At 38.4% G+C, this 229,344-nt stretch overlaps 7 protein-coding genes across 14 annotated transcripts; 5 read left to right on the forward strand and 2 right to left on the reverse strand.

Annotated features, from left to right (window-relative positions):
- Positions 1-17,308: 17,308 nt before the first annotated feature.
- Positions 17,309-84,898, forward strand: cntn3a.2 (contactin 3a, tandem duplicate 2). Of its 2 annotated transcripts, none has more exons than XM_043225550.1 (23): positions 17,309-17,657; positions 28,465-28,639; positions 31,609-31,738; positions 40,786-40,961; positions 44,717-44,809; positions 45,373-45,576; positions 46,530-46,632; positions 47,147-47,331; positions 54,201-54,337; positions 54,543-54,672; positions 59,354-59,504; positions 61,173-61,300; positions 63,382-63,551; positions 67,389-67,506; positions 69,473-69,631; positions 70,005-70,154; positions 71,303-71,373; positions 71,684-71,918; positions 73,849-73,958; positions 74,368-74,554; positions 76,101-76,213; positions 76,579-76,744; positions 79,966-84,898. In XM_043225550.1, the coding sequence occupies exons 2-23, from the start codon at positions 28,585-28,587 to the stop codon at positions 80,064-80,066; spliced, it is 3,072 nt and encodes a 1,023-aa protein (XP_043081485.1). In that variant the 5' UTR covers positions 17,309-17,657; positions 28,465-28,584; the 3' UTR covers positions 80,067-84,898. The 2 variants fall into 2 exon arrangements, with proteins under 2 accessions (XP_043081485.1, XP_043081484.1); XM_043225549.1 differs by lacking the exon at positions 17,309-17,657 and having other exon boundaries at positions 28,476-28,639; positions 79,966-80,095; positions 80,189-84,898.
- Positions 84,899-107,381: 22,483 nt separating this feature from the next.
- On the forward strand, positions 107,382-130,369 carry pdzrn3a (PDZ domain containing RING finger 3a). Of its 2 annotated transcripts, XM_043225145.1 has the most exons (10): positions 107,382-108,464; positions 110,662-110,751; positions 112,178-112,285; positions 126,922-127,163; positions 127,293-127,383; positions 127,666-127,761; positions 127,889-127,951; positions 128,039-128,140; positions 128,373-128,486; positions 128,597-130,369. In XM_043225145.1, the coding sequence occupies exons 1-10, from the start codon at positions 107,754-107,756 to the stop codon at positions 130,085-130,087; spliced, it is 3,108 nt and encodes a 1,035-aa protein (XP_043081080.1). In that variant the 5' UTR covers positions 107,382-107,753; the 3' UTR covers positions 130,088-130,369. The 2 variants fall into 2 exon arrangements, with proteins under 2 accessions (XP_043081080.1, XP_043081081.1); XM_043225146.1 differs by lacking the exons at positions 126,922-127,163; positions 127,293-127,383; positions 127,666-127,761; positions 127,889-127,951; positions 128,039-128,140.
- Positions 130,370-130,572: 203 nt separating this feature from the next.
- On the reverse strand, positions 130,573-136,782 carry ppp4r2a (protein phosphatase 4, regulatory subunit 2a). Its single transcript, XM_043225147.1, has 9 exons — positions 136,619-136,782; positions 135,873-135,954; positions 134,996-135,166; positions 134,826-134,919; positions 134,635-134,672; positions 134,428-134,502; positions 134,137-134,274; positions 133,082-133,377; positions 130,573-132,086 (listed from the first exon to the last, which is right to left on the reverse strand). The coding sequence occupies exons 1-9, from the start codon at positions 136,650-136,652 to the stop codon at positions 131,740-131,742; spliced, it is 1,275 nt and encodes a 424-aa protein (XP_043081082.1). The 5' UTR covers positions 136,653-136,782; the 3' UTR covers positions 130,573-131,739.
- A 1,814-nt stretch (positions 136,783-138,596) lies between these two features.
- On the forward strand, positions 138,597-146,890 carry rybpa (RING1 and YY1 binding protein a). Its single transcript, XM_043224356.1, has 5 exons — positions 138,597-138,774; positions 139,193-139,318; positions 142,507-143,094; positions 144,075-144,167; positions 145,460-146,890. Exons 1-5 carry the CDS (start codon positions 138,749-138,751, stop codon positions 145,707-145,709), a joined length of 1,083 nt encoding a protein of 360 aa, XP_043080291.1. The 5' UTR covers positions 138,597-138,748; the 3' UTR covers positions 145,710-146,890.
- A 1,103-nt stretch (positions 146,891-147,993) lies between these two features.
- Positions 147,994-152,809, forward strand: eif4e3 (eukaryotic translation initiation factor 4E family member 3). Its single transcript, XM_043224357.1, has 7 exons — positions 147,994-148,368; positions 149,419-149,491; positions 149,806-149,900; positions 150,381-150,441; positions 150,544-150,610; positions 150,690-150,845; positions 150,996-152,809. The coding sequence occupies exons 1-7, from the start codon at positions 148,193-148,195 to the stop codon at positions 151,040-151,042; spliced, it is 675 nt and encodes a 224-aa protein (XP_043080292.1). The 5' UTR covers positions 147,994-148,192; the 3' UTR covers positions 151,043-152,809.
- Positions 152,810-153,081: 272 nt separating this feature from the next.
- foxp1a (forkhead box P1a) lies at positions 153,082-184,656 on the forward strand. 4 transcript variants are annotated; one of them, XM_043224353.1, is made up of 17 exons: positions 153,082-153,480; positions 163,762-163,913; positions 166,411-166,503; positions 171,154-171,291; positions 171,521-171,610; positions 171,873-171,996; positions 173,494-173,659; positions 177,445-177,549; positions 179,130-179,217; positions 179,464-179,547; positions 179,640-179,847; positions 180,907-180,983; positions 181,116-181,217; positions 181,293-181,414; positions 181,503-181,566; positions 182,060-182,223; positions 183,328-184,656. In XM_043224353.1, exons 2-17 carry the CDS (start codon positions 163,776-163,778, stop codon positions 183,473-183,475), a joined length of 1,911 nt encoding a protein of 636 aa, XP_043080288.1. In that variant the 5' UTR covers positions 153,082-153,480; positions 163,762-163,775; the 3' UTR covers positions 183,476-184,656. The 4 variants fall into 4 exon arrangements, with proteins under 4 accessions (XP_043080288.1, XP_043080289.1, XP_043080287.1 ...); XM_043224352.1 differs by having other exon boundaries at positions 153,085-153,480; positions 171,870-171,996; XM_043224354.1 differs by lacking the exon at positions 166,411-166,503 and having other exon boundaries at positions 171,870-171,996.
- A 230-nt stretch (positions 184,657-184,886) lies between these two features.
- On the reverse strand, positions 184,887-229,106 carry tns2a (tensin 2a). 3 transcript variants are annotated; one of them, XM_043224350.1, is made up of 28 exons: positions 228,768-229,105; positions 212,334-212,439; positions 211,641-211,678; positions 200,733-200,771; positions 200,267-200,305; positions 199,732-199,781; positions 198,230-198,413; positions 198,092-198,142; positions 197,856-197,978; positions 197,355-197,419; positions 197,115-197,198; positions 196,934-197,046; positions 196,640-196,700; positions 196,364-196,439; positions 196,104-196,233; positions 195,529-195,594; positions 195,273-195,389; positions 193,534-194,979; positions 193,184-193,343; positions 191,953-192,923; positions 191,089-191,220; positions 190,407-190,502; positions 189,665-189,742; positions 188,792-188,869; positions 188,560-188,728; positions 188,375-188,443; positions 186,739-186,768; positions 184,887-186,568 (listed from the first exon to the last, which is right to left on the reverse strand). In XM_043224350.1, exons 1-28 carry the CDS (start codon positions 228,879-228,881, stop codon positions 186,427-186,429), a joined length of 4,827 nt encoding a protein of 1,608 aa, XP_043080285.1. In that variant the 5' UTR covers positions 228,882-229,105; the 3' UTR covers positions 184,887-186,426. The 3 variants fall into 3 exon arrangements, with proteins under 3 accessions (XP_043080285.1, XP_043080284.1, XP_043080286.1); XM_043224349.1 differs by having other exon boundaries at positions 190,407-190,505; XM_043224351.1 differs by lacking the exon at positions 190,407-190,502 and having other exon boundaries at positions 228,768-229,106.
- Between the last annotated feature and the right edge of the window lie 238 nt (positions 229,107-229,344).

Here is a 229,344-nt window from a genome sequence, read left to right on the forward strand (position 1 = left end):
ACATTTCTGCACGCGGAGAATCTCTCAGATGTTGCAGTGAGACAAGCCCTGTTTAGCATTTCTTTGAACTTTGACCTTCAGTGAACTACTTTGCTGCTTTTTAGCAAAAGACAAAGGCCAAAAATATGCAGCAAAGTTGGTTAACAACGGGGGGAAAACAGTGAGTTCGTTAATGAAAGATTTTAAAGATTATTTTGTAAGCCGACTGAACGGATGCCACGGGGTAGGACAGGGTAGGATTCTTTTTGAAAGTCAATTTCTATAAAAATGTTGTCACATATATGGGCATAACTGAAACAGCAGAACAATTATAAATCAATTAATTAAATAAATAATGTATGAGAGAGAGAGAGATTGCAATTAATAAATATAGAACATTTAAAACACATTTGACAAAAAAAAATAATTTCCATCACTGAATAAAAAACTGGTAATTGCAACTTTTTAATAAAGTCAAAACGCCATGATGTAAACTTAAAATGAAAGAAACAGGCCTAATTAATTTACATCTTTGTGATTCTAAAGGGGGACAAGTCACAATTGCGAGATGTAAACTCTCCTAACACCTTTTAGCTACATCTAATTGTTTAGATAACATTTAATTTTATTAGACAAAAAATATATTTCAATATCTCTCAGCTATGGTGAGATTAATGCGTAAAGGTGACAAAAATGTATCCAAACTGTCCAGAGATATAGTCTTATTTAGTTTTACATCATGTTACGCTTAGAGCTTTAGTTTTGAAACGAATATGTAAGTGTGCAAATTGGCTTGTAGGTATAGATTTTTGGCAGCGGTTGTCTGACTGAGACAATACAAGAATCCGTGTACTTTGGCAGACGTAATCATTGGATATATTTAGTTGCGAAACAATGAAAACAATCTAGTTTAGAACACACAGACTGCTCTTGTGCTCGAGAAGGAGAGTTTTGGAAAGAGCGACAAAAAATCGGTGTAAATAAATGTTTAGCCTCCAGTAATATAGTACTGCCCTCTAGTGTGAGTGTAAGAAACTAACCGCACGAGCGGCATGGGAGCACTTGAGCATGTACGGCGCATCCCAGACGCAGCACTTACATTCAGTATCAACAATCACACACGCCTCCAACATACTAGAACTGCTCAAGGCTTTAGTAAGAGCAGGCTGCTGTTAGAGATAACACAGTCAGGAGACTCACAACGCCTGCAGAGTCTCTGATGGCGCTTGGCAAGTCTCACTCACTCATGTAGAGAAGGACAGAGAGCTGAATGTGGGTTTAGACAAGGCTGTTGAAGCTTTTGAAACCTCTGGCACTGTGATGAGAAAGAGAACTGGAAAACAGTATAAACAAGGTAATATTAAAAGCGTACTCAAGTCATTTTCCTCATTAAAAAGTTATGCAGACAATAAATAGCAGGCCTTTCTTAATAATGTGCACTCAAACGAGATGCATTCATGAGATAAATTACATTGAGCGTTTTTAAATTAGTCGGCGGTCACTTCAGCTCAAAGAATAAATTGATAAAATTACACTTTTACAAATACTAGACCTTTTTGGTGCAAAAAAAACCATTGCAAACTTTATAAACCAACTTAAAGAAACTCTAAAAAGCAATCAAATCCAAGTAACCGAGATAGCTTTACTCAGAGCTGTCTTGAACTGTCATCTACCTCCGTCTCTGACGCTCTTGGATCACGCTGCAGAAGCTTCACAGCTAAATTTAATTCCAGGCAACCTGTTTATGTGAATTCCGAGCTGTCAATAACACAGAACTCCAAACACAGGCAACATGAGCGAAGATACTGCACACTAGAGGGCACTCATTTGCTTTGAGTTGGTCTTTGACAGTCTTGTCCTTTATAGTTAAAAGAAAATCTAAGGAAATCCACGACGTACCAAACATAAGAGAAAACGTGACCCAAGGTGCAGGAATACTGTATAACGCGGTTCCCAGTTTAACTTAATGATATTAAACGTAAATGTCCAGCTCATAACCGTTTAGACAATTGTGACTTGATTTGCTTTGCTGTCAATTTTGACAAGATGTAACATAATTTGTTATTGCTCTACATACTACAGTACGGCCTGTAATAAATTATATTTTTCAATTTTCTCAATATTTAAAAATATAATATTTCACAATATTTAACATTTATTTTAGTTACCCAATGTAGTATAATTTTTTTTAATGCTACAAAGGTGTAAATTAATAATTTTTTAATAAGTGTACATTTTGTTGCAGGGTTCCTTAAAGATTCTCGGGCCCTATTTTGTCTTCCTGTTCATGGAATGTATCTGCCATTGTGTGCTCAGATACATTTTTTTCTTACGTTGTTAAGGACTTCGGTGAAATCAGTGAAAAACAGTGACTCATTCCGAAACACTGCTGTCAAATAAAAAGAAAGAAATCTATTTTTTGTCTTATCTGAATTCCATTCTCACATTTCTATAGAGCATGCAAACCTTTTAAGGAAAAAAAAAAGAGCTCTTATTATGTTAACCATTTATTTGCTTAATTACATATTTATGTATTACGATTACTGTATGTGAATGATGGATCTCAAATCCTTTCTATAGTACACACAATACACACAAACGCACACAGGCATTTTTAAATATTATTCACCACTGAGCAGGAAACAAACATATAGTCAGGCATATCTGTCGGTTTCAATATGTTATTTATTGAAGGAATTAGTGATAATTAATAATTAATGTACAGTTAAAGAATAGCAAATGAACATTGAAGCTGGCCAGTGTGCAGACCTCAGCCAGCTCCTTCTGAAAGGCACTGAAGCATTTAAGATACACACTACAGAGCGTTCTTATTAACAGCATGCTGATGAAACAAAAGCACTCCCGGAGAGTGGTCTCTGATCTGCCTTTCCGCTATTGTGTTTTTGCTGAACAGGACCACCAACACTGCTTATTTTAAGAAGTGTTTAATTAATTTGTTCGATTGTTCTAATTTTAACCATTCGGAGGCCCGGAAATCATCAGTAATGACTGACTGAGCTCAACACTCCGCATCCCCTCCAATCTTCACCTGGAATATTCTTAACCCTCTCTGAAACGGCGAAGAGTAAGAGGAGAATGATTGTTTTACTGATGAAAATGTATTCTATTACTGCCATAAATCTCCCTGGCACTAGCTCCGTCATTGTGTATCTGCCATGAATTATTTGTAACCTTCAGATTTGTGGCAATAAAATGTTTGATCCGGTCCATCTGTTGCTTAAAAGACTTACAGTCCCGTATTTGTTTAATTCATTGCACTTAAGAGAAGAAACCATGGTAACAAGTGTTTAGGTGGCAATTATGATTATCTCTTCTGTACTGCATTATGTACTATTCATTGCATGAAAAAAGGATTCCACGCTCTGCATTTGTCTCTCTCTCTCTCTCTCTCTCTCTCAGCTCAAACGAGCCGCTCCATTTATAAACTTATTTTCCCATACTGTAACACGTGTGTGTAGTTGTCATACTGTATTAAAGCTTTAATCAGGATCAAACTGCATATTAAAAGCTAACAGAAGCAGCAGCATTTACAAATATCTAAAAGTATGAGACAACAACAAACAAACAAAAGAAACACATCATTAAGAGCCGTGCTCCACATGTTCTGCATCTCAATCACGCTCAAATTGCAAATTGATAAGCAATATAGACAATGTCATTGTTTACAGTACAACCAGAGCACATGCGCTGGGCGCTTAGACACACTCGAGGCAGTTTAGAAAACACAGTGGGCCAGCTAACCAATCAGAGCCCATTGCAAATTATGAAGGAGGGGCTTCATAAATACAAGAAATGATCAGTGCGTCATTCAAAGAAGGGAAAGAGCGGTGTTAAATAAAGGTAAATTATGTGAAAATAATGGATTGTTTAAAAAAACAAAAACATTAACAAATGTCAGACTGCATCCCATAAACACAATCAAGCCTACAAAAAAAACAGTCAACCCCCATTTAACAACCAGCGTGAGAAAACAAATAACTGCAGTGCGGAGGTCATTCATGATCTTATGTGGTCATTCATTGCTGCTGTCAAAAAGCTTTTAGTGTCAACCCTTTGGTAAATATGGTGCATGAAGCCACTCTCTACTGGACATGTGTAGGCTACAAGTGTGTGGCAGGATGATTGACAGCTCTCTGGCTGCCTCGTAATCTCAATTTAATGAGCAGTGACTCCAGCTGGAAGAAAATAGACCCTGATAAAAATTTTGTGAAAAGTGGAAATAAAGAGATTTGTAACATAAAGTATAATATAATTACCTAATTATCGGTTTGTATAAGGAAACTGTCAGAATCCTTCTAAACCACATATCGAAAAAAAGTAAAGTTATGAGATATGTGACTTCCTGTGTTTAAATTCTGTGTTTGTTGCTCTCCTTTCCTTTATCACTTTCAAACCGAAAACAAACAAAACTAAAGACCATATCATCCTCGGCTCATATGAGTAAACATTTCATTTGACTTGAACACACAGAAGTGAAGTGGACCAGAGAAATTCAAGAACACACAGTTGGGGCATTATAGAGAAATCAAGCCAACAAACAAGTAAAATCTTTTTAACGTCCTCATCAAAAAAAAGATCAGCAAACCCCTAAAAATGCTACAGTAGGGTGTTCTGGGAGGGTCATATACGCCATTGTTTGAGTATTTTAAAAGTGCAGAAAAAATTAGACAGTATACAAACAAAATCTTTTTTGTTTGTGTACTGTCAATACTGTGTAGGGATTTGTAAAGATGTAAAATATACAGCTTTTTGTTGGTTAACATAACAAATTAACTTGATTAATATGCATTGGAAATGCTGTAGTTGCTAGAATGTTCAAAAATATTTTAATTATACTGCTATGTGGTCTCTTTTTGATGAAAGAGGGACAACCATTGGCTCCCCAAAGTTTAGGTCCCGCCACTGCTGAGACAAGAAGGAAAATAAGTTATTTTTGTTTCTCATCCATAGGTTTCAGCACACAAGTTGTGCCAATATCTAGAGAATTTGTGAAAATGTTTATGAGATGATGTCCCCTGTTGAAGAGATGCTACCGTGCTGTTTCTCTATAAACAAGACGTCTTCTCCTAAGGCTCCCTCCTTGCTAACCAAACCCTTTCAAGATACATGCTGTTTAAATGGCAGGGCATACATAGCAGTGAGTCAAGCTGCAGCTTCGTTGCACACCATGGTGATGCTACAAGCTTACCAGGCTGACTTGCTGAAATAAGGGCCAGTGTCTATCCACTGATGAGGTGACTAAGCTGTGCTGCACCACGGATCTTGCTCTCTGTGCCACTAAACAGACCACCACTGCCACTGGCAGATCCATCGTGAGATGGAGGTTGAGAAGTTTACAGGGGCAAAGGAGCGCTCAACTGCCTTGAAGTCCTTCATATCACAATAGGGACATCTGAACCCGAACAGCAATGGGGTCCTGGCAGTGTCGCAATGTCACTAGTGTCAAAGTGTGGAAGGCAAGATTTGAGGGAGGTGATCCAGACAAGGCGTTTCAGTGCTCTCTTCCTGACCAGAGTAAAACCTGAAATTAATATCTGCTGTCATCTACTACTGGATCTCAGGCTGCCTGGCAGAAAACTAGGCATGGATGAAAGAACAGCACCTACAGCTCAAACTGGGCTTCTTGTCTTCCCTGTCAAGCCAACTCTACAGCACGACTTCACCATCCAGCTAAGTTCGTCCACAATAACCCCCTCAACATTAGTCAGAAATCTTGGTGTAATCTTTGACGACCAGCTGACCTTCAAAGAGCACATTGCAAAGACTGCTCAATCTTGCAGGTTTGCATTATACAAGAAAGATTAGGCCCTTGTGCAGAGCATGCTGGGCAACTTATTGTTCAGTCTATTGTCATTTCTACGTTGGACTACTGCAATGCTCTTCTGGCTGTACTTCCTGCAAGCACAGTAATACCTCTACAAATTGTTCAGAATGCAGCGGCACGACTGGTCTTCAATGAGTCCAAAAGAGCCCATGTTACACCTCTTTTTATTTCTTTGTACTGGCTTGTACTGGCTTCTATGTATTTCTTTGTACTGGCAGCTCGCATCAAATTCAAAACATTGATGCTTGCAAATAGAGCAGCCACAGGCTCAGTACCTGCCTACTTCCACTAACTATTACATCCCCTCCAGAAGCCTGAGATCTCTGAATGATCAACACCTCAAAGTACCATCACAAAGAGGCTCAGAATCACTCTCCAGAACATTCTCATTCACTGTTCCTGGCCGGTGGAATGATCTTCCCACCTCTATCTGCCCTGTCAATCTTCAAACAACAGCTGAAAACTCTTCCAACAGTACTTGACTTCATTCTAAATTTATATTTTAAAAAATAATAAAAATGTTCTCTTTATTCACTCCTTCCCTTTCTAGCATATACTTATTTGAGCAATGCCTGAGGCTGGTATTACGAACACTTCCTCTGTCTATTTTCCTCTTTAAGATGAACTGCTTTATGTATTCCCCAATTGTAAGTCACTTTGGATAAAAGCGTTTGTAATATGATATGTAAATGTAAACTGTAAATGTAAATGTTCACCTTCAGATACCATGAGCTTGAGAGCCGTGATGGTTTGAATTGGAAGTACAATCCTTTTTCATCTATTTCTAGTTTTATGTGAACTCACTAACTAATGTTTATCCTCAGAATTACTTGCCTTTGTACTTACCTGCCTTACCTGAGCACCACCACTGATAGTCAGAATCTCTTGCTGTTGACCGATTGTGGTGATGGTCTTACCCATTGCTAGTGGTTCCAGGCTGGATAGCTAGCCAACATCCTTTGCCTCATGCTTTCTGGATCATGGAGCCAAGTCGCTAGGTTTCTGCTGGAGACTTCTTTGTTATCAGGTTCATAGTATAGTACTGCAAATTCAAGGACACAGGGGTTAGTTAGTTTCAGGTTGAACATTTCAGAGTATAATCCTTTGTGATGTGATCCCTGATGTCCTAGCCGGGGCGAGAAGCTAGGATCTGCTACTCATTGTTTGCCCTGAGGGCCTTCTGAGGTTTGAGTCATCCACTCAAATATCATGCACATCCTTTGAGTTAGAACTATTGCAGAGGCATCAAGGGGTCTTAGTCCTTAACTCCACTCTGCAGTCTTGATAGTGGTTAGGCTCACCTGGGCTTCCCTTTAACACTGCTCTTATAGTTGAACCAGTGAACCACCCCTTTACGGATTGTGTTCGATTATTCTGCTTTGGCTAAGGTAAGAGATATGTTTCTGCAGAAACCCTGATGGCTGAGTTCTCTATAAGGTATGGCATTTCCAATCCACAAGCGCTCTGAGCATACAGACTTGAAGGTATGAAGATCCTGAGCATACTGAAGTCACACACGGTTTCTAGGCCTGTCTATGTAACCCCTTTGCAATGATGAACCCTAGAAATTCATGTTCTGTTAAGTGCACACCCTGACCTTCTGGGCACTTACTAAAATCCACATTGTTGTAAGGGTGCACGCTGAGCGTCCTGCTCACTAAAAACAAGCGAAAATCTTGTATTGTATGGGTAACATGCGGACAGCCTCGTACCGTTTCTCTGAGTTGGCTCAGTTACCTTATGTCCAGGCATTTGAAGCCCATCCCTTAACAGGTACATTTTTGGGGTAGGCAGCTCAGGCCCTTGGCCGAAGAGAATATTACTAAAAGATTATAAGGCATCCTAGGGGCAACAAATAGCTTTTGTATTTCAGCATGGCAGCATGGGTATACCATTCCCCATAGAGACCGCTGGAAGATGCAGTTTGAAGTTCCCTCAGAGGGAAATGTCCTAAGTTACATATGTAACTATTATTATTATTAAATATTTTTATTCCCTATTATTAAAGAACAAGACACTGCCCTGCCATGCTTCAGATAAAGAAACAGATGACACTTAGCGACTTCCCTTCTCAGGGAACCATAGTAGCACGCAAAACTTAAAACGTTCTAATTGCTTTTTTAGTGTGCTGATATATGGTTGGTAAAGTGTGCTAAATGGTTGTAGTGAGTTGCTATGTGGTTACTAACATGTTCTGAGTGTTTATTGTGTGTTTCTACAGTATTCTGAGTGTAGTATGCTAATCATGAGCACTGAAAGGCCTCTGACACCCTGGAGCTCAAATTTCTGAAAATGTCAAAGCTAATTTTCAAATAGGCATTATCTTTTTTAACAAAGTGCATATTGTAAGTCTAAACAAGTACATTCTCACCTAAAAAAACTACATTCTATGACACAAAACTATATTATTTTTCAAATGAAAGTGAATTTGGGCATCTGCCGTGACCATTTCACACAATGTTAAAATGCAACAGAATGAACTTGCATTGTAACAGCAGGAAAGCTATGGAAAGCTTCCCAGAGGAGTCCACTCAACATATACTGTACAAGAAAATGATAAATTAATTTTATAAAAACAGTTGCAATACAGTAGATTCTTTTTTATACAAGCCTAGAGGTCCTCAATTTTTGCACCAGTATCACAACCTTGCAGCTCTCCCTGAGCCCTGGGGTCATTTAATATGGAGATTATTCATGTAATTAAGCTCGACTAGAATTGTGTGTATCAGGTTACTCAAAGTTGCATCACGCTAAATTTGCGGGCGATAGACTTTTGCACCAGACAATACACAATTTCCAGCTGTGAATGCTTTTATGAAACAAAAACTCCAAAGCTAAATTCAGCTTCAGTGAATGCAGCCTTTGAGGCCTGTTATTGTTGCAGCACATTAGCATATCGATCCTATGGTCTCAACACTTTGCGCTCTACAGCCTCATTGTTTCGCTGTTTAGAAATGCAACCACAAGCATCCTGCCTCAGCACCAAAGCAGAGAAAAGAGGAGTCTGGTGAAAATAAGTGCTGAAATATTTATTCGAGATGCATATTCAGCTTTTTGACCACAATTTGACTGTGATCCATCTCCATGAGCAGGCGGATTAATAATTGAGCTCCAGTTAAACAACTGACAAATGAGATGGCCATGTGAACAAGGAAAAAATCATGGAGGATGAGGTGAGACAAGAGAAAGAGAAAAGGCGGTTTGAAAACATGAGGAGGAATATCACTGGCAACATTAGGTGCATCCAAACCAAACCAGCATTTATACCACCAAAATGTGTTTTTCACACTTTCACACAGAAGCACAGGAAACAATGAATCAGATGATTTCTGTTGGTCTCCTCACCCATATTGATTTCATGCTATTCAGACTTTTTTAAATTAAAAATATTATATTAATTCATTCAAATAAGAAGGATCATACAAAATAAGTGTCATATTTGAACCCTGATGCTGATATTGTACATTAAAAAAGTTTTACGTATAGTCCACAAGACAAGATAATAGCAGAATTTCTAAAAATAACCTGGTACAAAAGTTTACATTTTCAGCATCTTTTGCATATTTGAACCATTTCCAGCAGTGACTGTATGATTCAGACATCCATCTTTTCACACCGACGACAACTGAGAGACTCATACGCATTTATTACAAAAGATTCAAACATTCACTGATGCTCCAGAAAAAAGCGCAATGAAGGAGATTAAGAACTAGGTGGTGAAACTTTTGAAAAAATATTTTTATATTTTTCATCTAGCATTGTCCTTCAAAAGCTACAAAAGATGGATACATTTCCCAGAAGTCAAAATAAATCAAATTTACACTGAACCTCAAATTCAAAACATTTTCAGCCCCCTACTCTTTATGCATCTATATACAGATGTTATTACTGTTACATATTTCAACGTTTAATTTTATACCATGATGGCACAGCTAAATTGTCAGAATTATTACTCCAGTGTTCAGTATCACATAATCCTTCAGAAAATATTATGGTGATATTATTTAAAAAAACATTTACCATTATAATTGTTAAAAACAGCTTTAATACATCTTTGATCAATATAAAGAAATGCTTTTATGCTCTTCTACTAATGTAAAAAAAACTTTACATTTGTATTTAATTTTATTATTAATTATTATTAATTATTTATTACTACTACTATTTAGGTTTTACTGACAAATCTAAAAATGATGCAAGTTTTCCCGTTGTTTTACTTGGTAAAACACTGCAGCGAATAATAGTAGAAAACAGTTCTGGTCTCTTTTGTCACAAAACCATGCCACCAGGTCGGACTTAAACAGTGTTTGGAGAAAAGATTTCAATTAAGAGCGGTTTGATTAAATCTCAATTTACTGGAGTCAACGAAGCTTTGCCTGACTCCCACTCATGTTGTGCCGTGAATCTCAAGGCCAGATTGACATTTGGAAGTGTTTAGACCCGCCACCTGCTCCCGTCTCATTTCCCTCCCCATAACGGGAACGCAGGCACAGACGGAGCCGCGGTCTGTCTGAGATAAGTTATCGCTGTCATGTGCCTCCGAGGGCCACGTGGTCCGATTGTCATCCCACATCCCACCAACTCCACAGACCAACCCTATAAGGATTTATGTGTAAGATGCTGTCCTCTCATTAAAGTCCACCGTGGACTCTCTTGGAGAAGGTAAATTCAACCTGCTCAGGCGTAATAGACCCCTCCACCACTGCACGGCAGCGCGCAATGAGAGGCAGAGAGGGCCATTAGTCTTATGCGGGCCGACTAGCAGCAGGCAGGATAATGAACTAAGGAGAGGGTTAGGGCACCCAGAGGAAATAAGGCTCACACTGCAGAGGTAAATTCACCATAAGAGACAAATACTGCGAAGAGCATGGGCCTCAAACTGACAAGGATGGATATAAAAAAGTTTTTAGTGCTTATTGAGTGGATATATATTTTCACATATTTATTTATTTGTTTGCTTATTCCTTCATTTACGAGAATTTCAGATGCTTTAGCAGGGAAAAATCCCCGTCTTGAGAGCATATTTTCATTTAAGCGCGTAGCCTCAAGGCAAGGCAAAGCAAAATGCTGTGACGGGAGTTTTAAATTGCAACACGTCTACAGTGTGTAAAGTGTCTTGCTCGGTTTGTTTACGAATGTGCATTATATCGCCACTTAAAGCCAAAAGTTGTACCTATGAGTTTTTTTACGCATTTGGGAATGTTATTAAATTGCTGTCATTTTTAATAAGGCGGGATGCGATATGGGGGGGGGGGGGTGCTCATCCGGCTTCATCAGATTGAATGCCTATTATGTCCCGAGAAAATGAGCTATATCTTTTACAGTGAAAATAAAGAACGGTGATAAAGCAAGGCACCGGAATTAAGGGATATATTCAAACTGTACTAAATATGATGCATGATGCATTTCCATTAGACAAAGCCGTCTGTGGAAGGGATATGACTATAGTCGAACAGCGGTTCAAAACGCAAATTACCATTTTCAGAATACACATCCGCCCTCGGCGAGTACAAATAGATAGTTGTGGGCTCCGTGAGTAATCGTCCTCCGATGGTCATCACCTCAGAGAAGAATAACAAAAATGAGATGTATGGTCAGTGTTGCGCGGCGATGGCCTTGCGTGCATTTCCTTTTAGTGATGCTGAGTAAGCTTTGCCTGGAGCGAGGAGGTTTCTCTCTATGCCTTCCAAACTGGATGAAGACCAAGTCCCTGTCTGCGTTTGTTTTTGTCACCCTGTTCTCTACGCCAGATGGTTTGACAGTCTTGCCAGGAGCTGTTATTGCCTTCATAGATATGCTTCTCTTGACGGCACGTAAGTAAACTTAAGCTAAAGGCAAGAGAGGGTAATTACACATAGACTAAGCTGAGCTCCATTCCAGTGATTATGGCACTTGGCACGCACTGCTGCGAACTGGATTTGATTGGATTGAACTACAGAATGTCGCAGTTGTTGCTGTATTTTGTAGCGATGTCGCCGGTTACGGTTGTGTTTGCGAAAATCATTAATCTTTAAAGTAAATAATCCCACTCTCAAGCCGTGTTGCGCATGCATGTAATTAATGTAGCCTACTGTTCTCAGCTGTGTGAAGTATCTGAGTAAATTTAATTATTGCTTAAAGGGATAGTTCACCAAAAAATTTAAATTAGCCTGTCTTTTACTTATCTTCGAAGCATCCTCGTGACTTTTTTCATTCAGATGAATCCAATCTGAGATATAAAACCAATTATCCTGGTACTTATCAGCTCAATCATTACAGAAGGCAGGTGGTTGCCATTACCATCTAAAACATGTCAAGTGCTCGCAAACGTAACAAAACATCCCTCACACCGGGACGGGGGGGTTATTAAAAGTAATAAAGACTTTTCCTCACTTCTGCTAGTATGCGAAAGCAGACCGGGTGGACGACGTAAGGCACGTTGCGTTGCATGATTAGTGTTGAGTGCGCAGCGAGAATAAAACGAAAGCCAGCCATGAATTAGAAGCACAAACCGAGGATTTGTAAAGAAAAATGTTGGAGGATTTGGATATGAGCTAACAGGAGACGGGTTTTCCTTTGCTTAAGTAAGGAAATATTGTTTCCTTTGCTTTTCCCAGGGCGCATGACGCATACACATGTCATCAGTTACCGCAGTCAGCTGAAGTGAGAGAAAAGTGTTTATTGCTTTTGAAATATGGATATTTATCTCACAAAAATGCATTTATTCGTTACAGGTGGCCTTATTTACCCACCCGGAGAGGTGTGAGGGATGTTTTATTACATTTACACACGCTTTATTTAACATGTTTTAGACTGGGATCCACTCGCCTATTGCAATAATAAAGCTTAGAAATGCCAAAACAATATTAATATAGACGTATAATATATAATTAATATAACTTCAGTCGGATTCATCTGAAATGAGAAAGTAACACACACCTACTGTAGGACGTGAGTGAAAGTGAGTAAACTAACACTTTAAGTATTGTTTTGGCAACTTGGTAATTTAAATGAGCATTATAGAGTACACACTAAAAAGTGATGGGTTATATTTTAACTCAAATACTGGGTTATTTTTTCTTTTTTTACACAGGTGGTGGTTGGTTCTCTAATATCACTACTGTTTGTTTATAGGCAGTTTTTGCAGTCAGTCATGGCATCTTTCAGCTACAAGTGAAATGCAAGCAAACAGCAACCCTTTACTGGCTCAGATTTTGTCAACACACCAGTATGCGAATGAGCACTATTTTAGTAAAAAGTGATTACAGAGTTAAATACACTTAAATTAAAATGCTACTTTTATTTCTGACATGCATGTTGAATGAGTTTAAATGTTTGCAATGTGCTCATCTAAATAAATTCCATTTACATGTCCTTGCTTGATAATAAACATTCACTTTTTTAATTAAATAAAACAACCCAGCGCGTTGGGGAAAAACATTAACCCAACCAGTGTGTTCTGTCCAATATTTACTCAGCACTGGGTTGCCAAATAACCCAAGTTGGCTTGTTTTTAACCCAGCACTTTTTTTTCTACTTGACTGTATTTTTGTATAAGTACTCTCTTTGCTCCACTGTGTTTATAATAAGTAACACACAAATTTTACAAGACACCTTACTTTTTCAGCAGACTGGTTTCGGGCATAGGATGCATATTTCTACTGTGATAAATATAAGCAGCACAGCAGTTTATTTGTATTATTTATCCAGAAAATGAATGGTTAATAATTCTGCTGTTTAAAACAAACAAAGAAAGAGGAGAGTGGTTATTATGTACAAACAATGAGAACCTCCAATCAGTATAACGTATAAAATGTATAAAATAATTCCAATCAGTGGGGATTGTTTTGTTATGCAGACCTGGCAACCCCTTGAGAGTGCCATAGCCTGCTGGCCTGGCATACGTAATACAGTTTTTTAATCATTTTTGCAAATCCGTGCGAACAGGGATAATTGTGACAATGTCATAGGAAACTTTTCAAAAGCACAAAATACATCACTGTCGTGTAAACATACCCTTATATGAGACGAGGCCATTGCTGCTGCCAGTCACTTAATACTAATACTATTACCTTTATGTTCAAGACTTTTTTTTGTAATGTTGATTTACAAATGCCCTTTTTGTCTACTTGGGCTTAACAGAGGCTTGAGTGTCTTTAAGAGACTGTTGTGTTAACCCTATTTATTGCAGTATTGAGGCATTTCTGGGTTACCACACTAGAAAGTAGATATTCACACTAAAGAAACGTGCGGTGTATTGCAACAATAAACGTGGGAGGAGCTAAATGTGCCCAACCTACAATTACAGTAAGATTTTTGACTCTACAATACACCGAAGTAGTTTAGTTGCTGGTTCATCTGAGCGAATGATTCATTGAATCACTTGTAAAGGTGATGCCACCTACTGGACCGGAGAATCGATGTTGAAAAATAAACATAATTCAAGGTGAAAACGTGTTTATTTTCCCTACCCCATTGGCAAATCATAAATAAATATGATAATCAACTTGTGGTATTTTATTGATCATTTAGAAAGTATGTTCAGGGACGCTCGGATATTTAACAAAACTGATTAAATTACTGATTAAGAAAAGTAAACTAACGGATAAGTGTTATGTATTTATTTTTTATTAAATATATAAACTACTGGCTAATGTGTTTGAAAGAAATCTCTTATGTTCATCAAGGCTGAATTATTTGACCAAAAATACAGTGGGAAAACAGCGAAATAGAAACAATTCCAATCACTGTGCTTTAAAAGAAATCAAATTCAAGGACAAGAATGAAATGCTGTAAAAGCCAGTCGTCGCATGCATACGTTCCGCAAAACACTTTTTGTGTTTATAATACGTTATAATTTACAGTAAATTACAATGATGACTGCAGAGAATGAGGCAGTTTGGAAAATGGATGGGTTGGATTGAAAATATAGACTCTTTACTCTTTAGGCTTGATTTTCCTTCAGCCTGAACGCCCTTTCTTCGAGTCTTGCAGGGTAAAATGTGTCTTAACTGGAAAATGGCGGCCCCCAACAGCCAATGAGAAAGAAACATGCATGCCACAGGAAACTGAAGGGGGGAAGAGCTGTATTTCCTGGATCACTTCCTGTTGCGTTTTGCAAACACGCATTTTAAAACACTGAGTAATCAGACGACACTAACGTAAATGTAAGCTCAAAGCCTTGAATGTGGCTCAGGTGCTCATGCAACGACAAAATTACCTCCAAAAATATTTCTGACAGTAGCAAACTCAAACCTGTTTCAATTGGCACGCGTGTATCGGGGGCCTAATGGCTTCCCGGCTTAACACACACAAATAGCAGTCATGCCTCCCAGCTTCCTCATTAGCATAGTTAATCCTGTGTCTTGAAGAGGCTTGAGTAAAATATTCCTCGCAGGCAGCTTCGCACAACAAGCGCCACTGATACAGTACATGAATAAATTACGGAGATAATTAAAGGAAATGTCAACGCGGGACTGGATGGAGCGTTATTAATGACGGCTGGGCTGTGTTAAAGTATCCTGGGCTGAAGTAAGCATGATTAATGTGTGTTTAATGGCAACGGGGAAGAACACGGCTTCGGCTTTAATAAAGAGAGCTTATTTTACCGGGGTTTGTCTCCGGAATTGACCTGTTCTCAACACCCAGAGGAGCGCTGTTCGACCTTTCCAAAGATCAGCTAATCTTCCGGTCTTGTTCTCGGATTTATTTCCAACAACAATTATAATGGGGTGATACGGATGGGTATGTCTGGGAAGTGCTAATAATTTTTTTTTTTTGCTGTTGTTGTGGGGAACGTGGGTGTGCTTCACGCTCCGGTGCGGGCCTGCGGGGTCCGCGCCGGGCAGACGGCGAAGTTTTTATAGAAACTTTTGACTGACGCGCAAAACGAAATGCAGGAAGTAGCCTACTGAAGGTTTATTTTAAGCCACTCTCGTCCTTGAATTATATGTTTAGGGGCTTGTTTATCGCAGAGCCGCGAATAACCCTTCTTAAATAGTGTCATTTGGAGCTCAAATCAATTGACAAGTTGAAATCGAAGAGACCCGACTCTCTTGACGCCGGGTCCAAGCGCACTTGTGGACCTGTGGCACACACAGAGTCATGCCGTTCGCTCCCGAATGGGATTGAGTAGTCTCATTTCAAGGTCAATTTGAGCACGCTCAGATATGTAATCTTTCTCAAAGCACTGAGCATAACTGCAAGCCTGTCATGTTTCCCCCCGTAACTAGTTCGGCGTGCTTTGTGCTGTAGGTGTCAGAGATAAAGCATGTCAGTCCGTTTTTTATGCTAAATCAAAGTTTCCTGACGAGATCAGCATATTCACGCTGTAAAAATGTTTTGGAAGGCATTCTAAAAATGCTGTAACTGACTAAATACGCGGACAAAAAGAAAAAGAAAGAAAGAAACATCATACTTATCTATTATAAATATTTCAACATCCTTAAAACAAAATGCACTTACTACTTCATTTACTTTTACTTCAGAAGCAAGAGTATGAATTTGTGTTTTATTTTTTTCAGAGAAATAATTATTTGCCAATGGGATAGCAAAAATAAACATAATTCAAAGTGAAAACATGTTTATTTTTCCTACCCCATTGGCAAATCATAAATAAATATGACTACATTTCATTTGGTTTCTCTAAAAACAAATCGTGATATTTTATTTTTCATTCCCAAAGTATGTTAAGGGACGCTTAGATATTTATACTGGAAAACAAGACTGATTAAATTACAGATTAGGAAAAGTAAACTAATGGCTAAATGTTAGTTATATATTTGTTTTTTTTATTAAATAAATGATCTACTGGCTACTGTTTCTGAAATAAATCTCATCATATGTTCATCAAGGCTGCATTTATTTTATTAAATACAGCAAGAAAAGTTATATAATGCAAAATAACTCTTTTCTATTTTTAATATGCTTAAAAACTTAATTTATTAAGCATCAATTAGCCCAGTATTCAGTGTCACGTGATCCTTCGGTTGCTGCTTAGTGTGTGTGTGTGTGTGTGTGTGTGTGTGTGTGTGTGTGTGTGTGTGTGTGTGTGTGCCATGAGACCATGACACACTACTATTTTATTTTTTTAAATAAATAATTAATTAAAATAATTATGTTTAGAAATCATCAAATTGGTCAATAAACGCATTTGCAACGCCTTTTTTTTTTTTTTTTTTTTTTTTTTTTTTTTTTAGAAAAGCTATATTTTATTTCGATCGTTCGTTCTTTCACTCATTACTCAAACGCAAAAAGAAATCGTTACCGGTACCTTTGGGCCAGCGGAATCGTCAAGGGAAAACTGGAGCCAAAATGGTAAAAAAAAAAAAAAAGAAAGAAAGAAAAAAAAAAACCTGCCTCACGATTCGTAACGGCCAGCTGTGCGCTTCGGTCAGAAGGTGGCGCTGTTGTTCATAAAGTGCGTCTCCCAGGTCTTTCGCTATCATTCTGCCGATTCGCTGGACCCGGCGCTGGCTGGACACGCTGAATGTAAATCTGGCCGCAAACAACGTCTCTCTCTTCCTCTGCGTGGCTGTGGACGCGGCGAGGTGAGCTTGGCACGGGAGAGGGACTGTCTGGCTTTGCGCGCAGTTTGCAGACAGATTTGCGAGGGAGCCGCGCTGGAATATATTCAGGGGTGAAGAACCGAAGGGAGAAAGGGCGAAACCCTCCTCCAGCCTGCGCTTTCTTCTCCCTCTTCTCTCTCTCTCTGTATCTATCTCTGGACGCGAAGACTTGGGCAAAATGGTTTTTCCGAAATCTCAGTGACTGCGATGTCAGCACCTCTCGTCCACCGCTTGTGGAGCACAGACTAAATACACCTCCCGAGAGAAGAAAAAAACACGCTAGCGGGGTAAAGTGCACATTTTAATATCCGAATCGAGCGTTTTGTGCTTAGAATTGTTGTGTCTGCTCATTGTTTCACCTTGCGTGGCTCTCAGGTTCACCCGTGTGATTCCGTCTCATTTATTGCCGCGTTACAATTCGCCGTTGAATTAGTGGCCGGAGCCCGGGATGCTCTCATCAGCTGCTCAAACATTAGTTCACCCGTCAGCTCGTGTTGGTTTACTGAAGGATGCTGATTGACGTGCTTGGATCAGACGGGAGCTCTGCAGCAGTGAAGTTCAGGTAGAGCCTGGGCTGCGCATCTCCTGCAGAAACGCACAGGTGCTCTGCTGGCGTGTCAGGAAAGCCCCTGGAGAGAGCCTGACATTCAGAACAAAAGTGCCTATTACTTTACATTTTACAGCGTCCTTGTTACGCCAATTGCGTTTTGTATTAGCCATAACCATATGTCGTTAGATGATATGAAATAATGCATATACCGCACTGTATAAAGTATAAATTGCATGCTATTTTTATTACTTTTTAAAGCTTTGTACATATATATATTTAGGTTCGTTTAGTGACATTAAGTCATATCCATAAGTCTCGTACATATCTTGCAAAATATCTCAAACGTGCATGCTTGATGCATCCGTCGGTAAAACCACTTTAAAGTTCCAGAAAGGGAGGTAATGGGCATTGTAGCTCCGTGGAGTTCTTAAAGTAGGCAAGTGGGCACTTAAGAAAGAACGCTAAAAAAGAATTCTTGTCAATTTGACCACGTTTCTGAGCCGTGTGCTGTTAGCTTGGTGTAGTGTAAAGTGTATTTACAAGTACCAGCTCAGCACTGTGCAGTAACCATATCCCCGAAGTACACGTCGGATTCATCTTAATCACGTAACAGGGCCACTGCAATGTAAAAAATAGCATAAATGCATCCAAAATGCCCGTTTGCGTTTCCTTGAAAGTGCGTCGATATTGTATCAGCGAGGCATTTTATGTTTTTTTTATACTTCTCACATGATGTAACCCTTCACCACGCTCTGCGGTTGAACCGATATCATGCTCTCTTCGAGAGCAACCACTTCCTCCAGAAATGATACTTGTAATATGGCTTTGCATTTTTAATGTGAACTTTTGGTTTTTAATTTCGCTTGAATTATTCATCTGAAGTATGCATGCAATATGAGAATCACACGGAGTCAAGAGAAGTCAAGAAATGTCCCTCACTTTCCACACCGCTTAGAAGTGCCAAGTGTCCTTTCATCCGGCAGGCACATATTCAATATGAATCCGTGATAAAAATTCAGCCGGGGACTCTATTGCTCATACGCATGAAACGTGCGTTCTGCGTTGCATGTGAGGAAAGGCTGAGATTCAGTGCCCGTTTCATTCCACACGTGCGGTGAAAAAAAAAAAAATCTGTGGACCTTTAATAATACTGAAGCTGTGAAATGAAGCCATTCATCGCCACAGACAACTTGCGTAAAAATTCACACCATGGAGAATCTTCAAATGACCTGCTTTATATATGTGCGCTCCCCTCAATTTATTCATGCCAAGAACTAAATTGCATTTCAAATAATCTCTTGCCGAGTCTATATGGCACAAAAACAAGTAATTCTAGGTATCTGTTAGCATAAGTGCCCTTGTGGGTTGACGTTTTTTAAAAAACGGCGTTGTTCTTAAAACTCCTTGTGCACAGGGAGCAGCCATGAAGAGACTTATTAGTCGTCTAGTCATGTAGGAGTGGGAAGAATTCTGTGTCCTGAGACCTCTTTCCAAAGCTGCCATTCGTTATCCTAATGAGTGTCTCCGACTTTGGGCTTAAGGGAGCAAATAAATTAAGGACAAACGCATGCCTACTCTAATTACAACAGATCAGCGCTTAACAACACAACGTGACAGAAAAATCCTGAAAGACGCTTCTTCAATGGAAGGTTTTTCATTCCATTTTAGCATTTTTAAAACGCGGGTTGTTACAAGTGCCTCCATTTTCGATTGAAAGTATTTTGTTGTCAGTAAAAAAACACTTTAATAGCTCTTCTAATTTGAAGAAATGAGGTTTCTTGGTTCTTGGTAAGGACTAAATAAGGTCAGTGCTTAGGAAAAAAGGAGAGGAAGGGGAAAAAAAACTTGATAGTTCTTGACAGGATGCTATTTTTTTTATGAAAATACGTTTCTGAATCATGTACATGTTTGTCTGATGTACTGATTTTAAAAGCAGGAAAACTAGGTTAACCCTGTAAAGTCTAGATTTTTTTAATAGAACAGTTAACTGAAATATATGTATCAAATATCGTGCATCAGGCTTTTATATAATATTGTATTGAGAGTATGGAAAAAACATCTTGCCCAGACCGAGTAAAATATGCTTATATACTATTTGACACAGTTGCTGATATGACAAAGATGACATTTTTTACATAAAATGCATGTTAATATCAAGCGTCACTACATTTCTTAATATTTACATGCTTTTGCTCTGTATTGTTTGTATTGTGAAGGTCAAAACATATCATTCAATGCAACGATGATTGAGAGATGAACAAATGAACATTCTTCAGATACCTGCTGCATCCAGTTAGATTTCGCTTTTTAACATTTTAACATTTTAACATTTTAACATGATGATGTACAGTTAATCAAGTAAACCTATAGCTTCAGTTCAGTTCTATTCACCTTGAAATAACAATATAAAAATGATTCTTGCGTTTACTCGAATCATTGAAGATTTCACAGCAAGACCACGACCTGAAGGGGAATATTTTTAGACTTGCATTAAAAGGCCTTTTATCTTGCTAAAAAAAAATAATATGCACTATGAATCAGACGACGGAAGATATATGGCAGATCGCGTGCAACAGGTTTCTCAGTATTCTTTGATCATGTTATTAGAAATTCAAATATCAGACCAGGTTTTTTAACGTATCACTGTCTGAAGTCCGCAAAGAAAAATGTAAATCTCTTGTGTCTCTCTTGTTTTGTAATTTGCGTAGTTTCGTGAAACGGTTTGCATTCATCCGCCCTCTCCGAATTGCTAGATCGGTCATCTCACCTGTTGCTAAATGCAACCCAGCTGTTCGCCAAGCTGTTCTTCAAACATTTTATTCATAATTTAAAAAGGAAAAAACAGACATCGCGCAGGAAAACAGACTTCACCCGTTACAGTAATGCAATAATGTGCGCATTTATCCCAAATCTCGGCGGTATCGGCGTCGGCGCGCGGCTGTTTCTCTGTCGGGAATGCTTTTGATAAGCTGTCTTCTATGCGTTCGCTTAAACCAACATGTCACTATGAGATGCAGTTGTCATTTGTTTTGATGTAAAGTGCCTACAGGCAAAGGGACAGAGTGAATGATGATTATCACAAATCTGGCGCCTCTGTGTATCGTTTCCCTCGCCGCTGCCGCCAGCCTCATTTGCTATTTTGATGATGTGCTCCGGTACCCGTAGAGGCCACTCTCTGGTTCCAGAGAAAGAGAAAGCAATTGATAGGCTGTTATTAATGGCTTTGTGTTTCAGAGTGAAAGCTTCACTCGTCACCACCTGAGATTAATATTACCACGTCCGCTAAAACTGTGCCTCGACGGCGGGCCTTGCTCATCGCTGTATCTCTCCGTTTCTTGGGTTTCTGTTTGACGGTCGGTGTTAGTAGGTCACTAGGGCTGAACGATGTATTTTTATATCCTATATCCTGTGCGGTACGTAAGGCCTTCCTGCCAAGCAGATTCAAAAATGTACTAAAATGTAATCATTTTCGTTTGCGCAAATATAACAAAATGTTGAAAGCTCAGATAATAGAGTGCATCTATTTGTGCTCCATACGGCTCCGGGGAGTTAACAAAGGCCTGTTTGTGTAAGAAAAAAAATCACGATTTTAAACTTCATGAGCCATCTAGCTCGTACCACCCTTCATATGTACATTCACGAACGAGAGTGGCATTCCAGTGGATGAAGTAGGACGTACATGTAGCTCAAGCTCTGGTGAGAGTCATGTTTTGTTTACAGCAAAGGAAACCCTCACGGCTTATGTCGAAATCCTCCAACATTTTTCTTTTCAAATCCTTGTTTTGTAACTCTAATTCGTGAAGTTTTGTTTCGCTTTCTCCGCCGTGGTTCCATGTTCATCACTGCATTAGGGCTGTCAAGATGGCCGAAAAACTACACTTGAATTTTCGACTTAAATATTATCAATATAATGTTATAAAATATTCAAATTATATTTGATTTTAAAGCATAACGTCAGTTAGGGGAAAAAGTTATGACAAATCATGTTATGGTAAATCATAGGATAATTTTCATTTTTGCTTGAACTATGCCTTTAAGTACCAGTACATGCAATTACCAAATTACCAGTTTATTCAAATTGCTGCAACATTTACAGTGTTATATCGTTTAATAACATCAGTGCCCCAAAGAAATTACAAAAACCTACCTAAACTCAACAAATTAGCATATGGTGAAATTCCCAATCAGCTAATCAACTCCAAACACCTGAAAAGGTTTCCTGAGCCTTCAAAATGGTCTCTCAGTTTGGTTCAGTAGGCTACACAATCATGGGGAAGACTGCTGATCTGACAGCTGTCCAGAAGACAATCATTGACACCTTTCACAAGGAGGGTAAGCCACAAACATTCATTGACAAAGAGGCTGGCTTTTCACAAAGTACTGTATCCAAGCATGTTAACAGAAAGTTGAGTGGAAGGAAAAAGTGTGGAAGACAATATGCACAACCAAACGAAAGAACCGCAGCCTTATTAGGATTGTCAAGCAAAATCATTCAAGTGTTTGAGTGAACTTCACAAGAATGGACTGAGGCTAAGGCATCAAGAGCCACCACACACAGACAAGGAGTTATCTACAGTTGTCGAATCCTCTTAAGACACTTTAACCACAAACAACATCAGAGGAGTCTTACCTGGGCTAAGGAGAAGAAGAACTGGACTGATGCCCAGTGGTCCAAAGTCCTCTTTTCATGAGAGCAAGTTTAGTATTTTTGGAGGAAGGGTTGAGATGCTCTTAACCCAAGTTGCTTGAAGCCCAGTGTTAAGTTTCCACAATCTGTGATGATTTGGTGTGCAAATCTGCTGATGTTGGTCCACTGTGTTTTTTGAAAACCAGCGTCACTGCACCCATTTACCAAGACATTTTAGAGGACTTCATTCTTTCTTCTGCTGACCAGCTTTTTGAAGATTTCCAGTAAGATCTGGCACGTGTCCACACCGGCAAATGCCCCAAAAGTTGGTTAAATTACCATGGTGTTGGTGTGCTTGACTGGCCAGCAAACTCACCAGACCTGTATATGCATGAGACGTATGCATGCAAATGTTTACATGCAGAGCAAAATCAGAGCAAATATCTGTGCGTACTAATTACTTCAAACGGTAATGAGCAACAACTGTTATACATGATCTAAAATGCTGTCATCACCGGTTGATTTGAACATTGATATCAGCTTCTAAATAATGATATATTGCTATTCTGTGTAATTTTTGTGACTGACTTTAGTGACTTTTTCTCTTTTTTTTTAAAACCATTTCACACCTGATGCCGTTTATATCGGTGTCCTTATATAAGGGACATAATAGATATTCATCTCTTGTTTCAGGCTCATTTCACGTGTCATCCACCCCGTAAAATAATGAAATAAATGAATACAAATATAACATCTGTCCCGCTAAACTGCGCTCAACAGCTTCGTAATTGAGAAAATCAGTCAGGCCGGCCAGAGACACAATAATCCCTCTTATACCCCGCAGAGGATCATCAAAACATAAAGCAGCAAGATCTCACCCGCATATTATACAGAACAAAATGTTGTGCTATGAAGACGTCAGCTAACTAACCTACGAATGCAGCGTTACAGGACAGTAACAGATTTATTCGTCACAAATGGACTGTCTGTCTGCGTTGCTTATTAGAATGCTTCTTTTTTTCTTAATGTCTCTGATATTTCAGTTATCTGAAGCACTTCAGGGCATCCTAGTGCATTGTGTTACACTTGCTACTGACAGAACATTGTCCTCAGGAGAGAAGCATGCTAAAAGTTCATTTATTGCTACACTTTTTTCATTACATTCATTATCTCAGATATATCAGCTTGGGTTGAGTATTGCATTTTGGTAAAGATCTGGACTAGTCTTCATTTTGATGGCTGTTTTTTTTCCCCTTACTTTTAGTCTTAGTCCTATGTCAAATATCCTACTTCGTCAACCTGTCCTATTTTTCTTTCTTCATCTTGGACTAGTTTTATTTGACACAAAATCTGGGAACTTTAGTCTAGTTTTAAAAAAATATTTAATCTCAATTATTTTGCTCAAAATTGTTGTCCTCACTATTTCTATTAAAACAACAGTTAAAAGACTTTTCTATTGTTAGTCTCTTATACAAAAGTTGCATGAGTATGTAATCTTGTGTCTGGATAAAATATAATTAAAAAGTATACTTATTTCTCTTGAGTTGGGAGATGTTAAAAGAAAAAAAAATTACCATTACCCACAAATTTGCAATTACCTTTTTTTTTTTTTTTTTTGTGGCATAAACAGACTTCGATTTATAAGTGCATTTATACAGCAACCAAGATGGCAAACAATATAGCCAAAATCCATGTGTGCTTTTATTCATCAGTAAGAAGGTTTGATCGTAGATTTAGTCACAGCAGCCAGGAACACATATTGTCTCATTGGTTGCCAGGTTGTGAATATTAAGTAATTGACAGGAAAGTAATTACGTAAGATTGTTTTATCACGGGATACAAAATAATTCCATAGAAAATACATCTTTTTTAAGAGAAAAGCTCTGATTAGGGGGATTTAATCTCTTGACATCTGGCAACCCTTAACAGGAAAGTCTATGGAGGCTTGTTAAAAACGTTTGAAAACATTGAATCTTTTTAATGAAGAAAGCATCACTATTTTTTAGTTAATTGTTTTAAAGTTGCATTTTTTAAAACTACATTGTCTTTTTCATTAAGTAACATAGTCGCAGTTAATGTTTTAATGATGTCCGTGTCATCTCATCGTCGTCTCTTTTTAACGAGGAAGAAGGTCGCCAACATTTTTCTTTAATGTAGCTCACACTAACCTGGACGCATGTACTGTACATTCGAAAGAGTGTTTTGTAGTGACCCGTAATTACGTTTATTCAAAAAACAAGCAAACATAATCAAGGAATCAGTGAGTTGTTTGTAATGGAGTGAAGATGGCTCTTTGAAGCAGTCTTCGCTTCAGAGAGTTCGAACATTAAGCATTATTGATGCGGCTTTACATCTTCAGGGTGTTTTATTTGGAGGGATGTTGAATTGTTTGTATTAAAAGGCATTAAATTAGGCTGCAAATAACAGATCCCCTAATTACACAGCGCGCACTTTTCATTAATGGGAATGAACTAGACGGTTCAGTGTGATGAGAAGGTCTCACAGGCTCACCGCCGTTGAGGATTTCACTTCAAGACTGCTTAGCAAGAAGGAACATGACATGCAGTGTTCTTTGCACAAAATCCAGAGTATTTAAATCCCATTTTACACACTTACTCCTGCTAAAACCAGCCTAAAACTTGAAAGATGTGGGGAATCCTTCCTGAGGCCCCACGCTCCGGCAGCTACACGAGATGGCAATAATTATCAGTCTTGGAGTGCCCTTATAAGTCTTCAGTGGCCTGGATATTACTCGGCTTTGTGCGAGAGTGTGTGTTTTGTACGTCAGTGAATTGTGTGAAGCGCTTCTCTGAAGTGTATTATGAGAAACTGACGTTGAGCGTCTTACAGCAGAGGTTCTTAACTGGTGGGCCGCAACCTAAAAATAGGTCACAGGTCTATTCTGATCAAATTCTGTGGTATGCGGGCGCAAATTAATCTGCCGTTTGGTGGAAACTAGTCAGATTAGGCAGATGCCAGCACGGACAGATTGTATGACAGGCTCTCATCCTTGAAAAGCATGGACAGAACTACACAAAGTGCAGAAAATATGATCCGTGTAATGTTAAATGTGCAGTGAAGCTAGGATAAACACAACCTGGTGCTATCCAGAAATGTTTTGCGCAGTAAATTAGAAAAAAAAAACTGAATTGAGGAAATAGTAACCAAATGACATATAAATAGTGCAAAGGTTATGGTGTAACAAAAATTATTTCAACTAAATACTATATATGCTTTGTTTCTATTCACCAAATAATCCTGAAAAATATTAAGCGGCAACAGTTTTTTTTTTTTAAATAACATTGAGATGATAATAAAAATGTTTCTAAAGCAGCGAATCAGCATAGAATGATTTCTGAAGGATCACTTGACACTGAAAATTGTAATGACGATGAAAATTCACATTTTATCACAGGAATACATTACATTTTAAAATATATTCAAATAATAATGTTATTTCAAATTGTAATGATATTATTATTATTGTTAACAAAAAAATCATACCAACTCTAACTCAAGATTCTGAATGGCAATGTTGTTCTTCATTATATATTCTTAATAAATGTATGTTGTTTGGTTCTGTGTTGGATTGCAGTTAGATGCCCAGTGTAAAATAAAAAAAAGCAAAACCAGTTGAGATTCAGTGTTTCACAATCTCTCTGTTCTCACAGCACTTCTCACAGCATTCTTCCCTCTGTCTTTTTTTTCTGTCTTTGGCTCCATAAATTGATTTAAAATGTTGCTTGGCAGATTGGCATTGCAGAAAATAATCGACTGAACACCATCCAAACCCCATAACTCACTGGCTGTTGTGAATAGTGTGTCATTTTTTAAAAGCAAGCGCACCCTGCAGACCATCAAATCTGTAATGTGTACATCCTGACTCATCCAAGGTGATGGCCAACTGGCATAGGTTAGGACATAACTTTCCCTTCAGCCAGCCCAAATCTCTACACTTTTTAACATTTTCTGCAGTGACTTTATGGTAAATAGCATAGTGATTTTATTTTATAGCATCCCAATAGCGTTGGTGGGTTGCTTGCATAAGGTTGTTTACAACGTAATACATATGTTGAACGTTTTTGCCAATGCAAAATCTTACTCAGAGAGACTATAAATGCTTCGTGTCCAAATGCAGTCAGTTTTATTACTCTGAATAAGTTTTGATTCATGTATTTTATGATGACTTTCAGTTCACTAAACAAGGACAGTTAAAAAGCTACAGGACAGTGCAAATTCTATGGCTTTTTGCTAGCATTGCAGTTTGCACAGAGATGAAGCGTGTGCGTGTATATCGTTGAAGCAAGCGTCAACGTAATCAATGTTGAAGTTGTTATAGTAATGGCTTTGAAATGCATGCTGTTAACAAAAAATCATTGTCGAATCATTTACAGATATAAAACAGTGACTCGGTAGGTAATGTTTTCTCATTAAAATCAGATGATTTCCAATTGATTTAATATGGGCAGTATGTGGGAATAGCACAGGGACAGTGAGGTGGCATCACAAACAATACACTTCTCTGATACTGGTTTAAAAAAAAAAAAAAAAACTCAGTTTCATTCACATATTTTAGATTTTTCTGACTTCCTGCAGGTTGTTACTCCAGCAGGTCGTGAGTCATTGAAACATTAACTGAAGCGATTCGATCAGAAACAAACTGCTGCTAAAACATCTTGTGAATCTCACGCGGACCACAAAGCATGTTTAGTATAATAAAAGATCAAATTAAATATGCACATGTGTTCATGCGTACTGAATAAAGGCAGGCAGTTGAGCACTGAGCTAACTCGCATCTTAAGCTTTTTCTTTATAATAGTAAGAATATGAGATACACGTACATGATTTGCGTTCATACTGTGGGTTCATCTGCTTGCCTGTGCGTAGTGTGTTTTATGTGCATACTGAGTTTGATCTTTCAATATCATTGTTTTAATAATGGTTTTAAAGACAGGGCTTAGATTAAGCCAGGATTATAGACCTTAAAGGTGCTATATGTAGGATTGACACCGAGTAGTGGAACTAGGTATTGCAATATCGGAGATCTGGCTCCTCCTCCTCAGACTTCACACACACGCAGGTTGCCAGACAGTTTTCCACCGACCGGCAACCCTGAAACACGATTGGTGTAAACTGGCAGTGGGCGGGTTTCACAAACCAAAACAAAGGCCTAGCATTCCGGGACAGAACGCACATTTTCGAAGGAGAGTAATTGACTGTAGCATTGTTTTCAGATAAACAAGGATGTTAACTTGGCATATCTCCAAAAATATTACTACATACAGCGCATTTAAATGAATTTAAATTAGTACATTCAAGAGAAAACATTATTGATGTCCATCTTGATACAAATCAATAGCAAAGACATATTTTAAGACATGTCCGTGCAAATTACTTTCAGTTAAAACCACTCAAGCATGCATTTTCTGGATTTAAGCCTTGTCTGTGTTACCACGCATTAATGTATTAAACCGCATTAAGCTAAAATGCCTAACATTGTTTATGTGGGAGCTTACTAATTGTGTATATAGATGATTAAATTACATTTTAAGTGAAAAGCATTCGCATTTTGCATAAATCTGCAGACCTGTTTGTTTATATTGTTGATTCTAGGCTTTTTTTTAATTGTCAATATCTACTTTAGTTTCTCCAGCCGATCAATATCAATTTGCATCATGGAAAAGAGTATTGTTCCGAACGCAAGCGATCTCACTTGTGATCTTTTAAGCCACATTAGCTGCATTAGCGCTGTGATAATTTCGCCCCGTAATGCGTATTGTAAGCACACAGCAGCCGCCGCTCATTACCTCGTGGCTTTCTTTTGCATAAAAACTAATTTTTAGAGTTAATTGAGAAAAATAGACTGGACTGCCTATAACAAAGTATTTCTAATTTCTCATAATTTGCTCTTCAACAGGTCAGGTGGTTTTCTCGAGAGAGAGAGAGAGAGAGAGAGAGAGAGAGAGAGAGAGAGAGAGCGCAGCCGTTCATTCACGGCGTACTGGATTCAAGTAACACTCGCCCCTGGCAGCTGAAGATGACGTTACTATGGAAACAGTTTTTGCTGCTATCAATCATGGAGTATCTTGCAGGTAAAATGAATTGGTAATTCTTTCCCTCTGTGGCTCTTGTGGTGTATTCACAACTATGTCTCTATCAAGTTTAACTTAATATTTTTCTAGGTAGACTGTAACGATTTTTTGAAGCTGGGGGTTAAAACAGAGAAATCTGACTTTATATATATGACAAGTGCTCATCAAAAAGCGTCCTCTTGTTCAGTGAAGCGTTACGTACGTGGTCAGCCTGATTGTTGTTGTTGCAGCATTTGTTGCTATCAGCCCATATCTTGATTATGAGCGGAAGACAGTAATAGAGACTGACTCAGAGAATCAGGCTTACAGGAACAGGACGTGTTTTGGACGTGGTGGAGGGGCTTTCAATTAAGCTGTGCAGTCATTTTGAAAATGAATTGTGTTGTGTCGTAGAAGGTTTTGGAGGCTTCGATACAATGTGCCTGTCCTCCAAGGAAATTGAACTAGTATGTCACACTTTATGGCTCCACTTCCTACAGATGTTATATCCGTTATTAAGAATTCACAGAGAATATATAGCTCATAGCTTACCTAAAAATAATGCTTCTGTCATCATTTACTCACCCTTGTGCCGATCCGAATCTGTGACTTTCTTTCCCAAAAACACAAATTTTGAGCGTTTTTACTGATTGCTCTTTTCCGTGAATCCCAGCTAAGGCTTTTGAGCTTCAAACAGGATGCGCCATAACATGTGTGCTGCATTTCAGGTCTTCTGAAGCCATACGATAGCTTTGAGTGAGGAACAGATTGAAACTTGAGTCATTCTTCACCTCCTGCGAGCTGTTAACAGGATCGCCGAGTCTGTGCGCTGAACTCGAGGACCGGTTTGTTTTGTGAATGAATCATTCAAACTGGTTTTGTGAACCGAATGAACCGATTCATTAAAAAACAATCTGACTCCAAAATTGATTTGTTTTATTAGGGGTGAAAATTGTTTTATCACGATACCATCTCAAACAGATTGTAGGGGAGGGGGGGGCAACAAGCATGCAGGCAATATGATATTCGATCAAAACGCGCTGCGAACCGATTGTGCTTTGATTCGATTATAGGGGCCATGCAATTGATACATCAATATTACAATATTATTTTAACTCAAAACCGAAATATTACATGAACGTTTAATTGAACTCTCTGAAAATTACAAATCCTGTATCCCAGTTGGGACATCCATAACTAAAAAATACTCTTTAGTTTTAATTAATAGGAAAATACATTTAAAAATAGATCATCAATCATGTCGTGACAGCTCATAATTGGCTTGAGCAGTGAGATAAGCAATGACAAAAGTCAGACTTTCACAGATATCTAAGGGTCTCTTCTCTACACAGGCATATATGTACACACATACATATATATATATGACCATATTCAGCCTGTTCCTCACACACAAGCTGCTTTTTTTTTGTCTCTTTTTGTGGTCTTTTTAAAGCTCAAAAGCTTCAGCCTACGTTTATTTCAAATCTCCAAAAAGTCTTCCTTCATCTTGTAGGAAAAAAGAAAATCATTGGACATAATTTTCAATTTGAGTTGAGCTAATCTTTTAAAAGCAACATTTAACCGAATAGCAAAATGATTTTCAGTTAGGTTGACAAGAGAATAAAAAATAGAAAGGCACCGTATTGTAAAGTATAACTTCGTGCGCACAATGTAAATGTCATACGAGAGTGCCTTGCTTCGCATTTTCTGAACAAATGTCACACTTAAATGTGAAGATTCCTGTGAATTGTGCCGCTTTGATAACATCTTAAGCAGAAATTGAGTGATGCTAGCATAGCACTTGATTAGAACCCACACCTGGTGTGATCTCACCGCATATGGTCCGCGTTTCTGCACTCTTTATGCGTGCGTGTTACCGCGCAGCTTTTTTCATCTGCAGAATATTTACCCACAGTCTTCTTTTTCAAAATTCTTAAAGGGATAGTTCGCACAAAATGGACTTTCCACTGCAGAAAACAAAAGCTCATTTGAAGGATGTTGGCAAACAGTTTCTGTTGACTCCTATTGTATGCACAAAAATCCACTGTGATGTTTTGTAAAATATCTTCATTTATGTTCCATAGCAAATGATGACAGAATTTTCATGATTAGATGAACTATGCCTTTAACATCACAACAAGTATAACACTGTATTTAAGCTCCAGTTTTCAGTATTAACTAGTTGCTTATACCTAACATTAACAGCTACCTTATAACTATTAATAAGCAGCATACTCTTAATAATAGTGAAAATGTTTTACCTATTATATAGTGTTACCGTGTTTCCTTTTGTTGAGGAATATAAAGCTGAAGTGTGCCGTTTTGTTTTTTACTAGTGTAAGCGAAACATAAAGGAATTGTAGAAATTGTTAATTGCAAACTGGTTTCTTTTCTTTTGCAATCATCTATTCTTCTCTATTGTGATGTATATCCAATGAAACCGCTAAAAATGGGGCTTGATTTTGTCCATCGGGAACTGATTGGATCGTTGTCGTCCTCTTAATGGTGCACTTGTCATTAGAGAAAAGAGGAGGACAGGAAGTTTTTGATTAAATGTTGGGAAATTAATACAAAGATAAATCATTTATAACGAACCCTGTAATTTTCCATAACAATAAGAATAGTCAATCTTATATTCATGGTGACTTTAAACCCATCAGCCTTTGGTCGAACAAATTAGTCAGGCATTATTTCCTCCATTAAACTAACACCATTGGCGGAGTCGGAGACACTGTCTCTGGCTGCTTAGGATACTCAAACAGATCAATGGTTTAATGGCGCCCCAAAGCTTTCACATCTTTTGAAGAAATAAACTCACAATATGGCTTACATGTAATGCTTTCTCCCTATTAAAAGAACCAGGTATGGTTCTGCTCTTGATTCGGAGAACTATTCCATACACGTTTTGATATATAGAAAAATTACACACTTCAGGTTGAACTGTGCATTAAGATAAAAATATGTAATTGCATTCTATTGTTTGCTCTCAGAGTGTATGGATTATAAGTCTTTCAATGGGCCGAAATGGCGAATGGAGCCTAGTGATCTGACGGTGGGCTCACTGGAAGAAGAGGCGACGCTGACCTGTGACGCAAAGGGCATCCCTTCCCCTCAGTACAGGTACAGCTGCATTCTCTGCTTCTATTTTTCTCTCTGTATGTATGTATGTTTGAAAAGAATCTTTCATGCGGTGTGTAACACAGCTGTAAGTGAATGAGTGTCAAAGTGCACCGTGTATTATTGTCTCTCAAAAAAAAAAGAGTCGACCGAATCAACGAGTCGCTGCGTGTTGACTTTAACTAGAAACATTTAACATATTGCCTGCCCGCTTGTTGATCTGAATGAAAATGCTGATGCATTGTTCATACTTTTAGAGTGGTAAAAGAGCGATTGAAATTGTAACGCTGTACACAAAGCAGGACTTGCTCACAAACACTGCTTAATCAGGCATTACTGGCGCGATGAGATGAAAATAAGTGCCTACCGTTTGGAACCATTCGCATGAAAAGCATGCTTGTAACGCCTTAACACCGCCTATGTAGGCAGCTCACAGAGTTTTGAGACATTTTTCTTCCACTGAGTCATTTGAAAGATTCAGCAACACCAGTCATGCATGGAGAGATATTTATTCATGCAGTATTGTATGATATTATTAGAATTTAATGACCAAGACGTACAGAATTCACAATTTTCACTCCCCCAGTTGCCCGTGACAACAAAATTATCTTTCTTTTAGGTACGTCTCAACAGTCCATTAATTTTAGCTGTATGTTCAGATTAGATATATGCCGGGGCACAGTGTGTCACATTTTGACATCTGCATTATCTGATGGCAATGGTTAGTCAGGAATGTTCCTGTAATTTAATGGATTATGGATTTCACATCTCGAGGCTGTACCTCATAGTGTCTTCATGGGCTCCATCTTAACAGAAGAGCCATAAAACTGCAATATTTATACCGGCTTCACGCTGGCAGGGCTCAAGGAATGCATTGACACATACACATCAATTAAACATGTGGCACATGTTATGTGTCATGCATCATTCAATTTAAACCAAGGTAGATCTCTCAAACGCGCAGTGTACGTTTATTATTCAAAAGTGCGTTTTAAATACTGGGTTGAAACTTACTGTTTACAGCTTCAAAATGTCTGAAAATAGCTGATCAGAATTGATTTTATTTTTTTTCACTTAGAGAATTTCTTATGCCCTTCTCAACGCTGACAGTGTTTTTGAGGTCATCGGGTTGCTGTACTCTTCTTCGCTGGTAGGCATTACTGTGTCTTCCAAACCAGACACGATGCAATAAGATTCCAGCGACAAGCAATTTTTCTGTCCGTACCAGACACGGCTACAGGACGCAACAAAATCAATCACTAATCACGGCCAGTCAGAAGAGAGTGTGGGTGGGCTCTCTGCGAGCACAGCTGTCTCACATTTACAAAGAAAGTGGAAGTAATTCAATGAATACAAATTCAAAACACACACAGTGACTAATAAAATGTTTCCTAAAATTGATTTATTTTCGAGATATGTGGTAAATTATGATTTGTTACATTGTTTATGATTATTAAATTCATGCACAGTGATATTCAAATTAAAGTTAAATGATTTTAATATTACATAAAATGCTGTCAGCTGTCAGCCATGATGTTAAAGAAATAAAAAGCATTCCAGAAACAGATCTCCTGGTTTTGCCAGCTTGGCTGATTAGGATTTTTTATCAATAATTCAGTACATTGCACTCATTGTGTACATACATGTTTTACAGTGCACTTGTAGTTGAAAAGTTGCATTTGTAATTAATTTCTGCGATTACATTTATAATTACAATTGACCCATCCCTTAATCCTTAACCCTCTCTTATACCAACCCATGTTTCTAACCTTACACGCATCCAACCTCAATAGCAGTAAAAAGTGTTCTGCAATACAATATGAATAAGTACATTGCATTGATATTTTGATGTAAGTACAAGGCCACTGAACAAAAAGTGGGAGCTGTAACAGGACCTTTTAATGCTTAAAGATTTTTTGAAAGCGCATATTTTTTCAAGAAATTAGCATTTATTATTCCTTTAAGTACTAAAAGGATTGTTAATGAAACTGTTAAGCCATTATTTGCTATACAGTTATTTACTATTGCCATCCTGAATCTCACAGGAGACGGATCACATGATCTCCACCGTCCTTGCACCTATTGCTCACTATTGTCATGAATCTGGTCCTCGAACTTCGGTGCACACACCACCAGATGTCACTTCCTCTCCACATTGACTCCACACCGCACCACTGTCGTAGTTCGCTCTGGACTTCACCCACTGCACCGACGACACACACCTGATTCGCCCGTTCAATGCAGAGCATTGTTTCAGCATTTATCACACACCTTGTGATAGCTACATTACAAAATCAGTTTAGTTTTCCTAGTCTCTCCTTGTCTGTTTTCCCATGTTCTGATTCTCACCGGTGTACTTGGGATTTACCCTTTCGTCTTTTCGTTTGGACTCCGTTTGATCCTTCCTGGATTATTGCTGGTGTTTTTGGATTACCCCTCCTGCCCAGCCTATTTGGAGACTGTTTACCGATCTAAGACCCACGCATGCCCGACATCTCTTGTGTTTTGCCCATGCCGTACCTGTTTGCTACTGTCGACCCTGCTTTTGTTTTGATCATGTATTATAATAAAAGCTTGCGTCTCTCATCTCATCGCCTCCATTACAACTATTCATTTGTATAAAGTGAAACATTTTAGCATCGTTGAATTGCAGCCAATCACTTATGTCACTAGAAAACTGCAAAATCATTGACCTCATCTCTTTTTCTCACTGCAGATTGCTGCGTATGACATAAACAGAGATTTCTTTGGACACAGACCCTGTTTACACTTTGCATTAGATTGTGTTTTTGTCGATCCCAAGATGTCAATGCTAAATACAGTTGTAAATGGGGCCTGAAACATTTTGATCTTGTCCACATTTGACCATTTCTAAAAAGCATTTGACTGTATTGCTTTCATAAACATTAATGTGGTCAAATTCATTTGTCTTTCTACATACTGATATAATTCTTAAGCATTATGAAATGTTTTGTTAAAGCGTGCTAGCCACATGGGATGTAAACTTTGCCAGCTGAAATCTTAAGTTTGGTTTGAAATGTTAAAAGCAGTTAAAATGAATCCATGAATGATGAATGAAAAAAAACTACATTTCACACAATTCCTTGCACACTATTATGGCTTAGAAATTATAATGCAAATCGCACCAATACATTCCTGTACCAACGTAATAAAAACATGGCCACAGTCACGTATTGAATACGCATTTTAGCGCCACTCACTGGATGTTTCGCTTTAAAACATATACTTTACAAAATATCGGTATTGCCGAAGCATCGCCACAAGCATATATTCCCAATGAGCCTGGTTTGCAAAAACCACAGTGTTCTCTTAGCGTTCCTGATTACCCAGCATAATTTTGCCGCTATCAGAGCAGAAATGAAAGCTGCTGCTCTACGTATCATTTTCCATTGTCTCCTTTTACATTCATAGGTAAATTGCGCAAGCTTATTTTGCAATATTAGACTGAGAGATCAGAAAAATCCCATATTCACCCTCCCCTCAAAGAAATCAGGAAAGTGTTTGAAAGTGGACAAAAGAAATGGATGAAAAAGCCAGTGGTAAATGGGAATGTGTCTCTCATGTCTACACGAAAAGGCATCAGCAGGAGTAAACAGGAAGTTAGACACATAAAATCTAACGACACAAATCTTTAATCGCCACCCAGATTTGATCTTAGTTAATGGGTCGCTCCAATCCAAAAAAAAAAAAATGGTGTCATTGATCACTGGGGGTACCATGTCAATCCAAACCCGTAAATGCTTCATTCGTATCTGGAACACAATTTAGGATAAAAACCATGAAACGTGTGACTGTGCCATTGACTGCAAAGTCAATAACACTATTAAGGTACAGAAAAGTATGAAAGACATCGTCAGAATAGTCCATCCGCCGTCGGTGGTTCAATCGGGATGTCATGAAGCGACAAGAGTGCTTTTTGTGTGCAAAGAAAATTAAAATACGACTTCCATTTTGGAGAGTATCCATTAAATGCAAACTGTCGGCTGACTGTTCTCTGTCACGGATACATTTTCTACGATTATTTACCTTGATTTGAAATGAAAACAGCATATCCGTGTGTCGCGTTCAGTGGACACTCTCCAAAGCGGCGATACGCGAATGGACTGTTCTGACGATGTCTTTCATACTTTTCTGAACCCTGACAGCGTTATTTACTTGGCAGTCAATGCGACAGTCACAAGCCTCCCCGTTTTCATCCAAAATATCTTAAATTATGTTCCATGAACGAAGCTTTTATAGGTAAGTGATTAATGACAAAATCTTCATTTTGGAGTGGAGTGACCCTTAAAGGACCAGATTTCCTCCCCCGGTTGAAAGCACATGGGTTATGTTTAGCCTTCCTGTACCGTTCACAGGCCTGTGCGTTCCTCATTTTCTTCTAATCATCTTTTTGCTCTTTCTCTTGCTGTGCCACACGTCATGCGGAGCGGTGCCTGAGCCTTAACCTGCACACCTCTCTTGATGTGCAAATAGGGCTGAAGCGCTTCTTCTCTGGCTCCTTCCTGCTATTGAGCAGGGAAGCTGAGTTGTCAGCTCTCTAGAATAAATTGCCCGGCTATAACTGTGAGGTTCATAAAAAATAAAGGTAGATGCACTTTTAAATTACTCTTGCACTATCTCACCGGCCGGTTCTTGAACAGTGCAGCACTTGCTCCCCTAACTGTCAAAATATGATTTTTACCACCCAAGTTTCCTGACACCCAGGCAAAAAAAATATTGCCGAAGCTACTCCAAAGAATAAAGATTTGACAAACTTTATCAAATCCACGCACTTACTGGCAGAATGAGATATCAACGATGAATTGCCAAAAGACTTGATTTAATCTGTATAAATTCTTCAGTGAAGTGTGATTGCTGACAAAAATATCTTTTTTGAAGCGAGTCAGTCTGCATAGTTTAAATGAAGTGCATGCTAAAATGATTTGTGCAAACGACAAGGTAATTGCTTGAAAGAATACATCAAACCTTGAATTCAAAATATCCAGCCTTTCAAAGTTATATTAGAAATCCCAAACTCATGTCCTGCTGCAGCTTGCACGAGAAATTAGTTTTCTTAATAGATGCATCTTTCCTCTGTGAATACAGATACAGCTAAATGCTTCATTAAAGACCGAATGATGGTTTTGACTTCAAGCATGAAGAACAAATGTCCTTAGTTCTTAGACTTATTACATTTTGTGAATAATAGGGCTAGGTGATAAAAATAAAATATTGTAAAACTAAAAATATATTGCGTATTTTGGACAGTCTCCATGATGTATTTGGATAAGAGGAGCCATCATTTCTGTCAAACTGTATAGATGTCATTTACTGTCAAAATATTTTTCACTTTTCACTCCATTTTGAGAAGTGGCTTGTGACGGTAATGTTTCAAACAAAGAGGAAGCATCTTTTGTTTGTGATTGTAATGATCAGCAATTTAATGATTTAGTAATTTGGTCATTTTAGCTAATTATTCTAGTTTCTGTGAGAATAGGAAAGTACAAATATATTCTTTTTTGGACGTTTTTTTTTTCTAGTTTTGTCTCCTTGGTTACACATTTATTAGTTTGCACCTGATGTTTATTTCTGTGATTTATTTTATTTAAACCCTAATGATTTGTTCAGTTCTTGGTCTGTTCTCATTGTTGCTTTGCTGGTTTTTCTGTTCAATTATTGGAGTAAATTCTCCTAGTTCTGTTTTTTTTTTTTTTTTTTTTACTAAAAGTAATGGTAACAATACCAGTATAGGAGCAAATTACCATAGCAGCTTATATGCATTTTTAGCATATTAGTTTATTATATATAGTAGTTATTTCAACTGCTGCAACAATGACATGGCATCATCATAGTTATACGTTGATAAGATCATTAAAATATCTTTCAGAACTGCTGAATAATAATAATAAAAAATTAGCAAACAATCAGAATTAACTTGAATTCAAGCACAGACGACATAACTGCACCATTTGTTTATATTGCATACAAATGTATTATCCAATAGTTATTATTTTTAAGGCCGTAATTGTCTACTTCGTTAATTTTTAATAGCCTTATTATGTAAAATTAAGTAATAAATAACTATTTTGTGATAGAAATATATTTATCTTGTACAATATTTTGGTCATTTTTGTTAGTTATTTTTATTGGTGTAAATGGGAATCAGTTCACAGAAAGCAAAAAGTACAGTTGTTTTAGTTGAAATAAAATGAATATGTAGAAAAGTGAAATACGCAATTTTTAACCATTTTACACGTCAGGCTGAACTGCATACATTAATTTTTATATTTACAATTGGGAAAAAAAACTAAAGCACATTTTTGGGAGATGCATCAAAAAACAAAGTTGAATCAGTGTTTTAAATCAGAAAGTGACAGTTAAAACACCTGTCTGAAAACTTTTCTACTCACGAATCGTAAGACTTTTGAATCGTAAGAATTCATAAAAAGAAGCCTCAAACTGCTTAATTTAAAAGCATTAAGAATATATTGTGAATATTCGATATATTACCCAGCCCAAGCAAATGCAGTTCATTTTTATGTGTTCGTGTTTTGTTTCTTCTTAGAAATCATTTGAAGCATTGAGAGTTTCTGGCCTGCGTTGCTGGCCCACAACTGTGTGTGTGTGTGTGTGTGTGTGTGTGCGCGTGTGTGGAAGCAGAGATTGCTCCCTTGGAACATACGCTGGCCGCCACAGCCAGAGACTGGTCTCCAGGGCGGTCCACAGGTGTTGAAGGTCTGAGCACCATGAGGAGAGCAGAGAGATGAGCAGATGAGCCTGGTGCTTTGGATCCCACACCAGCAGTCGTATCAATGATGCCCCCCCCCTCCTCATACAAAATTGATATAAACAGCAGGGTCGACTCCAGTTCAGCTTCAGCCACACTGGAGACTCGGCACTTTCCAGAAAAGCCCTGAGGCGAACGTAACCCCACTTCACACCTCCCCTCACTTCATCTCCGTTTTTCTTCTGTTATCGCAGCCTGCGCGGATGTGTCACCTATTTGCCGCTGTGTGTCAAGTGCCCTTGATCGGGCCTCACTTGCCTCGCTACTATTTTTACCCAACAGAAAACCGCTTATTGATGTCGAACGACTCTTATTTGCATTGCTCGCGAAAAGGTTTCACATTAGAAGCAGCTGATGATTTGAGCGGAGCGAGAAAGCTATTACATTGTGAGATGTCAAGAGCGTTTTGTTCTTGGCCCTTACCCTGATCCCTGCTATGTTCATGACATATACAGCTGCTCTCAGAGATAAAAAATGCTGAAAAGAAAAGATAATAAATATACATGGGTAAAAACGGTAAGAAGCTGTGACTGGAACCAATGCATTGAGTCAAGTGATATTCCATCATATTTGCTCATTTATGGATGTATGGTTAACCTGTTGTGCCATTTACTAAAGGCCCACTTGACAGCTGATGGGCATTCTTAAGAATAAATTTATGAATTTCACAGTGTGGGTGGAGAAAACCAGAGCATGGCCTTCCTTGTCAGGAAACGGTGCTTTTTGTTCCCATGGGGAAAAAAAAATGTTCGGATGACAAAACTAATTTGTGGGGGGAAAAGTGATTTTTAAAAAAAAAAAAAACTGAACTACACCAACAATTTGTATTTTTCTATCTGAATTTTTGTTGTTGTTTCTGTAATTTTCCATAGTTTCCATAAAGTGTATTATTATTAATATTATTATAAAATTGTATATTTCAAAAACACATTTCTTTACAAAAGTAGAAATAAAACTGTTGGATTTGTTGGAAAAAAAAAAGGTTTGCTTTCCAAGAACTGTAAACTTTCAAGGGTTTTACTTTACAAATAATAAAATAAGCAACTAAAAATCAAGACGTTAATTATACATTCTATTAACTTTTTGTTTGTTTTTTGTTTTTAAGAAGCAGTTTTATTTCATTTATGTAATTTTTTTAAAGTTTCGGAAATGATTTACACCCACTGCCATTTTTTTGAAAGAATATAAATTTTACTTGTTATGCCAATATGTTATCAGGTAGAAACTGAGTAAAACATATTTTAAAAAATCCAGTCACTCTTTATGTGAAGGTTCTCGCTATTAACTGCAACGTTTGTCTCAATAAACTCCTCATTTGCTGCTTATTAATAGTTAGTAAGGCATTTGCTAAATTTAGGTATGGGGTTGGATTAAGAGATTAAGTAGGGTCATGCAGAATAAAGCATCAATATGTAGGCTACTAATAAACAGCCAGTATGCAAGTAAAATACATGCTAGTTAATAGCGATAATTGGTAAAAAGTTAGCATCGGTAAATCGTGAACAACTGGAAACGTCATAGAGCCTTTTTATATTGCTGTGTACAATAGGGGGCCTTGAACACAGCTCTGTGAGATTGTTTTTGTATTTACACCTCCATTAGCTTATTTGCAGCCACCGCTCATGCTAGTAAATTAGCACACAGCATCTGTTCCTGGGGTGTGCAGACACACAGTTGAACTATGGGAGTTCAACCCAGCTGACGCCCTGTCAGAGCGAATGACTAGTGAGGCCTCAGGATCCTTAAATGATCTTGCGCCCTTTGAAAATCTGTCCACATTAGCGGGCTGGCCTCTGAATTGCACGCTAGTAGTTAAGGCCTCAGGTGGGCTCGGGTCTTGGGTCTTAATGATAGGCGTTGATGAGGTGTGAGAAAGTGGAATTGATGAGACTCTCCGGCGCTAATCATCGCACAATGAAAAGGACAGCAAAAAGAGCTGCTGGAAATCTTTCAGCATAAAAACTCAACATGAATTGCCTTTTGCGAATGCTTTTACCTGTGTAATATGATCCATTTCCACGCGAAGCTGCTTTTCTTCACAACATTTTCAACAAAGCGAGTTTCGAAATACTTCTCGTTGAAATGAATCAGAGATGAAGCATAATACCAATCTTTGTAATGATTCATTGATATTCCACATGGCATTTGTACATCCAAAACAAAATCAATCGCAAAGGTTATCACGGAAAATCACTCAAAATCAGCAGTTACCACAACACATTGAGCTGTGTGCGCTATCATCTGTCTGTTTGTGTGTCTGTAGGTGGTCTCTGAACGGCACGTTGATTAATCTCAGTACCGATTCCCGTCGGCGGCTATCTGGAGGAAATTTGGTCATTAGGAGTCTGGACCGAGCCCAGGATGGAGGGATATACCAGTGCACTGCCTTCAACCCACAGGGAGCAATTCTTAGCAGAAGAGCGAGCCTCCAGTTTGCATGTGAGTCATCGACTGTGCGTTAGCATGCTATATTAGCACTTCAGCCGCTCAATGCAGGGTGACAGGTGTTAAGAGTGGATGCTGCCAATATTGGACTAGCTTAAAGAAGAGAGAAAATGAGTTATCAACACCTTAACGCGACCAATGCAAATATAGCTCCTACAAGAAATACAGTGAAAACAAATGGTTGGCACACATTTAATTTAATCTTTCCATTGTAATGTAGAAAATGTGTTTTAAAAATGTCATTTAGTTTGTCATTTTTTTCAGCGATATAGCTGAACATAATGCAGCATGTCTTATCAACCCACAGCCTTAAAGTTAGCTTGGCTTTTCGTGGTGAAACGTTTTGGCACCTCTCATATAGACACAGAAAAAAACTTGATTAAAATAATAGTTCACCCAAAAATGACAATTCCCTCGTTAGTTACTCGCCATAATGTCGTTACAAACTCGTACGACCTTTGTTCATTTTCAGAACACAGATGAAAATATTTTATTTATTCAGAGCTTACTGATCCTCCATAGACAGCAATGATCTTAACACATTTAAAGTCCAAGGACATTGTCAAAATTGACAAAAAACAACTTTATTTAACAGTTCTTCCTTTCTGGGCCTTGAATGTGGCAGGACCCTATATTATACTTAACGGGTACAGTATGATTAAATACAAAGCTTTTTGGATTTAAAATTCAGTTGATTTAATTGCATTTAAATAATGACAGTATTTAAATATGTTAAATTCCATATCATTTATTTAATATATTTAACCAGTTTGACTCAAAAGTGCATATGTCCATATATACTGTATTGCATATACAGCATTATAATAAACTAAACTTTCACTGTACTGTCACTAAGAGTTTTTAGGACCCTTTTTGAATTGTATACGTGTACGAATGACTTTAAAAAATGTACTAATGTTTACAAAGATTCATAAAATATTGAGTCTGTCAGTGGATTTTATTACATGTAATTAATGACAATTAAATATTTTCCGATTCCAATACATTTAACTAATTTGAAATAAATATTTACATATTATTTTGAAACAAAAATTGTCACTGTACATTTATTTTCTTACAGTTATTTATAGTTTTACTTTCTGTACGAAAGTCTACAATGTATGCGTCCATATACATTTCAGCATATTTTCAAAAATGCATGTTTAAAATCTTCTTCTGCATTATTTTAAAGGCATGTCACTGTGTGCAAAAGGTGATTTCTGTGCTACTGCAAAACAAATGTTTTCTATCACATGAGAGAGCAAACAGCTAATAATTTATTAATGAAAGGAATCAGCAATTATTTTTATTTCATTAACGAATCCGGTCTCTGTGCTGTGCATGAACAACCTCTGCCAGACACATCATTTTACAGCAGTGAATAATTCATTTTAATGGATAAAACATCAGAGGTCACGGTGTGAGCGGTGCAGGAAAAATGCACAATCCAAATTGTCCAAAACATGGGGGATGCGTCATGTTGCATTAAGTGCTTTAAACAAACTCTTTAGGCATATATTTTTATATGGCTTGCCCTGTCAATTGCTTTGACAGATGTCTGAGCTATGCAGTTTCAGACCAGCAAATAGTTTACACTTGCCATGATCTTAGTATTAAACCATAGTTGTACTATTAAAACAACTGTGGTTATATAACAAAAATGGTTACTACAGTTTTACTATAATGAAACCATGGTTCACTTTTGTAGTGCATCCTGTACTTGGTTGTGTTGTGAGTATTTGCAGCACATGTGCTGTCAAACTGATTAATATGTTCTTTATTTGCTAGTGCTTTTTCTATTTGTATATATAGTTGTAGCACATTGTGCTGTCTCTGCAAACATATTCTGGTCCCCAAAGATTTCCTTAGTACCTTAGTATGTTTTCATATTACACTGTAAAACACACACAACACATATATTAATATTAACTACAACTTTTCTAGGCCTGCCCCCTAATAGCAGAAGAGGCTTGGTCAGCCAGAATTTTATTAGCCGGAAAAAAAAATAATCCACAGGCGAAGTCACGCAGTCCATGACTGGCAGAAAAGGTCAGGTGGACCCAAATGCTAGCCTATCATTCATCGACCTCGAATATGGCTTATTTAAAATATGTAAGAATTAGCACGGTTAGCGCTCGGTTTAATGTTATCCTAGATAATGTGCGCTATAGTGTCTATACAGAGACTGAATAGTAGCGGTGTGGTGCACTTAAAATACTGGTCATTTTTGGCCATACGGATAAGAGAAATGCATATTTCAAATCTGTAAGGACTCTATGTTTATATGTGTGCACTCACAATAAAAAACTAATTGCGCCGAAATAATGATAGCGAACAGGATGTGTTTTCTGTCGTTTCCGTCTGTGATGCCTTACAGATATAAAATATATCCATAGAGGGTGAAATGTCTACTTACAAATATACCATTTCAAATTGAAAGCCAATGATCTCAGATTATGTTATTCGTATGAAAATATGCATAGAGGTGCATCACTGCTGAAGAGATGAGTGTTGGCGACACACAAAATATCAGAATGGTAATGCAGTCTCCTTACTGTTTTTCACTGACATTATAATTATTTCTGCTGGTGCACTGTAGCAAGCTTTATTCTTGTGCTTGCGCACTTATTAGGATGAAGGCAATTAGAGGCTGATAATAGCCTAACGGTTCAAATTGTTTATTAATAAACGTGTGATTAGTCGACTAATGCTTAAGTCAACTAGTACTTAAGAACTACTAGTCAACCAAAAAAATCCTTAGTCAAGGGCAACCCTAAACTTTTCTCTCAAATTTTAATTTGCTGCTTATTAAAGGAACACTACTTTTTTTAAGAAATAGGCTCATTCTCCAACTCTCCCAGAGTTAATAATCATTAACCGTTTTTGAATCCATTCAGCTGATCTCCGGCTCTAGCGATAGCACTTTTAGCATAGCTTAGCATAGTTCATTGAATCTGATTAGACCAGTAGCATCATGTTCAAAAATTACTAAAGTGGTTCAGTATTTTTCCTGTTTAAAACATATCTGTTGTAGGTGTATTGTGTACTATCGTGTACCTTTCTAGGCTGATATGACGAGGAACTATACTCTCATTCCGGCGTAATAATCAAGGAAGTATACTGCCGTACCATGACCGCTGCAGGCGTAATGATATCGCACAGAAAGTCTTTGGTCATTTTTGAACACGATGCTACTGATCTAGTTGGAGTCAATGATCTATGCTAAGCTATGCTTAACGTGCTATCACCAGACCCGGAGATCGGCTGTAGACAAGGTCACGATTCGTTTTTAGATCATCAATGCGAGTCACTGCTAGCATAGCGCCATCTACTGGTGTGATGTTAAACAGTAGAGAAAGCTTTATCATTGAATGTTAAACAGTTTGGCCATAATATACATCAAACCAGTGTCAATGTAAGTATTAACTTCATATTTTTACCCAGTCACCACTGGAAGAAATTGCTGTCCTAACTGACCTTAAAATTATGTTATACAGCATCTTGATCAAATCTTGACTAAAATTTGATGTCAAATTGATATCACTTGATATTAGGGTGCCTGCTGGGACAGCATCTTGATCAAGTCTTGACTAACATTGGATGGCAAATTGATATCAATTGATATCAAGGTGCCTGCTGGGATCTTAAGCTGGGATAAAAGAAATCATCTCTAAGGTATTTTCATTTCATGCTCGTGTCTAGCACTGCAGTATTTTCTCACAGTTTTTTTTTTTTTTTATGCCTTTCAGACTTGAATTTAAAAACTCAAACAAGAAGTGCTGTCTCTGTGCGAGAAGGCCAGGGGGTTGTTTTACTTTGTGGTACACCATCATATGCAGGAGGTAAGGCATTTATAGTGTTACTTTTTTATTTATAGCCTAGTATAGCATAAATATGCTGCACGTGTGTGTGAAATACAGATTTCTGCTCCATGAGGTTTAACTTTTATCACTGTGCTCCATTAAATGTTTTTTTTTTAATTGGAAGAGCTTGCATGCTTTGTTTTTTCATTTTATTATTATTATTTTTTATTTTTTTTGCACCTTGTGGCCTATAAAAATGTTTACAAATTTGAAGGGCTTAATGGCTTTCAAGTTAGAGTGTGAGTTCATTTATTTGATCTTTGCCTGACACGTATGTCGAGTATTTTTTATTTTTATTTTCTTCATATTCTTTGGTTTTATTGTGTTTTATTAGATGCGTTTAACACAGCTTAGGCTTCTAATTGCCTCATGATCATGGGTCAGATTTCAGAAGTGCTACTGGGAGAAAAAGGTGTTATCGGTGCCCTAATGATTATACCAGAAATTACAAAGAATTTCTCATTTAAGTTCCCGAGAGTGTTTGGCTAGCCTAGCTGATTCGTTTTGAATTATATATGTTTTGTTCCCTATCTCTTTTCCAGATCTCTCATTTGCATGGGTCTTTAATGAGTACCCTTACTTTGTTCAGCAAGACAATCGTCGCTTTGTCTCTCAGGAGACGGGAAACCTTTACATCGCCAAAGTCGAGCCCTCAGATGTGGGTAACTACACATGCGTGGTGGTTAACCGCATCACTAAAGGCAAAGTCCTCAGCTCGCCGACCCCTCTGGTACTACGAACCGATGGTAACTGTCTTCTTTTTTTTCAATGGGCAATTAGTAGGCAGAAGCTGAATCATAGCATAGCACTAAAGGGTTTGATCGACCTGACTTTGATGCCTTTAAGCATCAGGTTAGGTTGAATTGTGATAGTGCACTTGCTGTAGGAGGTCCCTTCCACCACGTACATGTAAAATGAAATAAATGAAGAGCTTTAATGCAGCGTATCCAGTAAAAAAAATAAAATTAAAACTTCATTAACACACGACTCTGCCCAAGTAATATTAAATATTAAAAGCATCAAGTACTCAAACTAAATAACTAACATGTTCTTATGCAACTTTAGATAATTTATGTGTCTAGCTGGGCTAACAGCTCTCTCTCTATATATATATATATATAGCTGTTATACCATGGGTTGGGGCTTCTTTGCCAAGGTTTACTAAATGTATTGAATTATGCAGGTGTATTAATATCTGTGTTTTTGTATTTGGACTTTAAACACTATGAAACACTAATTTATTTTGCTTTGGATTTGAAAGCAACACCGAAAACACTTTCTTTCTGGTGTCGACAGCACGTTAACCATGCAAACACTTTTTTTAACATAACAAGACAGTGTAAATTAGTTTTAGACAGCATTTTTTAGAAGTCAGAGCTTCATATACAACCCTGCTTACTCTCCAGAAACACTTTCACAGTCCTAAATATACTTTGCCATAAAGTAAACACAAACAATGGCTGGATAAAATATTTACAGACACTGTAAAAACTGCAGCAAACACCACACCTCTTCACGTTGTGTCAGACTCCAGATGACGGTATGAATAATTTGTTGCTGCTTGTGCTCAGGGGAAAAAAGCTGTTCACCTACTAACCCTCTTTGATTTCTGTCTTATAATGCATTTTATACTATTACACATAATCAGTGAATGAAAATAATCACGAATGAAAAAATAAAGCAGTTTTTTTTTTTCTAGGCGTAATGGGTGAATATGAGCCGAAAATAGAGGTTCATTTCTCTGACATGGTTCCGGCTGCAAAGGGATCAGTTGTGACACTGGAGTGTTTTGCTTTGGGGAAGTAAGTGTGATTCCGCACCCTTTTGTAGTTACTGATGCCGCTTCCTTCCTTTACGGCTACCAGGACTTTTAATGGTGCTCTGTCACTGAGCTTAATGTGTTTTTCAACTTGGCCCTTTTCCACCACTTCTCGCCACCTTTTAAACATGCTTGTCAAAATCTGTTTGGGAAATACCGTATAACAGTCTATTTTTTGCCTTGAGGCAATTTTTCTCTCTCAATTGATCCCATTAGCGGATGAGCCATATACGTATTCCTTGCGAAAAAAAAAAACCCGAGATGGTGTCTTATGAGGAAATGTAACTCATTTAGTATGTTAGAGCTGTGATATGAGGAGGAACGACAGTAATCTACAATATAATGATATTATACAAAATTTCTGTTCTTCATCTTCATCTTTTCTGTTTCTCTCTCTCTCTCTCTCTGTATGTTCTTTTTACATCTTTTTCTCTCTATGTAGCTTTTTCGTGTTTCTCTTTTGTGAGATTACTCACCATGGTTTTTCATACATTCAGCCCAGTTCCAGAGATAACGTGGAGGAGAGCGAACGGAGTGCCGTTTCCCAGCAAGGTGAAGATGAAGAACTCAAATGTAGTTCTGGAGATTCCCAGTTTCCAGCAGGAGGATGCCGGAGGCTATGAATGTGTGGCTGAGAACAAGATGGGAAAGAACACAGTGCAAGGACGACTGTCTTTCCACGGTATGATTATTTCACTCGTACTGTAGTACTTTTATATTCAGTGCACATGGTGTGATTAATATTTGCCATAAAAAATGACCTGGATTTTGCAAAATGTCACAGCAGTTTCTTGCAATAAATCAGAGTTTTACAATGAAATCCATGCAGATTAGGTATTTTTCACTGCATTGTGATTTACCTCATCACATAAATGGTTTAATCTTCCTTTGACATTGTATAAATACTTCTGTAAAAATTGCTAGTGTATTAATGAGTTGCCAGGTCTGTAACTGAATTTTTTTTTTACGTTGTGTAGGTTGTATGTAGATATGTTTTGTTCGGATTTGTGCCATTATTTCAAAGCACTGTTAGCAGAAGCCTGTCTTCTTTGCCGTATCGTGTTCCCAGTCATTGAAATTAATGCTTGCTAATAATTTAAAACGCACTTAATGAATATTATTGTTGTCATAACAATTCAAATTCTTGCCTGCATTTACCATGAGGAACCCTGCCAGTTCAGTCATTTCACAACTGCAGTGAATTGCTTTCTGATTACTTTCTGCCCTGTCTGGACTTTCTTATAGTTTCCATAACCGCATAGTAAAGTCCAAAATAAACGGAGCTCACGTAATGGAATTGGCAGCATGATGTTGTACCGTGCCAAGACTCAGCAGTGCTAAATGCTAATTTGAGACACTTTCGTTGATCCAGAAAGGTGTCAAATGGCAGAAGTTACAATTTTATAGAGCCAAATCATAGATTGATATATAGCATTTTTTCCTTCTTTTTTTTTCTTTTTGCTTTTAGACAGATAGATATTTGCTTCATGATGACTTGATGGATATTCACTTTATAATGGATAGTTTAAAATTTGCTTTATAAATGATGGACATATATTTGCTTTATGACAGATGGATGGATGGATATTTGCCTTATGATGGATAGATATTTGCTTTAGAATGCATAGATATCTGCTTTATTATGGATAGATGGATAGATATTTGCTGTATAGTAGATGTCCATGGTGGCTGATAAGGCTTAAGTGGCCTTGAATACTCTACCACTTGTTGAGCAGACATGTGTGGGGACCACTGATGCAGCATTTATAGTTTATTTATACTTTACAGAGTGCTTGCTTCTCTTGTGCTATGATTGTCCTTCTGGATTCAGATGTCTGGCAGCCTTGATGGGTCATCTTGCATCATGTTGGTCAATCTTGTGCCAGGATTTCCCAGGAGGTGATGTCAATATCCATGGATTTAAGAGAGGCTTTCAGCGTGTCTTTGTATCAATTCTTTTGTCCCCCACACAATTGCTTTCCTTGAGATAGTTCATTATAGAAGATCTGTTTAGGGATGCAGTCATCTGGCATCCTTACAACATGTCCTGCCCAGCGTGTCTGGGCTTTCATCAACAGGGTATAAACTGACGGCAGGCCTGCTCTGGAAAGGACTTCTGTGTCTGGCACCTTGTTCTGCCACCGGATCCTCAGATGTCTGTGGAGACAAGTCATGTGAAAATGGTTCAGTTGCCCGGTATACCTCCTGTTAGTTACCACTACTACCTGGTAGACTTTTGTAACAAGGCTTGTTCCACTGCGGTCCCACACATTGGTCCGCAGTCTGCTGAATGCAGAGCTTGGCTTGGCTTGGCTTGGCTGTAACTTCGGTTTTCATGGAACTGAAGTACCGACAGGATGAATCTGTTAGGGCACCCAAAAATTTACATGATGCTCCACAAGCTTTCACAACTGACAGTGTCGAAAGCCTTGATGAGATCCACAAAGATGGTATACAGTTCACGATTCTGCTCTTGACAATTCTCTTTTAGCTGTCAGGCTAAGAATATCATGTCCACCATGCCACGCTCTGTCTCGGGTAATAGACCTTGTTCCAGATGGTCAGTCAGGCGATTGGCCTGTAAGGATACAGCCATTGATGGTTAGACATCTAGGCTGTGGTTGATATCCACCTGGGGTACTCTGGAGTTGCCTTGTTATTGACAGAGGTAGGAAGGTTCAGCATGGAAGTGCTCAGCTTAGCGCTGTAGAATAAAAATTCTGGATTTCATCTGCTTTGGCACTCAACCAGGAGCCCTGCATCTTGTGAAGATTGCTCTGTACAATCCTGCAAATGTTGTTAAAGGCATTTTTGTTAGCTGTTAGCTGTTAGCTGGTCATTCTGATGAAGGCGGTTCTTTTCAGCAAGTAGGGCTTTGATCTCTTGATCATTTTCATCAAACCAGACCTGCTGTTTCCTGTTTGAAGGTCCAAGAATCTTTAGTACAGAAGAATGCAAAATATTCCGGAAATGTGTCCAGTCCAGTCAGCATTTTCCTTGTTTTGCAGCTCTGAGAGTTGGTTTCCACAATCTTTTGCTAGTGAAGCTCAGTTTGCTCACATTGATCTTTTTCATCACAGCTTTCCCTGTGTTTCCCTCTGGACGCCTCATTGGCTTGATGTGAAGACAACTTGGAGATGATGAGTCTGTGGTCAGTCCAGCAATCAACACTCTGCATGGTTTTGGATACCCTTACATCCTGTATGTCTTTCCTCCTCACAGTGACATAATCAATGCCAGAGCTTGGAGCGTGGGCTCATCCAGGATGTCTTTTAGTGAGTAGGCAGGTGGAAGATAGTATTAGTGATGATTAAATCTTGAGCAGCACATGTCTTCAGTAACAGTAGGCCATTGCTGTTGCATTTTGCTGATTCCATTTTTTTTCAATGACATCCCAGACCGAGTGATAGGAACCCATATCTGGATTCGTCATTGTAGGTGCATAGGCGCTAATCAGTGTGGCTTGCTTTCTGCTTGGCAGTGAGAGATGCAATGTCATAAGTTGGTCATTCACACCCTTAGGAAGACTGGCAAGTTTGCAGACAAGATCATTCTTAACCGCAAAGCCAGCTCCAGATTCACAACGTTCGACACTGCTGTGTCCACGCCAGAGGAATGTGTAGCTGCCTCATGTTTCTGTGAGCTGACCATCATTGGCTAAATGAGTTTCAGACAGGGGTTGAGAGGGGAATGGGATCCCCTCCAGCCACTGTAAGATGGCCAAGGTTCTGTGAAGCAAGCAATGTTTAGGACACTTTTTCTAGCCCCTTACTACGGAGGTGAGCACTATGGTCCTAAAGAGGGCTGCTCAGTCACACCGGTAGATGCAGAATCCAGCTGTTGCTTCATTCAGCAAGAAGACGACTATTACACTTGCGGCTTGCACACGGTTTGCGGCTACAGCTCCCAGTGAATCCACACCTGCTGTTTCGCCACTGGCCTATCGCCACAGGACCTTAAGGTTGCGTAAATTGGAGAACGTCAAGAAGTCAAGACTTCTGATAGATTAAATTATGATAGATATTTGCTTTATAATTGATGGATGAATATTTACTCTATAATGGATAGATATTTGCTTTGTCATGGACAAATGTTTTTATTTTATGATAGATGGATGGATGTTTGCTTTATGGATAAGTAAATATTTGATTGATAATGAATACATAGAAATATGCTTTATGATAGATGAGTGGATATTTGTTTTGAATGGATGGATGGATAGATATTTGCTAGATGGAATCATTTTTTCACCTCTGGTGTATTATTCATTATCATTATATTTTAGTTAATAATACTGCTCGTTATTAGCAATTCAGACGCTGCAGTTAGGTCAGCTCTTATTACCTTTGCCATTTCACTCTCCAATTTATTCATTATTTTGTCTTAGTTTTATAAGATAAAGCTTCTGTTCCAAATCTGACACCAAAGTCTGGCTCAAAGGGATATTGCTTAAATATGGACAAATTGCAGCTCTATCTGGAACCTAAGTACTTGTGAGCCCATTTTTGGAGGCGAGACATGACTCAAAGGACTATTAGGCACTAGAAGCAAGCATGTGAGAATCATTACCTCCTTGGCTCTGTCATTTTCCATCGACACGATAACAAGAAGAACAGATCTCAACCTAATGATGTGGAGATCACTGACTACCAGCCATAGCGTGCTTAAAAATTATTCAATAGCAAGATAAAAATAGCACACGTTTCTTGTGATAATTGATGGCAGCTACTCAATATCTCATAGGTATAAAGACGTTTCACATGTGATGTTGTTGATTCAAATAAATGTATATATAATACAAATAAGAACACTACTTGCAAGGAACCCATTAGTGAAATACAATACAAACAAAAACGTAGCGCGAATCAGCACAGCACTATTGCATTAGAGAGGTGGAATTTCAAAGGTGTTTCTTCCACTCACATTTGTGTACCCACCATTTCTAAGTTCCCAGATGAAATGCTGTTATTGTGAACGCAAGTTTGTTCGTTCGTTCCCAAGGTTTGTGTATGACTTATTGAGAAGGTTAGAGGGGCAGGTGCAACTCTGACCTTCTTCTGAAAAGACCCGGCCTCCACAAATGATACAAAAACATGAAAGCTTTTTTTCCCAGCGCTGTCAGAGTGCAAGCGTTTTTGTATAATGCAGTATGTCAAACTCTTTGAAAAAGGCTAGAGTGTAGAAAAGAAGAACTGATCACAGTTGTGAGGTTGGTCAGCTCCTGTGTTTCATAGATGTTTGGGTCTCTGAAATGTTAATATTTTGATTTTGGGAGTCCCAAACAACAGGTTGACATGCATGCAAGGTCAAAACACTTTCATTTTCTAATAATAGGCTTTTTTTTTCTTTCTTTTTCACACGATTCATTTAACGAATCATTTTTCCAAACCCCTCTGGTGATTGGTTCATTTAATTTCAAAGTAGTGTTTGTGAGCTTTTAACGCTACAAAAGTGAGATCTAGTGGCAAAGAATGTATTTGCATTTTCATTCAGATAAACACACAACAAGTGGGTGGGAAATATGCTAATATGTCATGTTGGCGTCAAAAGGAAATGGCGTGGGACTCATTTTAAAGACAAGTCTTTTTTTGAGAGACAAAACGTTGCACTTTTAGATTTACAACTTTGCAGGATGTTTTCATTCACTTAGAGCTGTGTTACACATTGCATGAAAGGTAATTTTCAAAAATCCATAATAGGGGCACTTTAATTAATTCCTGGGAAACCAGAGCTGATCAGTTTTCTTGATGAGTCAATCAGTACATGACTCCGATCGATCAGTTAAGTGCTTAGTTGCCACAAAACCTGCAAGCTCCGTTAGCGGGACTGTGATTGATGGTTCATCTATGGGCATGCTTGCGCGGATTTTGTGTGATTGGTGGGAATCAACAACGCAGAACATGAGGAGAGTGTCACATTATAGAACCGCGTTTGACAGTTCAATCATGAATCTAGGCAAAATCGGGGACATGAATGGAGACCTGTCACCTTTTCAATCGGCAGAAAGGCGGATGGATTGAGTGCTTATTGACATTTTGTGCTTCCAATTAATCGAATAAAAGAGTGACCATGTTTCTGCAAAGCCGAACGCTACAATCATTGTACGGTTTGTGGTTTCTTGTAACTGCTATCATGTTACTACAGCACAAGACCAAGTCTTTCTGATGTTCTAGTCCCTATACATGGCCCTCAAGAAAAAAAAATAATTTGGAAATACAATAAGAATAGAAACAACTAAGCAGCAATCTATGTTAACAGTTCTTGCCTTAACAATTATGTTTTCATTAAGATTGGAAGATGTGGTGCTATATTTATTCATTCAACAGAGGCTTTTATCCAAAGCGAGTTACAAAAGAGGAACAAAGCAATTTGTCAAAGAGCCAACAGTAATCGTAGTACACAATGCTGTGTTTATTATACAACAAGGAGGCAAGCTTAAAAAGAGGAGAAATGCAGAGAAGAATTTCCATTTTAAAATAACAATATAATTAAAGCAGTCATAGAATAGCGTTGTTTTTTGTTGTTTTCTTTTCCATGACTGTTTTCTTAAAATGTTAATGTTAAGTAACTTTTTTTTAGCATATCCCGTGTTGACCTATCAGTCAAGAACGTGATGATTACTTACTACTTTTTAAAAGTTTTTATTCACCAAGGACACGTTAAACCGAGGAAAGTGACAGGCATATCACAAAACACATTTCTAGTAATATTATATACCGTGTTTCTAATGCTGTTCTTTTGAGCATTATATTGATCAAAGAACACTGAAAAAATGTGTTACAGTCCACATAGACATTAAGCAGTCCAGCTGTTAACATTGATAATAAGTGTTTCTCAAGCAGCGAGTGAGCATATTAGAACGATTTCTGAAGGATCATGTGACACTGAGACTGGAGCAGTGATGCTGGAAATTCAGCCTCGTATCACAGGAATAAATAAAGAAATGCACGAAAATTACCTTTCATGCAGTGTGTAACACAGCTATAAGTGAAAAGAAAAGCTAACTCTGAATCATTGATGTGAACATGAAACATTAGCATATTGCCCACATGTACAGACCTGGAAAAACTTGATTTTCACGTTTGTCTGAACATTGCTTGAAATGAAATCAACCAATCACTGGAGGAGTTTGAAAAAATGAATAACTGAACAAACAGTTTGGGAGTCATTGTACAAATTGGGTAAAAAGTCTTTTGACCTTACATGAATGTCAACCTGTTGTTAGGGACTATCAAAATCTAAATATGAACCTTTCATAACCCATAATAGGGGCACTTTAAAATATTTTCTAATAGAAAACGGTTACAGTATATTGTAATAATATTTAACAATATTACTGTTTTTACTGTATGTGTGATTGAATAAATGAAACCTTGGTGAGCATGACGTGAAAAATACTGAGACGAGAAATTGTGGAAACATGATCACAACTGAGGGAAAAATCTTCACAAAAACCAGAAAGATATCTTTGTGATTCAAAAACTTAAAAACAATATATAATGAATGACCGATGATTGAATTAATAAAAATGATTGACTTTTGTCTCTTCAGCGAAGCCTCAGTGGGTTCAGACGATGCGAGACAACGCTTTGTCAATCGAAGAGAGATTGTTCTGGGAGTGCAAGGCCAATGGGAAGCCCAAGCCTTCGTACAGCTGGTTGAAGAATGGAGAACTACTGGCAGCCGAGGTAAAATTCAAGCAATGGTGTGGTCATGAAAAGACTGGGATGGCAGTGCAAGGATGCCCAGGTCAAAACTCAGGATGGGAGCTTTGTTAAATGTATATGACAAAGTTGTATTGATTATATAATATCTAAATCTATGTCGCTCTTGTTGGAGTTGAATGCACAGCTATTTTAAAATTCTTTTCATTGCTGTTCTTCTGTATCACAGGACAGGATCCAGATAGAGAACGGAGCCCTGACAATGAGCTCTGTAAACCTCTCAGATGCTGGCATGTATCAGTGTGTCGCTGAGAACAAACATGGAATCATTTATTTTGGTGCTGAATTGGTGGTGTTAGGTAAGAGAACCTCCTGTACCCTTCTCATTTCCAATTATCTTGAGCCTTTGTTCGCTCTGCAACACCATCCCAGCGAACAGACAACATTTCATTACACTGCTTTTTGCTGCAGCTTTGCATGTGCAGCATAATCTTTCTAGAATCTACAATCGCTAATTAATTTATATAAACAAAAATATTTGATTTTATGTTATATTGACTGCCATGCAATAAATTATAATTTAGTTCATATTTTTATTCACCAATTCAGTAATGAAAGAGACTGTTTGAATAGCTGTATAAGTGTTACATTAAAAACTAGTAAATATTGTTATGATAAAAAAAGTTTTAAAATGTTTTAATATTTGGAAAAATAAACGTTTTGCCATTGAGTTACCTGCAATAAAGTATGATTTTTTTTATACTGTTGTTTAAAGCATTTTATTACATTTATTATACATTTTTCATTTACTACTACTATTACTGCTCCTAATAATAATATTAATAAAAAGATACTAACTATATGATAATGTAAATAACATCATCATAATGTTTAAGTGTTGGTTTCCTATAGATAGAGTGAATTAAGACCAGCAGATGTAATGCTATTTTGATGCTATTATATATTATTTTAAATATTTGTACTTATTTTTATGTATAGTTATTTTAATAATTATTTCATAGTAGTGATAAGGCAAAGCCTTATTTATCTGACCTGCAGGTGTAGGAATATAAAAAAACATATATTGAAAAAACAGCATTTTATATTATTGCAATTTTACTGCTAGTAATAAATAGTTTGTTTTGTTTTTTCACACCATTGTTGTTTATCGTACTATTGTTGAATAGCTGTATAAACACACATTTCTCATTTGCTGGAAAAATAAACGTAAACAAAGCAACACTTCATTTGCAAGCTTTTAACAGGTTACATTGAGAACACTTAATATAACAGCCTTTAGGTGTCAGTTACCTATTTAAGAGTAGACAGAGTAAACTAAGACTAGAGCACCTTTTTCCTTTTTTACATACGTTTACAGTGTGCTTGAATTGTTTTCTTCATATTTTGAAATAAAAATGATGGTGAGTAGACTTTGAGTCTGTACTTTTAAATGTAGAGTCACTGGTTCAATTGGCACTACAAAGAAGTGACTAGTGCAGTTTGCAAAAAAAGGATGAAACTGATTATGAATATCAGAACACAGCTCTCATCCGCTGGTGTGCGCTGAGGTTTTTACAGCCAAATAAACTCTCAAAATGGGCTCACACACCAAGGAGCTGCCCTCTTTTCAACATTTCCCATAAGAACATCGATTTTGCAACATTTAGAGTGGGGTGGCGTGGCACTGTGACTTTCAGTAATGTTAATCCACTATTGATTGGCTGGTGGGAGATGAGGAACTGTGGCCGCTCTGTTGACAACATGACAAAGCCACAATTGAGGGGTTCACTGGTGGAAAAACCTTCCAGTAGACAGTGACAAAGACCAGAGAAAGATCTTTGTCATCGGTTCACAGAGAGAGAGAAGGAGAGAGAGAGATGGTGGAAAGTGGGTAGAGGTCATTAAGGACACCTCTGCTTTCCGACTGCAGCCAATTCTTTCACTGGTCTTGTCTAATGATGTTTGTATAGAAGCCAGCAACCCTCCACGGGCTAATTAGGTAATAGAGATGCTATTTAACAATGCTTTAGGCCACAGCGTGCTCGCTATGACAGTGCATAAGCAGCTTTCCCATTCGCAGCATTGGATAAACGCTGCTTCTCGGCAGAGGAGACACATTAGACCCAATTAGTGTTGGTCTTTTAGCATTGCATCATCGCTATCGGAAAATGTCTTTCATATAAGGGCTACTTTAAAAGCTGGACAACTTGTATATACACTGGTGTCATCTGACTGTGTAATAGCAGTCTTCCCTAAACATCTTTAGGGTTTCATACTACACGTTTTTAAAGGGCTAGGTTATTCAAAAATGACTTACATGTTGTTGTTGTTGTTGTTTATTTATTTATTTTACATTTTATAGGACAGAAAAAAATGTTTTGCTTTGTTTTGGAAAGAAATGTTCATTCATTAGAATGTTAAACCAGTGTCATTTCCGTATCATTTAGGTACTATTAAAGTTTTTGTTAATATTTTGTATTTTAATTTTAGTGTTAGTTTTTTTTGTGTTTGTAGGTGTTTGTTTTGTGTTTTTTTTTATTTTTTATTTATTATTTCAGTTTCAGTTAAATATTTTTCTACATAACTTACAAGTTAAGCTAAATGAGATGTTGTCTTGGAAACTAGCTGTAATTAATTAAGTCTATTTTTTATTCTAATTAAATTTTTATTTCAAGCAATTCAAATATTTTTGATTGGTTTAATATAAGTTAACTGTATTAACCCTGGATCAATATTAATATAAAACGTCTCTAGGTTACGTATGTAACTCTTGTTCCCTGAGGGAACAATACGCAATTTTTGGAACGCCTCCTCTGATTCGTGCCTGTAATCAGACCAATGGATGCTTTGTGCATCACGGACGAGATGACGTATGACCAGGAACCTATAAAAGCATGTGAGGTGAACACAGTGGGAAGCACTTCCATGGCACCACACAAGGATCTGGTGTGCCACCTTGTACAAGGGACATGAACGAAGACCTCCTTGGTGGTTGATATAAGAGACTACCGATGTGTTGTCACACCAATGCACCAACCCATGGTTATCTCTCAGATCTGGGAGAAAGAACTTCAGTGCTCAACATACAGCCAGCATCTCCAGGCAAACATCTTTTAGATCTATCTTGACAAACCAGTCCTTGGAATTGATCTGAGACACTACCTTCCTGACAGTAAGCCTCTTGAAGTTCAGTCGTACGACTGATTGGCCCAATAGCTTTGGCGGTCTCCTTCGTGGGGCGGAGAGACAAGTCAGCGGTTCTCCTTAAGTCTTTGATGTCATCAGAGTCAATTCCCTTTCCCTCATCTTACCTCCTTAAGCAGGTCTGCTTGATACAGCTGGAGCACTGCCATAGTATGAAGACAGGCTTCAGCTTGACCTGCTGCCGAGTACCCTTTGTCTACTAGCATCAATGTAACACGTAACAGCTTATTGGGTGCCGGGGCTTTAAGAGACGATGCAACACCGGGAGACAGACAACCTGTGAGCATCTGTTCAACCTGGGGGAGCGCTCTATATCCACACTCATTTAATCTCAAAACATTGCTGTAATCAATGAGGCGGGCTGAGTACGGTCTTCCTCGTGATCTTGATAAATCATTATGGAGATCGAGAAAAAACTGCAATCCCCCACCTGGATGGAGTGGCTTCCCCCTTAAAAAGCGTTCATCCAGCTTGCTCTTTGATGGTTCAGCCTGTTTCTCAGCAGGCCATTCAAGATTTAACTTGGCCACAGCATGAGTTATAACCTTCACAAGCTTCTCGTACTGCGCTGCCTGTGGGGGTACATCTTCGACCCCCTCAGAGGATGACAGTTTGAGCTCCTAATGCTCTCCCCCAGGAAAGAAACTGCTCCATCGCAGCATCCCTGGGAGGAAGCGCTGGATCTCGAAATCTCCGGATGAAGAAAGGGACCATCCAATCTTCGAGATCCCTCTGCGAACCACACAACTGCAGCAGCAGGACCAGAGCCGCAGAGATCGCAAATTTTCAAAAAGAGCTCTCCAGGAGTGAAGCGTCCGCATGGAGAGGCGGTCAGAGTACGGACAGTCAACTCACTTGAGAACCATCTCAGCATACTTCGCTCCCAAACAAACAACACAAAGGGTGTATTAGCGCACAACCTGAACTGTTTGCTGCTCTCCCACTTATTTTCAGTCTTTTGACATGTTGTGATAGACAGACAGTAACAGTAAATACAACAAACACACACACAGTGTTTCGCTGAAAGACAGAAGCTGCTGTTGTGTTCACCTCACATGCTTTTATAGGTTCCTGGTCATACGTCATCCCATCCATAATGCATAAAGCATCCATTGGTCTGATAACATACACGATTCAGAGCGTGGTTGCCTATCGACGCTATCGACTGAAGGGGAACAGTATAATATTAGCCTATTATAATTTAAAATAATGATTCTACAATTATTGTAAAAATAAAAGTACCCAAATTAAGTTTTTGCTTAAATAATATATGTTTGGAAACACTTTAGAAAAGGTAACACTTATTACTAATTAGTTAACTATTAGCTATAAATATATTTAATATACAAACATATTTTTCTTAAATACATAAATGCGTGTTTTTATTTTATATATATATATATTATTTATTAAATATTCACAGTACACACGCATTTATTATGTGAACAGAAATATATTTCATTTATATGTGTTTTTTTGTTTTCTTTTTCTCAGATGGTCTCAGTAAAGACTGGTCAGATTACGGTAGTCAACTGTATCTTGCACAACCTAGTGCTCAGAACCACCCGCAGGATGTGGAGCTGCACCGTGCAAATTGCAACCATAACTAATTTCATACCCGATTTGCATAATTCCTCCAAAACAACAAAGAGCGTACAAGTGAAATCCCTCCAGAATTTGCATTGAAATGTTCCTTTAAGAGAAAATGCTAGAGTGGTCCTGCATCAGCAGCGCACACAAACACAAACAAAATGCTGCTGTCCGTTTACTGTAATGCACAGGGAATCCGTGCCTGAGGCAGCAGTTTGACGCTCTTGCCCCTATGTTTTTCCACAGCCTCGCCCCCAGACTTTTCCAGAAGCCCTCTCAGAGCTCTGCTTAAAGCCAAGACGGGTAGCACCGTCACGATGGAGTGCAGGCCGCAGGCGTTTCCCACAGCCACCAGCATGTGGAGGAAAGGCAACGAACCGGTGCAGAGCTCAGAGAGGTACAGATACCATCTTTTTTTTCTCCCTTTTCTTTGTATTTCCGTCCTTAATTCCTCTTATTGCTTCTTTCTAACCGTGTATTCATCCCGGCTTCACCCCGGGAGCCCTGCTATGTTCACACTATCTGTGCGCAGCCTGCAACTGAACAGTTATCAAAAGGAAGCTGCATTGCCAATTGTGGTAGCTCACTGACCATAACACACATGAATTATGAAGCAGGCCATTAGGCCGGGCCGGCAGGAGGTCGCTCTGCATTTTGGGTTGAGTCTGTCAAGTATGAAATGATTCCTGGTAGGACGCCACTTGAGGAAGCATGGAGGATCGCAAGCTTGGCTCTTTTTATAATGAAGTTGGATTAAATAGTATGGGGAGAATCCTGTCAAGGGTGCAGAACTACTGTGGGAAAACAATAGATTTGCATTAAGCCACAGTTGTTTGTTTTGAGAGCATTCAGCGAGACATCCCAAGTCCAATTTAACTGTAAGCGCATTGCCGGGGAACTGTGCATTACAATATTAACGTTCCAGTACTGGGTTACCAGCATTTGCTGTCTGGTACTCTGGGTGATATATTGTAAATAGCTCTTATATAAGGAAGGCCAGGGGCAATTTTTAAAATTTTCATAAATCAAACATCACCAATAGAACCATTACATCTTTGCACCGAGAAAGCAGTGAGAATAATTTTGTTTTTATTGCAAGATTCAAGAATTTACCATTATAGGGATTGGTTGCAGCATTGCTATGTACTAGATAAAAAATGGCTTGAAAACTAGATAAAACTAAAATTTGATCAAAATATGATTGCTTTAGTTTATATTAATCACTAAGCAGTTTTTGGGTGTAAGTAAAGCAATTTCCTTTCTATCACAAGAATAGTATAGACTACTTTTGGTTGCGGATTTTGGTTTCATTAATATTTTTTTTTAAAGAAAGTATAATTGTTATGCAAGGACGAACATAAAAATTAAAACGTGACTTTTACATTGTTACATAAAGGATTCTATTGCAAATAAATGCTCTTTTGAACTTGATTTTAAAAAACATGAAAGTTTCCACAAAAATACGAATCAGCACAGCCAATGATAATAATAAGAAATGTTTTTGAGCATATATATATATATATATATATATATATATATATATATATATATATATATATATATATGATCAAATAAATATTTTCGATCAAATAAATGCCATTTAAAAAATCTTTCCGACCCCAAACGTTTGAAAGATATCTAAATGTCAAATAAGAACATAATTATATGAAATTCAAATTATAGGCACTTCATGTGAGAATACAAGGTTTGTATTTAATAAAATTGTAGATGAAGGGTTGAAAAAGTAGTTTAATTCAAACATGGGGCGGTAGATTGAGCGATGCAGGCTGCTGTTATAGCTCGTCGGCTTTACGTTTGAGCGACTGTTTCGTGTGAACGCACACTCTTCAGCTTCATTGGCTCTTGGACAGCTGCATGCACCGAGCCATGGAGAGTGTCCAGTGCACAGAGATTTATGTGCCATTGTATAGAAACACATAATGTTTTTCTTACTACATTTCTACTGTTACCGAAAGATAAAACACATTTGTACTCGGAATCTAGCTCCATTGTGAGTTAACCGAGTTTAAATTTGATTTGAGAGGATTGTGCTTCTCTCCTTTAGGATAACTTTACTTCCTGATGGAACACTTAGAATTACAAATGTGACCAAGATGGACGGGGGAAACTACGCTTGCTTGGCTAGAAACCAGTTTGGTGCGGCCAGCACTACAGGAAGACTGCTGGTCACAGGTATGGATTACTGTAACCGTATTACGCTCTGGGCTTCCTCTTTGCTGTTGCTTTAGATAGAAGTTACTCTAGATTCTCGTTCAACTGTGGGAATGTTGTGTGGGAAGAGGTGATTTTTCTCCAAACTCTGGAGGCTTCAAAGGCAGTTGTGCGCTTGATACGGCTGCGCAATTAATCAAGATCATGACAGTTTCTTCTCAATCCAAAAAGGAAAACTCTGTCTTTACTCTAAGTCGTGTTAGTGTAAATGATTCTTTCTTCTGCGGAACACAAAGAAAGATATTTTAAAGAATGTCGGAACTGTTTTTGTCAATGGCGGGCCCCAAAATGGATGGTGAGATAAAGATAATTCCAAAGGAAAACAAATTTTTTTTATATGGAAATATCATCAAACCTCACATTATTAATGTGATGCCGACTTGATATAGTCAACTAAAACTAAAACCATAAAAAATATAGAATTATCTGAAATAAAATGACCTGCATACAATAAAAATCTTTAGCTACTTTCTAAAGAATCAATAACTAAAACTGAAAAATAATAGTTTAAAGTTTGAAGTTTAAAGAAAAAACAAAGCAAATGCTAAAATAAAACCTAAAATGTGACATTTCTCAACAAAGCAGCTGAAATATTCTTCAGATGTCATATTTGTGTTTGAGAGAATAAAGATCACATAACTTTGGGAAAACACAAGGTTAAGTAAATGAGAATGAATTTTATTTTAATTTAATTTATTTTGTGTGTGTGTGTGTGTTTTGAGTGAAATTTGCTATCTTGGCCTCATAGTTACCCCAGAACAACATTTACATTCATTCATTTAGCAGGTGCATTTATCCAAAGCGACTTACAGTAGCGGGACAAAAGCAACAGATAGATTCATCCAGAGTATTTATGAAGGTGTTCTGCCAATTAGAGGATTTCTATTTCATGTAGTTCATTCTGTTTTTATAATGCATTCTGAAAGGAAAGTTGTTTGATTGCTTTCTGGGGCTTACATGCTCCTCTAGTGTAATGCGATGGGTTGAGCGGTTCAGCTCTCCAACTGGCAGGTTTTTTTTTTATTCTTCTCTCAGCTCAACTCAACAGGGATGGGATACAGTGGCTTTTTGTGTGTTGTTGTAATTACCCATTTTCACGCTCCGCTTATGGCATTGCAATTACCCTGGATTACACTAATGGAGTGTGTGAGGGTGTAGGTTATAGGTTGAGCGTGCACAATTTAGAGAGAAAAATATAGAATGCTGCATTTGCACTCTGGGTTTTGCTGAGATTACTAGATCGCAGTCTTTTACAGCGGATTCCACGCCAGCAGATTTGAATATGAATCTGAAATTCTGCATTAAGCAATGAAGCACTTGTAAAAACATCGATGTCATTAAAGGGGTCATATCGTTTGCATAGAAATTGATTTTCCCTTGATTATGTGAAATTTGAGAGAAGTTACACTATATATAGTTTTTTTCATTATTTTCAGAACATTATTTAACTAATTATTTTTTAACCCAAACGGACCTTATTTGTTTTCTTATGAAATGCGTATGCAAAGAGTGTGTTTAGTTTCCGTTCGCTTCTGTGGTATTAAATCAGCCTACGTCAAAAACAGAGAGAGCGAGCAAGAGTCTACTAAGCCTTTTTCCTTATACAGTAGATAAAGCTGCAGTGCCCTACCAAGAGGATAGAAGTAAAAATCCCATTCATTTCCTCCTTAGAGAAATTGGTTTTTAGTGATATTGTATAAACCTTTCAAGACAGACCTACTGTGAGCTCCAAGGTTGTTAATATACCTCTGTAGCAGTCGGTGGAAATACATCGCTGTGCTTCATCATGGGATTAGTAGTTCATTCATTGATAAGGACACAGTCTCCTACCTTTGTCTGCTACCGATTTTCAAATATTTTATTTTTGCTCTGAATTTTTCAGTCTTTTGTACCTGGAGCATTGATTTCAGGTTTTGCACGAATGTGACATTTCTCTTGTGAGATCGGGTTGAAATTGCGGCTCTTGGTTTAGAATTCATGTGTGCTTTGTTTACATTGATTGTTCTTTTAAATGAATCAAGCTTATGTGTGATTCGGAGCAGATCCCACACAAATCACCCAGGGTCCAGTGGACATGGAGATCATTGTTGGAGAGAGCATCGTCCTGCCCTGCCAGATCTCCTGCGACCCTGCTCTGGATGTTTCATTCTCCTGGGCCTTCAATGGGCAGCTCCTAAATAAACTAGACCAACATTATGAGCATGTGGGTGGGGTAAGTCATATTTTATTGGATATTCCTTCTGCCTATATGCTGTTAAACACCGTAGTACTGTGAAAAGAGTTTCAATAAATAAGCAGTTTCTTTAATATCTATTACCTCATTGGATTTCCCAGTTACAAATTGCTTGTTAATGCTGTATTATCACCGAAATCTTGTATTCAGTATTTTTGTCAGTTTGCTTTCTTTCAGTTATCACTTTTTCTATTTCTTTTTTTGTCACTGATTGATCGTAGGCCTTATTGATCTGTGCTTGTTCAAAAATAATTTTGGCAATGGTTCATAAGCGCAAATCAATGAGGCCTACAGTCAGTCGGTTTCAAATGAAACAAAAAAGCTGTGCTAATTGAAAGAGAGGAAGTTAAGAAATAGGTTAAGAAATTAATTTTTTCCAACAAAGGCACCAAATCCCCCCCAAAACAATAAAAAAATAAAATTGTTTGTGGAGGGTGTTGGGGGGTTGTTAAAAAATCCTCTTTTGGAAATTGCAAATATGGAAGACGATTTGTTTAAATATTTTAATTAAAATGGTAAAATTTTGCAATATTGAACGCTTATTACCTATGATTTTTCCCTCAATAAATTACTAATTTGCTACTTTTTAATAGTAAGGTAGTTCTTAAGTTTATATATTGCGTAGGATAAGAGATGTAGAATAAGGTCATGCAGAATAAAACATTAATATGTGCTTAATTAATACTAAAAATGGCTTAATGACTTTTAGTAATATGCATGCTAATGAGAGACTAGTTAAGAGACCTTAGAACAAAGCGTTACCTTTAAAATAAATGGCTTTGGTAATACTGTAGTATAGGGACCAATTCTCTATTAACTAGTTGCTTATTAGCGTGCCTATCATTAACATAATGACTGTTTATTAGTACTTATAAACTACATATTCTGCATTACATTTAACTTACTAATTATTAATAAGCAGCAAAATATTTTTAATAAGCGTTCACTGAGGCAAAAGTTTTTATGAATGGTTTGTTAAAATAAAGTGTGACCAAAACTTTGTTTTGGCTGATCATATGACTGAAATCCACATCTTAAATGTGAGTACAAATGATTTTAAACCGATAAAAAGTACTATTCATGTCTTGGTGTAAAACCTTTCTATTTTAGTGTATTTTTAATGTTTTGGTACCATACAGCTCTTACGGCAAATTAATTTATTATACTCATTACAAATGTCAGCTTCTGAAGGAGTAGATCCAGTCATTGCTGTATAAGGCTATTATACTCTGAGCCAGGCCTACTGTTAAAATGTGGAAGACTTGGCAGGGATCAATTCATCACTCTCTTTTTGAGGTTTTTAGCTGTTCCTTCCACTTGCTTAGCAGCCCACTACGTTCACTTTGAGCTCTTTTCCCTCCTCTTCACAGAATAAAAATCAATCCATCAAAGTTTTGCCTTCAAGGATCTCAAGTGTAATATCCTCATATGGCTTTTGAATGGTCAGATCTCATCTCAGATTGCTTTTCTCTGGGATGTAATGATGCCTTTCTAGAAATAGTAATGACTTTAAGGACTGAGAGAATGCCCTAATGAGGACTGACTGGTCAATATTGGATGTGCATGACTCAACTGAGCCATCCTTAAACAGATTCATTAATCACCACCCCCAGAACCATCAAAAAGATGACTTCTTTTTCAAATAAGGTTGCATATTTTAGAGAATTAAATGAGTTTGTTTTCTGCGGGTAGCAAAAGTGAAATAAAATTGATTTTGACTTTTATATAATTATGGTAATTCCGTCATAAATGTGAACAGAAAATGTGAAGGTTTTCAACATTTGGGACACACGCATTGGAAGCGCTCTCGTCTTCATTTAAGCCAGTGATTCTTATCAGTAATTATATTCCAGTTCTTATGAATTCTCCGATGCCACCCGTCTTGTAGGATTATCAGCATGAAGTTCACAGCTTGGATGAATTCATTTCCATAATGAAACTAAATTTGTAGCCTAATGTCCTTACTGCTGAAATCGCAGATTTACCTCTTGTTTGCCAACCACAATCTCCCCCTCAGATAAGAGCATACATCTTATCTCGTGTAATTTAATTGATTTCAAATCTAAGCGCTTTTTATTAAATTAGTAAAGTTGTCCGTGCCAAAGACTTCAGTGCTGCACAGACAATATCAACAACCAGGCCAGTCAGTGTCTATAAACAATGGCAATAAAGGATCCATTTTAGTAAATGGAAGACTTTTGACAGATGGGTGAATAAAGTAGGTATTAAGTGCACCCAATGATAGCGCTGTTTATTTGCATCTGCTGTCTGCATGGTTTTAACGACTTATTAAGACGTCAAATCAGGTAACATCATAAAATCACGTACAAAAGCAATGCTGCTTCTGAAGTAGGTGGGTTTTTGTACTGAAATGTACAGCTGTCAAGGATTATTTGAGAATTTTTTCATTACCTTCATTTCGTCACCTAATTTAATGCACTATATGCTATACCAAGTCTGCATTTATTTGATCAAAAGCACAGTAAAATTATGTAATGTTATTATCATATAAAATAGCCGTTTTCTATGTTAATATATTTTTTAAATGCATTTATTACTGTGACGAAAAGCTCAAACTTCACCATCATTACTCACCAATGTTACTTGCTTAACATTTCCTATACTGAAAACTATTTTTATGGAAATTGTGATGCATTTTAACAGGGATAAATTCTTTCAAGCAAAAGAAAGTTTCACACCATGCGTTTGAAATAGAACTAGAATTGTAACAATGCAAATGTCTTTATTGTTTCTGTTGATCAGTTGAATGTATACTTGCTGAGTGAAAGTATTCCTTTATTTAAATATTTAAAAAAAAATCTCACAGACCTCAAACTTTAGAACAATAGTGCAAGTCACGTAAATATATTTTCTTATTAGGCCTTTCTTTATAGAATGTTAATTTAATGCATACATAAATGCTTATGTTAAAAGTCTAAATGAAGAGCAATGGAGTGAAACAAAATGCTGGAGTCTTGCGTTCTTCAACGTTGTCTGCTCTTTTAAAAATTGTCTATTCAGTGCTTTCGCTCTCTGAATTAAATTGGATTCTTTTCTCAGCATATATTGATGCATGCAATTAATCAGCATATCAATTAATACGATTCAAAGTTTTAATCAGTTGACGGTCCTATTTTTCATATTAAGAATAAAAGTTGGTTTATCAGAAAGTACTTTACAATAATTAAGGTTAAGGTTATTACTTTATGCTACGGTATATGAGGATTCTGATGCTCTTTTTACTTGTTAATTACATGTATCATGCTGAATATAATTAGAAACATCTCTATTACTTTACCTGTTTTCTCAGCACTTCATTTATTTCCATGACAAAGCGCTTTAAAGTTCACCTACACTCTCACGAACAACTTTCTTCATCTTTATTAGATTAACAAAGGCGTTTAATTGTCACGTGTGGATTTAGTATTCATCACTTGTACGCTTTCGTATCTTAGGGTTTCGGCACACTGAATCCAATCACACCACCTCTTAAATGTGATTAAGCTCTAATTAGCCAATTAGCAAGTGAGTTTGGTAACTGGATTCAGTGCAGTGCTGAAGAAGCCTAAGGCTTGGCCAGAGGGAATGTTTATCCATGACGGACGTTTCAAACGTAGCAGCGAACAGCCTTTGCCAAAAGTCATCCATTAGCTGTGGAGTTGGGCCACATTTTCATTCCCAAACCCAGCAGGGTGTCTACACTTACTGAATCACTTGCTGGCAAACATAGAAAACAACTCACACATCTTCCTGTCGCTTTAAAGCCCCAGTTGATAGAGTGGATAGTAATGCGTATGTGTGTGTTTATATCTGTAGAGTACATCTGGAGATTTGATGATACGGAATATACAGCTCAAACACGCCGGAAAGTACGTCTGTGTGGTCGACACGGATGTTGAGAGTTTATCGGCGGCGGCTATTTTAATCGTGAAAGGTAAGAGAGAGCGACTGGGGGGGAGCTTCAAATGCTGGGTTTGGATGGAAAAGCTGATAGAAGGACACTCAAATGCTTTGATTGCTTTGCCAAGGAAATGTATCTGTCCGTTGAATTGATCTGTTATTACATGTTCCATTAGAGGTAATTAGAGGAACGTATCAAAGCAGTTTATCAAAGGCTACAAATGAGTTTTAGCGGGATCAATATCTTTCAATTGAAATTAGATTGACATGCCAACTTTTACTGCTGGAGCCTGTAATAATGTTTTATAAGAGCGTAGAAGCAGGGTATAAAATTAGCATCCCGCAAGCACAAAATGCCTGTAAAACTGGCTGTAGTGAACAAATAAAATCACTTTTAAAAGGGTCTGCATGCTTTTCAAGCAGGGGCCGGGCTCCGCTAGAGGGCCTCAGCAGGGGACCTCGGTAAATCCATGCTAAAGCCTCAAAACCTAATTATGAGATAACGAGGATCAAAGTTTGATTTCACCCATTTATTTTACTATGATTTTAATCGCCGACGTGGCTTTACTCAGTCAATATTAAAGAAATACAGTTCACATTTTCACAGAATGTTCTTTACCATATGAAGGATGATTTTATGAAGAAATCAGTAAATCGGAAAACAATTACTTTAGCTGGGATTTCACAAATGATAAAAAATTATAACACGCATAATTATCAGCTAAAACATATAAATATCAAGATATTTGTTATTTTAAGTCACTCCTGTTGTCTTGAAAAATCCAGAATAGACCGCTCCAGCCATGAACCTGGAAAAACTAATTTGCTGTGGTTTCCTATGGGTTTTTATAATGTTTTTTTTATTATTTACGGGTAAAACAAGGTCTGACAATACTTGAACGTTTCGATCTACACTACACACGCTGATCATTTGAATTTTGAAGCTGTCATGTTTATATATGATGTAATGTTTGGGCTTTTAGTGTATGTTCTTCATGATGTGCAACAAAACAAGTATAGTCAAGTTATATTTAACACCTTATTTTACTTATGAAAGCACCATTATAAAAACAAGAAAATCTAGAACGAACCCATGATCATTTAATCTTCCAGGTGTTGACGTTACAGGGAGTCAAAGTCTAAATATACATCTAAAAAAGTCATATAAATGAATGCCATCTCAAAACAACATTTTTCAGTAAATATCCGTTTTTGTAGTTCTGCTAAGCTCTAAAATATTTCATCAGGTGAGTTAGAAGTATTCTTATAAATCATCATTTACTGGAACTGGAAAAGGCATTGGGAACCCAGAAAAAAGCATTCAGCTCCTAAAACGTCTAGCAGTGTAATTTACAGAAACCACGAGTGTCTGGCATTTGAATATTACGCACAGTTGGGGGCCTTGGTTTAAAATGAATTATGTAAATGTTAGTCTGGCCAAAGATGGATGCAAACTCATTGCATTAAACCACCGAAACCACATATAAAGAAACAAATTCACAATTTGTCCTCATGTTTTCTCTTCAAGCGCCTTTTAGCTGAAAAACACTGTCTGATCTTACTATTGATGCTACAAGTGATACAATGACCTGCGCTGACAGAACCACTAAACATTATGCTCCATTTCTTTATATTTTCCCCCAAAGGAGTGTGATTTTGACAGAGGAAGACAACGCTCTGCACATTTATAATTGGAGGAACCAATTAAAGATGTGCAGAGGAAGGCCTGCTTGCAGCTTTTCAAAGAAGACATGCTGTAGCTGTTAAGAAAACAGCTCAAGCCTCTGAAAAGCTTTCCTATGACTCTCAAAGAGATCTAGTGTTCCCACAAAAGCAACAGCTTAAAATGTAATAACACCTTTTAGAGACTGGCCTTGTATCACAGCTTAGCGGGGCGATAAGCGGAGAGCTTCCTGGCAGGGGGTGAGCAAGGTTAGATGTCAGTGAAGGTAACTTCATTTCTAATTGCTAATTCGCTGCTAATTGTCTGATTGAATCAGGTCCCCCAGGAGCTCCAGATGGTGTAACAGTGGAGGAGATCACAGACAGCACGGCTCAGCTTTCTTGGAGACCTGGCCAGGATAACGGCAGCCCCATCACAAGCTATATCATCCAGGCCAAGACAGCTTTCACAGTGGGCTGGCAAGCGGTGAACACGGGTAACAATACAGGATTAGCTAAAGCTAGTCAAGCGGAGCATCAATTCAGCGAGAGACTGAAATTACCATAGCACGTCTCATGTGCTTTTAAGAAAGAAGCTTATGCTCGCTTTGAGTGCATATAAGGACCTCTAAGTACTAACGCAAAACGACTTAATCTGGTCTCTTGCCCTGCCGCTTGATTCCGAATTCAGTCAAACAACATCCCACCCAGACAGAGACATGGAATTGAACAATTTTTTTATGCTTTGTGACATTTCCGGCTTACTGTAAACATTGGCTCAAAATTGGGCTCCTGTTGTTGACTCTCATGGTGCTGCCAGGTAATCCAGGTATTTTCTGTTAAACCGCGGCTTTTCTGTTTTGCTATCAGTCCCGGGGGTGATTGATGGGAACACCTTGACGGCGACGGTGGTGGATCTGAACGCATGGGTGGAGTATGAGTTCAGAGTGCTGGCCAGAAATAGCGTTGGCGTGGGTGAACCGAGTCCTGCTTCTCTTAAAACTAGAACTGAAGATTCAGGTGAGTCACCAACGGTGTTAATTATACACAAGCTTTTAACTAAAAGTGAAATCAGAAAGTGTCTCATTTAAATAGTCTTTTTTATCATATAATAGTCATTCGTTACAAGCTATTTTAGTTTAATCTAATCTTAGTCAATGAAAATTACATTTGACTTTAGAGAGAAAAAAATGTATAGCATATAGATTCTAATACATTTCATAGCTTGGGGCCGCTCAGGTTTTTGAATGTTTTTGAAAATAATCCTCTTACCCACATGAAGGACGCATGTGTTTGATTGAAAATACAGTAAAAATAGTAATATAGTAAGAATCTTTACTATTAAAATGTCAGAAATGCCAAAAATAAATAAAAATAAAAATAATTACATTTAGGTTTGGGCCCTGTTGTTAATTGTAACTTTCTAGTAATGTAAAAAGGTTCCCTATCATTTAGAGCATGAGCTGAAGGGTAGATTTTTATTATAATATATAAATATATTATAATTGAATATATTTAAAGAAAGGCAATAATTGTTATCAACTGTATTAATGCGTTTAAAAAAAGCATCAACAAAAAGCTATATTTTACAGACAGAACAGCTCTGCGTACTCTAGATCTGATAGAAGCATGGCAAACTTTGGCAAGCTCAGTGATAATTTCATCCTCAAAATTTACGCAATTCTCATCACATTAGCCAGCCAATCAGAACACAGCTTGCCAGATCGAGAAAGCGCAATCCAGTTTTGTGTGCGGTATGCATCAGATGGTCAGTAAGTGACTGTAGGCGGCCCGTGGGCGTGCTGTCTGAGGTTGAATCTACTAATGCTCAAGTGCCCATATTCTTCAAACGTCCCATGATGAAGAGATACAATTTCGGTGCTCAAGTGCCTCTTTGTATATTATAGAACAAATTCTTCGAGCATTACTGTTGAGAGACTCTTGGCAAATGGTGAAATTCACTAGAAACAAAGCCAGTTAACTGAGACGCTGCCCACAGAATCTTTTAAAAGCAGTTGCTAAGGGACCGGAGCTTTGTTTCATTTGATACTTGATAATAAGGCTTTGAGTAAAAGAAAAAGAAAAGAAACAATGAGGAAGGCAGATGCTGCATCCATCCGCTATACTGAAAAGATGGCCGCTTTTTCTTTGTTTTTTTCTCTACGCAGTTCCTGACACGGCCCCCACCGATGTCGGAGGTGGGGGTGGCTCCAAGTCAGAGCTAGTAATAACATGGGAGGTAAGTCATCTGTCTATATTATCACTCCCTCTGTGCGAGGTAATAGTTTTGGCTAATTAAATGGAATTGAATGGGGGTGTTTATTACCTCAGTCAAAGCCAAGCCTGTTTTCCATCTGGGCCCTTTACTCCCGTAATGGCATTCAATTCAAATTTGGTTGTATATTAGAAAGCGGTTCATTTACACTCTCAAGAGGTTGCATCGCTTTTTGAAAACTGTGTGGGATTTTGGAAAGGCGCTGGGTGTGAACCTGAGGCTGGATCTGGTCTGTATGTTTTAATATCACTATAGTTTCTTGTTTCCCTCCCAGCCTGTGCCTGAAGACCTGCAAAACGGGGATGGTTTCGGCTACATCATCGCTTTCCGGCCGCTGGGCGAGGTCAACTGGACGCACGCCGTCACCTCCGTACCGTCCCAGTCGCGTTACGTGTACAGGAACGAGAGCATCCCGCCCTTCTCTCCATTTAGCGTCAAAGTGGGTGCCTACAACACCAAAGGCCAGGGACCATTCAGCCCCGTTACCATTGTGTACTCGGCTGAGAACGGTGAGACTGTCGATCGAATTATGAGCAGCAAACAAAAGCTTACCTTTTCAGTCACTTACAGTGTTTTCAATGGATTTTTCTTTTTGCCATGTATTTATTCTACTATTGTAAGGTGCATAAAACATTAAAAGAACAGGAATTGATCCCTTTACCACCAGCACTGTATTATGTGCAGCACTGAAAGAACACTGCTCATTTTATAAGAGATGGTCAAAAATAAGATACCGTAGGATATAGATTCAGATTAAATAATGTTATATCACTTTATGGGTTTCTTCAATGCTGTCGCTTGTAGTTTTCTGTTCTTTTAGCAGTAATTTGCGCTTTTTTAACAGGAAATATTTGCTAAATGTCTGTGAATCCATGACGCAGTTTCCTTTTTTTAGTAACTACAAAGTAAAGCATGTACTATAATGACTGTATGTGATGCTGTGTTGTAAATGTCAGGTGGTTTTAGCTCTGGAATCTCATGCTCGGCAGTGTGGGAATCTTTCAGCTAGTTAGGATGGGTTTGAGATGAGCTATTACAGCGTGGAGTGACGTGCAGACAGCAGCGTGTCAGGAAGCTACCGCATTAATTGAATTCCTGTACAGATAATGTTCCTTTATGTCACTCAACTATCCTATTAAAGTAAAGGCTAGTAATTTAGCAGTTTAGAGACAAAAGATTTTGCATCAGTCAAATTATTTTTCATCAGCCTCTGATTTGTGCAGATTATGCTTTTCTTTTTTTCTCTCTTCATCTTGTCTCTTCTCTTCTAGACTTGTCTCTTTCCTCCGTGTCTTTTTTTTATTTCATCTCTTCACTTTCAGTAGTTCTGTCTCATTTACATTCTTCCATTGTCTTTTCTACTTGTCTATTCTCTTTCAATCCTGTCTCATTTTGGTCTTCTCTGCTCGTAGTTGTGACTCTTCTCAAGCAGTTTTTTTTCAGTTTTATCTCGTCTCTTGTCTATCTTGTTTTAGCGTTGTTTTATGTAATTATTTTTATTTATTTTTTTCTCTTTTCTTTGAGTCTAGTTTCAGCTACTTCTTGTTGCATCCTTTTCTTCTTATCTCGTCTTCTCATTTTATTCTCATTTATTCTCTTTCAGTTTGGCCTTGGTACATCCATCTTTGATGCATCTTTTTTTCTTCTTGTCTACTCTTTCAATCTTGTCACATCTTGGTCTTCGCTCCTCATGGTCTTCTCTTTTCTCAATCTGTCTCATCTAATCTCTTCTCTTTGAGTGATTTTTAATCTTCTCTTTCCTCTTTTTTTCTTTTTTTTTCCTTTTACTCTCGTTTCATCTTTTCTGTTGCATCCTAGTCTCTTCCCTTCTCTTCTTCTCATTTTTTTCTGCTCTCTTCTCTTTCCTTTCAGTCTCTTTTCAACTTCTCCATGTTGCGTGCTAGTTCTTGTCTTTTTTTTCAATAATCTCTTCTTTTCTCTTTGCTTAATTGTTTTTGTCATCTTCACTCTTTTTGTCTCATCTCACCTCTTTCAAGTTTGTCTCTTCATTGTATCTATTTTCTCCTCTTGTTTCTTCTTGTCCTGTTTTACATATGTTTACTTCTTCTTGTTTTCTCTTTTTGTTCTAATTTTGGTTTCTCTCCTTGTTCCATCCATGTTCTTCTCTTACCTTTTCTCGCCTCTCTCTTCTCTACTCTTCTCTCATCTTGATTAATTTCTTCTCACAGCTTTGTCTCATTTACATCTCTCTTCACTGCATCCCCTTCTTATCTCTATTCTTTCAGTCACGTATTCATCTTCTCATTGTCTCATTTTGTTTCATCTCAATTCTTCTCTTTTAGTCATGTCTCATTCGTCTTATTTTGGCTCTTCTTTTCTCATATTTCCTTATCTTTTTTCTTCTCCTTTGTTCTCATCTCTTTGCTTCTCTTCTGTCTTTATGTATTCATCTTTTTCTCTTTTTATCTTTTCTCTCAGAGCCCAGTGGCGTTCCAGACGGCGTGTGGGCCAGAAGCATTTCTGCCACTGAAATTGAAGTGAGCTGGCACATTCTCAGCGCTTCCCCAGAAAGAGTGTTGGGCTATGAGGTGCGTCCCTTCTTCTAAATGGAAATGACTCTCTGTCCGGTTTTGAAATGCACCGTGGGTTCTGTCAGAGCCTGTCATCTCCCACGCTGCACCTCAAAGTTCCCTCTGTACCCATGGAAACGCTCCATTTGGAAATAAGAATAGGGTACCCTGTTCTTACCGTATGCATAGGAGGCCCTCTCTGCCGCATGGGCGAAATGGCTTTTCTTCATCCTTTTTAAGGACACAGAGAACACATTACATATTCCTCTGCAAAACTCTTCATCCATGTCACCCCAAACCCGCTGTTTGGAAAAAGTGAAATACTCCTGTATAATAATTTTCCTGCACTGAACATAACGGCACCGTAGCATTATATCCGTGATGGATCCCACAGGCTGTGTTTTCTCTCCATTGCTCTTGAAAACAGGTGGTGTACTGGGAGGACGATACAAAACCAGAGACCATGGGCAAAGTCAGAGTGTCTGCCAATCAGAACAAGGTTAACATCAGCGGGCTGAGAGGATACACTCAGTATTTCCTGACAGTGAGCGCTTTCAACACAGCAGGAACTGGCCCACTGTCTCCCACCATCAACGTGACCACCAAGAAGTCCCGTAAGTATACGCTTGTTAAAATTCAGGCATTGCCACTGCAGGTATATAAAACTAATTATTTCTTTTTAGGTTTTTTTGTCTAATTTTCATATTTGGACTTTGTGAAAATAAAGTAGAATTGTGTTTTTAATATTTAAATTGGATAAAGACACCTGTCATTTGATATACTCTACTGTTAAAGTTTTTTTTAATGTTTTTGATCAAAAACACAGTAACAATCTGTAGTATTGTGGAAAAATAAAGCTCTGATTTTAATGTGTGTTCAAATGCCGCTTATTCCTGTGACGGAACAGCTGAATTTTCCTCAACCATTACTCCTGTCTTCAGTGTCACGTTAATGGAAAGCATGTATTTGAAATGGAAATTTCTGTAACATTATAAATATATTTGCTGTCACTTTTGTTGTGTGGCTTTGCTAAATGTAAAAGTAAAGAAAAAGAAAGATTTAAAGAATTATTGGTTATAAGAGTCTGTCATCACAGTCATCATTTTAAAACTCATTTGGGAAAAAATATTTAAATAACGGTTCATGCTGCTCATTCTCAAAGTACCCAGGTAGTCCTTGAAGGAATAGTTCACCCAAAAATTTTTTTTTCTTTTTTCTTTCGGACAATCACAGTTGTTCAAAAATGCATCCTGACTCTTCCAAGCTTGGTAATGCTGGTGGATAGTGGCTATTATTTTGAAGCTCCAAAAAGCGCAAATATCAGTTGTAAAACTAACCCATACGTATGTGCGTTCATGACAGTGTCGGGTTTCAGCTTCTTGGCTGACCTCCGACTCAACATATGGTGTAAGAATAAACGAATGAGGATAGAGCAATTTACGGCAGCAACGAATGCGAGGATGAGGATTTCACTATAAGAATGAATGTGGCGTGCATCATACATCATACTAGAGTCAGAAGTCAGCCGGAACTCACCTCGCTCTTGCATACAGCCGGAAGTCAGCAATGTGTTATAATGAGTTTATTTAATTTTAAAAATCTAAATGTTTTTAATACAAAAACTTATCGACCTGCTTCAGAAGATATGTGTTCACCCCTCGGAGGCGTATGGGTTAGTTTTACGATGGATATGTGCATTTTTTGAAGCTTCAAAATAATAGCCACTATCCACAAGCATTACCAAGCATGAAAGAGCCCGGATAATATTTAAAACAACTCTGACTGTGTTCGTCTGAAAGAAGAAAGTCATATACACCTAGGATGGCTTGGAGGGGAGTAAATTATTTTCATTTTTGGGTGAATTATTCCTTGTTAACTTTCATACCACATATTCATATGACCTCATATGACTGGGGATATAACATGAAAAGCATATGGAAAAGAGCAGTGTGAACATTCTACTGAATGTTTCCTTTTGTGTTTCACAGAAGAAAAGAATGTCATACGCGCTTAAAATGACAGAACTGGCTTTTCTAATTCTAGAACTGTCCATTTAGTGTAATACATTATGATTTTATGAACAAACAGACAGCCAGGCACCTCTCCTTGCTTTCCGATGTCGTCACATGTACAGTAATTAATAGCAGTGTTTCCTCTTAGCACCCGGGCAGCCACCTTTGAACGTGGAGTGGAATCTGATTGGCTCTAAGCTCACTGTTCACTGGGAGCCTGTCATTTCTCTGGAGATGGAGTCAGATGTTACCGGGTATCAGGTAAGTGCTTCCCAGCAATGTAAACCTCAAAGCCAAACTTTAGGGCATTATCTTCACATAATCACATTAGCTCGTTCTATTCCTGTGAGCATTTAGGAAACCACTACATTAAAGTGCTTATATTATTTCTCATGTTGGACGATTACCCACCTTAGTGGTAACGGAGATTAAAAATAAAACTAATTTATACCACAGGTCTAAAAAATATGTGCTGTACAGTATAGCAAAAACACCAGGTGTGCTAATAAACACTACTGTTCCCCACCGTGTATGATAATTTGATTCTCCTTCCTTTATCGACTAAAATAGCTTGCGCTGAATAAATCTAAGTGGTTGTTAGCACCTCTCTCATTTGTTCTCTCCAGGTGTCTTACAGAAGGAACCGGCATAAAGAAATTAACACAATAACAACAAATCTGACCTCAGTGGAGCTCACGCTACCTGCAGATGATGATTACATCATTCAGATACGGGCGCTGAGTGACGGAGGAGAAGGGATGCCAACCGAACCCATCAATATACATAAACTTAGTAAGAGCACACTTTTTTTATTTGATGCATTTGTGTTGTGATCTCCTGAAATATGTATTTTTTTATCCAGTGTACACTATCATGCAAGGTTTGGGATCAGTAATAAGAATATGCACTTTAATTTTGGAAGAAAGAAAAAAAAACTTATAAATACTGCTTGTTTGAACATCGTTCATCAAAATATTGTAGAAAAATAGGTTTGCACAAAATAATTAAGCAGCATAAACACCTAGTTCTTTGATGAAACTCTAGATGGTGCTTTCTGATACTTTGGTGCTTTCATAACGTAACCGATGATATTCACTGCATTAATCTACTAAGCACAAGCTGACTAGTTCATGTTTCATACGAAGGCAGTGAACTTACTGCTTTACATTTAACCGGTGGGTTAGTATTCAATAGAGCAGTTTGTTCCTCTGAAACCCTCCTCCTTCCCCAGCTCCACCTGTATGGATCTGCTATGGGTTATCGTATATATACTTTTAGTGCAGCAGCAGTGTGTCTTAAATACTCACAGCACCATATCACTGTATGCATTGGCAGCAGCATTGCTCGCAGCATTCAAAACGTTCAAAATACGGACCCCAGACTTTTAAATGATAGCGTAAATTCATGTTTCTGTAACATTTAGAGAGCTTCCAGGTTACATATACCATATGCACCAAATTTAAAATAATGGCTGATATTGCAATCTTACTTTTTTAAAGATTCATTTTACTGTAAAAAATAATAATAATAATAATAATTGTTACAATAGGGCAACAACAATGTCATAATGTGCTCCACCTTTCAAACACCTTTCCTTTTTTTGCTGACGCTACTTAGGTTGCATAGGATATTGAATAATGTTAACCGATAGCGAAATATTTGGAATGTAACATTACTTCCATTTATATTGTGTCCCTAATACCTGTGTATTTACATAGTAACTAGATGTGTACGTAGTATGTAACCACATATTGATACGTAGTATCTACAGCTCTAATGTGTACAAATGTGTAACAGGAATAACAACACTTTTTGGCAAAGAAAGTGGGTAACACTTTATTTTAAGGTGTCATAATACCGAGGAATTGCCTAATTAGGTACTTAGTAACTATTGTACTTACATGAAATAAAACATGCTGTTGTTACAAAATGTAGTTATATGATTCCTGTCACACAAACAAAGTTAAAAAAGTGTCCTGTTACGCATTTGTACTTACACGTACCATTCTGGGGGTTGTAACATATATGTAGTTACAACATTAGAACTGTAGATACTCTGTACCAATGTGTACTTACACTGTGGTTACATACTACGTACACAGTTAGTTACTATGTAAATACACGGGTATCAGGGACACTTCATATAAACTTATTCCATCTATTTCTTCCTGTGAACCGGCTGTGAACAGTAATGACACTGAGAGGGTAATGAGGCAATCGCAGTGCTGTAAAGTCACTTCTTATATTTGCTGATTACCCTTCAGGTCCTTTACGAAGCTCAATGGGGAGGCCAAAACATGCTTCCATCCTGGCGTTTCTGTTGGACATTGTTACTTTATAAAAAGCAGGGATTTATGAATCCGACTTTATCAGTTGTCAGCTCATTTATTTCACTTCTCCATCCTTACATAATATTACATTTCCGTAGGTGAGTTAAACCTGCAGGCACGTACAAAGCGTATCCAAAGCCCGTGATGTAAAAGATAAATATTCAGTGCCAAAGGGATATTAAACACACAGGCCCCTATAAAATAAACAATGCACAGTTGACCTCATAATGTTCTCCTCCTGTTCCCCCGAGTGAACGGCGCAGGTGCAGTTTGCAGCGTAGATGCTCTCTTACTGCAGCCCACAGAGTTTAATGCGCCTCTCTAAATGAGTTCTCACTGATTTGATGTGTCCTCCTCGTACACCTTTTATTCTCCACTGGGCTAAGCAGTCTGATCTTTATTAACTAGCCCAAGCTCTTGCCATCTATCTCTGCCCGTTGGTCTCCGCTCCCCCATGGATACAACGTCACAGGCTGATGCAACTGCAAGGGACAACTGTTCTCTGTGGCTTATTGTTCACATTTTTCATCTAATGGCCTGCAATATCTCGTTTTCAAGAAAAAGCCCTGACTCTTTTCCTTTGTTAATATTGGAAATTATTAGCTGTGCCGATAGCAAGGTTTTACAACCTGCTTTAGTGTTAATTAGTTTAATTTAAACTGGAAAAAACTGCTCAGTGAGCATCTGCTAGACCTCAGTGAAAATGCAACTGCTTTTACTCTAATTCTGATCAAATAAATATTTGTTGGATGTAAGATACTTGGTCCAAATGAAGCGTATGACATTAAGGATGTGGATGAGCTTGAGCTTGATTCTTTATCAGTAAATGGGTGCCGTCAGGTTGAGAGTCCAAATGGCTGATAAAAACATCACAGTTGTTCACAAGAAATCCACAGTCATCTGGACTGTTTTTGGTTGTAAGTGCTGTTTGATCCGGTGCATATTTCTCTCCTGATCCAGACTAGACAACCGTTTCACTGGAGAAAGCAATATTATGGATAAAGCGCTCATATTTTAGCCAGAAGCAATGGTTTTAAATTAAAATTGTAAATTTTAGACTCTTATTCTGATGGCACCCATTTACTGCAGAGGATCCATTGGTGATTTAATGCTACATTTTTCTAAATCTGTTCAGGTGAAGAATCAAACTACTTTGCATTTTGAATTATTGGAAGCTATTGCTGCCAAACAAAAACAACATAAAATAGAAAGTGCAAAAACAATAATTTTACAAAAAAATGTAATTAAAAGGTTTTTTTTTTGTTTTTTTTTTTTTTTAAGAATTACTTCATAACTCTTACTGTTATAATGCTCATTTAAATATCAGTGTAACGGAAGGAAAAATGTTATATAATACTTTTTTCAGTCATTGTTGTAAAACTATTGAAAACTATTAGCTGTGCCAATAGCAAGGTTTAACCTGTTTTATCATTAATTAGTTAGTGATATAAACTGGAAAAACTGCACAGTGAACATCTACTGGAAGTCGATGCAAATCATCTTAGAGCACAAGACTGTCCACCACCAGATGTAGAGCTAAACACTGATAAAGCCATAATTTCATCCTTCAATTCCCAACGATGCCTTCCTTTATTGCTCTTATATTGCTCCCAGTCTATTTTTACTCATCAATTACAAGTTAATAAGCTTCAGCACCTATAAGTCCTGTTCTCCATGTTCCAGGTATGAGCGTACGAGGGTCCAGAGCCTGGCGACCCAACACCATCCCGGTCTCCTTGCTTTCTATCATCGCGTTATCGACACTAAAACCGGCTTTGTGTTAACGTCCGAAGAATCGAACATCCCCTGACCGGTATGATTGCCTGCACTCTTCCTCGCTCTGCAGCCACTGGAGAGGTGCACCAAAACACTTCTGAAGAGAGATTATTGATCTATCTCTCCATAGTTATCTGAGGCAATGCCCGGCGAGGCCTTCAAGGAGCGTAACGGGAAAACGTCAGCGTCACGGTGGTCAGATTTCATGTGCATGTGTTATGTACTGTGTATCATTGTGTCCTTGCAAGTGATCCGAGACCCTAACAAGGTTTCAACCGAAGGGTTTTGAAGAGTATCGGTGTACGAGGAGGGATGAGTCATGTTACTGCACTAAGATTTCATCTTCTCATTGATCCGTCGAAACAAATGCCTTACTTCCATGTACATGCCAAAGTAGTTAACATCCTTTTACTTCTTACTAAGCTACTGTTTGTTAAAGTTGTGATTTGTTTTGTAGATCACATCATTAATTGAAGGATTAGTTCACCCAAAATCATTTACACACCCCCATGTTGTTGTCATGTGACTTTAAAGAACAATCGCGTGCAATTACAACGAATGGAGAAAGAGGCAGATTCGTTTGTTTCTTAATCGAAACAATATTTTGGGGGAAATGTAACATTGTGTCACTTTTTCACCAATGGATGCTCTGCAGTGAATGGGTGCCGTAAGAATAAGAGTCCAAACAGCTGATAAAAACATCACAATAATCAAAGTAGTCAACACAACTATGGCATTTTAACTTTTAAAGCTATATTGAGAGCTATTTTGTAGATCTTAAAAACACCTTACAGGTGGATTTGTTTATTACAAATGCTCAGCTCTTAACACAAGACAAATCTGATAAACCGGAGTCACGTGGATTAGTTATTGTGTTTTTCATCAGCTGTTTTGACGGCACCCATTCACTACATTGGTGAGCAAGTGACGTAATGATACATTGCTCCAAATCTGTCTTTAGGAAGAAACAAACTCGTCTGACCTGAGAATAATTACATTTACAGCAAATTAACATTTTTGAAGTCACAAAAGAGCTATAAATATATCATAAATGCAGTGCATACTTGTTTGCCGTGTCACCTCTAACAAATTCACGTGAGGATTTTATGCGAGAAGCAAGCCAAAAAATTCAACTTTCGTGTTTCAATGAAAAAAGAAAGACGTTTGGAACAACATGAGGGTGAGTAAATAATGACAGAAGGCTCATATTTTGTGTGTGAATGATCCCTTTAAGCTGTTTGTTATACTTGTGATTCTGTAATGGTATTATTAATTAACATTTAGCCTTTGCTTATTAGTTTAGTTATTTGTTCAAGAGTTGTCTCTGTGCCTTATCTATGTTTTAGCACACAGTAGGCTTGTATTTGTTTGCTCCAGGCACCATGTTGCAGCTACAAGCCTCAAGTATTCATGATTGTCGAAGCGCTACAGTACATTCACAGGTTTTGTGACAACAAGATCTACTGTGTTAACACTAGGAGAGGTTATGGGTAAATCTGCGTACGCTCACAACCATAAACTGATGATATCAAATGATGGTGACACGAGGGAACTTTTATAAATATGCTAGGGACGCTCACAGTTAAAAATTTGATTAAGCATTTAGACAGTTATTGCAGTCATAAAGATTTGGTTCAATAAAAAATAATTTAATCATTTTTGATGATCAAAAATGCACTGTTTTAGTAATAAGGGGTGAAAACGTAATTTTGAGACGAGCAACCAATTATTGCAGTTTGAGAGATGTTAGATTTTCTTTCCTCTCTAACAGAAATCCTGGAGTGCTAAAGTTACATTTTAATGACCTTTTTCTTAGCATCACTTAATTATCCCTTGTGAAAAAGAAACGTTCTAAATTGTATTCAATTTGCACTCGTGGTGTACTTTCAGTCTTAAAAAGTACTTGCAGATAATATTAATGATAAAAGGCCACTTTAGTGTATTCACTTTAATGATTTTTTTTTTTACTTTTTACATTGTGAAGTTAAAACAAGTACATTGTTTAAATAATATTTTGTCGTACTAGTACACTTTTTTTTTACGTGTTGACATGCATTAAAGCGCTTGCAAAGAACTTGATTAGTGTAAGTGTAATGTGTCAAGATTACGTAGTTAATAGATTGAGTTATTGCAAAAGTGTAATTGCAGATATATTATTATATATTATTGAAATAAATGACAAACAAGTTTCAATAGAACTGACATTTTTTTAAGTTACCTTAAAAGCTTACCAGCACACACTATCCACTTTAACAGCATTTCAAAGACAAAATAATTATGAAAGTATATTATTTTCATGAGTAGTTTTGAGTGTACTTCTTTTTCACAAGGGATGGCTCAAGTATTATCTTTTTTTTGTCTCTTTTTGGTTTGGAAAAACTAAAAACTAGTCTCCTGTACATGAGTGTTTTTAATAGCTTTGCCATTTTCAGGTACAGCAAAGTGAGCTTGATAGGACGGGTTTAATGTATTAATGATCTGTTAAGCACTACAGCATAAGCTCAGAATACGTTCTTGGCCCGTTTTAACTTGTTTTATTGTATGTAACAACGAATTAGATGTCAGCTAGTGTTTTTTTTTCTTTGCCCTTGGTTTATCTGCGCACTGTTAGATCCGGGCAAGCATATTCGGTCTGCTGCCGGTGTTTCTTCACACGGCAGAGTATGCAAATAGCGTTGTGTCGCCCGTTGCTTTTAGTACAGATAGTACAGATATCAGCGCATCCCTAGTTTTAGTTCTTATTCGTTTTAAAGGGGCGGGCAGCGACGGATACTGCACACATCTGCTGTATCTCCAACCAGAAATGCTGATTTGTCTCTAAAAGCCACTTGTGTTTGTTTTTTGGCCATGTACATCGTGACTTGTTCTCCTGTGACTGTTAAAAGTTATGGTACTTTATGTATTTTTGTTTAGATAAATAGTTAGTTTTATTTGTCACTATTTCGCTGTGCTGGACTGCGGCGCAGATTCTAGGCCACTCACCAGATGCTCCTCAGGGCCTTTATCAGCTGAATCAGATGTGTTTAGGAAAGTTCGGGGCAAAAAAACTGCTTACCCAGTAGCGCTCCAATTGCTTTAGACTCTTTCAGTTCCGGTAATTAAAGAAATAGTTCACCTAAAAATGAAAAATTGCTGACCATTTACTCACCCCCTCACATCATCCAAAACATATATGAGATTTCTTCATCTAAGCAGATTTGGAGAAATGTAGCATTACGCCACTGGCTCACCAATGGATGCTCTGCAGTGAATGGGTGCCGTCAGAATGAGAGCCCGAACAGCTGATAAAAGCATCACAGGTAATTCACACAACTGCAGTTTATCGATTATCATCTTGTATTACTTGTGAATCGTCGTCCCTGTCTGACGGCACCCATTGCCTGCAATGTATTATAAGTAATATAATGCTACATTTGATGAAGAAACAAACTCATCTACTTCTTGGATGGCCCAAAGGGTGAGTACATTCTCAGCATTTAACTATTCCTTTATGCTTGTGTATTGCAATCCTAAAATAAAAAAAATGGCCTAAATCATTGCTGTCGAAAGATATAAACACAAGAACGCAGTAAAACTGGCCTGAAAGCACCATTATTTGACTGATCCCTACCACGATGTAGGAGCCATTAAACCGTGCTAATAAATTACAGTGTGCCCCGCGGTGGCTTTTGACCAAATCTGCAAGGGAATAAATGTTATAAGCAGAGGCGAAGACAAGATGGATGAGAGATGAACAGCGTGGCGAGCTATATCAGGACTGTCCAGACAGCTGACGAGGAGCAGCTTCGCTTTTTTGTTCTTTTGTTTCTCCTCGCGAAAAGGGACGCGGCCACCTTTCTGTGTCATTTTAGGATGACCGCACTCAAAGGGCCTTTGTACGACTCTCACTTACGCACATTTGAGGAGACTCCAGGGCGTTGTTCAAGGCCGCCCGCACACTCGGCCTTGGTTGTGAATTGTAAGGTCAAACAGGAAGCAGTCAGAAGTGAGAGTAAATGAAAATGCTCTCTGAGTGAGAAAAGTCGCATTGTCCCTACAGACTTGCCGTACAATATAGATGTCACATCAAACTCTGTTGAAGCTCTTGGATGTTTTTTGTGTCCGGGATGAAGGCTGCTGCATGATTTTGATTTAACCTTTGATAATGGCTGCTGACATTTAGGTGCCTGTTGGGACTTGTGTATTTTGTTCTGGATTGTCAGCCCATTTTGTGAATATTATTCATATTTTCTATGGAGTTGCGTCAGAGTACTTCATCTGAGATCCTTAAGTGCTTATTATAAATGTAAAAAACAAAAACAAAAAAAAAATCATTGGTTTATGTGATTGCTTCTGAAAAAGGTAAAAAAAAAAAAGTGTTTTGTATTTCGTAAATATTGTTTCGTTGTTTCAGTTTTTATTAACTTGTAATGGCTTTTTTTTTTGTTAAAGGTCAAGTGTTGTCCTTTAAAACTAAAGTAATTTGATTATGGCTGTCACAGATTGATTTGTGGAAAGATTATGTAGTGGAATGCGAGATGATATTTCGTTCCTCTTTGGTTGAAATGTCGACGAGATCAAGATTAACTTGTGTTTTTTGCGTGTTAGATTCAAATAGATCCACCTTCCTTAATACATGTAACAACACTTGACCTAATGTTTTGATATTTCTGTATTAATACATTGTTCACTGAATACATCTCTGTGAGATGATGTCCTGGAGCTCAATACCGTTTTCATATTGAAAAGAACTGGACTGTGTATAGTAAAGCTGTGCATGTTGATTGTTTAATGTGTGTACATTTTCTAAAGCAAATTTAATAAAACATCTTACTGGAGATTTACCTCCATAATGCCACGGTACCGGGTCCCTTTTATTCTGATCTATTTTTGCGTCACGCTTCACTAACCCTCCTCCTTCCCCAGCTCCACCTGTATAGCTCTGCTTCGAGGTACGTGGTTATATTTCTGTATTCTATGGCGATAGCATGTCTCTGTACCGTATACACTTTTTTTTATACCTTTGCACCTTAATATACCACAAATATGATTCCTCCACATAAAGCTTTACCAAGTTTGCTCAGTGCCTAATACGATCACTTTGCCTTCCGTAACACCGAAATCAAATCAAGCCCAAAAGCCACGGACAAACTATAGCATTATCAGCTCTTATAAGTGTACAAGAGTTTCACCCTAATTAAATTACAAATGTCAAAATAGTGCACGCTTTCCAAAATTAGCCCTTTTTGTAAGGGGAAATAGTTTCGCGCAAGCTATTTAACTGTGCTTAATATTGAAACACCTGTCACAAAAGATGAATTATGATAATCGGCCCTTGCAAGTTTGTCCTTTGTCCTATTGTTCCACTATTAAACCGGTTAGAAATAATGCATTGGCTGTTTAGGCTTGTTACATGACTAATAGGTTTCAGTGAAACTGCACTATTCATCTTAGCAGTTCACTGACAGCCTCTAACCCAGGGGTGTCACACTCATTTTAGATCAATAGCCAGACTGGATTAAACCCTTTTTTTTTTTTTTTTTTTAACCTAGTGTGCCCATGCTGTACTCGGTCTCAGTGGAGGCTTGTAAACAATTAGGAAATTAGCTTAATGCCATTTTTTTCTTGTACGCGCCGTGTTTGGTCAAATGATCCTGGCTGTTACGGGACGGTCTCGTTACCCACTGATCCAGTTTCAGATTAATAGCACGATATAACACCGCTGCTCTGACCTGAATTAACAGCAGATTTTGATTATAGGGCATGCGAGAGGATAACTGAACCCTGAAATGCAAAGCACACGCAGGTCATTTCTGATGAGTTTCATGCATTATAGTGGTTCTGGGTGAGAAGAAGAAGAGATCATTTTTGCCTTTTCGTTGCGAAATGTCTAGCATGCATCATCTCTTAAACATCTTTACTACCAGCAACTTGATTGGGACTGATGCGGTTAGACTAAGTTACTTAAAGGCTAATAACACCCATGCTGTATCATTTTCATGGCGGCATGCGATGAAAACGACTGTGAATGGAGAAAGCTAAGGTGAAGCGACATATTTGTGTATGTGCTGCACATTAATGTCAGTATTTCCACAAACCATTTCCTTCAGCGTGTATATGCTATTAAGGGCAGGCTTTAATAGTGACATGAAAATACATGTAAGCAAACACCAAACACGATATAGAAAATACATATATTGTGAATGCTATTATACAAAGCAGTTTCGCAATTTTCGCATAGAAATGGCAAGTAACACTTTGGATTAAATAAAAAGTAAAAAAATGTATAAATAATAGTGTTTTCTTGTGAAATTCTCTCAAGTAATCTTGGCTTTAATTTAACTTTAATAATACAGTGCATGTAAAATAAACATGAAAAATAATAAGTGATAGACGTCAGTCGTTTATTTTGCAGTAATGATGGGGCTATATATATATATATATATATATATATATATATATAGTTTAAAATCAACCCCTCATCTACATTTTAATATTTAGTGTACAGTTATGTTGTTTGATGTATTGGTGTATTTGTTTATTCAACATTTTCTGGGCTCATTTTCACAGGCCTAGAGGCAGTCATTACATCCATCCATACAAACAGAAACAACATGGATTTTTTGTAATTGCAACCAAATTGGGCACAAAACAACAAGCAAGTATATATCTTGTCTTTATCAGTCAATACCGAAGCTGTCCATTAATTTGGAGGACGGGTGAATTATTGTGATTAACCAAACGGATAAAATTTGATTCATTACATTTATATATCGATGCTCCCAGTTCACGTTAATAAAAAAAGGCGTGAAAAGAGGCAGGTTTGTCATAATTACTGCATAAATACTGAAAAGATCCTTTGAAAATAGCCTATTCAATGTGTTATTTGGGTCAGTGACAAAAACAGGTGTACATAATAATGAAAAGAAAAAATACATGACCGTTTCTTTACTTTTGAAAAACCTTAACACTGTTTTTCTAAAATGTAAACATCAGGTGTTGTAATAATCAAGTGGGTAAAATAATTTAATTATTTATACGGGTAGCTGACAAATAAAACCTGGACTGTGTCCTGTGGTGTGACATTTAAAAAATGTAGAAAAAAAATTAACATCCAAATAAGTTAGAGGATGTTTTTTTTACACTTTTTACGTCACTCACACCACAGGACACATTCATATGCCAACTACCATATATATATAATTTTTTTTAAGCTGATCTAATCTTGACTTCTCACAAAACGGTTGAATTACGACATTTTTAGAGTCTATTAATAATAATCATATAGTCACAATGAAGGTCTTTTAGACAAATGAAAGACATTTTAATTTGATATTTGTTCAACACGTCTCTGTCAGTAAATGGAGGAGGGCTGAATTGCGCTTGCATGTAGCTGGATGCGTTCGGTGTTATTATCAAAATTTATTGAGCATTGCAATCATCCCTGCTTGCTCACGTCTCTGTGCTGTTCTTGAGGAGCCTCTATTGGTGTCTAAAGCCGTGATGTGCAGAAGGATTTACTGCAGTCCATTCCACATGACTTTTTATGTATCTTGGGGTGAACTATATTTTTTTAAGTGTTTTTTTTTCCCCTTTTCTGTGCCTTTGCTTTGGCAGTGATTCATGCCGTGCCTTGCAAACCGGTAGCCCCTGGAATTGCTCTCCTGGCTATGTCCTGGCTCCCTCTGTGATGAATGCTGTATGCTCTACTCTCTGTCTATGATAAACTGTCCGTAGTGCCCTCATAAATTGCTGTGTGGTCGAGTCCGAAACAGCTGTCATGGGGAAAACAAACAAACAAACTCCACCGTCAACCGCAGTGAAATGCTTCTCGTGTCAGCCAAAAACATGTCTCCCGTTTCAGCCAATCTGTTTGCTTCTAATTTGCTTTACTCGAAAATCAACACATTTATGAGCACTGGGAAATATTGCACGTCACGGGCGTAATGTTATTACAAAATGCGATTTTTTTTAAAATGACCTCATTATGTATGCACGTGCATTTCCATTTCCATCCAATTAATTCATAAGAAAGGTCTATATGAGGAAAAAGCCTTGAGGCTTTATTGAAGAGTCTCTCTAAATTTTACAATGACAGCGGCCTCTAGAACCCGCCTGGCATTTAAGTAAATCTTTCGGATCAATATCTCCAATGAGTATTTTACAACCTCTCGGATCAGGCAAAGGTGATTTAAAGGGAGAAAGCCAGCGGTGCACAGAACCTTATTAGATAAAATTTGTCAATTAAAAGTGTCTCCGGAGTCCTGATCTAAACGACCCGTGGCTTTAATACAGCCGTTGCCATGCATATTTTCCTTAGACTGTCCGCTTCGCTTGGCAACTTCAGCATTATCTCATTTATATGTGAAACACACACAGTTTTCATGCGTCTAATGTGTAGCGTAACACTGTGTGTTCAAGTGTGTGTGCTGGTGTTCAAACCTGCTATTAATGTCAAATGTCTTGAGCAGAAGGAAGTAAGGATAGATAGATAGATAGATAGATAGATAGATAGATAGATAGATAGATAGATAGATAGATAGATAGATAGATAGATAGATATAGAGTACATTTAGTTTGTAAAAAAGACACTTAATAAATGCACTTAATTATTAGATCCAGGCAATGCGATGTTGTAGATCACTAAGCCTTTATTCACTGGTGATTAATACACACATAGAGGGTCCGTTTTGATTTCGTGTTGACTTTAAAGCTGACTAAGAAGGCAAAGCAGCCCTGGAGTATATTTGGACAAGAATCCTGCAAGACTCGTGGGACACTTTGTCATTCCTGAAGAAACAGGACAAAAATACAGTCCCTCCCTCAGGAGCACGTAGTACTAGAATAAAAATATCCCCTGAGAGCAGTATTAGACACGACTTTTAAAGTTAACACACAGGAACTGCCAGGAAAAAAAAAATTAGCGTTAAGAAAAAGGTTAATTTATTGTTATGTTATCACATTATACATGTGTTGTGTGGGTTTCCCAAATGTGCGTTAGCACCAGATCCTCAAAAGTAACCTGCCTTAGGAGAAATTTAAATACCATTGCCATGACAACACATCCACATAAGCGCAATCCCAGGAAGTTCCTCAAACTATGCTCTCTTGCATTCAAAGTGAAAGTTTGGCTGTTCGCTGTGTGGGAAGATGGAGGGAGGGAGGGGGGAGGTCTATGTTCAAGCAGAACTTGAACCAATCATCTCACTAGTTATAGCATAAAATAAACATGAATGAACGATGGAAAGACAAATTCAAGTCCACCGACTAAGGTAAATGCTTAGATTAACGTGGCACACATACAAACACAGAGAGACATGTGAATACTCAAACTGACGTTTCGGGTTTCTAGATCTTTATTATTGTTATATAGGCCATATCTGTTAATTTAAGTATTTTACTTCATACAATAACTTCATACAACATTTCAATCCAATGCTGAAAAAAAATTCCAAACCATCAACAGAATTTTTAATGGCTTTACTGGTTATAATGGAAATTGTATTGGCTGTTGACCCTGTGGGTCTCTACTGGTAATTGGTTGCCTATTATTGGTGGGTTTTTGTTAAATCCTAATGGAGCATGTCCCAAAAAAAACTAACTACAGTAACCGTTATTTAACTGTTAAACGTTGATGGTTGTAATATGTTTAATGGTTAGGATTTCTGATGTTTTCCATTGTTTTGTCTGTTTTTTCAGCAGGGTCACCATGGGCTTTGTGATGTTATTAGCCATAATTGCGATACACAGATTGCTGTAATATTGTGAGATTGTAGCAGCTGTGTGTAGTTGTGGTGGGCCTATTTGGGAAAAAATCCAGGGCTATTTTTTACTCCCGGTCCGTCCGTGATTGTTCGCGTTCAAAGCACCTGGGAAATGAAAAGTAATGTCTATACCAGTTAGTTTTTAGTCAAAGCCTGAAAGATTAGTACCGGATGAGAAGAAACATTGCTTCATTTGCTCTTAAAATAGATTCTACAGCCAACAAGTCTCATTAATAAGGTCATTAAAGGAGGAGCTCAAAGAGCTCTTCTCCTGTTCCTCACCCGCTGTCCTTCTAAATGAGGCACTTCTGTGTTTTTACTCTCCACACCACAATTTGAGAAGCTTTAAACTCTAATTCCACTGAAGCAAAGGGAAGAAAAACTTCGACTAGCCGAATCTGAGATGAAGGAGGTCACTGTGCTGTTTGGTGGAGGTGTTCGGTCGGCGGTGACTTTTAGCAAGTGAGAGGCTCCATAATTTCATTTGCCTGAGCTGTGATTCTTTAATATTGGCGTGTTGTCTAACATCCATGTCCCTAGCCGCTCTCAAAGAGGATGCTGCTTATTGCTTTTTGGAGAAGAATTCAATAAAGTGAGATTTGGATCTGAGGGAATAGTGACACCGAAGGACCTTGCAGGTCATGGACTAATGAATGTATCTCCTCTCATCTTGAGGGTTGTAAGTGCCTTAGCACCCTGCTAAAACTTGTTATCTGCCTGCACAGTCAATGCTCGCGGTTCAGACCTCCAACGCCTGACTCAACTGTTTATCTTGAACCACTACAGTACGTCTAGATATCATGGGGAGGTTTGAGAACTAACTCTGGTTTGAGCTAAGACAATGAAATACGTGAGCTGTAGATGCTTTCTTCTGGCTGAGCCGACATCTGGCAGCCTGCCAATGCGCCAGTTTTGATTTGCTATAAATTCTTTTTTCTTAGTGGTATTAGTATAGCATCCTGTCAGCCGGGAGGAGCTGGTCTCATCTTCATATGTATCCGTTCAAAATGGAAAAGAAATTGTACGCCGAACACAAAAACACGGTTTTAATATCAAATGCAGGCTTTGAAGAAGTTTTCAATGTTTGTTTTACGATAACAGCGAGGTCAAATACACACATACGATTTAAAGAGGCGCTCGCTGTTTTCGCTGTTTATTATTCTTCTGGAGCACAGCCAAGCCTTTAACAGCAGCCATTTCCTACGGAATTTATATTTTGGATTAATAGCCTCTAATTTTGCGAGGGTGCAAGAATTTTACATATTACGCTTTATGAAACCAGCAAAACTGTGACCAAAATTTCACACCAGAGCAAATGTGATGAATGGCACCACAGCTTTTGACAATGCCTGAGGCATTTGTTTTATATTATTATAATGATAAATAAATAAATAAATAAATAAATAAATCAAGTCTGCGGTTTTATTAGTTAGATTTAAAGGTATTTGTGAGCTTGTAAAATATGACAATTGAAATATGCAATTGCTACACATAATTTTCTGGAATACTGACCACAGAATTTTAATGTGACTGCATTCATTATTAAATCATTTATCATCACAGTGGATGTGCTGAGAGGTCCAAAACTTTGACACAACTAGTGACAATGCTTTTAGCATTTTTCTTACTATAAACGATATTATTTGCATAATAGCTTTAGAAAAATGCTAAAATATTCTTAAGAGTTTTTGAAGAACAAATGAATTTTGCATTTAGAAAATTGCTCTGTTTTATTAATTCGATTTTGAATCCCACATTTGTCATTTGGACGGAATCTTGTAGCATGTTTGAAGCCAGAATACACTTAATTTGCTTTAATTCCTGTAGCATGTTTAATTTGGCCTAACTGCAGCAGCGTGCTTATTTATCAATTCATTTCTAGATTCTAGATTCCTCTTAGCTTATTTTGACATCTGATTTTGAGTGCTGACATCAGATGAGTTTTATGGCTCTCACGCAGCGCGAGATGAATGTAATATAAATTGTTGCGCTCTCCAAATAATACGCTCGAGCTATGCCAAAAAATCTCTCCAAAGTAGCAAGAGGGCTGGCACGTGTTCAGAGCAGACACGATTGGCCGGTAATGCACTGATGACTCTCGCTGTAAAAACAAAAAGAATTGGGAAAGGGAGGGGAAGAGAGATTTCTCCAATCTCTTTCATCAGGTGCATTGCTTTACTGCAGACTTCCAGCTAATCCTGGTCTCTGGAAAGTGGGGGGGTCGTTGCAATCAATGCGTGATGCCCCGATGCAATCAGAAACAAGCAGGGCCTGAGCTCCATGCTCTTTAAACACCAGGGAGCTCTTTATAATTACACTGTCTGACAGCGACTGTGACAACTCACTGACTATTAGTCAGCGGCATCTTAAGCATGCCTGCGCTGTCCCACATGACATGAACGAGCCCCTCACGCTACCACAACAAATCAGTCATGGAATAATCGAGCAATCATGGAATAACACAAATTTATTTTAGAAATCTGATTCTTCTTTCGTTTTAAATAAACAAATAAATAATACAATTGTAAAAATGCATTATATTAATATAAATGTGTCTTTTATTTTTTTACTGCATTGTGTTGCGTACATTGTGTGTGTGTGTGTACAGAAATGTCTGTGAAATTAATTAGTGTTTTTATTTGTTGTTTGGGTGACAGGTTTATTAATTAACATGAACTGAAAATGAACAATATTACAGCAATTGTTAATCTTAGTTAATGCCAATTTCGGCGTTTACCAGTGCATTATTAAAATATTATGCATTATTACATTAACGTAAACTGACAATAAATTGTATGAAAATGCAATGGATTGTATTTTTATGAACTAATGTTAACAAAGATTAATAATGTAGTAAATGTAGTACTGTAGTAAATGTATTGTTTGTTTGTTCATGTTAGTTAATAAATTAACTAATGTTAACAAATGACAACTTATTACCTATAGTATTACCTTTGTTTGTTTGTTTGTTTTTTAAAGAAATGTTAAAATACACCAAAGAAAATTTGATGGTGTGTATCAATGCACTGTGCTGAGCATTTTTATTACTATTGGTATTGGGTTTTACTTAGTTTTTCAGTTTTCAGTTATTTCTGGGTTTTTTTAGTTTACTTTCAGTTCCAAAGAAATGTTATTAAAACGTTTTTTTAAATAAAAAATATATATTTAATGATATATATTTAATGCATAAATAGTTTAATGGTTTAATAGTTTCATTATACAGAAAATTAAATAAATATTTTATGATTAAATTATCAAGCCGATACCTTTTTATGATTAAAATTATCAAGCCAATACCTCGTTAGATAGCATGCTTTTATTTATTAGCATTTAAGACCCCAAACATGAAAGGGGTCATCGGATGCCCATTTTGGGTCTTAATGAAAAGCCTGTAACATAGTTGTAAAATTTCTCAGTAATAGTGTAAAAAACAAATTTTTCATCCAATCAAAATGAGCTTTTTTTAAGAGCCAACTGTTTTATAGCATTTTTCTTTAAATGTTAATGAGCTCTGCTGACCCCGCCCCTCTCTTCCTATCTTTTCTCTATTATTCTAAAATAAAGGCGGCACAAACAGAAGACTCTTCTAATGTTATGTGAGCATTCCAATGAATATTATCATAACAATGCGAGCCACTGAAGAAAGTTAAAAATGTTACTGATATTCAAAATGGTACGTATGGTTTACGTTTCATGTATCAGCATTTATCTCGTATATCTTTGTTCAAGTTTCTCTGTTTGAATGATTAATGTTTACTATAGACAGTTGTTGATATGGACAGCTAACTCAGGCGCAGAACGCACGCGTTTCGTTTGCCGTTGACCGTAGTCTGTGACCGGTGTGATTGTTTTTATTGTTGTTTTCGTGCAGGGATGCGGAAAAGGGTCGTAACATTTCCGTGAGATGCTTGCGTTATTGGGCCAATCACAATGCACTGGACAGCTGGCCAATCAGAGCACACCTCGATTTTTTTTAAATGATGAGCTTTGTACAAATCGACACGTTTCAATAATGTGTTTTTTTAAACTGCGTAAACGCATTGCATTAAACCAAATACACAAAATACATATTTTTAGCAACATCATATGACCCATTAAAAAATGAATAAATAAATAAATTAAAAAAATGATTTTTATCATTATAGGGTGGTTGTGTACACGTTCTGCCAACGCACATTTCTCTTTAGACTACTTGTAAAAGTGTATGCAGCATCCAATGGCCCCTTTAAAAAGAGCAAATCTAAACCTGTGATGTTTATGTAGGTAAAAGCCACAGAATTCATTCATTCTCTACAATTTTATTAATAACTAATAAGCCAGTAACATAAGATTTACTGTGAACTGCTAGGTTATCAATCAGAGAATCAAAAAAAACGAGAAAGTCAAACCTCTTTTGCATCCACTCACATCCAATTCAAACACAATAAAGATGAAGACATTTTCAAGCACGATGAAGTCAGTCATTGTTTATGCTTAAAGTACAATGCCGTTAGCTTGGCAAACATACTATTGCCAGACTCAATTCCAGACAGAACTGAAATCAATTCCTCTCCTCGATAAGTCGCGGGATCTGAGGTAAAACCCGTGTTGGTAAAACAAGCAGTGTGGGAAGTTTAATTCTGTTGTGCATTTGAGCAAATAGAGACGTCTGCCTTAGCAAGAAGCGCTAATTATCCTACACGATAACACTGTCTCACAAAACACCAATTATTTTTATTTGGCATCACAGCAAACAGCGCCGATAATTCGACCATGTATCAGTGTTGTAGTCAGACGGGGATGTTCTCATTTTATCAGGGCCAGCGTTCCATCATGATGCCGGTTAATGCATTTTCATTTGAACGCAACCTGCGTTCCTGCTCGGATGCAAGATAAGGAAATGAATTAGTCGGGGTTTGGGGCACGTCATTAACGGAGGTCCTAGAACATATTAAACCTGAAACATATCTGAGCTGGGTGACCTGGGTGAGAAGAGGCATGGAAATCCATATCTCTCTCCGTCTGAAGTTAACAGTGCAGGGGCCCTCGGGGTCTCTGCTTGTAATGAAGAGCCACTCTTTATCTTCCAAATCAATGCGGAGACATATTAAAATGTCTGGTTCATGCACTCTGTCTTGTAACTCGTGATTGGAAAAACTCTAAAATGTTCACCTCAACAGTGCTTTTGTTGTATTTAAGGTTTCTGACATTTTCTGGCATTTTTTTTTCATTTATTTTGTTGTAATGTTGTACATTATTATATAACTACGTAATTTTATGGAGTGTAAAAAAATTATAATTATTATTATATAATAATTGATGACTGAATAGACAACTAATCAAAAATAAATCATATTTACCAGATAAGTTTGCAAAAAGTTTCTTATTTTTTTCGTAGATTGTTGTTGTAAAATAAAATAACTATATATAATATATATATATATATATATATATATATATATATATATATATATATATATAACTAAAGTGAAAACTGCGTGAGAGCTGTGAGAGTGTTGTGCAAAAACATTAAAATTATTAGAGTACATCATAAAAGCAAATAATCATTTTAATCTTTCTACCTCAAAATGTCTTACCATTTCTTTGTAAGTATGAGTGAATTTTTACTAGCAATTTCTGAGTGAAAATATAGTGCTATTTTTATTTTTGCACCAAAAAATAAATACGACCTGAAGTCGTGTCAGTTATATTTGCGTCATATTTGATAATGGCTGATACATAAGGAAAATAGGCAAATATAAAAATAATCGCATATGAAAATTTGACTTTACACAACAAAAAAATGGCATACACTTTATTTTAAAGTGTTCTTTTTGTAGCGTGATTATATATTTAAGTGTAATATTAGCTAACTTCATGTTACTGTATGGTTCGGTATACTTGCATGTGATTATGTATAATATATTGGTGTTATAATTGTAAGTATACGCATTGTGTAACAAGTTCACCAAAAATGTTATAGAAAGTATTTTTATTTAGAAATTGTTAAAACTTAAAAAAAAAAAAAAACGTGAAATAATGGCTAGTAACACTGAATCAAACTTAAAAAATAAAAACAATTGTTGTTCAGTTTTTTGAGAAAATGTGTATTTTCAAATCCAAATGTGTCTGGGCTGTTTGTTGTTGTTTTTCACGTCCCATGTGCTCTGTGTGACCTACTTTCTGTCTTCAGTTGATTGTCTTATTGTGTTCAGGTGTGTTGAGTTAATTAAGTCGTTTCCTTTGTTCTATATAAGTTCAATGTTAAATGGTCCGGTCTTGTATATATATATATGTGTGTGTGTGTGTGTGTGGTTCCGGTCTGTTGACCTGCTTGCCTGGCCGTATTAATATTTATGCTTTTGTGGAAGATTAAAAACTGTTAATAGTGATATTCTCATCAAGTGCTCCTTCCCCCAACCACACCGTGACAAGATGTTTCTGAAAAAATTATATATATATATATATATATATATATATATATATATATATATATATATATATATATATATATATAATAATTTTTTTTACACAAAATAAACTTTGTGTAAATTCCCACAAGCAATAAATCACGACTATAAAGCATGATTGATGTTTTATATCATCAGACAACATATTACCCTACCGCCACGAAATGTGTATCTCACAAACCGGTGAATGTTCTTGTTCAGATAAGCACTTCACTGTCGAGATTCAGCGGCGGTGGAAAAAAAACGCTATTTGATATATAAATTCATCGCTTGCCCTTTGCTGAAGATAATAATCATACTTGAGAAATGACCAGCATTCTAACGCCATCCACGGATACTAAGATAATGTCCCGCTGGAGGTTTCGCTACAGCAGGGACTAAAATTGATCTTTGAGTCATAATATATAACGTTCAGTCTCAATGCAACGCTGATCCTGTGATTCAGAATAATAATAGACTTCATTGTGCGACGGGAAATTCACAGACTTGCATCCTGAAATGTTTTCTGATTAAACCGAGGGCAACCTCAAGGTCCACGCTAAATTACTATTGATTGCCGCTCTCTGGTCCTTTTTAGCTTTTGTCTGTTGACGCAAAGCTAACAGATGTTTGAATCGGGAGAGAAATTAATAAATAGGCTACATTTTAGCGTTGGAGTTATTTTTAGTGCGTGCCACCAGCTCGTTCTCTCTCCCTCTCTCACTATGAGGTGTGATTTTTTTTTTTTTTCTGGCAGCGTGATCTGCCTGGTGGATTAAATCTGAGCCGAGCATCTTGTTCCACAAGCCTGTCGCTTTATCACCTTTCCGTATACCGCGTTTCAAGTCTTTTGTTCCAGATTTTTAGCTGCAGCAGTTAATTTGTACAATCAGAGATGACAACTGCTTCAGAGCAAGCCGTGGGACGCAGAGAAGGGAGAAGCTTAGAAACTCCTTTGTTGCGTCACGGGAGCACTATTCGTGTGTCGCAGACCGTAAGCACTATTGTAAAGCCGCAGAAGTAGGCCTGATCATTTCTATTCTTACATCAGGGCCATTGTTCACCGCTGGTCTTGTAGAACCAGACTTTGGAGTATCGGCGTAAAGTCTGGTCCACTTTGGAGCGTAAACGGCCAAGAACTGACAACTTTTTCAGTAAAGCTTCCAACAAACATGCATTTCTATTACATAGAAAAGATCGAATGCACGTATGCAATATGGTAACACGTTGCACTTTAATACTTAACCTGAACCAAAAATAAACTACTCCTTCCTTCAATGATTAAAAAAGATTAATAAATGCTGTGCAGATGTTATTAGTTGATGTCTAATATGTTACCCTTAAGGTCCTCAGCACACTTTTTTTGGTATTCATCACCCCATCCTATCAAAAAACATGCTATGAATGCAAAAATGCAGAAAATCTAACCCGACAAAAGTTTGAGAAGCAGTGTGAGGTCGCATTGATTTTTTTTTTTTTTTTTTAAACGGACGAAAAGTTTGAACTCGGTGTGCAATACAGCACTTACAAAAGTGAATACAAATCTAGTTTATATAACACAATGCGTGAGTTTCATTCCATTAAGTAAAAAATGTACACCGGCACAAGATAAATAAATAAGATAAATAGATAAGATAAATAAATGAATGAATGAATGAATAAAAAATATGTATATTATGACTGAGCTTTTCTGTAAACTCACATCAATTTTCTGAGCCTTTTGGTTTTAATTAAATGATCTCAAGGTTGTGTTTTGTGGATGTATGAAGTAAGTTCTCAAGTGTCTTAGTAGAATAACCCCTGGTGCAGTTCAGTAAAATGCTTACATTTTGAACATGCATATTTCATATTTCTTTACAGCATTTCCTTTCCATCTTGCTTTCTAATTTAGTTGTATAATAAACCTTGCATTATATCACGATTATACTTGGTTCTCTGATGAATACTGATGCGTTTGTTCCTGACTTTTATTTCTATTTTTTTCATAACAGCGTCTGCTAGATGCACACGTGCAATATATACCGGTTCATATTTTGCAACAAGCTTCATTTTGCGAAATTGTTTTCACACAAAAGTGTGCTTGTGCTACGTTTGTTTAACGTTATGTATCCTATACTCTGACCCAAATGCAGGTATACATTTTAATTGTGTGTTTTTCGCATTTATGGACGCTCTGGGCATAACTTGGGTCACGTGTTGCTGTAAGCAGCATAAAATATTACCAAATCTACTACTCAAATCATTTAATAAGGATGAGAGATCTTTAAAATTGATTAACCTACGCTTGAGATAATTGTTGGAAAGCTCGGAAATTCACAACCTGTGTGCTTTAGTTACACCGCATTCTGCCTACCCCAAAAAGAAACGATTCCCCCGTGACAGCTTCAGCACCTCCAGCATCTCTTTTGTCTTAATTACTTCTTTTACACACACAGTATACTGTGGTTAATGGCTGGACTGTGGAAGGCTGCTGGTCTTTATGTCCACCTGCCTGAAAGATGAATACAAGTCCTTTAATTCCACCCATGGCTCTTCCTCTGACTGAGTCAGCCCGCTTTCAGAGAGGAGAAACCATGAGGGCTGCTGAGGCAGCACATTCACTTTTTATTTGTGTGCGGCATTCACGCTTTGACACACACTGTCAGATCACATCCACTCTAATGAGCTCTGGACTGATGGCTCCTGTAACACTGCTCCTTTAATTCAGGAGACGCTCGTCCCATCATTGGCTTCATAACTAAAGCATGGCGTCACGGCCAGCTGAGAAAATTCAAGGTCTGCGAGACGGACATCAAGATTTAAACAAAAGCAAGCCAGCCAGGAGAACGCGACATGGGCTTTTACTAAAAGTTTAGAGGCTTTACAGAGCAAGAGAAAGGAATAAAGCACCGTATTCAGACCAAAAAAGCCAAGGTGATCGATCAGCTGTTTTATTTTTTACCTCAGTCAGTCGTCGCAGCACAGAAGGACATGCCTCAGGTCCACCTCTGAAGGACAGGCCATTGTGTCCATTAAGGTGCCCTGCGCGGTGAAGTCTCAAATATTTAGGAGAAAATGTGGCGATGTGTCCAATTTCCTGCAGCCCACGGTCCAGTCAGGCAGGTGACAGAATGATGTTCTTGCTGATGAGAAAACTGTTTAATGAGATTTCTTCCCCAGCATGCTGTAATAGCGATGATCAGTTTTGGACAATAGGCGGTGATGAGGGGTAAATAATTGATTATCCTGCAGGCACAGAAGCAGAAATGATGGTTTTATGTGAAGGCCAATAGAAGGACACCGGATGGGAGAAGCGAGCTGGGTCAGCCACATTCATCTGAAAAGAGTAGACGAGAGTCTTTGCTGATTTAGAAGTTTCTAGTGTTTCCAAGAGAAGCGTATTACTTTGGGCAGGTAGTAACGAGCGCATTCGGAGTCTTTTGAATTAATCAAATACTAAAATCTGAGGACGAGAAATGATCAGAGACTTTGTCTGGTGTTCTAAAATACATTTAGTTGCACTGGACAAAGCATGCATGAATGTTCATCACCTTTTTGTATTAAAGCATTAAAACTCTAAGAATTAGATCTCCCAGATCACCGAAAACATTTTCAGACAGCCAATGAAATTAAAACCGTAATCTATAACAGTTTATAGATTGTGTCATGTGTTACATGTGATAAGACTACAGCAATTGATTTGCTAGGGTTATCATTGATATGCTCCAAATTAAACCAAATGAGACCCTTTAAGAGATAAATCCAAGAGAGATAAAATATTATATTATTATATATTATAACATTTTTAAAACAAGTGTCTTGGCCTAAATCCAACATGCATTTACATTTTCATATCCACCGCCACAAATACTCAGGTGGTCTAAAAAATAAAAAACATTTTTGCCCTTTTTTTTTATTTATAATGTCACCATTGATGCATTTTGGCAGTTATTAAACAACACACTTTAAAGACTCTCAAGGTGAAACAAAAGCATACGGATGTCTAATGGCAGTTGGCTTATTTACTTGAATAGAGAAAATCCGTAATGCTGGCAAATTACTCGCTGTGAACATTAAATCATAAACAACACCCAGAATATATAAATTGATGTGCATATTTGAACAGTCACAATCTAGATTAGCTTTGTTCAGTGCTGATTTCAACATGTTTGGTGTGTAATTAGCCTACTTGTCTGAAATCAGTTTCTGTATCCCAGAGAGCACGCATTAATACAGTTGCTTAAACAACAAACAGAAAGTCATGAATATTCCTGTATTCTCTGCCCAGTGCAGTTGAACAGCTCAGAAACCGGATGCAGCAAAACACTTTTCACGATGAAACAAACATGCTACGTAAAGATAATGACAGCCGATCAGAAATATATTAAGCCGAGTAGTGGACCAATGGAATCTCGCGATGGGCGGAGTTAGCCAGCATAAAACATTAATGCGTCTATCTGTTCTTAAAGCTGGACAGGACAACAAAAATCTGTGAAAATGGTGAAACGGTGTAAGCGTTTTTGACAGGCGAATAACAAGTGATTGTGTTTTATCGAAATCAGCTTGGCTGAAAATATTTCCCGTCTCAGAATTGGCTGCACATTTCACATTTAACCTATGAATGCAGCTCACTGAATAGAACACTGTAAAATAAGAATAAGAGTGATAAATATGAAAATGAAAAATGTCAAACTTCACTAGCAAGTCATGTGCATGTAGGTGTTTCTTGTTGCCTTTCCTTGCTTGTCACTCGAGACCTGGGAGTCTTTTTTTATTCTAGGGTTTCTGGGCTCATTCCTGCAGTGACAATGTAAGCTTGACAGTAAGTTAATGACTGGACACAGTGGAGAGAAAATTACACCTCATTGTCACCTATTAACAGAGCCCACCACTAAATAAAGAAGAATTTCACATCACTACAACCTAGAATTACAGATCTCTAAATAAACACATTGAGAAGAGGCTTTTATTGTTAGGATTCACATTTTTAATGTTTGCTGGGGATGAGCAAAGTTTGAAGATTTTTTTTGGGGGGGGGGTGCTATCAGATCTTGTGAAAGTCCAGATAAAATGTAGGGCAAATAAATGCAGTAATGATACGCAAAAATGGATTTGTACCACCTGCTCCGCATCACGTGGAAACACTTACAATCAGCTTCTGTAGTAAAAAGCAAAGTCATTATTGGTATTTTTTCCCCCTGTTAATAATTCCTATATTATCATTCACGTCTTAACAATGGAAGACAGAGAACATAGAGTTATACAACAGTTTAAACTAGAAGCACATATTTCAATAACTACCAAATTACACAGATTCTTTTTGCTTTATAGTGTTGCCATAGCAACACGTAATTACAGTCCAAGGACACAAAATGCTCTGTCCAGGTTGCAATCTAGTAATCTAATTACAAATGGCGTGCGCATAAAATATTTCTAGGTCACTAATCAAGTAAGTAACTTGGTGATATTGAATACAGGACGTAGGTAGTCAGGCGTTCTTACTTTTTTTTTTTTACTTCTAAGCACTTCTAAGCAGGCTCAGATAATATGCACACGTTTTAATAATAAATACAATTCTGTAAAAAAAATAAAATAAGGAATAAATCATTTTGAAATACGACGATTTTTTTAAAAGGCATTCATTTCAGTTCAGTTGTAACCCTTCAATCAGAAGCAATGAGTCAGAAATGTGTATAATCTGTTTTGCAATCCAACCTATAAAAGCACCTTGATTAAAACAATAATATATTTAAGCAATTTAGTTTCAACTAACAACACTCCAGTCAGTTCTTGCATATATGATTACCTCTCTGGTGCCGTTAGTCACTCCTCTCTTTTGCCAATTGGTGGATTTTGAAGGTTTTACTCTAATCAAGGACTTATTTGGAGATTAGTTCTTATTAATGAAGCTAAATTTGAACCCAGGCTGATTAATCAGCTCAATTACAGAAGGTTTAAGCGTGCTATATTTTTCTACCATGAATTAGGCCGAGCATCAGGCGTATTTTAGTTGAGTTAAGGAGCCGCTCTGGCTTTGATCTCGCTTGGTGTCTGTGTCCACGTGCAGTCTCGTATGTAAAAAGTGTGGTGTGAACTGAGCTGCCCGAACTCGCTGATAAATCCTATTACTGCCTCAGCAAGTAATATTCTATGATTGCTTTGAGTTCAAGAGGCCTCATCTCGAAAATGGCGAGTCTTTGGGGGGGTCTGCTTACCCTGACACTTCAGTCCCTCCTCAAATGGATGACAGCGTGACAGTACTTCGCCATCGCCCCCAAAAAATCAATACACCTTTGAAATCCGCTCCAATGTGCGTTACGGTGAAGCTAAAACTTCATGATTTATAGCTTGTGGAGAGAAAACGCCAGCTTTCGGGGGCCTGAAGGCCTCTCTCAAAGCCAGACATAGAGGAGAGGAGATGCTCTGCTAGCTGGTCGGAGGTCTCGGGACTTTACCAAAAACAACAAGAAGACCTTTTTCCCATAATTATGCACATTTAAACGAAAACAGCTCAAGAGTGCAGACGTTTAGTGAATATTATCTTGGCTAACAAACACAGGTTCTAAGAACATCTGCAAACATTGTTAGTCTGCATGGTTTTTAAATGTTCAAAACTTTCTTTTTGTAATTTTATCGAGAATATTTCTTATCGGTTATGTGAACGTTATAGGAACATTATGAGATGACCATTACACATCAACATCCTCTCATCTTTTATAACGTCCATTTTTATATTTAAAGGACGTTTAAAAAAAAAAAAAAAAAAAAAACATTTAAAACAATATTTCTGAATGTTTGTTAAATGGAATATGGATTAAAAATGAGTCTTCGTTTATGTGAATGTTAACAACGTCCAATTTTATCAGTGGCTGTTCCTTAATGTCGCTTTGTCATGTACAAAAACATTTAGTTCATCAGTCCAAGGTATGACTTCCTTTAGAACATTTTTATTGACATTATGGGAACATTCATCAAAAACAAACCACATATGGATGTCAGAAACATTATGAATATTGTCACTATGTGTTCTGCTAACTTTACAAAAACCTTCAACAAATATTATTAATAACATCCTAAAGGACGTGAACGCGTTTCAAAAATGCATTATGATATTGGAACGTTCCAACATTACTGTGCATTTAAAAAAGCGCTGGACACATTCCCTGTTAGCTGGGATTGGACAGCAATTTGAAAACCCTTTTTCTAACACTTTGTTGCACATGATACGTTTTTCAGCTGTAATTTAGGGTTAACCCCGTTTTCACGAGGGGTTATGAAAAGTGTGCTTAACAACGCGGTGTAGACGCTTAGCAACCGGCAGCCAATCGCGGGCCTCATATTCACGACACGTGCTTTGGACAGTCACGAAAACAAGTAGCTAGGTTCAGCTTTTGAGGGGAAACATGTCCAATCGTGACGAAAAACGCCTCAACTAACGCGAAGAAGGGATGCCATGGTTTTACTGTCAACTTTATAGCCCTTTTATAGGATGGTTATATAGGTGGAAAAATGGTGAAATAAAAATTTTGATTTAAAAAATGAGCATTGAGCTTTTCACACGTAAACCTTGGTTTCTGTTTTGAGTGCTAAAACACAACTGACTAGTTCTACAAAGCAACCTAAATGATTTTGAAAGCGTTTGCATTCGGCACAACAGTGCGGAGACGGAAGCAAAATCTCCGAGATGAAATCTCACTGGAGCAGAACTTCGCTGACATTTTAATCATAACTGCTCGACGGACAGTTGGTTGAATAAATAATAATGGAATTATACAAAGGCCGTCGCTGCCGTATGTACGAAGAGAAAGAATTAATGTGTCCCGCACAAGCCCGGGGATTCATGATACGCGAGAGAAAATGATTTGCTGTCGGATTAAAACAATGCAAATGTTATTATCTGCGGCATGCGCACAGGTGACTGCCGTTCAAACTTATATTTAGCAAACCAGCGCCACCCAGAGGGCGAGGTGGGAATCGCAAGGGCAGGCGCTTCGGTAGATGGCGCTGTTGCGCGAAGGATCAGGTCAGTTACCGCAGGACGGCTTGAGCTCTGGAGGTGAGCTGAGATGATCTCTCGGAGGCCTCTCCGTGTGTTTTGTGAAAGACGGGGAAACTGGTTATCTCTATTTAACTCGAGCAGCCGGTGCAGCTAATCGGCGGGGTTTGCTGTGTAATCAGGAGCCGAAATTACCCGAGATAAGAGCCGTGAGAGAAAAAATACCATCTTCAAGCATTTGAAAGTGTTAATTTAAGAAGTGCGCTGTGAGCCCTGCAGATTTTTAGCATGATTTACTCATTCTAATGGGCCTTTAGGGAACTAATTGGATCTAGAAGCTCTGTACGGCCTGAATCAAGCCGCTTCAGATAACCAGAGATGCAGTTAGCAGTATTTCATCTGCTCAGAAATGGAGTTTAAAGAAAAAGAGTGTGTGTGTGTGTGTGTGTCAGAAAATCTCCTTTCACACACACATTCATATTCTTTCTCTGTCTCCGTCGTTTCACACAAAGCACCGGTCATGAGTGAGTGACTGCCTGTGGATGTGATGGATATATTGGCTTGGCTGTGATTCAAGGCAGAGGATTTAATGTGTGGTAGCGGCGCGTGAGTCATCAGGTCACACAATAATTCAGCAGCTGTTTCCTCTTGCAGATGTAAATAGGTTGCCAAACATTAGCCTGTGGCAAGAATCTCTCCTTGACTGCTTGCGTCTCTGTATTCATACGTTACATTTGTCATATTAATAATGGCATTATACAGAGCAGCACTGCGTGCTCCTTTGAGAGAGTAGGACCGATGATGTTCTCTTTATGTTAAAAATATTCCTGTTTTCTGTGTGTCGGTTGATTTTGTTGAAAGGATGGTTTATCCAGCCAAATAAATAAATAATTCTAAGAATGTCCAAGCTGTTCTTTTTTTCATATTTTGAACCCATATGGCAAAAATGACTTTTTTTTTAATCGGTATTCTTAGTACTCTTCAAATATTAGATACGTTTATTGAAAAAGGCCAAATGATAAGATATTAAGTCATGTTTTATGAAAATTGTCAGAATTGAGTGTTTTAAACTTAAAAATTGGGTCGGTCAGTGTGTGTATGTGTGTGCGTATGTGTGTGTGTGTGTGTGTATAATGTATAAATACATTTTGCTTCCTAAATAAATGTTAATAAACGTTGATTTTAAAAATATTTTATATTTGTACTGAAAAACTGCAAAGTGCAGTGCCTTTTTTTTTGTAGGAAAAAAATCATTTGAAGTTCATCGTGTTGCTCACACAGATCTATCGTAGAGAATATACCATATGAAAAATAGAATATAGGTTTGTTTGTTGTTGTTTTTTTTAAACCTTGTCCGCTTTTATTATACAGAAAAGTCATCTTTACTCAAAACTTCACTTTTTGTGTTTCACAGAATAAAGAAGCTCACATGGCTTTGGAACTTGAGAAAATAATGACAGATTTAGTTTCTTCTTCTTTTGAGTTAACGATTCCTTCAAGGCATCAGATCACACTAACGAGGTGACAATTTAAGTCGTTACATGTTTCCATTTTTGACTTGCGATGCCTGTTCATTTTCACTATTAGCTGTCAGATGTGGTCTGTTGTCGGTTTATTTTTCATCTTTCCTAAACTTCACTTAACACAGTCTCTGACAAGTACATGAGACAATGAAGCCAACCATCTGCGCTCTATCTGCAGGCTTTTTAGATCAAGCAAACGTAAAAAAACCCAAAAACGGTTGTTGTGTTTCTAACAATTAATTTCTTTTAATGTCAGACCAGACATGATCCCATAATTCAGCGTTTTTCCCCTACGCTAGCTATCTCGAAATGTTTGTTTTTTTGCCCACGTTTGTCCCTTTTTATAAATCATTCTGCAACAATGCGAGCGAACCATATCCAGACAGGTCTTTTAAAGCTCGGTATCATTTATGTGCGAGGTGAACTCTCGAACGGCCTGTCTGAGAATCGCATAAACCTAATAGGTCGAGATAAATGCTGTTTACCCACACGTGCCTTTAAACGGTGCCCTTTACCTCCCCTTTAATTAGGTGCTGAAAAATAACGAGATGTTAATGAATTGTTCCTCGTAGCCCATGCCTAACAGATAGCCTTTAATTATTCCGCAGTCTTCCATCTTCCTTTTTTCCCTCCAGCAAAACAGCCGGCTGTCATGTAAGACGCTGAAGATTTACCTCCCAATCTCCACGAGTTTGATAAGGCTGTAACCCATCGCTCTCGCAACACTTTTTCTGCCGTTTGACCCCGTGCTGGAAATGTATTAAGAGCGCCGGATCCGCGCTGGGGAATCGGGCAAGTGCTGATGCTTTGGAAATGTGGGCCTGATAAGAGGCGGCGCACGCTTGGAACGAGCAGGCCACAAACTTGCGGCTTAAACCAACATCCTGCTGACTTAAACGTGCTCTTTATTATTCGGCGGGCATGCGATGCTGAGATAAAGTGGGGCTTGCTTTATCTTTTTAGGCGTGGTCGTGCTATAGGATGAGATGTGTTAACTTTTCTGAAACGTATAAAAAGAAAAAAAATGTACAAACAGTCTATGTGTGGCCAGGAGATGTGGTATAAAATAAACTTGATGAAATATCATATTGTACTAAAAATGTTTCTCCTGTATTAGCAGAGAGCACTATGAACTAAATTGGTCTGTCAGAAAATTATTAATTTTAATAATGTTTTAATCGTGTTTAAATACGCCAACCTTATATATGTATTATTATTTTATATTTATATGAATTATACAGAAGTAAACACCTATTCTAATTAGTGTCATATATATATATATATATATATATATATATTAAATACTATATTATTATCGATAATGATTTGCTTCCTATAACTAAAATAATAGTTACTGAACAGTAAGGAGATAAACTGTATTACAGAATACAGAAAAAAAAAAAAAAACACCCAAGGCAAAAACTCTTACATGCAAAACTCATAATCTTACAAGAAGACTTAATGCAATTAATATTTTTTTCAGCAAGGACACGTTAAATTGATCTAAAGTGTAACTAAACGCATAATATTTATATTTTTATATTATTTATTTATATTTTTCTTTTGAACTTCCTATTGGTCACACAATCCTGAAACAAAATATGAAGCAGCACAATTGTTTTGATCATTAAAATTAAAATCTGAATATTAGAAGGATCACGTGGATTAAAATTGATGAAAAACTGAAGAAAAAAATAGTTTTTACTGTATTTTTTGCACATTATTTTTCTGCATGGTTTGGTGAGAGCGGAGGAAGAACGTATAAACAAGAAGAATTATTAATAATTTTATTCATATGCACATCTTCTCAATATTTTCCCCATTAGGCTACCTTTTTTTTTTTTATCACCAGTGGTATATTTTAGGCTCTACTTCATCCACGTCCTTTAATCGCGCGCTCATCGTTGAGTGTTTACGGTAGCTCGCGCCTGTCGTCCTGAGTGAAACTAGTAGTTTAATCGCTCACTTCGTGCGCGTGGGTTGACAGCTCTCTCCTTGTTGCTGAATCGTCCCAGAACTCAAGATTATGGGCTTTGACCTAGACCGCTTCGAAGGTCCCGTGGATCCGGACCTGATCTGTAAACTGTGTGGGAAAGTTTTAGAGGATCCTCTGAGCACTCCGTGCGGACACGTCTTCTGCGCCGCCTGCGCGCTCCAGTGGCTCTCCAAAGTCAGCAGCTGCCCGGTCCAGTGCCAGAAGATCTCCACCAAAGACCTGAACCGCGTCCTGCCGCTAAAAAACCTCATCCTCAAGCTGGACATCAAATGCGACCACCGCGAACGAGGCTGCGACCGGGTGATGAAGCTCCAGCATCTGCCGGAGCACGCGGAGACGTGCGAGTTCTCTCCGGTGAGATGCGGGAACGAAGGATGCGACGCGGTGCTCAGCTTGAAGGACGTGGCTTCGCACATGCGGGACGGATGCGAGCGCCGGGCGCTGGAGGTCTGCAGGGACGGCTGCGGGCTCGCGCTCACCCTCGAGGAGAGGTCCGGGGGTCACAGCTGTCTCCAGGCTCTCAAGGCGCACAGCGGTCTGCTCCAAACCAAAGCGCTGAGTCTGGAGAAGGAGCTGAAGCGCCAGTCTCTGAGCTTCGGTAAGAGGGAGAGGTCTCTGCTCTCCAAGCTCTCCGCGCTCCACTGCGAGCTGCACATCACGGCGCTCACTTTTCAGAAGAAAATCACCGAGTACAAGAGCAGGATTGACGCGCTGTCCAACAGCTGGGTGCCTCTCGACAAGGTCAGTGTGTGATTGGAGCGAGCGGTGTAACAAAAATCAACCCGAAACCTCCGTTTAAATGTGTGAGGTAAATCAAAGTGACAACCTGTAGCGAAGTTAATAGCCTTTTTTTATTTTGGATTTAATTACTGATCAAGAAACTGTGGGAACTCGATTAGACCTGATAGCACTGCGACAAGCTGAATCCATGGAAACAAAGATACTGTCGTAACGTGTCGTAAACATTTTACTTAATATTACTATGGATATTTCGTGGGAAGCCAATATTAAATGTGGATAAGGTAGTCAATTTAACACTGAATTGTAGTGTGGCGTGTTGACAGTGTCAACCAGAACCAGCTGACACAAGCGGAGTAAAAAAATATCCAGTATTATGGAAAATTATGCAGTTTTTAAGACTAATTAATATCCTTCACACCGCTGTTGAAAACAAATGCAAACATTGAACCATTGGCATGAAAGTTTAAATTAGTTTCTATACTGTATACAGTTCTTGTTGTGTTGTTGAACAACAGGTGGTTTTGTATTCTCTTTTATGCCCAGGAGTAGGCTAAATATTGCTAAAAATATGACGACTTATATGCTACGACTTGAAAATTTCATTTTTTAAAACGCTTTAAAAAAGGCAAAAACTGTAGATTGAGGGGCGCACAGTCTGTCACTTAAACTTAAAACCTTCATATAAGTGCCTTTTAAAGAGATAGTCCACCCAAAAATGTAAATTATGTTCTCATTGACTCACTCTCGGTCTCTATGGCTAAAACTTGAGAGAAGATATTTTAAAGATTGTTGGTAACCAAAAGGTTTCTGTTCCCATTGATGTCCCTTATACTTTTTGACCATACAGTGGAAGCCAATGGGACCCAGAGCTGTTTATTTACCAGCATTCTTCAAAGTATCGTCTTTTATTTCACACAGAAGTAACCCTTCGGATACAGTATAAGCTCCAGTATCCCATCATAAATAAATAGTCAATTGAATCCTCTGAATGAAGTTTGAATCATGAAGTACTCGTGTATATAATACGATTTATCTGTTGATTTGATCCACGCTACGATTTCAGTCTGTGAAGACTGCGTCTTAACCCGAAACACTTCACTCTCACCAAACCAGCACTGTCAGTTCATTTTGATGTCAGTTTAAAGCATTCGCACTTGAATGATCTCGATCAGAACAAGAGAAACAAAACAAAAAGTCCTCTTTCTGCATTCAAATGCGTTCACATAATTACACCGTCTCCCATAACATACAAGCATTCAACAAAATGAAGACTTTAAGTCTAATCGAGTTGACGGGAGGCATGTCTTGTGGACTTCAAGGACATAATATGTAAATAAAAGAGTCCGTTCTTGTTCTCTCCGCTCTCTGTGGTTGAGTCAGACACTAATCAAGAGCTCATGATGCTCATCTCACTCATTGTGACAGATTTCCGCCTGCAGCTGCCGTTTCAGCGGGGGATGCCACTGCTAGCACTGTCTGATAGACAGCTTACTTAACTTCAGATATTTTAAGGCTATCTTAAGTCTGTCAGTCTTGAAAAGTCACAGGCCCTGCCTTGATATTCACTCGGCCACATCTGCCTCATGACAGCTGATCAAACGCGTCCGCCGAGAGATTTCGACGTCTGTCATGGAGCGGTATTACAAATACGGATTTAACTTTTACTCGCCTTTTCCTTGTACGTAACAAATGGTGTTAAATAATCCTGAAAACTGAATCGCGTTGAGGGTTTGAAATCAACTTCCTCTACTCTGCTGCTGATGGGGAGTGAATTTACAAACCGAAAATTCTCTTACCAGCAATAAATAATGATATTCTTGCCCTGATCTGAAGGAAAGCAGTGTGATTTAATTCTACCGTAATTTCTTCTACACGCTTTGCCGTGTCGTGAGCGTGGTAAACACCTGGCCGCGCGTTCATATATTATCTTCAGACATTTATAGCACCTTGACTGTGATTTCGCCAGGTGTCTCTGAGGGTGTGATCTGTCTCCACTGCTTGATGTATGATAATCCCCTGAATCTCATGCGGCTTTGCCGTTTCATTAGGTAGCTAATGGAGAGAGCCCTGCTTCTTAGGGGAGAGATGGTTAGCAGGGTCAGTGAAGCTGTGTTGAAACCTGCTGTAGCAGTCTGTCGCAGCATCTGAAGTATGTCGTTCCTCCTTTCTGCTTCTCTCGTCCTCTAACGCAACCCAGGGTGAAGAAACGAGGAGCCTCAAAGTCACCCTCCGCAGAACATCATCGGGATCTCTTGGATTCAGTATCATCGGAGGAAGATTGTGTGGGGTACGTAAGCTTACTGTGCAAAGAAGTTTCATTCAGACCTAAAATGCACATTTTTAATCATCAGGAACCAAAAGCACCTTAAAAGTATCATAAAAGTTGCCCGTATGCCTATATTTGAAGTCTTCTGAAGCCATTGATTACTGTGGCTTCGTGTGAGAAAGCTTGACCTTTAGAGGGTTATGTTCGCCGTTTACTTTCGCACGATACGAAATCGGCTACAATGTCAAAACGAAGTAGTGAAATTTTCAGTTTTTAAATTCAGGTTGACTGCACTTGTTGCCGTTGAAATCGACTGGAGGAAAGTAACCCCAATTCACCCTGTTCGTACTGCGTCGAGATGACAGAAATAAAACCGTAACGCCACGGAGCACATTTGTAAAAGCGGGTTAGTTCGTCTTTTAGCCAGAGACGGCATTGCGCGGTCTTTCCTAACTCAACCGTCCCCTCCATTGTAAGAAAGAAAAACAAAATCAGCAACCGAGCCACATGTAAAAAGATAATTGCAGATTGCACAGTTTGAGCTCCACACATTTCTCTCGAGTACATTGTGTGAAATGCGAGCGTGGGAGCCATTAAATTCTCACATAGATTGTGTCCAAGTGGAGAGAGGAGAGCAAGCTGTGGGTTTGGCTTTCACTCGCATCACATTCTCTTCTCTAATCTAGTGGAGAATCACCACAGGCTGTTTACCACCTGTTCCGTCTTAATGGACAGCCGCGCTTAACCTTTTTTTCAATGCAAGTTTATGCATGTTATACATACATTTATTCATAGAGAGCGTGCCCTTGAGTCAGGCTCGTGCTCCATTCAAAATTAAGTTGAGAGAGCATTTTATATTTCAAATTAATTCCCAGAATGCTCTAATTTAAGTCTTCAAAATAAAGCCGAACCGCATGAAGGGGCTTACAAGATAAGAAATAAAATCTGTTCTTCTTTTCTTTATTTAAAATATTTATCACAATGCAGTATATGATGAAGACTTTTCTTTTTTTAGAATAAGTTTATTTATTTTTTCAAAGGTTTATGTTCGAGTGCCATCCATATATTTTGTAGTTAATATATAGGTTTTTTGCTATTGTCTTGTAACAATGCCTGTTTTCAAACTTTTAGTTGTAACTGTATGTTTACAGTTACAATTTATGCATTTAATATTTAATATGTTCCTCAATAAAAACAATAGTTATGGATTTTTTGATATTATTAGTTATTTTGTTATTGGTTATTATTATTATTGTTATATATATATATATATATATGATATTTAATGAAACTTTACTTTTAAATTGTGAATTCTCTGAGGCCCGCTGGCTGAGAAACACTGTCATGAATGAAAGAACATCTTTTTATTCAATTTCATTTTATTGATTTCTTTATGCAAATCGAATTCAAGCTAATTAAAATTTCTCAACATTTGCTTCTATCTTAGGAAGCAGAGCAGCAGGGGGATTTCAGCGATGGCATCTACGTATCCAAGATAGTGGAAAACGGAGCTGCTGACAAGGCCGGGCTGCATGTTCACGACAGGATCATCGAGGTCTGTCAGTTGATTTTATGGATGCAGAATTAGCTTGTGAATCGCAGGTAGCGCAAGTAGCCTCTTAAACAAACAGGGTGAAGACCAAAATGCTGGATGCAATCAAACCCCACACTGTGGAAGAAAAAGGTCACCAAGACAACCACTAGACAGATGAAAGCCAAAGGAGATAGACATCATACCGCTAGTCTGAGCTGCTCAACTGGTGCCAATGTTTTCACAGTCTGTCTGTTAGATTTGTCAGATCGAGTCAGACTAACAATGTTGGCGCCATTGTAGGTTGATTTCACACTGGGCAGACTTCTTTAAAAAGGGTGTTAGTCTGTTCATCCAGCAGTACTGTTTCAGATATCTAACAGGAACAAAGCGTTTCTTATATAAAAGAGAACGCTTTCTATAAGGGCACAAAACAAAAACATCAAGATGTAGTAAGTAGCTTGTAAATACCTACGAAATGTGACATCTGCGTCTATCCAGAATGCTGTTAAAACATCGGCTTGTCGTTGAATGTCTGAGAAAAAGCCTTTATTTTCATTGAGTGGCCTGTTATATGAGCAGAGCAGAGCATGATGATTTCTTTCTCGACTCATTTTGTCTCATGTGGGCTCTTTGCTGTCTGTCTGACGTGACGAACATAACAATAGCAGCAGTGCCTTTTGAAATCTGTGCATCACACTCGATTTGTTCCCCAAAGAATGCATGATACAACTGCTGGTTTCAAAGAGGAAGTCAGCCATGTAGCTTTTGTGGTGGTCTCAGGGCTCGCTTTTATAAACAGAGAAGGTACAATCGGTTCAGCGGTGACATTTTTTTTGTGAAGCACAAAAGGAGAACTTATATATTATAAGTAATTAATATGTCTTCTATGGTGTGTTTTAAGGTTTTGTGAAGCCTTGGTTTTGGATTTTTTCCTTTTTGTGAATAGTGACTTGAATTTTGTTCTGGTCATGCAAAGTTGTTGAAGTGCATTTAATACTTGGATGTCAAATACTGCTTTCTACTTTTATGGTATTTTTTTTTTTTGATAGATGCTTATGAATATTATACTACCTCGTTCTGTACCATTTACATATGACTATATTAGCAATTAGAAAGGTTAGCACGGCTCAACAACTAAAATTGCTGCTTAACCAAAAAAAAATATACATTTTTAAATAGCTAATAATTTTACCTAGCCAACAAATTCAAAGTGGACAGCAGAATTTCTGACCAAACTCTGCATAATGGCAAAACATTTAAGTTTGGAAGCTATATAAAAATGCATGCACATAATCCAAAAATGTGAGCTTTGAAGCCAGACTCTTTTTTTTGTTGAGCAATTGTTTGTTCGTTTTTTAGTTTTGTGTTTCTTCGTTTATCAGCTGTGTGGTATAGCAGTAAGATCTGCTTGCCCAGTCATGTCGCGCTGACATTTCGAGGTGTTTGTGGACGGATTACCTAAAGACTTCCCTGCATATGCTAAAAGACGTACCCAGGTGATTCATTTACAGTAAGCATGTTTGTGACATCCAGTAAATCTGGAAAAACAAACTACTGGAATGTTTTTCTCCTGAGTTATTATACACGGGTAGGACAGCTGCAAGCACGTTATTTTCCTCCTTCAGGTTGTGGGGTTACGAAAGCATTCCTCCGCTGATGCTTTCATTAAGCCCACCGGTGTGTGGCGAAAACAATTGCTGTGAGCCAATTCAGAGGTTAAGACCACCAGCCTGGGAGGTCAGTGTCAGCAGGACAGAAATGATATTTTAGCCTGCGAAGTTTATAAAACATCCTTTGTGCTCACATCTCGCAATAGGGGGTCCGTTGCATCCTACAGGAGAACCAGGGTAGAAGGCAACGATCCGGGTCGGAGCGGTTTTAAAAGAAATCGGAAATATGTTTGGAGGGAAATTCTTTCTAGTTTCTGAAGAACACAGCTATTCTCAAGCTCTCTGTAAGTCAGGCCTCGTCTTTGAACCTGACAGACCACAGAACAACTCTCCTAATGGAAAGACATTCAGAAGAAAATCCCTCCTGTGGCCGTTTACGTTCTCCGAAAACGGCAAAAGCCTGTGGGACCAAAAGGACTCTGTCCTCATTACAGAGACAAGGATGTGTCCTTGTTAAGCGATTGTCTAATGTTCATTTATGACCTGGGCGTTTTATGTAGAGGTCTACCTCAGTTTCTCTGTGTTCTTTGGAGAAATAGTGTTGAGACAGACTCCTTTTGATCTCGGTGTGCTGTTTATGCGAGTTAAACCCTGACACCGCCTTTCTCGACTTCAAATCTCCAACTGCTGCTTAGAATAATCACAACACGTGGTGAATTAGATTAAAGATACAGAGAAAAACATCAGAAAAGATCATGGAAAGATTAGAGGAACGAGGAAACGGGGCTCTGACAATGGTCACTGAGCCGAAAGCAAGCTCGGGGAATGAAGATAATGCAAACTCTGTTGGGCCTTAGGACAAAAAAAAACCTGTGGTGTTGTACAGCTTGTATGTTACATAATGCAGTGGTCTTGCTACATTGTTCATTTTTGATTTTTACACTGTTCTTTTTTTTCAGAAATTTTTACCTCCATGCCGTTCCAAACCCGTAAAAGCTTTGTTCGCCTTCGGAACCTGATTTTAAATATTTTGGATGAAAACCGTGAGGCCCATTGACTGCCATGTGATATGTCAAAGTCCAGAAAAGTATGAAGGGCATCATCAAAAATAGTCCATCTGCCATCAGTGGTTCAACTGCAACGTTATGAAGCGACAAGAATATTTTTTGTAAGGACAGGAAACTAAAATAACGACTTTATTCAGGAATTTGGCACCGAATTACTGTAGCGCAACAGACGCAAACTATGTACATTCTTCTGTCAGCCTCAATATATATATTTATGCTTTGATTTGAACGCAAACAGCACATCCTTGTGTCACAGCAAACACAGAATGTTAAAAAAAATCATTTTTGTTTTATTTGCATACGAAAAGTATTCTCGTAACGTTACAGTTGAACCACTGATGGCAGATGGAATATTTTAGTTGATGTCTCTCATACTTTTCTGGACCTTATTACAATCCGCTGTAACAATTTTCTGTTTTTTAATGTAATATATTCCTGTCAGGCAAAGCTAAATTTATAGCATCATTCCTCAAGTTTTCAGTAGAAATGAAATTCTGAAATTCAGTAGAAACATATAAGTGGAAACTTATATATTGTTTTGTTGCTCAAAACAGTTTTGCTGCTTTATATTTGTTTTGTAAAAGCCGTGATACATTTTCTTTCTGGATTTTTGAAGTTTAAAACAACAGCATTTTCATCAGCATGTTTGCTAATGATATGACATATGTTTTTGTTTTTTATCTGATAACTATTGCATCTGTATTTAATATTAATGCATCTGTTTTTTCAGATGGTAATTCTGTTGGCTACGTCTGATGCTTTACTGCAGAAAAATTCAAAGTATATGCTATATTGTTCAGCGTATATGGTCCATACTTTAAAGCTGTTTCTAATCAAGTCATGATGACTGTGAAATGTTCTTATTATATTCACATGCAATACATTTACAGTAATTATAGTTAAGTGTGTGTGTGAGACTAATGAGATTAATTTGAGGAATGCGTTTCAGCAAAGGCACATTACATGACAGTTTCTTTGAGAACTGATGTTTGACTCCACTCAGCTGCAGCAGAAGATTCATTAGACCCTGAGAAAGGAACAAACAGCAATTCATTGGTTCGGTTCAAACACATGTTTTGGAGTTATATCATTAGAAACATCACAAGGATGTTAAATGCGGATGCTTTGACCCGTTTCACATTAATGTTGAGGGACGCATTTAACACTAGAGTCAACCTCAAGAGGTCCGAGACTTTGGAGACTGAATTGCACGATTTGACTTGTAGCTCGTGATTTTAGCCTGCTGATATCTGCATAGGAAGCATCTCACTTGAAAGTTATTTTTGAGCTGTGTTGGCAGCAGGCATATTTAAGTGCAAATCTCCACACTCCTGACAATGCTCATGTGCGTTGTTGATCATAAATGCTTGAGACCAGATATGTATTAGCTATTTTATGTGATAAAACAGTCAGATGGAATGAAGATCAGAGCTGACATTAGATTATTAATTGAATATGGTAATCTCAAAACGACCATAAACAAAACCAGGGAGATGAGTTTCCCATCAGTCAGCATTCATCAGTCTTTCAAGCAGGTCTATGAACATTCCTCTAGTAATTTATCATCAAATTATGCGTGTGTTGTGTTTATGCTGTCATGTGCAGGAGATTATCTGATGTGAATATTATGTGTCATTTACCACGTAAACACACAAAGTGTTAGGAGTGGCGTCACTTTTGATGCCAGAGTAAATCCTGTAAATCAGGGGGTTTAAGTCTTTCTTGGCCATTTCGTGTTCATCTGAGAGGCACAATTACAAAATCATGAAATATGCCATAATTACTATGTAAGTTGATGTCTTTGCGCTCTTTGCCTAAAGCAACTGAAATTGCTTCCTCCTTTCACAGACTTTTGAACTAAAATTAAACATTTGTACACGAACACAAATCTATATCTAAAGATGTTGGAACTGATTAAAAACAACCAGATTGAACCTAAGATGAATTTTTGCCTTCAGAAATGTGGCACGGCAATCATTATTTGTGCCAGAAAATGCAGTATTTTCTAGTTATTAGTGTAATAAAACACAATAGTCACTGTAAATGAAAAGATGATTGGTTTATACTGTAACTGTGGTTGAATTACGGTATTTCCGTTTTTGAAAAGCACTTTTTTTGAAAATGGATGGTTTCAAACAAAAGTGTGCGACTTAAGGAAATCATTACGTGTCTGTCTCACCCCAACATTTACGGGTTTGTCTCCTATACTTACACAAACGTCACCCTAAATTATTGTTCTATATGCGTGCAATATGCAGTAGTGAAATTAGGATGATTCACACAACTTCACCCATATAACCACACAACTGTATACCTAGATACTAAAAATCTTGGTGGTATGATGGTAATTTTAGATCATGCATTTTAGAGCCAGAACTGTAGGCTTGGCAAGCTCACTTTGAAAAAGTCTGGAACAGAGAAGCTCTTGTGCTCCACAGATTTGACTGCTTGTGCCTCTCAGGGAAGGAAAAATGTGAGAAATCCCCTCAGTGGCCTGCAGAGCAAAGTATTACACTTAAAATTCTGTAAGAAACCTAAAAAGAGACTCAGAATACACGATGTGCCGTGTAGAATGCAAGTCTTTGGTTTTATTAAATATAGATTATGACAGAGTAAGACATGTCTGAAAGATTAATAACGGTCGACTGATATGGATTCGTGTTAATGTATTAAACATTAGGAAGCGATATCCCAGATCCATGAATATTGTCTAAATATCAGTGTATTGTAAATATTAATTATCATTAATTAATTTATGGTTTGTAAATATAGAGTTATAGACATTTATCTCTGTTATGCCTGATCATCTCAAAGAGAGTTTGAATAAAAAACATTGTGTATTGGGCAGCCACACATTAATTTTCAGTAGCGCGCATGAGTTCAAATGTCACACGCCTTCATTACTTCTGAATTATGAACAGTGTTTGCTAATTATACAACCATACAGATGTCGCCGATTGCACAAACAGTGTAGAATTCTGAACGTATTAAACGTAGAAATTTCGAATGATGAATCTGGACCGAACTGGCAAACGTAATACCGATTTGCGCCTTGAATATGTGTATAAGGAAGTAGAATGGAACGGAAGTGTAAAGTTCAGTTTTAGTTGTACCTGTAACGTCTTCTTTACAAAAAATATTGAATCACTTTGTTTTGCAACTCTCCTCGTTTGTATCCCAGAAGGTGACACTAATGAGCCTGAAATGGATAGAGGTATAAAGAATTGTGAATGCAGACCCCTGTAGATTCATCCATTTACTACAGGTTAAGGTGGCCAGAATTTCCTCTGAATTGGCCTCCAGTGAAATGGGACTCTGGTTTTAAGTTCAGCTTTGCTTTTCTTGGCATCCTCCGTTCTCTTGTGGAAAGAAGGCCGAGCGGCTCTTCTGTACGATTGTTTATTCCCATTGTTCCTTTCAGGCCATTTTAAAACTTGAAAGCGTGATTAGTCTCAAAGGAAGTACCTTCTCTTGAATTCTGTGAATGTGTGTTATTTTAGGAGCACTGGACTGAAAGGCATGCCTTTGCAAAGCAAACCGCTACAGCGCTCCCCTGCAAGTTTTTCCAAGTAATAAAGGCATGTTTTCATGGCTTAATAAAGACAAGCAGCACCTCTTTTCCTTCTCACAGCTTGTAAGGTCATCTTATATAAATAGCCAGAAAACCGACCAGACCTGTTGAATTGTGAATTCACCTGGTGTTAACAAATGATGATCGGGGCGCGACGCACACGCTGTCTGTTTACAGTACCTCATATTCAGCAGTACATTAAAGCAATGGAACTTCATTATTTACTCTCCATCATGTTGTTCTGAATATGTGTGACTTTTTTTTTTTTTTATTGTTGTACTTATTGAATCGGTTTGGAAATGAAACGTCCAGTGAATGGTGCTTTACCACTTTGAAAATAAAGTACCACCTACACCGTACCCTACCTTAACCTAACTTACAGTGTTAACAAAAGCAACATGAGATAGAAACGCATTTGCTGAAGCAACCATGTCCATTTAGATGACTTGTCTACAGATCTCGTATATAAATGCTCCACATCTCGCATTCGGTACTGTACCAGGTGAGCTACTGAGCGAGTTTACTGCATTAGAGAAGCCGTACATATGCAGTCCTAAAAATATATTAGTTTACAAATTGTGCACTGTGGCAAATGTGTTTTGAGGTCATATTGGTGAAAGAACCAAGACTTTAATAATCAATAATCTGCGTCTGTAATAAAGGATGAAAAAAGTGTTTTACTACAGTTTCATAGATTTCATTGTGAACTGTATGTGTTGGTATGTTTTGGATGTAGCTCAGGTAGTATTTCCGATGAGCTTGGGTTAATTAAACAAGTATGATTGCACCTAAAACATCTCTAATTATACTATAGTTTCTTGAAGAATGTTGATAACCAAACAGATGCCAGTAGTCATTGACTTCCTTTGTAAAATGATAATAATAATAAATAAAAATAAAAAGTCAGTGGCTACCAGCAGCTGTTTGTTTACCTGTTAATCAATTTTGAAAATAAGCTGTTTTGAATATATCATCAAAAATTGTAATATTGTGACTGAATCTTAAAAGGACAGCTTACCCCCAAAAATAATAATATTTAATAGAAAAAAAAAATCTGTGAGGTAATACATTTCTTTTTTTGACATTTTCTTTTGCGGAATATAATATTCCCTTTTAACAGAAGTAAAATTAGCATTTTAAATGGTGCCTTGACAGACAAATACAAAGAATACAAAGCCCACAGACGCAAAAAAAAATCAGTCTGTGTTTGAAAGAAGCTGAAGCCCTGGTCCTGGAAGCTTAATGGGTTTATTTGTGGTTGTTTTTGTACAAGTTGTCCTAAAAGTGCACAACAAAATGTCAGTGTGGCAAGTGCTTTCATGTCAGGGTGTTGAAAACAGGTTTACAGGTTTGTCTTCTGTGGAAATCCTGAGTGAGTGCTGTGCGAATGTGTTATTATGATAATTGTGCCGATGTGTCGAGAGAGTATCTCATGATGAGGTAGAAAGTGATTGTGGAGAGTACAGCAAGAATCGTGATTCACTGAAGCATTGGAATAAATGTAACATACCATGAAAGTGATAAGTGATGATTTTATCACAGTTAAGAGTAAAAAGACATGGTAAAGTGACTCAAACCCATGACCTTGTGCTGTTACTAGTGCCGAAGACTAATGAGCTGTGGATTATTAATTATTGTTTGCATAAAATGGCCAATAGCAGGTGTGTTTGATAAAGGAATTTCTGAATAGTAATAAGCAAATAATAGCTCATAACTCACAAAGTCATACAGTTTGGAGTCAGTAGGATTTTTGAAAGAAATTGAAAGGCTACTCCACCCCAAAATTAAAATTCTGTCATCAATTACTCATCCTCATGTCGTTTTTTTAAACCCTTAAAAACTCAATTTAAGACACTGGGAGTAAGTGATTAAAACAAGTAAGTGACAAAAGTTTCATTTCCGCGTGGTGCAACAATTTAATATTTTAATTTAGCTATAGCGCATTAATTGTACTTTTTATGTTACAAAACAAATACTGTTATTTTAAACTTTCTATTCATCAAAGCATCCTGAACAAAAATAAATGTCGGTTTCCACAAAAATATAAAAATAAATGGCCAAATCAGCATGATTTCTGAAGGATCATGTGGTGCTTTACAGTCTACAGAATATTAGGTTATTTTAAATGTTATTTACGTTTTTAAAGTTGTAATAATCTTTCACACAATTTTGAATGGTAGTGTATGATTATCTGGGGCCTAATACAATAGAATAGGATTTCTAGCGCTGTCACATAACGGCCCAGATGGTTTATAATAGAACAACAGAATAGAACAGAAGTGTGAGTCATGGTTTTCCTGAGATGTTCAAAAGAGACGGAGCTTCTCTCCGCGCAGCCATAAAAGGTGACTCAGTCCTGACACTGTGTTCTTCCACAAACTGAATCATCTCTGCTCAGTTTACAGGCAGAAATAGAAGATATGACCACAGTGAACTACCGCACAGCTGTCCGAAGACGTTACCGATCCCTACAAAGCACAGAGCTGATAAAGCTCTCCGTTTCCGTAACGAATTGCTTCAATAGTGCGCCAGTGCTGCAAATTTCATGACGAACGTCTAACATCGATTGCACGATGGAGGTTCGTGCAACGGGATTATTTTTAGAAGCGGAGCGTTTAATTTCTGCACCACTTTGCTAATGTAATTGCAAAAATAATTGGTTGAAAAATGTGAAAACCCACACTTCACCTTTAAGTTGGCTGCATGCTCTGAGGCAGACACCGCAGCTCGGTGATACACAACCTCAAGCAGAGATTTTCATTAGCCTGATGGAGCACTGAGCTATATGAGAGGATTATATAGACCCTGAGGAACATCTTAATGATATCTGGATATCAGTACACATAAGTGTAAAGGGACTTTCAACCCTTTACTGCTGCTTTTTACCATTTGCTTCCTCACTGTTTGCATACATATTAAGTATGTGCCCAGTACATATACTGCATGCGGTCCGTGATCTGGAAGGGCTGAATGTTGCGTTTTCGTCCGCCAGAGAACACCATGTGTCTGGTTGTCATGCGTGTTTGCATGGCTGACTGCCACCAGGATTACACAGCGTCTGCCACGCTGTTAGTTTTCTTCCCTTTCACCAAGCTTAACTTGGTATTTTCATATGCAAATGTGTATTTTCACCCTTTTTTGTTGTAGCGTAATGGAGATAGGGTAGGAAGTGATGAGGAGGGTTACAGGATCCGCAGACATCGCATGTTTGATTCAAAGTCGCATCGCCCACATGAGCACCAGAGCTCAACGTGTCAGAGCGTTAAGCCACAGCTCCCAACTGGTGCTCAATCGCTGAATCTTCAGTAATTCACAAAAACACTGTGCTATAAAATGAATAATACAGAACCACTAGTGTCTAGTCTAATTCAAATGACTCTTATGAGCCGGATCTTTTAATGAATCATTCGTGAATTAGTCAGGTGAAGCCTTCTGTAAAGTTTAAACAACGTAGATTTTAACAAAAAATGGAGAACTTCTTCATGGTGGCCGTTCGTTTGAAATGGTGCTGTTACTGTTTCCTTGTAAACTATGAAAATGTGGATTTGTGAAAACATCTTCACTTTATAAGTACGTGTCATCGCCAGCTAGTGGCCTGGCATGCATATGACATCTCTGTGGATCTGTGTGAACGACAAAGGGTCTGTTCATGAAACTTTTTAAAAACGCAAATATAAACGAACTCACTGAATCAGTCAGAGTGTGGCAACTGAATCAATATGCCTCATGAAATGTTAAAAATTTTAAAAAAGGCTTGACGAAAAATGTTTTACAAAAATTGTTTTACACTAAATATGATTTTTAATGTCTTCAAAAGTCTCTTATGCTCACTAAGGCTGCATTTATCTCATCAATACTACAGCAATGTGTTGAAATATTTAAAGTAATTTAAAAATACTTTTTTTTTTTTTTAAATAATTTATTCCTTTGATGCAAAGCTGAGTTTTCATCACCGTTACTCCAGTCTTCAGCATCACATGATCCTTCAGAAATCTTCTAATATGTTGACTTGCTCAAGAATTTTTTATTATTGTCATCAGTATTGAGAACAGTTTGCCGCTTCATATTTTTTGGAAGGATTTTAGTGTTAAATAGCAAATTCAAAATTGCAGCTTTTTTTTTTAATAGAAATCTGTGACATTTCTGTCTCTTTTAATCAGTTTTAATGCCTCATTGCTGCATAAAAGTAATATTGTCTTTTCCAAAAAACCAAAAACTAACCATAGCGGTTGTTGTTACATGAAAAGGAAATACATTTGTTTATAACATGAACCATTCAAGTCGTATTTCTGCAGTGATGTGGTCCGAGTCGATGAGCGCGTGATGTTCCTTATTACCCTTTACCCTGTCTGTGACATGCCACATTACATCACAGGCCGGAGCCCAAAGCTTTCAGAGGAATAGCAAATAACAACACCCTCCGGTTGTGCTCGTATACCGCTGCCGAGCGCTGTAACATAACAAAAGCTGCTCGTCTTACGGCGAGAATTTTCTTATCGACGGGCTGGTAGAAATCGGAGAAGTGAGCTTTTTAATTGGCCCCCAACAAAACATTTTCACGACTTGTTTCCGCACATTGCGAAACAGCCCCTTTCGCACCACACCTGAGCAACGTGGTTATTATAATCTTCGGTAATGTGGTGCATTGCTGATTATGGGTTTGATTTGTTTGTGTGATCATAAAAACAACATAGTTGAGGATATAGACAACGCTTTCCTTTTAATGAGAGGGGGGAGATGGCTGCAGTGAATGGGAGGAGGGAACAAGCTCTCACATGCGTGGCTTACAGACACAAACACAGACTCACGCTGGAGTTGTTGTGTCTGTAGGCTTCGGTCTCTTTTGTGATCACGTTTTGGAGCCGGCGTACTCTTTGCTGATGCGCTTCCACCATGGGCTGCAGTTTCTGTACTATACAGCGGTCAGATGAGCAATACAAACTACTACAAAGCACATGTCAGGTAAAAAAAACAAAAACAAAAAAAGCATGCATGGTTGTGAAGTTATGTTGAGTTTTGGTTGACTTGTCAGAGTTTATTCCTCATTAACGTACGCTGGGAGTAACGGCGTGTTTGTATGATTAAATTCCGATTGATTAAGAAATGCCATTCATTTTTTTTTATTGAATTAATCATAATTTGATTAAGACCACTGAATGAACACATTTCGAATGCCTGTGAGGTTACGCTGCTTGTCTCTGGTGGTTGTTTTGCATACTAAAAAGGTTGCGAAAGGTTATTTTGCCGAAGGAAGGAATGTGTTTTGGAGACTGTGTACATTTGACAGGGTTATGAGAGGGTCACACTCTACTGAAGAGAAATGTTTGGCGTCTCATCAAAATACTTAATGAATGTTTGTTTGGTTTATTATAGATCAGTGGCGTTCCCACAATCCTTGAGTAATTAGCTCCCGCTGTAATTTAACCTCCAGATGACCTCCTGTATGGCTGAAAGTGTAAACTGAACTCTTTTTTTTAGAGGCTAAAAAAGAAAAATTGAGGCTAAATGCAAATATTAAAATGAACCAAGCCATATTTTTGTGCATATTTAGAACTGGCTTAATTAACTTAAATCTACTAAAACTGTATTTAGTGCATCATTTAGCATAAACTAGCAAAATTCGACAAAAATGAATATTCATACATTACATTTAAGTGTCTGATTTTAAGCTATTTTGGTACTTTTTAGAAATTACCTACGCTATCCCCCGACCAATTTGTGATGGCTAATTCATACAAATTCGTACGGCTCCACAATTTTGCACGATTTATCTAAACCCCAGTGACAAGTAGCTTTAGGTGTAGGTCATTTGTACAACTTCATACTAATTGACAACTCATAAAATACTTACGCACGACGTAGGATCATAACATATATACGAAGATCGGGCTGAGATTACAGCCTACATATATTGTACAAAAGAGATAAGTAGGCAAAAAGCAGAATGCCATGCTTTTCGAATAAAAGAGATTAATTTGATTACTTCATCAAAAAAAAAAAAGAAAAAGGGTTCAGGTATGTATTTTTTATAATCAAACTAACTGAACCACTATATACGGAATGCGTCTTGCTTTATTGCAACTTTAAAAGTGGCTGTAGTCAGGCAAAGGATGTCTCGTTGAATTAAACTCAAGTATATGCACTGAATTTTGTGCCCCGTGTGCCAAAAGGCATAAGAAAAACAGTGTGAGTGAGTGAATTTAAAGTAGTTTGTCAGCTCACACATGAATGGGCACACTGACAAAGTTCCCATGTGTGTTATTGCCACTGCAAGATTCCAGAACAGACAGCAGATTGAGTCGAGGTCCCTGAGGACATTAGCTTTGAGATTTGAGTCTTACAGCGCTTTGATAAATGAAGTTCTCTCACATTAGCTTACTGGCACATAGCCACTTCCTTGTGCAATTCAAAAGCTTTTACACACCCTGTTGGACTTCAATCAATGAATGAAATCTCACTAACTGTGTGATAATGTTAAAACCCAGCTTCCGGTCATAAATATCTCCGTGCATTTGTCCTTGCAAACTGAAGAACGGCTTTTCAATGTTTAGCCAAATGAACAGTTTTTAGGTCAAACAGTCAGTGTTTCATATGACAACATTTGCCTTAAGACTTTTCTTCTTGGTCACCAAATCATTAACAGGTATCTTGCAGGTTCTGTTTTTATGTGTGTGTATATATATATATATATCAGCTACAAATATTTATTTGCCTATTAACTGAATTAACGGAGTTGAAAAGATGGCATTAGACTTGCTTTGTCTGTACCATCCACCTGTTTATTTATAGTTTTATATTCAGATTTACAGCAGGATTTAATTGAATAAATAAAAAAAAACGTTTGCTGTGTGAAACAGTCCTCAGCTGTCCAACCTGCTTTACCTGGAAACCTGAATCCCCTCAGCATGTTTTTGGATTTTGACCTCAGATCTGGTTTTAAGGTTAATGTACAGCCAGCCACACATGGCCCTCAAGCTCAGTATACATTGCAGATTTGGTATGACAATGCATACAATTAAAGTGACATTAAGTGTATTTTCAATATAAATATATAAATATCAATGCTTGGTTCGCATTCCATAGAGGTATATAGAAGAGTTTTGCTTCTTACTATACTTTGCTTCTTATTATACATCTACAGCCTGTTGAAGATCACTGTGTAATGTGAAGTCAATTTTGTAGAAACGGATCTTGTATATAATTCTAAGTCTTCTCGACTGGTAGAGCATGGAAAAGCAATGCCAAGTTTATGGGTTCGAATCCCAAGGAAAATGCAAACTGAGATATTTTGGATTCCATTTTCATTCACGTAAATTTAAGCGAAATAGGAAACAATCCTTATTTAGGACACTATCCGCCGGTTTCACAGATAAGGCTTAAATGTAAGACTAAAACGTAAGTCTGAGCTGAAACTTGCACTGACTGATATTTTTATCTTGAGACAAACCAAACAGCAAAAAACAAACATTAGTAGTCATCTCCATTGTTCCACTGCATTCTAGTCTTGGACACGGACACACGGACACACACACACACACACACACACATATATATAAAACACACCAGTGCAGAACAAGTGCAACATGCTCCTGCATCATCTTTGTTGACCCAGGAACAACATTAACCAATCTGAAGTACCAGTTTATAGTTTTTGTGTAGTTTAGGCTTACAATCAGTGTTTGGTGCTTGCACATCAGTATCATTTTTCTTTGATTTCCTCTCATTTTAGGGAGTACCTATGGGTGAGATTAGGTTTAAGTACAGGGATAAATAAAGTGAAGTCATCAGGTTGGATTAAAATATTGTTCCAGGGTCAACAAAAAATGTTGGAAACACATCTAACTCAGCAAATTGAGGACATGCGCACACAACACACACACACGCATCTTTTTAAGGTATGTTTATAAAAGAAAAAAAATTAAATGTCCTAATTGAACTATGTCCTAATCCTGGCTTACTCTAAGCCCTGTCTGTGAAACCAGACCTAGATTTTAAAGATAATTGTAAAATCCAAATATTCATTGGAAATGGGTTAAACATGTTTTCATGCTTGTTCAATGAACCATAAACATGTATTGCTCTGTGACCAGGGCAATAAAAAGCACAGTGTCTAAAAAATTCAGAGTATGGGTCACCGTACTTAGCCTCATGTACTGTCATTTTAAATGTCTGTGAACTTGTTCAGTTTATGACTCTTGTTGATGTTAAATCTTGTTGATGTTCATACAGATATTTACATGTTAACAAATTTAAACATGTTAACATTTAAACTTCAATGTGAGAGTGTGTTTGTTTATTGTCTGAGTTTAGACACAAACCAACCCCCAAACAAACTACAGTATTAATTCAGGTTCCGATATGCTGTTTGTTTTTCTGAAAACCTTGTCCCACATGTCTGATTTTCTGTAGGTAAATGGAAGAAGCCTTTCTGTTGCCACCCATGATCAAGCAGTAGAGGCCTTCCAAGCTGCCAAAGACGTTATGGAGGTTCAGGTAGTGCGCAGGACAGCACCTATGACCTGCAAGTCTCCTAAAGCAACCCAAGGAATGGACAACAGTACTCAAACCAACTTTACGCTGAAAACCTTGAAACATGTTGAGACTTCAACACCACATACGGCTTTGCTGGACAGTTTTCTTTCACCTTCACTGTAAGTGCTAATCATCGTTTCTTTCACCAGCTGTATCAAAACAAAGAATCTTAACACAAATGTTCATTTTAAAATACGATTTTCTGTAAATAGGGCTTTTGTTTATGCTAATTTTTCATGGTATTGAAGGTTTCAAATGGCAAGACGTGACTCACCTTACCCCTCAGACTTCCATGACGGTGTACAGAAAGACAATGGGAGTAGAGGAGTGGAATATGAGGTATTGTGTTTGCATAGACCGTATTCACTCACTCTACTGAGCAATGAATGTTTAAATCATGTTTACTCTGTATGTCTTCTGAGGTCATTTTAATTTTGATTTCATATACCCGCTAATATTTTGCCAACACCACTTTAATTACACATGGATTTACCTTGCAAATGAATCATCATCTATATAAGTGCAGCAATCACTACAAATTCTCAGGCTGGCTTTGGCTTATGTTAACATTGAATAAAATGCAAAATCTTTGTCATCAAAATCAATTACCTGTTTTAATAGGAGGTGGATCTGCAGAGGAAAACCACCCAGGATAAGCTTGGCCTGAAGTTATGTTACAAGACGGATGATGAGAAGTCTGCCATTTATATTAGCGAGGTAGGGTTCTATAGTGGGAATTTCTCAGTTATTGTTCAGGCAGTTTGTTCAATAATTACATCTTTGGTTTAGTACTTGCTCGAGTGTTTCAATTTAAGGCTAAATAAACTGTTCGTTCCCTGCTTAGATTGATCCAGTAGGAATTGCCGCAAAAGATGGCAGAGTCCAGGAAGGAGACCGGATTATCCAGGTAGAACTTATTCTGTTGGGTTTGTTTTGAATGTTTTGTCCCAAACATAAAACAAAACTTATTTTATTGATTCTTCATGTGCTGAAGATCAATGGAATGAACATCCAGAGCCACGAGAAGGCAGTGACACTCCTGACCAAGGTGGAGAGTAAGAATGTAACACTCCTAGTGGCTCGACCAGAAAGTCAGGTTTGCTAACTGTTCTGTGCTCTTGAACAAAGATTTTGGTCAATTACATTTGATTTAAGGAGTTTCCAATCATGTTCCTGTAGGGCTACTTTTCTGCAGAGCTAAGCTCAAACCCAATTTAAACCTCAACTAACTGTACCAAAATTGTGCATGAAGGTGGCATTCCTGCAGCAGGTTTGGACATTCATGACTGAAAAAAAAAAAAGACATTGCCTTTCGTTATGGATTGCAGGATGTTGGCTGGTTGGAGGAGGATAGAAACATCTTAGTAGATGACTTGCATATGGGCAAACTGAAGGAGCAACATCACAAGGTCAAGGAGTTCACTACAAGTATGCTGCAGCAGGTAAGCTAATAAGAGTCAAGTCAGCAGGTAATTGCTCACTTAAAAGGTGCTATCCTCACTATTAAAGTGATTTGCAAGCTATTAAAAGTTCTTTCCATTCTCTTTAACAGAGCACAAATGAAGAAGATGGAGGCACTACAGACACGGCTACTTTACTATCCAACCAGCATGAGAAAGACAGCGGTGTGGGCCGCACAGATGAAAGCACTCGTAATGATGAAAGCTCAGAGCAGGACATCTTGGGGGATGACCAGAATTCCCTGTGTGAGACTCTCCCAGAAAACCACAAGAAGTACAACTATAATCATGACACCGTCGAAAGTGGAGACATGCACTTAAGCAACGACTCCTTTCTTTCAGCTGACAATGGAGACAGTGGAAACTTTCTTGGTATACCTGGCACGGCATGTGAGCGTTTTCGGAAACTGCTTGAATTGAAATCTCTGGTGAATGGTAACAGTCTTCAGGGATTTCTGGAGCATGATGCCACACTGTATGGAAAGGGGTTTAATGTAGACTGTGATGATCAGGAGATTCAGAGGCTTAATGAGGAGTTGCTAAACATTGAGCTGGAATGCCTGAGCATCATACAAGCACACAGGCTTCAGGCTGAAGGTAGTGATCAGCAAGCCAAAAAACCTAGTGCCAAGCATTTTTTTGAGCAAGTCCATCAGGACCTCATCAATAATCAAGTGGACAACGAAGGCTTTACTAGTGCTTACAACACTGGAGAGAGCTCCTGGAGTTTACATCCTACTCTGGAACCAGATTCTCTTGAATCCCAAAGGATAGTTGCTGGAGACAAGGGTAAAGGCTCTCCCATGCATAGACGCAACTCAACAACAACATGCTCCAAACATAACCTCTCTCCCATTCAGGAGATTAGCCCTACCAAGAGTTTACCTGGAGATCCAGAGGTTACAAATCAGGGGAAGAGAAAGCAGAGTAAGAAAAAGAACCCCAGGAAGGGTCTTCTGACATCCTTACGTCATTCCTCCTACAAGAACACCTACATCCCAGCCCATGCGCAGCATTACCAAAGCTACATGCAACTTATCCAGCAGAAGTCAGCTGTGGAATATGCCCAGAGTCAAGTCAGCTTAGCCAGCCTGTGCAAGAACACAGAAACCACCTCCACGGAGTCCAGGCCTAAGACAGGGTGGAAAGTAAAGATCCGTAGCGATGGAACACGGTATATTACCAAAAGGCCCATCAGAGACCAGCTTCTGAAGGAACGAGCTTTGCGCATTCGAGAAGAACGCTGCAGCGCAACTACAGATGACGACGCAGCAAGCGAACTAAAACTGGGTCGATACTGGAACAGGGAGGAGCGCAAACAACATGCGGCACAAGCCAAAGAACAGCGCCAGCGGCGGGAACTCATAAAACAATGCTGCACAGAGAGCAAAGAACAAGCAGCAGCACTGGACGACAAGAAGGAGCCCGATATTATCCAGCTCAGCCGTAAAAAGATGATGAAGAGGAGGAACAAGAGGATATTTGACAATTGGATGACCATTCAGGAGCTGCTGACACATGGCACAATGTCAACAGATGGTACAAGACTATATAATTCCTTTCTTTCTGTGACTACAGTATAAGGGATTGTGTGGTTTAGGGCACTTTACTAGTTTACTGTGTAAAATTATGTGAGGGTTGGTGTGGGAAATCTTGCCTCATTTCAAGAGGTGGGTCATTTAGGGACTTAAGCGTGAAAGTGATTTGTGAGACACAGTAGTTTGAATTCGTCGTCACAGCTATGTACTCAAACTACAGATTTCTAATCTTAATACTTTATAGAACGTGAGGGTGCACTAAGACTGCAGTTTGTACTGAAATATTTTATTGAACGACTCCTCATAGTTTAAAGAACAGATGCAAATCTATTTTATGTGAAATTCTAGCTTATTTGTAGTTACTGCCCATTACTTACATATCACCCACTTATTAAATGTGACCATTAGCAATATTAGGTTTCACTTGAACATTGTGGTAAAAATGAATTGTGTCTCTGACCTGATATTCCAAAGAGTTTTATTCAGATGTGTTAGAAATGTATCCGGTTGCCACAAATTAAGCATATCACTGCTTTTAATGTGAACATTTATTGCTCTTCAGGAATACTGTTGAAAGCCCAAGCATTCAGTTCACATGGAGATCATACAATTTTCACTTTTCACAAAAGCAGTGAACACTTAGAATCTACAAAATCTAATTTAAAAATTCTACATATCAAAAAGGAGCTGTGGAAATGGGTATGGGTAGAACAGCCTGTATGGAAGCATGAAAAGTACAGTTTAAGAGATGTTGGTGTTGACAGTGTTGCTCATTTTAACCTTTATACAACTGTTTGCCATTGTTTGATGAAACAAAATGAAAATCTTACAACAAATAAGGATGGCTCAATAGTGGTTAAGCATAATAATGTAAGTCGAAAAGACAGGCTCACTATATTAAGTTACACATTGCAACCAACAGCACTTGAGCATCTAGTGCATGGAAAAATCACATTAGTCCATTTTAGAATCTATTTACCAGCATCAGTGGATTAATACATGTCGGTGTTATGCTGGGAAGGCAGTTAAAATCAAAGGACCTAAAAATAAAAGAAAAAAAGAGCAAAGAAAGGAAATCGGTCTTAATGCTGCTATTGAGCACTTTGTGCTACAAACCAGCAGATGAATGCAGAAGGCAATATGAGGGGAAAGGGGTGTTCTCCTGGAATGTTTAGACACTGGTCTGCCGGTCAATGGGCATCCTGAGATCATCCGTTGACTAGACTAAACTAAAAAGGAAGTGCACATACCCCCCCCCATCCCCACAAACATATGCACACATTCACACAAACCAAAGATTTGCCACGTTTTCACTCTTACTAGAGCAGGAGAGAGATGAAAGATGTTTTACCCGACAGCTTTAGAACGTGTTGATGTGAAGTTGATGGACGCCCATGATTAGAACAAGATTACAGAAAACCGCCATGGACACAAGGCATTCCAGTTACTCAATGGCAAACGCTCCACTCAAACACCATAAAGATGAGCTTCCAGATTCTTTTAGTTGTTCTTCAGAGAAAAGCCCATATTAAGAGAAGATGCCCGAAGAAGGGTCAAAAAGGAGTAGATGTGTCACGAGAGGTCATCAGAATGGCCTCCTCTCCTGGTCTATAAAGGATCTGCTAAACTCGCAGGATAAGTGATTTTTTGGGGTTTTGTACAGTAGAGTGTAAAAATCAATAATGTGCGGCCAAACTTCAGTCTTGCTCCATGGTGTCATCTGCAGTCTCTGAGCTGTCTGAACTGATTTCTGCAGTGGTACTGCCCTCTGCCGACAGCTCTGTGGAACTGCTGGGACACGCAGATGGAGTCTCTGCACTGGACACTCCCTCGTCACTGCTGTTATTACTGCTGCTGCTACTGCTGACTGGGTCATTTCTCTCGTCCGTTTCCTGAGCCTCAGCGCCCTCTTCCTGCTCCGACTGTTGGTCTGGTAGATCTGATTCACTGCCGGTCGCCTGATTGTGGGAAGGGTCGGGTGAACCTTCCGAAGTGGCTTTGTCAACCCCGTTTTCTACGACCTCTGACTGTGTACTCGAGGGTTCTGCAGAGAGAGGAGCAGAAAACAAATGTAGGCAAACCTAATGTAGGATGTTTAGTCACTTACATTACTTATACATAGAGGAATGTAAAATACATAAAAAATGCTTAGTTTAAAGTTAACAATTGGACACTATACTGAAAGTGATGTTTTTATAAAACTGAAGTTCCACAGAAATAAATATAAAAAAATTAAACAATATGTTAGTTGGAAGTTCTTCTGACCAACATCATTTATTACAAGCATCTCTTTATTTGTTAAAGACCATCACTGCTCATCCGGTTGGCTTCATTGACCATCAGATAGTGGAGACTTACCTGTTCTTAGACCTCCAAAGTAAACAAAACATAAAAAAGCTCTAAAAGCCTGTAATTACCCAGTATAGCCTTCATCGAGACATGCTAAATCTCCAGTTTAAACACCAGACTGACTGGCAGAGGGAGGAGGAGGAGTGCATTTTCTGAATTAGGCAGCGTACCAAACCTTCAAAATGGGACTGTGGGACAGGGTTTATGTGAACTCCAGAACAGTTAGCAAATGGCATGAAAGTAATCTGGTTTATTATGTGGAAGCCTATTATGGCGTAATGCATTTTTCATTGCTGCTCGTGTCTGCAGAAACTGCCTTCGCCGTGCATGTCAGCAAAGGAACAAAAACACAAGTGGGGAAAAATAAAAAGTGAACAAAACAGCACTTTCCATTTTTGGCACGTTCCCCTGAACGGTTACCCAGCTACAACGGTAAACAGCTGCCTCTAGTACTCCTGGTGGTGCTCAGGTTGATAATACAAATGCATTGTGGAGGGGGGGGGGGCCCGAACAAGCCTGGGACAAGTAGGTGACAGTCCCAGACAACCGAAACAACCTTCAATGAATGGGTCCAGATGCTTCAATTAAAATTGATCTGATAGTCACAATCTCAGTCCTTACAGGATGTTAGAAGCAATCTGTCTTTATGTGAATGTCAATATAATTCTGCTGGTAGTCGGTGCACTGTACCTTGATCTTCAGTGACGAATTCGTCAGGTTTATTATCCTTCGCCTCTGCAGCGACGTCTGATGAGGACTGCGGTACATCCGACGAGCTCTCTGCTACCGACGTGCAGGGCAACTGCTTTTCATCCAGCTCTTTCTCCATTCCTTCCTCACTGTCGTCTTCCTCCTCTTCGAACTTGAGTCTCTTTGCTTCATGAGTCTCAGTGTTTGCAGCATCATCGTCGTCGTCATCGTCTTCACGATGTTTACATTTCACTGGACCACTGTGTGAACCTTCTGCTTCTGACGCTGAAGGCTCACTTAAAAAAAAAAAAAAAAAAAAAAAAAGTTTAGAAGTTGTCTTTTTTTGTTAAACAACTAACAGATTTAAACTTTTTGTTATTATGCCTACTTTTGTGATTTTCAAATGCCTTTAATACAGTTTGATCCTAAACGATGAAAATCCATCAAAATTATGATATTATTCGTTTTAAATCTAAACAAATAGTTATCTGCTGTCATTTCAGCACAGAAAAAGGGTCATTTTAGAGGCTAAAGTACTTCTTTACCAATGAGACAAAAGTGTCAATAAGGAGCCTAAATGGGAAAAAAAAGATAAATTACTTATATGCTGAAAATACAGCAATTTATGGAAATAAAAAACACATTGGGAAAATATTAGGAATTTACATGCTTAAAATGATGGCACTGGAAAATATGAATTTAAATATGGGCAACACTTTAATATAAGATTCATTAACTAATAATGGACAATACTTCCACATTTATTCAAGTTAGTAAACAGATCATTTAAAAGTTAAGATTAAATGTACAGTGAACAAGCAATGAATAATTATTTTCGTTAACATACACTATTTATTCATTTTTATGAAACAAAATGTATTGTTGACTGTTTAGTTATTAGTTATTCCATTAACTAATGTTAAATGACCTTTTAAAACAGCTGCAACTTTAATAAACCTATTGAGTACCAGAAACGGGAAATAAAATCATTCATTAAGCATAGGTCTACATATACTGATGAACAAGAGCATCACGTCCTGGCATTTTGTACTTACTTGACTGTTCTGTCTGATAGCTCTGAGACTTGTTCTTTGCTTTCTGTGCTGTCAGGAAGGCCGTTGGTAGCTACGCTGCTGGACAGGGAGAGTTTTGGTCTGTTCAGTGGCCTGTGTGTTCCTGGACCATTCACATTTCTATCACAGACAAATCAAAGACACATCAAGCCATCAGACAGTACAATTAAGTCCAACAAGCCTCTTTTTTACCGTGAGCACTAACATTTCTAACTCAGTTGGTTTAGTGACCCACGAGGCTCATAACAATGCTGGTTAAAGTGATGAACTCACCTATCTGGAAACGCTGAAGTGTTGCCAGGGAACATGACACCATTCATTCTGTTCACACAACCTGACCCTTTTTTCCTGTTAAAATACAAGATGCATTAAAGAGCAGCAGAACGGTTTTTGAACAAATTACAAGCATCACTGAAAACTGATACCGAAAGCTGCCCACTCACAAACCAGTCAGATAGAGCAGGAAAGAGTGCAACTCACTCTGAGGTAGGATACACACAGCTGACCACCATCACATTCTGAAAATGAAGAAAAAAAAAAATTTTCAGAATGCATTTTAACTGAGCAGAGACAGTTAATCTGCCTATAAGACCCACAGAAAACAAGGCACAACAAATTGGGTTCACATTTTTTTTTTTGTTTGGCTATTTATTTCCTTGAATGCAGCATACCTTCTCCACACCCCTGAGGAACTTGTCCGTTCCTGTGTAATTTCTTTTTGGCTCAGTAAGAAGCTCACAGAGACGCTGAATAGTGAAAGGAATCCTGGAAAAAAACAACAACAATTGAATTGAAACGCGTTTAACTAAGGAACGACTGGAATATGCATGTTGTCCCTTACCCGTTGTATCCATTGACGATTTTAAGAATCCTCTGCTTCATCTCTTCAAAGGGAATGTACTCAACGTTTGGATTGGCAGGTCCCCGTTGCTCTGGACATGAAGCCTTAAAATCATCCATCACTTTCTCCAGTTTAAAGAGGAAGTAACCTTTAAACTGAGACCACTGAATCCTGATGATGAAGAAAGCAGCAATTTAAATGAAGACATACATTTACATTTTTTTAGTAAATTTACTCTAATAGCACATCCTGAATTGGCAAAAATGTACAGCTCTCCTCTCCACCGTGACATAAAAAAGTGAAAAGGCTTCTCAAATGAGAAGAAATTTAAGGTTGGATTTGATTTTGTTCGTTACGGTTAAATGATTGTCATTTGCTAAATGCTGTGAGTGACAGGTAGCTAAAGGGGAGAGAGTGTTATTGTCCCGCCCTCACGCTGAAGACAAGTTGTCACATTAAAAAATAAATAGATAAGGCACAGATAGCTAATCATTTTAAATAAACTCAATTTCTTTAAAAAATTAGAACTGCCAATACTGATTTGTTGTTTAAAGAAGCCCTACAAAAGACTATTTTTAATTAAAGGGAGAAGGGGGTGAAAGGTACTTGCGACTTGTAATCATACAATTCTGACTACGAGTTTTGTTTTTACATCTTTGCTTTTATTAGTGCACAAAATCCAAAATGATATTCATAATTAACATTTTAATTAGCTCAAAATTAACTCAGAATGCTGCGGGGGAAAAAAAATCTGAATTTTGTCATCTTTTTAAACCCAAGGATTAAACCAGGATATTGTCCTTGAGAAGCACGTCTACAAAAGCATATGCTCTTTACAACAAGACCTGCAGAATCTGTGTGCGAGGACTGAACTTACATCGTCTCTCCTGTTTTTGCGACATGCGACAGAAACTGATCCAAAATAGGGCAGGTTTCCTTTTCTCCTTTCTTCTCGAAATCTACAGTGATAAACAAAACAAAAAATAATGCTTCTTGCAGAAATTATTTTATCCTATTGCATTTTCTGTGTAACATATACATTTACAACTGTGACCATCAAGGAAAACTGGATTATGGGTATTCTTTTTTTGCATACAATCTAATATTTCGAGTTACAAAGTCAAAGTAAACAAAGTCAGCATCACTGATCTCGTGAGAGTTTGAGGGCATCACTCAGTCAGCAACTTATTATACAAGCCGTTCACGTTCTTCTACAAAGTTATGCCACACAAACAAGCGACAGAGAAACTTTTTTGCTGACTATGCAGCGAAGAAAATCCAAGTACGAAGTTTCTGACAGTAACGTTAAATAAGCGACTAAGCCAGTGTATGGAGTGCTCGCACAGTAACAGCAGTGTAGCTCAGAGCTAACCGGCTTTCTATCTGTTCCTAGGTTGCTGAGCATTTTATCAACTTCCGACCGAGTACATCGACAAAATCAACTCAAACGCGTTTTCTGTGCGCTCCTGAGAACCATCCGACAGCGACTACTCGATTATTTAATGGTTTCCCCCCGCTGGATCAGCACCTAGCATCGGCTGCTAGTTTGGTTTCCTAGCTTAGCCTGCAAGCTAACGAATTTACCAAACCTTTTCTGTTAAACGCTACCGGTCAAGTGGGTACCTCTAAACGCTCCCAGAAGTGTGTCGATTTCCATTGTGGAGGTATGTTTGCTACTCTCTGTTCTCTCTGAGTCCAGCTGGAAACAGAAAGATGGCAACAGCGACACGGAGAAAACAGCAGCAAATCTTTAATATGGCGCCGGTGACGTCACTACCTGCCGGGCCGCCGCTGTGCGCATGCGCCAGGTCCCGCGTCGATCGAAACTCATTCTGCGGAGGACCGAGAAGCAGTCGCGTATCGACCCGCGACCTCTGCGCTTCCGTCCACTTAAAAAAAACCGAAGAAAGAAAAAAGTTGAAGGTAAAATCACAAGTGGAACTTTGCATACGCGCGAATATTTAGTTGTTTGGGCAGAGGCGGTGACTTTTTAGAAAACGCGTAATGAAACAGCTCGGATGCTTTACGTCTTGCTTGCGGGGTTGCGTTGAAACAGCACCTATCGATGCTGCGTAATGAAGAGCAGCGGGATAATAACAAAGGGATTTTATAACTTAATTGTAGGAAAATGAAGGGCAGCGTTGTAAACGTGAACGTGAATGCAATTTAGTCCAGTGGAACAAGTTTAGATGCGTCTGGATATATTTGCAAGACACTGTAAATTAAAAGCTAACCAGAGGGAGGCAGTGTGTGCACGAAAAATAAAAACTCTCATTAAAACAAAATGTGTGGTTTCTCCTCTCAATCATCGTTCATCGTGTTCCTCTGTGATTCCACAAACAGAGTTTATACATGTTAAGTTACACCTGTGCGCCCTATCCTTATAATACTGTAACGTTAAATGAGATCTAAATCATCTCAGGACTAGGATGAAGTGTGTGTGTGTGCCTGGTATCACGTTATGGGGTCAAATGTCCCCTGAAGTATTGTAATATCAGTAAATTATAACCTTGTGAGGATATTGTTTGGTCTCCGTGAGGTGACAAGCCTATAAATCAAACAGAATTGAGTGCACTGATGGAAAATATGAATCAACAGAAAGTTACCTTTCCTTTCCAGAGGGGTGTATATGAAAACAAACGTTATGCTTTATGGAGAGTCCCCACAAAATACAAAACGAAATGTAGACCTGTGTGTGTGTTATTTGGAGATTTTGCTGTAAGGTTTTTTTGTGTTTCTTGACCTTTCGTGTAAAGCCAGGCATACACTGCGATTTTTGGGCCGATTTCTGACTCCTGCGACTCTCTTTTTTTTTAAATCGGGCCCAGTTTCAGATTTGTCGTGCGATATTTCGTGTTAAACAAGTAGTTTTTGTAATTTCCTCATCCGTGATAAAGGTTTTATTTTTTATTGACCGAGTAATAGCTGTTCATTCACTGTTAGTTTGGAGGCCGGACACATGACCAGGTAGACGGTTGAACATGTTAAACAGGTCTATTAATTGTAAACTATATCTAAACGCATTTTCAGCGAGTTGTGATCTATAAATGAATCCTTTATTATCCGAGCCTCGGTTGCGTGGTAAACGCGCTCTGAAATGATTGCGGGGCCAATGAATTGTAGTAGTCCCGAGTCTAACGTAAAAATAAAAGCATAATAATAATTTAATACATTAATATGAAAAGGCAAATTTCAAACACCCCGTATTTCCCACACGAAGTGCGAGCGGCACGTGAATCGCGCGCGATCTTCCGGTGCGGGCCGATGGCTCGCTGAAGTCGCAAGTAAATCGCAAAGTGTGCGCCCGACCCAAAGGAGTCACACGATCAATGTCACCTACTAACTCGTTTAATGTGTTCGCCAGTTTATGTTATGCTTGTTCGTGTTTTGACGGTTCGATTAGACTTCGTGGCCTCGGCTCCACGCGGGCTCTATAGCCTAAGAAGCGTGCCGTCATTCACGATTTTTTTTTTTTTTTTAAATTGTCGCTATTTTTCGTCTCAGGCGACAGCAAAGGCGGTCCAAGCGCGGCGGTCGCGGGTTCAAACGAGCGCGTTTCTTCCTAAAACATTTAGACTTTTAAACGTGCGCGAGTTGTGATTGGCTCGGGGCGGGGTCACGTGACGGACCGACGCCTCGCGCTGCGGCGGTCAGCGAGTGCAAGTGTGCGATAACAGCAGCAGCGGCTCTGTCTGGAGCTCACACTGTACATTACAGAAGCCCCCTCCTCTGGAAGACGGTGTTTCTCCCATTATGGGCGACAAGAAAAGCCCATCCAGGTATAGAAACGTCTCTTTCGCTCTGTCTTTTCGTAAAGCGCGTTGCGCGTTTGCGTACGCTGGCGAATAGCCGCGTAATGCGGTTGAAGTCTACTTATTTTCCTGGTCGGATTTAACGGAAAAAAGCGCAGCCATGGCGGATACGGAGCCTTGCCTGACTCCCGGTATCCAGCTTTAGACAAAGGGAATTTAGGAAACGCCTCCTCTCTTCTTCTCTCTTCGCCTTTTTTTCAGCAGATAAAGCCAGTTCGCCCTTTAGGCATGCAAAATCGTCAGATCGCGAGTGTAATGGTGTGCTTGTGAAGGACAGGCGTCTGAATACACCACGTAGAATTAGTGCACATGATGACATTTGCACTAATTAGGGTGCAGCATGCTGTTTAAATACCCTAACCAGTTCTCCCTTTAAATCTTGCAGGCCAAAAAGACAAGCCAAGCCCTCTGCAGACAACGGATTTTGGGACTGTAGCGTCTGCACCTTCAAAAACAGTGCAGAGGCATTCAAATGCAGTATATGTGATGTGCGGAAAGGTACATCTACAAGGTAAAGTGACCCCGCAGCTCGTGAGAGGGAGCTACGCACTCATACCCGCCGTGAACACAATGCACATGCATGCAGTGAAGATGTCAACATTGATATTTGGTCCGGTTGCTGTGGATTGTGTCTTCATCCGTACTGACGTCATACGATTCCTGTAGAATTTCAATGACACTCTGGGACGGGCGGCGGGATCCGGCTGCTGTGGAGGCATCCTGGTCCGCGCGCAGGGGCCCCATCGGTCGACCCTGTAGGAAATGGGGGAGGCTTTAAACATCAGCGTTGTTGTTTTGTTCAAATATGAAACGCATGGCTCGACGTATTGCTGATGCGCCGGTGTTGTCTTGTTGAGGACGTTAGGAGCATGAATTTAGGGTGTTATGGGCTCCGATGGCATGCAGCCATAGTGTCTGAAATTATATTTAAGTGGATTAGATGAGGGGTCTGTCTGTCACGTTAGAGATATGCAGGCCAATAGTGAACAATAAAAGTAGATGCATTCAGTAAGCTCATAGTAGTTTTGCAAAAGCAAAGCGCAGATGGTAGCGTGTAATTATTTTAGCCGTTTAAGATTTCCCAAAAGTGGGTTATGGGATACAGCAGGGATATTTCTGACAATTCTGGGTCGCCAAGCAAATTTGTGGCATTGAACTCTGTACAAAATATCAGATGTTTCCACCAAATGCTTTTTTAGGATTTATTCAACTCCAAATGTTAATGCAGATAGTTCAAATTACAAAAAAAATCACCAGTGGCCTTAGCCATTTGGATCCCAATGCATGTGGAAAGTGTGTTTAATCTTTTGTTGGTTGTTGTTGTTGTTGTTTTCGAGCGGTTTGCCCTTAAAATGGACAGATCATGAAAGAAGCGCCACGTCCTTTTATGTTTCGCTCCATTACCTGTTTTCGGCCAAATATTCTTGCGGGATTCATGCGGCGAGTGCTCGGCGGCTTTATTGCAGGTGTTCACATCTCTGCCAAAGTGACAGTCTTTTCATGTATTGTGCGCGGCGTGAAGTACGCAGGCATCTCCTCTCGGCGTGAATTGCATGCTTGGATGTTGATTTTCTGGCTTTGTTAAAGCGACGGGATCAGTCCCCGCTCCCTCACGGAGAGAGGCCGTTTGATGAGGCCGGCTTTATTACGCTCTTCTGAGGTGTGCTTCTTGCTGACTCGAGTGAGCGTTGTCTGTGTCTGGCCACTTTTACGCACCAGAGTAGCAACAGCTGAGGGAATCAGCAGGATACCACATAGACAGACACACAAATAAACCCACACACAAACCCTTTCTCTCCCTCTCTCTCTCTCTCTCTCTCTCGCTTTCAAGCCATTCTCGTGCTGCGAAGTGGACCACACACTTATAATAATGCAAAAATGCCAAAGTAGTTTTTCCGCTTGTCAACGAGGATTTTTGCATAACTCAAAACTGCGGCAACGCTCCATAATCCCAGTTAATTGGGGCAAAACAATGTGACGTTTCCCGTCTAGGTGTGATTTGTGCTTGCGATGTTGCGGTGAAGAGAGTATGTTGATTTGTATTTATTTAGCTAAATTAATAAGATTAGGGGATGGTGATTATGCGCGGTTAAATCTGGAACAGGTAATGTAATTAGTACATCATAGAGAGCGGCCAATCAAAGACCTGAACTGTCAGCAGGGTGTGTTATTAACTCAAATCCACTTCTATTTATTGCGATTCTTCAGCCGAAATCCAGAGAGGTGACGTTTTAAACCCGCAATATACTCCCCTCGCTCATAAAACGTAGTGAGGACATCGATGCATGGAGTTCTTGGGTTTCAATCGTTGATGAACCAAATCATCGTCGCCATTTTGGAAAATATCTGCTTCGTTTAATAAACGCAGCATTTCCCCCAAACCTCCAGAATTAGTTGTTCCCCAGAAACACAGGGTCAGCACACATTTAATAGATTTTTAATAATACCCCATGTACGGTTTAAACCGTTTTTATCATGCTTTTGAAGTGATCTCTTGTGATTTGTTTGCGTTTATTTAATAAAAACACAAAATGCTATTTAAATAGCAATTTATATTAGCTGTTTTCTATGGTAATATATTGCATTTATAACATAAAATATCATTTATTCCTGTGACGCAAAGTATCTTTATATTTTTTGCACTGTTACTCCAGTATTTCAGAAAACCTTATAATTCCAGTTCATTAAATTGTGTAATTTTATAGTTTTTGGTAATATTCAATATAAACTTTACTATCAGTATTAATATGGAAATGAGGTTTAGTAAAGAATTAGTGTATGTGTGGAAAATTAGATTATGCTATTTAATAGGGCAAAAGCTGGCTAAGTGGGACACATGAGGTTTTGTGTTTAATGTGTGTTCTATTTATTTCAGTATATTTCAGTGGCGTTGTGTGAGGGTTGTTTGGCATCATATTTTAAAAATGGTGTTTTTTTTGGTCGTCTTTTGTCATGCACTCCAAAGGCAGAACATTCTTTCCTTGCTGATTTTTTTTAAATGTATTTAAATTTAGAAATAGAACTGTGAAGGAAATGGTTGGTAAGTAATGTTTTTGAAATATTTGCTAATGATATTTTAAACATGTACTTATTGTGCCTTATTTGTCAAAATATTTAATGTTACATATTCAAATGGGAATTACATGAATCACATAAATTATACCCTATTTTGACTTCAAAGCAGCCATTTTTAAGTTTGCTTCCCTGGATATTTCTGTCGGTCTTTAAACATTTTTATAGTAGTACAGTTATAAAATGGTAACTGTATTGCTTCATTCATCGTATTCTGCTTTTTCAATGCTTCATGCCTGTTTAGTTTGCCTAATGTGTCAAAATAGGGTCAAAATGTTTCTTGAATGACATTAAACACGTAAATTACATTGTATTCTCACTTCAAAACAGCCACATGTGAGTTTTGCATCCATGGATGTCTCTGTTGGTAATTCAACATTTTTAGAGTAAAACAGTTCTTATTCCGCTCCTTTCAGTTTTCCTGCTTTGACGTGATTGGCCATCGTAAACATTTTAAAATTGATGAGCCCTTTTAGTCTCCTGAAAATATAACTTTTAAACCTTTGGTCTTCCTAACAAGAAAAAGATCTGTTCGTGGTGGAATTAGAACGTGTTTTTTCTCGTCATGTACATTGACATCGGTATTGACAAAGCAAACTTTTTATTCTATTTTATTTTATTTTTTAGAAAACCTAGGATAAACTCTCAACTCGTGGCACAGCAGGTCGCTCAACAGTACGCCGCCCCACCCCCAGCCAAGAAGGAAAGAAGGGAAAGGACAGACAGAGACCTGCCTGACGACGACCACTTCGACATGGACAACTCCGACTCGGATAGACTCAGCAGTCTCCACCCTGACTCCGACCATCCAGAGAGATTAGGTCTGGACGGGGGTCAGCTGGAGCGTGGACATTCTCACAAGGATCGGAGACAGGAGCGCGGTCTAGACAAACCGCAACCGCTCCACACAGACAGGAGACCTGAGAGAGCAGGACTGACCCCAGACCTCCTTCAGCAGCAGCAGCAGCAGCAGCACAACAGAACAGACAGAGAGCACACGGACAGAGCAATGCTGGACAAACTTCAGCCTCACAGAGAGCACATGGATAAAGATCATCCGCACACGGCAGGCTCTGGGATGCAGCCGGCGGAGAGGATGGGTGCGGAGAGAGAGGAACTCAAAAAAGGAAAAATAGAGAGAGCCATGATGGAGAAACACAAAGAGAGACCGAAAAGCCTCACGCCCAGTAAAAAACCCACCGCTAAGAAGATGAAGTGAGTGCGCTCTGCAAGCGGCCTTTTTACTTTTAGTTTGGTCTGATCGGATATGGCTATTAGGGCGGTCCAAGTTAACAAGCGCGAGCAATTAATTCATTATGCCACATACTTTTAATTCTGTTAATGCAGGTATTTTTACTTCTCGGTGGGGTTCTGGAGTTAAAAATCCCATCAATTTTCTCTACAGGGGAACTGATTTTGAACCATAATTTATTAACGCTATAAAGACAGACCAGCTGTGAGCTGCGAGTTTGTTAAAAGATGGTATGTGCTTTGGTTGTAGCCGTTAATCTACGCTATTTCCACTTCTGTCATGTTTTAACATTGGAAATGCTGTGAAAAACTGTTACCCATTAGCGTTCAAATGAATCTTCACCAACCAGAGAATTGAAATGAGCATGTCTTGTCAAATTAGTCTTATGAAGCGTTGCGAATCACGTAATGGACTTGGTCTGCCCTTTTTGCTCTAACTACTTAAATATTTGCTATAAGCAACATATTAATATGAACGGTTTCTCCATTTTTATTTAGACTTTTATTCACAATGCTTCATGGGATTGTAGTTCTTAGCCTTATTAATGCATTAAGTAAACAGTCTTTACATTTTTGTACGTTTTTTTTTAAATACTTCGCAGCTGGTTGGTTTAGTTCATGGCTTAGAATTCTTAAGAAAAGCATTTTTATAACCCTGTAAGATAAATAGATCAAGGCCACTGAGAAGTGGATGGCCACTGTTGCACTCTATAAAGGTTTTATTCGGTTATTTCTATTGAGAGCTGATGAAGACAGGAGCAGTTCAAGTATCACGCACAAAAATATTCATTTACTGGATCGTTTATTAAATTAACTCAACTGGTAATTTTTCATTTGCTGAGCTTCAATGAGAAAAGCATGTTTCTCATTTCTGCATCACTTTGGCTAAAAGCTTTTGCTGTATGGTAATAGTTACTAATGGCATATTGAATCAACGTTTACAGGCCCAAACTCATTCAGAAAGGACCAGCCGGGGAAAGTAACGGCATGAAGGCTGGCAAGTCTGTCACGAAGAATAACAAATCTATAATTTCGCGGTAAGTTCAGAACTGATCTGCTTTTCCACAGTTTTTAAACTTGGCATGCAATGGAAATGTGCATTATCTATGTTCTGAATGATCTTGTGATTGTTGACTTTTTTTTTCTGTGAAATGGGAGGCTTCTCTCTGGCGGCGTTATGCTCAAATTCTGCAAAAGCTTGCATTCAGATAGCATTGTTTTGTTTTTTTTAAGACAGGCTTTTACCTTCATTAGAGTATTCTTGATTCCTACTAATGACTTCATTTTCAATTTCAAGTCGCTGCTTTGAGTTATTAAGAGAAAATCCAATGAGCGGCTATTAGTCTCTCCAGTTGCATAATCCATGGGCTCTTTAACTTGCTGCAACGTAGACCGCTAAAACTGGATTATAATATTCAGAACTTTGGGCTGAATGAAACGTTTAAAGATGCACTCTGTAGTTTACTAATGATGTGAAAAGTGCTTCTGATAAAAGCTTGTGAAAGTACGCACTTACATGAAGCAAAGTCTCATATAGTCATATTAGAGGCCTAGAAAAAGCTATTGTATTGTACTTAAGAGAGCCCATCAGTTATAATGGATGGCGTCACATGAAGCGTAATACTCTCTGTATCCTTTTATTAAAAGAGACTTTTGTTTGCCGAGTAAATTGGCTACAAAAAAAGTTATCTTTTGCATGAGGAAAGATCATTTTGATCTCTTGATGTAGTTACATCTGCAGCCAAGACTACCAAAACATTTTTGGTGCACCTTTTATCTTTGCTAGTTTGATTTATATATTAAAAATATGAAATATACTTATATATTATCACCCGAAAATGAACATTTTGTCATCAATTGCTTCTCAAACCCACAAGACTTTAGTTTGTCTTTTAAAACACAAAAGAAGATATTTTTTTGACGAAATCTGAGTGTTTTCTGTCCCTCCATTGAATGTTCATTCTAACGTGATGGCTCAAAAGACGGATTCATACGGATTACTTCTACAATGTTGTTTTGCACTTTATGATGTGAGGAGGTTTTTCGGTTGCATGAACTTTCAGCGGAGAGACCGAAGTCTCAGTTTTCATTAAGATATCTTTATTTGTGTATTGAACATAAGGAATGTCTTGTTATTTTGACATCCCTGATGCACAATATATTCTATGTTTGTGTGGGTGTATGTATTCATTTAGTGTTCATTAATAATATCAACGCTGTTCAGAATGACCTGAAGACATTTTAGGGAGAACTATAAATATAATAGTTTTCATGCAACGAACACTGCAGTAATTAAGTTGGTGTGTCTCCCCACTCTGTTACACTTCAGACCTAAACTGAAGAACGTGGACAGGAGCTCGGCTCAGCAGCTCGCTATAACGGTGGGCAACGTGACCGTCATCATCACAGACTTTAAGGAGAAGACTCGCTCGTCCTCCACCTCCTCCTCCACCGTCACCTCCAGCGCTGGCTCTGAGCAGCAGCACCTGAGCTCCAGCTCAGAGAGCACGGACAAGGGGTCGTCCCGCGCCTCCACCCCCAGAAGAGACCACTCGTCCGGCCACAATGAGACCATGTGAAGGGAAAGAGATTCACGCGCCGCGATGTCGCGTGGCGAGGCCCCGGGAGCTCCTCCAGCCACACTCGTAACTGTACGTGGAAGAGGGATCTTTCCAACCCATTCAGACAATGTCCATCTTGACACATCGGCAGACGCGTGCCTGTCGAAAACCCTCGTGGAGCACCTTGTAGATTGATGTGTTGATGTTCACGTGAGTCACCGTCGCGCCGAGACCCACTGTATATTCCGTGCTCCCTACTCCTTCCAGATGTAATCCATGTTTGTGCACCACGGAAATCAGCGCTCCCAAGTTTGCATTACTATTGTTCATTGTCATTAAATCGTGCAGACGGCTGTTTTGACTTTTGTGTTTAGAACGTAGAATCGTTTATGCTAAATGTACAGTATCTGAGCTCGTTTCCTCCATCTCTCGGACAGCTCCGAGTCGACGATCTGTTGCTGCGGCTGTTTGTAGAAAGCGAGTTCTCGACAATAAGACGACGCTAGACCACCGTGTACAGGGAGATTTGATCCCTTATTATTTCGTATGACAAACTCTTGTGTGTTTACATGGTGGAAACACAAACTGTGATGATGTGAGTTTACAGTATTATAAATACGAGGCCAACTTTGAAATCCATACGGTGTACCATGTAGACATGTTTTGTGGTCCACAAGATGATAAGAGAGTATTTAGAATATTGTTCTTTATCTTGCTCTGTTTTTAGACTTTAAACCTTTGCATATTTCTTGTAAAATTATATCGAGATTCACAGTACTGTCTATTATTCAACTTCACGGCAACGGACGGGTGGAGAGAGAAACCGGCGGTTGGTGGAATATGAAGCAGCTTATCTATTTGTGAGATTTCAAACAGTATATTTACAGTTTAGCAAGATCTCTGCTACAAATTTTGAAAATACTCCCAATATAGCATTGTGTTGTAAAAATTGGCTTCTTCTCGCCCTCGTGGACGATTTGCACAGGTTTACACATTCATTCTGACCTTTGTTAAAACTCTAGAAGCTTATGAAGCTAATAAAATCCTTCTGAAACTCATTGCGGTCTCAAAGCATCTTGGGGACTTTGATGTGACCATTTAGAGCAGTTTGTTTTTGTATAGCATCCAATGTATATGAAGTGAATCCCTGTTTTCTGAATGCATGCTGTCGGTCTTATTGTAAACAGTTCATCTATGCATATGCTTTTCATTTTTTTTTTTAACCTCATGATGTTTAATCGCAATGTCACAACTGGACCTTCCTTCTCTCTGGTGCAGGACGACTTCTTCAACTCAGCTTCTGCATCCACTTCTCAAAATCCAGTCACCTGATGCTAAGCCCCTACCGAACATTTTTTCTGTTTTGACAATCCGTTAAACTCGTATACATTACTGTATAAAAGGTCTGTCTCTACTTCTGCTTCATCTGGGCTCTAAAAATGGGTGCATATAGTCTCTTCACTCATTAATTATTAGATATCCATTGAATCTACCACAAACTTAGCAAACCTTCCCAGTCTGGTATAGATAAGACACATATTCTTCATCTCTTGAACCATTAATTACTGGAACGTTATATAGCTCTCATTCAACACCTTAACCCTCGAATCAGAGGGCAAACCGAGGATGTTGATACAGTAACATGTCCTATCCACCCTCTGGTTTTAGCTGTGTTTTGGAACATAATAGCTGGTTTCTAGCTGGTCTGAACTGGTTACCATGTTACCTGAAGTCGTTACCATGCTCCAAATATCAACTTTACATCGCTAACCACAATCTTATACTATAATGTACTAAAATTAAAAAGCAAATTTAAAATAGAAATTACTATTCTAATTAAAATATTTGCAAAATATACCATCAGCTAAGAGTGTACAGATGTTTTTTTTTTATAAACGATCAAAGTCAGTGTACAAAGTTATTTCAAATTATAATACATTTTTGGTTTTGTTCCTCCTGTAAAGTTGCTGAGATATCACTTGCGCCTTTCCCTGATTTTAAAACATTTTTTTTTACATGTTTATGTTTAGCTTGATTTTAATAATTGTAATAATAATTGTTTTTTAATGGACTACATATTTCTATTTCATTTTTATTTATTTCGGTTTAACTTCACTGCCAAAGCATTATCGTTCAGACGTTTCTAGTTTTCGTTTTGATGCCTGTACAATGGTCTACCAGAAAACAGAGCGGCTAAAACAAAAACAGCTGTCAGTTTAGAATTGGGGTTTGCCTGATTAAGCCTTTGAAATGAATAGCGCTTTTATTTTGAAGCGCGTCCGGGCGCTTTTATTTTGAAGCGCCCGGGAGAGGTGGGGCGCTGCGCCTGACTTCACCCTGCCCGGGCCGACTCTGTTGTTGTTGTGTCGGTGACGCGGCAAGTCCAGCCGGCCGATCGGCAAATGAGTCAGCGTCAATAATCTGCCTATCTGCGGATGCGGAGATTATTACAGATCTCCCAGCAAAACGCTCACGCATCGATTAGCGGCAATTAAGCAAACATGGCGGTTCCTGCAGCCCCAAACCTGCAGCTGAACACGGCGAGACAAAGCAGCCCCGTGAACTCTCCAGAAAACAACATCCACATCGACGAGAGAGAGCTGGAAAACATCACAAACCACATCGAGGACGGCACCTCGCTGCCCCTGCACTCTCCCTGGACCTTCTGGCTGGATCGGTAGGCCGATGTTGCCGCATTACTGTTAATAACGATGCGACTTTCTGTATACACGAGCCTGTCAACAAAGGCCCGAGATCGGTATTTCTCTTTTTAAAGCTAATCTCACCGTTTTCGGTTTCTGAACGGGCTCAGCAGACCGAGCGGGCGCCTGCACGAAGCGTTTTGTGAGATTTAAGTGTCACAACGCAGAGCTGATTTAATAACTCCGTAAAGTAGGTCGAGTCACCTGTAGGTCACGGTTGTTATTTAATATCAGATTTCATGTTCTTTCTCAAGCCCTGCGGTGTGGTGAGGGTGAAACCCGTTTAAACGGTCTCGTTTTGAGTTTTTCAAAAGCAGGACACTGTTAGCACAGAATAAGTTTTGAAACGAATGATCGACGAGTTGATTTATTTATCATCATGCGATTTTAAAACGGATGTAAACAAGCCTAACCGGTGTACTGATATTATTAAACTATATATAATTTCACTTAGGCTGCTTAAGCTTCACTTCCTTACAATTCTCTGTTTTTTTTTTTTTTTTTGGCAATGATTTTCAAGGGGTTGAAGTCCTGTTTACCGCCAGGCTGACGTCTGGTTGCCATAACGATTGTGAAACGCTTGTGCTCTGTGTCTCATGGCATGATCACCAGCACTGAATTGCACTTTTACATAAGACCGAGGTTACGTCCCCATGACACGGATGTGGAGGATGCATTTATTTACTAACCCTGGTGTCATTGCAAAAAAACGTGTGACGTTCCTTACATGATGAACATCAAGGGAGGATTTCTGAAGAATGTCTCAACCGCTTTTACCGCATTAAAATAAAGCTGTCGATCTTAAAAGTGACAGCGAGCTCTGCTCTTCACATTCACTTTCATAATCCTGGCCGCTCTTTTAATTACATTACTAAGAAATTCACCTTCGTTCCCCAAAGTCACAGACGTCTGGAATGACAAGGGGGCGAGAAAATGATGGCAGAGTTTTATTTTTAAGTGAATTATTCTTTAAAATATATATGTATTAGTAATTTTGTGATTCTTTTTAATTCCTTATCTTCAAGGTCATTACCGGGAACAACGGCAGCAGAGTGTGAATCGAATCTTAAAAAGATATACACTGTCCACACTGTACAGGTAGGCCATTTTGTAATTGCGACTTTAGATTTATACGCATTTGCCCGATTAACCCGAGAAACTAGTCCTTTGAGATGTTACTCGAGGTGTGGTGAAATTTCACCAAATTTGATTAGAAAGATCTAATCAAATTTGACTGACGCTTATAATTATTATGCGCGGTATTTTGCTCGAGATCATCTTTCTAATTCATTACTGCTTCGGTGTTTAATAGTTTCGTCAGGCAGCAGAAAAACGGTTACTGTTGCGGTTTTGGGGTTGGTATTGTTGCTCATAAATACTCATATACATGGCCTGTTTTTCATAACATAAAGAGTTTCTGGAGTGTGTACAACAACATCCCTGCCGTGTCCTGCCTCCCCCTGAGGTGTAGCTACCACTTAATGAGAGGAGAGAGAAGACCATTATGGTGAGTTCTGTTATATAGCCAGTTCTGCGTTTTAAATTCATTTGATTTATTTTTGTTTTTTGCTAAAATAAATGAATATTTGTCATCAGCACCGATAACAATTTCATTCAATAATATGAGTACATTTTTAATAAAAATATTGAATAATATTGTAAATGCTGCTCTTTTGGAATTGGCGTTTTCACAGCGTTTCATTTCTTAAATGTTTCATTTTAATAAAAATGTTTCTTGAGCGGCAAATGGACACGCTAGAACGATTTGAAAGCTAATAAATGCTATTTTGAAATGCATTGAAATGGTTATTTGAAATTTTAAGAATATTCGACAATGGTACAATTTTAATGAATGCAGACCTTGTATGCATTAGACACTTCCTCAGATCTTTAAACGGAGTGCATATCGATCCCTGGCTTGGAAAATGCCTTGGGGACAATTCGCGTAAACCATCTTGTTTCGAAATATTTTTGTCTGTCCACGCAGGGAAGAGGAAAGCAACGCCAAGGGAGGTGTTTGGAAGATGAAAGTGCCAAAGGAGAGCACAGTAAGTCTGCTACGCTTCGACTTGTAGACCGTAAATACATGAAATGCATTCTGGTGCGTGCTAGCGCCGCCGAAAGATGATTTCTCCGTGTCTTTCTACCAGTCAGCTGTGTGGAAGGAGCTGCTATTGGCCACGATTGGTGAACAGTTCACAGATTACTGTGCGTCGGGTGAGTACAAAAGACGTTTTATCCGATGCTCTCGTTGATAACGTGTCGACGAATAACTGTATATGCGCTGGTCTTTTAGAGGACGAGGTGGTGGGAGTCAGCGTCAGTGTGAGGGAACGAGAAGATGTGGTCCAGGTCTGGAACGGGAACGCCTCCTTTGCCAACGAGGCCAACGTTTTAGGAAGGATCTACGAACTTCTTCCACAGATATCTTTTAAAGCAGTATTTTATAAGCGTAAGTGTTTGCGTTCTTCTCGCCGTTTATTGTCGTAACGACAGTTGAACTCTGAAACCCTACGCAATATTCGTAGAAGCGTTCAAGTTCGTGAACGCCCGTTTTCACCGATTGCCGTTCACCGATTGGTCTGTTTTGTTCTGTTTTCAGCACACGAGGAGCACCATGCGTTCGAAGGCGGTCGCTCAAGACATTAGCGAGCTTTGCACACTCACCGCGGTTTTCCCTGTTTTTGGACTGATCCTAGAAAACGGACTGAAAACGGAAAAAAAAGAATCCCCCCCGGGGCGAACGGAACTCTTGGGTTGTTTCATATCACATAGGAAGTGCTGCGGCCCCTGTTTTTAAGTTGTAAGCGTCGCAGATGATCCCTCCGTGCTTTTTCCGTAAGGATTTTTTCTCATGCCAGATATTTAGGCAATATTAATAAAGCTCACATAGCCAGTAGCGTACGTAATGTAAATCATGACGACAAAGCAATGCTGCCCTCAGCCTCCCATTTCTAGGTGATTGATCAAACGTGCAGTCCAGTGACAGTCGCTGCTTGTCAAAGTGTATACTCGTCGTGTTAGAAATCCATTAGGATCAAACTCTTTAGGGCTGGTTTTTCCTCAGACGCGCATTAGGCATAACCTTAGACTAAAAAAAAGGTCTATGGCTAAGCTTAATCTGCTCCTGGGAACTCTTTTATGCAAAAGTATTGCACATTTCTCTTTGGGGGAAAAAAAAACTTTTTGGTTCGGAGGTTGTTAATGGTTTCGGAGCAAAAGTGGGTTTAACAGCCTTAGTTATAACCGTAAGTATACAGCAAAATGCATATGCAATTCCACCTTTTCACCCTAAACCTGATATTTAAGTAAATTTAAATGATCCTGTATTAATCACATGAGGGTAAGTTCTTGCATCTTGCGAACGGCTTTGCGTTTATGATTTCGAAAGCCTGTATCCAGACATCCTCCTGTAGTATTTTATGTAATTGAAAGCTGTTTTAGCGTCATAGCACTGTTGAACTTCTCCTTTCTTTTTTTTCTTTGGTTACTGCCTCGTGGTTGAGATCCTGCATTTTGTTTTATGTATTCCGGTAGGCGCTCAGTGTCTCGTCTTTTGTCAAAGTAGCCCAAACGCTTAATATTTTCATCGTCTGAAATCTGAATTTTTTTTTTTTAACTTATGCATTTGCTTCTAACTGCCTTTTTATTCACTGTAACCACACTGTGTCTTGTTTCAGAGTGCTTATTATTGTGGTTCGTTTTATTGTGTTTGGATGGATGCTTGTGTCGGACAACTCGTGAGCCGAGGGGGCGAGCTAGCCTGGATATCGTCAAATGATGAAGCTGAAAATGACCCGTGTAATCGTCGAAGCATATATTTTTTATTTTTCAGTACCAAAGAGATGTTTTCCTGTGCTGTAATGCATCGCTGTCTGTGTCCTGCACGTGTCCGCGTCCTTCTGAACTCGCATAGAGAGAGTTTATCACATTTGTCTTCATCATTAGCTCACTTTCTGCTGTATGGATTTTTATTATTTTTTTTTAAAGGTTTGTCTAATCAGAAACGTCAAGCCCAAAAAGACCTGCATCACGAACCAGGTCCCTTAATGCACTAAAAAGCACAATTATGATTTTGTCCTTCATGTGGGGCAGGGATGTGCAAAATAACAAGTACATGCAGCTGACCTTTCACATTTCAGCCTTTTCCTACCTATCACCGATCTCTCAATGAGATGCGAGTACTGACGAGGATTTCACTTTTAGGAACATTTGTGTCCGTTTTTTCCAGGCTCCCAATCAGGATCTGAAACCTCAAACTGATTGTCAATCTTCTGGAATGGTGCCTTGTTCTCCCAGGGTTTCACTCACAGAATGTTTTGTTTATCTCTATGTATTTAATCGGTTATATTATAATTTCTTTTCTTTCGCTTATAGGTTTTGAAATATTGAATAAATACAAAACAGACTTCGAAACACGACTGCTGCGGTTATTTCAACGGGCACGCCGCGTCTTTCGTTTAACGCGCGAGAGCAGCCGCGAGGTGGAGCCGCGCGCCCTTTAAACGCAATTTTTCGCGCTCTCCGCTTGCCTGCGTCTCCGAAACCTTTTACTCCCGTTCGCATTTCACCAGATGGGCTCCAGGCGTCTTCCCCGCTAGCTCGCGTTTATACGGTATTGACGAATGCCTCGCGGAGTGAATAGTATCCAGTCTAGTGCGCAACATTATCTATTCCTCGCTTCTCGCGCGACGACGCATTACAGCCCTCAGCAGGTGGACGTGACGTCACGCCCCAACAGCTACTCCGCTCCCAAACTCGCCTCAAAAGCTCGGTTCAGACACGGCCCACGCACGAAAATCATCAAATTGATCTTACTTGCCGATTGCAATTCAGCGCTCGGCGCAAGCGGCGGCGCACGCTCGCGAAAATCCAGTCTCGCGCTCCGTAAAGTAGTCCCTGGGACGCGCACCGCGGAAGAATACAGTTGTTTACATTGTGCAGCACGCGGCGGTGTGGCGGCCAGCGCGCGGCTGCGCGAGCTTCATGGGAGACCGACACACCGCGCTTTCCAGCTCGCAAAAGTTCGTTCCAGGGTCGCCGTTAAAGTTTTCGTTTCTGTCCGTCGGGAAACCGTTTCATCCCCGGTAAGTGTGTTATTTCCATCAAGTTTCCTTCACTGCGTTTATCCGTGATTTACACTGCGAGGTTGATTTGCTAGTTATTAGCCTGATCAGAACTAACGGCGGCGCCGGAGGAGCACACAGGAGGAGCAGCCAATTCAAAGCTCTCCACACTTTTATCTCCGTTTATTTAGTGTTTTACAACAGGCAATTTGCCTTGAACAAAGTCGCTGGCTTTGGTTAAACTTAGTAATTGTCGCAGCACCCGATTTAAACCCCTTATGGGAGTGTTAGCTGGCTAACATGTGCCTTTTGGTTCGGTTCATGTGGAGAACAAAAACAGGCAGAGTAACTTCAGTTCAAGACACTGCGCGCAGCCTGTCGTAAATCACATCCAACCTCCAAATCCTCACGGCTTTTTAAAAATACGATTACAAAACAAATATTAACAACGCGATATATGGATATTTTACATGTATATGCGTGCGCACAATCTACAAATACATACGTTTTGGATTGTTGATGATGCAAAATGTACACACACACACACACACATACATATATATATTCTTATAATACAAATGTAATTTGTTTAAAGTGTTTTTTTTTTTCCCTGAACATCGCCTTTAACCATTTTTTAGCTCCACACTATAATTATGCAGCCCGTATTAGAGTGTTTGTCAGTGGGCATTAGTCAAATCTCATTCAATTGAGTGTTAATCCTAACTGGGTGGTTTGATTTTGGTCAGCAGGTTTAAACAGGGACTCACATGCATCCTCTCATAGAGGTGTGTTACTCTGGTCTCGTCTCACAGCTGAGTGAACTCCCTATCTAGACTGTATTTTAAGGCACCTATTATGCAAAGAAGCGCTGCCTAGGTGGGTCGATGGATCAGTAGGTTTTCGCAGCCAGTATTTTAAGTCTACTCGGTTTCATAATTTTCCACGAGCGTACCAAAGAGTTAAAAAAAAAAAAAAAAAAGTTCGCCTCGGTTTCATTGTTTGATTTTTGAAGTTGTTGAAACTACAACAAACACAAAAAAGCTACGCCCCTTGACAGGTTTCGTTTCTCTTTTTTTGCCTCTGAGCGTTTACAATTCAGTTAATCATTTGTTACCGCTCTTTACAGGCATCCCACCCAGTCTGTCTTTTTTACTTCAGTTGTCTGTTCTTAAACCAGGTGTTGCCTGCCTTTAGGATCTGGTTCCCTTACTTTACGGGTCCATTGTGAAGATCTGTCCATTCAGCACAACTGAGGGGGAAAAAATCATTTGTTAGTACAGAGGGTTCCCAAATTATAATTTTTTTAATGCCGAATTCTTTACACGCACAATATTTACCTGAAGAGCTCGTCTGAGATTTTAAGTTAATATTTTAATAATTTAATGACACGTTTGCATGTCCGCACTTTTCTGATGTCACATGATATGCAAGTCAACAGACAATGAATGGATAATTAATACTAATAGAGTAGGCCTATGTTTTGTTTAGTAACTTGAATGAAGTAATTAAATGTATAGTGCAACCATGGCATGAGTGAAATATGAACAGATTTTTATTACAGCTAAAAATTGTTCGGTCATGATTTTTGTTAAAAATATCTTTAAGTAGATTTTGGATGTGTTCAAGGTTGATCGTGGTACAGATTTGTCAGATTGCTCGCACGTACTTGGGTTCAGTCTTCACGAGAACGAGCCAACAGCACAAGTTACAAAACAAATATTTGTCTTCTTCACATTGTCATTCAGACTCTCAAGCTTTTAACATGTCTAATCTTCAAGCTTTTATTGTGGTTTAATATTGGCATGCTGTAAACGGCTGTCCACAAAAATGTTGGCAGATGTGCTTATGTAAATTTATAAAAAGCACAGTGAACCTAGTGCACATTGTTTTTTTTTTTTTTATTTAATTTATTTATTTTCCCAAATGCATTCCCATTTCCAGCTCTGAAAATATGGTATTATGAGCGGCACACATATAAAAAAAAAAAAAACAACAAAAAAACCACAGTGCCACTTTTTGCTCTAAAATATCAGTTAGTTTTGATTTTAAAAATGTACTTTTTTATAAGATTGGTTTTCATCTTAATTGTTTAATTTAATGTTGTAATGGATTGAATTAGGCTCATGTGCTTTCACATGGTGCAGCGTTTACTATACAGAACCACAGTTTACTGAGAAACTACGCAATATCACGTTTATTATTGCAGATGATTTATTTGCTCTGTAATGAAATCGCACTTATCTTTTATGCTGTAGTGGCAGCTGTTTTTGCGTAGCTTCTCGGTGAACTGTGGCTCTGTGTAGTAAATAATGCTCCAACTGAAAGCATTTGAAAATACCACATTTAATAACATGTTTTTACTCCAAACTCACTTCATTACATCAGTTGAGTGTTTGAAATAAATCCTTCTGGGAGACGATTGGCTTCTTAAACAGAATATGGCAAACAACATATTTTGTAGTATTCTATTCTAGGCTATGTCACTATGGCATTATTATATACCGTGTTATAATCAAATCATTTTAAATAATAATAGTAATAGCGCAGTTAAACGCATGCAATGTTTTTGTTTGCAGAAACATATGAATTCACGTGCTTATTTACTCATAATAAATATACCCAGAGCACATGCATATTTATTGTGTAAACAAAAACTTATTTTGGGTGCAATTAATCACGATTAATCCTTTGTCACTAACTAATAATGATAAAACCCATAGCGTTTCTGCAGCGAGAGCACCCTCTGGCCTCTGGATGGAGATCAGCTGCTGATCACCGAACGCTACACGTGATAATTGCAGCCTCTGCCTTTATCTCGATTTCATTTCTATTTACAGTGCATCCCTAGATTGAAGTAATACTAGCTTCCAACTCCCATATAGGAAACCCTGCATTAGTACATTCTTCTTTCAGATCTTACTCCTTCAGGCGCTTCTCCGCATCCTGGAGCTTTGTCATATCGTTAACAAACCTGTGATGGCCTGTCTTGTGTTTCACAACGGTGTTATTGACGAATAGCTATTGGCCTTTAAATAGCGTTTATAAAGCGCCTTGTTTCTCTGTCACTTTTAGCGTCTGACTGAATAATGCGACCGTCGACAGATTTTTCTCCGCTTGCATAATAACAGCTTTAATGACTTGCGCAAAAGCGATGCCTTCTTTCTAAATGACACGACTTCCCCCCCACCTCCTGCTACGCAGTGAATAAGATCAAGTCAGGGAACCGGTAACGCCACCGTCATAATTCGATCGATGATTAACAGTTTTCTCGACATGTCTAGATAAACACCTTTATGGCATATCATGCTCAGACGTCCTGCTGTGATGGCTGACTGCCTAATAAACAACAGTCTAGTACCTAAATTGCTGTATTGCACTCTCGAGACGAATGATGTGATAGTTAAAGGGAGCGCCGCAAGCATGAGAGAATGTAGGAGTGAGTGTAATGCGGTTTGTTCTTTCCGAGGAAGCTGCACGTGTGGCTCTCCTAGGCGTGGATTTGTAGATGAACGTGACAGTTATTTCCTTTTGAGGTGGGCGTTTTAGATTCGGTTTCCCCTTTCTTACGTTCTGGCTTCACCTAGGGTTTCCCCTCAGGTGAAGGGGTTTCAGATGAGTGACCTAAAACTGAGCCAACTTTGTTGTGGCTTGGTGGACAAGGTGACAGGTTCGTTCTCGGTTGGCGTTATACCTAGTCTTCGGTGTGGGTTACTTTTCATTTTAATTTTAAAGTAAACGAAACCAATCGCTCGATGTGTATGTGCGCAGCTATCAGTTTCTGGTAAATAAGCACAAGTTTGCTTTGTTGACCGGGAAGTGCGTTGCCGAAGAGTCGTGAGAGAATTTCTTGTCACACCGTTCTGTCTATTGGTGTAATCTATATGGAAATGGGGATAATTCTGCTGCCCTATCTCAACTGACTCGCACGCCTATTCAAATCCTCCGGAACAGTAAAGTGTGGTCGTGCTGTCTGTGTTTGCCATCCTGGAGAGTTTGAAGCATGCGCTTCAAACCAGAATATTAATTTCTATGAATTGTTTTGAATTAGGTTAGCTGTGGCTAATTGGAAATACTGTAGGTTTCAGTTTTAGCAAGTCTCAAAGTGAATGCAATTGTCCTTATGCTGGCATGCTTAAATTCAGTTTAAGCAAACTAGTTTAGCTGTTCACTCTTTACATTTCTATTATACTGTTCAAGAATTTGTGAACGGTAAGACCTTTTTTGAATGGCTTTTGCTCACAAAGGCTGCAGTCGTTTTTCAAAATATAACATTATTATTATTATTATTATTATAAATAAAACATTTGTGACTTTACATGACTGACTGAATCAATTTTAAGCAATTGAATTTAATTTCTATTTGCTCAGAAGTATTAAATAATAAAAATCAATTCCATTACAGGCCATGATGGGAAGCAATTATAGGCCTATTTGTTATTGGCCTGAGTTTTCACATTTGTAATATCGTTCATTCTTGGGATTTGTTCTTGAATGCCGTCGTTCAGAAATCAAGAAGGTCTCCTTGTGCACAGTTTGTCTCTCATTTCTTTACATAAATACATTTTTAAAAAAAGCAATACTCTGTATGAAAAGATAATATAAAGATAAAGGGCATTTGTTTGTAATCTGCACACACTGTAGTTTAAAAAGTTTGAATGAACTTGACAAGCCTTCATCACCCTCATGTTCAGTCTCTATGTGGAAACCACATCATTTCCATCTCAGTAAAGTGTATTTACATAGTAGTACACCTGAATGAAAAGCAGGCACTATAGCAAACTGCTCTCTGTACTAAGCCTGTCACACATTTTCAAGATAATATTGTCTGGTCCTGTAATTTCACTGATGCAGCCTGCCTATCTTTTACTTGGCTTGTATCTGTGCAGTGTGGTTTTGTGTATCTGTGTAATTTGTCATGTGTTCGTAGCCAGGCTATGAAATGTGATATTGTATGAGGGCTGCCTCTTCCATTATCTCAGAAACCTCTCTAAAAATAGATCCATGCATCCAGACACCATGCTATAGCCTACTACAAAGTGCCATTAGCCCCTTCTTTCTGCCAACTGCTCCCAACAGCCTCGTCCGGATGAATGAACTCTGCTGATTTTTAGCTGTCTGCACATTCAGAGATCGTTCTTAGACCGGTCCAGCAGCATTAAAATGTTTTGAATGAAGTGAGAAAGTTGAACACAGTTGTCAAAAAACCATAACTCTGTTAGATTTTAGCCTTCAAAAATAAGCCTGTACAGGTTACAGGTAAATGATTGATTGCTTTGGAAACTTCATGGAATACGGATGTAATGTGAAACACTCTGGTAGTTCTGCTGGCAGGCACCTGCTTGAGTCATTCCTTGTCTTAAAGTGACAGTTCAACCAAAACTACGTTTTGTCATCACTTATTCACCCTCATGTTGCTCCAAACCAGTATAACTGTTTTTTTTTAACAGTGGAGCACAAAAGATATTTTGAAGATACTGTTTTTGTTCATAAAACAAAAGTTAGTAAAGGTTAAAGGGGTCCAAAATAAATCCCTCCTTTTTGTATTTTTTGTTTTCTTTAAAACACGTTTTTGGGCTGCACCAGGTTATGACATGGAGAGAAAATGCTAACAAAATTGTAGTTTTTGTGAAGACTTAACAATAAGGAATCGGGACATCTGCAGACCCATCTAGTAAATCCATTTCAAAAGTTTATTATTTGTATGTGCCGATTTAAACATTCAAGCAAAAGAAGAACAAAGACACAGTCAAAACTAGTCACCAGAGAAGTTGTCACTCGTTTAGCCGGTGAGTCCTGCACTCCAACACTTCATTACTTCATCAGTCATAGAGCCCTCAACCTCAGGGGCATCCAACTTCACTGCAAGGCGGCTAAGTTCATCACCTAAAAACAGGAGCGGACATATAAGTGCAAGTTACAGTAAAGTCATTACGGTTTACAAAGATCTGTGAAGTAATGACATTCGAGGAGGAAGAATTTATAAAGATTGTGTATAGACTTGTGCCCTGTGAAATTTGTTGCTTTTCATGGTTTCCTTTCTTTTTTGTTAGACTTTTATTCAGAGCATATAACAGTTTGGTCAATTAGAGGGTATGGTGTCAATCATCCCTCATCTGATGGAAGTAAAAATATCATATTGTCAATTAATATAATGCGATATATCATAATAATGAATATGCATGGTATTGTTATCGTGGGCACTTCAAAATACAGACAATGTTTATTAAAAATGAGTCAAAACACAGTTGTTACCCCAGAAACCCCATTAACAATGCTACTTTCTAATTGAAATGATTGAAATATCTATTTTGGTATTCGTAGTGTCCTTCATTCACAGCACCAAATAAATTTAGACCCAATAGGCTATTAATTTTTATTTACATTAGGGCTTCATTATTTAACACCGGTTAATAAACACGTTAAAATCAAAGAAATTATAAAATGTTTATAAAAAGCTTTTTTTTTTTCCTGTGTAAAGTTTTGCTTTATTGTATTTAAATATTAATTTTATATATATATATATATATATATATATATATATATAGAAAAAGGTGTTAAACCTGTTATGCTCTATTGCGACAGGACTTTTTTTCCAAAGAAATTTCAGTATTGTAACTATATCGTGATAAAAGCATTAGCAATTAATCGCAGCGTGAAAAATAGATACGGGCATATGTCTAGTCAATTATTTGCCAAATATATTTAACTAGTCAAACATTATTTCTTTCCCCGGACTCTTTATCCAACATCTTGCTGTAATAGGAGGGCTCTTTTTCCTCCACACATTGCTTCCCTTTTTAAAATATTTATTTGTCTAGCGATTCATTCCTAGACTGCTCACAAGGTGTTTTTTAAAATCTAACTCGTTTCATGTTCAGTGTAAATTTCTGTAACAGAATAGCCTGAGGCCGCTATTGATGAACTGGTTCTTATTTTTCGTAGCCGAGGTGGAAAACACACAGATACGTGCTATTAGGGAGAATTAATAGGTAGACTGAGTCTGATGAGTATGTTTTCTTTATATCATTACTTGGTCTAGTGAATTGATTAATATTCAATCAATACCTAGAAGTAAACAACATTAGACAGCCATGACTGGGCATATTAATTGTCCAGTTGCATTATGGGTGATAAACCCCACCATCCTCAGACCTAGCCATAATTCAGCAACAAACAGCCTTTATTTTTGTTGACGTTCTTGCTAATTGTATTACTCTAACTCGGTTTGAGAGCCACGTCTTGATGCTGCATCACATTAAGCACCTTTAGAGCTTAAGAGTGTGCGTTTATGACTTTGCTTTACTCCCATTTTGTGTTATGTATCAATATCTCCTCATTGAGACTTCAAAGGCATTCCTTCAGGTTGGTGTATGTTTTCCCTTCCTGACAGTTGAAGTCCTCAGAGGCTTCACCTCTCCCCTAAAATCCTCATGTTTGTGTTGCTTGTCGGCTAAAGTTTGTGTCTATGGGAAAATGAGGCATTAGGAATGCAGAGAAACGTTCACGAGATGAAGGCCTATCATCTGTGCAAATAGACCGATGCCAGTGTATGTCAAATAAACACGCACAAAACATTCTTCAGCAGTTACACTCTTGACGAGCTTTTGTTGCCTTTCATGTTTCTGACAATGTAAGAACGTTTAACCCAAACAAACTTGCCATTAGCGTTTCTTTTAAACAGTCAAACAGGCCGATACTGGTTCAGATTGGCATTTCGTAGTTGTTTCTAACACATCTATTTACAGCAAACATGCCTGGTGTCAGCCTATGACAGAATGCCACAGCGTAACTCACAGATTTGTGCATGAATCATACGCAGGCCTGTTTTTTCCCCCACATTTGTGGACCGGTTGCATTACAATGTAATGCTGTCATTATTTACAGTGTATGTTTCAGTGCATGTTTGTCATGTTTTTCATGTGTTTTTTCAGTTGTTGAATATTTGTGCAATCTACATCGGATGCCATTTTGCTCCTTCGTTCCATTTTATTCTTGAATGGATTTTCTGCACGTGCACACACTTTTGTCTTTATATAAACGGAGAGTACGGTCCTGGATGCTGATTGGCCAATTCGATATTTAACCACCATCGCTGTTCGCCAACTATTCAACTTAATGCCACATAAGAATGCCGCTTAATGAACTGATTAAAGCCATGGAGAAATGGAAGTAGTGAGTGACAATTTTTACTATATAGAAGAAACAAACTAAAAGGGCAGTGGATTTTCACGCGAGCATGCAGTCGATTGTAAGAGACCTGATAGAACTTTACCCATTACATGTTTGGTCCAAATCTTCCTTGCTCATTTTTTTTTTTTTCACGGACCTCAACGGCACGTATACAGCCCCACAGCAATCTAAAATTTGTCCTTCGTTCTCAGTGAAAGTGCATCTCGGTGTCTCTGCCAGCCGAAACAGGCAGCGGCTGTGTTAGCAGCACTAAATAACAAGCACTCAAATCCCACGAGCTCTGTTCTGGTTCACATTCATGTCAGGAGAGGGGTTGCTTGTTTGTCTAGAGATTTTCTTCGCTGTTTACTCTAGCTGTGTTGCTTTTCGAGCCGTTCCCCCGCCCTTCTCGGCTGTTTACATAAGGCCCTCCCTGTGTATTATGGCACCTGCCAGATCTGCAGATTGTACCACCTGGTTAATGTTAAATTGCTCCAGAAGGAAGATGTGTTTGTTAATAAACACCGAACCTAGGGCCCCAGTGTTTACTGTAGTCATGGTGGCAATCAGTTATTTAACAAATATCGGCCCCTGCTTCCTCGTGTGGGAGAGTGTTTAACTATGTAAGAACCAGCGAATGTTCAGCCAGACGAGGAAGAGCTATACGAAGCGCTTCATGAAGTTCTTTATATAACTCTTGAGCTTTCATATGACCAGTTCATCTTTAAATAAGCGGTTTCTTGCTATCATAAGGTTGGGATAAAAAAAGAGAACTGTAAACATGTCGTCGTTTTTCAACTGTACACATAGCCCACGCAGCTGTATTGTCTAAAATGGTTTATTTTAAGCTTTGTGGAAAGGCAGGCAGACAGGTTATACCGATATTCATAAGAACCTGACTTTTTTGTTTTCTGTATTGTGTGTTTGCAGTATTTGCTGAGAAGCACTCAACAAAAAGCAGCTTAAGAATGTCATGTTATCAAATATATATTGTTCACTAAAACTATATTGTTCGTATGGTATATTGTAATGATTGATCTTAATTGATTGCAAATTTTAAAAATGTTTTACATATTATGTGCACGTACTGTGTAGGCCTATATTTATGTATACATTAATACACACACACACACACACACACACACGTATGTATTATGAAAAACCCTTAGATTTAGAAAGTTATGTATAATTTATAATTTGTTTTCATACATGGCTATACACAATACACATGCATAGCTTATAGTACATAAACACAAACACATTACTTTGAATGCAATTAATCATGTTTTGCAGCCCGAATGTTATCATGTGGTCTTTGTGATAGATATGTATATAAAGATATGTATGCTCATTGTAGACTCAAGTGTTGTCTTTTACTGCTACACTATGTATGTTTTTTTGGGGAGGCTCAAACTTATGAGCCACAAGTTATTTTTTTGGTGTAAAACCATGACTGCTTGATCTAGCATAGAAAAATCCCTTACAGAATTTTCAGTGCAAATCAGGGGGCACAGTTAATTACATATTCATAGTTAATTGGAATAATTAGCACATTAAATTAACATTCTAATTACTAAACCAGCATCTATGATACGAAAAGCGAGGTAAAGTTAGTACTCTGGCCTTTTTTTTCTTTGCTGATTATATCAGGCTGTGAGGAATGTTGTCTTTGTTCGTGTCAGTTTTTTGTAAACACTCTGATGTGATCAGGCCGTTTCACACAGATGTTTGTCGAATTTAGGGAGGAAGATGCAGGATATTGATTGTTCAAGAGAAAAAGATATTTAACTGATTTCAAAAGGCCTCTCACAAAGAGAAGGTGCAGAGAGGAAAAGTTTTGATTCGTCTTCTATAACATTTGTCTTTTTGTCTGTTATTGGCATTACCATGTCGGTTGGCATCAAATGCTTTATTCTCAGAACTGTTTGTTTATAATGCAGCTATCATATTTGTGAACAGTACAAACACAAATGTTTGTGTTGTGATGTCAACTCTGCTGGCACGCATGTTTTGTCATGATCTAGTCTGTTGGGGGAGACAGAAAAGAAAGGAAAACGCTTTCTGAAGCATGCACTTCTGTGTCAAAAGTCATTCGATGGCAGCCGTTTAAGTTTTCACCCTCCTGCGTTTCAGGTTGTCATATCGACATGCAGGAGTCCAAGACCGATCAAACAACCAATAGCAGTCCAGCTGGGCAGGAAGGTCAGAGCTCGGAGAGCGAGAGGAGAGTAACCAGAGAAACATCTTCATCCCCGTCAGCCCCAGCCCAGACCCTTCAAGCACAGGTAAGAACTAACTTAAAACATATTAGCATCTCCCAAAAGCTTTGTGAGCCAAGTTGATTGTAGAGACCGTTAGTTGCAACGGCTCTACAGCCCTGCAGCTCTGTACAGTTACAGGTTTATGTCAGTGAAATTACTAAATAGAATGTGACCACTTCATACTTGATTGGTTTAATAATAATCCTAATGCCTTGCATTAGTACTGGGACTTCAACATGTGACCCTTTACTTTGAATGTGTGATTCACACCACTAAACCAGGTAAAGAGAGCTAGCCTATAAAGAATAAGTCCACTGTTGTGTAATATGTACTTTGTTTGTTAGTTCACCTAAAAATGGAAATTGTCATAATTTACTCTCCCTCCTGTCATTCCAAACACATCTTGGCATTGCAAACAAAGTTATTTTTAATATACTTATATATATATTTTTATTTTATTATTTTTTTTTTTTTTTGTCAAAAAGTAAAGTGCGCATGCTTCTCAAACTAAAACTAAAAGCAAACAACTGCTCGCTGAATTGCTGCAAAAGTAAAACACACGCTGCGCTTACGGACTATTTAATACCGAAGGAAAACGAGGAAAAAAATTAACTCCAACGATTCCTCCACCTTGGTGATACTGGCGTTAACCACGTGTTTACTAGTGGGGAAATTTTCTGTATTTGAATACAATTCTATATTCAAATGAGTCGAATTTGCAGTTAAATCGGAAGTGAATTGTGAAATCTATGCCAGTACATGAGACTGACGTGTTGAAAATGTTCCAGGAAATGCATTCTCAAAGTAATGAAGCTTTTATTGGTATGTCAACATTTGTTACACAATAGCCATGTTGCTTATTAGAAAAATTGAGCAATTGTGTGACACACCCGTCTTCGTTAAAATCATTGATGTGAATGCGGGGGCTGTGTGATTATAGTCCTGCTGTCTCTAAAAATCTTTATGCATGCTTTTATCTGTGCGTTAAATGATTGCACATGCTAAAATTGTGACAGCAGTGACAAAGTAGTGCAGGTTGATGTAGACCCACACATTCCCCCGATGCCCCCGTGTTCAGATTCCAGATGTATGAAGTCAGACAGCTGTGGGTTCAGGGCACCGTCTTGTATTAAAACAATGAGAGGCGGCTCTCGAAACGCTCCTGTAAATGCTTTCCCGTGTTGTTTTCATCTCCCAAGGATTACTGTGCCATGATCTCTCTCCTTTCCCTTTTCTATTCACACTTCTGTGTTGAAGTCTCCCGTATCCGTTTGGTCATCTCTCCACCCTTTTTTTTTTTTTTGAGAAGGGGAGTTCCACAGGGCCAGATGTTTGACCCTTCAGAGGTGTAAGAGGTCAGATCCGAGAGGATGGCCTCGCCGCTGTGGATGTTGTTCGTTTGCATTTCTCTTTCCTTGATTTCTATCTGGAGGGCCTCACAATGGAAAATAAGACAAAAGTAACAGAGTGAGAGAGTTGTCCTTTCTACAACTTTTGGAGACCTCTCGTTGCTTTGGCACAGCCGGGGTATTTACTTTGTAGCCGTTTCCTCTTGACAGCTGTTTTTTTTCCATTTCAAAAGGTGTATATTCTTCTGGTTTGTCTAAAGAGCAGGTTTAGATTGTCTCGTGCAAAGACTTATGCTAATATTTCTATTTATTTATTTATTTTTAAATGTTACCACGTGATAGACTTCAGAGGAATGTGAGATAGGATCCAGTCACCAAGGGACTGCTGCAGTTAATAGAGCCAAAGGTTGAATCCTCCGCACCTTATGCACTGGCAGTGTCAAAGCAGGATGTTCACAGGTTATTATTAAGTAAAAGATGTTGCACAATAATCACTTCATTTGTTCTGTGAGGACTTGTCAAGAGGCTTCATAGCTGTGATCATTTTTATCAAACCCAAATCAATCCCATAACGTCATTTGCTTGGATATATGCAGTTGTTCTTAAAGGGATAGTTCACCTAAGTCTCTCATCAGACCTCATGTATGGAGTTTTTGTCGTCGTTTTTTTTTGGTAAGCAAAGCTGTCTGTGTTTTGGATTAAACTATTTTGTGTATTAATATAACGTAAAAAGTACCTTATTCTTATGTTATTACAGAAATATTTGAATATGCTGATTTGGTGCTCAAACGATTCTCATTGTAATCAGTGTTTAGAAACACATGTTTTAAGTAATGGTATGTCATGTTAAGTAATGTATACTCACTGAACAAAATCATTCATTTAAATATGGAACATTGTGGAACATTTTGCATAGTAGTGTCTTTTGCGTTATACGAAAAAAATTAAAGTCGTACAGGTTTGGATTGACACGAGAGTCAGTATATAACTATTTCCATTTTTTTCTTTTAACACAGTTTGACTAAAAAAAATTCACTGTTATCAACGAATCTTGATTACGAAATGTGTTGCCATTGCATCCGTGTTCCTGAAAACAATATGAATAGTCCTGGGAGAGCAGAGCAGCTCAGAAGCCAATCAGAAACTTGTTATTGTTTTTTTGGCATCTTCAGGCGCTACAAGTTGCTCAACAACAACAACATCAGCAGCAGCAACTGAGTGGTGAGAAGTCCCCCAAGAGCACAGAAAAAGAGGCAGACACACAGGTAGAGCCATACCCTCCTCCACCCACCACACACACACACACACACCTCGAGAGAGCCGTGTTGTTTACTCTATTACACAAACCGACTTGTTTATGCTGCCTTCAACAGATCATAAAGAGATGGGGCAATCAGGGTGTGTTTTATTATTACGCATTGTTACGATGGAAGATTACGAGTTCACTTTTATTGTGTGTGTAGCCTATTGTAAAAGTATTTTCTGTCATGTCAGTTAACAGATAAGGCTGTATTACTGAAGAGAACCAGACAGCTGTAGAGCTTTAGCTGCAAACAAACACGATATATGCTACCCAGTGCACAGCTGCCGTTATTTATTCATCACGAATTGAATGCTTTGTACGTGCGTCTCGTGTGAATGTGAATGCAAGTGGTGAAACGAGGGTTCAGATAGTCAATAGTTCAAATCAACATGCCACTATGGCAAGTGCAAGGGGCGGGATTAATAGCCCAGGCCATGTGACTGGATTACATTAAGGTTTGGGATCCTAGTGAGAGCGTTATTGAAGGTGCAGTGGGTTGGTCATCGGGGTTGGGTAGATGAAAGATACTGGTGTTCTCTCTCGTCTTCAAACATTCTGCACAGCTCTCTGTTCCTGCCGCCCATGGAGTTATCAAGGTCTGTGAGTACCGAGATGGAAAGGGCAGAAGATAACGCTTGCTTTAGTTTGTTTGTTTACTGGATGTCTGTTTGAGTTCCTCTTCTTCTTTTTCTTAGGCAGTTTATTAAATGAATACGCATTTTGTTTTCCCACTCTGCTTGTATTTAAAATTAATGCATTTTTTCCTAAATTGCTTTAATTTTCTTTACTCTTTAACTTGGAGATCATCCATTTGAAATGAGTTTGTTGTATCATTTGTTGCTGACATTGTAAAAGAGTATTGGGTTTCAGAATTGTTCCAGACTCTTTATTTTCGGTCTTAAAAGAAAGTTATTAATGAAGTGAATGACCACTAGGGTCCGTGGTATCCTATCTGACAGGACTGAAAGCTTTCAATGGTCACTGGAACCTTATTTCTGTGACTCACTGTCTTTTGAGCTGTAATTTTATTCCCTGAATTACTTCTCTTTGTCTTTTTTTAAAGGCAGTGTTCGCAGAGCTGAGCCTTTTTTCCCCTCTTGTTTTTTTTCCCCTTGCCTTTGCAATTTATATTTACCCAGATGCACAGTGCAGGAAAGAATGTTATTTTTACTTTGGGCGGGGAACCACACCAAAATTGTTCAAGGTATTGAAGGGGAATAACAACGGGCTCTATTTGTTTTTGGGCTGCTGAAGCCTGTTGATTTATGGCTTGTGTTTTCAGAAGCGATCGCTTGTTGACATGCACTCACTCATGGGGAGTTGGTTCTCTGACACACTGGCAAGAACAATAACAACAACAAAACAATGTTTGGACTTGTCTGTTGTCATGGAGACAACACTCATCAGCGCTTACTGTGCCCCCGAGAGAGAATATTTACATTAATTTGCTGGCATGCTTATGTACTTCTCAAGACTTTTAAAACATTTCTTTGTTGAGACTCGAAGGCATAGCAGCATAGAAGCAAATGTTTCATTTGTTGTTTCTTTTTTTTTTTTGTGCAGTACTTCTGAAAATCAGTCTGTGCTCATTTGTAAAATATACCGTTTCTATTTAAGTTATTTGAATGGAAAATCTTTGCTCGTGTATACAGCATGTAGCTTAGCTGGTATAGAGAGAACGCATGCAGCAGGTTGCAAGTATCACGACTGAAGAAATCCCATTTCAGCCGAGTTGCGAGTTAGCAATATGAAATATTACAATAACAACAACAAACAACAAAAATAAACACTTATTTTAGTTGCATGCAGCACATGGCCAACCAGGAAAGCACTCGTGAATCAGTTGCAGCAGTTACTGAATTAATCTAAATCACTTACTGAACCGCAAGTCATTAATTTTAGTCATGTTTGACTGAACCAAGAGCTTCTAGGGCCTACTGGGTTTTGCTTTTCATGAGGCAAAATCATGCTGGTTGTTCTTTTGACATGCATTTAAAGATTCATAATATATATATATATATATATATATATATATATATATATATATATATATATATATATATATAAGTAAAATATATTTCCATAAATTTATAATCGGCTTTTATGAATATTGAGTTTTAGTTTTCCAGCCTTGCATTTTATCACCTTTGTGCTGCGTTAAAAAGTCTGCAAACATGATATAATCATGTAATAAGTACACAAGCAACGTTTATTTTGGATGTGCTTATTCAAAATTAATCATTTGACAGCACTGTGTTTTTATTGCTTATATATAAACGCTCCCATGCATGTATACATTTAAGAAAAATTCTATAAATTATGAATGTAAATATTTACATGTAAACATTTTCAGCAATTGTGAAGTGTATTTATATACTCTAATAAATATACACAACGCACACATATTATGGTAACAAAACCTTATTTTGTATGCAGATAATCATTTGACAGCATTATATGCAATCCATAAAAATGCAAGTGTAATCTGATTAGGAGCATTTTTATAATTAAAACATGATTAAAATTACAAGTACATAATTTTTGGAACCTGATTACATCATCCAGATTAAATGTAATCAGTTACTACCCAGCACTGTCTTTGGCAGCAGACTGCTGGGTCTTTTAGTACTTTCAAAAAGAGCAGCGTAGACATGACGATAAATATGTCCTCAAAGAGGAGGTTATACAAGTAAATAATGTCTGGCTTTTGCATTTCTTCAGGTTTAGGATTTAAGGCCGTTACATGTACACACATGGTATGGGAAATATTGTGAGTACAGCAGTCAGCTGTTATTGTTCTCTCATAGTCACAGTATCTCAGTCCAGCAGTGTGTTTATATGAGGCTGAACACAGACTTCTTTACTGGAAATTTGTGTTTGTTTGTGTTTCACAGACTTAATTAAAATGCAATCTCCAGTTTTGTTTTTACAGTTGCTGTGTACCCCAGTATGTATTATTTATACGAATCCGTAAATGTGACTTTAATTATTCTGTTTATGTTTATTGTAAACATCTTAAAAGCAGCGAGTGTGTGTGTGTGTGTGTGTGTGTGTGTGTGTTTGGCTTGAGATGTGGTAATTGCTTGAGGCCAAGTGAAGCATGGGCTAACTCATTGTGAATCCAGTGCATTTACATTTAAAACACTCGCCTCTGTTGTGGGTATTTTTGTTTGTCTGTTTTCGTTGGTAGCATTTTTAATGTCAGTGTTTGAGCTGCTGTCAACAAATGAATAATGTATTTGTCTTTTTAATCTTGACTGGTTGTTTGCCTCGGTTTATGGGCAAATTAAATGGAGATAACTGAAACGAATGCTTGCGAGAGACGTTTTTCCAGTTGTAGGCAGAGAGGTTTGTCCTTGCATTTTATTGAGGACCGTAAGCATTGTGGTTTTCAAAATTGTTTGTGTATTTGTTTACTCTGACTTGTTGATGTTGACCGTTGAGGCCCAGAGGACTTGGAAACTATTCCCTGAATGTCTAAACAATAAAATATACAAAGAGGTCTGGCGTAGTCCTACTCTGGTATCTCTTTTTTTAGCTGTTCACTTGTTTTCAAAGTGTTTACTATCCTTGGGGAAGAGGATTGAAATTGGGTTTGTGGAAAGCCCTTTCTCTTTGGAATAAGTGAAATGCTTTTTTATTTTTATTAGGGTTTTTTTTTTTTTTTTTTTTTTTTTTTTTTTTTACATCACAAGCTGTGGGTGAAATGTTTCAAACCTTGTTTAACTTGATGAAATCAATCAAAACCATTTTGAAAAGGCCATTAAATATATAGTTAGAAACTAGAGCTTGACATTGTCCGTATTGCGTTTTATAAATGCAGTCAGAGACTTTGGTACCAAATCAGAACTTCAAGTAAAAAGATAAAGGCACCTAAAAAAAAACAGCATTCATCTTTATGCAGTACCTACACACTATTTATTTCCAGATGCACACTCATACCTTGATCTGGTTGTGTGTATGGATGATTGAAATGCGTGTCTTGTTGTTAGTAAAAACAGTCGGTTTTGACTTTAGTGAATATAAATGAGTGTTTCGAAACATTAGGTGTTTGTCGAAACATTGGATGTGTGCTTTATAGCTGCAAGAGAAAATGTAGCCTAATCGACCTGCTGCTGTATATTATGTTGTACAGGACATTTTGAAGATTAAAAGGCAAGTATTCTCTGCACTTGACTGGATAAACATATTAAATTTAAAGTCATTTGGAAAAAGAAATAGTATTAACACAACATTAAGCCTAATAGGAAGAATATGCACAGCTAATTTTAATCTTCCTGGGTCAAATTCAGACTGTGCTGAATTAATAACTGCTGTAGTAATATTAAAAACTACAGCAATAATTTTAGTATTTTTTTTATTTAGTTACTTTTTGGTTTAGTTTTTATCTTGTAAATGTTTGATATTTGATAGTGAAAACAAAAAGTAAAGTGCTTGCAGATCTGTTTTTTATTAATATTTTATGACGTAATAAAAGCATATTAGATTTTACGGTATCATGACAATTCTGAAAGTTATTGGTGTCAGCTTCTACATTTTTGGTATCAGAACAAGCCTAATAAACAGCCACTGGATAATAACCAACGAAGCGGTTGTATGTGTGTATCTCTAGGTGGCTGTATCATTGGGGATGATAACTCCTCAGGCCATCACCCCTCAGCAGATGCAGCAGATCCTTCAGCAGCAGGTCCTGAGCCCCCAGCAGCTCCAACTGTTACTGCAGCAACAACAGGCCCTCATGTTACAGCAGGTACACACACAACACACAACACACACACACACGGAGTGTAGCTCCACATCTGCAGTACTGCAGCAAAAAAAAAAAATAATTTTGTGTATTTTGTTGCTAAAAGATGCTAGAACCTCCCTCCCATTCAAGTAAAATTCACAAATTTTAGATTTTAAATCAACCTGGGCAATAGATTAGTCGCTCGAGTCTTTGGATTGATGCATGGCTTGTTTTTGGTGTTTTTCCTCAGCAACAGCTTCAGGAGTTCTATAAGAAACAGCAAGATGAACTCCACCTGCAGCTTCTGCAGCAACAGCATGCTGGAAAACCCAGTAAAGAGGTAACAGCATCACTGTATACCCCGGAGAACCATCAGAGCCATTTATTGCAATCTGTGCCAGATTTCCACTTGCCACATTTCTGTCTTTTGTTGGCTTTGTGCGACTGTGCTGCGAGCGAGCGAAGACACCTGGTGTGGTGTCTGCAGCTTTACTCGCTTGAGTGAAAATGCCGGCTGTACAATGATGCTATGAGTGAATGAAGACACAGGCTGTGACTGTACCGGGAGTGTCAAGTGTCTGTCTCTGTATTTCTAACAGCAGATGATGGCCCAGCAGATGGCTATACAGCAGCAGTTACTCTCCGTTCAACAGCAGCACCTGCTCAACCTGCAGAGACAGGGCCTGTTGTCTGTCCCATCAGCACTCACCAGTACACTCACCCAAGGTAAGGACCCCTCACCTGGGATCCTCCTTTCGGTATTTCCTGACTGCCTGTTATCCGAACATTAACTGGTAAAGAGGTCATATGATGTTGCGTTCTAAAAAGGCAAGGTGTGCTCTGATTAGCCAGCTATCCGGTGCGTTTGGCCGAATTCCTCAAGCGTTTGGTGGAAATGTTATACCCATTACTATAACATGATGCTGTATCCCTGTGCCATCACACCAAAACAGTAAAACACAATACAAACGAGGCATTTGTTGCATCCGGTGGAGACATAATGGCTGATTATCATGACTTTAATTACGGTCTATTTACACGTCGCTTTGCGCCGTGCTTTGTAAACATAACACCATGTCTGCATTCGTGATTGGACAAGTGACAACTGGCAACAGCAATACTGTTCACATTTGAATATTAAATAGAGTATTTTAATAAGAAAGCATAACTTAAAGGTTGTGAGTCAGAAGCGCCAGACAGTTAGAATTGCCCCATAGCCTCTGTGCACAGGTTGATTAGGAAGTTCTTTGTAAATGCGCTGAACACGGTCTAATACAGGTTCCTCAAATCTTGCCCTGGAGGTCCAATGCACTGCTCCAAGCCTGATAAAACTCACCTACCTGTGATTTTTCTAATGATACTGAATACACAGATTAGCATGCTCGGGTGTATTCGATATTTTTGGTTTTGAGACTTACAATCTTCTTTATGCACCAAGAGCTTGTAACACTCTAAAGAGAAAGGAAACCTTTAAATCATATCACCCCTTTAACTGATATGACAAAAATAAATTAGTAGGCTAATAAAAATAAAATGAATGAAACTGTATGTCTGTGTGTGTGACCTGTTAAACTTTTAACGTGCAAACAGCAGGATGCAGAACAGTAACTTAACCTGGATTCACAGAAGCACCCACAGTGCTTCTGAAAATAGAAACACTGGATTAAATAATCAAAATGTAAAAAAAACAAAAACAAAGATATATATTTTTCACTTTTTTAGGATTAAGATGACAAAGTGATACACATTGACAACTTCTACACCCTTGAAAGAACCCTCTTTTTCATCAGACATAATAAATAGCAGGCCTACCTCAGTGCATAATGCGTCTCGTTTTTATTTAACTATCCATTTAATGAGTAGAGTAGAGCTCTGCAGGAATGTTCTTAATGCCACTTCTGCTAAATTTCTGACAATTATCACTCGCTCCCATAATTTTCTGCTAAGCTCTGTATTGTTTATTGTGAAAGCCAGTATATAAAAAAAGTATGACATGGAAATATGACTTAGTTTCTAAATGATTAAATATCATGGCTTCTACTAAAATAAAGCACAACTGTTTGCAGTTTGCGATTTATTCAATGTTTCTCGAGCAGCAGAGATTATTTGAAATACAGTAGTCACATGGGTTTCAGGGGTTAATGGGTGATTGAACGGAAAAACGCAATCTAGGGGTTTTATTAGTTTTCGAGTGATCTAATGAAGGCAGTGTCTCACTCACAGGCCTGATCCCTGCTGAGCTTCAGCAGCTGTGGAAAGAGACAGCAGATGCGCGACAGGAGGAAAAGAGTAGAGAAGACAAATCCCCTTCTCCTCCCAAAACTCAGATCCTCAACCACCACTCCAGCACTAACGGACACCATGTGCACCGGCCCAGCCGGAGAGACAGGTACTTCATCATCTCCAAACATCTTTTTTTCTCTCTCTCTCTCGATCTCTTGAACCAATATTTTATTACATTCAAGCATGTGTCATTTATATAGGTTTAGCTAAATAAAGATACCAGTCGTGTGTCTTTCTAAAGAATGCGCTTAGTTCTCTCTCTACATATATTAAAACTGAACACTCATTAGTGAACGAATAACAGGAAACTGATGCGCTTCAGTGGCAAATTAACTCACCAAACATATCCTATATTAGATTAATCAAATATGTACACAGCATAAACATCACTTCATGCATCTGCACAAAAAAGAGAAAATGCACTTGTTATCTTGACTGTGCTAGTCAGAATGATTAAGTCTAGTTTTAAATGCACTCTTCCTGTAACATCACAAACACACACCAGCAAATAAAGCACAAAGAACTTACCACATTCTGTTTCAGTGGTGTTCTCGTTATTACAGATTGACACTGCACATTTTACACTAACTGTAATTTCATGGTTAAAGTGAATTTAGGCATCCCTGCAAGAATTCAGGTTTGTATCGCAGGAATAAATTGTTTCAAAATGTATTAAAATCTATATAACAATCACATATACAAAATGGTCCTCAAATGACAAGATTATATATTTATTTCGTATTTGATGACTAGTCAAACCAGTCGGGTTGTAGGAGGTTCCTAATACAGTATGTTGTATTGGAAAACTGCTGTTGACAAATGTCAGGTGTCTTTAAAGGCATTTGTGTTTGTGTCTGTGTGAAAGGTGACAGTCAGTGTCAATGCGTTCCCTGTGGGCCTCTCTTCATATACACACATGAACACACCTCCATCTCCATGTTTGCCGAGGTCTAAACCTGTTTGCCTCTATGTTTCAGGAACTTGTTTGTCAGAAGCACTTGACTGTTGTCAGTATTTAAACACTCGCCGTGTGAAAGTCGCCTATACGTTATGTCGCTGCATGCTTGAACTTGTTTCCAAAAATGCATGAAGTGGAGAAATTGGGGTTAAGAAGCAACCTTCTGGATCCCCGGGCCTGAGTCTTAACCGCTACACCACGCTGTTAACAGTAAATGCTCAGATTACAGTAGGTGCCATTGTGTCCTTGCGATGCATTGATGTGGTCTGTATTGTCAGCAGAGCCCTCTTATGGCCCGCCTGTGATTGTTTGCATGATATTGGTGGAGGGTGAGAGCTCAAGGACTGTGTGGTCAGTTTCATGTGTCATGTAAACTCCTGCCCGCCAGAGAGACGCCTGCAACTAAAACCTTAAGTGCAGCCGCTGGCACCAGAGAACAAACCCTTCACCCCTTCTAGAAGACCACAACATGCGGGCATTGTCTATCCATCTCTCCTTCTGGCTTATTGAGTGACATGCAAACACACTTTTCCGCTGATAGAGTGAGGGATGAAATGTAATCAATCCCTTAAAATGTGCCACGTTCCGTTTTGATATGTATACTACTGTACGTTGAGTGCTTATTCCTGAGAGGCGAGCTTTTGACATTGGGCTGGGATCTGCGGAGCCCCGTCTGCAAGAACAAATAATTCATTGCTCATATTTGTTTTATTGTGTTCTGCTTGCTAGCTTCTTTGATTGTTCGGTGTGTTATAAGGATGGAAATAACAAAGTCTGTTTTAATTTGTCAAGTGTGAGTCATATGCCGAGGCTGGGGTTGCGTTCAAGCTCTGAGAGAGAAATGATGCCCGCTCTAGATGCTTTCTCTTTGTTTGGCGTAAAACAAGGAATCCGCTGGCAGAGAGAGAGAGACACACACAGGGCTCTCTTAGGCGAGAAAAGGAGAAAGGTCATGGGTCAGAGGACGCAACCTCTCTCGATCCCAAACAAATAAAGCATTCTTGGCATTTTTTAAAAATAAATCACTTTCTCAAACAGTCCACTGTTTGATACAAAGTCCTAAACATGTCCAGCTAGTTTGTCAGTTGGTTCTGAGCTGAAGAATAGAGCTTTATGAAAGGGTTACATTTCACGACCCCCGAAAAAGCATTAAAAAAATACAATGCCAAAGTACGGTTCGAAAGTTCAGTGTCCAAAAAAAATACTTTTAATCTCTACTGTATGTTTGCTATAATATCGTAATATCGTAATTGCTGTTTTAATGTTATGGGATTTGACATTGAATATTTTAAAAGCCAATTAAAGACCTCTACAGAGTGCACGCGCACATTACTTGAAGTCTAGACTGGTGCATGTGTGCTTCGTGTGCTTTCACTTCATGCTTTAGAATGTTAAAATGCATTTAGAACGATCACCAAATTCAAGATGTGGGTGCATAAAATGTATATATTTATAATTTTTATTATAAATAAAAAGACTACTATTTCTTTCCCTGAAAAAAGGACCATGATTACAAATGTAGTATTTATTAATTTATTTTTTTAGCAACAGTTCAAAGTGAATTAAGATACATTTTAGACACCATAGTGCCTGTTGTTCTCTATTTGGATGACAGAAATGATTCAGCCTCAACACTGTTTTGTGTCTCTGGGGAACATGATGGTGTTTCATTCCTGAAAGAATCAATTACTCACTTATTACCAGTGACAAGATGCCCCCTTCTGGCACTTTTAATTTTACATTCAACATTTCTATTTTATTATTTAAATAATTTCAGATAACAGTATTCAACGTTTTGTTTAATATCAAAACATGCTACATGTTCTGCACTAAACAACACGTCTAAATGCAACTTCAGATGCAGCTTCTGTGTATTTTCTGCATACCAAAGATGTTACTGATGCTCATTTTATTTGCGTGGAACAGCCCATTTACTGATTAATAGTAAGAATGTGACTCAAAAAATAATGCACTTTTAGAAACATGATTTTAGGAACGTAAAAATGCCTGTAAAATGTTCAAATTAATTTCTCTCAGTGTGAAATGACCGCTGCACAGAATATGAAGAATGTCAAAAACTTTAGCACAACACACAGCAAAACATTGAATTATCATATCAATAAAATCCAAGAAAGATATTAGGAATAAATAACAGTAAAAACGTCTGTAACTTATAAAACATGTATTAAAAATAATTGCAAATAATAATGCAGCCTTTGCGAGCATAAGATGCCTTTTTTTTCATATTTTTTTCTAAATCTTAATGCTAAATTAAGCTGCACATGACTAGTTGCTTAATGATACCGCACACAATATGATTCATGTCTCACAGCAGGATGCATCACAATATCGAAATATTGTGATTGAAAACAAGCCTGTTGAGTGGAAAGACGTTCAGCGGAAAGCATGAATCTGCAGTATCAGGTTCAGTCTTTCTTGAGCAGTTTGCCACATCTTTTTTCCGTACCTTACTCTTACAAGCATCTCTGACCACAGAATTTATGTTAATGTTCCCCTTTCTTTTAAAGTAATTGCAGGAAATAGGCGTGAAATGAATACCTAAAAAATCTCGATTGCAAGGATTAATGCAAAAAGAAAATGTCTTAGTTAACGTTAGCTTTAATGGTGCAAATAATTATTTTACTCTTTTGATCTCGAGGTGAGAGATTACAAATATTCTAGGCAGGCTTTGTGAGGTGCACTTCTTGGCATCATCTTGGCATGTCCCATTGATTTCAGACATTGCTCAAGAACAAATGAAAGTGTAGTAGTGTGATTGGGGTTGAAATGGAAGGAGCGGAGCTCTGTGGGTCATGCGTATGGACAGTTTCATAAAACAGTACAGGATTGCACTGTGCTATCAACCTTTTAAAAGCACGCTATAGGTACCCAAGCTTTTTGGATCTAAGCATTTGTGTCTGTTTTTGCTTCAGTTCTCAGGAGAGTCATTCCCAGAGCGCCCATCCTCTATACAGCCACGGTGTGTGCAAGTGGCCGGGCTGCGACGCTGTGTTCGGAGACTTCCAGTCATTCCTCAAGTGAGTCAACAGCTCTCATCCTCTGCATTTTATTATGCTGTTTGTCCTGTTTGCAGATCTGTGAGGAGGAGCTGTATGCGGCTGTAATCTAATTATCATTTCTGAGTGTGCCTGCTGCCTTTTTTTACAGCTCGTTTTATGTGCTTCTTTCCCTTTTGCTCTGTCCACTTGTTTTGTTTTTTTTCAGTCCTTATTCGCTCCTTCCACTGTCTCTAACCTCCATTTACTTGCGTATATATGTATATTCCGCCCATGTCTCTATTTTCTTTCCCGTTTCCTTCTTTCTATCCCTCTTTCTTTCGGTCTCTCTCTCCCCTGTGGCGTTGCAGCCGTGGGGCCCCTCAGGGTTGAGCTCAGTGCACTGATAAACAGAGTACCCATGGTGATCCTGGCCATCCCTCCCAAAACAAACAACAGGAGGATGTTTATCTGTGCCCCTTCCACTGACCCTGACCCCTGCTCCCAGTCCGAGGCCCCGCCCTGTCTATTGCCACAACACTGCCTTTGTTCCTCAGCTTAGGCACAGTTGCACTATTAAAAACATTTCTCAAACTATCACTATCCCACTGAGATTCACGTGCCGTACCTGAGAACGAGGTGCTCCGCCGTCTTAATAAACATTCTCCATTCACAAATATAACCATGCCGTAATCACGAAAATTGAATTACTTTGATATATACTGAACGTCGTAATCATCCTCTCGGTGTTTAGTGAATTCAGTACTATATTGTCAAGGCTGTTTCGTGAATATATGTTTTTAAAAGCAAGTTATGGTTTGGAGTTTTAAAGAAATTCATGTTTCTTCATATCGTTTTTGTTGTGAGGAAGTTAGTTGGTTGAAAGATTTTCTTTGCACACAGCTCCCTCTACTGCTTAATAGTGGTGTTGCATCCTGTACAGAAGATCAAATCATTCTTTTGAATTCATAGTTGTTAAATATTTGTTCAAATTTACGCACGTTGAATGTTTGGGAGTGAAAAAGCTGAAGCAATGTTGTAATAATTGTAGCAACGATATGCACTATAAAAGTTTACAAGACTTTTTTTTTTTTTTTTTTTTAAGAAATTAATACTTTAATTCAGCTGTGATGTATTAGATTACAAATGCCATTACTGTCAGAGTTGATCAGTGTTACAGCTGAGTTTTATTTCCATTAAATACTGTTCTTATGACCTTTTATTTGAGTGTCATGGTTTCACAAAATTACTTAAACATATTACAAACATTTCAGACTTTGAAAATATTTCTTGAACAGAAATTCTGCTTATTAGACAGATTTCTGAAGGATCATGATCACTGAAGTCTGGATTAATGATGCTGAACATTTAGCTTTTCTATCACAGAAATAACTCATGTTTTAAAGTGTATGTATGATGTATAATATCAAAGCATTCTCCTGATGAGCATTTGTGTTGGCAAAAGAAACTAGACTTATATTCTTAGTCAGCTTTGGGCAGGACAAGGCAAGCTTGTTTATATAGCACGTTTCATACACGCTGGCGATTCAGAGAAAGAGGAAATCATGTGTTTTAATGAGAGTCCCTACACTAAGTATCTGCATGTGTGTGTTGTGCTCCAGGCATTTGAACAGCGAACATGCACTGGATGACAAGAGCACAGCGCAGTGCAGAGTTCAGATGCAGGTGGTTCAGCAGCTGGAGCTGCAGGTAAGGCTTTACAAACACTCAACACTGTTTCTTCTGCTCCAAACGGAACTGCGTAATTAATTCTGATTAGACTGAAGAAATGTTTGTTTTCTGCTTTGAGTGTACTTTAACATCCTGCTCTAATCTGAGCGCTAATCTTTTTCCTGTTCTGCGTGTACACACAAAGAAAACCACGTGGACGCTGGAGAACCGAAAAGTCAGGTTTATCAGCGGTACATCATTGTTGTGTTTGTGTTTGTCAAACAGCTCGCCAAAGACAAAGAGCGCCTTCAGGCCATGATGGCCCACCTCCATGTCAAGTCTACTGAGCCCAAACCTGCCCCTCAGCCGGTATGTCGCTTCATTTCACATTTGTGTGGTTCTGAAGATGCACTTAAGATTGCCGCTCAAACCTTTTCTTTCTGTTTTTTTGTTACTGTCAGGTGAATCTCGTGTCAAACCTCACGCTTGCCAAGGTAACTGTTCCCAAAACCACTCCTTCTATGAGTCTTTCCCAGAGTGCCACAGCTCCGTCTACACCCCTCACGTCAATCCCCCAGATGCCCTCTGTCATCATACCCACCAGCCTGCACAGCATGGGACCCATCCGCAAGCGCTACTCTGACAAATACAACATAGCCATGGACCAAGGTGAGATCCGTGACCTCTGACCCACAGAACAGTTGCTGTAGAGCAATGATCAGGGCTCTAAATCAGTGTGAGAGAAATGTGGGCCGGTGGAAGAGTCGCCTGGATCCTGCTCTTTCTTCAATCCACATGTAACATTATTTCAAATCATAAAAATAGTAAAAATAAATTTATTGTGTGCAGAAAAGGGAAAGTCCTGCATGAAAGCAGCATTTGTTGTAGTAATAAAAAGTAATAATAGTAATATAATAGTGCTTTCAAACAATTCATGGCTAATCACATCCAAAATAAAAGTTTGTTTACATAATATGTGTGTGTAATAATTTAAAATATTAACTATTTTTTTTCATGAATATATATGCATGCATATGCATTTTTATATAGATAATAAATATACAGAGTACACACTTTTTTGCAGGGGGGTTATTTTGGATCATTTGACAGCACTACAATAATAATAATATTTAATAAAAATATGATTACTAGCATCTCAGCATGTAATCTTTTTGGGATTTAAATTTAAAATATTACGTTTTTGCGCTTTTGAAGAATTTCAACATTAATTCATTGATTATTTCTTTGTAAATAGATTTTTTTTCTACCTCAGTATGATATATAATGCATGTATTCATGTTTGTTTTAAGCTAAAAGTCACTACTTGGGTTTTTAGGTTTAGAAACTTACTGCAAAAAACCGTTGGATAAAAATCTATTTAACTTCTGATGCTTAAAGAACACACTGCTCAAAAATGGCCATATATTTTAACTTGTGGCCAGTAAAAATATAGATAATATTTACCACATTAACTGAACCACAGTTAAAACGCAGTTTTAAGTTGTTTTTTTTTATGTTTTGTAACATTGTAACACCCTTTATGACTGTTTTTTATTATTATTATTCGTTTAGAATTTTCCAACCTGTAAAATTATAAACAGCTTTCTTTTTTCTTGTGTGTGAGAAACGCATACGTTTCCACACATGGAAAGACCCATTAAAAAAAAAATGGCAGAATTGCTTTGATAAATGAGGTGTGACTGACAGCATCCTTCTCCTGTGTCTCAGATATTGTGCAGAATAAGGAGTTCTACCTGAGTGCTGAGGTCCGGCCACCATTTACATACGCAGCTTTGATCAGGCAGGTAAGAAAGCATCACTGAGGTCTTCATTTCTCATGAGACGGCTGTCACCCAGGCTGCCTCAACAAACTAGAGCTTAATTTTAGATAGACGTTTATTTCATATGAAATGCATGTGCCCCTTTTTAATTTGCAGGCCATCTTGGAGTCTCCTGAAAAGCAGCTAACACTAAATGAAATCTACAACTGGTTCACTCGAACGTTCGCATATTTCAGACGCAATGCAGCCACGTGGAAGGTAACTAAAAAGACAGTCTCGTGAATGATTTCCTGTTGCCTTGGATCAGCTTGTTCATTTATTGGGTGATCTCAGAATGCAGTTCGTCACAACCTCAGTCTTCACAAGTGTTTCGTACGAGTCGAGAACGTGAAGGGCGCCGTCTGGACTGTGGATGAGCTGGAGTTTCAGAAAAGAAGGCCACAGAAGATCACAGGGTAACTGCCATTCTCACCGCAAAGGTTTAATTTGCACAGATTGTTCTGAGGTCATTGTTTCTATTGACACTACTGTCTGTTTCTTCAGATCACCTCTGGTGAAGAACATCCAGTCCGGTCTGGCTCAGAATCCCGCCCTGTCTTCTCTGCAGGTGTGGAGTCATTCATACATAAGCTACTCTTTTAAAGTACCCCTATTATGGGTTATGAAAGGTTCATATTTTGCTTTTGTGAGTCCCCAACATCACGTTGTCATGCAGGCAAAGTCTACTTTATTTGTGCAATGACTCCCAAACGATTTGATTAACAATTAATTTCTCTAAACCCCTCAGAGGATTGGTCGATTTTATTTAAAGCAGTGTTTTTGAGTTTTAACGCTGAAAAAGCGCCATCTAGTGGCGAAGATTAGCATTTAACTTCAGATAAATGAGAAAATCAAGTTTTTCCAGGTCCGCGAGTGCAACAGGTGTGTGTGTATGCGAATGTTTCATGTTGATGTCAGCAGGAAACGTCTTGGGACTCATTTCAAAAATGCTTGTCTTCACTGTACTTTTGGTCAAGTTAATGCATCCGTAGTCCATACGTTGGAATAATAACGTGTTTAACTTTTGCAACGTGTCTTCCATGCATTGTTTCTCTCTTCAGGCAGCGATGGTGGACAGCAGCCTGCCCTTGTATGGCTCGGCGTCCATGGGAGCAGCGAGTCTGAAGGCTCTGGCCAGCGCACTTCACGAGGACATGAGTTCTCACGATCATGACGAGGGCTCCCACAGCGACTCCAGCCTGGAGCTCTCTCCTGTGCCCACGCTGTGAGTCCACACTGCTTCCACAGATTAAACAAGGCATTGGAGTTATTTGGAGTGGAGTGAGATGGGGGAAGATGCACCCCTCAAAAAAGTTAAACAGTGCGTTTAATTTTAGAAGTGCAGTGTAGCCAGTGTGTTATTTGGGAAACTGAATTCTCACACATTTGCTTTATTTATTTATTTTGCCTGTATGCTAAGTTGTCCATATTATAACTGAAGATATATCATAATGGCACAACTGAAATATTTTCACCTAATAAGCCTGTATGTTTTTCTGAAATGTTAGTCTATGTAAATACTGAACAGCTTCATTACTGTGGGGCATTGCCTGATCCTGAAGGTGTACCTTTTCTACTTCAAAATGAAAAATTAATATAACTGTTCGTCCCCCACAGGGTTATTGCGTTTAACTCTAATGAAAACGTGAAAATAAACATTTCATTATTCAAATATTAACTGAAATGAAACCTCTAATAAAACCTTTTCCTTTCAGCTAGTTTTAAATGCAACCTTTCTTATTTTTAATTTGAGCTTGACGTAATAAAATAATTAGAACCAAAATAAAAATTCATAAGAACTATAAAGATAGTATAAAAAAAAATCCCTAAAATGTTTCATTTCAAATGAAAGCAGAAAATATACAAATAGTTTCAAAATATTAAACACTATCTCAATGTATCTTAATGATTTTAAAATACCATTGCTTCACAAATATATTAACATTAGTATAATACACATTTTATATATATATATATATATATATATATATATATATATATATATATATTATTATTATTTTTTTTTTTTATTTTTTACAAATCTCTGCTAAAGTTAACTAGCAGCAAAAAGATAAGCTGCTTTTCTTTTGTTTTGTAACACTTTGCTGCCATTTTTTTAATGTTAAGATGTTTCTAATATTGTAAAATGATCATTGAACTATATGAACCATTGCACTATTATTGTCAGAATTACTTCACACAAAAATCTAAAAACATTGTTAATGTAGTTCGGTATAGACTGTCAAAATGTCTCAGGTGTTGACGTTCAGAATAAAAGAGGAAAATATGTCCCGGTCATTGATCAGAACGAGTGCTCGTGTGTTCACAGGCATCAGTCTCAAATCAAAGAGGAGCAGATGGAGGCCGAGGACTACAACGGCTCCATGTCTCCGGAGACAGAAGACCAGCACAGTCCAGACACCAACCACCACGAGCAGCCGGGGTTCTCCTCGTCACCGCACTCGTTCCACTGCTGAGACCCTCGCCCCTCCGCCGGCCCTCGCAAAACTGACAGCTGCAACCCTTCCTTTTGGGAACGGCCGTTTATTTATTGTTTCGATCTACCCGTTTCTGTTGTATGCAATGGTTTGACCTCACTGGTACTAAAGGGCTCCTCTGCGTTTGAAACGCTTGCAGAGGACAAAAGAGGGCGCTGTAGAACACGAAACACTACGGCGCCTCGACTCCATCGAGCGATTAAAGGGAAGACGGTTTCCCTGTCAGCCGGGGAAAGTGAATTTTTTTTTTTAAGCCGTCTACGGTGAGATATTTAGCTTTCCACAGAATCCGTTCACCGCCGCCGCGAGCGCTGAACGAGAAGCTCTTTATTGTTGATGCAAGTTTGAATCACCTCTGCCTCAAATACTGTAGGGTCAGGCGCCTCCGGGGCCACGTTCGCGGGACGCGGGCGATATTTCCACGGGCGGCCCGGTGAGTCTGTAACAGAGGACCTGACGATGGCCCCCCGGTAACGCGTGGCCTTAAATTTCGGGCTGCTTTATTGGTAGAATGGAACACAAAATTGTGAATGTCTTTATCTTTTTTACCTCTGTTTTTTCAAGATAAAAACAAAACCAAAGGGGAACATTTTATAACCAGCACTTGATGATGAATGTTTTTTCGATTGTAGTTCTTGATTTGTTTTTCACTCAGTGTGTACAGAAGGTTACTGTATTTTCATTATTCACGAGGAAATTCACAACGGTCCCAATCATTCGGTCGCTAGTAAAGCTGAACCAAACACTTTCTTTCTTTTTATGTTTTTCTTTTTTTTTTTTTTGGATACGTTTTCTGCTGTTGTTGAGAGAATCAACAGTTACCAAAGATTGTGAAATATGTTTTAATGTCGTGTGCCCTGTTTACATTGTCCCTTTTGATACGGCCAAGACCAAGAAGTCTTCACTCGACGAGTTTATAATGTCAAACTCTTTGACATTTCGTAACTGTAATTATTTGATCGGACGGCTAGTAATTGTATCGCAGAGTAAAAAGTAGATGACGACGAAATAATGCATAATTGTTGACTGAGTAACTTGTTACACATGTCCAAAAGAAATAGGCCACATCTATTTCAAATCAGCTATGTCAGTTTGTTCAGTACGTCTGAATAAATGGCCTTATGATTAATAAATTCTCGTATGAAAGTGTGAAAAAATTACATGGTGTCAGCGTTTTCCATTTAGAAATAATTCTAAATGCATAAATTCATTTTTTATTTGTTTACGCAAATAGGAGGATTGCATTAAAGCTTAACAAGAGAGTACAAAATGAAGTTGAACATTAGATTGAGCCAATTTAAGGCTTTTAATTAAGCACAGGTGTCTGGTTTAAAGTTTAATACACGATGATGGTGAGAAATGAAGAAATAATTCACATCACGAATTCAGATTTGGTACCATGACTTTACATTTATTATATTTTTCACTTGTGCATACACTGAAGAAAAAAAAAATAACACGGTAATTAAAAACCACTTTTCTTATCAAAATCCTTCCGCGTAGTCTTCTTACGGTTTTAATTTCGGCTGCATGTGTGAAAATATATTACTACATAAAAAGATCGATGAGAAAATAGAGAATAAAATATATTAAAAGTCACAAACGCGTCTTGCTATCTGCCCGAAGCAGAAGTAACTTGCTGATAAAGGTTAAGTAAAAAATAAATGGCACAGCTTAAAGTAACTGAGTACACAACGGCCGCGTCTTTGGTTATAAACAGCGTCTGGAGATCCGCCTGTCCAATCGGTTTTGGTTACATTCCGATATAATGTTTTACTACACGATATGGTAGGCAGTGGCACGTCGGTCGGATATGATGCTTATAAACCACTGTCTTGTCGTATTTTATATTCTATTTATGAACAGTGCATGAAATACACAACACAGGGGGACGAAATCAAGCTCCTTCCTACGCTAAAGGTAACCCAACGCTCTCTGGGTAATAGTCACGTGACCGTCAGCCTTCCGTTATGACCTCACACTACACGACGCTTACATCTTCCCGACACCGGGACTACGTCCGCTCCTCCACCTGCTCCTCCGCCTCAGACGCTCGGAAACTTGCCCTGTCCTTCGCAGACACCGGAAACCACCGAAGCTCGTTCCACCAAACAAAGGTAATCGGGAGTCTTTATTCCCTCACGTTTGGCGGCTGCCCTCTCAAAGTGCCTTCTGGACTCTCCTCCCGGGACCGGGGGAAGTCAGAGTTGCGAGATAAGAAAACGATTAGGAATAAGTCAGAGTTGCGAGATAAGAAAACGATTACGAGGAATAAGTCAGAGTTGCGAGATGCAATCGGAATTGCGTGGAAATTCTGTGAGCTATAATAAACAAGTCGGAACTACAAGATATAACGGGAAGAAACGGGGTGATCCGAGGAAAGAGATAGAAACTTAAAATGGCAAGAAAAAAGTTATAATTGTGAGATGCTGTCGCAATTACCTTTTATTTATTTATTTATTTTACTGCGGTTGAAATAAGTTTCCAGCAGTAACCATGGCAACGCCGTTTTTTCAGCTACGAGGACAAACGCCACTGAAATTTGGCTTTTGAAAAAAATAATAATTTTCGACCGTAATTTAGCGTACGTCGAAACTCAAAAACCAAACTGGCATCACTATTTCTAAAGCGATGATTGTCACGCATCGTCAGTACATGCAACAGATTGGTTTTATTCGTGGGTCAGTGCTTTGTGTTGTGCTCGTGCTGCCAGGCTTACTTCAAAAAGTCTTTTACAATCCCACGAACACCAAACAACTCCACAAAGGCGAACCCGCATCGGACTGCTGGCTTTAGTTGGGTTACATTCTGTAGCGTGTTTTGGTTTTAATGCGTTTTGGCATCACGGTGAAGCCGAAAAGTCTTCGAAACTTGACGATCCGGTCTCGTGAAGATAAACCGTGCCCCTCGTGCTCCTCGTCCCCGGGGCCCTAGCGTCTCTGCGGCGCCAGCATTACTTTGTTAATGAAGTTGACGATGGCGGTCGCTGGCTGTTCGGGGTCCAGCTCCGCGAAAAGATGGCACACGTTCTCCGCCACGCTGCCGGGCTTCTTGGCAACGAAACCGAACACCCTGAGAGGAGACAGAGAGATGGGGACACCGGGGGTCAAACAGCAGTCGGGCTCGCGATCCGAGCGGGGGGATCGGTGCTGCGGTAACGTAAGCGCATGCACGTGAGCGCGTGATCGGAGGAAACGAGCTGTCTGAACGGTCCAGACGACACGCGTGTCATTTACACTTACTTAGAGGTCGTGCTGTCTGAGTTAGTCCACCTGCGACGGCAAGAGGGAGACAGAGACAAGACTGAGGAACACACACACACACACACGAGCGCTGGGTCTATTTCTGTGCCGCACTGAAACGCGAAGTCGTGCTCGTGCAGCTGGAAGCGTTTGATTTGACGTGCTCGTGCAGCGCGTGCTGAGGATGTGACGCACACCGCTTTGAGGCTTTGTAAGTTGCGATGGGGATAAAAGGAGTAGTTCACCAAAAAAAAAAAACATTATAAAAATGCATCTATAATTAGAAGAAGACAACTTCAAACCACTGCGTTTGAGGTGAAATTATTAATCATTTTGCTTTGGTGTGTGAAAAAGCTGCGCAGAATATCCACAGTTTGGATTCTAGATGAGATTTTTTTTTTTCACTGGAGGAACTCGAGGTGAAGGTTCAAAGGTAAAAACATCTCGATGGATTCGTTTCTTATCATTTTTCTCTTCACAGTAATAGACTAATGTCACGTGGATTATGTTTTTATCAGTTATTTGGACTTTTATTCTGACGGCACCCATTCGCTGGAGGGCCAAGAGAGGTAATGCATTCTTAGGTAGCTGGTTATTAATAGTTAGTAAGGTAGCTGTTAAGTTTAGGTTTTGGTAAGATTAGGAATGTGAAAAAAGGTAATGTACAGTAATTAATATGTGCCTAATTATTACTAATAAAAGGCTAATACGCAACTAATAGGTGTAACTGTAAAATAAAGTCAACAACAATAGCAGTAAAATGTGTTTTTTGGGTGAACTATTCCTTTAAGTTTGCTCGTACGCCCATGCATTTTTTGGGGCTCATGCAAACAAAAAATGCTCTTTCCAGTAACATCTGGTTTAATGTTATTGCCTCGAATTCTTTAGATGCAAGACTGGTAGCTGTGTGCCACGAAAGAGCGTTTACAAAATAAAAATCACAAAGCCCAAACAATTTACAGAGTTCAAAGTGATGGTTTAAGAAAAGAAATGTGTTCTGTCTGAGCAGGCTAGGGTTGCCTTTCAAAGCCCCAAAGCTTGTGTTTTACATAAAAGTGGAAATATACACACATAAATGAGTTAAAACAAAAACCATTTAAACACATACTGCACACACAGACAGAGCAGCCCACATAGAGTCAAACAGCTAAACAAGGTAAAAATAAATCTAAAATAAAAAAAGTATAAAATAAAGGGGAAAAAAACAAAAAAATAAAAGCAAAATAAAACAAAACCTTATATATATATATATATATATATATATATATATATATATATATATATATATATATATATATATATATATATATAAACAAAATAAACCAAAAAAAAATTACAAAAAGAAGATAAAAAAAACAACTCCAAAATCGAAAACAAAATAAAGAAACAAAAAACAAAAACAATATCATCCTAGATGCACATTTTCCTATATATTATATATATATATATATATATATATATATATATATATATATATATATGTATGTATGTATGTATGTATGTATGTGTGTGTATGTATGTATATTTGCAGCCATTAAATGGCTTGTAATTGCATTGGATGTGGATTGCACTGCAAAACAATGTAGTAAGAGTAGACGTATAAACTAGGCTTGCATTCCTGCCACTGCAGTCTCACCTCCTGTCCTGTGGGTCCACACTGCTGAAAGTCACGCTGTTGATTGGATAATGTCTCCTGAAAAACACCCTGAAAACCCCGACCTCTGCTAGTCAAACTCAACGCGACAGCAAGCGTCTGTCCACACATTTCTACGGCTCAGAGAAAACGGCAAAATCGTATATTAAGCTTTCGAGTGCACGTACCTGCGCTGACTGTCTGTCAGTGTGATGCCCTGGGCTGACACCTTAAAGTGGACCACCGTCGCAGAGGGCCGAGGGCTGCGTGACATTGTGGCCCCTGCGGCCTTAGCGATGGCCTGGGGTCCTGTGAGAGACTCGGTCTCCACGGAGTTCAGGTACAGCACATTGCAGGCTGAGGAGAGACGTCAGGTTAGAGAAGTAACGCATGGGGACGGATGTGCCGGCTCACACTCACCTGCTCCCTGTTTCAGAAGGTCTGCAGCTGTACTCATGTTACTGACCGGCTGAACCTCCACAACTTCACCTATTGGGTCTGAGAGAGTGACAGCGTGATTTACAGACCGGTCTCTGAGATTCAAACACTGCCAGTTGCTTAAACGCATATCTCCCGATCATATTTATTTCTTTTATTGATATATATATATATAAATATATAAATATATATCTATATAACATGATTGTATTAAGTATCACTTCTGACCAATTTAATGCATTCTTGCTATATTGAAGTAATAAGTAATTATTAAAAAAAATGGCCTGTGTGCATAATATACAGCTGTATTTAACATTTTAGAGCTGTATGTATAATATTGTGTATTATATAAAGGTATAATATTTTATAATACTGAATAGTATGCATACAGCTCCATGCCAAAAAAAAAAATTAATTCATATTTTTTAGTTTAGCTGTCTCTAAAAAATACCTGTTACTGCTAAATAATACGATAAATAAGACAAACAGAATAAAACATATTATATATATTATCTATAACTTACAAACTTAGAAAATGTCTAAGGAAATGTTTGAATCTGTCTAACTGTCTGAATTATCTGTCTAACTGATTACTGAATTATCTGGCAAAGGGTAGTTGAATACATGAAGTAAAATCCATAAAATGAAAAAAAATGATTTGTTGTTTTTGTTTAGCATGTAGTAAAAGACCTATATTACAGAATACAGTGGAAAATGCAGCATTGTGGTTTTCCTAAAAATACTTTAAAGCGTTCATTTCTTGCCTTACAACTCCTCGTATCTGTAACCCCACAGTGAGTGTATGTTGTGTCTGTGCTTTCATCATTCAGTGTTGACGTGTGCTGTTTTGTTTACCTTTCTCTGGGATGCGGAGGGCACAGGGCAGAGAGATAGGTGTAATGGAATGCTGATACACCAGTGCTGAAAGACTCCCTACCAATGACAAAACACACACACAGAGGACCTCAATACTTAGCTTTCATAACACTTCAACTTTATTTACCTTTAAAACTGATGCGCCACATTGCAAAAGCACCAGAACGTAGCCAGACGGCAACTGAACGCGAGCATAAAAGAACTTTTTGGCTTTCTAATATAGAAAAACAAGCGCTACATCAAAGACATGAGCTTTATCTCTACTTCTGCAACTCAAGGTTGTGCGTTCGTTCTTTTTACGAAACGGTGTTCTGAACTATTTGGCATATCCAGCGCTCTAAATGACAGAGATATCATGGAGATTGGAAAGCATTGCCGTCTGAATACCTCGCATGCATTGAGCAAAATGATCCCCCCCACAGATATCTTAGGAAAGTGCATACTCATTTTCGCCTGAGCTCAACTTTTATACAGCTTTATTCAGACTGCCTGTTCTATTAACACCAACTTTGTACTCAGATACTGGTCTTCGAGATCAGGTTTAGGACAAGAACTTTCCAACATCTTCATAAAAAATGTTAGGTGACATGAAGGTGAGTAAAAACTGACAGAACGATCATTTCTGGGTAAGTTATCCCTTTAAGCTGAACCAGGACTAAGCTTAATCGGTTTTTGGCGAGCCAACCCGTAGACTTTTATGGAAGACTCCTAAACTGCTCACCAAAGTAGGGCTCATTTTGACAGCCCTTAATCTTCACTCCTCGAGGCCCTGTCTCAATCAGGAAGTGTCGAACCAGCTGCTCCAGAGGGTCTACTCCTGCTAACAGACAGGAAATTATATCTTTAATGCAGACTGTGATGCAAAACTATTGGTTGTATGCCAAGTCGTGACAACCTTCCGAAATATTGCACTTTATTGCAATTTTAGATAACATATATCACTGTTTAAAAGCAAAAGTCACACAAAACATTTTCCAAACAGTTCTCTTATGCTTTCTCAGTTAAATATTTTGTTGTATTGTACAAACATAAATGGCAAACTTGGTTCAGTATTATGACAATAAAATATTCTAGCTAAAAAAAGCAAAATTTCTAATTTGAATTGCACCTCTACTTTGTGTTTGCTGCCTCAATTCAAATTAGCAATGGCATTCTCAGTTCAAATTTTCATAAAGCACAACCCGATCAAGCAATTTGTTTGTCCAATCAGAAACAACAGTCATTATTTTTGAAATTCAGTTTGGTCAAGAAATGACGCATGCGCTCGGAATTCCTGTGATGTTTAGCTCTGTTAGAGTACTTCAGGTGCAGTCGTGTGTTTCCTGTGCAGACAGAGAGCTTTGGGAGCAACACTGAAGCAAGATAAATGTTTGTGCGAGGAAATGCCTGCAGATGTGGCGTACCTTTGCTGCTATGGTTATTGACGTTGGGGGGTGGGCTGGCAACTTTCAGAGCCAGACCATAGGCCCCCTGGAAAGAGTTACTGTCTCGGATGAGGAAGGACCCTGGCTCTCTTTCCTTCAGTGCTGCTATAGCTGTTGAACAGAGACAGGACAGTTTAATGAGACATCACTATATAAAAAAAGATCCAAGCATATGGAACAACAATCTGTTGCAGCATGTGCAAAAACACTACAGCACAAAAGTGCAAAAATAACTAATAAGACATGGTTGCATTTACATAAGCAAATCTGTTTATGCAAAGATCAATAATGCTGGGAATTTATTAATAGGTGTCTTGATTTCAATCTCAATTTCATACATTTTCTAAATTTCAATTTGATATTACTTAATTTTTGGGAATGTACTTCAAAAGCCACATCTTGCCATTAGGGACTTTTGCACCACAGGAACCTTTTCATAGTACCAAAATTAATTGTGGAACTACCTACTTTTTGACATGTTCACAACGCAGGAACTATGAATGGTTTTAGTTCCAGGTACTCTATTTTGGAAGAACTACATTAGCTCCTACTTCAAAATAGGGTCTAAAACAGTTCTAGGAACTATCAGAGACGTAAGTGTATGCTGATTGGACAAATACACTCTAAACACCAAGTACCTGGCATTTTTTAAAAACCATGTAAACACATTTTCTCCACAAACATGGAAAACATAAATAATGGCATTTACCTGCATGCAGTGCGAAAACCCTATTATTTTGAAGAATACTGCACTTTCATTTTACAAATGTAGAGGTTTTGTTAGCTGCATCTTTAAACTGCATTTAGTTCTATATAGTTAAATTATAAGACAACAGTGATCACCTTGTTCTCTGGAGATGCCAGGTTTATACCAAAATCGAGAGCTGTCCTGCACAAATTTCACACTGACACGGCTGGCCATCTCGCCCTCCACACCAACTTCTCCCTGTCCAGCGGGCACAGTCAGCTCTCCTACTGAAGGTGAGAATGTAACATGGTGTTGGCCAGACGACTGATGACTCATGGATGCCCTCAGAGTTCCAGACCTCCCATTGGGTGATCCTGGCTGGCCTGATGGGCGGCGTTTTTCTGGAAGGGGAGGCTGTGGGATGGAGCCTGAGTAGGAGCCTGGCGGAGGAGATGGGGTGCAGCAGGCTGGAGAAATAGGGAAGGTGGGAGTGGAGCTGGGGCTGCCGTCTATACTGTGTCCTGCAGGAAGTGATATTTCAGAGCCCAACATTAGCTTCCGACCCAGTGTCGCGAAACCAGGCACTGGGGGTTCAGGGGAAGAAGAGCTCTCGTGTTCGCCAGTGAGCGGCTGTAGGGATGCAGGGGCAGAAGAAGCAGAAGGGATGTCTGATTCAGGAGATGGAGATACTCCATTGCTCTGCAAGTGAGCTGGGATGGATTTGGACGGCATGGGAGAAGAGGGACCTGGTGAATGTGCTTGTTTAACAGTCTCAGTTGATTGTGGTACCATTTCCCCTGTGGGCGGCACTGTAGCAGCAGTAGGTGAGGTGTTTGTTTGTGATTGTGTAGATTCTGAAGATGGTGTTAAAGGGGTAGACTGTTCTGCTGAGATTTGTGAAGTGGAAGATGTTGTTGGCGAGGAATGGGCAGAGAGTTGTTGAGCAGTGGTGGGTGTGGCAGAAAAGGGGTGTATCTCAGTAATCTCTTGACTGGAAGAAAGTACAGTTTGCCGAGATCCCAGACTGGTGCTGGTGGACTGTAGGGCAGGTGGGTGCATCCTGTTGTGGGAGTGGGCCAAACTGCTTTCACTGTTTGCTTCTCTTGACTCATACTCACGGCTTGGACTGAAAATGGGAGAATAAATCAACACAATGTTAAATTAAGTAAGCAAATAAAAAGCTGTGCTCCTGGGGGCTACCTGATCTCCAACCCCACTTCAATACACCTGCTGTTACTTTCAGGTAACCCTGACCACTTTAATTAGCTGAATAAGTTTTGTTTGAAGGGGTGGGAGATTAAGGTTCAGGTGGGTTAAGTGTGTTGGATTAGGGGCAGAGCAAAACTCTGCAGGAGCAACACCACATCTACTTATAAATGCAGTTACCTTTCCTGGGTTCGCAAGGGGCTGCTTGTGTGTACTGGTGTTGGAGGTCCTGAAATATCAGAGGGTGTTGAACATGGGGCATTTGGATCTCGATGTGTCCGCCGCAGGGAACCATGGGTAATGTGACTACGCCAGCCTATGCTATCTGCACCAGGGCAATCTGATAGGGATTGCAAACAGACTGATGAACGAATTTGATCATGCAAAGATAAAACTGAACGCAGAAGAAGGGCATGCACATTTCTTCAATATAAGATTATGAAAACTTGCTTGCAAAAGATTAAAATTTAAAGGCTGTCAAATACACTGTAAAAAAAGATTTTAATTGTATCTGTCAAGTCATTTCTAACCTGTATTTGTATCAGACGAATACTGCTGAGGGTCTGTTTGGTTATCTGTAGGTGCACTGGCATGTTGCACTGGGCCAGGGCAAGAGGCAGAGGGAGGTGGGAGAGGGGACGTGGACTCAGACTGGTAACCCGAGGCATATCCACGACTCTCTGAAGGTGACTGCTGGTAGGGGGAGCAAGGGCATGTCTGATGTGGTGTCTGGTATCCACTGGAACTGCTGCTGTATTTAAGATCCAGATGGGCATGAGAGTGGGACCGGGAGGGTTCAGGGTATGCAGGATGGCCTGCGGGAAGTGGATCAAAGTTAAATGCTGGTAATTCATGGCCATGAGGCCCATAGGGGGATACGGTAGCCCTCCTGTGCCAGTATTCTGCCTCCCGTTCTCTCTCCCACTGTAGTTCTGCTTCTCTATCTCTTTCCCAGTGCAGAGACATTTCTCTGCCCCTTCTTAGCCCTGCCTCCCGGTCCCATATCTCTGCCCCTCTTTGCATATCAGTATCTCTGCCTCGTCTTAACCCAGTATCCCTGTGAAGATCTGCCTCCCTCTCCCAGTGTATTCTCTCCTCTCTGTCTAAACGGAGGGTGTGGAAATCTTCCCGCCGTAGACAGCAGTCCCGACAGAGGCAGCCAGGTGTCACTAGGCCATCTATCATCATGACATCGTGGTAGGGACCGCTAGGTTTTGGGTGATGTGGATGGTTGTGGTGGTGGTGGGGGTATGGAATGTACTCATCTGCCCTACAGAGCAGTCGGGGTGACAGACTATGTGGATGGGGACTGATCTCTTGGGATGGATACGGACACAGGTGGCGTGATGGCCCCTCTGAGCAAGTGCGATGAAGATAGTGCTGTGGACCTTGTTGGCGGTCCCAGAGCAGATCTGGCGGTGGCAGGGATTGGTGAGGATGGGCACTGTGGTGTTGGCAAAGCCCTATGACGGATGGCATGCCTGGAGAAGGAGCCCCTGTGTGTCCATTAGTGGTGGTGGGACGATCAAGGCAGTACCCATTGGATAAGTGGTGGAGTCCATCACATCCAGGCTCAGCACAACTCTGGGATCGGTAGCCCACCCGACATGAGCATGAACGGCCTAGCCTCAGTGACCCAGACCTTTCAGGAGGCAAGGAATCACCGTCATCCAAAATGGCTGTTTCTCGGTCACGATCTCTCCCTCCATCACCTTCAATCCCACCCAGCAGGCGCTCAAGCTCCTCCCTCTCTTGCTGAGTAGGTGGAGCCTGTCGAGACGGCTCATCGAGTCGGTCAGGTGGGACGGATGAATGTCCAGAATCAGTGCTAACAGACAGAAGCTGACTCGGACGTTCCTCGGAACTCCTCGCAGGGCTCCCATTAGTGGACGGCAGGGAGGTGGAGCCTGCAGCGCGGCGCTTTTTCACCTGAGCGTACAGGCTGCCATCTAGAGGCCCACGTGTGTGAGCAATATCTGAAAAGATGTATGAGAGTTGTTTTTTAATCAATGTTTAGTGTATTAAAGAATGTAGTGGTCCATATTTTGCCCTTTGATATTTCCCTAAAACCCATTTAATATATTATAATATATAAGGTTTGTCATAATTTAATTCAATACGTTGAACTGGCAAGATGTTGTAAATATTGTAAAGAGTAGTGTCCAACTTTTATTTAAAAATAATAAGGAAAGTTTAAAATAATACTGTATGTTCCCTTTGAAGGCTTGAATAAATACCAGTATGTGTTTGTATGAATGAATAGCTGTACCCTCTAGGCTGTCCTGATTTCTCTGATTGAAGTTTTCATAAGAGTCCCAGCGCACCACCGGATCATTTGTGTTATAGTCCACGCTGACAGCTGGATCATTCCTCTGGCTAACCTTCCCTGAATCAAACACACACACATACACACACACACACACAATAAAAAATTATTTTCAAAAAATTAAATAATTTAATGGTCTCTTAAACTGCAAACAGTTAGTAAGAAATTCATCTGCAGTTTAATTAAGAATAGATCTTACCTTTAATTTTCTCAGGCCCAGATGAAAACACAAACTCCACTGTGGCATCAGAGGGAAATCTGTCATCTACAGGAAACAGTTGGAATAGAGATTGTTAATCTTCAGGAAAATAGAAGTCCCTGTGCCAACTAATAATATTTGTCATTAATAATAGGCTTTGTATGTAATATCCTCTCCATACTCCAAACTCACTTCATAAATATGTTTTTGATTCTAACGATGATTAACATCTAGGAATTTTCCCAGAGTTTTACAAGCAATTGAAGTTGCCTCCCATGCTTGTATGTAAGCCCATAGAGAATCTAATGTCACGTGAAAATCTGTATCTCATCTCAATTACGCAGCTGTGGTGCACAGGTGTTACCCAATGGGAATGAGGGTGATAATTTACAGCACAGCTAAAAGAACACAGACCACCGAAATAAAAAAGCATATCGTAAAAAAAACCAAGCTCAGCTGATATCCCAAGGCCATTTCAGCTCAAGGCGGTCAGAGTTGGACAGGCGGCTCTGGTTTTATAGTAAAAATATATGAGCTTGGCATATGATTCTTGGCTTGTTCCATTATGAATGTACCTGAACAAGCTTCATCCAGTTCCCCTTTTCCGAACCAGAGCTGAGCTCCGTGAATGGTGCACGTATGAAACTGCAGTCGAAACACAGAGTCCCTCTCGGGGGACTGAACCCGTCTGTGATAACATTTTACCTACAGGAAAGACAAAAAAAAGCGACCATAAAAGTGACAGACAGCGAGAGAAAGAGATTAAAGTGATGGAAATGCCTTCGGTTTTGACAGTTGTAATATATCAGGGTCAGATAAAAACAGCCTCACATACCATGATGTCTCCTTTCAGCAGCAGCGCAGGCTCAATAGTAACAATCAGCCGTCTGCTCCCAGAGCCCTGCAGATCACTGCAAAAAAACATACACAGTTTGCAAAAATACTCTTTAAACTAGATTTATCAATTATTTCATTCATGAAGAAGGGTTAAACACCCTACTTGATAACGCTACATAGGTGATACCTAATACTCAATGAGCATGCCTGTCCTAGCAAATACCTCTAATTATGCTTTATATGATGTAAATGTCTCTAATACATCCTCACTCACTATATGCCAGAAGTGTAGACAAGCTGCATGGACTGATAAATCTTCAGGAAAGGGAAGAAACCTGTCAAGACAGTGAGGAAAAAGTGAGATATGAAGGAGGAATTGGCAATATCCCCGTGTCTCTCTCTCCTCCACTGCAAAAGATTAAAAACAAGCTTAAAAAGTGTGTGAATGTGAAGGAGGTTTGTTTAATGAACACATGTTGTCAGACAGACGCATATTACCTCAGTGACCTCATCGAGGGCTTGTGCATGAATGAAGTCAGGGAATGATGTCGTGAAAATATTCACTCACCTCCATCTTCCTGGAAGTTGGGGATGGTAGGAATGAGGACCTGATGGAGGAAGAGTGGACTGCTGTTCATTTTGATGGCCCCTGAGAGCAGCCCTCCAAAGTAGTAGATATACCTGCGGAGACGCCAGTGTTAAAAAAGTATGTAAAGATCACAAAGATCAATAAATCAAAAGGGATGTACCTGTTCTGAGAGGGTTGGAGGGAGGACGACACTTTATCTTCACAAAACTTCCTCATTGCCAATGTGCTGAGGGCCTGATCTGCTCTGTGTGCACAAATGCAGTTGAAGACATTTTTAGCATTTAAATTCAGTTAGATTATTACTGTTAGTTATTTGAATTCAGAATAAACAAACAAATGAAAGTGTTTTGTCATGAACATAAATCTCCTGTCCCTTGCAATTTAGAATGACTGAACTTACCCTGCTGATATCTTGCTGTAATGCATGTAGGCAGCAATGATAACACCTGTCTTTCCTTTGTTGCCCTGGAAAAATGTAAACTAATCAGTACAACTGATACAGATGGTATATATTTTAACATGTCCCCCTTTTGCTTGACAAGAATGATCCAACTTGAGCTTCAGTGGAAGAACATCTGACCACATGATCATTTCTTTGTTTTAAAATATAAAATGACCTAAAACTAGATTTAAATCCCAGATTGTGGGTCCTGCCAAAGATCCAACACAACTAAATAAGCATTAGAGCTTTTTCATCTCTTACTCTATGCTTTTCCGCTGATGTTTTAAACACATCTCGCATAAAACTAAAAGCTTTTCAAATCAGGCATCCTCTCAGACCTGTCTTCATGTTATTATCTGTGGCGACGCTCCACAGGGTGGTCCTTAAGGGTCACGTCAGCACCCTTTAGTACCCTGTGACCCTGACACGAACCGTCCAAAGACTACAATGACCTCTGACCTTACAGTGCAGAACGACCACATGCTGGGGGTCGGAGTTCAGCCAGTTCTCCATGGCTTTGCACATGGCGCAGATCTTATCCAGAGGAGGAGCGTGCATATCTGGCCAGCCGAAGTCGTGAACCTGACAGAGAGAGAGACTTTTTAATCTTGGGTGGTGTAATCGGGTCTTTAAAAGTTCGGCAGCAAAGCAACTAGTAACATTAACGCACACAATCGTAAAAAGTCAGCCCCTACCTTTGGGTTCAAGCGGGTGATGTCATGCCTCCGCTCAGACAGATTGAATAACTGTGGGAGGAACAGTGAAAATGCCTCTATTACAATGACATAAGTAAACTTCCCTTAGATACAGTAAATACATGCTGAGTCACTTACCAGAAACTTGTCCTGGTGTTTGGACTTGAGCATGGCTGCCACCTCCCTGAGGTTGAGGCGGTACCGCTGTTCTTCCAGGAGAGGAGGGAAAAACACAGAGATGATCCTCTCCGTGATGTACGTGAGGTCGAAGTCATAGTGTCTCTCCATCACTCTGTCCATGACCCGGTCCACACTGAAGCTCCTGGGAGAGACGGGAAAAAAAGCTTCAATATTCTGCCAAATGACTTGAATTTAATGAGTCTTTAAGGTGGTTAAGTTGATTTTTGGAATTTAGCCGCCGGTTTGTTGCTGATCCAAGATGATCTTCTAACACCATTTGCATTGACCAAGATGGTCTACCAAGTCCACCAGCTTTTAGCCCGGATAATTATCCATCTGGAATTGCTTTAGATGGAAGATAAAAAAACAGCTACCAGAAAAAAACTGCTGAGAAAAAAGGGATGGGGGATTGTTTACTGTGCTCATTCCCTTTATTTAATCACTTTCCACTATCTAATGCTCACTGCAAGTTTATCTTTAAAAACATCATTAATAATCATAAAATATGATGCCTAAATTAATTTAAATTAGCATTTTAAAAAATATGTTTTTGTTTTTTAGTGTTTGTAAAATGTATTTAAATAATAATAATATATAAAAAATAATACATTTTATGTTTTTTTGTTTTTAGTGTTTCATTCCACCCCATATAAAATAATGCAGAATTTTAATGTAATATTAAGCAATTATCTAAATAGTTTTTATACTGAGCATTATAATGTTGTGATGCCTAAATTCTCTTAAGTTACATTTATATATAATATATAATGTATTACAAATATTTGTAAAGAAATTAAAGTTTTTTTAAATTTTATTTTTGTATTTGTATTAATTTTTATTTATTATTCAATATTATTATTATTTAAAAGTGTTAAATGTAATATTCTAAATGTAGTTATCTTTGCAGCACATTATGTTTGAATGCCTAAATTTACATAAATTAGCATTAAATATATATCATTTTTATATTTTCTTTTTTTTGTCCCACATAAAATAATACATATGTTTAACTTTTGAAATGTAACATTTATCATGTATAATCATTACATTGCCCAGAAATTCAATGTTGGTGCATGCCTAATAAAAAAATCTCCGAAAAAAAACAAAATAAAGTCATCATAAAAACCCTGTGAAATTCCAGTAAATGATATTTTATTGGATAGCTAGAGTTTGATTGGACACAGCTGAGCTGTCAGTGGTGTGCAGCTGAACTAACCCTGACACATATTAGCTCTCTGCTTCTCACCACACTGCGGCCAAAAGGGATTTTTAACTTTTCACATCCAATCCAAAGGGAATAAAACCCTGCTGAGATGAGGTAACTTATCTGAGATAAACAGAGATTAGCTGAGGAAATAAAGTCTCGAGCACGCTCAACCACTCCTACGGAGCTCGCCCCTCAACTTCATGCTTTGTGATCTGATGCTTTAAAAGCTTCGACTCTCTTCAGACAAACGTACCTCGGGAGAGTGTTCCTCTGTTTGGTGTAGGTCAGAGACTTGGTTGAGCCCTGGAAAAAAGACAAAAAGAGATTATTTTGACACAATAAACTTGCTGACAGTGCCAACTCTTAGTACAAAAGATTGCCTTGTCAGTTGATTTAAGAAAAGTTTGTTCTTAATTTCTGTTCTACTCTTATGGAGACGCATATGTGTGATATATAAACAGATAAATGCTGATTGAGGCTGAAAATGAAGAGTAGACTTTTGTTAGAAGTCTAATGGTTCTGATTAAACTGTGGGCCTAGATACAGAAAATCAAATAACGATCCAATGACTTTTGACGTCAAAGCTGAAGACTTCGATGAAATTCAATGTAAATAAAATAAAATAAAAAATAACCTAATGCAATGTCCTAATTAATAACTCGTGTCCTAATTAGTACTTCAAATATCAATAAATATTTTTGGTCAAAGCGGCTGACCAAAAATCCCTAATCTAAAGATCTGTGAGCCAGTTTGTGTGAGAGATAATGAAAGAGAGGAAAAGTTCTTACCAGATGCTGAATGTGTCTAGAGGAGGACGTTCCCCTTCTCTGCAGCAGAAGAGAACACAGATAAAGCATCGTAAACAGGGGCTTATTATATAATCATCACTTCCAGAAGCATCATGAATAAATTGCATTTTACAATACATTCATGTCAAATACAATTATATTAAATTGTAACAATATTTCACAATATTACTATTTTTCTTGCAAAAACATACAACGTACAATCCCATACTTTTGAACAGCCGTGTAATAAAAGTTTTGATTAAAGCTATATGCCAATACCGTAATTGTAATTTTTGACATTGACAATGTCAATGGAAAAGCAAGGGAATTAAAGTAAATGAGCAAAAAAACTATGGGAGGCAAAGAGATACTGCTGGTATAAATGTAAGCAAGAGCAAAACTCATAAATGCTGAGATGCAGTTGAGTGAAAAGGCAAAGGAAAGAAACGGATAAACCAAGTCTTACCAGTTCTGAGGGCTGCGCTGGGATGCAGGCTGTGTTGATCTGAAACGGAGAAAACAAGCATGACTCAAAACCTGCATCAGCTCCACCGTCCGACACAGACACGTTCCCTCAAAAGCCCGTCGGCGTTCCCCGCTACGTCCCGGGACGAGGGGAAGGGAGTGGTGACGAGGGATCTGCTGGGATGGGGAGAAGGAAATGCTTCCCCAAAGCAACAGATAAGCTAACTATCTGCTGATAACACCGAGACTGGTAGAAGAAGTGAGATGCAAGGGATTGTGGGTGATGGGCAGTAACCGAACACATTAGTACGCACATTCCTCTCGTACAAAACAAAACACAACGACATAAATTGTGGCACAGTGCTGTACGTATATGACAGGCAACCCTCACCCACCCAAACAGACATGTTTACATGTCTACATGTTTTTGTTGTACAGGCTAAAGCTTAAGGGCTCTCATCATTAGCGTGCTTATGGGCAGGAAAAAGTATGTGTGTGTGTGTGTGATGACATTCACGCTTACGTAACATGAAGCGTGACCCTCCCCACACATCCCCTGCCCAGTCCTGCCCTGTTTGTTTGGCCACAGGAAAAGGGCTGAGGCAGGGAGAAGCGCACCGACGCTACACTAGACCTTGACCTGTGTGTGTGTGTGTGTGTGTGTGTGAGAGAGAGAGAGAGAGTCTAGGGAGTGAGATAGAGAGTTATTAAAAGACTGTATGTTTTTGTTCAACAAGACAATGAAACATAACTTACGAGGCTCTGGAGGACGGAGGGACTTGGGTGTTTGGTATTTGTGTCTCCAAATATATGCCAACACTGGGAGTTTTGTGGCTTCTGGCATGTCTGTTAGCATTGAGGCTAACGTAGCTAGGCGCTGGCTGGCCCGACATTCAAATTCGACCAAAAATGGTCCAAAAGCACTGATGTCTCAGGGGTGTGTCCTCAAGTTTGTCCAATCAAATTCTCACTTGATTAGATGTTCACACACACAGTTCAGTGAGTCTATGAGTGAGATCAGAATAACACACTACTCATATTTACGGCGTGTGAGTTTATGAATGCAACACCTGGATGGACTACGTTTGCTAAAATGTGCTATACACAATATACAGTATACAGATTGTATTATAATTACACGGTAATCACGGTATTATTTACTATTTAGTAAATGCTGGACTGTAAAAAGTTATTAAAGTATTAAATATTAAAGTATTGCTGTACTGTTGCTGATGCTCATCAAATTTGCACAAAAATATATAAAATAATAATTATATATATATATATATATATATATATATATATATATAATTTTTTTCAATATATATTTAATATATATATTTTGCAATTGAACATGTAAAATAAGCATCCAGTGCACGCTGTGCAGTAAACAGTACACTAACCCAAAAGGCTGTTTTGTGTGTTGCTAGGTGGGATCCCATTATAATATCAAGTTTCCTTTTTTTCTTGGCTAAAAAGCTGCCGTCACATTTGAAGAAAGCGAATAATTATGTCTCAAAACGCAGTGTGGAAGGTAATATTTCACTCCACTGGAAAAGAACATCTTCCCCATGGTATACAAAGACAAGAAATCTCTGTATTTCTTTCCACACACAGAGGGCTGCACAACCTGCCTGTAACACTGTAAGGGAAGATAAGCGCTAACTATTTTTACCAGGTGTAAAAGATATCACTGCATCTGTGTTAAAGACATCAGCCGCTGAGAGCCAGTTACTGAGCCTCGCACACTCTCAATGGCCTTCACTACAAACAGATGTTTCTTCTTCAATGCCCCTCTCGCTCTTACTTTTTTAATTCCCTGGGAACATTTTCCAACTTCCTTTGCTAAATGTCCCCCCCCTTTAATTTCTTTTTTCCTCTGCATGTCAATCATTCCATAAACATTTCCTCATTCATCCTGTTCATGTTTTCACGCGCCACTCGTTCATCCTTTCTCTTCCTCTATAACTAAAGTTTGGTCTTCACTCGTTCCGCACAAAAATGCAGTTTGAGGTCATTTTATTTTTAAAGATTATGTGTAACAAGGCTTTATTCTTCAGATCCTTCAGAAATCAATCTTGTATTATGATCTGCTGCTCAAGAAACAATTATTATTATTATCAATTCAGAAAACAGTTGCCGCTTAATGTGTGGAAACTGACATTTTTTATGTTTTTTTTTTATTCACAAATGTCTTGTCACTTGTCATAAATGTCTTTAAAAAATAACACCTAGAGCTTTATTAAGAAGACGTTTCTTTACTTGTGTAATGATGCTTTTAAATGCTCTAGCATGAACATAAACATGGCAGATTGTGTGCGGCTCGCTCGGGGCCGGGTCTCGGCTAATACAGCAGTGTCCGTCAACAGTTGTGGGCGGGGCTTGTGGAATGAGACGTCATGTTTTATAGACTCTGACACACTGCTTATGATTTATGTGGATTGAAAAAAGTAGCGAGCGGATTTTAACCATTATACGGTGGTTGTGTAACACTTCCGATGCACATTTATGCTCAAACAACATGTAAAAGTGAATTTTGTGTATTAAGCGCCCTTTGTTTTCTTAAAGGCATAGCTCACCCAAAAATTAAACTTGGTGATTTTAAGGAAATGTGTCAAAAGGTGTTTCTGTTTATTATCATGACACTGCTGTAAGTGGTGGGTTGGATGTTCTTCACGGTTCCTTACAGACCCCATCAATAGAGGCCAGATATGTGTGATTATGAGATATTTTACGACTGTCCAACTCTCTATCCGCTGAGGAAAATAATATCACATCTCTCCCAAACAATATGCGAGGTATCACTCGTGTGCACAGCACGAAAAGTGCTGGATGAGTAACGCGCCAAAGTTTAATACACAGGATTATGGGTTTGTTCAGATCCCGAAAGTATGAGCAACAACCACTAATAAGTGTAGCGACTATGCTATTTTGGTGGAAACTATGGTAACCCTGGTCCATTTTTGTTGCCGCACAAGCCTGAGCGTTTCTGAAACCAAAATACTTCTCGCTAATCTTTTTCCTCGCCTTCCCGCCAACACTCCTTTGTTTCTTCCTGTGTGCAACCTTCTTTCTCTCCCTCCATCACTCGCTCTGACTTTCTTTCCCCTTATCCAATCCACGCTTTCCGCTTTTCGTTTTCCCTTCATTTAATTCCACCTCCCTCAGACCGGCCGGCCGGCCCGCAGCCAGAACAAACTCTGACTTCCATCTGTAGGGCAATATCTTACGCGCGACTCCTGCAAGCAGCCCTTTCATCCTGCTTTTTTTCGTCCGTTATTCTTTCTTCCCCGAGCCCTGTCCTTGTTCCCCTCCCTCCGTGTGTGTCTCCCCTGTTCTGTGCCCCTGTGTTCTGCTGCGAGCCCGGAGGAACATGTTCCCACGTGTAATGGGACGTTAAGGGTGAGGAGCGGTCCACAAGCGAGTACACGTGCCAGATGTAATACCACTGCAGTAGTAAGAAGGCCATTTATGCGACGGGGATGTGTTTTGACTTTAGAAGCTCATTACTGACGTCACGTTTGGAGTAAAAGACACCGTTTACACTCAGCCTTACACAACCCTTAGTATGTAGGGACGCATCAAAGGAATCGGTACGTGACTAATAATCCTAATAATCCACTGATATTGATGATTCTTTAATGTATTAGTATTGGTTGGTGTTTAATTGTGCTCCTTTCCACTATTTATGCAATTAAATGTAAAAATGGCATCATCCAGCACTCACTTAAAGTTAATCCTACTATATCCTAACATATTAGGAGTTTATTTGCAAAAACAGATAGCTACTGTTACAATATTGTTAGTTAGCTGTATTGTTGCATGTTTGTTATTAATTATATGCAAATAGATATTACTCCTTTAGTAGAATCAGACCTACATTATAGTATTATGTTTAAGATGTCGCTTTGACTTATCTTTAAACTTTAAACCCGTTTGTCATATGCTGTATTTTAATAATTTAATGCCTAAATGCACTATGCATTTCAAATGCTTTATTTCATCTTTTAGCATTTTTAGACCGAATATTATATTTTGAAATTTTTGTGTAGTTTTTTTTATAGATTTTTTATTTTTATTTTGCTATGACACATTAAACTGACACATAAAATGACAGTAAAACTTGTTTAAAGTAATATTTTTTTACAAAAAAAAAAAGTAGCACTCTTTCCAAAAATATTAAGCAACAAAACCGTTTTTATTAATATTAACAAGAAATGTTCCTTAAACAGCAAATCAGTATGTAGAATGATTTCTAAAGGATCGTGTGACGCTGAAGACTGGAGTGATAGTGCTGAAATTTCAGCTCTGCATCACAGGAATAAATTACATTTGAAAATATATTCACATTACATAAATAAGTTATTGAAAATATGCAGTAATGTTAAATGCAGCCTTGGTAGGCATAAAAAAGCATCTTTTAAAGACATTTTAGTAGCCATTGGACCAGAAACTCCACACTTTTGAACAGGAGTGTATACGTGGTAGTTTTAACAGTATTTTATCATTTGTCAGCCTCAGCATCTAGGTAGTTCCTAGACTGATTTCTCCCGACATGGACTTTGATACTGTCACCTCAGTAGCAGCTGCTTCATCCGCTCTGCTCTTGCTTCCTGTTCGTAGAGGTGTGAGGCTTTTTTAAGAGTTCCTCGGAGGCACAGAGGAAATGTTCCTTACTGCTCCGTGTGTGTGTGTGTGTACACGTGTGTGCTGGGGTCTGGAGATGTGCGAAGAGATAAAAACAAGGCTAGAGAGAGGAAGTGCGGATCAGAGGAGGATATGTAACAAGCAGTCATACTGTAACCAGCGCAGGAACACAAGAAGGGTGGAGAGAAGAGGAAATGAAGGAAGGAGGGGGGGAGAGATGGAGGGATGTCAGAGCGTGGGAGGAGAGCGAGGCTGGACGCTGGGCTCGGGGTGTAAACAGTCTAATTAGTCCGAGCAGAATACAGGGGTCTCGGGAGAAGCACCTTCTTCACTACAGATCAACAGACACAGCCTTAAAGGAACAGTTCACACAAACATGAAAATGTTGTCCTCACCGAATCATGTCGTTGCAAACTTGTATTTGTATGTTGAACACAAAAGAAGGGATTTTGAAGAGACCGATCAGTTGTTGGTATCCAGTGAACAGTTTACCGGCATTCCTCAAAATATCTTCTTTTATATTCAGCATAAGAGAGAAACTCATACAAGTTTGGAACGACACAAGGGTGACACAAGGTAAATTATTACAAAATGTTCATTTTTGGCTGAACTATTCCTTTAATGAATCCTTCAGTAGTGAGTGTACATCTTAAGAAACATGTCAACATCCAGGACATAGTTCAAGAAGAACTTTTTTTTTTTTTGCATTTTACATTTAGCATTTTGTTCTTTTTTTTATGAAATATAAATGCAAACAATTGCTGTAATGTGAAAATATTAATGATATACTAGTTAATCAATCTTGACTGTGATAAAATAAAACAGTACTTATCATTGTTATATTGTTTTATAAATCACAATTTTATTGTTAATTAACAACAATAATAATTATATAAATAATAAATAATAATAAACATTATTATTAAATAATTTATTACAATTTATTTACAATAATAATGAAATTAATTGCATGATAATAATAATGATTAAATTATATTATAATAATAAAACAATAAAAACATTATTAATAATAATGTATAACAATAACAGGTGATATAATATAATATAATACAATATAAAATATAATATAATATAATATATCCCAAAAGGAGCATCAGACTCAAACTAAATGTAGCCAATATGGATGTATACTGATAGGGGGCAGGAATACAGGAATAACCGCTCTTTTGTAGATTATAATACAGAAGCATCTAAATAAATAAAAAAATAAAATAACAAATACGCAATGCATGTTTGTACAAAAAAAAGGTAATACAAAAGTATGTTGGAATAATTCATTATTAGACATTATCAGCAGACAGATGTCAAACCATTCTTCATTCCTCAATTCGCTGTGTGTTAACATGACCTTAAGCCTTGAGCAGCTGTGAGCATGTTAACACACACACACACACACACACACACAGCCCAGAGCAGATCCCGCGGGAGAGGCTGGGAATACACAGAGGTCTGCTTTCACACACAACGCAATTACATATTATTATTGAGAATGATTAAATTCCAAAATAATTCCAAACTCCGGCAGACAACATGTGTACACACAGACCAGAGCTGTAATCATCCTCCAACTTACTATCTTTCTCCTTCAGTCTCTATTATATCACCCCTTCTTACTGTCTTATTGCCAAACTAAGCAAGAGTCGCAAATCTTTAGACTGAAGCAACCAATCAAAAAGATAAGACACGGATAAACAGAAGTAAATAGATTCCGTCCAAATGGAAACAAATCTAAACACAATCAGCAGATATCAGCGATGGAAAAAACCCCACCTCTGCCAGCACGGCTTCTGTAATTAGACAACGACATGCCACAGTTGTTCTGATCTCATGTGTTTATACAATCCTTTATGGAGGCTATAAATACAAAGACGTGGACATACTGGAGAATACGCCAATGTTATAGACATCTTTCATCACTTGATAGTTATTCACACGGATAGTTTCCATATGTGCCAATTACACTGATGACAAAATGCAATGGGAAACTCATGGCAGCTTGACTTTTTTTCCTTTTTTTTTTTAGGGGGGGGAAATACAAATTTCATTTGTATTGTGTTTTACTGTTTTGGTGTCATAGCATAGCATCATGTTATGTTAAAGAGCTTAACATTTCCGCCAAACACTTGAAGCATTCGGCCAATCACAACGCGCCGGATAGCTGGCCAATCAGAGCACACCTTCCTTTTTTGAGCTTTCTGCAAATCGACCCGTTTCAAGAAGGCGGGGCTTAAAAGGAGAAACAAGAATGTGCAGTATGTACAAATACACTAAATAATGTTTAGCAACATCATACGACCCCTTTAAATGAATACTGAAACTGAAAATGGGTTATTTACTGTGCACAATGTGAGCTTGATGTTTGTGTTATGAATCATCGGTGTATTATCATCTGTGGGTATCTGTTCAAACAGCATCTGCCAACACCTCAGGTCAACCTTTGCTCTTCCGCTCGCTACCGGAGTCATATTTCAGTTCTTTAATAAGGTAAACTGATCTTCAAAATTACTGTCCTAACTTAAACAGAAGTCTCACAAGTGGACGACAGAAAAATGTTATGTTTTGCATAAATGGCACGACACAGCTTCAAGCGGTTGATTCCTTCATGGTTTTATACTCTTAGTTCAGTTTTTTTGGCATGTACTTCTCCTTGTTACCCCACATTAGGAGCCGGATGTAATCCAGACCTCTGAGTCGAAACCTCTAAATGATGCAAAACGAAACTAGCTCTGATTTGGACAAAGCTGAGACACACACGGTTGGGTTCATACGCACACGCACACACACTGGCCTGAGGGAAGCTTGGGAAACACATGGCATTGATGAGCTCATGAAGAGGGGCGATGAAATGAAAGATTTACTGGAAAAGCCCACCCATTCACTTCCCTCATTTGTACCAGTTCATATCCCACTTCAGCCACCAGTGCCATGGGAAACAGGATCCCTTTTGCCCAGAAAAGTGGCGGAAATGATTCTTCCTCCATCTGACGGTCTACTCTGCCATCTATTCCTCTCGTTGTTTTCCCCTTTCTGACCCCTTAAATCGTTTTCCCCCCATCGTCTCTTTTTCTCCATGGACTGAATTTTCCACTCTGGCACATAGATAAGATTCTACCACTCGCAGGATGCATGGAAAAAACTAAAATACAGTTAAGCTTTGACTTTATGTGCTAAGACAGCATGCTAACTGCCACTGACACTCAAAAGTGAGCGATTTGAAATGCTCTACATACAAAGCAGACTCACTTACCACGCTATTAGTGACTGTCTTGAGTAATAGAGTTTTTGTTAGCATGCTCCTATGTTAAAGCCATGATACTCTAATAGGCTTTATCACCTCCATCGTGAATTATTTTAAGCCTGTTGAAATGCATTACGCTACTTAAATTTCAAACTTACTTTAGTCTAAAATTTTATGACATCCTCCACAGATCCGAACATGAAACAGCAAACTGTGACTCTTTAACTGTGATTTGTCATACACGATCAACTTGACTCAGTGAAGGCTAAGGTTCATTTGAAATGCTAAAAAACGAGTTAAAGATGAGTCAGTGACTCGTTTGTGGGCTGGAGGTCACTTCCTGTGGTTTAAGGTTGTAGACGAGGTTGTATCAACCAGACGGACACACAAGCAAGAGCGGCACTGACATTATTCCCTTTCATCTTTGTTTTCAGGAAATGCATTTCAGGGAAAAGAACTGGGGTATTTCCATGTAAGTGGGTAAAAGTAAAAAAAACAGCGTGGTCACATCACTGTATAGGCTACACTAGAGGGGGTTAAACTACGTTTTTATTGGTTACAGACCAGACAGAGCCAGCTCATCTCTACTGTATGACTCGAGTGAATAGTTCACCCAAACAATGATGGATATAAATAGAATGTATCTTAAATCTAAAGAGCGATGAGTCAGTCCAGATAAACACCATCTGCTGCCAGCTGTTGCCCAGGGGAGGGCTGAGATATTTAGATTGGTTGGTAGATAATTGGTTGTGGTTTCAAACAATGGGCTAACTTAAAAAAAATAACAAAAAACAGACCATTTTAAACAAGAAAGTTTAATATTTTTTATATATTTTGTATAATACAAGTATCTTGTATTATACAAAAGCAGTGTGACAAGTTTCCCGAGGAACACTCAGCGTCGCCCTGGTAACGGACGAGGAGCACCTGGCTGCACCCATCACTGGCTGATCACCTGTGACTCGTCAAGAGCTGGCTATATAAGCCACACGAGGCACGCCAGAAGAGGAGCGTTGTCTCCATGAATGCAAGAACTAATGCCGAGAAGAGTCATGACAGAGATTTTCAAGACATATTCATGATAAACCAAAAAAAAATTATTTAAAATTAAAAGTTGGCAGATAGATGACCACTCTAACCAATCCATTTGGTGCTCAAGCTACAACACAGTTTATTAAGAAACTGGTTAAAACATGGTCAGACATCACATCTCAACCTGTCATCACACTGCACTTCATAAAAAAAAAACTCTATAAGGACTTGTTTAATAACTCCCTATTGGCTCCTGAAGTCAACTAGCCATTCGTGTCTGAGAGTGCTTCCTCTATAAAGCTTTTGGCTCCTTTCCTATTTTCTATGGTCCGCATATCTGTATTTCTAACAGAACTGCTAACACATGGACATTCCCTTTCAATTCACAGATGAAGCCATCTAAACTGTGCAGCTCTAACTCTGTGTAAAATCCAATAAGGCCAGTGCTATGAGGAGGTGAATAAAAAACCATTCACATCTAATAATGCAACAGAGCCCAGGGAGGGGACAAAAGCTTAAGAGAGCAACATGAAACAGCTGAATGGTGTTTGAGTGGATTTTCTATATTAAAGAGCAGAGGAGAAAGGCTTATACTGATTTCTGCTGCGCTGAATAAAACCTCTGCAGGTTATACTCTGAATTGAAGCACTGTTTAGGGTCAAATGCAGTGTGTAATTATTTCAAATGGGAGATTTGTGTTGCATGAGTGCTCAGATTTTTTTTTTTTTTTTACTCCAAGCATGTCTAACATTTTTGTGATAGCACTTTAAAATGGAGCAAGAGTTTGCCAGACCCTCTTTGAACCCATGACTTGGAACAAAGCCATGGCACTCTGACCTAAGAGGGCTTAAGTGTTCTTGAAAATTTGTCTTTGTTCTGTCTTGCGAGGTGCTAAGAGAGGGAAGGCCGATAAGGTTTCCTTTTTTTTTTTTTTAGGTTTATGTTCTCTGGAGAGGGTGACCACCAACTATCAGTTATACACTGAAAAGTATAACCATTGTACTACACCATTTACATCTTAATACTTGTTCCTTGATTCTTAAAATTGAATTATTCATAAAGATCATTTTATGACGTTTCAGTTACCAGCCCAGAATTGCAGTTGTACACTATAATAATTAGTTGCTTTTGTATTTATGCTTGACATTTTAATTATTCATAAAAATGAATCTATGACCATGGCTGCAATAATGAAAAACATTAATCAGATTGATTTGTCTGTTTTCGGGATTCGACCCTACAACCTTTCATTTACTGCAGATGTACCGCGCTATTAAAATCAGTTGCATTGCATTTTGCAATCTGCAAGGAAAATGTACCAAGTAAATTTCTGAACCCTAATTCCACATAGTGACTGAAATGCATTCATGAAATGCACCATAATCATTTACCCTAGTCATTATAAAAACTCACGCCTGAAAAAGATCCTATTCAGCCAGTGAGCATGATACAGCTCTAGACTAACTGCCAGCTCTCTGTGTCATAAAGAGCATTTCAGCGGGTTGCGATTTGCTGATTGAATAACCATGTGGCATGTTAAATCACTCACTGTTTCTTTGCACATTGACCAAACTTTTGCCAGTGCCAGGGAGTGACGAATTAGGTTATATAACACTGGCTATCACAGTAGTTACTCTATACAAGATCAGCAACTATGAATAAAGCAAAGAGCTTTAAAGCGTGGCTTGGGACTCTAGATCCCAGGGTGCTCTTCTGGAGCCGTGCCTGATATGGGTGTGCCAGCGCTGGCATCCATCGGTCTTATCAATGAGTCTTTCACTACGGCTGTGCGGAGCTGGGCTGCGGCTGCCAACACTGCCGCCCCAACACAGGGAGGCCTTCAGTGCAGGAAACACAGAGAGAGAGCTAACCTTTTAAATACATAAACTCCCATGTTAATCTGAAGAGGGAGTGAAAGAGACATTGATAAATACATTATGACCCGATGAGAAATGGGAGAAATGTTCTTACCTTGGCTTCGCATTTCTTATGAGTGGCCGTTTTGCAGACTGTGGGCGGCAAAGAGAGGGAAACGTCAATAAGTCTGATACAGATTAGGCTTTAGTGGCATACAGGGAGTCTTAGGGAACCCCCGTTTAGAACAATAAGATGCAACATAATTTAATCATTTATGGGAGTTTGTATAAGTGATTAGTAGCATCTAAAATCTTTTTTTCTTATGATCATCAAAGTTTCGAAAAACCCTTCTATATAGATGTTAATCTTAATAATATAGATCTTAATAAATTTTAGCACTTTGGCATAAACTTATTACAATTTAATGTCGTTTATTTATTAGCGATAGTTTTTCAGCTTTATTTCCAATACTGAAAATGTATTTTTTATAGTTTAATAGTTGTCATAAAATCATTTGGACTGGAAAGTATTCAAAGGTACTTTGAATTAAGTGTAAATATTGTCTACATAATATTTATTTTCATAATATTAAAGTAAATTGTTTAATTTATAATCAAAACGTTTTCTTTAGAGAAGTATGCTTCTTCTCAGTATACATTAGCAAAACATAATTTTATTTTTCTATAAATAAACATATACATAAAGTTGATTATATATAATAGGGGAACATTGTATTTGTGGGTCCTTGGCATCAAAAATGTAAAAAAAACCCTGAGATAAAAGCTGAAATGGTCAGATGTTACTCACCTCGACAAAAAGAGCCCAAATTCTCCACGCTCTGCCTGCACACCCCACACTGCCGCTTCTTTTTGAAGGTCTTTTCTTTAAAGACGTGGGGCTCGCCCTTCCCCGCCTGGAAAAGACAAACACGATACTTAAAAAAGGGGTTTGTATTTGAGGCTAAACTCATGCTTCTCGCTCAATCACCATCTGTAATCCTGTCATTTTTGCCATTTTAGTTCAACATTTCACCAAATAAATCTTGCGTTCTGCTCCTCTGCCCGATTCCCTTCACTGACCTGAACTCTCCTCTGGATGTCAGGCCTCTGTCTCTCTTTCCATGTACAGCAGCTCATTTTTCAATGCTGAGAACAAAAACAAAAACCCGACAAAACCTTTTATCTGAAAGTGGCACATCTTGCGGTCAGAAACTCGATGAGGACGCTTTAGTTCACACAAACAACTCATAGCAAGCCCACTGTGCAGCGCTTGACTCCGAAATACCTGACAGCCACATATCCTCCTCAAATGCTAATTTGTACGTTATCACTTCTGATGAGGCTCGGGACTAACAGACAGACTAACTCGTCATGCAGCATGTTTGTACACTGGGCTTGGTTTGGTTTTAATTCTGTACGACGTCCCACAGCCGAGCAGCATAATGCAGCCTTGTGTTTGGATATGCATTTTTCCATTTGGCAGAGTGTTAGAGGGGTTTAGCACTCTTTTCCACTCTCTCTCTCTCTCGAACCCTGTTTGGACAGCTGTGGAGAAATGCAGCACGTGCCCGTTAGGTGCCACAGCCACAGCTTCAATGAGCTGGCACCATCTCATACAGCCACTGGAATCCCTCTCTCCACAACCATTGTCTTCCCCAACTAATATATTCCTACAGGACACAATACTTGTGAAGGCAAAATAATTAAAATGAAGTACTTTTTCAAAATCGATTTAATATATAAAAGAGTTAGAAGTACCAATTAAATTTGCCTCTGGATGATTAAGCAAATGAACATCACAACACACAGTAACACTATAGCAACCCCCCAGAAGATCATAGCACATAGTAAGACCCTAGCAACCATCCAGAACATCATAGCACATAGCAACCGCCCAGAACATCATAAAACATAGCAACACCCTATCAACCACCCAGAATACTGGGTACCTACCCACATAACCCTAGCAATCACCCAAAACATGATAACAACATCCTAGGAAATATTATATTCTGTACTTTCAGAACCTAGCAACCACACAGAAATGCCCTAAAACCTTCTAAATATACTTTACTTCATTAGCATACAGCACCTATAGTTCATAATAATGATCCTTTTTAATGTTAATGAAATTTATTGGCCCTAAAGCAAAAGTAACCGAGACGCAAAGGATCATTTGTAAGTGGTGTCAGTGCCTGTCCTCTCCTCATTCATGACCATTTGTTCTTTGACTGTAGCGTGACACAAGACTTCCTCAGTTTGACGAAGGTGGTTGAGAAACTGACTATAACTGCCTTATCAGAGAAACTCTTTCTTTCTCTATGAACAAACACCATGATCAGCTGCTTCAGACTACTTAAAGCGCATGCCCTCTAAAAGTGCCCCATGACAAATGTAAAGCATTATGCATTAAACTGTCCCATTTAAAGACCCGCGGTTACTAAGAAAGCCCTCTTTCTGGATTAATCAAACCTGATCGTCTCGTGTTATCCCTCTCAGAGATCTCTGCCAGAGTTCAGTTTGCCCATCCAAACGAAAACCTCTTTCTCTTTTACAGCTCCTTAATGCTTGGATATCCTTTCATTCTTCTAAATTCAGCTTCTAGTTTTTCCCATGTTCCTACTCTATTAATTTTCCTTGACTTTAGCCAAGGGTCAATGACGTATGAAATGTCCACAATAAAGAAAAAACAAAACACACAGGCCAAGCTACAAGATACTACAAGTACTCTGTAGTTATGCTGTGCATTCATAAGGTTTAAAAAAAAAAACTTTCATTATTATATTACAGCATTTTATTTTATATATATATATATATATATATATATATATATATATATATATATATATATATATATATATATATATATATATATATATATATATATATATTTTTATATATATATATATTTTTTAATATATATTTATTTATTTTTAATATTTATTTATTTTTAATATTTATTTATTTATTTTTAATATTTATTTATTTATTTCTAGAAAAGTTTCAATTTAATGGTGACAATTTTTATTACATTTAGACATGCTCAGAATTGGCACTCATCGTAAATATGATCAAAGGCTGCGAAAATAAATCTGTATTGTTAATCCTTTTAATAATTTTTAAAGTAGTTATATGAAATGAAATTTTCAAACTATTACAACAATTAAACAATAATAGCTGTCAAAACTTATTTACCAGAATATGTAACAAATTGATAGAAAAAAGCAATTCACAAAAATTCAGAAAATACAAATACAATACATTACATAAAAAAAAAAGTCCCATTTGTTTGATTTTATTTGTATGTCATTTAACAAACTCACTGATATACAGTTGTTTGTCAAATGAATAGTACTACAGTTATATTACTAAACTAAAAGTCCTTCAACTCGCATAAATACACTTAAAAAGAAACCATTTAAACGACCTGACAGAACACAAGTAGTAGTTGTCCTCTAAATCTGGCCCACAAGTAAGTGTTTTTGTAATTTAGGCCTATTAAGCGTAAAAGTGACCTTTCTGTGCACCCTAGTTAGGTGAGCCTAGAACGTACATTATAAAGCTTACCTTTCCACTGCTAAAGTCCACGAGGGTCAAGGACCCGAATGAAGAAATAATCAGCGCTCCGTTCCCCCGGCCCCTTTAACTGAGTGTACAAGATCACGTCTCACAGGTCCGGTGCTCTCTGAGGTGTGACGGCTACACCCGTCAACAGACTAACCTACTGCCCGGCCCACAGTGTGCCAAGAGCGGCCGAGGGTAGGGACGGCCCCCCGGGCACGGAGCACAGACAAGGAGGGACTGTTCACTTAATTTTAGCCATCCAGAACAGCATGCCAAAGCTCTCCAGCAAAAAGTACATCCTTTGAGAGAGAGAAAACCCTCCCCTTCAAACCCAAATGAAAGAACAGAAGGGGAATTGAACAGACAATCTGGATATAAACAGACACAGAAATGACAGAAAGCGACTGGCAAGTCCGTATTTTGGGAGAAACGCGCACCCACGTACCAATTTTCCCATGATTCTTCACCTCTGCACTCTCTTCTCTCCCATAAATAGCTCCAGCTTTAACAGATCCTCGCATTGTGTGCAATATCCTGCAATGAAGCGAACTTTGTGTTCCAGCGCAACTTGCAAACAATGAATGAGACCGACTGACATTTGGGAGTCAACAACATATTAGAGTGTCCAGGAAAATTATAATCTTTTAAATATAGCTTAAAACATGTGCCAAGCTGACAGAAATGTCCTCTTTGTATCCATGTTTGTTTCGTTTAAAAAAAAAAAAAAAAAAAAGTAACATGTCATATGATATAATTAATTATTGATCCAATTACATATTCTTCCTAATAGATGTTGTTATAAATATTCTGAATCGGTTTTTATTTGTATACTTTCTACTTTTTAATTTTGGTTAATGTTTTAGTCATTTTGTTTTGTGCTGTCATTTCTAGTAGTTTTTTGTCTAGATTAATTTTTATTGTTTTAGAACACCAAATTAAAACAAAATGAAAATTTGTCTTGTTAATAAAAATATGTGATATGACATTTTGATCTTGATACACAGCACAGGGACCCTCTTTAACATGGCTTTTAGGCTTTTCACTGTATTCATGATTACTTGATATCATTATAATTTTAAATTCCACCCAAATGCATATAGTCTATGATTTAATAAAAAGAAACATGTGCCAATTATATGAGACGCTATTCAAATGTAATGCATATAGGAACAGAATTGTTTGTGTTCATGTAACAAATAAGAATCACATCACTGACCATTAGACCAATTAAAACTCCACTGAGGCTCACTACACTTCCTGTATCTGTCCCTGTAGTTGGAAGATCAAACTCGACGAGAAACCACAGCATGTTTGGTGGTGGAGCTTCTACAATCTGGGCCTCAAAGGTATAAATCCAGCCCACAAACTGGAGAACTGCTCAGATCTCCATCCTGCCTCAGCCACAAATGTTCTCCAATCAGCATGGCACTAATGTCCAGGGTGCCTCAAGCGGACCGTCCCTGCCATCCGTCTCCCGTAGGTCACAATAAACAAAAAGCATCTGCGAATAACCACGTTATCAATCACAAAATCATGCCTGCAATGATGGTGGTCCACCAACAGATGCTACCAATTACGATTTCAAATCATAGAGACAAAGAAACTCCGGCAAGCGGCACAAATAACAGTTCAAGAAAAACCGATCTAAGAGAGAATTCAGAAGAGAGAAGCATCAGTGAGGCTGGATGAAGGGAACGGAGATCTTGGACATCAAACTGTCCTCATGTGACGAGCCAATAAGAGAATATGCGAGCACCGGATTAACTGCCGCTATAACCTACACTTGCTGAAAAAGTGCTTTTAATGCCAGAGGAATTAGCTTTCCTGCCCAAAGAATTCACAAGACGTGTTTATAGTGGCATGCAATGGCCCTAAAAACCTGCCATTTTTTTTTCATTGCAGATTAGAGGCCACTATTTTTTTACTTTTTGGGACGGTTGCTATGCTATGCACTGTCAGAAATATCCTGTTGAATTTAGGCTTAAAAAACATGACCGAAATGACAACACGACAGCTATAACAGAATTGCACGTTGGTGCATGTAAATTTTTAAAACTTAAATGAACTCATTAAAATTTTAAATGTTAATTTACCAACCTGCTTGAGCTATCAAAATCCACTTTGTACCAAATGTGTTGATAAACACCAAAAATAATAGAGGTGATTAAAATGGAAAGCTAGAGAATGGGTTTATCAAAAGAGGCCTATCCATTTGAAATATGGAAAACAACGTCATATATAGATGTTTTAGGGTCATACAAAAAAGAAAAGACCATCATGGTAACACACACATGGCACTAAAATGCAATAGACATTAACTAAATGACACAAAATAGAAAAAAACCCTCCCATAATATAGTCAGATCTTTAAAAAATACTATTTTAAAATGTATATGTCATCATTGAATAAGTGATGTGTCACACGGGACTATTTCACTGGAAATTATATTCATAGTTATTACCTGCAAAACATAAATTTTATCAGTACAATGCAACATAATTACATGTAATACAATGTTAAAACACATGAACATGTATGTTTCGTTAAGCTACAACTTTTTACCTCAATTCAAAGAAAAACCCAAATCTCTATGCTATAATCCTCCTTTGTACAAAACAACACTTTTTTCTTAAATATATACATCCGTGTGTGTGTCGCAATTTGACAACACTAGTCATTAGCCATTTTAATATTCTTTTTTTAATGGGTCCCATGTACGTTTTAATGCCTGAAAAAAGTCTGATTGCTTATAAAATCTCTTTCCATCAAGCCCCACACTTTTAGGCCTCGTCCACATCTGCAGCACAGCGTCCTGCTGAACGCACCAAACATTTAGGGTTAATAAAGATCGAGCATCTCAGCTGGGGAGTATAAAAAAGTGTTACAGGCCTTTTTCCTCACTGAGGGGTGGTAAAGGGAAAGGAAGAGTGTGTGTGTGTGTGTGTGTGTGCAGGGTGGGACAGGCAGTGGAAGAACAGAGACTGCCTGTTCCAGTGATGAAGTCAGCGTAGCGCCATTACATGCTTCCCGCGATAATCAAATATGTCTCCATGACAAACAAACACACGACGATCAAAACACAACACATCAACCTATCAGCATTAGCACGAAAACCAATCAACCACTAGAACTGGTCATCAAAAACCAAATCTACCGAACACGGGATGCGTCCCGTTCCGTGATGGTTACAGCCCCGCATCCTCAGGAAATGACGGGCTAATCTGCGCATCCCATTGTGCGAGTTATTATTTGCGCTTCCTCCCGTAAGCCCGTCACACACTACATCACACAGCGGTCTATTAGCGTCGGACTCTTATCAAGAACTTGCTCTACTGAACAGTGTTGTTGTTGTTGTTGTTGTTACTATATATATAACCCACCAGAAAGCCAAGGGAGAGTCAGAGATATTAAGGCGGCCCGATACAAAGTACAATCGCTCGCACGTATGTCCGATTGCTCATCAGGAATTCCTGTGGCGTGACTTTTACGTGAACCTTTATGTCAGTAAACGTTCGCACACTATAATCTAACCTTGGCGGTCGGTTACAGACTGTTTTGATTGAGAATTTCAATACGACGTGAAACCTGAAACTTCAGAAAGAACCAAGTAAAACACACTAATCAGTGACCACACTCTTTATGACTATACATAAATGGCTCAATATGCTTGTAAAGAAATCCCCCTGATTATGGCTTATATCACATAGTAATTACTTGCTACTTTTTTTTTTTTTTTACTGCCCTAAAATCAACATCAAGAATGATTACATCGTGTTGCTTAGTAGCATTTCTATTGTACTGCTCTCTTACGAATCTCTCTCCTTGGGCTCTTCTATTAGTTAAACGGCACGAATCTCTTCAAGCAGACCAGTTTATAGATCAGTACGGTATAATATGGTTCGCATTACATCCGCTTTGTGTATTCAGGTGGATACGCTAAGCTGAAATAGTCCGTGCGAGCTCTGATTTTAAGTGACAGCTCACAGAAAGTGCATGAGGGAGAGAAACACGGGGAGAAGTCCATTTAATTATAATGTAATGCAGGTTGCAAATTATATCAACTATTTACTAAGCTACTAACAAGCAACCAGCCCATGGAAAATTAAAGCCTTTCTGACATTCTCCAAATAGTGGTCACGTTTAATGGCTGTTTAGCTGTATTTAGAGCTGTACAGCAGAAGAGCATCCTTCAGTGACGATCTCAACCAATCTTGCAGCGTACTATTCTCTTATGAATCTTCTTTTGCATTGCATTTTGCATCTTTCTTCGCACAACAATGACAGCAAATGGATATACATGTACCTGCTTCAAAACATTATACTAATATACCTGTACTGCATATCCAAAATGCATGATATTATCATGGCAGTAAACCATGTATGTGTTCAATAGCCATAACACTTGCTTGGTATTAGCATTTTTATACACATTTTTTTAACACATTTATTTTATATTATATTATATATATATATATATATATATATATATATATATATATATATATATTTTATTAATTTTTATTATTTTTTTATTAATTATTTATATAATTATATATATATATTTTTATTTAGTTTTATTTTTTTATTTAGTTTTGTTTTGTTTTGCCCACTGCCATGTTGAAAAAAATATGAAAGCATCCCTTTACATTATTAAAAGGAAATTGTATTAGAAACAATATAACTGACTTAAAAAGTTAATAGTGCAGGTTTACAGTATTCTGTTAATTCCTGTCTAGGCAGTAAGCTCACTATGTTTCGAGACACAGCCGTCGTCTCTAGCGAGGCGTTTAATGCATGATGACGCAGTAACTATTAGTTACCAGCTCGTGAAGTCATATGATGACTCTTTCTTTCTGCTCCAATTTTCAGCGGAGTTTCACCCCTGGCAAAGAGTGGGAAAAACCAAAAGCGGCGCGTTTCCTTCCAATCCTACACCTTTTTTTTTTTTTCATCGACGGCGTAACGACAAACATACGACCTCGAACGCTGCTTTCAAATTAGTTCTTGCCAGACTTAATTAGCAGAGTGATAAAACTGTTAAGAGTTTATGAGGGTTTCGCGCGCGGTTACGTAAGGCGCGTGATCGTCGTCCCTACAGAAAGAGAACGAGACTTCTGCTGCTGTGCGTCTGACGTGTTTCATGCCCCGAGAGCGAACATGGAAACCGCGTGAAGACCGAGACAGCAGCGCCAGTGCCAGAGATTTCCATTTACAAGCACACCGTGCACCTTATACTTGAGCGTTTATTCACCGCATGACACAACAGCGCATTATATGAACTCCCGTATCATATTTACAGTTGAAGCCCAAACCAGAATCGCTTTTCTCACAAGCGCTCACCTACTGAATAGGATGCTGTGACGCATAACAGAAGAAAACTACACATCAGACCAGTGTTGCTCCTAATATATTACATGCATAGCATTTAATAAGAGCGCTTTGAATGCATTAACACTAAAGAGATATCATTTCATGTCAATTTCTGTACATTCAAGACCTCTAAACAAGTCGTCTTGGATCCATAATGAATGAAAATACTGTACCTTGCTCATGTTTTTGGAGAATATTCCAGCTAAAAAAGGTTTCCTTAAAGATTTCATGGGCTACATTCCCAATGAGTCAATGGAGTGGCACTCGACTACTGATGGAGTTGTTTTCTTTACTCTTACTAAACTCATAGTCTGGCAGTGGGAGGAGCTACGGCGGGAAAAGAACGCTGTGGAATGTTGTTACTGGAAGCAAACTTTTCTGATTGGCGGCATCCGGACGAATCCACAGCCGATTGGATGGAACGCAAATTAGAACCTTTATGAATGCGGCGCTGTTCTACTACAGATCTTTCGCTACAGCATCACCTTATGAGTTTAGAGATTTAGCGTTAGCTTTTAATTAAGGTAGTTTCATTTAGCCGATTCTATCATCTACATGCCATATAATATCATACATAACGTTCTGTCATATTACGATGTTCTCTTATTCAACAGGTCACTGTGGTATTATTAACACAGGTATTAAACATCTTTGCAAAACAGGTTTAGTTATTTATGGTTATACATTACCTTGCTTCTGATATGTATTAGACGGGTTTTATTTTTAATGTTCCATGTATTATTTATTACCGAAAGTAATATGAAAACCAGTGTAATGCATATTTGTCCGCCAAAAAAAAAAAAGTGTTTGAAAGAACGATTGAAAGCACAATAGCGACATCAACTGGCCGCATGTAGAGTTACACCTTCGCTTTCTAGAAATGAAGTAAAGCTCACTAATTATTATTATTAGTCCTAAATGTCGCTTTTGATACACTTTTGAAAATACGCCAGTTCTAAACACAATGGCTTCCTATCACACATCCCAGACTTAAGGGTGAAACAGAGTTGTTTCTCGTTGGGCTTTGTTTTCGCCAATTAAGAAACCTTTTCAAACACTACATGATTAAAACGAATTGCCCAAAATAAAAGTGATGAATGCAGTCCATCTGTCTAGGAGCAGAATAAACAGAAACGTGCTCTGAGGAATTGCAGAGCCAAGCAAACGCGAAGCCCCATACAAACAGCACGTGATGCGTGACATTGATGAATGCCTTCATGAAACGAGCTCAGCGGAAACAGAAAACATTACGACTGATGTGTTAAACATCCAAGCCTGCATAAATCAGCAAGTGGCAATGCATTATTGAATGTTTACATGAATTACTTAATGTCTGAACTGGAAAGTCCATACGTGGGTATGTGAATTAGGTTGTATTTATTTTATTTAAATTCAGTTTAATTTTTATCTTATTTTATTTTATACAAGACCTGGATCATTTCTGACCCCGTAACGCCCAGGCAATATTTATTTGATCATTATTTCGTTGATTTTTATTCTGAAAAAGTACTGCGCTGTTTAAAGACAGACAAGAAAATTCCAGTAAACGGCATATCTTGACTTTATTTCATTAACATATGGGAGTAATTATGCAATTATAAACATGTTTTGACTTTTATTAGACTAAGTCGGGATATGCTGCCATTTCCCAAAACATAAAACATGAAGATAAGAAGCGTCTGAAGTTAATCGGTGCAGAGATAAAAAATTTAAGAAAACAAAGCACAATTTGGGAAGGAAAGGGAAGAGATAAAGAAGGGAAAGGCAAGGAGAAAGAAAGCACGAGTATCAGGTGTGGAGGGAAATTATACAATCCAATTAGGGAGAGTGAGAGAGTAAGTCTTGTTGAGAAAGGGTAAAGAGAGACAGGATGTGAAGGAGAGAGGGGCCCTCCAGCAGACAAACGCTTGAGAAACACGTCCCCATCAGCAAGCCATGTGCACACAAACTCACACTGTTTACAGAAGCAGCCGAGAGAGACCTCTTTGTCTAGAACTCATGTTTAATAATTAAAAATAGAGCTGCATTTGTCTGCATTTCCTATATACATGCTCTCTCCCATGTTTAAGGTCTGGGATTTAAACAATCCCACAGCACATTACTTTTTGGCAAGTAACTCATTCCATATGTTGGTGCTATGGAGAGGTGTTATTACTTGAATCAGGCGCATGCTTTTCACGTGACAGATGATGAATAGGGGAAATATATTGTCGTTTATTTTATTTCTGCGTTATTAGTAAATGATTTCCAAATGGTTTTTAAGGATTTACATAAAAAAATATATATGTGAAGAAGTTTGTAAAACAATAAAATCTATGCACGTGAAAAGTAGTAATAAATAAATGTAAAAAGAAAATCATATTAAATTTAAGGTAATTTCCTTATAAAAATTACTGGTGGTTTTATAAAAATTACTGTAAAATAAAAAACTCCTAATATTAATATTTTTAAATATTAATATTAAAGACTGAATCGTGAAACTTTAGTGGATGGTTTGATGCTATAACAAAAATGTAAACAAACAATTAATCCCAATATTTAATCATTTCACTCTGCTTTAATAATCAGTTTTAACGTCAAAAGTAATGGCATTTTTTATTTTAATTATGATTAAAAATCTAAATAAAGTCAAAATAAAACAAAACCATGAAGTATGTACATAAATACAAAAATTCAGTTAACCAAAGTTGACAGTAAAGACATTTATAATCTTGTAAAACAATCAGTTCTTTTTTTAATACTGTCCTTTTTTTGAATCATGAAAATATTAAGCAATACAACTGATTGTAATGAGTTTTCTTTGTACATAAAAGCATATTAGAATGTTTCCCGGAAGATCATGGGACTGAAAAACTAGAGTAATGAAGCTGAAAATTAAGCGTTGCATCACAGGAAGTTATATTTTAAAATGTATTCAATTATTTTCAGCTGTAATATTATTTCACAGCATTACTGTTTTATTGTTTGTTTTTTTTTTTAAATCAAAATGAAGCCTTAGTACGCATTAAAAACTAAGATCTTGAAGACCCCAAACGTTTGAGGACAAAATCTGAGAGTGAAAAAAGGTGTAAGTGGACGAGAGTTAGGACCATTACTCAAAGACAGCACCCCCAGCTGCGGAGCTGGAACCGTGTGTCAATGGAGCCATGTTTCTGCCTCACAGAGGAGACCTGTGTTCCCACAGCACCTAACATCACTCAGAATGACAAAACAGGAAGTCCCGGATATTTAGAAACACCTGTGGGCCAATTCAGCACATACGCTTTCACGTCTCAGGCCCTTTTCAGATGAATGCGCTTTGGAAACGCATGTTAGTCGTGTGCTGATGTAATGTTGACCAACAGTTCTGGATGGAATCTTTGAGGGAGAACACAAACATTATTTGAAAAAGAGGAGGATGCTGTAAGAGAGAGAGAGAGAGAGAGCGAGAGATGAGAACATGCAGAAAGAGGAAATGGAGGGAGGGGTGAGCGCAGGAATGATTGGGCACAAAAGAGCCAAGCGCTGATTAAACACAGCTGTGGAGGGAGAGAGAGAAGTAGATGATGGAGATAGAGAAAGAGAGAGACTGAGGCGGGAGTATGGTGAGAAGGGGATGGGCTGAATGTCGGGGGATAGAGGGATTCAAAAAAAAGGGCCGATGGAGAGAGAAGACATCTGAAGTCAGAGGAGGAATGGGTCCACTTTTGTGGACTTTTAACTTGCTGAAACACTTGAAGAGTTCAGATGCAAAAGCCTCTAAGTACGTCTGATGTTTATGTGTAGAGTTAGCATTTCTTTCTGGCTACTTTGGTTTCTATGCGATACTGGTACGTCTCAGTGGCTTGAGCGCATTTAGGGCATTTGAAGTGAAAGTACTTGATGAACGTATACTATATGTGGAAAGCATTCACTCAGTATCACCATCTATTTTTGACCAAGGTGGCTTTTAGAGGCTTTTGCATCTGAGCTCTTTACTTGACGTGAATGTAAAGATAAATGCCTTTTGGCCTCCTTTTTGTTGTTTTCACGAAAACCATGTTCATTTTCACCACAGTGTCACTTCCATCACATCTCAAATCATGTCTTGTGATCAACAGACTTATTTCTTAGGAAATTAATTTTTTAAATATTTGAGATAAAATACAGACTTCTGTGTCTTGCTAACAGCTAGCACTTCTTAATGCATATAAATAATGCATTTTAATAATATTTACACTTTTTTCTATTTGACAAACAGCTTGACTGCCAAGGACAGACAATAAAATATTTGTGCTTTTTTTTTTTTTTTTTTAATATATATAAATGTTTCATTCTGGGTTTGAGACGGCTATAAAACAAAAATCATGCATGCAAATGATTTAACTTTTACCATGAAAAAAAAAGCTGAAATTTGAATCCAAAAAGGACCGTGTAGAGCACACACACTCAATATTTAAACTGATTGTTATGTGTTTGATGAAATGCTGAATCATATCCCTCTTCTCATCCTCTGCCCATTTCCCAACTCGCTCACAAAACATTTACAGAACTGCACAAACTCTGCAGCGGGCAGATGTCAGGTGAAGGAAAGCAAACAGAGCGCAAAGAGATTTTAGAGAAAAGTTGTTTTTATGACCCCGGCACACTGGGGCTTTGATGGAGTGGCACTAAAAGGACAGGGATGGCTTTCCTTTTCCTTTCAAGTGTTTCCAGTTCACATTCCTCATTGCACAAACGATTTCGCTCATGTTCCCTCACTACACGCACACCCTGACCATGTCCTCCTGAGAATATGCAGATAGTTACATGCTGTAGGTATGTGTTATGCGGTTACTATGGCGTTTCTGGGTGGTTTCGGTTGTCTAAATTGTCATTTGGACTGCTCAGAAATGTACAAGTTTTGGTGTGTTTGTGTTGATGTATTAATATTTAAGCGCATGATGGGATCCGTGGAAGAAACAAAAAAACATGTTTATGTCCCTGTATGTGCTTTATACCAGCGGCACGCATGAGTGAGTGTACGTTCCTGGGAAAAACAAAGCCTATTTATACATTGACCAGGCATTTTCCTGTGTGGTGTTTATAGTGGATGCCTGTGGGTCATGGCTGCAGTAAACTAGCACTTGTTAAAGTTTCTGTCATTCCATTGATATTCTAGGAATATACCATAAGTCCCAAAGAGCGAGGATAAACAAAGAGTGAACAGCTGTGTTTTTGGATTGCAGAGAAGAAGGGAAACTCAAATGCACCACGATGCACAGCAAGTTATTCGCAGATATTGATTGGCGATGGACCGAAATAATGCTCTTAATAGAAATTCATCACTGAAAAATATTTGGTTAGTCAAGGGTTTGGAAAACGTTGCTCAAAGGAGCCTGTCACAACTTTTTGAAAACAAAATAAAAACACAAAACATTATAAAAAGAAAATCAAACAAGATAAAATGAAACAAAAATAAAAATATATATTAATAATAATAATAAAAATTAAGAATAAAACTAAAACTAAAATAATATTAATACAATTAAAATAATAAAATAAAATAAAAACTGGAAAAGGCACTGGCGTTAGGTGCAAGTTCTAGATATACCCAAATTTATATTCACCAAACCCAAGTTCTGTTTAAGGTCAAAGAAGTATAGCTCACCCCCAGAGACAAAGAAGAATGACAGAATGTAAGACAGCCTGCAGACCTCACAGACTTAGAAGACAGAGACTGGAATGAAGCCTCGGTATTCGTCACACTAAGACAATAGCAGCTCAGAGAGGACAAGATTCTGACAAGCTAAAGCCTCTCTTTGTTAAATTACAAAAAACAATAAGAGCAATGTATAATGCAATTGATGGAATGATGTAATGATGGACGCAATGATTGATTTGGTGTGACGAGTAAGTAATGCGTCGGTGCAGCTTAGTGGTTAAGGATGTGAAGGGTCACGGGTTCAGATCCTGCGAGGGTTGATCTGAAGCCCTTGACTAAGACGCAAAAACCTCTGGTAACTCCGCTGGGGCTTAGAAAGCATCAGGCTAAACGTTAGATAGCTTCATAAAAGGGTTATATGTTTGCATAACACAGCGTTTCATTATAGTCTCATCAGCAGACCGAAATTCTCCTCTACGTGACATGATCATACATTGATTTAGGAGTATTACCATTAAGCTCTGCAACCACAGCAAAAGAAAAGGAACTAGCCTGGTATTAAAATGAAAAAGGTCTGTAAAAACAAACATTATGGTTACAATAGTAGGAGGAAGCATTCGAAATAAACCACAGCCTTATGCAAGTTTGCTATTAAAATATCAACAGGACAGTGGATGGACGCTTTTACGGTCTCATAGTGACAAGACTAAAATGTGTGTGTGTGTGTGTTTGGCCACAGACGATGGCCCTGCGGCGAAATATTAAAGTGGCATGGCTGAATAACTGCTAGGAGAGACTCATAATGATTCCCAGGCCTGCTTCACATGATCAGCTACAACTGTGTGACATCACAGAGAGGGCTCAAAGTTCCCACGCTGCACTACACGTGAACGAGCCTCGGGGACCAGACCATTATAGACTTTCACTCTCAGGCATGTAAACACACAATCAAGCCCTCCTCAAGTTTTCCAGACCTTCTTTGTCAGTGTCAACAATCAGAGAGACATTGTTACTCCAGAACACACGGTCATCCTCACACAAAGATCTGAACAAACCCCTAATCCTTAGCATTCGACTCTAGTGTGTAACTCATCCCACATGCTGTTTGTGTTACAGATATGAATGATACATCAAATCATGCTGCATTTTGAGGGAAGGTGTGATATTTCTTTTCTTTCTTTTGAGGTCTAGTTCTCACTATTAACGACTTTTCTCTCAATAAACTCCTAGTTTGCTGCTCATTAATAGTAAGGCATTGTTAAAGTGCCTCTATTATAGGTAATGAAAGATTCATATTTTGGTTTTGGGAGTCCCAAACAACAGGTCGACGTGCATGCAACACTTTCATTTTCTTATAATAAGCATTTATTTTTTACCTTATTTGTTCAGTGGTTTCAAAACGATTCGTTTCATGATTCATTTTTGCAAACCAAGCGGTGTTTGTGGCCTTTTAACGCTACAAAATGGCATCCGATGGTAAAAAATTAATTTGCATTTTCATTCAGAGCAACGTCTGACCGGTCCAACAAGTGGGCGGGTAATATGCTAATGCTTCATGTTGACATCAAAATGAAACGGCTTGAGACTCGTTTTAGAAAATAACTCATTACAATGATTCAGAGTCAACTTTTTCTTTTGAGAGAATAACCTTTTTACATGGTGCACTTTCAGACTGAACACTTCGTAGGATGTTTTCATTCCCTTATAGCTGTGTTACACACTACACGAAAGCTCATTTTCAAAAATTCATAATAGGGGCACTTTGAGTTAAGATAAAGGGATGGTCATGCAGAATAAGGCATTAATATGTGCTTTGTACGTACTAATATAAACAGCCAATATGCTTTAATACTGAGAATTGGTTCTTAAAATAAAGCGTTACTGATTTTCACATTATGTGCAATAAAATGGGGCAAAAACATCCCGCAGGCTTATTATAAACTAAAGGAGGGATGTAGTCGTATCTTGCATAGAGAAATTCAAAGGCATTTAGAGGTGGGCTATTTTGCCTTGGGGTCACCTAGAATACCTTAACAACCATGCAGAACACTGTAAGAACCCTAATAAATACACTAGGATCCATAGTAAAACCTCGAAGCACCCTTGCAAGAACGCAGAAAGCTTCAACCATTAGTTAATCAGAAAACGATAGATAAAAACATTCAGCCAGCCGAAGACTCACCAGTCTTCAGAGAACTGGCAAAACAAATTGAGCAAAAAATTAGACATAAATATTTGGGAACAGACACTGGCTTTCAAAGAGCAACTAGCCTATTCAAAATAGTGCAGCGACTACACACAGTACATTAGAATCCAACATTAGCCACTGAGAACGCCCTAGCAACCACACAACATACCCTAGCGACCCCCCAGAATACTCAAAATGTGCAAATTTTATTTTAACAACATGACGAACACATGAAAAAACAAACCAAGCTTAAAACTGTTCTATACACTAAATAAGAAACATGCATGTAAATGCACAAGATATACGTAGGCTAATAGCAAATGCATCCTATCTGATGCTGTCCTGCACTACAAGAAAGTAACTTCACTCATAACAACAACTTGCGTAACTTCTAACTGACCCCAGCTTTTCACATGGGTTTCACCACAAACAGAGTCTTGATCAGCCGACTTCGAGGCACACAAGTAAACACGTTCTCTGAACTCTTCACCTGTAAGTGAATTCTGGAAGTACCCACCTTGGTCAGCCTCATGTTTCTCCTGGACTTTGATCTCTCGCCCTTTGAAGACCCTCTCACGGGCACAGAATCTGGCTCGTCCCCACAGCTATCCGCGCTCAGGGCACAACCCATATAGAGATCTGGACCCTGCTGGTCCGTCTCTCCACGCTCGCTCTCTCTGGATGAGGTTTCTCTAGCACACAAGAGCAGCTGTTTTCGTCCGCTCACTCGAGGCCCTTCCCCTTTTCCTGGCTCTCATTCAAACACACACACATGTTCGCCTGTTCACACTCATCTGTCTCTTGTGAGCACACATATGTAAACAAAGGTGAGAATATGCCCATTAAATCAAAAGTCTATTAGCACTCTGAAAACTCTGAAAACAGCACGCGTACGGTCAGCCAAATGTACACAACTCACAAGCCAACATCCAGAGGATATCAACCCCCAACCCCTACTTTTCCCAGAAACACACACACCATTGTGCTCAAGTTCTTTATCTTTCAGACTGTAAACAGACGTATGCTGACTTCTTTTTTACCTTCTTGACTGAGATTATGCTATGTATTTTTTCCTGAATTACATATATTGGAAA

The sequence above is a fragment of the Puntigrus tetrazona genome, chromosome 23 (genome assembly GCF_018831695.1).
Source record: "Puntigrus tetrazona isolate hp1 chromosome 23, ASM1883169v1, whole genome shotgun sequence".
Lineage (NCBI taxonomy): Eukaryota > Metazoa > Chordata > Actinopteri > Cypriniformes > Cyprinidae > Puntigrus > Puntigrus tetrazona.

Coding starts and splice junctions, on each gene's coding strand:
- tns2a (XM_043224349.1), bottom strand. CDS start 228,881: ATGGGTTGTGCCCTGAGCGCGGATAGCTGTGGGGACGAGCCAGATTCT. Junction 197,420..197,855: donor TGGTCGTTCTGCACTGTAAG/GTCAGAGGTCAT, acceptor ACATTTTTCCAG/GGCAACAAAGGAAAGACAGG. Junction 188,870..189,664: donor CCTCCGCATCCCAGAGAAAG/GTAAACAAAACA, acceptor TCACTCTCTCAG/ACCCAATAGGTGAAGTTGTG.
- ppp4r2a (XM_043225147.1), bottom strand. CDS start 136,652: ATGGAAATCGACACACTTCTGGGAGCGTTTAGAG. Junction 134,503..134,634: donor TGTGTGTATCCTACCTCAGA/GTGAGTTGCACT, acceptor GTATTTTAACAG/GAAAAAAGGGTCAGGTTGTG. Junction 132,087..133,081: donor ATTCGTCACTGAAGATCAAG/GTACAGTGCACC, acceptor CTCTCTCTGCAG/AACCCTCGAGTACACAGTCA.
- cntn3a.2 (XM_043225550.1), top strand. CDS start 28,585: ATGACGTTACTATGGAAACAGTTTTTGCTGCTATCAATCATGGAGTAT. Junction 47,332..54,200: donor AGGACGACTGTCTTTCCACG/GTATGATTATTT, acceptor TTGTCTCTTCAG/CGAAGCCTCAGTGGGTTCAG. Junction 54,673..59,353: donor TGCTGAATTGGTGGTGTTAG/GTAAGAGAACCT, acceptor GTTTTTCCACAG/CCTCGCCCCCAGACTTTTCC.
- eif4e3 (XM_043224357.1), top strand. CDS start 148,193: ATGGCGGTTCCTGCAGCCCCAAACCTGCAGCTGAACACGGCGAGACAA. Junction 150,442..150,543: donor AAGTGCCAAAGGAGAGCACA/GTAAGTCTGCTA, acceptor TCTTTCTACCAG/TCAGCTGTGTGGAAGGAGCT. Junction 150,846..150,995: donor TAAAGCAGTATTTTATAAGC/GTAAGTGTTTGC, acceptor TTCTGTTTTCAG/CACACGAGGAGCACCATGCG.
- pdzrn3a (XM_043225145.1), top strand. CDS start 107,754: ATGGGCTTTGACCTAGACCGCTTCGAAGGTCCCGTGGATCCGGACCTG. Junction 127,762..127,888: donor CTGCCATTTATATTAGCGAG/GTAGGGTTCTAT, acceptor TTCCCTGCTTAG/ATTGATCCAGTAGGAATTGC. Junction 127,952..128,038: donor AAGGAGACCGGATTATCCAG/GTAGAACTTATT, acceptor CATGTGCTGAAG/ATCAATGGAATGAACATCCA.
- foxp1a (XM_043224352.1), top strand. CDS start 163,776: ATGCAGGAGTCCAAGACCGATCAAACAACCAATAGCAGTCCAGCTGGG. Junction 173,660..177,444: donor CGGCCCAGCCGGAGAGACAG/GTACTTCATCAT, acceptor TTTTTGCTTCAG/TTCTCAGGAGAGTCATTCCC. Junction 182,224..183,327: donor CTCTCTCCTGTGCCCACGCT/GTGAGTCCACAC, acceptor GTGTGTTCACAG/GCATCAGTCTCAAATCAAAG.
- rybpa (XM_043224356.1), top strand. CDS start 138,749: ATGGGCGACAAGAAAAGCCCATCCAG. Junction 139,319..142,506: donor CGGAAAGGTACATCTACAAG/GTAAAGTGACCC, acceptor TTTATTTTTTAG/AAAACCTAGGATAAACTCTC. Junction 144,168..145,459: donor AACAAATCTATAATTTCGCG/GTAAGTTCAGAA, acceptor GTTACACTTCAG/ACCTAAACTGAAGAACGTGG.